This window comes from Ictalurus furcatus, chromosome 10 (genome assembly GCF_023375685.1).
Source record: "Ictalurus furcatus strain D&B chromosome 10, Billie_1.0, whole genome shotgun sequence".
NCBI lineage: Eukaryota > Metazoa > Chordata > Actinopteri > Siluriformes > Ictaluridae > Ictalurus > Ictalurus furcatus.
This window is the reverse complement of record NC_071264.1, coordinates 13034972-13322271: the sequence shown is the minus strand read 5'-3', so window position 1 is coordinate 13322271 and position 287300 is coordinate 13034972. Positions and strand designations below refer to the sequence as shown.

The 287300-nt window shown below is 39.2% G+C and overlaps 15 protein-coding genes and 1 long non-coding RNA gene across 37 annotated transcripts; 7 read left to right on the top strand and 9 right to left on the bottom strand.

The window, feature by feature from the left end:
• Window positions 1-9678: 9678 nt before the first annotated feature.
• LOC128613456 (protein unc-13 homolog A-like) lies at window positions 9679-13249 on the top strand. Its single transcript, XM_053634218.1, has 6 exons — window positions 9679-9891; window positions 11125-11248; window positions 11353-11423; window positions 11639-11693; window positions 12102-12131; window positions 12561-13249. Exons 1-6 carry the CDS (start codon window positions 9841-9843, stop codon window positions 13022-13024), a joined length of 795 nt encoding a protein of 264 aa, XP_053490193.1. The 5' UTR covers window positions 9679-9840; the 3' UTR covers window positions 13025-13249.
• Window positions 13250-13297: 48 nt separating this feature from the next.
• LOC128613926 (protein unc-13 homolog A-like) lies at window positions 13298-18154 on the top strand. The gene is made up of 4 exons (XM_053635115.1): window positions 13298-13543; window positions 16196-16945; window positions 17589-17682; window positions 18065-18154. Exons 1-4 carry the CDS (start codon window positions 13377-13379, stop codon window positions 18152-18154), a joined length of 1101 nt encoding a protein of 366 aa, XP_053491090.1. The 5' UTR covers window positions 13298-13376.
• Window positions 17996-42772, top strand: LOC128613454 (protein unc-13 homolog A). The gene is made up of 30 exons (XM_053634214.1): window positions 17996-18529; window positions 18758-18836; window positions 20065-20139; window positions 20259-20478; window positions 20711-20938; window positions 21261-21402; window positions 21562-21731; window positions 22137-22252; window positions 22402-22565; window positions 22724-22877; window positions 23040-23108; window positions 23457-23546; window positions 23700-23834; window positions 24243-24376; window positions 24640-24725; window positions 25596-25722; window positions 26932-27028; window positions 27452-27595; window positions 28045-28122; window positions 28214-28237; window positions 28468-28545; window positions 28681-28769; window positions 28933-29085; window positions 29396-29519; window positions 34207-34263; window positions 34341-34421; window positions 35235-35382; window positions 41124-41216; window positions 41332-41491; window positions 42200-42772. The coding sequence occupies exons 1-30, from the start codon at window positions 18426-18428 to the stop codon at window positions 42489-42491; spliced, it is 3711 nt and encodes a 1236-aa protein (XP_053490189.1). The 5' UTR covers window positions 17996-18425; the 3' UTR covers window positions 42492-42772.
• Window positions 42773-46602: 3830 nt separating this feature from the next.
• On the bottom strand, window positions 46603-71875 carry si:dkey-110c1.10 (unconventional myosin-Va). The gene is made up of 34 exons (XM_053635114.1): window positions 71806-71875; window positions 71092-71202; window positions 68264-68432; window positions 66829-66973; window positions 66279-66435; window positions 66041-66184; window positions 65845-65926; window positions 65639-65746; window positions 65445-65557; window positions 65003-65271; window positions 64850-64931; window positions 64415-64555; window positions 60987-61112; window positions 60811-60894; window positions 60467-60693; window positions 60302-60388; window positions 59441-59761; window positions 58789-58945; window positions 58398-58637; window positions 57524-57733; window positions 57291-57384; window positions 53296-53450; window positions 52880-53053; window positions 51668-51768; window positions 50991-51219; window positions 50848-50956; window positions 50633-50755; window positions 49965-50116; window positions 49507-49596; window positions 48670-48802; window positions 47724-48024; window positions 47204-47378; window positions 47037-47117; window positions 46603-46770 (listed from the first exon to the last, which is right to left on the bottom strand). The coding sequence occupies exons 1-34, from the start codon at window positions 71830-71832 to the stop codon at window positions 46603-46605; spliced, it is 5085 nt and encodes a 1694-aa protein (XP_053491089.1). The 5' UTR covers window positions 71833-71875.
• Window positions 71876-72277: 402 nt separating this feature from the next.
• On the bottom strand, window positions 72278-81459 carry mbd3b (methyl-CpG binding domain protein 3b). Of its 3 annotated transcripts, none has more exons than XM_053634215.1 (8): window positions 81049-81459; window positions 79714-79773; window positions 77938-78097; window positions 75899-76036; window positions 75181-75271; window positions 74854-75031; window positions 74003-74155; window positions 73333-73423 (listed from the first exon to the last, which is right to left on the bottom strand). In XM_053634215.1, exons 1-7 carry the CDS (start codon window positions 81066-81068, stop codon window positions 74008-74010), a joined length of 795 nt encoding a protein of 264 aa, XP_053490190.1. In that variant the 5' UTR covers window positions 81069-81459; the 3' UTR covers window positions 73333-73423; window positions 74003-74007. The 3 variants fall into 3 exon arrangements, with proteins under 3 accessions (XP_053490192.1, XP_053490190.1, XP_053490191.1); XM_053634216.1 differs by having other exon boundaries at window positions 79714-79770; XM_053634217.1 differs by lacking the exon at window positions 79714-79773 and having other exon boundaries at window positions 72278-73423; window positions 81049-81457.
• A 5600-nt stretch (window positions 81460-87059) lies between these two features.
• Window positions 87060-112854, bottom strand: tcf3b (transcription factor 3b). Of its 5 annotated transcripts, none has more exons than XM_053634648.1 (21): window positions 112162-112853; window positions 109997-110093; window positions 108055-108127; window positions 105478-105551; window positions 105252-105324; window positions 104841-104881; window positions 104572-104704; window positions 104425-104471; window positions 101884-101983; window positions 101557-101693; window positions 101081-101207; window positions 100306-100364; window positions 100006-100084; window positions 99619-99692; window positions 99246-99458; window positions 95673-95787; window positions 95440-95581; window positions 95119-95172; window positions 92445-92683; window positions 91528-91675; window positions 87060-90517 (listed from the first exon to the last, which is right to left on the bottom strand). In XM_053634648.1, the coding sequence occupies exons 2-20, from the start codon at window positions 110069-110071 to the stop codon at window positions 91530-91532; spliced, it is 2001 nt and encodes a 666-aa protein (XP_053490623.1). In that variant the 5' UTR covers window positions 110072-110093; window positions 112162-112853; the 3' UTR covers window positions 87060-90517; window positions 91528-91529. The 5 variants fall into 5 exon arrangements, with proteins under 5 accessions (XP_053490623.1, XP_053490622.1, XP_053490626.1 ...); XM_053634647.1 differs by having other exon boundaries at window positions 99246-99461; window positions 112162-112850; XM_053634651.1 differs by lacking the exon at window positions 95119-95172 and having other exon boundaries at window positions 112162-112854.
• Window positions 112855-126326: 13472 nt separating this feature from the next.
• On the bottom strand, window positions 126327-144729 carry zbtb7a (zinc finger and BTB domain containing 7a). Its single transcript, XM_053634779.1, has 4 exons — window positions 144544-144729; window positions 136537-137043; window positions 134953-135782; window positions 126327-130981 (listed from the first exon to the last, which is right to left on the bottom strand). The coding sequence occupies exons 2-4, from the start codon at window positions 136963-136965 to the stop codon at window positions 130513-130515; spliced, it is 1728 nt and encodes a 575-aa protein (XP_053490754.1). The 5' UTR covers window positions 136966-137043; window positions 144544-144729; the 3' UTR covers window positions 126327-130512.
• Window positions 144730-151908: 7179 nt separating this feature from the next.
• Window positions 151909-164689, bottom strand: map2k2a (mitogen-activated protein kinase kinase 2a). Its single transcript, XM_053634811.1, has 11 exons — window positions 162265-164689; window positions 161470-161680; window positions 161226-161372; window positions 160923-161000; window positions 160115-160166; window positions 155371-155495; window positions 154974-155187; window positions 154544-154608; window positions 154358-154419; window positions 154019-154064; window positions 151909-153736 (listed from the first exon to the last, which is right to left on the bottom strand). Exons 1-11 carry the CDS (start codon window positions 162351-162353, stop codon window positions 153626-153628), a joined length of 1200 nt encoding a protein of 399 aa, XP_053490786.1. The 5' UTR covers window positions 162354-164689; the 3' UTR covers window positions 151909-153625.
• Window positions 164690-166987: 2298 nt separating this feature from the next.
• Window positions 166988-170919, bottom strand: LOC128613747 (golgin subfamily A member 6-like protein 22). Of its 4 annotated transcripts, none has more exons than XM_053634814.1 (11): window positions 170655-170917; window positions 170273-170334; window positions 169929-170048; window positions 169523-169582; window positions 169279-169383; window positions 168864-168923; window positions 168605-168724; window positions 168205-168264; window positions 167946-168065; window positions 167749-167808; window positions 166988-167234 (listed from the first exon to the last, which is right to left on the bottom strand). In XM_053634814.1, exons 1-11 carry the CDS (start codon window positions 170797-170799, stop codon window positions 167118-167120), a joined length of 1029 nt encoding a protein of 342 aa, XP_053490789.1. In that variant the 5' UTR covers window positions 170800-170917; the 3' UTR covers window positions 166988-167117. The 4 variants fall into 4 exon arrangements, with proteins under 4 accessions (XP_053490789.1, XP_053490788.1, XP_053490787.1 ...); XM_053634813.1 differs by having other exon boundaries at window positions 169264-169383; window positions 169944-170048; XM_053634812.1 differs by having other exon boundaries at window positions 169264-169383; window positions 170655-170916.
• Window positions 170920-170927: 8 nt separating this feature from the next.
• Window positions 170928-175637, top strand: LOC128613749 (uncharacterized). Of its 5 annotated transcripts, none has more exons than XR_008386933.1 (6): window positions 170928-171362; window positions 171499-171826; window positions 172647-172932; window positions 173013-173084; window positions 173208-173366; window positions 173875-175637. It is a non-coding gene; the product is annotated as an uncharacterized LOC128613749 (long non-coding RNA). The 5 variants fall into 5 exon arrangements; XR_008386934.1 differs by having other exon boundaries at window positions 170928-171826; window positions 173875-174003; window positions 174522-175637; XR_008386932.1 differs by having other exon boundaries at window positions 170928-171826; window positions 173875-174003; window positions 174159-175637.
• Window positions 175638-177939: 2302 nt separating this feature from the next.
• On the bottom strand, window positions 177940-192755 carry pias4a (protein inhibitor of activated STAT, 4a). The gene is made up of 11 exons (XM_053635258.1): window positions 192566-192755; window positions 191336-191720; window positions 191138-191222; window positions 190637-190678; window positions 188707-188797; window positions 188266-188394; window positions 185103-185208; window positions 184893-184966; window positions 184133-184293; window positions 183897-184045; window positions 177940-182436 (listed from the first exon to the last, which is right to left on the bottom strand). The coding sequence occupies exons 1-11, from the start codon at window positions 192590-192592 to the stop codon at window positions 182165-182167; spliced, it is 1521 nt and encodes a 506-aa protein (XP_053491233.1). The 5' UTR covers window positions 192593-192755; the 3' UTR covers window positions 177940-182164.
• Window positions 192756-195281: 2526 nt separating this feature from the next.
• Window positions 195282-202022, bottom strand: scamp4 (secretory carrier membrane protein 4). 3 transcript variants are annotated; one of them, XM_053634636.1, is made up of 8 exons: window positions 200477-200667; window positions 200220-200351; window positions 199795-199811; window positions 199107-199235; window positions 198836-198992; window positions 198648-198749; window positions 197335-197452; window positions 195282-196528 (listed from the first exon to the last, which is right to left on the bottom strand). In XM_053634636.1, exons 2-8 carry the CDS (start codon window positions 200276-200278, stop codon window positions 196346-196348), a joined length of 765 nt encoding a protein of 254 aa, XP_053490611.1. In that variant the 5' UTR covers window positions 200279-200351; window positions 200477-200667; the 3' UTR covers window positions 195282-196345. The 3 variants fall into 3 exon arrangements, with proteins under 3 accessions (XP_053490611.1, XP_053490613.1, XP_053490612.1); XM_053634638.1 differs by lacking the exons at window positions 200220-200351; window positions 200477-200667 and adding an exon at window positions 201734-202022; XM_053634637.1 differs by having other exon boundaries at window positions 200204-200664.
• Window positions 201008-220078, top strand: chaf1a (chromatin assembly factor 1, subunit A (p150)). 4 transcript variants are annotated; one of them, XM_053634631.1, is made up of 17 exons: window positions 201063-201100; window positions 203191-203761; window positions 204617-204667; window positions 207336-207952; window positions 208584-208634; window positions 208772-209016; window positions 209111-209171; window positions 209305-209373; window positions 209511-209728; window positions 210156-210327; window positions 210489-210569; window positions 211516-211611; window positions 214524-214767; window positions 218033-218174; window positions 218507-218813; window positions 219030-219114; window positions 219587-220078. In XM_053634631.1, the coding sequence occupies exons 2-17, from the start codon at window positions 203692-203694 to the stop codon at window positions 219688-219690; spliced, it is 2613 nt and encodes an 870-aa protein (XP_053490606.1). In that variant the 5' UTR covers window positions 201063-201100; window positions 203191-203691; the 3' UTR covers window positions 219691-220078. The 4 variants fall into 4 exon arrangements, with proteins under 4 accessions (XP_053490609.1, XP_053490606.1, XP_053490608.1 ...); XM_053634633.1 differs by having other exon boundaries at window positions 201064-201100; window positions 203191-203482; XM_053634634.1 differs by lacking the exon at window positions 203191-203761 and having other exon boundaries at window positions 201008-201100.
• Window positions 220079-220964: 886 nt separating this feature from the next.
• Window positions 220965-227926, bottom strand: ubxn6 (UBX domain protein 6). The gene is made up of 11 exons (XM_053634635.1): window positions 227709-227926; window positions 226498-226652; window positions 226224-226288; window positions 225990-226118; window positions 225805-225902; window positions 225633-225708; window positions 225466-225550; window positions 224756-224975; window positions 224474-224604; window positions 222795-222943; window positions 220965-221563 (listed from the first exon to the last, which is right to left on the bottom strand). The coding sequence occupies exons 1-11, from the start codon at window positions 227789-227791 to the stop codon at window positions 221438-221440; spliced, it is 1317 nt and encodes a 438-aa protein (XP_053490610.1). The 5' UTR covers window positions 227792-227926; the 3' UTR covers window positions 220965-221437.
• A 2313-nt stretch (window positions 227927-230239) lies between these two features.
• On the top strand, window positions 230240-244354 carry hdgfl2 (HDGF like 2). The gene is made up of 16 exons (XM_053634184.1): window positions 230240-230467; window positions 231825-231901; window positions 232882-233020; window positions 235443-235613; window positions 235853-235975; window positions 236700-236768; window positions 236855-237035; window positions 237190-237271; window positions 237633-237936; window positions 238018-238136; window positions 238565-238632; window positions 238726-238796; window positions 239106-239207; window positions 240188-240341; window positions 240698-240824; window positions 243397-244354. The coding sequence occupies exons 1-16, from the start codon at window positions 230396-230398 to the stop codon at window positions 243491-243493; spliced, it is 1956 nt and encodes a 651-aa protein (XP_053490159.1). The 5' UTR covers window positions 230240-230395; the 3' UTR covers window positions 243494-244354.
• A 221-nt stretch (window positions 244355-244575) lies between these two features.
• Window positions 244576-279039, top strand: ap3d1 (adaptor related protein complex 3 subunit delta 1). Of its 4 annotated transcripts, none has more exons than XM_053634181.1 (33): window positions 244576-244908; window positions 253472-253567; window positions 253723-253803; window positions 254628-254708; window positions 256599-256706; window positions 256885-257014; window positions 257552-257691; window positions 257857-257930; window positions 258716-258765; window positions 258862-258911; window positions 259356-259404; window positions 260946-261091; window positions 261483-261631; window positions 262607-262837; window positions 263074-263305; window positions 263997-264142; window positions 264434-264575; window positions 265844-265915; window positions 266008-266083; window positions 266562-266758; window positions 266853-266926; window positions 267803-267965; window positions 268611-268757; window positions 271486-271539; window positions 272173-272274; window positions 272392-272553; window positions 273217-273264; window positions 273875-274064; window positions 275073-275161; window positions 275254-275339; window positions 275443-275564; window positions 275785-275864; window positions 276455-279039. In XM_053634181.1, exons 1-33 carry the CDS (start codon window positions 244813-244815, stop codon window positions 276548-276550), a joined length of 3759 nt encoding a protein of 1252 aa, XP_053490156.1. In that variant the 5' UTR covers window positions 244576-244812; the 3' UTR covers window positions 276551-279039. The 4 variants fall into 4 exon arrangements, with proteins under 4 accessions (XP_053490156.1, XP_053490154.1, XP_053490158.1 ...); XM_053634179.1 differs by having other exon boundaries at window positions 272164-272274; XM_053634183.1 differs by lacking the exon at window positions 271486-271539.
• The last annotated feature ends 8261 nt before the right edge of the window (window positions 279040-287300 follow it).

Sequence of the window (287300 nt, the reverse complement as noted above, 5' to 3'; positions counted from 1 at the left end):
ACAGAGAGGACATGCACAGAAACTCTGCAGAGACACCAACCCAAGCTCAGGATCGATCTGGGGACTCTGTGGTTGTGAGACATCAACACTACCCACTGCCACATCGTATCACCTACAGTAAAGTCCTCTTAAAATACGCTACTGTAACATGGTCTCACGTAATTCACATGAAATATTACACAATAAAGGTTACACTTAGAGATGACGGTAACATCCTTCCTTTAATTACATACATCTGTCTGGTACCTAATAAACTGTTAATTAAGTGTGTTGCTCTAGCATTTTGAATATTTTCCTTTACTTCACACACATCTGATTTAACCCTCTTAATGCAGAGACCGTAAATGCAGTGAGTTGATCTGTGTGTGTTAGAACAGGAAGTTAACGAAACACTAAATTAGAATGGGCAATAAATATATATCGCAATAATTAACCAATATCGCACAAGCAGTATTTCAGTTACACTGAATTTCGGCATTTCTGCGATTAGGCCGTAGGTAATCAAAGTCGTGCCAATATTCAGAATAAACACATTTCACAATAGTGATTTTACACCGTTCCATACATCCAGTTACCATACCGCTTATCCTACACGGAGTTCCTGGAGCATATCCCTGGGAACTCGGGGCACAAGAAAAGTTCCATAAACAATAAATTTATATAGAACCAGTGACATTTCGAGCACAATATAGCCAAATGTGCTGTTTATTTTTCCTTTGTTAGGGGAAACTGATCCTGAAGAAACAAATAAATAAATAAATAAGTTACTATTGATAAGCTTACTTGTTCACAGAGTTTTTTGTTTTGTATTACTGCAGAAAATACAACGAATAAATATTGATACATGTTCACCGGCTTATCACGCGTGCTCTCTCTTCCTTTTTTCTTGCGCTCTCACTCTCTCCCTCTCTCTCTCTCTCGCTCTCTCTCCAATAACTGCATATCAATGGCTCAAGCCTCTGCTTCGCCTCGTGGCCACATTGCCACCTCGGGCACTCGTTATTTTTTTAATAGTTCAACGGCCCGTCGTCAGTTATTCCTTACGTTTCTGGAAAATCAAAATGGTCTGTCATTTTGTTTGTTGTTAGATCTGTGTGTTGTGGTGGACAGTAGGCTAACTTTCCCGTTAGTTCAGTTAACGGCAAAATGATATGGAACTGTAATGCGGTCAAGACCTGACCAGAGCTATTTGAGCTGGGCATTTATAATTGCACACCTCAGAACTTCTGTCAGCCAATATAGAATCAAGAATTGAACAGCGTTGTGGTATAAGCCTGTTTTAATTGGAAATTTAGGCAAAAATAATTGCACACCTCAGAACTTCTGTCAGCCAATCAGAATCAAGAATTGAACAGCATTGTGGTATAAGCCTGTTTTAATTGGAAATTTGTTGCATGTAAACACCTTATTCAGAAAATCCACTGAAAAGAGGTATGCATGCATGCTCAGTCCGGAAGGAATTGTGGGTAGCAACGTCAGCATCTTGAATCTCCCAGGAAATGACCGAAGGAAAGGAAAAGTGCATCTGTAGATTGGCATACTCATAACAACCACGTAAACAGGAATATTTCGATGCCTAGACGTTCAACAGAGTTTAATGTGCATGTAAATGTAGTCAGTGTTGCTGATTATCTTCCTATAACAGCACACCCCATTATGTTTTTTCTTACATACAATAGACCTTTTTGAGAGTATTGTGCTTTTGTCATTACTTCTATAAATCTATAAATTTGTAGTAACAAATAGTTGATTGGACATTAAAGTAAATGTTTATTTCATTATTCTAACCCCCACCCCCTTTTATACATTTTAAAAATGTCTGTATTTTTCCTAAATTTTAACCCAAGTTAGACATTCCCAATTCCTCCCACTAGATAATTCTCTTCTGTTACATAACAGCTACCAACCAAGGAGGGTGAGGGTTAGCATGTGCTTCCTTTAATACACATGAAGCCAGCCTCCACATCTCATGCAGCATCATAGGGCAGCCGAATGCACTTGAAGGAGAGCTCTAACCGCCCTTCCCTATACATGAGCTCACGCACACCCAGAATCAGCTAGTGTCCTCCTGATAGACAGGAGAGAGGAATGTCATGCTACCCACCCACGTTTGTTTTAGTGAAACAATGTATGCAAACTTATATGCAGTTAATCTCTATCTGGCACAGCGAGCAAAACTAAATATTGTGATTATAAGTACTGTTTTATAAGCTTTTCTAAAATGCTGTATCACCCACACATACAGGGCAGAGGTACTCCAGGATTGAGGAACATTGATGTAGGAGAAAAAAAATGTCAGAAACCTGTCACATGTGAAATCAGCAGTAGTAACGCCTTTCCCACGTGGACTGATCTACTCTGAATGACTTTGATACTAACCTATGTCTGTGGTTTAGTTTAGGCTACTAATTGGACTGTGGCTAGCTAAAGTTCATTCACCTGTCATATTGACTACCCTCACATGCACTGTGGTGCCCTGGGTTCATTATAAATAGCCAGGCTCAGAGTTCCTTACAACCTGAGACCCATTTGCATGCACACCTACCAGTCTGCCACCAGTCTGTAATGAACCAGGCCGAGTTTCCAGCACTGACATCCAAGTGCGACCGTGTGTGTGTAGGCGAGTGTCAAATAGATTGGACAGATTCCTGGCAATTGCTTTAAAAACCTGAGCAGATGCACAGTACTAAGGCTTGTCTGTTCTCAATTGGATGTTTTTTGTATATTTGTTTATAACCATATTCATTACATTTCTCTTTTGTTTTATTAGATATTCTCTTTTGATAATTCTTTTTGAAATGTCTTTCACTCTTTTGAAGAAGGGAGACAATGCTGTAATGTAAAGTTTGGCATAGAATGTGTCACTGTAATGACAGGATTTTGCTTAAAAGTTTCAATTAGAATATTAAAATATAACATTGGACTGAGTAGAGTTATGTGGGTAAATATGATCGGCCTGTCATCAGATTCATATAATAAGCATAGATATGAAATTTGAGCGCAGCCATGACTGTTGTTTGGATTGTATTATAAGTTTTTTTTCCTAATGATATATTATTAAAATGCTTATAATTAAATAATCAGGACTTGCAATGATTTTTAGTAATTCCGTGTTTTCATTTTTCCAAAAAAGCATTCAAAACACATGAGAAAAAGCTTATCCGAAAAGTCCGTTCCCCCACCCACTCCACCCACCCCCACAACAGGATCAAACAGCAAGAAAGAAGAAGATATAATTAACAGTCCAAAAGATCGCTCACTGTAGATATTGAGTTCTTCCACATAGACCAGGTATCAGGTTTGTCATGATTGATCCATGCTGATGACAGTTCCAGATATAGTAACTCAAGTAAAGAATGTATCCAATGTTTGTTTGAGAGATCATAAGGAGGTTTCCAACGCTGAACTAATAATTTCTTTGTAACAGTCGTGCCAGCTAACCAAAATTTACAATACTTTTCAATTAGAGGAAGTTGAAAATTATCATTCAGGACTTGCAATGAGTGTTTATTGCATTTATGAAATTGTAACTTTTGTTGTAACTTGTTCAGGGCTGTGGTTTATCCAAAGCCCATCTCAGGAATACACAAGGCATAAGGCAGAAATACATCCTGGAATGGACCTCATAAACTAAATAATTGAAATGATGCATATATATATATATATATATATATATATATATATGTATATATATATATATATATATATATATATATATATATATATATATATATTACATAGTGCCCTCCACTAATTGCACACCTATATTTAACAAAGATTTTTTATATATATATCCATGAGAGCAGAGTATTTTTGTGAATTTTTTGAACAAATGATGAAAAGTTTAAACAATAAAGACAATTTTTCACAGCCTTATTTACCAAGGGTGCCAATATTAGTGGAGGGCACTGTGCATATGTATGTATGTATGTATATGTGTGTATATAATATATATATACATTCTACATTCTTATGAATTCTTCACACCCTTCTGTTATGATTCTTGGAGTTCAACTGAGATTTCAACAAAAATGTGTAAATTAGATCTCAGTGGGAAATATTTTTTTCACAAGTTACAGGATTAAACACGCCACACACGACTGGATTTCCTGTTATGATTTGTTCCAGTCCATCAATAGCCTTGAGGAATTACATCGATACAATTATCTGTTCCATATTATAAAGGGACTATATTGAGACCATATTCATTAGGTCTGTGAGCTTTCTATTTTCATGAGACAGAACCAATTCTCATCCCTTTGCCTTTTCACCCTTCACCCAGGCAGTCTCATCAATCATCATTTCTCCCATAATGACCATGTTTTTTGTGTTTGCTCTTTGTTTTGTCTCGGAAGGTGAGCTATACACTTCTGTTTTCAACCACTGAGACCAGACAGGGGCTGTTACATCTATTAACTCATCTTAAGCATTCGATTCAATCACTTAATTTCCATGACCCAGCTCAGAATTTTTTAAGCAGCATGACTTTCTGTTTAAACAGGATTGCCAGTCTTATCGAGCATTTTGAGTCATTTGAACATTTCATTTGTGTGTGGATTTTCCACTCCATTTGTAAGGAATTGGGTTGAACACATTAAATCTAGGACTTCAATCAAAAGGTGTTTTAATATTGTTGCTTGTGCTGAGTTTTGGAAGCCACCCTCCCAAGTCTCAGCTCTTTGTCACACCAAAGCAGTTATTTTTAGTAGTGGGGATACGGCACTCGACAGCACTCGGAAGAGATGGAGATAGAGCGTTTATGCACTGAAGCCACATAACAGAGGAGCTGTGTGTGCTAGCAAAATATATAGAATCTGTTCCAAGGTACATCTGAATCTCTTCTGGTGGCTCGTGGTGGCCCAGCATTTTAATAACATGCTTTATGTTCATTTATCTTTTTAGTCAACGGTATGTATGGATGTCCAATGACTTTTTTCAAATGTCTACACATTTATGTAAGACTGGTGTTGTGTAATCAGGCCTAGTGTTCAGCATGCGACACTTTGATAACACGAGGATTTAAATGATCTGAGTACTCAAGGCAGAAAGTATCTATGCAAGTGGTTTTTAAGGAATTTTTGAGTTTTCCAGTTCTGAGGAATACAGACTTGCATCCAATAGGCTTCATGAGCTCACTCTCTGTATGGGTCATATGGGCCTTTTGAACCTCTAGACATTGTTAATGCCTTTATGGTGCAAGTATGTAACCAGTTGTATTCTTCTAAATGCATTTCTGATATGAAAGCAATCCTTATATATTATGTGTATATTGTACCCAGTTAGGAAGCGCAGACTAAATTAGAGGTTGAACGATAGTGGATTTCACAGATACCGATAAAAAAGTTAGGCAGTACCTGCCAATAACCAGTTAATCAATTGATTTCATTTACCGCCATAAAATAATTCCACACCGTGCTCCTCTTTCTTTCCGCCATCATGACATCTCTCACTCACGTGTCTGCTCTACTGCTTGGCTTGCGCTTGCTTGGCATTGCTGAGTCACGTGACGGCAGGACAACAACAAAACACAGCAGAGCAGTGGAGGAGGAGTGACGTGTGCTGTGCATGCGAGATGGGAAGAAGCGGCATATTATTAGCTTAAAAGCTTATTTTAAATATTAAATTTCATGCTAAATAAATTAAATAACTGGGATTAAAACACCTTAATATCGATATTTTTATCTGAGGATCAATCCTTTTGATACAACATCAGTATCGAAAGTATTGCTACTTCAGGATCGATCTGCCCACCCCTACTTCTCAGCCACTCCCACAACAGACGCAACCGGGAAACACTTTGCCTATAATAGATCGTTCCAGCAATCGGTGGAAATACAGTGGAAGATTACCTATTAGTCATTGTGTTAAAATAATGGTTAGCCTCGAACTAATGCTGTATCACACGTATTTGAAAATTATGGTAATTAATGGGCATAACTTGAACATGGTGATTGTTATAATAAAAAAGATATCACATGAAAAGGTGAGTTAGGACCAGGAGGTTGAAACACACCATTAAACTGAAAACCATGACACTAAGTTGTGCAGTGATTATACCCTGATCCTATTTTATGATCCTATTTTATGATGCTATATCTAATTATTACCAATGAGCTAATGTTAAGATTAATCTAATTGCATCAGTTGTTTTTTTTATGCAATATCAAGAGAATAAACAGAAACCTAACCTTTCCAGCCATTTTGCACATGAAGTGCAGCCATCAGGAGTGAGAAATTCTCAGGTTGTGTGTTTAGCCATCATTACAGACATTAAAGCAAGATTAAAAAGAGACAGTGTGGCATTTTTTTATGCTGTGGATTCCAAAGTGAAAGGTGGGTGTGGGGGATTAACAGGAGAGCTTTGAATTTTAATGCCACCCTTACACTGAAGCTTGCCTTCCACGTTGCATGGGTTTACATGAATTATGTATAAGTATGGTGATGTCAGGCTGCCTATAAAAATAAAACATGTTTAAAAAAAAATGTGAGCCTCTTCAGTCTCTTTCAGGTTTTTTTTTTATATGGGCTATTTTATGATCATAGAATTTTTATTGAAAATTTACATTTTACATAACACCCCACCCAACAACCCCAACAAACAACCACAGCCAAAACCAAAAGAAAGGGGGAAACAAAAAAACAATAAACAAAAAACCAGAGAAAAAAAAAACAAACACAAAATACAAACAAACAAACAAAAACTAACAAACATAAAAACCCAAAACGACAACAACAAAAAGGGGTAAGATGATCAGGAATTACAGTCCACCTCTCCTCAATCCACCACCAGGGTGCATACATCATTGAAGTAGGTAATAAATTGTGCCCATTTTCCCAAAAATGAGTCACCCCTGCCTCTGATGTTGTACTTGATTTTTTCAAGTTTTAAAAAGAAGATTAAATCTTTAAGCCAGACTGATATAGAGGGGGGTTGTGGAGAGGTCCAAGACAACAGTATCCTGCGCCAAGCAAGTAACGATGCAAAGACCACAACACTAGCTTCTTTATGGTTCAGAGGTTGACGCTGAGATGGAACACCAAAGATGGCAATTAAAGGACAGACATCTAATTTGATTTTAAGAACGTCGGACATAGTTTTGAAGAAAGAGTTCCAAAAGTTCTGCAATTTGGGACAGAGTGCAAACATATGACTGAGGTTACAGGGTGAAAGTTTGCATTTTTCACACATTTCAGGAACATTGGGATATATTTTAGACAGTTTACTCCTAGAGAGGTGAGCTCTATGGACCACTTTAAATTGTATGAAACTAAGTCTAGCACATGACGTGGTGGTACGTATATTATCTAACGCTCTGCCCCAGTAATCATCCTCAAGCTCCAGGCCCAATTCCTCTTCCCAAGCACTAATGGTTTTGATATTGTAAGAATCGTCCTGTGACCAGATCGTTGCATATATCCGTGAAATAATGCCACCCTTATTAGGATTCAGCTTGAACACCTCTTCCCATGCAGACTTTGTAGGTAAGGAGGGAAAACCAGCGAATAGGGAGGAGACACAATGCCTAACTTGAAAGAAATGGAATAGGTGAGACGGAGGCAGGCTGAATGACGAGGATAATTCAGAAAAGTTTGCAAACACATTATTAATGAAAAGATCCTCAAAGCATTTCAGACCCTTCTTTTCCCACAAAGAGAATGTGGAATCCATAAAGGAGGGGGGAAAGAGGTGGCTATTACATATAGGTGCCATGGTTGAGGCCGAGAAAGGGCTATAGGAAGGGAGAAGAACACCATAGCAGGGAGGGAGGTTGAAGTACAAGACTTCGCTTCTAAGTGGCACCATGGAAGAGAGGGGGCCTGCACCCAGAGCACCAGTTTCTGAATATTAGCCGCCCAATAATAATACATGAAATTGGGCAAGGAGAGGCCACCACTTAGTCGACTCCTCTGAAGTGAAAATTTGGAAACCCTGGGAGTTTTCCCTGTATATGGGCTATTTTGTGCCTTTTCTGTCCCTGAAGAAAGAAAATGGTGCTGTATCATGTTGGCCATGATGCATTTTATTGAGTTTTTTTGTTTGTCTAAAATATCACTTTTACCCTGTTAGCATTTAGTGCTTTACTTTATGACATTGCACACATTTAGAGCTTTATGTAGCGTGTAAATTATTTCTGAAAGTGTTCTATAAAAATGTGTATTTTGCATAAATCTTTATTGCTCCAACAACTACCCTTGTCCAAGATAATCTAGGTAGAGATTAGGTGTGCTAGGTAGAGATTATACTGTAAAACACTGGATTATTCCAATTATTCCATTAATTTAATTTGTCATTTCTCTGTTACAGTGAAAAAAGCGAAGCTAGATGGACCACAAGGTAGGCCAGAAATCTCCGATCATCACTACTTGCTTTCCATTTTCATACACTGCAGTACAGCAGTGTGTCAGACCCATCATCTGTGTGTGTGTGTGTGTGTGTTCCAGAGAAATTCAACACCTATGTGACACTTAAGGTGCAGAATGTGAAGAGCACCACCATTGCTGTGCGAGGCAGTCAGCCATGTTGGGAACAGGACTTCATGTTGTAAGAAACAGTTATGCATTTCTCTCTTTCAGATGCACAAGATGCATTTTGCTGAAATAATCCGAGCAAATTTCTTTCCAGCTACTTAGATAACAGTGATGATTTTTTTTCCCTCTTTAGGCTCTCACTAAACATTAACTTTCCCAGCAGTTTATTATTTAACTTCTTTACACTTACCAGTCTAACTGGAGCTAACTGGAGTCAGAGGCTTTTTGTTATTTTCTCAGAAAACATTTGGAGCTCCTTGGGTGGTGGCACACACACTTTTCCCTAATGACCTCAATCTCGAGTGCATAGACGTTACCTAGTGTTGCCGACAACAATTCCTGATTTTGGAACAGATGCTTTTGAGTGCCGCTTAGACATTTGTAAACCAAATAGAATTTATATATATATATATATATATATATATATATATATATATATATATATATATACACTCAAGTACTCAAGGCAGAAAGTATTTATGCAAGTGGTTTTTAAGGAATTAAGTTTTTAAGGAGTTTTCCGGTTCTGAGGAATACAGACTTGCATCCAATAGGCTTCATGAGCTCATTCTCTGTATGGGTCATATGGGCCTTTTGAACCTCTAGACATTGTTAATGCCTTTATGGTGCAAGTATGTAACCGGTTGTATTCTTGTAAAAGCATTTATGATATGACTGAAAGGGTCCACTCTGCTTATTAGTGTTTTACCACACGGATTTGCAGTTCTCCAAACTCTGCATCTCTTTAAGTGACTTATTGAGATGATTTCTTTCTATTACTTATAGCTTATATACTTATATTAATGTGGCACCAGCCATTGCTCTGCAAGATTTACCCTGTAGTCACAAACACAGTGATTGGACTGATATCAAAGCTATTATTAGGATTAGATGCAGTAGATGCAAGTGATTTCCTTCCTGTGGAGAGGAACTTATAGAGTGTCATAATGCAGATGTCAGTGGTCCTGACTTTGCAGGCACGATTTTTATAAATATGTTTTTAAATAATTTAAGATATGAAAATATCTTATTTTCATAACCTAAAAGATCTGTGCTCTTTAATGCGATGTATATAAATATTCAATATCAGGGAAATATGTTATTCACTAAATAAAATGTGGTTATCATGTTTACTTTGCTTGCGTCAAGCTGTCCTGGCAAATCCTGACATTTCCAGTGACGTCTTTGTAGTGGCGCTGTTGAAAGTCTCTTTCGTTCTTCTCATCCACCCCTCTCTCTCCTAGTGAGATTAACAGGCTGGATCTGGGCCTGACTGTGGAAGTCTGGAACAAAGGCTTGATCTGGGACACCATGGTGGGCACACTGTGGATCCCTTTAAGCAGCATTCGCCAGTCCAACGAGGTATGGCACAGATGGCATGCTCGCATCCAACAGCATGCAGCACTACTCACCCTCTGTAGGCCTATACATGCAGAATCTGGCCAGCTGGCTTTCAATACATTTACAGACTCTCACATATAAAATGAAGATTTTCCACAAAAATATATATATATATATATATATATATATATATATATATATATATATATATATATATATATATGTATGTATGTAGTAGGGGAAATAACACATCAACATTTTTAATAAGCTTTACAGATCTTTATTGGAAAGGGTTTCAACAATGTTTTTCATGCTTGTTCAATGAACCATAAACAATTACTGCACATGCACCCGTGGAACAGTCCTTAAGACAATAACAGTTTCCAGGTGGTCGGCAATTAAGGTCACAGTTACAGTAACTTAGGACACTAAAGAGACCTATCTACTGACTCTGAAAAACACTAGAAGAAAGATGTCTAGAGTTCCTGCTCACCTGCATGAACATGCCATAGGCCTGCTGCAGTCAGGCATGCAGCAGTGGCCAGAGCAATAAACTGCAGTGTCTGTAATGTAAGACACCTAAGACAGTGCTACAGGGAGACAGGAAGGACAGCTGATCGTCCTTGCAGTGGAAAATTACATGTAACCATGTGTCCCCCCAGATGTGATCGAGAACTTGGAAGAGTGGGGTAACATCTCACAGCAAGAACTGACAAATCTGGTGCAGTCCATGAGGATGAGATGCACTGTAGTACTTAAAGCAGCTGGAGGACACCACATACTGACTGTTATTTTTGATATCGACCCCCCCTTTGTTCAGGGACTCATTATTCCATTTCTGTTCGTCAAATGTCTGTGAAATTTGTGTATTTAAATAATATCTATGTTGGTAACTACAAAATTTCCCTCTGAAAATGAGGTCCCATGTCTGAACCATGAAATATACAGATTTAGAACTTAATTTCACAAATAGCTTTGCTTGAAAAATTAACAAAAGTGTTCTACAAAATGATGCATTTCACTTAAATATTAATTGGCTGTACAAGCAATTTCACTTCCATTATAAGTGAGTTTTGTTTAAATGGGTTTTCAATTCTCATTCCAGTGGAGGGAAGGGCAACAAATAAACAGAGGTTTAAAAGCATTCATTTAATGACATATTAATGGTATAAAAATATTATACTCCTATTCTCTATCACACACTGGCAACAACCGAAGATCACAGCACTGTCCTTTTAATTTCCTGTTTAACAGGAAGGGCCAGGGCAGTGGATGACTTTAGACTCCCAGGTCATCATGGCAGAAAATGAGATCTGTGGCACCAAAGATCCAACTTTCCACCGTGTGCTTCTGGATACACGCTTTGAGTTGCCTTTAGGTAAACTGAGCACTGCTGTCTGTTATGTTGTGTGTAGTAGTAAGCCTACTTGATATCCTGTAACATGCCCCAGAATTACAAGGTATTTAAATATATGATTTCAGACATTCCAGAGGAAGAGGCTCGCTACTGGGCCAAAAAACTGGAGCAGATAAATGCCATGAGGGACCAAGATGTGAGTTTTCACATCCATCTCCAGACTTTTGGGCCAGAAGGCCAGAGCACCTTTTAATTAAGAGAAAGTGTCACTCATCGGTCATCCAGAGTGGACAGTGTCTTTATTACCTTTCTCCTTCTCTCGTGTACCCAGTGATGTGAAGGAACTTAAAAGCTATTTTGTCATTACTAGCTATTAGGCTCTTGTATTTATTGCATTGTTTATTTATGCAGTATTCATATCAGGAGGAGCATGAGAGACCACTTCCTGTGCCATCAACGCAGTGCTGTGAGTAGACACACCACAATCTCACACTCATTCCTGCCACACACACAGGCCCAGACAGTCATTTCACAAGATTAATAACCGGCCTGAAAGGTAGGAGGTGTGTTCTGAAAACGTAGATGTTATAGTCAGCAAAGGAGCTATATTGTAAACATTTCAGTGTGAGTTATAAAGGAGAGGCAAGGTGAGAATAGCTCCTGTGGCTATATAGCTCCTGCTTGAAAGCTCTGATTAGATGTAGATGCTAAGATATTGCCCTATTCACACTTAGCCTGCAGCAGCAAGGTCATCCTCACCCTCTGTTGATGTCCAGTTTACACCCTTGTCACGTCTGGCCTTTATGATCCTCTGAATCACCTGCTCATCAGCTCTGTGGTCCATCTGCAGTTGATTTTCTCTTTTCTATTGTAGGTAATTGGAGTCTATGGGGAGACCAACCAAGTAAGCAACATTCATTTATTTTCTTGTATTATAATCCCAATTTCCTTTTACAGTAGAGCAGTTAAATGTGGCTTTTGTATTTTTAAAGGGTTTGTAGTTCTATACTAATCATATATATATTTCCAAATATACCTTCGAAAAACAGACTTTCTACGGGTTTCTACAATTCAGGCAGCTGGCCCTGAAATTAGCCCCACCCTTAACTAAAGCAGAACTGCTCAGCTCTGCTACTTTCTGTTAAACGTTTAAATTGTTGCCAAAAATGACAAAATCCTCCTTTAATTCTTAAAAAAAATGCTTCTGTACAAACTACACCACAGGAGACAGCCAGGTTGATTGATTCTTCACAGTAGCCAAATGTTCAGTGTCAATGTATGTAACCTTCATGTCTGCTGCATGTGTGTTTAAATCATTATGTCATGTGTCCAGATGACGATCCAGACAGCGCAGTGGACGATAGAGACAGCGATTACCGCAGTGAGACAAGCAACAGCATCCCTCCACCTTATTATACCACATCCCAGCCCAACGCTTCCATGCACCAGTACCCCATTCGCCATATGCACCGCGACTCCCGCTACGATGACATGCAAGACTATGACTATGATAACCAGAGAACTATGAGGTACACAGTGCTATGTCCCTTGTGTGTGTTTGTTTTTTATAGTCTTATTTTAACTGCCTCAATCAGGAGGCTCAGGTTGTTGCTGCTTATTGCTAGTGTAATTTATTTGAATTGTGGGTTAGTAGATAAACTGTTATGTATGACTATGAATTCACATTATCCTTATGAACCTCCTCAGAGTATTCAGGGGTCCGTGTATACAAGCCCTTGGATGAGCGCTTATGGTATACACAGAATTGGTGGAGGCCATCACTGGCGCCGCCTCTGACCTGAATACTAGAGATACATACAAGCCTGTGCCCGTCCCATTAACTTATGTTTCTCCCTTTTTCTCCAATCTTTCCAAAACAATATCAGTTTTGGAAACTAGTGTTCCATCGGCTTGCTGGGATGCATTAGCGCATAAAGATTCCTTAATCCATACTCCTTTATATGACAGAGGTTTATGAATCCTTCTGTAACATATATTAATTCACGAATGGCTACAGAATGTTTGCTAAAGCTTTTGTGAAGAGTCTTTTAAGCAGCCTGGTGAACCACCCACCTGGAGTTGGTGGCTGAACAATGTTGGTTTTACTATGGCTGTCCTTTAAAGGCCAGATGCAAATAAGCCATGACTTATGCTCCTCCTCTTCCTGCCTTGTCCCCTCCCCTTCCCTCCTCCCAGACGCTATGATAGTTTAGACTCTGCCACCAACGGCCGCAGTGATCTCGATTCGGCCTCCGGCTCAAGCAGGCGGACCAGCCGCCAGTACTCCTTAGACAGTAGGCGCTCGCTCTCTGATAGGTGGGTCTCTGTAGCTCCTTCACCTCCACTCTCCTCTTCCTCCTGCTGCTCCAGCCTGTGATTCCATGCCGCTGTGATGATGTCGTGGATTTGGACGTGTCTGGTCCTGTGGTCCTTGCTGTGCTTGCATGCATGCGCACAACCCTCTTCTTTTACATGCATTATCTATATTGATTATATATATATATTTACATATTTCTGTATCTTTTGTTCTCTACGTATTTCTATGCTGTGCCGTGACTGCTTTGTACTTAATGATGCAACGTAATGTTATTTTGTTGTGTCTGACTGAATGCTTCAGGTTCTTGCCGTTGTTTGTCGTGCTGTGTCAGGTCAGCTTAGTGTGTTGCACAGTAAGGAAGAATGGTATGTGTTTTCTTCTAGTAGGCTGCTATTTGCCTGTCTATTGCCTGACAGAGATAGAGGGCGACCCTGTGATTCAGTATGTCTAACTTCAGCTGCAGTAATTGCAGGGCAGTTAAAAAGCCCGCGTTCAGAGCTGGCATCTGGCACGACTGCGTGTATGGATAAGAATACAGAGGACTTGCTCCTCACTGTTCACTGGTTTCCTCTTCATTCTGTAGTACAGTACCTTAAAGTCGGCTAAATGCCCTTGACGGGTTTTTTTTTCTCTCTCTGGTGTGTGATCTGATCTCAGCCAGACCTAGTCGCCAAAATTAAATGACAATTTAAAGAGCATTTTTTACAAAATAATCATAAATGTAAGCACATACGAGGTTTAAAGAATGGTTTACTTTTATACGTGAAAAGCAAATGGAACGCAGAGTGTGATTTTGAAATTGCAACAAATTTTTTCTTTGTTAGTGATGGTTTTAGCTTAGCCTTGAAATTCTCGTAGCATTTTAAGCTGTACTCACTGGTAATGTGGAACTCACAGAGACCACTTTGGTGCACTCTGTGGCTTTTCAAGGTTTTCACATCAGGCTAAAAAAAGATCTGAATCATTTAAAAAAAAAAAAGTTAGCTTATGACTTTCAATTGCTGTCGATTATCAGTGTTCACAAATGTGATATCAAAAAGCAAATCATATTAGAGAGAGCAATTGTTAACTTGCCGTCTCATAGTCCTGAGCTCTGGTTATTGTTTTAAATGTTCTCCTCGTGTGGGTTTCCTCTATTTTTCTCCCTTCTTCCAAAAACATGCTGGTTGGTGGGAAAATATGCAGGTAGGCTCTATGCACCCTCACTGCGCTCTTTAGTTCAACAGAGTATAATCAATTACATAATGTCTACATGATTTTATATGGTGTTTAAATCAGTTGATTTCCCCAGCGTACATCATTTCTATTTATCAGTGTGATATTTTGCAAATCCTGTTTTGGCAGAGAAATTGGGAAATTTATTAGACACAATTCGAACAAGTATTTGAGTGACGGTTCCCTGGATAGGCTCTAGAAGCTCAGGATAAATCGGTTACAGAAGATGATGATGTAAGTTACAAGACTGACTTTGGATGCTCTACGCTAATTATGAAAATGTAGTGGAGGACAGAGACATTAGATCTGCATGGTGAACAACATAAAAGAAACAAAACTTTGTGCATGTGTGAGGAAAAAATAAACAAACAAAAGAGAGATAAAGTGATAGGGCTAAGCACTATTAGCTGAGTTCAGATTAGCTTCAGTGTAGACTTGGCAGGTGAAATGTAAACATCCTGGGTCTTTCATTTGTCTTTTAACCTTGTTGCACAATTTTAGCTTTTTTGAAATGTGAGTGTGGGGGTGCACTGTATGAGTGGAATTGTCTATTCTTTCATTTTAACTTGTTTTCTCTCTCTGTGTCTCTCTCTCTCTCTCTCGCTCTCTTACTTGGATGGATTTGTTATCGCTAATGACTTTTCTTCCAGTCTTGTTATCTGGCTTTTTGTGTTTAGATAAGTTAATGGTAGGAAAAGCTCTTTAAAATCTTGTGTTTGTGCTATATTTCTTCACAGCTTAAAAAGAAGTGTTACATTTTTACTTTTTCGGTTCTTTTGCATTATGTTGCACTGGCCTTCTACATAAACACACATACACACTAGGGCTGTCAGAGTGAATTTCACTGTTTAGATGTTATTCAAATATTGTTAATATTTAATATTAACTAATGTCCTTTAAGGCATACTCTATTTTCACATTTAAAAAAACATGTAAGCTCTATGACTATTTATTGCCATGTGTATTGAGCATGTATAGCAAATAAGAAATAGAAGTTCATAGTGTTGAGCTGATTATATGTGGATCATGCATACTGTAACTTGTTTATATAAATGTTGGTAAAGAAACCATAACTATCAATACATTTGAAAAAAAAAATATATCTCTCACCGATCAAATAGTAATTTCCTTTGCTTAAAATGGCATAGTTTTCACTTGAGGTTTATAGATATGAAAGCATACAGTAACCTCACTGCTAATAGTTGTAGTAGTATAAAATTATGGTTTAAATAATACTTAAGAGCATTTGAATGCTAAATATTTGAATTCATTAAAATTGAAATGCAATTTTTGAAAGGAATTTGACAGCCCTACTACACAAACAGTGTAATTTTTTACAGTGTAAAGTGTTACCATTTTCCCTTGCATCCATAGGAACCTACCTTCATCCTGCATCTCCTCTTTTGTTGTTTAACACTTCCTTACTCTCTCTGCAGTCCCACGGGGTCCAGTCGATACGCTTCATCAGGCGAGCTGAGCCATGGTAGCTCGCAGCTCAGTGAGGATGGCGAGAGCTTCCGTGGCTCCGGAGAGTTCTACGATGAGAACGACTCCTACCACTCATGCCACTCCTCAGTCAGCTATGGTAAAGAGTCACCTGGATGGGACCATGATGAGCCCCAAGGAGTCTACAGTGATGAAGGTAGCTTTGTCAAAGATGGTGGAGAGGAAGGTGCGCTGTATGAGGATGAAGATGGTGACTTGTATGAGCAGGAGGAAGGGGATTACCCCTATGAGGAGGAAGAGGGAATGGGCTTTGAGGAGGATGAGGAGTTATATCCTCTGGACAGTAGACTTAGTGAGGAGCAGGAGCCCCCATATATGCCCACCTCAACAAGTGCGGCTCCCCCGTTAGCTCGGGAGACCTCCAGCTACAGTCGGCCACCTCTGGAGAAGCAAACATCGCTGCACCAGCATCAGCCCCCACAGGCTGAAGCTCAGTTCCGACCCACAGATTCCCTCACAGAGACTGTGCCAAAGCAGCAGAGCTTTGACGACTTCAGCAAACCTGCCAGCAAATCCACCGCACCTGCCTCTGATCTGGAGCCCCTTGGTCCCGCAGCACCTTCACTCACACCTGCAGGAAAACCTGTTGGAACCACAGAGGAACCGAAGAAGCTCCAGTCTCCAGTCTCTGAGCACCTGTCTAAAGTCCTGCCTGAGAAAATGGAAGCACCTCCAGAAAGGTGAACTGTCAAATCTGGATTCTAAGCAGGGATGGGCTAAATGCATCACAATATAGTTACACCACAGCTGCTTTGACTGCTCTCTAGCATCCGGGTAGATACAAAGTATCATGAATAATCAGCCACCACAGCCTGAGGAATAGGAAAAGCTGACGAATTACTAGTTAATAAAATTTTTAAACCACTTATTAAATATCCAGTAGCAACAGTCATTGCTTTTGCATGCTGCATAGAAACGAATCAGGCAATACACTGCTACTGCTACACATCCTCCCTGATGATTTCCAGAGTGTGGAAGCTGCCTATGATGAGTTTTTGTTAATGAAGAGAATTTCAGAGAATTACCTGTCAAAGTATTTTCCGTATGTGGAAAGTGGAAAAGAAAGTGGAAAACAAAACAAAAGTGCTGGGGCACAAATTACATGTATTGATTTTCTCTCACCAACAAGATTACAAAATTTATAATCACACACACAGAACAAATCTGGTAATACAAACACAGCAAATATTGTTAACTTGACATTGGCGTAATAACTTGCTAACTTGTTAACTAGCATAAGGCTAAGACAGATTAACAAAGCAAGATGTCATGTGAATGTGATATAATATTTAGCAATAGCACTCCTCTCCTCTGTACTCCCAGTGTGACAAAGCGAGATGAGGCAGTGGATCCTGCTGAACGTGCCAAGGCCAACTGGCTGCGACTCTTCAACAGGGTTCGGCTTCAGCTGCAGGAGGTGAGTGAGCCTGAAACGAAAACATTGTGTAGCAGTAGAGTACACTCTGGCACTGATACTGTCGGGGAGTTTGCTGCCCTGTTCTCAGTTTTCACTGTGGAAAAGCAGACCATAAGTTATTGTACAATGGCATCTTCCAGTAAGAGTGGAGATGTTTGTGCAGTCTCTTCTGATGTTTTGTCTTGATAGTTTTCATTTCATCTCTCTATTTTCCATTTTATTTGTTATCTTATTGTTTACATTTAAAAATCATTTGTTGTATTGATTTTTTTTCCATAAAAAGGTTTCTGTTGAATTTTGTGTTTACCTTATTTTGTGTTTGTCCTTCACCCCATTATAGTTTTTTGTTGTTGTTGTTGTTTTCTTTTTCTTGTCTTTTCAGTTTTATGTCATAGCGATTGTCATGCTCTGTCCTGAATGGCCAAGGCTGGATGAGTCCTCAGAAAGGTGGGTGTGTCAGTGTGCAGGCTGAGGTAAAGGATCTCCCTGATGGGGAACTGCTACCTTTGTCTTAAGAGATGGATTTATAACTATTACCAAATGATGATCATGAAGATAAAGCTGGACTGCAAATCCAGCTTCATTATCCGAGAGCCACATATGACGTCAGTGATATCTGCAGGCGCATATCTCTAGTCACAATTCAGAATATGGTCTTTTCCTCTAATAGGAACAGCACCCAATGAAATGACAGTCAGTGGGTTTCAAATTGTTCTGAATGAGAATTGAATGTGGTCTAGCAAATGGATGAAATGGAAAATGATGTTGCTCTGAGTCTGTGTCTCTGTTGCTGTATACAGGCACGAGGCGAGACTCCTGGTCTGGCATCACTGTTTCTACAAGCAGGGTGAGTGAAACAGTGAAACCTAGTTTCTTTATAAGGAAGTCTGTCTAAGGCAGTACAGTGCTGAAAATAACGGGGGCAGCTGGATGAAACTTTTTAGAGTCATCAATGAGATCTCTATTAATTAAGATCATTTTCAAACTATCATGTTGGGCTGCTTGTAGGCTTCTTCACCATCAAAGCCTCATTAGCAGGGTTTAACAGATTTCTTTTGTTTGTATGTTTGCTCAGGCCTGGAGGAGCTCTGTACACCATAGACAGCATGCCAGACTTGCGCAAACGCAAGGCCATTCCTCTGGTTCGAGATTTGGTGAGTTATATTTACTGTGACTGCATCCTTGTTCAGTCCAAGGTTCCCACATAAACAGCACCATGTCACACCTTCTCACATTAGCAGCCCAATAAATCACAAATTAGGATCTGTCTAACACAATGAGTCACTTGCACAGCTTTGGTTCTTGGATTAGCCATTGTTTGAGACTTTCTGCTGTAACACATTTTTAAATCTGAGCACTTGAGCAACATTTTTACACACTATTTAATCTTTTTGTTGTTTAATTTTCTTAATGATATTGTTGCTATTTTTGGGCCAAAATTTTAGGATGGCATCCCTAATAAAAATCGTTCACAGATGTTAAATATATTTAACCCCAGATTAAAAGATTGAAAGAGTTCAGGGTGTCCGGTTTATTACCAAAGTAGACACCAGGGATGTTCAGTCTTTCTACTGGATAGCTTTAGGTTTCTTTCTTCATTTCTAATTCATTCCCTGACTACTACCTTTGTGTCAACGAGCAAGTCTATTCCTGTTGAAATGAGATATATTAAAATTCTGGACTGAGTAGTCCGATTTTAATCAAGCATAACATTCCACCCCTCCACCTGCCAGAAGTGAAGTTCCCAGTCTGACAGCAACATGAATTAAGATGAATTCACCTGGAAGATAAACCACTTGTCTGCCTTCTGTCCTCTTCCTGTTTTTTTCCTTCCCCACTCCTTTATTTTTCAACTTTTCCTCTCTCAATTCTCTGTTCTTTAATTTTTTGCACTTTCCCTGGTCTTTCTGTAATCTCTACTCTTTCTCTTTTTCCAAAGAGAAAAGCACGTTTTAAAGAATTTAATAAATTCCACGTAGACCTCCTTTTAGAATGGCGTTTCACAAAGGCTTGTATGCTTTTCTATTGCAGTGATACTTTTTGGGGTGGGTGATTGAGTAATGGTTTGTCCAGTATCCTCATAATAGTGTGTTGTTTTTCTCTTTCCCTCTTCACTGCCCAAACATTTGATCTTCAATAGGCAATGGTGAGTCAGATTTTAAGAGTTTTCAATGTTCTTTTGAAAATGAGATATAGCCATATTTCCTGTAGATGGGAAAATGAGCATATTAGTAGAATCTGCGTTTTGTTAGATAATTGAAAACTGTTTGTATGTAAAGACCACTTTGATATCCTATTCCTTATGGCAAAATAGTAATTGTTAAAAAAAAAGGCAGTTAGAAAGTTGGAAGAACGTGTTCTTATTTGTGCTTTCTGCTTTAGTCCCTTGTCCAGAACTCTCGCAAGGCTGGAATCACCTCTGCTATGGCCTCCAGCACGCTCAACAACGAGGAGTTGGTATGCTCACACACACACACGCACACACTCACCCTTCCTGCCTCTGTGTCCAGTTATGTCTGGGTTTACTATTGGTGTTCTTAGACTTTTTGTTATATCCCCCATATCTGCTCATGCAGAAGAGTCATGTGTATAAGAAGACCCTCCAGGCTTTGATCTACCCCATTTCCTGCACTACTCCCCATAACTTTGAGGTGTGGACGGCCACTACGCCAACTTACTGCTACGAGTGTGAAGGGCTGTTGTGGGGTATTGCTCGACAGGGTATGCGCTGTACTGAGTGCGGTGTCAAATGTCATGAGAAGTGCCAGGACCTGCTCAACGCTGACTGTTTACAGAGTAAGGTCTTCTTTTGGCAAAATATCACTGGAACTCTTTGACTGTTATCTCAGTTTTCTTTTGTTTGCACCATTTCATCTTTCTTTCCTCTTTTCCTCTCAAGCAAATAAACACACAGTACTATTTCTCTCCACAGAACCACTGTACTGTATGCTGCTGTTGCATATGGTTTGCTGTCCTGCCTGTACGGCAGAATTTATTCTAAAATCAGATTTATTCTACTTTCTTTCAGGAGCTGCAGAGAAGAGCTCTAAGCACGGTGCAGAGGATCGGACTCAGAACATTATCATGGTTCTTAAGGATCGCATGAAAATCCGAGAGAGAAACAAGCCAGAGATCTTTGAACTCATCCAGGATGTGTTTGGAGTCCCCAAAACCACTCACGTCACCCAGATGAAGCAGGTCAAGCAAAGTGTCTTGGATGGAACATCCAAGTGGTCAGCCAAGATCAGCATCACAGGTCAGCAGGATGACCATCACAGGTCTCACAAGTTAATTGACACATGTCTCAGTCAAGTCATGAAACAGATGAACACCTAAGGGTAGTTTCTCTGACCCAGATTACATAATCGGTTGCACTAATGTGTTGAAATGACCATAATAACTGGGTCAAAGGCAAAAAAAGAAAAGGTTTTCAAAACAGCAAAAAGGTCATATAATTATAAATATGCCACAGAGATTAATTTCTATTTTTATTGTGACGTTTTTATTTCTTTGACCCAAACATTTTGATTTGTAAAATAATACATTCAGCTGCGTTATAAATCCACTGCTTTCCACAGTTCTGTGTGCCCAGGGCCTGCAGGCCAAGGATAAAACTGGCTCCAGTGATCCCTATGTAACAGTGCAAGTGGGCAAAACCAAGAAGAGGACCAAGACCATCTACGGTAACCTCAATCCTGTCTGGGATGAGTCTTTCAATTTGTAAGTGCAGCACTCAGCCACTCAGTGTGAATGATCTCTGTTATAATTCCTGTTGTATCTACAGTAACATTATTCTTTTCATTAATAAACTAGTTTCTGGCCCAGTAGGTACGTTGTGGTGTTAGAGTAGATGAGTCCAAGTCTGATGTGTGTTTTCAGTGAGTGCCACAACTCTTCAGATCGGATAAAGGTGCGAGTGTGGGACGAGGACGATGACATCAAATCACGTGTCAAGCAGAAGTTCAAGCGAGAGTCAGATGACTTCCTGGGGCAGACAATCATCGAGGTGCGGACACTGAGTGGAGAAATGGATGTGTGGTACAACCTCGGTGAGTGAAGCAAACTCCATTTTCTCTTTATCAGTGACCTACTTTTGTAGTAGTAATGATGGTGCAACTGAGGAACTGACTGAAATAACCATGACCATAAAGGATAAACTAAGATGCTGCTCAGTTTTGTAGCTATAATGTAAAATGGTTATAAAAGCTGTTCTATGTCTGTTTGTGAGCATCATAATAACAGACTCTAATACTTAACGGCTGACTGATATTGAACATACCATACAACAGTAATTGCTCTCCACCATTTAGTGACATGTTTATGGAAACTATTAGAAATACAGAGCATGCTAACACTCTCTTAGATTGCCTTAAAAGAGAGCACTACACAACTACAGAAGATCCACTGGTTGCCAATGACAGACATTCATTTTGTTCGGTCTGTTTCCTGTTCAGACAAGCGTACGGACAAGTCTGCTGTGTCAGGAGCCATCCGAATGCACATCAGTGTGGAGATCAAGGGAGAGGAAACAGTGGCCCCTTATCATGTCCAGTACACCTGCCTACATGAGGTCGGTCGGCCTCTTTGTACACAGTGATGTTTATGCAGAGAAGTGTCTTTTACAAATGGATTATATTTTATTATTGACAATCAACTTGGCATGTGTAGGAACTTTCCAACCAGTACCTTTTGGTTGACATCATCTCATTCACTTTGTAGAATCTCTTCCACTATGTGACGGATCTTCAGAACAACGGCGTGGTGAAGATCCCAGATGCTAAAGGTGACGATGCCTGGAAGGTCTACTTCGAAGAGACACCTCAGGAGATTGTGGATGAGTTTGCTATGCGTTATGGAGTGGAATCTATATACCAAGCCATGACGTGAGTTTAAGTTTGAAGCATGAATAATAATAATAATATAAAAACATGAGCAATTGAAAGTGCATGTCATCAGTTACTGTAGGATGATAACAGCACAAAGCAAACAGTCATTATGAAGGCATAAATGCTTATTTGATCTTTTTTTCTGTTTTCATTAGACACTTTGCCTGTCTGTCATCTAAGTATATGTGCCCGGGAGTGCCAGCAGTGATGAGCACTCTGCTGGCTAACATCAATGCGTATTACGCCCACACCACTCAGGCTACCAATAATGTCTCTGCTTCCGACCGTTTCGCTGCGTCCAACTTTGGGGTGAGTGACTTATACATGCCTGTTTTCATAAGCACATTTTTTCTTATGTTCATAAAACTCATAAAAGCTAGTGGTATCAGGACCTGGACAAAAAGAATAAAGTGTGTAATAATGTTGGTGGAATTTTTTTTGAATGTCAGTTATGGGTTATGTGCTTTACAGAAAGAGCGATTTGTAAAACTCCTGGACCAACTACACAACTCTTTGAGGATTGACCTCTCCATGTATAGGGTACTGTGTCCTGTTATTTTCTGTTATTACTTCTTTTGCTGGGTCTCTCTAATACGTTCTCTCTTTCTTTGTTTCAGTGTTTGTCTGTCTCTTGCTCTTTCTTTGTCAGTTTTTCTGTCTCTGAGGGCTCTATTTTATCCACAGCAAACGAGACTCATAGAGAGTTTCCTGCAGGCAGAATTCTGTGCTGCCTGATTATAATAATAATAAGTATGATGGACATGACAGCATTATTAAATAACCAGAGGATTAGATTTTACTTAGAAAAGTAAACTCTGTCCCCTGAGATCAAGCTTTCTAGATCTCGCACAAAATTAACTCTTTTTTTTTTTCTTCTGAATGTAACAGAATAATTTCCCAGCCAGCAGTCCTGAGAGGCTGCAGGATCTCAAATCCACTGTGGACTTACTCACCAGTATCACTTTCTTCAGAATGAAGGTATTTTACTCTTTAACACACAAAGATTGACATGGCACAACATCAGTGTATTATCCACACTGATGACACATTTTTTTTAAACTGTCCATTACACTCGACTATGTATGTAATGCCTATGTAATGCCTATGAATTGCATCCATTTCATCTCCCAGGTCCAAGAGCTACAAAGTCCTCCTCGTGCCAGTCAGGTTGTGAAGGACTGTGTGAAGGCCTGCCTGAACTCCACATATGAATACATTTTCAACAACTGCCATGAGCTGTACAGCCGCGAGTACCAGACCGACCCGGTGAGCAGCTACTGTATGGCACAGCTTTCCTCCTTGACTCTGTACCACATGGCCACTGTGGGTTTTGAGCATATAGAAATCACCTCCAAATCTACACTACAGCTAGATTACATTTTTTTTCATGCCTCATTAGTATGTCAGCATTTTTCTTCTAAAAAAAATATCAAGTATAGAGTTTACAGGTTAAATTTAAGTACATGTAGCCCAAAGGAAATATTTGGGGGAGGCCCTTATCATGGTAATTATTTATTTTGCTGCCATGCAGTGGTTGGCCACAACTGGCTCTCAGGGGAGCATCTCTGGCAGCATTCATTTTGCAGGTCATTTTTTTCCAGGAGTTTGTGATTAAGTAGCAAAATAAGTTTGAGCTTCCATCTAAAGTTCCATAATTAGTCTTCTTTCATACAGTCAAAGAAAGGTGAGGTTCCTCCCGAAGAACAGGGTCCAAGCATCAAGAACCTTGACTTCTGGTCCAAACTGATCACCCTAATCGTGTCTATCATTGAGGAAGACAAGAACTCCTACACTCCCTGCCTTAACCAGTGAGTTCATCACCAAATCTTTACTAAAACTATCCAACTTCCCTAATCAATTCCTTCACACGATTTCCATGAGTCTTGCCAAGTCTACTTCCAAAACTAGACTTTCCTGCTACAGTATTTTGACAGGATGTCAAATATTTGCTTGTATTTTTCTCATTTGTAAGTCGCTTTGGATAAAAGCGTCTGCTAAGTGAGTAAATGTAAATGTAATGTAAATGTAGGATGTGATTGCATTCTTATTACACATCCTCATATCCAAATAGGTTTCCACAGGAACTGAATGTAGGGAAGATCAGCGCAGAGGTCATGTGGAATCTGTTCGCCCAGGATATGAAGTATGCCATGGAGGGTGAGTCTTATGAAGTTATTTTCTCATCAAAAATGCAATGATGCTAGTTTTATCATTCACAAATGCACATTCAGATTAATAAAGCTGCAACTGGGATTTTCATGTTGCCAGTCATCATATTTCAACTGCAATGAACATTATGTACCTGCAATTTTCATGCTACATTTATGAATCATTTTTTGCACTATTAAAGCACAGAATTAGAGCTTGAGTATAACATCTAACATTCAATGTTGACATTGTTGTAACATTATGAGAGGTGTATTCCACCTCTTTTGGTTGCAGAGAGCTGAGAGGGCAGTGCCAGGTACTGTATATGACTACAGATAGCAATGTTCCATCAAAATTTTGCTTGTAACATCTATAAAGGTATAAAGTGAGGCATAAATTGAATGTGGCAATAATAATTCAGAAATGTGACCTGAAGCATGCATACAAGGTTAATTTCTTGGTTCAAGTCTTGGTACAGATTTGCTAAAATTACTATGAATTTGCAATGCATACAATTGTGATTTTGACATATTTGATATTCATAAATATTTGTAGTTACATTTGCCAGAAAATGAACTTCATAAAGTCTGAGATACAGCATGCAGATATGCCTCCAATGTGCCCTACTCCATGACTGTTGGGTATTAATTTAGTAACGAACAGTTACGTGTTCCTTGTGATTCTTTAAGACATTTATACAGAATTTGAATGCAAAAAATTTCAGTGGCTAATCAAAGGTTTCATTTAGCGTATAGTTATGTGAAGTCTACAACTGATTCCTACTGTCTTGCTCTGCAGCAACATGGCTGCTTACTCTCCATATCCAGCTCCAGCTGGTGTGTAATGAAGTGCTATTTTCTTTACCTCTCCCATCCTCAGAGCATGAAAAGAACCGGCTCTGTAAGAGTGCTGATTACATGAATCTGCACTTCAAAGTGAAATGGCTTTACAACGAGTACTGCAAAGACCTGCCTTTCTTCAAGAGCAGAGTACCAGAGTACCCAGCGTGAGTGACTCCTATTCCCTTTATCTCCTCACACATGCATGAACAAACACATGCCCACAAATTAAAGGTGACATTTGAATCTAAGGGGCTGGAAAAAAAATTTATGCGGTTCGGCTGTTCGTTTACACAACAACGGCGTTTTGGGGCCTGAAAACGCAAACTTTTGAAAACGGTTCTCAAAGTGCAAGTTTTTGAAAACGATGCCGTTATCGTCTCCATGTAAACATGCAAAAACGAGAATTTGTGAAAACGATGATGTCATGGGCACACGTATTACGTGTTCAGTCTATAGGCATGTGCGCGAGTAATTCAAAACAACGCGTGAGACATTTAAAACTACAGGACTGTGTTTGTGCTTCTCCAGCAAAGTGTAGAGACACATTTGTTACATACACCACATTTATTAACCCACGTCTACACCGACGAAGGGTATTCAAAACCTTATCATTATCTTTGTAATTGTCTGTTTTGGAGTATATCTGTATCCTTTTATTGCTAATAAAATATTGAAAGCAGACTGACTGCCAGTGTTTCACTATTTAGATTTTTTTTTTCAGTATTTAAACATGAACGAGCTTTGTTAACAGAATTCTGATCTGGAGCACAAGAAAAGCTAAAAGATGGGGTTGAAGACAGAAAAATCCATTTTTACTATGAAAAAAACTTTCACATTTCATGTACATTACGTTATATTACATTAGGGATGTCTCAGTATTTATTAACCAACATAAGCCAGATCTATGCTTGACAAGCATGAGTTTCCACAATTCCTTATGACAGTGAATCATTTTCAAAGTCTAACTATCGAGATTCTAAGTAACTGGAGATAGAATTATTTTTTGTACACCATGTAGATCATAAACCATTGAAATCGTTTGAGAAATGTAAACGTTATTCTGCTTTTTGTCCAGACAAACCACCGCTCCCCCGTTTATTTGTATTTGTTTGTAGGACAGTCTTGCCCAGATCAATATGGCGGACACGTTGACGTGAATGCTTATGTGTGCAGGCGCGTAGTGTTCCTTTACAAAGTGACATCGCCAGCTACTGGCCTGGCATGCATAATACATCAGATCCGTGTGAACGGCTATCGTTTTGACAGCATTGTCATCTGTACGCGAAACTTTTCAAAAATGCAAAGGAAAAACATTTCTGTTTTTCGTACATTGTTGTCATGTAAACCTCTCCTAAGGATCTGTTCATTTGCAGGTGGTTCGAGCCTTTTGTAATCCAGTGGCTGGATGAGAATGAGGAGGTTTCTCGAGACTTTCTGCATGGAGCTCTAGAAAGGGACAAAAAAGATGGAGTAAGTCTAAGCTGTATTTTCCTCCCATTTCTATCTGCTGAACATGGCCATACATTCTCTTTATAATGTCATGGAATTTTGATAACATTTCTGAGCAAGCCTCTAAGAAACATTCAATGAATAGTTGGCTAGATGGATAAATGAATGAATTAATAAATATCAACTACAACAAAACAGTTATTATTGTTTTTAATTTTAAAAAAATATTGTCTCAAAAAAGATAGGTAAGAAAGTAAGATAAGAAAGTACCTCAGTTTGTTCTTCACCTGTTTCCCATTTGCAAATCTCTGTGGCATGCATGAGATGTCACACTTACTGGTGTCTAGCCACAAATACCAGCCACCCTCCTGTCTATCTGGCTGCAAAACGTCCAGGAAAAAACTTTTCCTCTCCCACTCACTCTTCTTTTATCTCTCTCCACAGTACCAGCAGACATCAGAACACGCTCTTTTTTCCTGCTCAGTGGTGGATGTCTTTTCCCAGCTCAACCAGAGCTTTGAAATTATCAAAAAGCTGGAGTGCCCCGACCCACAGATTGTGGGTCACTACATGAAGCGTTTTGCTAAGGTGAATAACAGTAGTGTCACTAATAGGATCTCTGACTTTTATATAATTCTAATCATTATCCACATTTTATAGCAGTTGTCAGCATAAGCTTACATCTTACAGTAATAACTCTCACATATAAATATAGCATTATTATGTAACTGTACTGTACTGTACAGTATATCAGTATTGTATATCTGACTGCTTTATGACTAGTGTTTGAATACTAGTACTTCTTGCAATTTAGTTGCTGCTCTCTTTGGTTTTACTATAACTGTTTGGATCTTGCTTCTGGTTAGTTGATTAAAAAAGTTGATTCTATAAGCACTTATACTACTGACAGCGCTTTTAACAGCTGTTAAAATGTTTAAGATGTTTAGAGTGTATTCTATAAGTTACTCTGATGAAAGAATTAAATGAATAAATGGAATGTATTATAGTCAGAGATGTAACTGTTCTTTCTGTTGCAGACAATAAGCAATGTTCTGCTCTCCTATGCCAGCATCATTTCCAGAGACTTCCCTAACCACTGCACCAAGGAGAAAGTGGTAAATCTGTTTAAATGCCTTTATAATAGTGTTCTCCTCAATAATTTATATCATTTCCTAATAGCACATTTTTCTTTTCATCCAACTCTAGAATGCAAAAGATAGCGCTATAAAGGTATGGATCAAGGCTGTAAATTTGATGAATTTGGACTTTGCAATCAGTTTTAAGTCTTAAAAATGGAATGTAGTGAGTGAGTCATCTCCTGCTTTTATTCACTGGCATGTTAGATTGCGCGTGGAGAGATTTGCTGACTGATTACTTTGAATACAAGTGCTGAAATATATATTGACTGGTATTTTATATTTTACACTATGTAATATTAATATGCTGTTGGATTTTCACAGCCCTGTATTCTGATTAACAACATTCAGCAACTCCGGGTACAGCTGGAGAAGATGTTTGAGGCCATGGGGGGCAAGGATGTGAGTCAACATTAAAACCTACAATGTGTCCTTCAGTAATTTAGAGATATCTACAGCCTATTTGGATATTAGTTGGTATATTGTTGTCTCAGCTTTACCTCCAACAAGGTTGTCTTGTTGAATGTTGTGTTCTAGCTGAATGTTGAGGCTAGCGACATCCTAAAGGAGCTGCAGATAAAGCTCAACAATGTTCTGGATGACCTGGCCAGGATCTTTGCCACCAGGTGAGATCAGTTAGTGTGATCAACCTGGATAAGAATTTATGGAAAAGCTGATGCTGACACTATGTTCTTTCACAGTTTTAGAACTTTAAATGAATAGTCTCAGAATTGATGAGCATTTCTCAGCCATGTGATTTTTGTTCTGTCTGTTTTTTTTTTCTTTCAGTTTCCAGCCCAACATTGAGGAGAATGTGAAGCAGATGGGAGACATTCTGAGCCAAGTGAAAGGCACAGGCAATGTGCCAGCTAGCGCCTGCAGCAGCGTGGCTCAGGATGCAGACAATGTACTGCAGCCCATCATGGACTTCCTGGACAGCAAGTGAGTTTTCTCTACCAAACGGCGCTCCTACTGGTCTTTATCTCATTTCCCTCTATTTAGGATACAACCAAGAGTAAGAGTGCAGATTCTAGAAAGAGTTTGCCAATTCCAGATAGGTTGTTGCAGGGCCATAAACAGAAAGGTTTAATATTTTCGCTGCCCTAGTATACCCAATTCATAAGGGTCTTTGTAAATGGCTTGAGGTGAATCAAAGCTGCACTAAAGTGGGAGTAGATGGAGAGAGCTGACTTCTGATTACACATCAGCTCGGTTTTTTTAACATGTATTCTTTTTTCCCCTATTTTCTCAGCTTGTCACTGTTTGCTAAGATATGTGAGAAGACAGTTCTGAAGCGGGTGCTAAAGGAGCTCTGGAAACTTGTTATGAACACCATGGAGAAGACCATCGTTCTCCCTCCTCTAACTGATCAAACGGTGAGAGAATTTTTAAACTGGCCAATTTCTGTATAATGCTTAAATACATAGAAGTTTCAGCTATTATGCTGCACTCATTTGTTCTCCTTGCACCTCTGCATTCATTCTACATTGGTTGCTCTTGGTCTTTAGTTTACTGCTAGAAGCCAGGGTTTCACAGGTAGCGCCTAGCTAGTGTGATATGGCTACAAATGACAGCCAGAAAAAGGAACTTCTACAGAAATAGACATTTGTATATATAAACTCAGCAAAAAAGGAAATGTCTTCACACATGCAACTGCTTTTATTTCCAACAAATGTCTTAACATGTGTAAATATTTGTATTAACATAAAAACATTCAACAACTGAGACATAAACTGAACAAATTTCACAGACATTTGATGAACAGAATCCCTGAACAAAGGGGGGGTCAATATTAAAAGTAACAGTCAGTATCTGGTGTCCACCAGCTGCTTTAAGTACTACAGTGCATCTCATCCTCATGGACTGCACCAGATTGGTCAGTTCTTGCTGTGAGATGTTACTCCACTCTTCCATCAAGAAATTTGCAAGTTCTCCATCATGTCTGGGGGGAAACACGGTTACATGTAATTTTCCACTGCAAGGACGATCAGCTGTCCTTCCTGTCTCCCTGTAGCTCTGTCTTAGGCATCTTACATTACAGACATTGCAGTTTATTGCTCTAGCCACATCTGAAGTCCTCATGCCTCCCTGCAACAGGTGTATGGCATGTTCACACAGGTGAGCAGGAACCCTAGACATCTTTCTTCTGGTGTTTTTCAGAGTGAGTAGAAAGGTCTTTTTAGTGTCCTAAGTAATTGTAACTGTGACCTTAATTGCCTACCGCCTGTAAACTGTTCGTGTCTTAAGAACTGTTCCACAGGTGCATGTGCAGTAATTGTTTATGGTTCATTGAACAAGTATGAAAAACATTGTTTAAACCCTTTCCATCCAATAAAGATCTGTAAAGTGGAAAATGTGGATTTCACAAAATTATCTTTAAAAAAACAGCCTCCTGAATAAGGGACATTTCTTTTTTTTGCTGAGTATACATAGCAGATGTTTTGCTAATTTTGACCACAAATTAAATGTATTCCTGCTAAAAATGTAAATTATGGAGGAAAATATTAGTGGTGCATTGCATCACTATTTACTAGTGTCAGAATGAGCCTAAAATGTTTTTGTCAATCATGATTTCTGCCTAAAAGTGTTTGATGCCCCCCCCAAAAAACAGCGACAAACACCAGTTTTGGGTAAATCAAGTGAGTATCACTGTAAGCAAGTATCACTGACTAGCTCAAGAGTAGGAACAAACGTGGAACCAAAAACCACTAATAATGTTTCGTTGTAGTAAATTCTCTGTAGTAAACAAGAACTGGAAAACTGTCCCTCACTCCCATTAATAGTCACCACATCATTTTGATTATAATTTGCAAAAAGGTAAAGTTCCCTCAGCATTTCCCCACCCACTTCGCATTGCAAATCTTTGCTCTGCCTCCTGTCACTATAGATATCTAGTTTACATTTAAAAGGAATGGTTTCAGGCCACCTTGCGTTGCTGCCTATGTGAGAGCAGGGTTACACATATCAGAAACTGTTACTGAATATTGCATATTGTTTTCCTGTATGGATCCTGAGGCATGTCCCAGCTGGAGCGATGTGATTTAAAATACTCCAGTAACATCCCCTGCTGAGTCATTTTTAACATTCCCTGTTCCATGGCCCACTTGCAAAAATACCCATTTCCTCCATTCACTTGAAGATACTCAATATTGGCCTAGGGAGTGCACCATTATCATCCACTAAAGGCTGCTCTTTGTTCTCTGCTCTTGGTGACAATTTTTTTTTTCTTAATGACATACTCCTGACGATGGGATCAGAGACCAGCCTGATTTTATTTGTCTTTCTGTTATTATTGGTGTTTTGTTTATTTGTTTTGTTTTGTTCTGTTTTTTGTTTTTTGACAAAAGAGCCCCATGTCTTTACTTGAGAGCCCTAGTTTTTGGAATATTGTGCTAAGTTAAAAGCTTCTTAGCTTCTTGCAAGTGTTAACACTGGACCTCAATAGGCACTAATGCAGAAGAGCTGAAACTGGCAGTGTGCAGACTCAGGGCCTTTTTGATGTTGATGCTTCTTTGTTTTGATGTGGGGCTCTTTGCAGCTTCACTGACCCTTCTTTCTGATTATTATTACATTCTCGCTTGCCCCCCCGCTCCTCCTCCTCCTCCTCCTCCACAGATGATAGTAAGTACAGCAGCCCTCCTCTTTGTGCGTCTGTCTGTCCTGCAGTCCGTCAGTACCGGGTGGCCATCCACCCACTCCTTCTGCTCTGTGTGGCTGCAAGTGACCCCCTCCTCCCCTCCCCCGTGTGCATCCTTTTCTGTCCATCATGTCTCTTCATCTTACTGTCTCCTTCACCTGCTCTCTCCATCCCCACTGTTCAGCTTATTCCTGTTCACCTCTTGTTTCCAGCTGAGGTGGCTGCAGCATGGTGCATTCCTGATTGATTTGAACGAGGCCTTTCCTAATGAATCCTTCAATCTGGTGGCCCCTCCACACTTCTTGTACTCCTTCTTCTCCTTAACCCTCTATCTTTCCCTTACTCTCTCCTCTCTGGAAGTGGCACTCTCCCACACTTCCACTGTCTCCTGTTCCTCCCTCTGCATTGCGTGGCAGGTTTTTGGCCTGGGTGGCTCTTGTGGTGGCTTTGTGGTTTGGTTAGTAACTTTCACCTGTTTGAATCCCTCTCTCCCCTGTTGGTCTGTTGCTTGTGCCTCAACCGTTGATTCTGATCTACAGTCTTCTCTTAACAGACTTTGTTTTGTCAGTCTGTCCTATTATTGTGTTTTCTCAAAGTGGTTAAGGTTAAAATTCCTTATTTGTATTCCAGGCCAGGCTAGTTCTCTGACTGAACTATTTTATTTACTTTTTTTTTCTTGTAACATTAAACGTTAGGGTCATATGGTAATGTGGTATTTGTTGTATATTAATTGTGTTTCGTCTGAATCCTCATTATACAGTGCCCTTGAAATTATTTGGATTTTTGGTATCGTTTTTTTTTTCTCACTCTTATTTCTCATTTTTATTTTTCCCATAATTTGTTTAAGAGTATGTTTGTGGTTATTCTGATGATTTCAAATTTGCACCTGTGTGCCAGTTTGTTCTGCAGTGATCTCAAGTCTCACCAAATCAGGTGGATGTGAGCAGATCAGACATAGAGGACACTGAAACTTAAAACCAGGCCCATCATAAGGGTAGCTGCTGCAAACCTGATATTGTTTAATACATATCTCAAATTAGAGACTGTTTTCAGTTTAATTTCTGATGTATTACACACATTTGTATGATATTTGATTGGCGTGGTAGTGTGTCAGTCCCTGTCATTCAACCAGTGTGAGAGGCGAAGCACTTCTGCTGGAGTTAATAATGCATTTCCTCTCTTCACAGGGCAGGGTGAAGCTTGCTTGTCACAGTGATGTAAGAACTAAAACCCATTTAGTTCAATGTGTCATGTCTTTCTTTCTCTCTCCATTTCTAAATGTTTTTCTTCTCTGTCACTGTTCCCCTGTCTCAAACCAGTCAGACTGGAGCAATTGTTTCTCTCTTGTTTTCTTAGATTTCCTTTATGGTCTCTTAGACCATACTTTTCTTTCCTCATTTAACTCTTTTTACCAGAGGCCAAAAAATTGAATTTCCGCTTGTTTTGGGGGTGCCCATGTTCAGCATTGAACTTGTTTGTGATGTCACACTCCACAGTAGTGGTTAATGGCTCATATGAGAGTAGACACTCAGGGCTTTAAGAATTTGCAGTTTTTCTTAAGCATTTATTTTTTTTTACCTAGCCTACTAAGCTTAAATTTTATGATTTTACTGTGGCAGTATATGGTGTTTTACTATCAAAAAAGCTTTAGTTGTGCTTTCCGTTTGATCTCTGCACCAATGTTATTGTGGAGAGGTGTTTTTTGCCCCTCCCTTTCGCATCACCTTGCTCACCAGCAGCTAAACACAGAGTCATGGTACTCTACACACAGAAACCCAACAGTGTCCTAACTAATGTTATAACAGACGTGCAGCACTAAAATAATTAATTTGTTTATACTCATTGAAAATGTCAGATAAGTCGATTTCCATTCCGTCAGTGGAATTGCAATGTACTGCTAGAAAGGGTTACATTTGAGGTGAAAACTTTCCTTTTTTCTTGCTTTTTCCATGTGTTTGTGGAATGTTTGTATTTGTTTGTACTTGTTTGGAAGTATACAATGTGTCTGCCTGGACTGAAATTGGTTTTAAGAAATTTGACAAATATATTTCTTATGCTTCTTCTTCTTCTTCTTCTTTTTCTTCTTCTTCTTCTTCCTCTTCTTATTATTATTATTATTGTCATTATATCCCCATAGTAGTTAAATAGGCGGTGGACCTAATGGATTTTCTAGACCTTTCAGCTCTCTCTGTCTGTACAGTTCTGTCAGTTGTGTCCTCTCAACATAGCTATGTTTACAGTCTTATGTTACATTTTGTAAATGCTGTCTGTGTGTGAGAAACACTGTGTATTTGATTTCTTCAGATGTTTGTTAGCAATTTTGTTTTGTTGTTTATTGTATTATGCTACTACCTACCCTCACCATTATCCTTTCCTTGTCTCTTCTGTTTTTGTTTTGTGTGTGGTTTTTTTGTCTCCTTCTCCAGGGTACACAGCTAATTTTCAATGCTGCTAAGGAGCTTGGCCAGCTTTCCAAGCTGAAGGTAAACTAATGTTAACTATATTTGTGGATAATATAGTATATGATGAAAAGTAAATGGTGTGGGTACTCCCATGACAGGAGCACATGGTGCGTGAGGAGGCCAAGGCCTTATCACCAAAGCAGTGTGCAGTTATTGAGTTGGCCCTGGATACCATCAAGGTAAATCTCTTCTGTCATATTATGAAAACTATCTGATTTTCTAAACGACTCATATATATATAGATAGATAGATAGATAGATAGATAGATAGATAGACAGAGTAAGTATAGACACACTCATTATTTTTATTTTTTCCCCCACACTTTTGAATAATAATAAAGTCATCAAAACTCTGGAATAACACAAATGGAACTATGGGAATTATGTTGTGATAAAAATCCAAAATAAATCAAATTAATTTAATATTTTAGCATTTTCAAAGTGGCATCTTCAAATTTTTCCTAGAATTTCCAGAAATGTATTCTTGGCATTTTCTCAACCAATTTCTTGAGGAATCCCCCCTGAGATGCTTTTTAAACAGTATTAAAGGAGGCTTTTCAGAATATTTCGTCATCCATTTCATCCATTTAAAAAAAATAGTTTTTGTAAATTAAATGTTAGTTTTCTAATGAAAGAAATTAATATTTTGGTGCAATTATATTTTTGTCTACAACACCAATATCAAACATTTATTCATACACCTTCAGATCAAAAGATTTTTAAAATCATGAGAAAGATTTCAGTCGAGTGTCTCCAAACTTTTGACAGGTAGTGTATATTTATAAACAATTATAAACCCTCCCATCATACTCCTCTAACACTACACAATGTTGACCATTAAATCATTAATAATCGTTAATCATTCAAATAAATTATTAATTCATGATCTAGACGTAGTTGAATTTGACCTGCTGTGTGTGTGTGTGTGTGTGTTTGTGTGTACTAATGGATCTGCACTAGGGAGACAGCTGATAAAGATGCTTTATTTTTTAGCAATATTTCCATGCTGGAGGAGTGGGCCTAAAGAAGACCTTTCTGGAGAAGAGTCCTGACCTGCAGTCTCTCCATTATGCCCTGTCTCTCTATACACAAGCCACAGACAAGCTCATCAAAACCTTTGTCCAGTCACAGAATGCACAGGGTAAGGTCCTATTCATCGTGCTTTTTGGCATTCAGCAGATAATAATATGCACCAGAGATGGGGATTGAGTCAGGGACTCGCACTTGAGTCCCTCGTTGACTGACTCATGACTTGACTCAGACTGAAGACGTAAAATTTCAATTAAAAAAACATAAACACAAAACAGATAAATAAGGGCTGCCGATCTAAATTTCTTTCTTTCTGACCTTAAGTGTGTGGCTTTGTCCGGTTCGTGACTGTCGTGCACAGTAATTTATTGCAGTGCTATTCACTTGCAGCTTAAAGTGGTAATTAAGCACAACACCAGGAAAGCAGCACGGAGCAGTGTAGGAAACAGCTGTTTTTTATTAAAGTGGTTGAAATTTGTCAAAAGGTGAGTCAGAAAAACAAGTGTCTGGTTATAGAAGATTAAAAAATGCCTTAATTTTTTTAAACCATTTTTTTTACAATGTGTACAGTATGTATTCAACCACAATAAAACACGACCTGTGGAAAAACCTCCACTATGAAAATGTTTGAGTCTGTGGCAGACTTTTACATACTATGGCGTTTTTGTCACTTTTTTTGTTTGAGTTATTGTCTAGTAAGGTAGTAGGACTTGACATTATTGACGTTAACAACAAAGTTTGTCCATTTTAAACAGTACTAAATTTCTGTATCATAGTTTTATATAATGGAGGAAATGATAGATCATAGATAAATTATTTAGATTACAGATCATACAAGGAGGAGATTATAGTGTTATATTTTACATATAGTGCATCTAGTTTCTGACATTAAACAGCAGTTAAACAGCGGTACCTACATGCAATAAAAAAAAACCCCAAATGTTCATGACTAATGACTTGAGACTTGACCCAGACTTGTGAACATCTCTGATATGCACATTTATCACTTTTAAACAACATTCCTGCCTCTGCTTGTACTTTACTCTTCTGTTCTAACAGGAGATACAGACTTTTTGTGGGGACTGTTGTACTCTTCCTCTCCTTCCTTTTTTTCTAGTCCCTGTTATTATAGTCATGCTTATGCTATGGGAATCCTGACACAGTTTGGCTTTCAGTGCCTCTGGCAGAGAAGCCCTTTTAATGAAGGATCACTTGAAATGTAATTAGAATAAATGTCATTCCTTTCGCTAAGCATTTAACCCTCCTATTATGTTGGAGAAAAAAGTTACATCCATTATGTTATGGGTCAAAATGACTTCCACACTTTAAATACACACAAAAACAGCAAAGAACAGCTTAAAACAGAAACCCTTGATTATGGCTTGTCCGAGACAAGCCATAGAAGAAATATTTGCATATAAGTTCATGACCCTAAATGCAGAAAGTCAAAAAATTTCAAAGAGAAAGAGAGAGATTAACCAGTTTTTCAGACATCTCAAATGTGGATATGGGTCAGCTTGACCCATAATATAATAGGAGGGTTAAATATATTTACAAAGGTTTGGAAGTAATGCTGTGTGTGTGTGTGTGTGTGTGTGTGTGTGTGTGTGTGTGTGTGTGCGTGTTGAGTGAAAGCCACAGCAGATTATTAAAAGACTGAATGAAGCAGAGTATATATTAGATTTGATAAGATATCAAAAACCCTATAAGGGCTAGAAGTGCTTATTGAACTGCTGGTTTATTGTCTCTTTGTTTTTCTCTTTCTTTCTCACTTTATCTTGCTCTCCTCTCTCTCTCTTTTTTTTTACTTTGTTTCTCTGTTTCCTTCACTTTCTCTTATCTCCCTTTACATCCCTCAACTCTTGACTATTTTTAATGCTCCGTATTTTCCATCCTGTCCTCCCTTGTCTTTCCACCAGTTCATGGAGGGAAGGGGATAAGGTTCACCCATAGCGAGGATGTGTACCCCGAAAAGGGTACGTCTACGAAGGGCCCATGGCCTGCACCACCAAGGACCTATCAGTGGCCCAGCCAAAAGCTTCTCTCAGATGATTATCAGATCGTGTGCATCCCATTCAAATGGCCCAATCGCATGCCCTGCAATCACTCATATCCTCCCACAGAGGCCTTGCATGTACGAGGTCTTGGGACTGACTTGCTGTATGTGCACATACATTGGTTGGACATGTATACTGGCACTGCAGGATGAAGAAAACCCTGAAGAGTGTGTGTGTGTGTGTGTGTGTGTCTGTCTGTCTGTGCATGCTTTGAACTTGTGGAGACAGTTGGATGGTTCCTACAAGAAAAACTGCTTTTTTGTATATAAAAAGCTTGTTTGAGTGAGAGAGAGGGGGGGGGGGGGGCATGTGTACATTGTTAAGGGGTAGCTCACGACTTGCCTTGGCTCAGTCATGTTCACACGTCTGTGTGTGTATGTGTGGGTGGGTGCACAAGTGGCAGTAAGCAAATTGAAGCAAAAAATGACTGAGATGAGCAAATCTTTTTGGATAATTTTTTTCTGCTCCTCACTGGATTCTGTTCCTCACTGACTTGTGTGATCAGAGCCTTTGTTAGTATTCATTTGATACTTGAATTTAGTATTGAAGTAATAATGATGGATACTGACTTAGTGTGTCTAGAGGCAGTGTTAGTCCTTTTTGTACTTAAAATCTCAGGCAGCCAATGCTTACTGATGATGTGACAGCACCCCTCAACCAATCTAAAAGGGCTTCTGATGTCAGGTGATGCTCTCTTTTAAGATGCATCAGTGTTCTGTGGTTCCTGATTGACTCTGTCTCATCACTGAAATGACTCACATTGTTACACGAGTCAGGCCCTGTATAATTTACACTACAGTACAAGGCCTTGATGTCAGCAGTATTGTGGGGCTTTTAGTGTGTAGAGCTTCATCTCAGATCAGGCTGACACTTGTATCTTTTGTGTTCTTTTTGCTTTCTGGAAAGCATTGCTTTTCTTGTACCGTCAAAGTATGAGCTACACAGAACATTACTGTAGCCACAGAAACCGATAGGATAGGATAGAAACCAATAGGATACTTATCTCTGTGACCACTTTTTGTCTACTTAGCACAAACCCATTGAACATTATATATATATATCTTTCACATCCACATTGGATGAAGGCTCACTGAATGTTTTGATGAGGATGAAAATGATGAAAAATGCTCCCAATCCCAATGTGGGGTGCGGCCACATGGGTGATAGGAAGTAAGTCTTGCCACCTCTACTCTAAGAGGTCTATTACACATATGCAATTCATGCAGCCTTAATGAGTTGATCACTGTAGCGTTGCAGGTATTTTGACAAAATTCTTGAGTATTAGGAACCGTAGAGCAACAATGAAACCAGTACAGCAATGTCATTACGTGGCACAAATGTGGAGCAAATCAAATATTCTGCAAATGCAACCGTGTCCTGTACATAACTAGGTGCTGCCATACCCACCCCACTCTCTATTTGAAAACCTGGACATACCACCACTTTAGTCCTGAAACACTTCCTGTGGCATCCTTCTCACTGCAGTCAGAGTAATTTCATGAAAGAACACAGCACCCTAAATAGCTATTTTTAGCTTACTCTGCCTAGTACAGAATGGATCAGTGAGCGCCTGCTGAACTGTGCTGTCTAACTGGGCCATGGTGCAGAGAGTGAAATATGGGTATCACCATCAACTCACTGCTGTTGAGTCTCTTTAGGCACTTTCACCATCACACACAAATGCATACACATAAACATGTGAAGTTTACAGCACATTTATCGTTGCCTGCAGCAGCCAATTGGTGTATAGATTTTGATGACAGCAGAAAACATTCCAGATCAATATTTTTGTGTGTGTGTGTGTGTGTGTGTGTGTGTGTGTGTGTGTGTGTACAAAAGCGTGTGTGTAACAGTCATTATTTACTTATGCATGTGTAAGTATGGATCCACTGGAGTCCATGGGTGAACAGCCTTACTGCCCCCTGCTGGACGAATGAGCCAGTACCACTTTGCATGTTGCCTCTCCCCTCCCTTCCCAACATCAGTAGCATGGAGCAAAAGCTCAGTAAGCACAGGGGCACTCCTTACTAACACACACCCATTCTGATAGAGGGGTAGCACCTGCTATATACACACTAGGGGTGTAATATATCTGTAGCAGTATCTGTCTAGTGTTCCAAATATCTATCTGTGTCTGTATTCAGATGTAAATCAGCAGTGGGCATGGTCTAAACTTAAGGGGGTTCTCCTGAACTTCTACAGTTCCTCAGCTACATCACTTGCTTTTATAATTGATCTCAACCAGATGCCCTGTGTACCTTTCTGGGAAGCCATCTATATAATCTTACAGGAACTATCTTTCAAAACAACCCTGTCTTTCCCAAATCAGTGAACTATTGATTACAATTGTCAACAATAGCCACCTAATATTTTATCAGACTTACTTGGGCTTGTTACATTCCAAAAGATCAGATTCCAAAACTTTACTGGTCAAGCTATTTGAATAGGAAAAAAACCAAGTTATTTCAAGTAACGTACAAGTTATTTCAAGTAATTAAGTGATTATTTTTTGGAGACCCCAGCACAGTACCGTGTGCACAGGGTGTGGCCTGCATGGGCTATATGGAGCGTTGACATTAGAAAACCGGGGCTCAGTAATGCAGTGTTTAGGTCAGCCATGTCAGGAGGAACCCATATCATTCCGAATAATGTATTCATAAATATGATGAATACATTCATCATGAATACAAATGGTTACAGTCCTAATATACATTGTTTACCTATCTGAAGAACATTTTTTTTTTGACTCAGCTAAATGACAAAGGTGCTATCTACTATCTTGTCTTGCTCCCATGGCTACATAGCACAGTGTGACCCCTCTAGCAGAATGTCTATCATACCCACCTTACAGTGGGTGCTTGGACTGACCACTCAGAGGTGATGGTTCTGTTCCTGAAAGTCTGGAGATGATGTGGAAATTAGCACGTTTTGGCATGTCCCTGCCTGAGTTTAATCCAGTGGAAGACAGTTCTGTGCACTGCCCTTCTCTCTTCCATTGTTGGAACAGTGAAGCCTCCACTCTCCTTCTGCTTAGTTACAGACCTGCACAGAGCAAGTAAACATCCACGGCATGTGTGCAGATCAAACGTAGATCTCACATAAAGTGGGCCCCTATATGGTTCTTTTAATAGTCTGTTGGTTAATTTTGCATGATTTTGGATATTTGAGCATAGTTTCAATTACCTTATTTATGAATTAACATACAGCAAGTACTTTATGTCTGAATGCCATACACCTGTGAAACTGGTATGTATTTACAAGAGTGAAGAATCTGAAGTGAATTCTTTACATATATATTACACCCTGTGTGCTTTAGAGATGACTAAGTAACTATTTCCAGAGCTTATCAATGGCTCAAAATCATTTCATAAGCTTACTGTCTGTCCACCACACCTGATATGATTATCACAGACAATAATTCAAGAGTTTCCCTGTACTGAGAAATAAACAGAATCTGTTTACGTAAAACTCACTTTTAGTTGCACTGAAATATAATTATTCTACTGTACGCTGTATTCATCTTAATATTTTGCGTAGCTATCAGTTTTAGTATCGCAGGTATCACTAAACTGTTACACACTATTACAAATATTGATTAAACAAATGCATTGATCTGAATTTTATTTTAATATGGAATAAAACCAGGTTCTTTCTCACTGGCATAATCGCCTTTCGGTTGGAGCCAGTTATCTTCATTATATACACAAAACAGGGTAGCTGGTCCGGGCAGGCCATAGAGCATGTGCTGAGGTGAGAGTCTGATTTGTGAGTGTTCTCATCTGCCACTTCTTCTCAGGCTCTGGGATGGATGATGCCGTGGGAGAGGTGTCCATCCACGTTGAGATCTTCACTCATCCCAACACAGGCGAACACAAGGTGACAGTAAAAGGTCAGCAGTGCTTCTAAACCATGTTTTGCGAGGTTTCTTGAGGATGAACTCTTCTAGATGGTTGCTTCACTGTAATGAAAAGAAATGTTATGAACACAAACACCTCTCTTTGTAGTGGTTGCAGCAAACGACCTGAGGTGGCAGACATCTGGAATATTCCGACCCTTTGTAGAGGTCTACATCATCGGACCCCACCTGAGTGACAAGAAGAGGAAGTACGCCACTAAATCAAAGAACAACAGCTGGGCTCCCAAATACAATGAAACATTCACATTGTGAGTATAATCTATAAACAATGATCACCCCTGAGCTCAGAATGAAGAAATACGAAAAACATAATTCACTCCTTTTTGGTTGGCTGATTTGGATATTATAGATTATATAGACTGGGTTAAATTTTATAACATCACTTTTTCTTTATTAAAACAGACTTTCACAGAGCTAAAACTGATTATGAGTGTGGCACATATGAGCTCAGTTTATAATATGACTGATTTGAACCTACAACATGCAAGTATTAAAGAAGGGGTCTTCAATTTTGTCCACAAAGGACCTGTGTGGCTGCAGGCTTTCATTCCAGGAAAATAGGAGGCACACTTGATAGTTGATTGGAGCCCAAGAGGGACTGATTAAACATGTGGAAACAGGTGTGACTCCTGCCTGGTTGGAACAAAAGCCTTCAGCCACACCTGGCCCTTTGTGGACAAGATTGAAGACCCCTGTGTTAGAGGATGATGTGGTAGAATCCTTTAGCCATATAACCTGTACACTAAGCTAATAAACTTGTTAAATAAATTACGAAAACTATAACAATGCGAATAGAGACTCATAATTGTGTATTTACGTGTGACAAATGTAAGCTAGTTTACTACCTGTTAGTTAGTTAGCTAGCAACAGCTTTTATTGGCATATTTACATGTTCAGGATACATTAGCATTGTCTGTGATCTAACCTGAGACCTATATTTGTAACCATAACTATAGCACGCTGAGTAACGAGGTGGGGCCGGAGTGTTATGAGCTGCAGGTGTGTGTGAAGGACTACTGCTTTGCACGGGAGGACCGCACTGTGGGCATGGCTGTGCTGCAGCTGAAGGATGTGGCACCAAGGGGTAGCGTGGCCTGCTGGCTCCCGCTCGCCAAACGCATCCACATGGATGAGACGGGACTGACTGTGTTGCGCATTCTCTCGCAGCGCAACAATGACGATGTGGCCAAGGAATTTGTCAAGCTTAAGTCTGACCAGCGCTCAGCCGAGGAGGGCCGAGGGAGCTAAAGGTATTAATGAAGGAATTGTGTATTTGCAAAATAACTGCCCACCACGTTTTTCTGTTGAGTGTTGCACTAAAACAGACCGCTAACACACACACCTGCCATAACCTGCTATGAGGCTTGTCTGACAAGCACGAGGCAGCACATGAAAAGATACAGGTACAAAACCTTGTACCTCTATAATACTTGATGTCTGTGGTGTGCTTGATTTTCAAAAGTACATATTATATGACACAACCTCATGGTTGAAAGATATTTAAAGAACAACATATTTATCTAGCTAATCATACATAAATATATATATATATATATATATTAAAAAATTGCAAATATTCTTTCAATAATATATAAAAGAGATAATATTGTCTGCCGTCATATTGAAAGATGTCTGAGTGGATCCTTTTTTTGGAAAAGGTACAGAGAAGAAATATTCCTGAGTGAAAGCAGAGTTGCTATATTTAGTGCCATTGATGCCTCCCAGAGCCCTATTACCGCAACTCCCTTATTTAATATATATGATATTGATGTCTGAGACTCTTGTCTGTAACTGCCTTGTTCATTTTTCAGTCATTCCTGCACCTCCACATGGGTGTCTCAGTGTCAGGGTATTTCTCTTTTGTTCTCAGTGAGATGTCCTTCTCCACTACTTCTGAAAGGCACACCTATATATTTTAATGGGGCCAATGTTTTTGTAAATTATGCAAACTTTTAAATCAAGCACAAGAACATTACTATAAAGTGAAACCATAGCTTGCAGTGCAAGTATATTGGACCAAATACATCTCACACGCAAAGGACCAACATTTCTTTGACAATTCTTTACATCCCACTGGGAATGATATGAATTTGGAGAAAGCAATGACTCAGCGGCTCACGTTAATTTAAGCATTTGTTCAATGTGTTGTATGGGTGTATTTGAGTTGTTATTGAGGTTTAGCTATGTTGTATATGTTTGATCTACAGTGGTAATGTTGTCGAACAGTAAATGAAGGCTATGGGAGCTAAAGTTAAAAAGGTTTTTGCATAATGCCACAACTACTGCTACTATAAGCCCCTAATCCTTTGATTTACTGTTAGCAGTGGTGGCATGTTTGGGTGAAGTATTCCTTAAACACACTGCCAATCCTCCCTTATGTCCAGTTTTTGGGGTTTTATATCAGTTTCTTTGTGTGTGAGCATGTGTGCCTTGCATGTGTGGCGTACAAAGTGAGTGCATGACTGAGACTTTATAAATAAGAAGGCACAGTGGGGTGTGGGTCAGGTGCACATGTAGTGAACATCAGATTTTAAAAGGACCTTAAATGACTTTTATAAAGTAGCATCTGTTTTACATAATCTCCCTCATAGCAAAATAAAAAAAAATCTTCAATTCAGAATAATTCCAGTGCTGTTGCCATAGCAACCCCCCATTGTCTTGCCACCCATCGAAGTGTTAGGAAAGCACAAAGTGAATGTAGACTCTGTGCTTGTTTAACCTGATAAATACATCCTTGCATTGATCATACCCCTTCTTTTCTAGCCATTGAGCAGTCAGTGCTGTGAATGTAGCTATTCCACCCTCTAGTGTTCTGCAGTGCTTCACAGAACACAGTGGAGGTCAAAGATAAAGACTGGTTAAAGCTTTGGACAAGTGTGCGGTCTATCTTCAGGAGGGACGAGACCTGTTGAGTGGTGATAGAGGTTCACATTTGGCCACCAACATGAAATATCTCACTTATTTGCGTTCACTAGATATTCAGCACAAGCAACATTAGCGATGTCTGAAATGGTGTAGTTTTATTGCGAATGTGTTCACAGTGTGAAATTCACCACATGAAATGTACTATTAATACCCAGATCATTTAGTAAAACCAACACACACACACAAAAAATGGTAATAAGTTTTCACTGTTTTTCAACTTTTTGCACTAAGTGTTCGCAGCCTGTTGGATGTAAAGGAGGGAGGAACCAGAACATGCTGATTTATATTTTGTGAAAGGCTGATACACAGAGTGAGAACACTGCTTTAAACCAAACATTGTGGGGTTTTTGCTCCTCTGGAACAGTTCAGTGACCTAAATAACTGCACAATAATTTGAAATTTTATTCGTGTTTCCCTAAAAAATAAGTACTACATAGGGAGCATAATATATAACATATAGTGTATAGAATGCTATCTGAGACACAGTTATTATAGAGAAAACAGTTCACTGTTCAATGGCCATCTTTGCAGTGCCTCTGGGTATTAATATCTACTTGAATGTTGATAGACCTATAAACCCAAAACAGATAGCCAAGCAGACATGTTAAACAAATATTTAACAACTGTGTTGAAATCTGACCACAAATTCATAATAACACAAAAAGGCAAAGGTTTAACAACACAAACCTTTTGTATGATTTTCTGTGGTAGCTGTGGTTGTCAGACCAAAGGATAATACATTCCCCACTACTTTCTGCACTCAACATAATGACTTCTACACCCTATTTAGTTCACTGTATGTGCAATAGGAAGCCATTCAGGAGGTTTGCTAGCTGTAGAGCTTGCTGGTCCCTGTGAACTTTAGCTATTTTGGTTTTACAATGTTATTTCTATCACAGTTTACAAATGTTTATCATGATAGGACTCTAAGCTAAGGCTAATGATGTATTAGCTAATGCATTAGGAAGCATGCTGGCTTTAGATAGACTATGTTATTAAATACAGAGTGTGTAGCTCCTCTGCAGGTAAACCACAATAAATCATGCATTGTATCATCATCATATCTATCATTGACAAGTTAAGAGTTGTGAAGTCTGACCTTAAGTTTTGAACTGTCACAAAGTCATCAGTATCCTAAATCTGTGCTTGCATCAGTGTAAGAATATGATAAATCTGTCTGATTCCTTGTTGTGGCTTTAATAATTGATTGGGATTTCCCATAATACAACTGTGGGTTGTTTTGACCAATGCACTGTCACCTCAGTTTATAATGTTTCTGGAGGAACCTTCTAGAAAGCATTGCCAATCAGAGAAATAGCCAATTTAGGGATTTTTGGTAATTTTATAAATTATTTATTTTAAACCAATTCCCCAACTTGACCTTTACAACTAACGGTTTCCAAGTGTCAAATCGTGTCAAATCAACACTAGACATAGTCTATGCATCAAAGTTTTAGTTAACAATTTTTTTTTATTGTTTTACATTGTAGATTATCTACACAAACCATCCATGATGATGTCACTGCTATTTTATCCTAATTAGGTTAAAGTATGTATACATTCATTTACAGCCACAATTTTATTCCTGAATGTTTTAAATCAAGACTTTAAGGCTTCAATCAAGATCAGTGAATGCTACACAGATGTTATGAGAGGCTCTGAAGCTGTGTGTGAGATGCCAAAATGACTGTCAATAAGAACTGAGTAGGAACATAAACGAGTGAGAGCATGTAAACAAAGCACACAGAGATCACGCGTTCATGCACACACACACACACACACACACACACACACACACACACACAGAGTGCACTGATGTCTGGCCTCACCCATACCATGACTCCAGATCTGTAGATAGGAAACAGTGCATGTTGGAAAAGATCTCTCTTGTGCCAGCATGTGTCTTTGATGTGATTTTCAAAATGTTGTCTTTTTTTATTTTCTATTTTTTGAAAGGCTTGTGAATATATAAATATGTATTACTGATGTGTAGTGATACAGAGTACTAGCATGAGAGACTTTTTTTATACAAAGATGTTTATAATTTCTGTTTTTCTAACTATTATTGTTCTTATTGGGGATGAAAGTGAAATTAATAGCATTTTTGCTGTGTTTCTACTTAATAAATGGTCATAAATATATTAAATAAATGGCTATAAATAAAATTATTTGCATCATCATTATTATTATTATTATTGGTTGTGGTGGTGGTTATTATTATTATATTCCATGATTAGTGATAATCAGCACACATAATAATATGATAATACACTAAATCAATTGAGTTATATAACAAAATAAATCCTTTAAAAATAGATCAATTACCCCATGTAGTTCAGAAATGTAAACATAGGATGAGCGCTACACAAATGGTCATGTGGTTTTGGAGGTTTCAGTGAAGTGCACTTGATGTGTTGCCAGTTCTTAGATACCCTCAGACTCTGTGCAGGAAGTTGATTTTGAGTGCTTCCGGGATGTGCAGCTGCTCGGCGCTGATTGGTGAAGGCGATGTGTGTGGGAAGGTGACGGGGAAAACCCTCCGAATGTCCAGCAACAGTCCAGCAGCAGTAATGTTTCCATCCACACGCCCCTTCAGCAGCCCCTGGAGAACCCCGTAGAAACCGTTAGCATCCTCTCATGAGCACGTATTCTTCATTCACGTTTTTTATTTGTTTGTTTGTTTTCTTTCAAAAATGGTAATTTTTTTTTTTAATAATAATAATAATTTAATTGATTGTATTAATTCTGGTCACTCTTTGACTCTCAGCAAGCTTACAAGGGTTACAAGTGATGTGATTTGGTGTGTTTTGCATAATTTTCTTAAAAACATATTTGAGTTTGTTTACTAACTAAAACATGCATTTGTACCTGAACAATGCGAATGAAACGGAGCGTGACTCTCTCTTCAGCATCACCCTGTGGAGTGTACTGTGATAAAATCTTCAAAACCTGCAAAATAAGATATTACTATTAACATACAACTCATTTACTTTCCCGTCATTACAGTAGCCCTATATTTAATTCTGGTGCACCACCTGCTGGCTGGACAGGGCATTGCAGGTGTCAACTATGGCCTGTCCGTCAGCCTCTGACTTCTTGCTCATTTGGAGGAGCTGTGTTGCCTGGATGAGGGGCTCCAGTGTGGCTGCAGCGCCCCCTGTCTGCAGGCCATGACTCCTCAGCCACTCCTCCAGCAAACTCACATTATACCTGAGGAAGAAAAAAATAAGCAGTGAGTCGGGAAAGAAAAAGCATTAGGAGTGACGCAGCTTGGTGAACTGCTTGAAAAAGCTGCAGTAAGTATAGCACTAAAACTGTTATATGAAAATATCTGAAGCACTTTAACTTATGCAGTTCGTAAACACATCAATACTTTTAGAATTTTCAGATTTTTTTTAGGTGACTCAAATATTCTGTGTTTACAGTGTTCGCGTCCGAAGCTGAGGATGAATTTAATATGTTCTCATATTCTAAACTCACATGATTTGTTTTTCTTTTCTATAGTTTTAGCACTAGTCTACTTATTATGGATTGTCAGCATTAACGTTTGCTGACCGGATCAGCATGCCACGGTTCCAGCAGCACATGTCTTTGCGCAGTATGAGGCTGTTGAGTGCGCAGGCAGCGAGCAGGTGTGTGAGCTGGCGGAAGGCCTGTTCGAGCAGGGCAGCGGGAAGCTCCTGCCGCACCAGTGCAGTGTGCAGAGCTCCTAGCTCCCTCAGTATAGTCGCCATGCTGGTCCCATCCGGAGAGCCTGCAGGCCGAGGGTCTGAACTCGCACGCTTACGAGAGGTGACCAGCTTCACCACAGCTCCAGACAGGCCTGGGATGGTCTCGCTCTCCAACATGGCTGGAACTGAAGCGTTCTAATAGGTTATTACTTATATGGTGACAACTTACACAGTGAATTAATGTAAGATCTAAGACTAATATTAAATATTTTTTTTAAAAAACATCATATTATTTAACAAAGAAAAATATAAAGGTTTATATGGTGAAGTTTTCTGTGAGGAGACATTTATGTAACATGTATGGAAAGAGTCTCGAGTGTTAACAGTTTGTAAGTTTTGCACCATAGGAAAGTTTTCATGACAGAACCTTTCTCTGTAACATGAAAAGCGGTGTATTTTCATCTTATTAATATCAAGACAGAAAAAAAAGGCTGGTGAGAGAATGACTGCTATAACGTGAGTGATAACAGGAACTAACGTTTCACAGCTGTTCTACAATATGATGTCGTTCATTAATAAGTTTAAAAATGTCATCATATTGCTGTGGTATATGAGGAACAAAACACTTTAGGGTGTGCTGTTATGGAAAAATAATAAATTTTGGGGCGCTACCAGTAACACATTTGGCCGCCCCACACCACCCTGTCATTACTTTCCTGTAAGAGCACACCCCATCGTGTTTTATTCCTTACACATTCCTATATGATGGGACAACTAAAATTCTGTATGCAACAATGATGACCACAGAAGCTATGATGAGAGAACTGTACCAATGATGGGCTGCAGGCGGCTCTCAGCGATGGAGAGGAGCTGCTGGTAAGCCTGAATACACACATCACCGAGCATTCGTACCTGCTCCTTCAGCTCCACCTGCAGTGGGAGCACATCCTCACCTCTCCCTGTCTCCTACTCAACCACAAACACAAACATGTTTAATAGTTCAAGATTAATGTTTAAGATCATTCAATAATTATGAATTATCAGTTTTGGAGTTAGATATGCATATGTATTTTTGTAGAACACTACAGGTGTGAAAGATCGGAATTAAGCTCTACACATGTCTAATCTTAATTAGGTAAGTCTTCTGCAGAAAGTGTGTTACATAGACGTGTGTTGCCAGCAGTTTCTGCATATTGGCGGATGGATACAGCCAAAACGTGTAACTGGAATTTGTTTTGACTGTTCCAGTGTTGGAAAATTGAGTAAAACTACATAAGAACAGCTTTGTTAAATTTTCTCAATGTCCAGCTAGGATGTTTTATTAAAAGGATGTCCAACTCATCTTAAGACCTGTATTATTATTATTATTATTGTGTGACTATGTATCACTATTGTGGCTTTGGATTTGCATTATATATTCTTGTCTTTAAGCTTCAATTATAAGTATGTTTTTGAGTAAAAAAAGAGGTTTCCCTCTTGTGCCCTAGGACACATGCCAGACGTCTTGTTTTTGGTCTACACAGTGGATAGAGATTAGGTTGCAAAAATGCTGGAGTGTTAGTTGAAAAGTTTTGCTTTGTCATGCACTATATTACAGATATTAATGCTGACAACAAAATAGCTTAGCCTGAAATAGTCTGCACATGGATAAAGCGAGCAGCTGGGACCTGTGTGGGTGAATGCTGGGTGAGCAGGTCTTTGAGCAGGTAAGCATTCTTCAGCCACAGCGCTGTCATGTCCAAATCACCACTGTGCTTCTAAAGCAGGAAACAAATATAAAGTCTATTTAAGTCTGCATATGGTACTGGTCCTTCATCATCTGAATGACCTCATGTGGACATTTTGAATCCTCATGAACATTGATTGACATCCCCCATAAGAGGTCACCCAAAAATCGTCCAACAGAATTAAACTGTTAGCACTTTGATCCTAGATGAACTAATAAATATGACAAATAAGAGTAAGACAAAGCTAAAGGAATCCAGCATAACCAACAGCTTCACAGAAATCAGTTTAGCATATTTATTGTGTTTCCATGCTAATATCAGTCCCACAATGACTTTCTGATACTTGGGGGAATGCTTAACCCATCTTATAATTAGCACAGTGTGTTTGTGGGTTTTACTTTTAAGGCTGCTTTGATGGCAGTCAGCACAGTGATACAGAGGCCTCGGGCCCGAGCCTCATCCCTGCTGCAGTCCGCCTGACGCACACACAGGAACAGGATCTGTGCTGCCAGTCCTGGTGCCAGAGAAAGAGCCACATCCACTCGTACATCTGCAGAACAAAACGCAGCACATCACTGACACATTCAGTAATGATTTAAAGGTAGTATTGTATTCAATGTGTGTGTGTGTGTGTGTGTGTGTGCGCGCCCAACCAACATATTATTTAACTGTTATTAAGGCTGTACAGACTTGGGTGGAAATCATTTTACCTTTTTTAATGTTCTATAAGATAACTGTATTCATAAATGTGATACTACAGTTTGAAAAGCACCAGATACAGCACAGCACAGCACTAACAGGCTCAAATCGCTAGTCACTGGGTGTTTGAAGACAGGTATACAGTCTGACACCTGTAATTGCAACTTACAATTTTTAGACGATAGAGCATAACCTTACACAGCTGTGCCATTCGGATGCATGAGGTTTTTTTAGTTTTAACATGGTCTGTTTTTTGGCCATGTGAAAGGAATTCAGGCATGTACAGTATGCAATGTAGGAACTGCATTGCAGACACACTGTTTGGTGACTGGTGTGTGTGTGTGTGTGTGTTTGTGTGTGTACCTACCTGTAATGAGGTTTTTTATCAGTCTGTTCTCATCTCTCTTCCTACACTCCAGTAGTCCAGTCAGTGTCAGGCCCAAATGTTGTGGTGTATTCACTGTATTCTGAGATGCAGACATGGCCGGACCTGAACAGAACCACGTTATACTGTTACATTTAAGCTGTGAGTCTTGTGTGTGTATGTGTGAGTATGTGGGGGTTTTTTGGTATCTGACAGACCTGCATAAGAAATAATTTTTCTGAGTGTCACTGTGTGTTTCAGCTCCTTTAGTTCCCTCCTCAGCCTGCAGCATTCGTGTTCCCGAACCTCCAGCTGCTCCATTAGCTCCTAAACACACACACATGTGTCATCAACCCAAAACAGTGCTACATGGCAGAGCAATAGGAATAGGCGTTAGTGCAGAGGAGTCAGCTTCACTGAAGAGAGATGCTGGAGGAGGGAAGCTGTGAGTGAAGCTGATGCAGATGATCACCTTCAGCTCTGTGCTAACTGGAGCATCTCTAGTGTGGGCTTCATGGAGCTGCTGAGTAAGAACAATTTTCTCCTGCTCCCACTCAGCTCTTTTAGCCAGCAGCTGCCTCTCCAGAAACCTGCAGTAACATGTAACATTGCTATCACACACCACATACAATACAATATTTTTGCAGTGTTGCAAAATACATGTATAAGTTACATGTATATATTATTCACACATAACACACAAAATTTCAGATTATATAAACAAAATTTATGTAAATAATTGTAGAGGAGAAGGGAATGTGCAGTAAGCTTTATATCTGAAATTCCCCATTCAATAATTCACTAGAAGCCAAATCACCATCAGCAAATACAAGTGGTTCAAAATAGGGAATAATCATTTCTTAATAACTAATAGCAGCTTAACTACAAATTCATTTTATGGACAAAAAAGTTTCAATATTTGTATGTATTTGCTGCACAATAATTAAAAATAATAATATTAACAACATCAACAGATAATGATAAATATTCATTATTCAATAAGAGAAATAAATATTAGGTGTAAGAGAAGAAACTGACTTGTTGGCCACCCTGACGGCATCATAAGCATGGTAAAGGTCCTCTCCTTGCATCTTTCCTACTGTGTCCTTTGACACACCCAGATCCTCCATTAATGCATTCTATATCAGTGCAAAAGAGTACAATATTCAAAGCAGCTCAGACACATGCTGGGTCAAAATGAGCCTGAACATTTACCATTTTCTCAGGTAAACCAACCATAGAGGTGCACTTCGTAGGTACAGTTACTGAGTGTAGCCACTCTGATGCTATACGCAGTTTGTCAGCCCCCCTATACCGCATCAAAAGAAAGGGACCATCATAGGGTCACTGCTGGTCAGATGCTGTTTGGTTCTACTTCCTTTTTGCTCTGAACCTTCAGGGCATTTTCCTTTGGAAATAGTGGAGTTTTTCATGTTCAAAGCCCAAGTCCTTTGGGTCTGTTATTTAACCCACACAGTTTGGATTGTTCTCAATTTTAAGTCACTTTGGATACAAGTGTTTACCAAATGAATAAATATAAATATGAATAACCAGTTAACATCCAGTGTCAGCCAGAAGAGGATGGGTTCCCTTTTGAGCCTGGTTCCTCTCAAGGTTTTTTCCTCATGTCATCTCAGGGAGTTTTTCCTTGCCACCTCTGGCTTGCTTATTCGGGACACATTTAAATTTAGATTTCTGTAAAGCTGCTTATGTTAAAAGTTCTATATAAATAAATTGAATTGAAAAAAATTATCAATGATGTTGTGGTCAGAAACTGACACTGATGAAGAACAGAGGATGATCAACACAATTTGTACACAGAAAAAAGGTGCACCAACAAGGTAGGTGTATCTAATAACATGGCCAATAAATGTACACAGTAATTAAAAAACCCAGCTACTGTTATATCTGACATCAGCGCCACACGCTCGACTAAGTGTCACTGCAGTGCTGAGAATGGTCTACTACTCCAGTGCTGCACAGAGAATGGCTGACAAATTGCGTATATCTAATGTGCGACAATCAGTAATTATACAACATATATAGTAGGTATACCTGATAATGTGACAACTCAGCAAATTAAATTTCAACCATAATCTAACACACCTAATGTAGTTAATAAAAGTCTAAACAAATGCTCGCATAATTTAAACAAATCTCTCATATCCAGCATCATGGTTGGACATGTGATGTGAAAGAGCAAATATAGTCAAATTAAAACATGAAGCTGAGAGCAGTGGCTCGTCTCACCAAAGGTGCCTCTGTGCTGCCGGGCCTCCTGTCAAAAGGTGAGGTAACGCTGATCCTCCTGCTCTCCTCAGAAGAGGAAAAGTCAGGGAAGCTGCCAAAGGATGGAGAGATGGGAGAAACAGGGTCCAAAGAAACACTCTGAATGGAATCAGTTCTTCTGTGTCCAGGCCAACGCTGCAGCAATACAAAGACACAAGTGTAAATCAGCTTCCTTACAAAGAATAATAGAGAGTCTGAAGCTCATGTAGAACAAAGTACGAGTTTCACCAAGACAAGCAACCTGGACACCTAGACACTTTTTTTTTTCTTGGAACAGAAACAACACTGCAACAGAATTCTTCTTATTTAGAATGTATTTTCTCTTTTGACAATATCATAATTTTCTCTCCCTTCCTGTCTCACTGCAGCAGCAGTACCTCAGAAGTAGGGAGCATGCTCATCTCCCTCAGGTTGTCGTATCTCTGCTCTAAGCGGGTAAACTCCCTCAGCAAGCCCTGATATCTCCTCCTCTCCTCCTCCAGCTCGGCCTGTACTGCTGCTCCTGCCTGCAACACAGACTGCTGCCTGCTCTCTAACACACACACACACACACACATACATACACACACAGAGCAACAACAAAGTCACGACATTAAGGATGTTGGCTTTCATTCTCAGCATAGGAAACATGGCCTGTGTGTTTGTCAGTCCCAGTGAAGGAGGCGTGCCCTGCCACTTTTTAAATATATCTGTGGCAGTCTATGCAAACCTGTCGGATGTATATGCAGTTAAATTCTGGCAAACAGACAAAAAAATGTCAATAACATAAGTTGACACTTTAACTGTAAGAAATCATAAATACATTTTCAATGTTTTTATTTACCTTTTAATTTAGTCTAAGCTATCTACCTGCAAAGATCATGTTATACTGTAATAAAATGGACAAAAGCCTAATCAATTCAGTTTGTAAACAGATATAAACTGCCAAAGTATCTGCTGCATTCAGAATGCAACCTTTAAATGCAATGTTCACCCTTTTCACTTTTGGTTGTAGCCACATTTTAAAAGGCTAAACTTTACTTATGGTTGAGAAATGTGCAAAAGATACATACAGTATTTCAGGAATTAAATATTTCAGGAAATCTGGAGTTTTCAGAAACTATGAAATGAGGTGCAGACTGTTTTTACTAAAGGTACCCAACTATCTCAGTTCAATTGATAGATGACTTGGCATTTGCTTTGTGGTACTTCAAATGCCAAACAAAATTTTAAGTTGTTGCTTTCGCATCTGATATGCTTGAACCAAAGGTTCTACATGTTGCAGCCCTTTTGATGTTGCAAATGACACAATCTTTGTAGGCAAAGGCTACTGTCTTTGGGATCATGGCTACAGCAAAGGGCCTCTGTTGTCAGGAAATGTGTTATTATTATTATTATTATTATTATTATTATTATGCTTCTTCGTCTGCTCTTGAAGGCTATGACAGCTCATAGAACAGGAAAAATTTGTAGATGATTGAATTAATTAATCGTTTCAGTATGATTCTGATGCTCAAACTGACATAGAAGGAACACTAAAAACCTAAGGCTTGACCAACGAACTACCCAATTGTAGCTTTTGGATGAAACCATTAGAACAGAAACATGTGCAATGAAATGTTGTTTTAATCCCATTTCCATGATATCAGTGTTAAAATTGTATTGTGTATTGTACTGTGTATTACTTTAACCCCTGAGACTTACAGATGTGAATCAAATCTTTTGAAATAAAAACATACTGGAGTCTGAGAGAGTATACATTTTGCATACTTTCAAGTAAACATTTTTAAAAATATGCATACTTGAAATTTTGTCATAGATAATTAAAATTCTAGTATGCATACTTAGAATTCTAGTATACACACTTAAAAGTCTTAAAATTCTAGTATGCACACTTAAAAGTCTTAAAATTCTAGTATGCACACTTGGTTTTTTTGTTTTTGTTTTTTTTTTTGAGTATGCATACCTAAAATTCTAGCATGCATACTTAAAAGTCTAGTATGGATACTTGTTTAAAAAATTTTTAAGTACCCATGCTTAATTTGTGTAGGACTTTTTTTTTTAATATGCATATTTATTTAGGATACTTATTGTGTATCTTTTGAAATAAAAACATACTGGATTATGAGAGAATATACATTTTGCATGCCTTCAAGTAAACATTTAAAAAAAAATATGCATACTTGAAATTTTGTCATAGATAATTAAAATTCTAGTATGCATACTTAAAATTCTAGTACGCACACTTGTTTTTTGAGTATGCATACTTAAATTCTAGTATGGATACTTGTTTATCATTTTTTAAGTACCCATGCTTATTTTGTGTAAGTTTTATATGCATACTTGCTTAGCATAATTAGTATTTTTAGTATTTGTATCTAGTTTTAGTGATTTGTACTTTCACATTTTTATGCTTAAATAATTCTATTTATTAGTAAATCATTTAAACATTGCTTAGTTAATTGATCCATTGGGTAAGTTAGTTCAACTTTAGTTCAATCTTCCTGCAATGGTGAGTGGGCATAATGGCTAGTGCTATTGCTTCATGTTCAAGGGTTACTGGTTCAATGCTGAGTTGTGGTCATGTTTGTAGAGAAACCTACACAAGCCCAGGAGATACTGTGAAACTCTACAAAAGTGACTGCAGCTCAGCATGGAACCAGTAAGCCTTGGAATGTGAAGCCATAACACTACTTATGCCAACCCACCACTGCAGCAGGATTTTGTGAAAGTTTATTTAACTTACCCAATGGATTAATTAATTCAGGAATGCTTACCTGATGTACTAATACAAGTCTTATACAAGCATAGAAACATGAAAGTACAAATCATTAAAAATATCTACAAATACTTAACATTACGTATGCTACATATATATAATGTAAGTATGTATATATATATACAAGTATGCATATTTCTTTTTAAAAAATTGTACACAAAATAAGTGTGGGTAATTAGAAATATTATATGCATACTTAAAAAACCATGACAATCATGTATCCATGACAAAATTTTAAGTATGCATACTTAAAAATAGGTTTGTATGAAAGTATGCAAAATAAATATACTCACAATATCCAGTATGTTTTTATTTCAAAAGATTTTATCTTTTGTCTGTAAGCCTCTCTACTTCTTTCATGGCCACCAAGAATGTGGGGAACACTACAGTTCACTGCATGTTTTATTAAATGCACATCTTAACACTGATATCATGGAAATCAATGATTAAAACAATATTTCATTAGCTAGCCAAGCATAGACACCCTATTGTTATTTTGCCTTTTTCTTCTTCTTCTTCTTCTTCTTCCTCTTCTTCTTCTTCTTCTTCTGCTTCTTCTGCTTCTTCTTCCTCCTCTGGCTAGGATGTCTATGGCAGCCCATAGAACCGTTTGGTAAAAAGTTGTGAAATTTCGCACAAGGATTGGGGAGGGTCTACATTCTGACAAAATTTAGGCCAAGTGCTGCCAACACTCTAGCACCACCACTGGGTTAAATCTGGGCCTAATTTGCAAGTTTGTTTATGGTCATAACTTTTGAACCTTGTGTCCAAAATTTAAAATCCAGGTATCTTCAGGTATCCCTAGATTCCCTCGCTTGTGCCGAGGTCAATGCACCCTATGGTGTCAATTTCTGACACAAAACTTGGTATGCATACTCAGAACCATGACCTGACGCTATGCAACAAATTTTGTGGCAGCACCACCTACTAGTCAAATGTAACATTAACATACTAAAAATGCTTACATCTAACTGCCATTTATGTTACTCCAATCTCTACTAAATTTGGCTCATATCATCTTGAGACCTGTCTAAACAAAATTTATGAAAGGAATATTGATATTCAAAACTGTTTTCCGATAACGGACTGACAAATGCATGAAACTACAAATCATTCTTGCATCCCTTTGCCTATAGTTAAGGCTCTGCTTTCCTGTATTTGCTTATGCAACAATTGTAGTGTATCTGTGAATATGAGCCTCACCTCTGACAATGCTGCTTGCAGCTTTAATTAATCCTTGTCTTATAAGAAAGTATTTTGAGCCCCAAGTGAAGTCACAAGTGTCAAATGACAGTGTCAAAGTTGAGTCGCAAGTCTTATTTAACTATGTCAAGTTGAAAGTCAGCAAATTTGTGACTCAAATCCAAGGCAAGTCCAAGTCATGCACCACATCACAATACATTCAATTTGCCCTAAATTGTACTTCTTTAAATGTGTCGTTCATATATCATAGCACTAATCATATACTGAGATCATCCTGTCATTTCAGGTGGAGAGTTGCACACCCATATAACTGATGCCAACATATAACTGATGCATTTAATATTCAGAACCAAAACAAAAAATAAATTAAGAAGTGTTGATGTGAAAAGAGAACACTAAGCACCCCTTTACCTTCTTGAATTTTCTCCTGCTCCCATAAACGAGTGACCAGATCATCTCTTTCCTTTTCCAAAGAGTCCCTCTCCTCTTTCAAAGCTTCCATCTCCTACAGGAGAAAAGAAAACAGCAAAAGAGAGACATATGACATGCAGAGAGAAACATGCAACATGTAAAGAGAACTGCATGGACTCTAAATTACTAACTGGACAGTTCCCCTTCGGACTCATGCCAGTGGACACACAGACCTGTGTGAGCTGGTGAATCTCCTGAGCTGCTCTCTCCTCAGCTCTCCTCTTTTCCTCCTCTTGTTTGGCTGTGAAAGAGGGAACAGCTTGGCTCTGCTCCTGGAGCTGCTGCTGCAGTTTGAGCAGAGTTGAGTGCAGCTGATCCACCTCTGTATTGTGTGACTCGCGTTCAGCATGGAGAGATTCACGTAGAGATGCGCTTTCTCTGGCCTAAGACGCACCACATACATTTAGGGAATTGTTAAGACCTGTGGTCTGAAACTTTAACTTATATAATGAGAAGTGGGCTATGATTATCCGCAGCATTAATAAAGAACACACAGTCAGCTCCAAAATTACTGGCACCCTTTGAGACAATAGGTTGGTCAATTGCTCAGGTAATGGTGTTTTTTTTTTTTTTTTAAATAAGAGGTAAAACATTACTTGGATGAGGAAGCAAATTTTAGAATTGTGCAGTTAAATTTTTCTGGGGTTGTCAAGTTTCAACTTCAGCTATTGGGTGCTACAATGCCCTCCACTAATATTGGCACCCTTGGTAAATATGAACAAAGAAAGCTGTGAAAAATTGTCTTAATTGTTTAACTTTTTGATCTTTTGTTTAAAAAAATTCACAAAAATACTCTGCTCTCATGGATATCAAACAATTGCAGACACAGGTTTATTAGAAAAAAAAAAACTTTGTTAAATATATGTCTGCCACAATTATTGGCACCTCTATGAATTCATATGCAAAAAATATATTTGAAGTATATTCCTATTGATATTTTACATTTTCTTTTAGTACACCTGGGTGACTAGGAACAGGAAACCTCTGCCAAGAGGTTAAAACTTGGCCATAGCTTGACCTTTCAAGAAAAATCTTCTCCTTCCTCACCTGCTGGTCAGCACGCAGCTGAAGCTGCATGAGTTTGACCTCCATGCCCTTGTTGAGCTCTCTGTACCTCTCCACAGAGCGAGCTTGTGCTCGCAACTTCTGGAACTCCTTACGTGCAGCTCTCCTGCGCACACAGCACTGCATCAGCACCACCGCTGCCCTAATGCGTTTGAACCAACGTCGAGCAAGCCAGCAGCGCACCCATGCCTGTAGACAAACTGCTGCCCTCTCCATCAGCAGCTACAGCCACAGAGTTAAAGACACACCACTAGTGATTTATTATGCAAACATACACACATGCAATAGATCATGGTCTCAGCATGGATAGATTCACATCTAGTCACATACTTAATGTCAGTCTATCAAGTTGGATATTTAGAAAGCACTTTACCATTCTGTATGCATGGCGAGCCTGCATGCCCCTGGCAAAGGCCTGGATAGTTATTGCTGCCTTTCTAGCAGTAAGGTACAGCTGCCTTACTATTACCATACGGTAAGTCTTCTGAATGACCAGAGCAGCCCGTGTATACCTCAGTGTCCAAGCCAATCTAACATCAGAGAACATCACATTAACAAACAATATTAAAGCACAATACAGAAGTGAAGACAAAACAAGAGAACAGTTCAAAGAGCTGAGAGTTTTTTATACAAGACAAAATATGGCATTAATTGCAATCATTGTTCAACAGATGCATGTTTTTAATTGCTTTTGGTTGTTTATTTTGTGTTTAGCTGCTTAAAGAAAGGTTTGTTAGCAGTAGCATACATCCAGAACTTGTATTTAGTTGCATTAACCAGGTAAAACAGTTATTTCCTCTTGTAATAATATTTAATTTGGCTATTTTTCATCAAAGATGTTTCAAAACACTGCATATCTTACTTTAATAATGTTCATGAAAATAACATGGCCCATAAGCCTGTGACATCACTGCTTCTCGTTTTTGGCCAGCAGCATTTTAGTAATAAAACAAAAAGATTTCGACCCAGCATGCCTGTGGTGAAAGGCACAGAATGTTTCAAGATTGTCAGTGAAAAAGAGTTACCTGCGGGTCAGAGCTCCCCGGGTGTATCTCTGCAGAATCAAAGTGGCCCAGCGTAGCTGCAGATAGCGTCGGCGCTGGATCCAGCCTCTCACCCAGCTCTGGATCTTTACCCCTGCTGCCCGTAGCCTCTCAGCCCTCAGCTTCTCCAGCAAAGCTACCTGACCCCCCCGAAAGAATATTTTTGTCTTGCCAAAACAATACTGCTCAGGGTCATGGATAAGGTCAGGAATTTCTTTTCGGCAGGATGCCCGTAAATCTTCCTGAACAGATAAACTATGAAGGAGAACTCTATAACGACTGAAGAAGTCCTCATATGTCCACCTTGAGGGGAAAAAAGAATACAAAGTTTGGCAAGACCTAAAGGCCTAAAACAAGAAGAAATATTTACAGAAACACTTACACTAATCCAGATTGTTGAACACCCCAGCCTACACCCCCCTTCCTCTAGTAAGCTAGTGTTATATGGCCTCCATATGCATACTTTGAACTGGATAGGCTCATCTATGTTGTGATACAGTAAAACTTGCCTGTTAAATGTTTAACACCAACTAAGATTTTCCAATATTTCTGCTCAGCCTATTTCTTAAACAACGCAGTGCTGCAGTAGCAGTTTTGGCACTTTGACTCACTTATTACTCAAATTACTTCAAATGTCCACTAAAATGATTTAATCATAAAAAACACACATTTTATAAAGTTTAGAGTGTTCTTACTACTAAACTAAAAATCTAAAATTTCCTTCCTATAACTCTAACTGCATTTCTATTTTCATGTTTTACAAAGTTGAGTTGTGATCTTTTACTTTAATCTACAGTATCTGGAATCTCTGTACTGAGCTGCATATGAAAGACTAGACTTTGCCTGGATGGGTAGCCTGCAGCACTGATGCGGATTGTCTCCAGAACACCACAGGCTCGCAGCTGTTGTACTGCCCTTTTAGGATCAAACCTGAGACAGAGAGAGACAAATTACTCAAGATATTAAGCAGATAAAACACTAGAATAGCAGAGACCCCGGCATACATACAGGAAAGGCTGTTTGAGGTCGTTGGGTTTGATGCAGCGTACATAATGTGGGGTGGTGCTGTTCAGGGTGTCCATCAGGAGCTGCAGAGACTGTCGGAACTGGAAGCCCACCGTCAGTTTGTGCTCGCGGTGAGCTCTTTTTCCTGGACGCACACTCGCAGGCACAGATGAGGCAGAGAGAGGGCCCCCGGCTGACCCCTGCTGGAACAACTCAGCAACCAGCTCTGACTAAAGAGACAGAAAATGACCATAGAGGATTATTTTTATCTGTTCAGCTTTCAATATTCAGTATACACTTTATCAAAGACCAGAGGAGGTGTAGAAAAAGCAAAGGTACATCTGTACCTGACTGGCGCGCATTATATTAATGGGCTCTTCAAATATTGTGTCACGATTTTTATCTAAAAATCCTTCACATTCATACTGGACCTGAAAGGGGAAAATAAAGCAGCTTAAAGGTGGTGTATTTATCATAGAAAAGAATTAGAACTAGAATAAAATGTTAAATTGAAGTGACTAACCATATCAGCAAAATGGAGCACAATAAAGGCAACATTAGACATGCGTGGCTTGCGAAAGTTGGGGCTTCGGTTCAGGTGCTGGTCGTACAGTTTTCGTGCCCAGTTTTCATCTGAGCCTTTAGGAATCTTGTATCAGAATAACAGTAGAATTCAGCAGAGTTTAGTCAGATACGGCTTTTTGGGTGATTCTGTATGGTTCCCTAGTGTTAGACTAAAACCATACTAAAATTTGCCATATACAGTGGGTTCAGAAAGTATTCAGCCCCCTTTACCTGTTACAGACTTTATTGTGCTCTGGATTTGATTTTGAATGGATATAATTGCTATTATGACCCATCAATGTACACTTAATCACCCATAATGATGAAGTGAAAACATGTTTTGGGGATTTTCAACAAGTAATTAAAAATCAAAAACTGAAATCTCTTATTCAAAAGTATTCAGACTCTTCATTCAACCCCTTTGGCAGCAATTACAGCTACAAGTCTTCTTGGATATGTCACTACAAGCTTTGCACACCTGAATTTGGGCAGTTTATCCCATTTTTCATGGCAGATCCTCTCAAGTTCCATCAGATTGGATGGTGAGCATCTCTGAACTGTCATCTTCAGGTGTCTGCACAGATGTTCAATGGTGTTTAAGTCTGGGCTTTGGCTGGGCCACACAAGGACATTCAGAGACTTGCCTCAAAGCCATTGTTGTGTCAAAAATTACTAGTGGTGCTAATGACCTTATTCCATAAGTGATCATACTCAAAAGCACAATTGAAAGTAAAAATCTAGAACACGTTGGATGAGTGAAGCAAAAATCCAGTTTATTGTTCAAAAAACAACATGAGATCCAAGCAGTGAGATGTCCCAACGTGATCTGAATCTAAGCACAGACTCAATACCCTATTTATACAGTCTTATCTTTAGGTTACACGTAATTATCTCATTCTTTTGAAATCTCAATATGCTGTAATAATGTCTTTTTTGATTTCCCTTAAATCCTAGTTTGCCCAATTTGAAATAGCATTAGAACCAACTTTTCTCACTCTGGAATCCCCTTAAAACCCATTTTCAGACATTGGCTATCCCCTTATCTTCATGTTTTTCTTTCGGGTATTTAAAACATTTTCCAAGGTCCTTACTGGCACTCCCATTTTCGGTAACTGAGCTGTGCACATCTCATCGCCCCGTTGTCCTGGAAAATTTGGTTATTTTATCACTTCTTCATAATGGGTGAGATGTATTTTTATTGTTGCTTAATGTTACACATATTTCTTCTCTAATTCTAAGTTTGTTTATATGTTTTGGTGCTTCTTAAACATTCTGTGTGTGTGTGTGTGTGTGTGTGTGTGTGTGTGTTTCTTAAACATCTTATAAGTGTGTGTTTTCAACTGTATGCTTTCTCTATGCCATGTATTGATACCTGTTTCCTACATTCTTTGCATGTGCTTGTACATGTATATATGTGGATATATTTTAAGTGTTACCACTATTGTTTTATCTCATTTTTGTCCTTTCTCTCTGATCTCTGTCCAGCTGATCAACGCACTCCTTCAGCTGGACTTTCTCTCTCTCGGCTGCTCAATCTCACAGGCCTGGGTGAATATATACGTCATCAGCTGGCTTATTTGGCAGTGGATATTACAGCTCTGCTGGAACATCTCTGCTCCTCACCTGTATCCCCAGGGTTTCCTTATCCTCCCACTTATCGTATCATTCCAGCGGTGACCTATGCTCATGCTTCTACTCAAACTGAGGTTCAACTGTTTCCCATGGCCTCTGTGGAGGGCCTGTGTATTTGTTCCCCTGATGACGATAGTAGCTTTGCTACAAACACGCCACCATAGTGCCTTTCACTAACAGATTATTCTCTGACAAGTCATGTTCCCTACCCAGTGTATGATGTGTATGATAGTGATTCTCAATAAACTACATACTCTGTTACCCTTGTGTTTTCCTGTGTCTTAAATTTATTACCACACACCTTAATTTGGGCAGTTTATCCCATTTTTCATGGTAGATCCTCTCAAGTTTCATCAGATTGGATGGTGAGCATCTTTGAACTATCATCTTCAGGTGTCTGCACAGATGTTCAATGGTGTTTAAGTCTGGGCTTTGGCTGGGCCACACAAGGACATTCAGAGACTTGCCTTGAAGCCACTCCATTGTTGTTTTTGACCTTTTGTTTAAGGTCAGTGGCATGTTGAAAGGTGAACTCTCACCCCAGTTTGAGTTTGCGTGTACTCTGGAGTTGGTTTTCTTCAAGGATGTTCCTGTATTTGGCTGCATTCATCTGACCTTCAATGTTAACACTCTCCCTGTCCCTATCACACCCTGATAGCATGATGCTGCCAGCACCATGTTTCACAGTAGGGATGGTTTTAGCCAGGTGATGTGCATTGCCTGTTTTTTGCCATAGTGCTTACTGTTCTGCCCAAAGAGGTTTTTTTCCACATGTTGCCAGAGTCCTTTAAGCTATCATATGCCTTTTACTCAATATTGTAACTTCCTTCTGGCCACTCTGTCATGCCTGTCAGGCCTGATTTATAGAGTGCTGCAGAGATAGTTGTCTGTCCAACAGGTTCACCCATCTCTGCACAGGACTTTTTGGAGCTCTTTTAGAGTGACTCTTGGGTCATTTCTTTCTTCTTTCCAGGTTTCACAATTAGGCTGGATGGCCAACTCTAGGAAAGTTCAAGTTGTGCCAAGCTTCTTCTATTTTAAAAAAATATTGAGGCCACTGTGGTCCTGGGAACAATCAAAGGCTTAGAAATTGTTGCCCTGATATATGACTTGCCAAAATTTGATCAGGGAGATCCATAAACAGTTCCTTGGACATCATGGCTGGGTTTTTGTCCTGAAAATGCGGTGTAAATTGTGAGCACTTATAGACCCTGGTGTGTGCCTTTCCAAACTATTTCCAATCAATTCAAATTGCAACAACTTGACTCGAGTTGAGTTCTCAAGGATAAGTAAAGCAGATAGGATTCACCTGACTCTGTGAATGCTCTTGTGAATAAGAAATGTAAGTTTTTGATTTTTAATCAATTATTCAAAAATATCTAAAAACATGTTTTACTTCGTCAAATATAGGCATTTAAGTGTAGATTGATGGGTAAAAATGCTAATTATTTCCATTCAAAATCAAATCCACAACACAATAAAGTGTGCAACAACTAAAGAGTATATACAAAGTGGATATAAAAAGTCTACACATCCCTGTTATTTATACTAAAGAAAGCATGCAGCTATTTTAGATAATTAGGTTTATTTAAAATGTAAATAAGTCTGAAAAGGTTACCAACTCCTGGATCACATAAAAAAGTGGGACCCAGAATTGGCAGGCTGGCATTTCCTTTGTATCTTTTTTAATCTGTTCCTAATCTGTAAGGACTGGACTCTAAAGAGGACTGTAGTAACAGTAGTAAGCCAACTCACTCTGCATTCCTCATCCAGCAGGTCCAGGAGACCCAGAGAGCCCTCTATGAGGGTTATGCAGGGCTGGTTATCACTGAACTCAATACGGTTCCAGGGTAGCTCCTCTCGCTCATACTCCTCCTGCTCCAGCTGGAACACATGCTGCAAAAATGACAAGAGACAGCTATCACAACATATACCACAGTAGTGGAATATAGTCTAGAGAAAGAGGGGCGAGCTAATTAAGAAGAAAACAGTTTTTTAAAGAAAAAAAACGGACATGTTTTTCTTACAAAGCTTTTTTTACATTATCTTTTATTATTTCCTTTACATAAGTATAACAAAACTGTTAATGAGTTCTATGCGATCTTTAGATTCTTCTGACGAGGCATTTTTTGCATTTTCGTACTGATTTATTTCTAATTATCTCAGAATCTTTACAATTGGTTTATTTACCCTGTTGAACTGTTGCTGAAGTTTCTCATTGGCGTAATTAATGCAGAATTGTTCAAAGCTGTTTCTGTCAAAGGTCTCAAACCTGTTAAAAGGAGAGACAGCAAAGATCAGGGATGGCACATGATTAAAACTATCCTAGATGTCCCAACGTACCCATAGATGTCCAGCACTCCTATACACGTCTTAGGTTGCTCTCTTTGTGCCCTTAGAGCTGAGTTCAGCCTCTGTACAGTCCAGGTAAAGAGTTGCCCATACACATGTTTAGCCAGAGCGTCCCGTGCCTCATTAGCCTTCTGGGCTGACATAGGCTTTACCAGTAGCTCCCCACCTATAGCTAGACGCTGATGACATAACCAGTGGGCCATCTGAGGGCCCTCAACCCCCATTAGTTTGGAGAAGACCACCAGAGATTTGTCATCTGCCTGGCAATACACACACACACACACACACACACACACACACACACACACACATATATATATATATATATATATATATATGGTAAATGATGATAAAATCTGAGGATACAGACGTTAGAGATATTATTTCTTTGCATGGCTAAAACATTGTGAAATGACTTTTTTTATGCTCGCACATTGATGTAGCTACGTTCGCCTCCTCTGCCACTGGCTTGGATGCCAACATTTCCAAGATGGAGGACAGCTGCCAAAATCCGAAAGAACTCCATCTGCTGGTCAGGTGGAACTCCTGCAGAGTTGAACCAGACATTACTTCAGATGACACATGGAAACAGTTCAGATCAATGTGTTATGCATGCACATGTCTTACCCAGAATAGTCAAAGCATTTCGAGTATGATCCAGCTCCATGGCATCATCTGTACCTGGAATGTTTGTCTCCTGTCCTTGGTTTGTGTATCTAAAATGCTCTGCAGTGTCTAGGAACAAGAGATTCAGCTATTCTGATCAAAATCTAATCATCGTGCAAAAACATACAAACAGGCTTTATTGTTTCTGACAGAAATTTATAGCTTACCAAGTTTGAGTGGCCTCAGTTCTGGTAGGTTTCTGGAGGCACAAAGCTGGTAGAAAATGTGATAGTTCCTTTCCTCTGGGGCCTAAAAGGTATAAGGAATCAAAAGACATAAACATGAAATAAAAACACTAAATATACATTGTTATGAACAGTAAAGATAAGGAGATATCAGTGGTGCATATGAAATTAAAGGTACCTGAAAAACAACTCTAGATTTCTCCAAGAGGTAAGTCCTCATGTTTGCTCCAATTATATCTCCTTTAGATCCAAAGCCAATCTCAATATACTTCCCAAATCTGCTGCTGTTGTCATTGCGAGTAGTTTTAGCATTCCCAATAGCCTTCAAGACAAAATATTTCATATTGTAAAATTCTGGAAAACTCCATTAAAAGTTCACTAATATAACAGAACAAACACAAAGTCTGCCCCAGTACCTCCATGATGGGATTGGAGGCTAAGACTTTCTCCTCTACACTGGTCTGCTGAGCTGCTCCTCCAACCACAGCAAAGTAGCGCATGGTGAACTTTGCAGACACGGTTTTCCCAGATCCTGACTCACCACTAATGATAATGGACTGGTTTCTCTCCTCCCTATACATGAAAAAAAAATCCTCACATTCAGTATGCAACTACTGTGTGGTGAAAGACGTTGAACGACCAGATATGTATGCATGTACAGATAGAAAAGCTGTAAACAGCCTTTGTCCACAGGGTACCCACTTTTACATTCAAGATTATAAATTTTGAGGCACTTGTATTCAAAATGAATATACACAGACTTGGCAATTCCATGCCCTCTGTATGTACAGCTATTGCCTCTGTAATGCTGATTACCCACCCATTATAGGTGTTTCTATAAAGACAATCAAAGGACATAATGAAGAGCGTGAGCATGGTTTAAGCCTCTTTTGTACTACATAGGGAGTAGGAACCATTATTTCATACTCTACAGTTTATACCTGCAGTCCCATATTTACTGCTGACCTGATCATGGTACGATAGGCTTCCTCTGCTATGGAGAAGATATGAGGATCCATATCAGCCATGTCCTGCCCGCTGTATGCATCCATCACCTCTTCTCCATAAATGGGCAGCTGTTCATATGGGTTCAGGGCCACTAACACGATTCCTAAATGACACAGAGTAGGAGGGAAATGAAAGAGTTTATGCTTCAGTTCGTCTTCAGTTCTGATTCAGACTTGGACTTTTTTCTACAGAGAGAGATACTTAAGTCTGTCCACCTTCAGACCAACAGAACTGAGTTACAACTGTTAGCTTCTGGAAGTTGTCTAGTTCTATTTAACATTATTTTTTAAAAACAGTGAATCCTTTTGATGGACCTGTGTTACAGTGAACTTTATCCCCTTTTATAACAGAACCTATAGCACAGACTATAAAAGAGGTTTGCTATCTATTATGACCATTATAACCACAAGTTACTTGCTAACCGTGATTCCTTGTCACGTATCAGGAAGCTCTGGACTCCACTTCCCATCAGCCACTGCACTGCACTACATGTCACATGACCACCTGCACCTGATTCACGTTTTGGTTAATGAGCACTCATGTGTATATATAGCCATTGTCTGCACTGATTCACTGTCTTTCGTTGTCTTAGATCGCTGTGTTCCATGTTTCTTGATCTTATTAGTTTATGTTTAGTTTTGCCACAGTATTATGCCAAGTTGTCTTAGACTCATGTTGTTTATGTCTCAGTGTTTTGTTTCATGCCACAGTGTTGTTTCAAGTTGTCTTAGTGTCTTTGTTTCTTAGTACGTTTGCTTCAATAAAAGTCATTATCTGCACCTGCTTCTGGCTCGACCACGACTCGTGACATTCCTCAGGATTATGGAGGTTTTCGAACCTGAAGCGCAGGACTTGTTGGGGTCCTCTCCAGGAAATGTTTCTGAACTTTAGTCTGTTGCCTTCTAGTTACTTTCAAAGACTCAAAATGACAAAATAAAGACATTAAATTAATCTTAGACATGTATTAGTAATCATTTTGAAAAGTAAGTTAGTAGATGCTATAATGGCTCTCGATGATTCTGTTTTGAAGGGGCGTGGTTATATCAATGGTTGCAGGAGAGCTCAAAAGAAGGCTTCATTAAATTTGACTAACAGATTAAATATTTTAAAGGCAAAATAAATTAAATAATTTTCTACTTTTGGTAGTGAGCTAAACAACAGCCAAACACTTGTGTTCTGACTTTGAGAGAACACTAGGCCGTGGATTTAAATTTAGTCAGGGATTTTGGCTGATAAGAACACTGTTTTGAACATTCAAGCACATTCAGTCTCTATTTTCAGTACTCCCACCAAAGCCACAGAGGGGAGCCTTCTGAATTGGCATGTAATTGTGTGTGTGTGTGTGTGTGTGTGTGTGTGTGTGTGTATGTGTGTGTGTAAACTGGTCACGCACCACAGTAGGTGTAGATGCTGTTGTAGTGGAGGAAGCGCACGCGCAGGTTGTGCAGCACGGCAGGCTCATGTAGGAAGGTGAGTGCTGTCAGGTCGTTTTCACCCTCCAGTATATCCGGGTTTCCCAGAGGGGGCAAACCAGTAGAGGGTGCGATAGGGTACTGCATCTGCTGAGGGGGAATAACCAGGGCAATCACTAGTGGGGTGAAAGGAAATTCTAGTAGCCCACAGCTGGAGGGGGGCTCACAGTAATTCCAGTAGGATTTATACAAAATGCTAAATGAAACAAGACGGTTTGGTGGGCCAAAGCCAAGCATTCCTGGCTACAACCCAGGAAATAAAAATGCAACATTACATATTTATTTTTAATTCTTTCTTTCACTTATTCATTTATTAATTTTCAGTAGTTACTTTATTCTGGTCAGGGTCAAGGTGGATCTGGAGACTGATACACTACAGTCATGGACAAATGTATTGGCATTGACATAAATTTTGTGTTTTGTAAAGTTTGCTGCTTCAGTACTTGCAAATAATTTTTTCACATTTCTATGGTATACTGGAAAACAATGATAAGCATTTTATAAGTTTTAAAGGCTTTTATTTTCAAAAAACATTCAATATATGCAAAGAGTCAATGTTTACAGTGTTGACCCTTGTTTTTCATAACCTCTGCAATCCGCTCTGGCATGCTGGAGATCAGCTTCTGGGCCAAATCCTGACTGATGGCAATCCATTCTTGCCTTCTTACTGCTCAGAGTTGATCCCAATTTGTGGGTTTCAGCTTGTCCACTCTCATTTTGAGGATTGACCACAGGTTCTCTTTGGGATTAATGATCTCCGAGTCACATCATTAACACTCGTGCCTTGTGACATGATGCTCCATCATGCTGGAAAATTCACGGATTATCACCAAATTGCTCCTGGATTGTTGAGAGAAGTTTCTCTTGCAGGACATTTTGATACCATTCTTTATTCCTGGTAGTGTTTTTGGACAGAATTGTGAGAGAGCCCACTCCCTTGGATGAAAAGCAACCCCACACATGGATGGTCTCAGGATGCTTCACTGTTGGCACGACACAGGACTCATGGTAGCATTCACCTTTTCTTCTCTGGACAATCGATTTTCCAGATGCCCCAAACAGTCGGAAGGGGGCATCATCAGAGAATATAACTTTACACCAGTCTTCTGCTGTCCAATCTTTGTACTTCCTGCAGACTGTCAGTCTGTCCTTGATGTTTTTCTTGGAGAGAAGTGGTTTCTTTGCTGCCCTTCTTGACAACAGGCTGTTGTCCAAAATTCTTTACCTCACTGTGCGTGCAGATGCACTCACACCCACCTGTTCCCAGTATTGAGCAAGCTCTGCACAGGTGGTGACACGATTCCATAGTTGACTCCCCAGGAAGAGACAGTCCTGGTGCTTGCTGGGCACTTTGGGATGTCCTGAAGCCTTCTTCACTGCAGTTGAACCTCTCTCTTTGAAGTTCTTGATGATTCGGTAAATGGGTCTTTCAGGTGTAATATTGTTTGCAGCAATGACCTTGCATGTGAGGCTATTTTGATGCAAAACGACGATGGCTGCACATCTTTCTTTGGAGGTAACCATTGCTAACACAAGAACACTTCTTCCCTCCTTTTATAGCAATCAGTCTGCTCTTATAATCCAATCAGAATCATAGTTATTTCACATGAGTAGTACTCTTTGACAGTTTCCCATATGCAGATGACATGATTAGTGAAATGATTTTAGGTGGTCATTGTGCGAGGGCCAAAAAACAGTGAAATTTGGCGGTTTTGTGATAAAGTTGGGTTTTTTTGGCCAACGAAGCTTTTTGCAATTATTTAAAATGCATCTGATCACTCTGCACAATAATCTAGAAACAATGTGAATCAACACCACACCAAGTGAAGCAGCAAACTTTGCAAAACACAAAATTTATGTCACTGCCAATACATTTGGTCATGGCTGTAGGCATAAGGCAAAGATACACCTTGCACAGGATGCCAGCAGATCACAGTGCACCACAGTGCACCATGCACACACACACCTAGGTCAATTTAGCATAGTCAGTCCTTCTACTGGCATTTTCTGGGAAGTGAGAGGAACTGGAGAACCCAGAGGAAACCCATATGGACGCAGGGAGAACATGCACAGAAAATCCATACAGACAGTAACCCAACCTCCGGATCAAACTGGGGACCATAGAGCTGTGAGGCAGTAACACTACCACTGTGCCACCATGCTGTCTATTTTTAGATTTATTGTAATGTGGCTTCATTACTTTTTTATTTTTAAATACTTTCCAGGTAACCCACTCATGTTTGTCAGTGGCGTTACAACTGCTTTTATTTAGGTCTGGATTAATTCAACTTTTTTATATGTAAAAAGTATATTATATGTTAAAGAATTTTATGTCATTGAAACCAGTTAGTTGAGCAATTTTATTCTTTTATTAAAACATGTTAATTTGTAATACAGTTGGCAACAATTCTAACATGTTACAGGAATGTGGTAGAATTGAAGATCACTGACTGCTTGACACGGCTCATAATTCTGGTGATTTCTAAACTGTAAACACATTGTACTTGCAGGATCACAGAGTATTACAATGTACTGTATGTTGAGAGTTAAAGGGACAGCATTTCCCAACACAAGCAGTAGACTGGCCTGAGTTTAATGATCTACTGTTCAAGAAAGAAGTAGGTTTGCTCAAATGTTTTCTCAGTAAACAAAAATCATTGTTTTACTTTTGGATTATGTAATTACTGAAGAATGTATAGTGTGTGTGTGTGTGTGTGTGTGTGTGTGTGTGTGTGTGTGTGTGTCTCACTGTGCCATCGCTGAGCTTTAATGTGAGTTGCTGATCCCCAGGTTGGTAGTCTTGTTCAAGCTGAGCACACACCCACACCTCTTCAGAATCTGGCACCCACACACACGCTCCCTTGGAACAGAGTGGTTCACACATGCATTATAAGAGCCAGTGAGTGCCCACATCACATTCTTCACCAGCGATTACATCACAGCCTTATGTAAAATTAAAATCACCCATTTTAATGCATTTTGTATGTACGATAGGAGGTAGCTTCTGAGCAACTGGATGTCTGGAGAATAGTTTTGAACAGTGAATATACAATTAAAACCCTCTGCTCTCTAGCACCATAATTCTCCAAGGAAAAAAAGGTTGACACTATCTTTATGAGCAAAATTCCATCCATTTTTTTCTTAACAGCACAAAACCCTCAGGTTCCTGTATATCTGTAGCCCAACCCAGTGACAGCATTTCTCCATCATCAGCACAAATTAGACTCTTCTGCATTAAACATTAACACCGTGTCATTCATTCCGCTCCAGTCTTGTGGCTCTTCATCAGCTTAAAACACCCACTGAACAGGTAATAGTTTTCCCACGAGCAACAAATTCCTCTGGCAGGATTTTAACAGAAACATTTTGGGAAAAAAAGAATGTTATCAACGTTAGCTTTTACCATCTTTATGAGAATGAGTTACATCCTGGACCTCTATGTAAAGCAGATTTCCATTCTCACCTTAGTGTAGAGTTCAGGAGATGTCATATTAACCCGAGTTATTTGCTGTAGGAGACAATAAAGGCAGTAACGCAAAAAAAGCGCAAAAAAATAAATAAAAAATTAAAAATAATAATAATAATTTTAAAAAATGATTCACTACAATAGTGATACAAACACTGCTTCCTCGCTTAGTCCCTCTCCCTCAGAGTCACCGGTCCTGTGCCCTTTGCTCTGGCATCATAACTTTAATGGCAAGTTAACGGTTAATCTTCACGTGGACACTGGGAGGGACAGTAAGGTTTAATTACTGCTGCCGAACAAGCATTGGTGCAATAATTAGCATTTAAAGAGCTTATCTGGGTTAATACAATGCATCGTGATGCATTCCTGATTCGCTGGTAAAAGGCCAAATGAGAACCAGTCACTCATAAAACATACAGAAACACTTTACTCTGTAAAATGCCAAAGGAAGTTCAACAATTGATGTACATGTTTAAACCATAGTTCTAACATATATATATTTTTTAAATCAAACATGTAGTTTCAACTTAGCAATGTGCATTCATTCAGAAAAACAATAACTGTTTTTTGCAGTACTATATAGAGTCACCATTCACATTTGAATTCAGATTTTAATCCAGTTCCGTGTGAAAAATGTGAACAGCAAATGGACCAACATTAGTCATGTGAATGAACACCACAGACTGATGAAGCACAAATGAAGATCTGTGGTGTGAGTTGTTTTGTTCATCTCTAAACTATTGTGCCCAAGATAAACATTTATGAATGTATTAAGGTCAATATGCTAATTTAAGCATACAAACGTACAAAAACTGTGGACGTTTATGATACAACATGTAACTCAAACGTGAGGCAATTTTAAAAAAAAAGAAAAGAAAGAAAAAAACAGAGTAGAATACTGAACTTATCATTAAATCTGTAACCAACACTGAATTTTTATACTGAATAATCAGGGGTGATTAAAACACGAATCATAAGAAACCTACATTTTATAATTCCTACAGTTTATGTGAGATTCGGTTAGCTGAGGTTCTGATGTTCTCTTGTCTTCAAGTGGCCAGAATTAGGGGATTTGAGGGACTTGATGTTGAGCATAGTACAGAAATTGTACTGTGGAGAATAAATGTATCAAACATCCAAAATTCTACATGCATTTCATGAGGTTCCTTCAACAGAGCCCGACACTGTACAACACTAACTGCATTCTTTTCATCACATCCTAGTTTCCTGCATCATTAAGGACTAGGTATTCTCGGCGATATCATAAAGCCTCCGTGCTTACTTAGACAGGAGGATTTAAGTTTGCCCCGATTGTCACATCACTCCCTCAGACACAACCCAAACACATGGAAGTGCCACTTTCAACTCTGGAATCTGCAAAGGGTTTGTTCTTATACACATGAAAAACAGAAATAAAATCAATGCCTAAAATCCAAACTGACAGCCCTGGAAAGAAATCCCAACCAGTGGGTTTAGATTAGTGTCCTTCATAGCCGGACTAGAGCATCTTGGTAAATAAGTTGAGCTGATCTGCTGGAGTAGGGAGTTCTGGTCCTCATTAGATGATTGAGTTGATAGACTTGTATCCAGGTAGTTTCAGGCATGTATTGCTGCCCTAAAAAAAGAGAGATTGTGCAGCAGTTATCTATTATAACAATGCGATGTTTTATGTTAAGATAAAATTTCTCAATAACAGGCTGCAATACATATTATGTTATTTATATTATTTATTTTGTAAGGTTTTTTCAAATTGGTATTAGTGACTGGCCTATTCATATGACTATAATAAACAATGCAGGTTGCTAATACATTCAAGTGCTGGAACTTTCGAACAATAAACACAGTGGAAACTAATTACTCTAAGCTCTTGTTGTTATTTACTAGTTGTCACAGCAACATAATTCATCTCAGGACTATGAGAGAAGACAGACTGCTGCTTTCTGAGAGCTCTTGTTAACTCGTTTACATTGTCTGTCCGTATGTTTTGTTTCATAGTGCCTTAAAATATTAAATTCTTTCAGCACAGCTTGAGACCAGATTACACAAAATTTTAGTTTGGAATTTCTTTCCCAAAATAAATGTCATTGTCCATTCCTCAAACACTTGAAATTCAGAATCCAGAATCTCACGGTTTCCCGTGTTCTCAGTTCTTCCAGACTTTTCATTAATCAGTGAGAGCTGCATGTGTCCTCACCTTCGCTATACATCCTCTTTGTCATCATGACAGTTTCCCTCATCCTTAAGTGCCTCTCCACCGCTGGAAGCCTCCTCTACATGAGCCAACATGTCGGCCATGAGAGCCTCCTCCAGACGCTTCCTCACGTTGTACACCAGCTCCTCCTGTTTCCTAAACAAGCAATCAATATGAAACATACAATTCATACAAGGTAATTATTCCATAATAAAAATAAAAGCGTCCCCATAAAGGGGTCCACATCATTACAACTTAAGCTCTGATGTATGTAAGATTCAAAAGTGAAATCATACTAAAAATTAGTTAATTAAAAATTAATTAGTTAAAAAAATATTATCCATCCATTTTCCGTACTGCTTATCCTACACAGGGTCACGGGAGAGCCTGGAGCCTATCCCAGGGAACTCAGGGCACAAGGCAGGGGACACTCTGGACGGGGTACCAACCCATCACAGGGCACAACTGCATACACACTCACACACTACGGATAGTATTGGAAATGCCAATAAGCCTACACAGCATGTCTTTGTACTGGGGGAGGTATATTCATTAACGTTTAACAGTAACGGAGGAACGCCCCTGAATGTAGTGAAGTAAAAGTTCATTTCTGTGACGAAAAATTAACCTGAGTAAGAATAAAAGTATGGCCAGTTAAACCTACTCTTAAAAGTACATTTTTTTCAAAAAGTTACTCAAATAAATGTAACGAAGTAAACGTAGCGCATTACTACCCACCTCTGCTCATTATTCAGATGCTGATATCTGGTTACAGGCAACATGTTAATGCTTGGTGTGAATGAGGACAAAAAGCCACCATATTTGGAGCAACTTCCAGACAGCATGAATCTCACCTGATGTCCTCGTCTGTAACAATGAAAGCCTTGCAGAGCGGCTGGGTCGTGTTCAGCCACACTCCAGGGTTCTTCTCCACAGCTGCCGACAGCTGGCCTGTGATGGGAGCAGAGCTGGTGTGCAGGGCGCTAGCAATCGCAGACAGCAAAGTTTTATCTGTGCACCCAGGACCTACTCCTGCAGGAGAGCAAAGCCACCTCACTGAAGTCCTGCTGGTTTTTCATCATGTAATAAATGTTAACATCATAATTTCATAAATGTGTTTAAATCTGAGGTACCCTTTAAAAATGACATTTTTAATGTAAGGTGTGTTGAGACTGTCATACCCTGTAGACCTTTAGGTAGGTCCATGGTTTTCACCAGCTCCTCAGCTATGTCATAAGCATTAAGACCACTCAGCTTCTTCTCCCAAAACAACTGCAGAAAAAAATCAGACCATTTCTAATAGTGAATAGATACAGATTAGAAACACACTTATTGATGAAAGTCAGCTCCAGAATTATTGCCACAGGCCATAAAAATGAGCAAACATTCTTATACAGAAGAAATATCACACGTAATCAATGAATCAAATTGTAATGCAATTTTCAAGAATAACAATTTGTTTGCATTTATTTTTAAATATTCTTCATGTGTACAGTGTATGTTTTTTAATTCTTTAAAATTTTTGTATTCAGTCTTATACTGAAGTTTTCCTCTTCAGATGTTTCTCCTTATAGCCTCCTTATTAGGTGTTTACTATAAGACTAATAGGTAAATGTATGTACTTAGTGAGGAGTAGAAATCTAGGAGATTAAGGGGTTAAGACATTTATATAAAAATTATTTTGTTAGGAAAAAAGGTCAGCGGTTTGTCCAATTTTTTTAAGTGCAACTTTTTAAAACATTTTGTGTAATGTTTATTTTACACAATCATTTATGTCCATGCTGATAAAGGATGGCAATATTTCCAGAATTGGTCATACAAAATATGAGCAAAATGTTCTGTGCTCTCTAAAAAACTTAGTTCAAATTTTGTTTTATATTTAGTCCCATAGTTAAGTACCTGTCTTGGTTGGTCTACGGCTTTCTGTGGGTCTGTTTTGACTTTGTTGCTTGGATGGTTGGTGACTTTTGTGACGGGCTGTTTGAAGATAGAGGCTGTCTGTCGCACTGGGAGAGATGTGTTCAGGTCTGGTTTTCCCTACAGCACACACAACATGGGATACAACTCATGACACAGCGATGAAAGTTTCATATTCAAACACCACAGAGATGTTGTGGATGGACACTGGCCGTAAAAAAGTGTCCATATGAAATGGTTAGAGATTATTGTGCATAAACAATAGGATTACCTAATTCATTATTAAAGGAGACAAATTAAAGGATAAAGCGGTTGTGCTGTTAGGGGCATTTTGCTAGCAAGATTTGGATCCACTTGTCCCCTTAAAGGAAAGAGTCAATGAAAATCAATACAAAGTTATTCTGTCTGATCATTATTATCATATGATGATACACTTTTATCCTGAATGGAGTGCTCTCTGCGAAGATGACTCCGTCCCCATCCACAGGCTTGCCGAGTAGGTTGAGGACAATTACATGAAGTATTACATGAGTTTCCGTTTACCAAGCCGATGTTCATCGTGTTTTGTGTCCTAGCTTTGATCTTGTTCTCGCCCTCGTCCTCGATTCCTGTTTTGCCTCGTTTATGCCTGTTTGCCGATCCCCTGACCTATTGCCTGTTGTCCACGCTATTGTCTCATGTTTTGGATTTGTCTGCCTGCCTCTCTTTAATAAAGCTCTTATCTGCACTTGCATCTGTCCTAACTTCCATTATGTGACACAATCTGAATTTAAAAACTACAAATCAATAAAATGATCGCAGTTTTATTGAAATTAACACACCAAAACAAAAACAATATGAAATATTATTCTTCATTCAGTTCTGTAACAATCAAATTTAACAGATTTTTTTTTAAAAATCCAATTAACCAAATAATGTAAAGTTCTAGAAAACTATTATGATATGCAAAACAGCAGTCAAGTAATGAACCAGGCCTCTATTCTGTTTATGTAAACATATTTCCACTTTCCATTTAATTAAAGATTATTGTGCAAATCAACAGTGCAAAACAGCAGCAATAGAACTAAAACCAACCTCAAACTGTAAACAACAGATGTAGCCACAAGTCAATAACAAAGTTTTGCAGGGCTACACAAATTTTAATGTTACATATAGCAAATTGGACTGCTTTCTATTTAAGCAAAAGTTGCAGGCTTCTCTTCAAGAACAAAAGTTGCTCAGTTTTCTGGTAGGAGAGACATGAGGTGCTGAACTGAATAATTTGTCACTCTCTGTGCTGAAGCTTGGGCAGATAAATACCTGCATGCAATCTGCACACGCAATGGAAAGCGTAGCTGTGCTTGTGGCACTGCTGTGGATCGAGGTGCTTTCCTGAGGAATCTTGTCAAACTTCAGAAAGTGAGTGAATTTGCGCCTCATCACTTGTACGCACCCGTTTCTCTGGTACACTTTGCTCTGTGCTGCGTGTCAATCCTTCAGCAGATGCATTCATCACCTCCAGCTCTGCCTGTATCATTTCCCGTGCACACTGCTTTTTCTCCACGTCAAAGTAACGTTCTTTAAATCGCGGATCTAGTAATATTGCCATGCAACAATAACCATCGGGGCACTGAGGGGCAGGGCGTGGCAACATATATTTTCAGCCTTTTTTCTCTTTCGACCAAAAACCAAATTTCGGTTATCAAAGGAACTTTGATATTCAAAACAGTTTTCCCATAATGGACTGGAAAATGCATGAAACTACTTATCATTCTTGAATCCCTTTGCCTATAGCTATGGTTCTGCTTTCCTGTGATTGCTTATGCAACAATTGTAGCGCATCTATGAATGTGCAGCTCACAGAGTCTGGGTGCTTGGCCCCCGACAATGCTGCTTGCAGCTTTCATTATTATAATTATTATTATTATTATTATTATTATTATTATTATTAACAGATGACGAAAAACAGAGGTCATACGTAACCATGGGACTTGTAAGTGTTATGCAGCAGTTTATACATTCAGGGATTAATCTGCCCTCACCTTTGTCTGACTGTTGGTGTCGTAGCGAAGCCGCTGTCTGTTCTTGTTCAGTTTACTCATGAGCATCTTCCCTGTGCGGAAATCGAACGAGCTGAGGTCCATGGAGTTGCCAAGGTAACGCACCAGCTGAGGCTTGCTGCGAAACTTCTTACCAGCGGGACTGACAGGAAAAATAGGACAAATCTTATGCAAACCATTTCAATCAACAGATGCACAATACAAAAAAAGAAATATTGTGGTTAAGGTTTTGGCACAAAAACAGATAATAGATGAAAATGGATGGGGTTATTTTTCAGACAACTAACAAATGGAAAAGCAAATTGTGACATGCAGTGATCACGGCCTAGTTAGTTAAGCCAAATTCAGTGAGCAGTTTCACACCAGACCCAAAGTTACACACATCCAATGATTAATGTTATGAATGATCTCCACAATGCACTGATACTGTTTTTAAGGATTGATACTAATATCAATTACTGTGCTCATACAACTTGACTAGGTTTTTTCCTATCCAATGGGATTGTACAGAAATGTTTTCAACTTCAACTGAAAAAATATGTCAGCATTAGATAATTAAATACAACCTCTTACTATCACAATGCTTACGTTATGTAATCGTATCTCTGACTGTGAGGCTAAAGTGTATATCCAAGTCAACCCTACATTGTTATGTAAGGTTTAATAATATAGAAACAAAAATATACTTGTATCAACCCAGTACTGATACCACGGAAAGTTATCCATGCATATTATGACATGTATGTGACATGGCCTAAATGACTTCCCATTTGTTGCAGACTCTCCTCTAAACAAGATGAATATGAGTGATCCATACAGGTCTTACTTCCAGTTTTTTACATGAAGTGTGCATCCAGGTATGCAAGCTAAGGCTTTAGATCTGTCTTTCCACACAAGCTGTCTACCATGCAAATATGAGTGCTCACATTGTCTTGGGTTTTTTTCCCCCATGCAGCTGTCAGAAGGCATGACTCTGTCTACACTCACCACGTTTCACACAAAGCCAAGCTCTGTTTGTGTAAAGTATGTGTGGAAGGAGCATGTTTTTATATCTTGATGGGGACTAAATATCCCCATAAGATCAAAACTGTCAGATATTCCTATCTACAAGCTTTTTTTTTTCTTGAACCTAAATGAACCTGCAGCTCTCATTTAAAAAAACTTTTTTTTTTCTCTCTTTCAGCTGCTCCCATTGAGGGTCATCACAGCAGATTACCCGTCCGTATACTTTGATTCTGTCCTTCCAGACACAGCCCTCCCCATTTTCCAGGCTTGGGACCGGCACCGAGAGTCTATTGGCTCGTGCCACCCTCCAGTATAGTCGGTTCCCTGACCAGGAATCAAACCTGGGCCAAAGCAGTGAGAGCACTGTATGCGAACCACTAGTCCACCAGGGAACCTAGCTCTCATTTAAAAACTAACAGAGATAAAATGTTTGCTTTTGGTTACAGAGGATAAGGATTGAATTTAGGTGTAGATGTAGCATTAATCAGCATAATTAATAATGATATCTTCACAGATAAATGTGTGTGTGTGTGTGTGTGTGTGTGTGTGTGTGTGTGTGTGTGTGTGTGTGTGCCCCTTCCCTTCCTTTTTGGTTAGATGCAAACACAGTATGAAGTTACATAAATATTGAGTATGACTGGTCACATGAAGATGTCATGCCCGGTGTTCTCAAGCTTGCGAGATGTGCAAAATGAAATGGGGATATAATAATAATAATAATAATAATAATAATAATAATAATAAATAGCCTACCACAAACTAAACAACCGACCCGCCTCTCTCCTGTGCTCTTCCTCCTCTTCCTCACCTCTGCTAAAAAAAAGAAACAAATCGGGTCTATTTCGGGTCACTGTCCGCATTCTGCCTTTTTACTCGGTCCAGAGGAGATGAAACTGTGTTTATGTTCTGTTTTAAGCCATTGAACTGAAACAGGACTGACTCTTGAGTCATAAGATGAAAGACACTCTGTTCACTTTCTTCCTGAACATTTATTTCCCTTTTACAGTCTCCAGGTCTGGTGTGGCGTGATGTTATTATTTCAGTAGGAACTATATTTGAGGCACATGAGGACACATTTATCAAAGTTTTATCATTTATACTTCTCACCAAAACGTTTATTAGTCTGGGTCCAGATTTATATGAGTCCCGTTAGCGAATCTTTATAGCCAGGCTCGGGGACAGAGCAGAGAAGTACCTGGACATCCTGAAGAACACGAGCATGCTGATGAACTGTAAAAAGCCGGTTCGTGGGTTGGTTCCAACGTACATATTCACAGAAACCACCCACTCCGATTCAGTTTTGACATCTGATATCATTTCTGACTCATTTCTGTGTCAAGTCGTAATTTTTTTTTTAAATTACGGGTTTAAAAATAAAAATAACATAAAGGTAATTCATTCCCGACTGCGCGACGCCGCGGACTCAAAGCTGAAAGGCTGCAGGTATGCAGACAAATCCTACGATTGTTTTCGGCTCGGCCATATCAACTCTACAATTCAATGAAAATGGCAGAAAAACGGCGTGTCTTAACGTTTTTGACCGTCAGTAAACGTGTTAGGACGCGTGGAAATATAAGTACCCTGTTACGGACATGTCATAAAGCTGTAATGATATGCGGCTAGTTTTAGTTTAGCTAGCAAAAAAAAAAAAAAAAAACAACCCCACACACACATACAGTGAACCGCTTAGCCGTAAGGTTCCCGAGTATAAAAAAAGACTCGGTCCATTAATCATAACACAAGGCCAACCTGTAAGCAGACAAGCTAATTTTTTACACATTTTGAATGGTATTTCGACAACACCGTCGCCCGTCCCGCACTCCACACACTCGCATGTGAAAGGGAAAGCTAGGCTAGCTTTGTTACCGAGTTGAACAGAGAGCCTGCATTATCTTACATTCTGTGCACAGGAAAGCTGATCTGCTCGGTTACTCAAATGAACAACAACAACAATAAAAAAAAATATTAAAAAAAATTAAAAACGCCACCGACCTGCTTTATTATCATACAAACAGCCAGCACGGTGATCTCACTGCAAGAAGGAAAACGTGGACGTGTTTAAATGTAAGATTTGCATTTGCTACTTACTCGTTTTTCTCCATTTGCATGCTATTTGGGTGTCTCCTGGTTGATCGTTAAATCCCCTCTTCTGCTCTGCACTTGCGCTCCCCTCCCCCTGCAATGAGACTAATGAAAGACATCATTCGCCCTGCAGGGACAATCACACTCTCCGGACCTGTACAAGCACTGGAAACTCCCTCGATTACCCTTTACACCAACACGTTTCTTTTAAATGTGTGATTATAGTGAAAACAGGAGTGGTTTAATTAACCTACGCTGTTTTAACAAAGCACATCATGCAGCAATCTCAGGGGTTACACTGGGGTGTAGGAGGTGAGGGATCCTTCCATCATGGGCACCAGTTCAATTCAATTTTATTTGTATAGCATTTTTAACAGTATAAATGGTCAAAAAAAAAAAAAAAAAAAAAAAACAACAACGCATTTTTACAGAAAGCTGGTTGTAGATTTATATTTAGATACCTAATGAGCAAGCCAGAGGTGACACTGGGAAGGAAAAAAGTACTGAGATGACATGAGGAAGAACCTTTTAGATGAACCAGAAGGGAGTCCATCTTCTTCTGGGTGACACCAGATAGTGGGATTATAAATGAGTACGCTTCTACAACTCTACACTGTAGTTGTCAAACAGCAGTCTTTAGGGTATCCCTATAGAATCAACCATATCAGCACTGACTGTGTCACAAGTATAGAAGTTACAAGCAGAGGCTGAGAGAGGGGGAGAGAGAGAGAGAGAGAGAGAGAGAGAGAGAGAGAGAGAGAGAGAGAGAGAGAGAACACATTATTAGCTGTGCTCTTATCCTGTGGTGGTTTAGAGTGGTGTACATTGTGAGAGAACAATGTGGAACATCACTGTTCAACTTGATTTATGAAAACAAGGAGTTCTCCAACCTAAAAAAAATCATGGAAACACAAGGTGACTTAATGTAACTAACTATAACTGCCCAGATCTTAAGATTTCAATATTTCCCGTTGGTTAGTTTTGGTACCAAAACAATAGATATCAAAATATTTTCTGGTTCCTTTCTGACAAAGGTGACACAATGATACAATATAGCCTTTAAACTACCAAATTAACATATGTTAAAATCATCATGTTTAGAAATGAAAACCTTCCACTTTAAAGCAGTATATTATTATTATTATTATTATTATTATTATTATTATTATTATTAATCTGTAATTCATTAATCTTCAGTTATCTTCACACCATTTTATCTCAGGGCAACATACACATTCATACACTCACTCACACCTAGGGTAACCAATATAGCATAGCCAATGCATTTACAGACATGTGGGAGGAAACCCACATGGATACAGGAAGAAAATGTGTAGAAACTCCACACAGACAGTAACCTGAGCTCAGGATTGTACCTGGGACCCAGGAGCTGTGAGAAAGCAGTGCTACTCACTGTGCCAATGTGCCATGCCATTAACAAAATACAAAGCGTAATATATCGTCATTGAATATATGTACCATGAGGTGAAGCTCAGAGTGCTTGTTTTTCATAATAATAATAATAATAATAATAATGCGTTAATATTCACGTAAATCATCTTACACTAACTCACAATAAAGTTATCTAATTGTCACAAGTGCCATGGGAAGTGGTAGCTTTCTAAACATCTCTATGTTTTTCTGTTAATTTTATAGGTTCAGACAGACTAGCAGAATACAGCAGATAGTAAACATTGCACTCACAACTCTCAAAGCCCTTACCCAGGTCACAAAACACACACAGGCACACACAAGCAGTGTTATGGGGATGCATTGATCTTACTTCAGAAGTTCAGCCATATTTGCTGAAGTTAGCCATATTTGTGCCCACCATTAATGCACGGACTTCAATTAGCATGCTATTGCATGTTATGTAAAATTCAAAAAGAAAAATCAAAAAGAAATGCAATAATACAGCTGTATTACATATGAAAATATATTTCATCATACCTTGAAATAAATAACTGTGCATAGTTTTTAATGTGTCTGATTCAATTGAATGGACAAACCTAAAACCTAATTTATTTGAATACTTCAAATGTCATGTTGCAAGATTCAAGACTCAACCAGCCAGTGACAAAGCATACAGTCGAGTGTAGCTGCACTTCAACTGCATCAGTGCTTGACAATTTGCACAAATTGTGCACCACCATCTGGGAACTATTCGGTCCTCTCTGCTTAAGACCGGAGAAGAGAGAGCTGTCTGGGTGAACAAAAACCAGCTGCAGAATGAATCAGGTTTGTTTAACAATGTGTCAATTTGATCACTTTTTAAAGAAGGCACTGATGCAAATTCTGTGGCAGAGATAAATCCCTTGATGTACATTGCTTATGGGATATTCAATGGCATTGTGCATCATTTGATATTTCAAAACATAAAATCTGATAGGAAATGTACAATATGTAAAAGTAAAATTCTCTGTTAATTCTATGTTAAGGTGAGACCTGAATAAATACACACTGCTTAATAAAACCTCTGTAAACCCATTATATCTGTTGTATAACACAATTTCTAGTTCTTCTTGCAATTGAAATGTTTGCAAGATACATCATCCAGAAAAAACCACTGGTGTCTGAAATAGATCAGAGCCACAACCCATGCAGCTCCCCAGTCCACTACAGCTGGAGTCCTTTAAAGGTCTTGGTAGAAATGCTCAAGACTTGCACAAAATTATAACCTCTGCTGCTAAAAATATTTTCCCCAGCCTGCATTTCAGCCTGCCTAATGTACTCGGATTGGGTGATATTTCAGTAGACACTATGCAATTGTCTGTGAGTATGAACTCTTATCCAGTCGTATCACTGAAGATGATTAAGCAACAACAACAACAACAACAGCTGTATTCACATTAAGTTGAGGTTATAGCTAGTAAGGAATAAAACACAATGTGGTATGCTGTTATAGGAAAATAATCAACAGTCAAAATGTAATGAAATCAATGGCAATTACAATTTTTAATTCAGTAATGAACATTATGTCGTACACTATTTGGCCAAAAGTATTTGGACACCACCATCATATCCATGTGTGCTTTTTGAACATCTCATTCCAAAGTTAGTCCCCCTTTGCTGCCGTAACAGCCTCCAATCTTTTGAGAAGGCTTTCCACTAGATTTTGGAATGTGGCTGTGGAATTTCGGCCTATTCAGCCACAAGAGCATTAATGATGTCAGGCACTGATGTGGATGAGGAGTCAGCGTTTCGGTTCATCCCAAAGGTGTTCAGTGGGTTTGAGGTCAGGGCTCTGTGCAGGCCAATCAAGTTCTTCTGCATAACCTTGGCAAACCATTTCTTTATGCACTTAGATTTATGCAAAGGGGTCTTCATGCTGGAAGAATTTTGTGCCTGTTAGTCCTAGTGAAAGAAAATCTTAAAGCTACAACATACAAAGACATTCTAGACAATTGTGTGCTTTCAGCTTTGTGGCAACAGTTTGGGGAAGACCAACATGTATGTGTGATTGTCAGGTGTACACACACTTTTCACAATATAGTGCAGTTTTTAACCATTTATACTTACATTTAATGTTAAGTTATCCTTTACTTACATCAGACAGGCATTCCATTTTTCTTTTCTCTTGAAATTAATAAGACAAAAAACTGGACCGTGCAGTCTTGAAGACTTTTGCATGGCAGGAAACTTATTGACAAAGTGCTTACACTGAGCCTCCTTCTATAAATATGAAATAAATGTCTCCTTACAGATAACTACACCATCAACAATTATAATTAGTTTCAATTAATTATTTTTTTGTTGTTTGTTACATAGCACATTTTAAAAATCAGTTTACTATTAGTCTTGGATTATGAACTTCCTGTGAAGTCCTGTGAATAAATTACCATAGAAATAAAAATGTATTAAAATAAGAGCATTAATAAATATCTGACTTGAATTACAGCTAGAACACATGAACTGCTGTTATAGAAATATAATCCACATCTTCTGACCAATCAGAGTCAAGAATTCATACAGTGGTGCTTGAAAGTTTGTGAACCCTTTAGAATTTTCTACATTTTTGCATAAATATGACCTAAAACATAACATTTTTACAAAAGTTCTAAAAGTAGATAAACAAGTGAGAAAAATATTGTACTTTGTCATTTGTTTATTGAGAAAAATAATCCAATATTACATATCTGTGAGTGGCAAAATTATGTTAACCTTTGCTTTCAGTATCTGGTGTAACTGCATCTAAATGTTTCTGGTAACTGATCAGTCCTGCACATCAGCTTGGAGGAATTTTAGCCCGTTCCTCAGTGCAGAACAGCTTCAACTCTGGGATGTTGGTGGGTTTCGCACATGAACTGCTTGCTTCAAGCCCTTACACTTACACAACATTTCTATTGGATTAAGGTCAGGACTTTTGACATGGACATTCCAAAACATTAACCTTATTCTTCGACTTGTGTGCTTAGGGTTGTTGTGTTGCTGCATGCCCCGCTTTCTCTTGAGATTCAGTTCATGAGCAGATATCCTGACATTTTCCTATAGAATTCGCTGTTATAATTCAGAATTCATAGTTCCATCAATGATGGCAAGCCGTCCAGGCCCAGATGCACAAAATAGGCCCAAACCATGATACTACCACCATGTTTCACATATGGGATAAGGTTCTTATGCTGTTTTCCTTTCTCCAAACATAACGTTTCTCATTTAAACCAAAAATTCTATTTTGGTCTCGTCTGTCCACAAAACATTATCCAGTAGCCTTCTGGCTTGTCCATGTGATCTTTAGCAAATTGCACAAGGGAGCCAATGTTCTTTTTGGAGAGTGGTGGCTTTCTCCTTGCAACCTTGTTGTTCAGTGTTCTCCTGATGGACTCATGAACATTAACATCAGCTAATGTGATAGAGGCCTTTAGTTCCTTAGAAGTTGCCCTGGGTTCCTTCGTGAACTTGCAGATTATTAGTCTTGCTCTTGGAGTGATCTTTGTTGGTAGACCGCTCCTGGGGAGGGTAACAGTGGTCTTTAATTTCTTCCATTTGTACATAATCTGTCTGACTGTGGATTGGTGGAGTCCAAACTCTTTAGAGATAGTTTTGTAACTTTTTCCAGACTGATGAGCATCAACAATTTTTCTGAGGTCCTCAGAAATCTCCTTTGTTTGTGCCATGATACACTTCCACAAACGTGTTGTGATGATCAAACTTGGATAGATCCCTGTTCTTTAAATAAAACAGGACGCTCACTCACACCTGATTGTCATCCCATTGACTGAAAACACCTGACTCTAATTTCACCTTCAAATTAACTGATAATCCTAGAGGTTCACATACTTCCACTCACAGATATGTAATAATCGATCATTTCCCTCAATAAATAAACAAGTATATTATTTTTTGTCTCATTTGTTTAACTGGGTTCTCTGTTTACTTTTAGAACTTGTGTGAAAATCTGATGTTTTAGGTTTATATATATATATATATATATATATATACACACACACACATACATATATATATATATATATATATATATATACATATACACACACACACATACATATATATATATATATATATATATATATATATATATATATATATATATATATATATATATATATATAAATTCTAAAGGGTTAATAAACTTTCAAGTGCCACTGTATATAACAAAATTAAACAAAACCCAAATTCCCAATTGCTAAAGCGAGCATCTGTGGGATGTGCTGGTCAAACAACTCCGATCCATGGAGGCTCCACCTTGCAACTTACAGAACAAGGATCTGCTGCTAATGTCTTGGTACTAGATACCACAGCACACCTTCAGAGGTCTTGTGCCTCAACAGGTCAGACCTATTTTGGAAGCAGAAGGGGGACCTACACAATATTAGGCAGGTGGATTTAATGTTATGGCTGATAAGAAGTAGGGGGCAATTTGGGATTCAGTGGACCCCAATTATTTTAACTATGTAAACTTCACACAGCCAGTCACTGTTTTTTATTTATAATCTGATGTAGAATTTCCCTTTCCTCCCTGTGTTGAGGAAGCAGTAAGGGCTGTCAAAATAATGATACACCTTCTATTACATGTTTTTATTTATTTAGCTTTTTAAGGTATACAAGACTCAAACCCAGACATTGAAAAAATGTAGAGTTTTGTTATTAAAAATGGCACATTTATTGCTACATTACTGTTATATACAGGACAGAATCTTAATACCTACTTTATATATATATATATATTTATTTTTTTTATAAAAACAAAAGACAGAAATAAGAGACTAAAAAGACACGCACACACACACGCGCGCGCACACACACACACACGCACACACACACACAAGGAGGCACTCTGAAGCCACAACAGCAGTATTCTGTATTGTTCATGTCCCCTATTCAAAGTGGTGCATTAGTATAGAAATGTTGGGCAGGACGTTTCGCTTCAGATACAACAGCACTTGTTATTAATGCTGCATTTTGAAAAGCCGGAACACTTCCCATAAAAATATAAACTGCCACATGCATGTTCATGCTTGACAAGACTTGGCAAACTCTGAAATTTAGTTTTGCATGAAACATTTATAGTGAGGGAACACAAAAAAAAAAAACTAATTAAAAAATGAGAGGAAAAAAATATTAGATGTCCCAAAATGCATCCCCTCTGCAAATAACTTTCTCCACCAGTCTGTAATGTTGCACTTGTGTAATTGAACCAATAAACAATTGGTGATAATGTTTTACAATTTTAAAATAAAATATTTATGCTTTTGGATTTCATGGAAGATGCAATGATGGATTTCTTTAAGGTAATGTTGGTAGCAAAAGTCAGACAGAACAAGCCTGTTTTTCATTTTATAGACTTTCTCCAATTATAAAATAAAACCTCCACCCAGAAGTTAATTTGTGTGCTCACTGCTAGAGGCCTACAATATGGCATATCTAAAGTGTTTATAAATTTGGCTGGTGATGAAAAATACTGCTAACAGTCTAGTGTTTAAATAATCTTCAAAATGGAAATCTTTCTCCCATAATTTTACATGCTTTCCAAATAATGAGTACTTGAAAACAGACACCAACAGAAATGAATGGGACAAGAAGAAAAAAAAAAGGTTACACAAGTAAACAAAATGTAAATCCAACCACAAGCATAAGATTACTGACAAATCACACATACCTAATCAGAAATGTATAACTTTATGGAACAGTTGATGCATTTTTTTTCTTGAAAAATGATATATCAGTCGAGTCGAGACTTTTCAGTCATACATTTACTTTGAGCACTTCAGAACATTTAAAGATAAATGAAGAATATTATTTCAGAAGAAAAATAAATTTAGGCACTAATAAGGCACCAAATATGACTGCCTTGAGAATGAGAAGGCCACATTTAAAATATTCAAAAAGGTCAATTATGCATCCCTCCCTCAGTAATCGATATGCGTTGCTATAATCTCTTTTTGAAAACGAATATCGATATTTAACATTGTCCACAATCAACAAGATTGTAGACATGTTATGAATTAACACTATTATCGTACACACATTAAACCATTCATGCCATCACACAAGATAAAAAAAAATTCTGTTTTTAATCAGAAATTGATAGATTATATACTGACAAATGAAATAATAATATAACTGAACTGGCAGGATTCTGACGTACAGCAAATAAGGAGTATAATCTATATTTGAGTGTACATTCAAAACCAGTTGCATAATGTGTTCAAAACTGAGATGAGAGCTGGGCAATGGGGTTGCTTTAGAACGGCTAGATTTCATTCCATAAAAACAAAAGTTCAGTATGAAGGAAATTGTAATTACAGACAGTGGCATAACTGCGTTTCCGGTCTTCCCTATTCAAAGGGAAGATTCATCAATCAGTAACAATATTTTGACAACAGGCTTACACGAACTCAAACATTAGAATCGGTTCAATCCTTTGCCTGTTTTTGAGACAGAGCTCAATGAAGCCTAAACACAGCAACGTGGAGAGTAAATGTTACACATACAGACGCTGTCTGTGGTCAGTGGAGCACAGGTGAACAGAATGGACAAGAAAATGGACAATATGCAAATAATCCAGGGCCATTCTGAAACGCGCTTGTTCAGTCATTTTACCATACCCTGCCCTGCTCTCTCACTTGAACAATATAGATTTCTACACTTCGAATGAATAGTGATTTTTTTTATTTATTTATAAATCTACAATGTATATACTAACAAAATATATATATTTATATATATATATATATATATATATATATGTTCTTACATTTTGCTCAAGTTGAAATAATATCCTTTGTGTGTGTGTGGGAGGACATAATGAGGTTTCAGAGTTTTGGCAACAACAGTCAACGAGAGCATGTACGCCCCTTTTCAGAAAATGCTCTGAACTGGTGTTTTATGAAGGACAAGAGAACAACGAGAGATGTGCTGGAGTATTTACTGTCTAGGAATCAGAGTATCCTTAGCTAGAACAGCAGACTTGGTTTGCTGACAACAGGATAGCCCTGAAATAATGTCGTAACTCTCACACTGCTGGGCATCAGGGCTTCAGTCTGGGCTTACACAGGAGACGAGATAACTAGAAACAAGCAGGAATGCTGAGGCTGGTGAATTTACTTTAGAAATGTACCAAATACTTCCAACTGGGGTCTTAAGTTAACACAGGCACCTTTGAGTGCTCTCATGAGCTTTGTGTTTGCTCTGGTTGGCAGAACCGTGACCAATCACAATCTGCCATTTAAAAAAAAAAATCTGAAGTGTCATTTAGAGAAAAAAAAAAGAGAAAAATCTCAGCTTTGATTGAAACCATTAGCTTCACAAGAAAAGGCGGATGACTTTAGCTGGTCTGTGAGCTTTCCACTCTTTAAATACAGACCTAGGGCATGGTGGGATATGCAGTCCCCAAAAAGCACCACAGGTTCTCCCCCACTTCACATGGGTTTGGTTACACAACACATGTAAGACTGTACCTTTAAGCAGGGAATGCCAAGCTACATAAAAACATTGCTCATTTACAAGCAACTCCCAAACAGATTTGTTCCACACAAGTAAGCGATTTGCTTCAGTGTCTCTTATAAAAATGTAACAATTATTTAGGCACAAATCCTTGATTAAATCTTGACATTTGTAAGTCCCTCCCCCCCCTCCCCTCATACTCAGCTGTGGGGTAAACTGTCCATGGTAGATATAACATATCTATCCCTGTGTTCCATCAGTATATGGAAGCAGAAAAAATATATATATAATAAAAAAAATAAGAGGAAAATAAAATACACAGTTCTTCACATTTACGCTGGTAATCACAATCAGGAGTGCAGCAAAATGGGTTGTCAGTTTGGCAGTACACTTGTGTTTCTGGACGTGTGAAGATGCACCTCTTACATTTCATGGATGATACACTTTCCAAGTCAACATGTGTGAAAACACACACACACACACACACACACACACACACACACACACACACACACATACTTTGAAGAGGATGAAGGAAGAGATAAAAAGGCCACTTCTTCCAGCCAAAGATCTGTAAAACAAGTCATTCACATAGGATTAGACAACTTTTTCAGTCAATTCAATTCCTGATAATTTCACAATAACAACAGTCACCAGGAAACGAAAACAGATGTATACTTCTGTTTATTGAATGTAAAGACTAGAGCTTCAACAACCAGTTAGTCTGTGCACAGCACAAGATACGGTCACTCATTGTGTTATTTCTGTTCCGAAAACACGCATCGGAGAGTACAGACCAAAGTCGTGTCCAAATTTGGCGTACTACACACTTACACTAGGCACTACTTACTCTACTGTCCAGTATATGAATTTTAGAAGGGTAGTATCGTCTCAAATGGAACACTAGGTTGTTGGGTTTTTTTTTTACTAACTATAAAATATATATAAGCTCATTATATAATAAATAAAATATATATTTTAATATACATTTTAAAATATATAAGCGTATAAGCCATCTCCCAGTTGATAGCACTTGACATGTGACGCCGCTAGTTTTTAGCAACGAAAATACATTTCTTCAGTTTACTGTTTGTGTCAATGTTAACTTTTATGCCCAACATGACCTGTCACCATCAGACGGAGCTGTAATCATCAAGTGTGCGACCCAAGTCCTCTAAGGCATGGGAGCACTTAATATTAAACGTCACGAAGAAGACTTTGCAAATGTGGCGCTTGTGTGGCACGGAAGCACGACAGTGATGCAGGAGTACAAGCTTTTATATCCAAAATGCTACACAGTGTGTAAGCGGTTGGGCAAACTGGTGCGCAATGCTAAAAAGGTTTAGTTTAATGTCATTATATGGTGTATTTGCACACGTGCAGTGTAAATTCTGTATGTGCGTGTGCGTGGGGTGGGTTCTAAGGTGCAGTCGGTTAATCGATTAATTCAGGAAAAAATATCGTCCAATTAATCGATTATGAAAATAATTGTTAGTTGCAGCTCTAGTAAAGACAATGTAGAACATGTAATACTACTGAAAAAACCTGTCCATTGATCAGTTTGAAGCTCTATAGACCTACCATCATATATGCCCGACAGAACTGTGTCCATCTCCTCCCAGAGCAGGGTGAGGTCCAGGCAACTGCATTGGAGAGTCACCCACCACACCAGAAACTTTTTCTTCCTCCCGCCGTTTCAGACATGCTGCCTTCGGGTTCAGATTACGCTCTGGAGGAAAAAAAAAGGAAGGTAGAGACAGAGGGCAAAAGGAAGAGAGACAGCAGAATATATATAAGAGCTTTGTTGTTAACTGTTATTATAACATTAGCCTACCACAAGAGCCCACAATATACAGATATGCACGCTAACCAAATGTTTTGACAAATCTTAAAGACTATGTATAAGCTTCCTTCCTTTGTTTTTTTGTTTTGTTTTATACACAAATCATGAACAGGGACACATCAATGATCAATCACACTGGATTCTCCAGTTTGCAATAACAAACTATAGCAATGAAATCACCAAGTCACCTTTGGTCAACTTTATAGGACGTGAACCTTATTTTTCTACAAATCTCTTACAAGAAAACACAATTTCATACACAGAAGTCTCCTAAGCAGCATACAGATGAGGAATGTGAGTAATGTTTTTATTTATTTGTTAAGCCCCCCCCAATAATCCCTCCACCATTTTTTGTCCCCAATGCTACCAACCAGCGAGGGTGAAGGCTAACACATGCCTCCTCTGATACATGCAAAGCCAGCCAATCACACTGTTTCGTGCTGCTGCTCATGCACATACATGAGCTCATGGATGCCCAAGATGGGCAAATCTGGAAGTCTTATCCCATCCAAATAGTACTTTAGAGATTAAAATATATACTAAGGATAACACACAGGACATGCATTTTGGAGTACGAAAAATTCCATAATGCCAAGCGAGTGATGTTTGGAAAAAAGACAGTAATCCTAAACACTTGAAGTGAACCAGCACTGACCCCGCACTTGCTGCTCCAGATTGAGGATGACGTTGACGGCCTGGTGAAGGATGAGCAGTTTGGTCTGCGGTTTGTCCGTGCTCAGGTGCAGTTGACACATGCGGCCCAGCTCTTTAAAAGCCTCGTTGATGTCTCGCACACGCAATCTTTCTCGTGCATTGTTGGCCACACGCCGCTCTTTTTCCCGTTCCAGCTTCACCTCGGCAGGCAAATCTTCATCATCCTCATCATCATCTTTACTATAATAGGAAGGAGGCAATGTTTAAAAAATATGTTCATGATAAATTTTTACCGCAGGTTAGACTTTAATTTAGTGATTTTCAGACGGACTTGCCTCTAAAGACATGGTTTTGATCAGAAGTGCTCTGTGTACATAAACCATTACTTAAATCAGAATGCAAATTATATATATATATTTTTAAATGATATCATCAGAAAAATGTCTAAATGTATATCGAGTATGCCACTCATGTTGCAAAAACCAATTTAAAAAAAGACAGGGGGAAAAAGGGAAAAAAAAAAAAAAAAAAAAAAAGGGTCTTGCGTGTCCACACTTTCACTGCGCGATGTAGCCGAGTAAAATGCAATGTGCAAGTTAAGCTGGTGTAGATGCCTAAAAATGCACGCCTGAAATTAAAAATGAGTGAAAAGGCAGCACCAGGAGACAGAATATAGACACCACCAGCCTCACAATCTAGGTTAAGATTTAACTGCTAGACGTGAGTCACTCACACTCGCATGGAGGTGGTTTGGCTTTGAAAAGATGGCTGGTGCTCAAAAGACGGCAATCTGAAAAGTATGTCGGAAATCCATTGCCATTAAAGACAGCCCGACAACTAACTTGTTTCACCATCTGAGCACTAACCACAGTGCAGGATAGGAAAAATATCAAAAGCTTCAGGAGTCATCTATCCACAACGCGCCTAAACCAGCCAAGGTACCAGCACAAAAACACACTCAGCAAACCAGTGGAATCATTCTGCAAAAAAGTGCCCAACAACAACAACAAGAAAAGCAACAGATGGTAAGACAAACGCACATTTTTGAAGGATGTAAAATATCATCTACTTATCGTTATCGCCAAACTCGCAGGAAAATATTGAGAACATTTTTTGTCAGTGTTACACACCCCTATTTACAACAATGATTCTGGCTTCAAGATGGCTACTACTACTACTATGCAATAAACTTTTGTCCATTTGAATTGATAACCAAACATAATAAAGCATATAAGCAAGTTTATTTCAAATTAGTTAACACCCTGATGTGGTTTGTGATAAGTAAGTGATGCTTTCCTTTGCATTAAACTTGTACTGGTAGCTGTAGATAGCCATGCAGCTCTAAAAGAAAAAAAAAATATATATATTATATTCTTTTAGAAAATTCTATATTATATATATATATATATATATATATATATATATATATATATATATATATATATATATATATATATATATTCACAAAAATCCTCTGCTCTCATGGATATCAAACAATTGCAAACATAAATAAAAAAAAATTTATATATCTTTGTTAAATATAGGTGTGCAACCATTATTGGCATGAATTCATATGAGAAAAATATATTTGAAGTATATTCCCACTGATATTTTACATTTTTTTAGTTCACCTGGGTGACTAGGGACAGGAAATTGTTCAACCATGACCCTGTTTCACAGGGGAATAAATATGAGGTAACGCATAATCCAAATTCCCTTAGTCATTCATAACAATGGGTAAGACCAAGGAATATAGTTGTGATGTGCAGCAAAGGGTTGTTGAACTTCACAAAATGGGAAGTGGCTATAAGAAAATAGCACAAGCATTGAAAATGCTTATTTCCACCATCAGGGCAATACTTAAGAAGTTCCAATCAACTGGAAATGTTATGAATCAACCTGGAATTGGACGTGTGTCTATACTGTCTCATTGCACTTTGAAGAGGTTGGTTCATGTGGCCAAAAAATCTCCAAGGATCACAGATGGAGAATTGCAGAAGTTAGGTGGGTCTTGGGGTCTCCAAAACTACAATCCGAAGTCACCTACATCACCACAAGTTGTTTGGAAGGGTTTCGAGAAGGGTTTGCCAAACACTACTGGAACTTCAAATGGGATCGGGTTCTATGTTTTGACTAAAAGGATGCCAATAATTGTTGAACACCTATATTTAACAAAGATACTTTTTTGGATAAACCCGTGTTGTGTTTGCAATTGTTTGAGATCCATGAGAGCATTTTTGTGAATTTCTTGAACATTAAAGACAATTTTCCATAGCTTTCTTTGCTCATATTTACCAAGGGTGCCAATATTAGTGGAGGGCACCGTGTGTGTGTGTGTGTGTGTGTGTGCGCGCGCGCGCGTATGCGCCAGTGAGAAAGCCTGGATTCCACTTCACGTAAATACTTCAAATGAATACTATTTAACACAAAATCAACATGTCTAGTTTTACAAATGCAAATAATTTAAATCAGTATAAATCATAAAATGTAATCATAAGACAGTTTGTACCAATTGCATAAAATATTCACCATAGGCGAACTGTCACATGTCTGAATGTTTTTACTATGAAGTGTGTATGCTCTATACATTAAAAAGATTTATAGCAAGAGATACAATTGGCTGTTTGATCTTGAGGCGTCTCAGCAGTGCATTCTACTGTGGGAGATAAACTTACTCTTCTCCCTGGTCTGAAACACTTGAATGGATCTGGAGGGAAAACGCCTCCTTTCTGAAAACAATGTGAGAGTTGGGGAGGGGAGGGAGAAGACCATGAGAGGGAGCAGTATGCCCGGGATAAGCCCAGACACTTTGAAAACAGACTCGGCCCTTTGTTCAAGAGCATGAACACATTAACACGCAAATACAGCATTACACACAGTTTGCTGGAGGTTTATGGTGTGATTTAAACAGTCACGTTTCCAGCCATGCAAGATGTGGAAGGCACACCCAATACTCAAGTGTCAAAAAAAATTAACATCACAAAGTAATCTCATACCTTGTTCTGTTGCGAGACACTTTGGGGTCCTTCTTTTCCTCTTCAGACTTATCTGCAATGGAGGAGTTCTCATCATCATCTTTGTCTTCCCTCTTAATATCGCTGCTGTTTGAGGAGTGCGTGGCTACGCCTCCTGGCAAACCTGCAGTCAGAAAGCCAGCATAAAAACAAACAAACCACAACCAAACATCTCTATTCACATATTCATTTGGTTAGATCTGGTTGCTACTGACTAGTGAAGCCCTCTGGTGCTCCTGCAGGCTGTGGGGTGCCTGAAGCGTGGGACGTTGGTAATAGGCTGCTGCTGCTGGGAGGGAGGCATGCAGGGTCATCATGGTGACTTCCACCCTGACAAACACAGGTCAACACAGAGAAAAGTTACCAAACACGTGCGTTTGTAAGTACATTTTAATGTACGGTCTAAGCTGAGTATCAAAGCATGATATTGTAACAAGTGTCCAGTATACAGAGTAATTTTTTATGCCATTTGCCATCTTCTTGCTCTGTGGCAAGGCCTATTTGGGAAAATAGCAATGCTGCCTAGCCAAATAGTTAACAGAGAGTAAAAAAAAAAAAACAATCAATCAATCAATAAATAAATAAAGATTCCACAAAATCCCCTGAGAACAGAGTTATTTCATGAACATTATTTAAATGGGTACAATAACATTTTAGCTATTTATTGGAGACATAGATCTTTCTATTATTTCTACCAACAACGTATAGTTTTATTAAAACTGTTACTGGAAACAAATTGATACTGTTAAGGTTTAGATTAAACCCAACTGACCAATCAAACAGGAGAACACCTGTTAAAACGTCAGTAATAAACAGTCTCATAATAATGGGTTGTAGTTTGGTAAAACAGTGCCCTGCAAATATATACAGTATCTCACAAAGGTGAGTCCACCCCTCACATTTTTGTAAATATTTCATGATATCTTTTCGTGTGACAACACTGAAGAAATGACACTTTGCTACAATGTAAAGTAGTGAGTGTACAGCTTGTGTAACAGTGTAAATTTGCTGTCCCCTCAAAATAACTCAACACACAGCCATTAATGTCTAAACCGCTGGCAACAAAAGTGAGTACACCCCTAAGTGAAAATGTCCAAATTGGGCCCAAACTGTCAATATTTTGTGTGGCCACCATTATTTTCAAATACTGCCTTAACCCTCTTGGGCATGGAGTTCACCAGAGCTTCACAGGTTGCCACTGGAGTCCTCTTCCACTCCTCCATGACGACATCACGGAGCTGGTGGATGTTAGAGACCTTGTGCTCCTCCACCTTCCGTTTGAGGATGCCCCACAGATGCTCAATAGGGTTTAGGTCAGGAGACATACTTGGCCAGTCCATCACCTTCACCCTCAGCTTCTTTAGCAAGGCAGTGGTCATCTTAGAGGTGTGTTTGGGGTCGTTATCATGCTGGAATGCTGCATACTTATCATGCTCTGCTTCAGTATGTCACAGTACATGTTGGCATTTATGGTTCCCTCAATAAATAGACGTATGAGTGCTGCCAGCATTGCTGTAGAGGTTGAAGGGATTGGGGGGGGGCGGGGTGTCAGCCTGTCAGTGCTCAGACCATACGCCGCACACTGCGTCAAATTGGTCTGCATGGCTGTCGTCCCAGAAGGAAGCCTCTTCTAAAGATGATGCACAAGAAATACTGCAAACAGTTTGCTGAAGACAAGCAGACTAAGGACATGGATTATGAGACCAAGATAAACTTATTTGGTTCAGATGGTGTCAAGCGTGTGTGGCGGCAACCAGGTGAGGAGTACAAAGACAAGTGTGTCTCGCCTACAGTCAAGCATGGTGGTGGGAGTGTCATGGTCTGGGGCTGCATGAGTGCTGCCGGCACTGGGGAGCTACAGTTCATTGAGGGAACCATGAATGCCAACATGTACTGTGCCATACTGAAGCAGAGCACGATCAGTATGCAGTATTCCAGCATAACGACCCCAAACACACCTCCAAGACGACCACTGCTTTGCTAAAGAAGCTGAGGGTGAAGGTGATGGACTGGCCAAGCATGTCTCCAGACCTAAACCCTATTGAGCATCTGTGGGGCATCCTCAAACGGAAGGTGGAGGAGCACAAGATCTCTAACGTTCACACAGCTCTGTGATGTCATCATGGAGGAGTGGAAGAGAACTCCAGTGGAACCTGTAAAGCTCTGGTGAACTCCATGCCCAAGAGGGTTAAGGCAGTGCTGGAAAATAATGGTGGCCACACAAAATGTTGACACTTTGGGCCCAATTTGGACATTTTCACTTAGGGGCATACTCACTTTTGTTGCCAGCGGTTTAGACATTAATGGCTGTGTGTTGAGTTATTTTGAGAGGACAGCAAATTTACACTGTTACACAAGCTGTACACTCACTACTTTTCATTGTAGCAAAGTGTCATTTCTTCAGTGTTGTCACATGAAAAGATATAATCAAATATTTACAAAAATGTGAGGGGTGTACTCACTTTTGTGAGATACTGTATATGTATTTATATATGTATGTGTGTGTATATATATATATATATATTATATTTGAAGTTTATGAGAATAATGTGGAAGTTACACCGCGGTAAAGTTGGTTTTATATTGGACATTCGCAGATTTGAGATTCGCTCTCTATTTCTCAATAAATAAACACACAAAAAGAACAAAATGAGTATTCAAAATCTATTCAGTTGTACTTCGTTTTATGTCCACTCCAGAGCAAGAAAATACACAGTCATTTTTGTGTGTTTATATCTTGAGAAATAGAAGAGAGAATCTCGAATGTGCTCCGAATGTCCAATCCAACTTCACCACAGTGGTCCACCATTAAACTAATCTAAGTTCACTGGCACAGACCTGTTTATACACTACATCACTTCAAACACATTCACGTCAAAATTGAATTCTTAAGACTTAATTCTCAAAATATTGCGACTTCATTCTCGTAATCTTTTTTTTTTTTTTTTTTTAAACCTGGCACTAAATTGCCATCGGATGGTTTGCACTGCACTATAAAAAAATTAAAATATATAAAATTATGGATCCCTAGGCTATTCTTCGCAACTTTAACCCCGGGGGTCCCTGGGCCCCACTTTAACAACCACTGTTCTAAACAATTTATCAATAGCCTCAGCTGTTAAAATATAAACAACAGCCAATGTTCTGCTCATCACTAAAATTAGCCAAGTTAGATAGCCACCTAGCTTTGTATGCAGGCTCTGTGGCTATAAAATTTTGGTTACCTTGTCATCCTGTACAAATTTGTATATCAGATGTGATGGATTCAAAGAAAACTTATTTTGTAACTCTACTGAATTAGCATGTAACTCTTGTAGTGTGTAAGGTGAATCTGTCCTTTAAAGGATGTTCTGACAAATCCTCTATTAAAGTTGATTTATAATTTATCAATGGGTTAATAATATTAATCCACTGGCGGCTTGGCGGTTAAGGCTCTAAGTTACTGATCGGAAGGTCGAGGGTTCAAGCCACAGCACTGCCAAGCTACCACTGTTGGGCCCTTGAGCAAGGCCCTTAACCCTCTCTGCTCCAGGGGCGCTGTATCATGGCTGACCCTGCGCTCTGATCCAAGCTTCCTGACATACGTATATGTGACCAATAAAGACTCATTATCATTGTACAATTGGAATCAGTCACTCAAGAAGTGTTAATTGTTTACGAATACTGTTTTAGAAGTAGTTATGCACAACTAAAACCAGATTGAATACAGTGTTGCTTTTCGATGTCACATCAGAGCAGTGCCAATGCCAGAATGACTACATGTTAATCCAGGTGACTGGTGCACTCACCATGGCAGGATGTCTGCTGCCCAGAGCCAGCCCAGCACCGGGGAAGCCCTGGCCAAGGCTTCCCAGGGCTCCATTATGAATAGACGCGGACACAGCACTCAGCAGACTGTGAACGTCTGAGTGGGCTCCACCAAGACTTGAGCCTGGGCCCTGCCCCACTGCATGACTGCGCAGTACATGGATGGCCTCCTCTAGATGGTCCTCCATTTTATTCTGCTGTTAAAGTAAAGCCAAAGATAAACACATTAAAAACATTAAACAAGTCAATTATACTATTTATTTATTTATTTTCTTTTACTGTTCACAGATATTTACTTAATGAATTTAATATATGGCTATTTTGTAAGGTTCAAGAAAGGTTCTTGATACTCACGAGTGCATGTAGTCCACCTTCATAGCTAGGCGAGAGGGCAGTTTGGCTAGCAGATCTTGGCCACTGAGAAGCACCTGCCCAATAGAGGGTCAACATGAAATCAAGCAAGGAATATCTAACAACTGCCTTGCAGTACCAAATCAGGAACAGCAGAGGGTGCTCCAAGGATATGTTTGAAGTGGGAAGCTCATTTACATTCTAGGCACACGCTCACAAACACCGCAGCAGCAAAGTGGTCTTCTAATATCTGCTTTTCCTCTAACCTCACTTTCCCATCGACATACTATATGTAGTAAAAGAAGGTAATTTGAAGTTTCATTTCAAGAAGTGACCAACACCAGACAGTCAGTGCAGGCAGAGTTTAGAAAAATGTTATATGTGACATACCTGCAATGCCCTGGGGCGAGCCAACTGGCGTGGAGGGTGTGGAGGGGAAATTGTTACTGTTGTGGTCTGAAGGGTAGATCTGTGACAAGTGAACATAGTGAGTGTCCCCAGTTATTTTCATTAAGCCACCACAAATATGATATAAAGGTGTATTGGTAAGTGGCTAGCATGAGCAATAGCATCTCCAGCAGTATGTAACACAATTAGTAATTATACTTTAAATACTCTAGCAGTCAAACCAGTAAAATCGTCAGATGTAAACACAGCCTGAGGGGCAGAAACTAATGAGTCCCCACTCACCGAGGCTAGGGCTTTTCCAATCTCATCACCTGAGCTGCCTGTAGCTGAACTTCTACTGACTGTATGAGAGAGAGAAAGAAAAAAAAAAATGGGGGGGGGGGGCATGTTTATAACCTTTAAAAAAAAAAACCACCTCCCTAACATGTATATGTCTAAATATGTATATTTAATATCTGTTTTTTTTAAAAAAAAATGCTAAACCCAATTTAATATGCCCCTGAATACAAAAATCGGATTTTCCAATGAATTAGTCGTAATGATAAAGATTGGCATTTAGTTCATTAACAGGGTTTAATTCACTTTTTTTAAAATAGAGAGACTTTATCTTGATAAAAATAATAATGGTTTTTTTTTTTTTAAATATATTTTTAAACATTACATGAGTTTAAATTGTGATTTCACTAAAAAGAAATTCAGTGGCTCTGGAGCAAACACATCCCATATGCAAATCATTACAGGAAGATGCAACACCCAGAAACTTTTAGCCACAGAACCTACCAACTTTGCTAATGCTAGATATGGTGGGGGGGGGGGGGGAAAGAAAAAAAGGTTGGTGTATTCGGACAACAAAAATATATTAACCATTTCTTCTTCTCATGTTCAGGAGAAGGCTACTGCTCACACCAAATCATTTAATGTCATCCTTCTTAATATACACACACTCAAAAAGTCATACCCATGACAGCTTCATACATCAAATAAGAATCTTTAAACAGGTCACAAAGGCATAGTAAAATTTGTGACTTAAACCCAAGACATATGAATGATTTCACACCCATAATGCTGTCTGCACCATTAACGGACGATGTGTGGTTGTATGTTCCCGAGCCTGAATGGAAGCCATTGACGTCAGCGCCGTGGAGAGGGTAGTTTTGTGGGGAGAGAGGCAGCGGCTGGCGCTTCTGAAACGACATGATCGCATGATATTTATTGCACGGGGTCCCTTAGTAGTAATGTATCAATAGTAATGGTGTTCTTAGTATTATCTGAATAATTCCTATGAAATTACTGCATTGGATGAAAGGTTGTTTTCCTGAAAACCAGTATAAATTGGAAATACTGTTGATGCTTATGATAACATATGACAAAATTATTGACTTCATTATCCAGATTCTCTTGGAAGATGCAAATGCTTATAAGAGCAGAACTTATTTAATTCTGCCAGCAATCACAGAGAACAAAAGCATGAAATAAAACTGCTTGCTTTAATGGCTCAGGCTGAGCAGGGTAATGGACCAGTGAGGGACTCACCATCCTGTCCTGTGGATTGATGGCAGTGAAGGAGCCTGGCTGGCTGATGTGGGGCGAGTTGCCCAGCATGGCCGAATAGCCTGACTGGCCCAGAGGCCCAGAAGACGCCCAGGGGTCAGAGGAAGGCTGCAGACCCTCTATTAGCAGGAGAATAAAAAAATATATATATTTATATTATTATTTTACTTTATACTATATTATATTATGAGACTAAATTAAATATAATTAATAAGCAATAGATAAACTCTTAAATATTTGTAAATATCCTCTTGAAAAATGGTACATATTAGAATTCCATGAACCCAGTCCATGTTGAAATTCACACACCTTGCATGTAGAAGGAGCCGGGGTACACAGGACCGGGTTTGGAGCCTGGATATCCAGCGCTGTCCCGAGGATACTCATCACCGGACGTGGAGGCATACACCTGGCCCAAAATAAAACCACATACTGAAGCAACAATACTGCATCTGCACTTAAGGGAACAATGAAATAACGACCTAAACAGCAATATGTGCACAGCTGTGCATGCTTCAGCTATTCAGTACTCGAGAGAACCGAAAAAGGGCCCAAAGAGTTTGTCAAGTGCTCTCACAACTATTTATTTTCTTTATTAATTTATATATTGGGCAAATGACGTGTGCAAGTGTTTCCACAGTGCTCCCTCAGATAAAGTGACAGGGACTCAGAACACAGCATGCTGGGAAAGGTGCCACAGCCATGTCGCGGCACAGTCTGTGCATCCTCTTGCTCTCTCCCATGAGCCAAAAGCAAGAGAGGGTGGGCGCGTACAAAAGGGCATCTCTAAAAGCCTCATCCAGATCAAGTCAAGCACCTTCGGGATTTATTCCTCTACAGGATCAAGCGACGCGTTCTCCGTGTCTACAGAACCCTTTTGAAGTGGCATTTTCCGCCCTTCAACTGACCAGACCAGAATAATTCGAAATAATGAATAAACGAATCATGAAATCAACATAGCAGAACCCAAAAACACTGGCAATTTGGGGATAAAGACATTTTCAGCTCAAGATGCTGATTTGTATTTCTTTAGTACACCACACGCAAATCACATGCTGTTATATAATGGGCACCTTATACTTTTACCATGTGTGATTTGTATGAAACTCTGTGCACATGCGAATACCGGGGGGAAAGTAGTTTGGAGCCCAGTGGAGAATTGACAAATCCAGCAAACTGATATTTCTCTTTTTCCTGTAATTTGATTTAACTGGGAGAAGTGGGAAGGGAACGGAGAGATGCACTTCTAATTACAGAGCCATCTGCCTGCTCCTGGAGCCTGTCCAACTCCACAGGCAGCTGGGCTGAAGAGAAGAGAAGAGAGGAGAGGAGAGGGAGGGAGGGAAGGAGGGAGAGAGAGAGGGAGGGAGGGAGGGAGGGAGAAGAGAGGAGTAAGGGGGGGAGGTGGTGAGAAGTGACAAGGGGAGAGGTCTTGCAGAAGGAGGGGGGGAAAGTGGAAAGAAATAGACTGGCTGGTCACATGGTAGCTAGAGATGAGAGCCTGCAAAGGCAAAATGAGATACAGCCTTTGCCACCCAAAAAACTCAAAAGAAAAGTGTCGTTAGAAACAATGTTTATGTTTGATACATAGCATGAATCAAACTAATTAAGCCTTTGATTTTACTGCAATCCAAATTGAAAAAACAAACAAACAAAAAAAACCCTATGCCATATAAGACAAAGAACAATGCATTAAAATGTCAAGCCTTCAAATATAAAGCCAAAAAGAGCCACACATTGTACTAAGAGCCTTAGAAAAGTCAGCGCAGGCTTTAAGGTAGTAAAGGAGAGTGGCCCATGTTGTTGGAGGAGTGGGTGTTGGGCAACAGGAAGTTACCTAGCAGACCGAGCCTTACCACTGCAGCACAGAACAGGAGTGCTACAAAAAAAGGCGGGGGTGCAACCCAGGATCATCAGCAGCTATTAATCTGAGCAAAGACAGGTTAGTGAGACAAAGAGGGAGAAGAAAATGAAAGGAACAAATAAATGGGGCACAGAAGGGGGACTCAGTTCTGGTACCAGCATGAAGCAGTAAGGACATTGTTGTGTGGTCAGGCACTAGTCGATAGGAGGCTAGTGTAAGGGGTGGGGGAGGGGTGCGTTATGTGCGTCTGGAGGGCACGTGGTAAGCTCATTTGGCTTCGGACCAAGACAAAACAACCACTCTTTGAATGGACCGCAAGCCTAACATTATTAGCAAACATTATCAAAGCCTTAAAACTTATAAAATTCTGGCCATCAGTTAAGCTGTATCCAGAGAATCTTTCGCCAAATACCTTTTCAGAAGTTTAATCATCAGACGTTCCAGCGTTTCCTGTTTGTGCAACATGTCCAAAACTGTTGGATGTGCATTTCTATAGCAATGACTTGTTTAAATATGTTTCTTCACAACATGGACGTTTTCCACCCCGAGTGTGCCAGCAGTCTCTGGCAAAAGTCTTATTTACTAATCTTGGCCAACATATACATCAAAGCAGACGAGTGCTGGGAATCCTAGAAGGTTTTGGACTTAATAATATCAATACTGCGCTCATTCCCCAGTCACCTGGACCTGGTGTTTTTTTTTTCCCCTCAGCATTTCCCAAATTAGTTGAAGCATGTTCACAGCTTACGGAGCACAGCTGTGTGACGGCCCTGCTATTTTTTGCACATATTCATGTATCCAGACTCCACAAAGACAAGAGAGCTGTAGCCATACAACACTGCAGAGCAATTTTTTTACAGTGGTCTCAAGTCTTTGTTACAGTGCAAGCGCATGACTCCTGTCACAAAACTACTGATGCTGAACTTGCTTACTGAGACCTGGAGGGGGAAGGGGAATCAGGAGGTAGCTCACATGCCTGTACTTACAGAAGATGGCAGTCCTGGTGGCTTCCTAATCTTTTTCGGTTGGGTCTCTGAAAAGAGAAGAAAGGTCACAGAACTGTCAGCAGAATTCGCTCACAGAGCTACATGTTTTCAGAGTGCACAGTTTTGCTACATTAATATTTCTCTTACCAATGTTTCCATCTGGTGGGCGTCTCCGGGGGTTGTTGGAGAAGGTTGGGTAAAACTGAGAACCAGACTTCAGGCCTGAGGGAGACATGGCATCAGCATTGGCCATCACAATGTCTGAAGGCAGGAACCCTTGCTACACAGACAGAACAGAGCAGACCACAGAGAAATATTTACTCTACTCTTTATCAACCACGTAAAAGCAAAGTTCAGATCAGAGAGTGTCAAGGTGGGTTTTTCCAGAATAGCACCACTCCCCCCTTTCATCTTACCTGGGCACCAAATGAAGGATAAGGTCCCCTTTCATTCTTTCCTGTATGCAAAAAAATAAGTACTTTGTCAGTGACCATGCAATACATTGACTAAAACACACAGAGTTAATAGTTTTTCATTATACTATGGCATTACATGTTATGACAAGTTAGTAAATGAAGTAAACCCCTTAATACTGATTTTTTCTTTTTTTTTAAAAAGAACAGCAAAAAAAAATCCAATGCCAGTGGATGAAAGTTATGAGTCAGACCCTCCCCCGAAAGTAGGAGCCTTGCTCAGCTACAAAGAGGCACTGTTGGTCAAAACTCAAGGGAGAATTTCAGCCTCGGCAGCCTCAGCATCACACAGACAGACACATATTTAGAGAGACAGAGACACAAAGACGCTCAGAAGAAAAAAGTAAAACCCACCGCCAATCCCAGAGCTGAGGAATGGTGAAGAAAGCCCATCATGCTCACTGTAGTGTGAGCCCTCACTGTAACTCTTAAAAAATAATAATAATAATAATAATAATTAATTACAAACTATTTCCAGAAAGAAATAATAAAATAATAATAATAATAATAATAACAACAACAACAGCAGCAGCAATCTATTATATCCCGCCATTTCGCAACAACCCCGTCTCTTGCATACCCGTCCATGATTGAACGAAGGGCTGCCCTGCTCCCCAGCAGCCCAGGGACTGGAACCGCTGCGTTCATCCAATCCTGCAATACACAAGATGCCAGGAAAGTTAGTGACAGACGGCAAAGAGAAGCTCAACAGATTCAAGTAGGGGGAAAAAAAAACATTCAGTTCCTTCTGTGCTTATTCACATGGGCTTCTTTTGACATTTGGTTTGTGAATCTCTGATTACAGAAGCTGCAGCCTCAAAGGCTAAAGTTATGGGGATCTCATCCTGGGGCGTCAAACAGCCCTAATAGGCTAGCCCATGTCATTCAGCAAGGATTAATATCCAGGACTATGAAGAGAGCGTCCGTTCATTAGGAGCTCATTAGAATGAAATTATGTAAAATGGAAAAGGAAAAACAACAGATCAAAGACATTCAATGGAAAGAATAGAAAAGACATTTCTGTGCATGGCACACAGCTATGCAGTCGTTTTTTGGGGTAACTGCAACCCGTTTCGTATATAAGAAGAGATATACAGCATCTGTTTTCAAAACCACTCTGAAAGAATTTATGAAAGCATACAGAGCCTAATTTTCATCTAACCCTCTCCTTTCTCTCCCTGTTTTATGCCTTAATGCTCGCCAAGCTCTCGGGAGACACACAGCTTAATTGCATGCTGATTTGCATAATTGTGCATATTAATGCAGTCGCTTTATGAATATTCATATTCCCCTTTTGAGGGAAGAGGGGGCTTCGGCGATCGCAGCGGCTGAAGGCTGATCATGAGTGATGAAGCTAACAAAGCAGTGCAAATAGCGACATCCACGCTGACAGACGTGATCTATGAAGCCTACGCAGGCGGCATGGCAAATGAAGTGGGCACCGACTGGCCGTGTGAAAGAATACGGTGTATAAAATAGTTTAAGGTGGGAACATGAAAGCAGGGAAAGTCATTCAGAGGGAGTACGAGGTGCTACACGTAGGGTGATCATTGCAGGGACTTGATTTAGGCTTTCACTTGCATCTATGACAGATCCTTGACAGCTCTATAGACCTCCAATGAAGTTTAAAAACCTGTGTCGGTACAATACACTTCACGATGCTTGCGGTTTTCACACTCATGCAATGCAGGCTTTAAATGAATGAAATTAAATGAAGTGCAGTCTTTTTCAGTTCCAGTTTCAATAAGCAGTAAATAGGTTCACATCCTTCCTGGTAATCTTAATAGATTTGGTAACAGCTTGAGGAGGGAGTTTTAGAATCAGAGAAACACTCAAAACACCTCTGCTAACAGTGAAGACCAAAATATTATACCTAAGCAATCAGGATACATTAAATCCCAGATTTAGAGGCAGAGGCTTACAAACAGAAATCACACTCTAAATCCAAAACCATGCAAGCAGAACAGTAGAAGCTTTGATTTAAGGTGAGTGTGTGTTAGGCTGTAAAGGTGCGAGCAAGAGGGAAATGGGCGGTGTCCTGTCTTAACACTGTGCATACTGGGTGACGAGACAGGCAGCTGTGGAGGTGAGCGAGACGACGGCCACTGGAGTCCACTTGGCCAGAGTTCTCCCGCATACACGGGTGTCCAGATACACACCAGCAAAGTGAGAGAGTGGTGAGAGGGTGCAGCAGGGCTTTAATGCAGTTAGCACCCTTCTGAGCACTTTTGTCTTAAGAAACAGACACAGCATGGATGGCCTTTGCCTTTTCATTCAGGGTGAAATTCTTGCAGTTTAATTTTTTTATATACTTTTTAACTCGAAAGCTCTATTGATCATTTTTACAGACACATGTTATATCCTCTTCTGTAGAGCTCAATGAATTAAACTGAGATCCGCTACCACCCACTCAAGGCTAGTAAACGTCTCATCAAAAGTGGGCTGATCTAGGATCAGATATCCACTTGGACATAAAAACACAAAACTGACTCTTGTCAAGCCTGGACATATTCATGCAGCTACGTTATTTCAACAGGCGACTGACCAGATCATGAATTAGAGGGTTTGTTTTCTAATTGTTAGATAAGTGCTGTGTAAATTTGAGAAAGACGTCAGCGATCTTTCTCAGCGTGTACTTTGCGATCTTCATGCTGGGCTGCCGTGGAGCTCTTGAGATGGTAGGGGGGCATGGATGAAGCTTTGTTTCAGTGCAGAGTCGTTTCCTGCAAGTCGGCAGGGGGAGAAAGTGTTCTGTTGTTCGGGGGGGAGGAGTGTTTTATGCTGTGGGGTGGGGGAATCGTTTAGAGACCTCCATTTAACCCTTTGTTCTCAGATTGTTCCCATTCAGGGAGATGTTTGGTGTGTCGATGGGGAGAAAAGAACACAGGCCTGAGAAAAAAAACTGAGAGAAATGCACCAAGCTTTTAACAAAGCTGTAAACGGGCTGAATCACATGATACAGTGCTGGTGTCAAGAGTTAGCACAGAAAGTGGAGAGTAAAGTTGGCCAAACAAACAAAAATCAAGCAATCCATAACTTGATCTTTTAACGTTAAGTTATTTAAGAGACCAGCAGGTCAATACATTAACTGATATGTGATGTAGTAACAATATCACAGAAAATTATTATATTCATACTGGTAATAAAAGAAACTTACCCGAGCCACCAAACTGACTGCTGGCAAGCGTGGTTGGTCGAGTCTTCCCGTTGGCCACAGGGGGCGCAAACATCTAGAGCAAAGGAAGGACACAGAAAAACAAAACAAAAAAACATTACAGCATGCAGTAAGGCATGTAGTAGTACATATCTTCATCAGAAATAAAGAAAGACCGTCTTATCAAAACATCACATATATTAAACACAAAGTTATAGTTAAGTTCCTTCAGTTATAATCATGTTTTCTAAGCTATACTGTCACAACGTTAAATACATTAATGCAATCACAGCCTCGCAGCCACCATGTCTATGATGACAACTTCGTTGATAAAAAATATTTCACAAGATAACTGCTTAACTTTAAGCGTTTAAACACCTTTTTCCTTTTACACACATCATATACACGCATACATGACTATTACCACATCATTAGATTAATATTACAATCAGCACAGGAATGGCAATTTTACACCTTTAATACACCAGATAAAACCTTTGGTGAAATTTATTTATTTATTTTAAAGGGTAACTTCTACACCAGCACTCCAAATAGACTTCAGCTTAGATGGACAGGTATTCATTTCATAGCCTTTGCTCTTGTCTGGATCATAGACATAGCACCCTGGAGCAAATCAATTAAATCAAAGTTTCTGGAAACACCAACATGGTGACCTATCCGTGGCATGCTTGAACTTTTTTCTTCCTACTGTGGAAAAAATTGCTTGAGCCCTACACAGCACGGAGAATAAAGAGCTTTCACGGTCCACATTCTTTAAGCTTTTCTACACCGTTTAGGGGCAATACTTTATTTTGACATCATATAAATATGACAGGAACTGAGCTGATCAAAAGGGACAGCCCCAAATGTAATTAATGCCATGTCAGAATGATTAAGGCTAGAAACTTTTATAACATACTGTTTGGATATTGCACATAACTGCTTTTATATTCTTAATAAAAAGTGAGTGGGATGTGTTTTTTGGGTTTTTTTGTTTTTGTTTTTTACATATCCCCATACCTGCAATATTAAGGAAAGTTATAATATTACTAGTAAAAAATAAATAAATAAAAACAATAAAATAGAACTACAAACCCATCCTGGCTTTTGTACAAATAGAGCCTACAGCAAACCGAATGAAAGATCCCAAAAGAACCTAATTTATGTAGACTATAAATCTTAATCAAAATTACTAGAATAAAACAGAATGTTTGTAAAGAAAACATATGGCATATTCTGATAGTACCAGAAAGTTAAAGAAATAAGGAGCAGACAATCTAAATTAAAATGCAAAAAAGATGAATGAAATTGTTATAGCAGCTAGCTTTTTTAAACAGTCTCCATACTGACATGGCGACCAACCATCACTTTATTCTAGCGAAGTATAAAATGTTTAAGCTGCATAAGTTGTCACACAAAAAAGTGAGGTGATAGACTTAACAACCAGAGCGAAATCATTAAAATGACAAACCGTTGTTTGCTGATTGAGTACAATGTAAGCATAACACAACAGTGTTCACCAAATTCTTGTGATGACACACAAATATCTCTTATGGCTAGAGGCAAAGTTGACAGTGAATGTTTGCACATTATGCTGCAATGTCTTCGGGTACCTGAACCCAGAAGGTACACTCTGTACAACAAAAGCATGTGCCGAGATGATTGTAGTCATGGACTCAGAAGTAAAATGAAAGGAACCATCGCAATGTGACAGTTATTTCCTCGCTACACACACGACATGGAGGAGTCACTCGCGAGACAAGCTTTTCAAACTCTAAAATATGGCTCACATTCACACAATCGCTGCACATTTCAACAAAAGATCACAAGCAAGTAATGAACTTCTCAAGTGTTACCTCAACCAAACTAAACTCCACGCCGCCTCAACCCCCAATCCCCTCGTGGCCCCACCCCCACACACATATTCACCCGTTCTTTTTCTTACCGCACTAAAATCCAAGAGGTCGCTGAGTTCCTTATCTGTTTCGACCGCCATTCTGTGGCCCTGCTGATCGTTCATGCCCCGCTGTCTTTAAAGAGCCCTGCAAGAGAAAGTTTTAACTGACGTGAGCGAAACGAAAATGAAAACTCATGCTATTGGTTTGCTTCTGCAATGCAAACACGTCAACTGGGAACATCTAGCAAAGCGTCTTAGACCAAAGCAATAAATTAGAAGGACAATCATAATTATTGACAGATGAAATTAATGCACACAAGTCAAACTAAGAAGTCCAGAACAGTCTTGCCCCACCCTGATGCAATCTCAATTTCAGGATGACAACTCCGGCCTTGCCTTGAAAGAAAGTCTAAGCTGATGTGAAAGAATCTGCCCAGGGTCAACATGAACTCGTGTGCTATAGCAAAGCGATATTCCGATTAAATATTCGACCACGTAATCGATCAATCATGTATGTGTCAAGCAACGAGCAATCAAGTCATAATCTCACACACCAACAGAAGTCTTTCAACTGACCACTTAAGTTTCAGTGTTTTCCACACTCTGGTATTTCCTCAGTGTTCAAGTGAGGCCTTCTGCAACCCCTCTGTGTCAACTTTCACACAAAACGGACATGTCTTTGTGTAGGAATTAAGTACTGGTCCAACACACAAACGGTTCTCGTTTTGTTTTTCATTGGATTTATGAAACAGCGCTGGACACAACCAAGGACTGACAATTAACAGAATGAAAGAAAAGCCAAAAAGATGTACAATATTCCTCCTGACAGTCAGGCACGAGGATATGAGGAGGAAGACTCCATCAATTTGAGATCAAGTTCTTCTCATCATCCTTTATTCACACGTTAGCGACTCAAAACCAAAAACAAACATATAAAACTGCACTACTTGGCATGGTACTATGCGACCATTTCTGCTGTACTACTCAGTACAATAGCAGGCTATGCAACCTGTTGTGGTGCACTATGTTGACATACTGCTTAGTGCTTCAGCAGTGTGCTAGTTTGACACGACCTATTATTTAGTAGGAGATTTGGGACACAGCTCAAACACGTAATAGCAAGGACATTCGCAAAACAGGCAGAAGAAATGAAGAAAACAACAACAACAACAACAACAACCGGCTCATTAAACCGTTGCCTCATCCAAGAGGTATTTCTTAATGTGGTGATATTTTTAACTAGTAATATTTCCCGTACTATAATAAAGCAAATATTTACAAACAGGAATAAACTTATTCTACCATTCCCAACAGCAAAGAGGACATCAAGTTGTGTTGTTATTGGGTTGTGTTTTTTTTTTTTTTTTTTTTTGCTGGACATCATATGCTACATCCTGGACATAACCAAAACTGAGAAATGACCAACAGTCACAGTCAATGGTTCATTTCTTAAAAGTATTTTATTTATAAACACGGACTGAGTGGGGGGAAAATAACCCAAGCAGACTATTCTTTATGAAGAAAAAAAATCATATGAGAGTTTTTTTTTTAAAAAAAAAGCCAAAATAACTGGAGGAAAGATGTCAACTTTTACTGGGAGAAACGTCTGGGAGTGAGACAGTGGGGCTGGTGGTTAAATTACTCGGGCTGTATAGTGGGGGTGGGGGGACATGAGGAATTTCCTGCCAAACGTGCAACTACAGCCCGAGTAATTTCACCACCGCTGTTTGAGAGAGAGAGAGAGAGAGAGAGAGAGTCTCTATCCGTAAGCGTTCAGCCCAATTGAACTTGGTTTACTCGACAAATTAAGCATGTTGAAAACGCTAACAAATGATTTGCATGGACAGCCCCAGTTCAGCAAGTCGGATACTAGTCAAACAAAGTTGACTCCTAAATCATTATACTGATTAAAAAATTTAAAATAATAAAAAATTAAAAAATAAAAAACACCCATAAGAGTTGCAGTAGATTTGATCGGAGGTCATATTATTTATCAGACAAAACTTCATCTCTCCTTTCCAGAGGTGCTCCTTTCACCCCGTATTCCTCAGACCCATTACAGAGGAAATGGAAGTTCAACACAACAATAAGTGACTTCATGACTAACACACACACACACACACACACACACACACATACAGCCTACTTACACTGGACTGTTCGACAAAAGAAACGAAAGATTTAGCCGCAAAGAGTAAAATGCAGGATGTTACCTCTCTTGATGAGATGCTTCACATCCAGCGGTTATAAAGAAAGGCTGAGTCTCATAGGAGGAAAAAAAACAAAACAAAACTTGGGCACGATTTGAACCTCGGCGCATGAAAAGCGTTGGATCACCATAAAACGTCTCCTATTTGCACTTCATCCTTCTGTAAAGCAATCCGCGTTGTAAATACAAAGTATACAAAGTACCCGGTCAATATCCAAACAACCGCTCTCTGCCTGCCACACGACTTCCCTTTTTTTGTTGCTACAACTGAGATGGATTCATTCTTCTAGTAGACATCTTAAAGCTCCTCCATCCACATTGTCAGCAGCAACAACGTATTCCTCCGCATGGAAAAGAGGGGGCCTCAGCGCCAGCGGTGTCCAGTTTCAAAATGCCCAGAGGAGAAAACAGTTGTGCCGCCTCGTTCGAAGAAGTGAGAAAGACATATAGCAGGCAGGAGGCGCGAAATAAGGATTTAAGATGCGTCCTGCAAGAGACACTGTGCAGTTAGTGTAAAGTAGAAGAATTACCACTGCGAACTATATGTTTTGGCGGACGTATATGGTAGGATAATAAGCTGTGATACTACAGGAGCAGCACGCGATGGAGAGATAAACCCGCAAATGAGTAGCCAATGAGAGAACAAAGGGACGTAATGGACGGCAAAGACATCCAATAAAAAGTGTTTGTTCAGTCAAGCCCCGCCCGTTTTCGTGACGCCCGCGGTGTGCTCCAGTGAGGCTGTGTGAAGGGGCTTGAGATATGGTTTTGTTTCTCTGGTTAACGTTGCCTCCTGCGCTGAAATTTCAGTACGGGTTAAAACCTTCTTAAAAACAAGACCAGCAGTTCAATGCTTTTCCTTTTAGAACGTTTAGTAATGATACAAAATCTAATCCTTTTGCACTTGTTAAATTAGACGTTTGGATAAAACTTTGTCTGTTGGATGTGGATAAATTCTGAGACTATAAACAGAGAATTGCACTGTCTACTAACACAATACTAGTGCATTAAGCGCAGTGTTAGTGGACTGTAGAAGGGTGTCCTGTTTAGAGGATTTACACAACACGAACGTATTTGCATTATTACTGTTTTCTCACGACTGTTTATTTCGCAGTTAAATGTGAACACGGCCAGTGAAGTGGCCTCTTCTCCCTCCCTGCGTGATTCATAAAGCTTCCTAGGGTTTGCAGAGGGAATGGGAGGGGGGAAGAGAGGAGTCTGGGATCGTCACACAGAGTGGGGGAGGGGAGGACTGGCCACAGAAACCGGAGAGGCTCCGTCCCAAACCGCGCACTACCCTACTAAATAGTACGCAGCCTGAGGTAACGTCTGGTAGTCTGTACTTTTGCCACGATATTTAGTATAGTAGTATCCGGTTTGGGACGGCGCATGAGAGTGGCCTCAGATAAGGAACTGGGTAACTACAGTTTATGTAACGCTCATGATGATTTCCAAAGAATCCCATTCAGGAGAACAATTATCAGAGTGTAATTTTTTTTTAAATCAATATTAAGAAATGAAATGTAAATTTTACACTTAGCAGGTTTAATATATTGGTCCAAGATAAATAAAAATAACTATACACTCTCATAAATTCAGTAAAATCAGGCATTTGTTGCTAGATTGGTATCGTTAAAGGTATCATCTTTTGTACCTTTTATTATTTATGTTTTACCTGGGAAAGTGCAGGTGGTGTACCTATTAATTAGTTTTAGAGTAATGCTTTAAAATCACCTCAGTGGTCCTTAAGGTCCAATTATGTGCCGTTATTAATTTAGTTTTTTAAATATATAAAGATGCATAGCAAAGGTACAAAAGAAGAAACCCTTCATAGGACCACCATAGCGACTAAGAGAAGTACAGTTTGTTACCTTTATTTCTGGGAGTGTGCAGTCATTACCTATATGTAATGAATTTATAATGAAGTCAAATTTAATTGTGGTGATGGTGGTCACTGGGGAAGAGTGAAACTAAGAAATTGGTAAATAATAACATGAATTTCCCTTGAGTAAAGAGCCTCAGTAAATCGTAATAATTAACCCCTAGGGTGTTGTATGGTGTGCAGTGTGTATCGCTGTTACACATACCCTTACTGTTTCCACTGAAGAAAAAATGTTCTGTTCCTCACATCACAAAAATAATGCTAGCATGGGTTATTTTGCTAAAAGAGAAAAGATGTGAAAATGGTAGTATTCTAGTGTTTGCAGTGTATTTGGACTATGTAAGAACAGCAAGGTTCACTACAGAGCTTGTAAACGCTCCAAGTAGTTTGTAGTAACAGCTGGGCCTGACATGGAGAGCAGGCACTAGGGCAACGAGACGGAAGGAGGGAGGGTTGCAATGGACAAAAAGAAGAAGAAAAAAACAGCAAGAGAATGGAGTTGAAATGAATTACAGACAATATGATAAATGACAGAAAGAATTATGCATGTTTCGGACTCTATTAGCATGTGTTGTAAAATGCACATTGGAAACACGCCAGATTTTGAACAGGCTTTTATACTGCCTAGGCAGAGGTAATTTCTGTAGATTTTCATATGCATGGTAGGACTCATTATCTGAGAGAGTGACTCTGTTGAGCCCTTCCCACTTCCTCCTAGCCATTCCCCACCCTCTGTCCTTAATTAACACCAGATGTAGAAGTAAAATTAGCATATGTTTTGTACATTTGTGTAAACATATAAAATATTTATTAATTTTTTTAACTCAGTATTTGAGTACTCACCTATGAGCGAATCAAATATTTTTAGTTGTGCTTATTTATCATAATATTATGCTTGATAAGAGAGGATTGTATTTAAAATTTACATGTAATTATCATTTAATTAGTGGCTGGAAAAGGTGTACTAGCTTTGATATTAAAGGTTATTTCCATATGTTTGATACCAACACATGCATTTTTTTTTTAAAAATTTTTATAAGCAGTAGCCTGACTCAAATGAATAAGTGAATACGTCTTTATATAGGTTAAAGTTAGTTATTTTATAGGATGGATGAAAGCCTATATATTATACTACAAACAGTGTGTATGGTAATTGAAGATGTTAGGTGATAGAATAGTTGAGAAATATTCAACTGTTAAATTTGGGCACTATAAGTACTTGAAGCCATATGTGGTTGACTTTTTATGGTTTTATACATTTATAATTGCTACTTCCAGCATTTAGTGAACGGCCAGATGTTCAACATGCAGTGCACTGCACTCGTCAACTACCTGCAGTGAAGGTTGAGATCTGAGATGCATACGGTACTGATCAGACACAAAAGTAGGCCAGCCTATTTCGTGAGCCCCAAACCTCCACCATCCCCCATCCTTTTCCATCACTTCAAACACGGACTGCCTCTTGTCAGTCACAGGCATGTTTCAATTTTTCTTTAAGATTAAGGCTATATTACAAGTTACCTTTTTCATTATCTACGCAGAGTCTCGTTAGCTGTTTTGAGATCCATTTTCAGAGCTGTTACATATTTATGAACTTAAAAAAATAAATAAAAGCTTTGTTTCACAGTATGCCTGCTGGTAGCTAGGGCTAGATTGATGGCTCTGGCCCACTGCCCATGTTCAGGGTCTATCTACGCAGAAGGTGGGAGAGAGGGGGTGAGAGAGAGGAATCTATCTGTTTTGCTCACATGGCTGACAGTAAACTGACCCCCGCTGAGCTTGCTTGATCGGAGGCCAGTAAAAGGACATCGAAGCTGAGACATTCACCTTAACAACCCCCCACTGCCTCGGAAAGGGATCATTTATTACTCCTATCTGGCTGCCCATGACATCGCGTACTGGATTCTTTTCTGGTTTAATTATTTTTTTTAACTCTACATTTTAATCATACAAATCAGACATTAATACATAAACATTCATGAAGACAGCCGAAAAATAACACCGATGAAAGAGCACTCACTGCATTTGACTTGCTTTCAAGCATGAATTCATTAGCACAATCATGAACTCCCACGAACAGTAACAGCCCCATACTGATACCAGCACACCTGCTGATATGGAATCCCAGTGTTGTGCGGTTTGCTTGAGCAGCTCTTTCTCTCGCACCCATGCATCGGGTACAGTGAAAGGGGCACATGCTTCCTGTTTACAAACCCTAAGATCTTCTTCCCTGATGCACAAACTTGGGGCTGTGTGAAAACATCTGAAGCAATGCATAGCTGATCATATAAACCTTAGAAACATAATTTCACAATTATGTATCTGTAAATTTCGGATGAGCTGAGAATATCTATAGCATCAACAGTGTGTAAAAATGTAATTGCATTACATAACTTATGCTCTCTTAACAAGTAACAGTGTGACAATAGAGAAATGCAGTATGTGACCAAGAAAAGCAGGAGGGAGACAGATCAATGAGTGTATGGAGGATGGGTTGTGAGAACATTGTGGGTGTTGTGGTAGTTCTTGCTCAACAATAAGAGAATCATATTGGTGTGCATGTATGTGTGCGCATGTGTGTAACACAGGATGGGGGGGTGGGGGGGTTATTGCTTTGTAAAAGTGATGAAATGATGTCTCTGTACAATGCAGCTGTTGCTGCCGTAGACATGCTGCTATGTCTATGTAGCTGGTATTCCATTTCTTTTCTCTCAGTTTGTTTTCTGTACTTGAGCACCTTCACTCATAGCATATGCACAGGTTCTACAATTACAGGTTGATGTAAACAGTCATATCTGTGTGGACACCAATCCCAAAAGCATTTTTAATAGTAATCTAACATTCTAGAAGTCTAGAGTTAAATTAATTGTCAAACTGACCATTTTATGAGACCCTTCAATCTTCTTCATGTCTAGTTTTAGGGTCCAAAATAACGTCTCAGTATCATACCGAAGGAAATATGTCCTAATATTTCTCACTTTTTTGTCCTCTTTTCTTTTATCTATTTTTCTCTCCCCCCTCCCCCTCTTCTTTGCAGATTAGAATTCATTAGCAATCAAAGAGCCTCCAGAGAGCACTGGCTCTTAATTACCCACTCATTTGCATTTTTGCATATTAATGACTGCAGAGTTTTGGTGTGGCTTTTTTGCCGCAATGGTTTAAAGGCACCTCAGGCTGGTTCGCTGGGGACTAAGCAATGCCTGTAGGTCATGTTTCAGGCCTGTAGTCTCTAACAGCACAGTGTGGGTGGATTGCGGTTAGGTGCACTTATGACACAGGGGTTAAGGGCCAAGGTCCCTAATCAACATATGAAAGAAAGATCTGTCTTCAGCATCAGCAAATTATTGTCATATGGAATCGTTAACAACAGATCCTGGCTCAGACACACTGCAATGATAGTGTTTCTTTCTGTGGTACGTCCTGATTATGCTGCTTGTTCATTAAGATCATTCCAAATTTGTATGTTTTATTCTTCTTTTTTTTAAGATCATGTTTTAACCGTTTCAAATTGTAGCCTGTCAATAAGGAAAATTAAGATACATTCTTCTCCGTTGAAAAAACCCTATCCTGGTGTTCATTGTTAAAAATGCAGCAGGAGTCCTTACAGCTTCTGTCATAGCATGAAATCTCTTTCATACCGTTTCTCACAGACACACAGACACACTTTAATACCCTAAGGAAAGAATAAGGGGGCCAAACACTTCTAAAGGACCTCCATAGATGGTTTTGTAGTGCCCTGCTAACTCAATCTATTAGTAAAAACATTAATGAAACCCAATAGCTGGTCTGTTCTACTTAATGATTAATTTTCACTCAATGCACAGGTTCCTTATGGCTTGTTTTATGAAACATCATGAACAGGAGAGTTGGGACCTTCAAAATTACCTAAAAATGTAATTAGTCGCAAGCTAAGGTAAAATATTGCAATATAGTACATTAGTTCTGGAAAACCTTACAATCCAAGAATGTGGCATTAGGAAAAATGTATGTACAAAGCTACACCCTATTTACTGCATATTATACTATTTAGGACATTTTGTAGCATAAATGTCCACCCTGTATCCAAAATGTGCCCCTGCAAACAGCATCCACTCTTTGAAAAATGATCTGGGATCATTGTTTCCTGCTACGGCCACTCTCAGAAAAAAAGGTACTAAACTGTACTTTTTCTTGTCACTGGGGTGGTACCCTCAAGGGTGCATCCTTTGTACCTTTTGTAGTGTACCTTAAAGCAGTGGTGTCAAATGGACCACATTACACTTAGTCCAATGTCAAGGACTACAATATTTTTAAAAGAACACTATATCCACGTTTCCAAGTGAAAGATATATACTATAAGAGAGGTACAAAAGATGTACCCTTTATGGTACGGTACAAGTTTGGTACTTTTTTTTCCCCTTTTTTTACTGAGAGTGTCCTTCATTTGGATATTAACCTTGTGGGATTTCAGGACTGCACTGGATATTCCTCACTGTGCTTTCATTTGTGGTTACAAAACACCCCAATATAATGAACTATGTAGAGAATAGGGTGTTATTCATAGACACCGTGTACTCATGGAATTCCCACAATGCTTTGCGATAGGTTCGCGTCCAAATGATGTACGATAGCTGGTACAAAAAACCCATGATGTGCTTTTTGTAGGGAACAGGGAGTAGAGCACCATTTTGAACACAAGGTAGGATTTACTGGAACATTCGGACACTTTCGAGGAGAAAAGGTCACTTCAAAGAGGTAAAACACTCGGTTGGGTTAGCAATAAACAAATAGTAACGGATATTATTATTATTATTAAAAATATTAATTAAGGAATTTAATTCCCTCTTGTAATTTCCAGTACAAACCCCAACTTGTCGTGCCGTTTGCTAAGTTTGGCCTTTTGTTAGCAAAAAATTTTTTTAAATATAAAATTAGCAAAGAGGTCCAGAAACCTGTGGCACTTTATCACCCCCATCTGGCAAGTCAGTCAGATTTACCTACAACACGTGATATAAATAATGGAGTAAGAAAGTCCCCCCTCAAAAAAAAACAAACAAACAAACAAAAACAGTTTGTATTTATTTTACAATACACCTTTTTTTGTTCGTTGGTTTGATTAGCTAAGTCATGCTAACTCTGGTCCGCAACATTATGAGCTACATTATGGGAAGGCATTAGGGGACACTAATCTTTCACCGCTTAACTATATATAATTTAACCATTTTCATGTGATAAATAACTGAAAACATTGATAGGCCACTATACACGAAAATGTTGGATTTGAGACACTTTCAATTTGAGCCATTTCTCAAATTTGAGCCAATTTCTGCCCAGATCGGAGGCTTGGGTTCGTGAAGCATATCCTAGGAGTCCATGATGATGATTAATTTAATTACAGTGGTGGAGAGAAAAATATCATTATTAAAGTTGTATTTAGTTCTTATAGTTATTATCCTATTGAGCTGGAACTAAATGGGTTTAATCCAAACTTTAATAACTGAAAAACAAGAAGGACTATAAATAATGTCAGGTCGGACCTGTTCTGTCGGTGGAAAGTTCCGGAATAAAAACTCCAATAAATATCCAGATTATTACTTTACACATTAAAATGATGGGTCTAATATTTGAAAAGGTCTTAAAATAAATGTTGGCTTTAGGGAGCCGTGGTGCTTTTTATTTGTTTGTTTGTTTGTTTGTTTTTAACAACAAAACGGCTTCCTGGCTGCAACCCTTGAGTTAGAGATCATCTGGTGTAGGCATATCTCTGTATCACTCATTTGGAAAATAATAAATAATAAATATAGCTTTTCCATTTCATGCCAAGAACTTCTTTGCAAGATGTAATTGGATCTGAATTTGATGGTTTGGCCCCATCTTGTGGCAGAAGAAGTGCATTGGGTATCAAACTGTGTTCTTACTTTCTGTTTTCATCTTTAGTCTTCTGTAACAGCTCCGTCCTGGTCAGGGTTGTGGTGGATCTGGAGCCTGTCTTGGGAACACTGGGCGTGAGGTAGGAATACACTCTGAACACGGTCCATCGCAGTGCACACATATGTAAAAATAAATAAATAAATAAAATAATAATAATAAAAAAGGTTTGTATACACCTGACCATCTTACCTGTCACTCATACAGTCTCCTCCAAAAGTATTGGAACAACAGGCCTGATTCTTTTACTTTGCTATACATGGAAGACATTTGGGTGTGAGATCGAAAGAGACAATAGATAAGAATTTCAGCTTTAATTCTCTGATAATTACATCTAAATGTTTTGAACAACTTGACATGCCACATTTTGTTTGAACCCATCCATTTAAAAAATCATGATTAAAAATACTGGAACATGTGACTGACAGGTGATTCTTGTTGCTCATGTGTGCCCTGTTAGATTAATTGTTTAAACAATTAATAGCTCTGAATGTCTACGCTTTGTTTGAGCCCTGGGTTTCGTCTGTGAAGAGCAACATGGATAAACTAACATGAAGACCAGAGAGCTACATATGGGAGAAAAGCAAGCCAGTTTGAAGCTGAGAAAAGAGGGGAAAATCAATCAGAGGCATTGCACAAATACTGGGTGTAGCCAATACAACAATTTGAAATCTCCTGAAAAAGAAAGAAACCACTCGTGTACTAACAACCATGGACGTAACCTGGCCTCGGCATTCAGGGCTGTAGCCTTGATAATTTTTTCTTTAGCCCCGATTAATTCTCCACTTGGAGCAGTTGGTTTGTCACTACATAACTAAACGTCAGTAAAAGAAGACAGTCTTTAATTTTGTATCTTCAGTGAATGGAGGTGAGACCAATCAGACAGGGTTTACAGGAAAAAATGTGGAAATACTCATGTCTTATTGGCTGACAGCTCGCAATTCTGCCAAACGCTAGCTCACATAATCAGTGTGAGGAAGTATGGATATACACCGATTTTTTAAAAAACAAGTAAATGGGTTGAAACTGAAACACTAACATCCTTTCATGCTGAGCAAGAAGGTGCGTAAACATCTATATGAGTTTCTGAATATGTATAAGTTACGTGAATATGATATGAACAGAGCCTAATGACAGATAACATACTCTGCATGGCACTGTAGCTGCTAAACTCATACAATGACAGCTTAGTTGTTCCTTCCCTTGACTAGCGATACCAAACTAGCATAGTCTCGTATTAGATAGCCAGAAAGTTTTAGATTTTATCGGTCTGGTAGTCCTCAGTCAGTGATGACACCTGAGGCACGTTTTATGATGAATCCAACTTTTTGTCCAATTTTCACATTTTTAAATCAATTAGTCCTTGATGCATGAAAACGTTCTATGTAGAAGTATGTTTTTAAAAGTTTTTTTTAATGGAGAAGAATCTGGGCTCAGCCCTGGATGATTAACAGTTTAGCGAACACCCATGGTAACAATCAGACATGGAACAGGTTGGCTAAGGAAAACAACCACAATTGATGACGGAAACATTGTGAGAGCTGTGAAGAAAAACCAACAACATTTAGTGACATCACCAACAACTGCCACAGGGCAGGGCTGAAGGTATCACAATCCACCCGTCAAAGAAGACTTAAATAAATATAGAGGCCACTCATCAGCAGTAAGAATCAGAAAGCCAGATTGGAATTTTTTCACAAAAAAAAAAAAAAAGAGATGAACCACGAAAGTTCTGGAACCAAGATTAACCTCTACCAAAGTGATGGAAAGGCCAAAGTGTGGAGAAAGAAAAGGATCTGGTCATGATCCAAAATATACAAGCTCATCATTCAAGCACAGTGGAGGTAGTGTCATGGCTACTTCTGGAACAGCCTCACTAATCTTTATTGATGATGGTAGCAGCAGAATGAATTCAGAAGTTTACAGGAACATTTTGTCTGCTAGTTTACAGAGAAATGCATCCAATCTAAATAGGAGGAACTTCATCATTAAGCAAGACAATGATCCAGAGACACTACCAACACATCAAAGGACTTCATCAACGAGAAAAAGTGGAAGGTTTTATACTGGCCAAGTCAGTCACCAGACCTTAACCCAATTGAGCAGCGTTTTATCTCCTGAAGAGAAGACTGAAGGGAGAAACCCTCCAAACAAAAACAACAACAACAATAACTGCAGTAAAAGCATGGAAAAGCATCACAAAAGAAGAACGCAACAGTTTGGTGATGTCGGTGGGTCAGCGGCTTGATGCAGTTATTGCAAGTTAGGGATATGCAACCAAATATTAAGTGTTATTTACTTTAATTTACTTTCAGGCTATCCGTTTCTATATGTTTGCACACCTAAAAATTGAGTGGTCTGCTACCAAAGTTGCCATGTTCTAAGTTGTTTAACACATCTAGATGTAAAAATCAGGAAGTGAAAGGAGAAATTCTGGTCTATCGTCTTATATTCATTTTTTGATCTCAAACTCAAATATCTTTGGAGTATAGCCGTTTCAGTACTGTAGGAGGGGACTGTATGTGGTTTTGAACATCCCATTTCAGATTTAATCCCCCTTTGCTGTTACAATAAGCTCCACTCTTCTATAAAAGCTTTCCATTAGCTCTTGGAGCATGGCATTGGGGATTTACCCGTTCAGCCACAAGACCATTAGTGAGGTTGGGTGAGGAGGCCCGGGGTGCAAATGGCGTTCCCGTTCATCCCTAGAGGTGTGTAGTGAGGTTGTGGTCAGGGGTCTGTGCAGGCCACTCAAGTTCGTCCACTACAACCCTTGGCAAACCTTGTGTTCATGGAGCCCATTTTGTGCAGGGGCATTGTCATACTGGAATATGTTTGGGCCCCTTAGTTATAGTGAAGAAAAATTGTAATGCTACAGCATGCAAAGTCATCCTATACAACTGTGTGCTTCCAACTTTGTGGCAATAATTTGGGGAATACCTACATATGGGTGTGATGGGCCGGTGTCCACATACTTTTGCCTATATAGTTTAATTCACACCTGGGGCAATTTAGCATAGCCAGTCCACCTGTTGGCATGTTTTTGGGTTGTGGAAGGAACGCGGAAAACCCGGAGGAAACCCACACAAACATGTCCTCATGTCATCTCAGGGAGTTTTTGCCACTATTGTCTCTGGCTTGCTCATTAGGGATTAAATGTAAATCCATATCCAGATTTCTGTAAAGCTGCTTTGTGACAATGGCCATTGTAAAAAGTGCATAAATAATATAGAATTGAATAGGGAGAATATGCAAAACTCACAAAAAGCAATGACAGTAATCCAATCTCAGGATCGAATCAGAAACCCTGGAACCACACCACCATACCACTTACAAGTATGCTTGATTAATCTGACTTCTATTACTGACCTGTAAGCTTACACTCACAGTCCACTTTAGTAGGAACACCTATACACCTGCACATTCATGCAGTTATCTAATGAGCCAATCACGTGGCAGCAGCGTAATGCAAAAAAAAAAAATCATGCAAATACTGGTCAAGAGCTTCAGTTAATGTTCAAATCAAACATCAGAATGGGGAAAACATGTGATCTCTGTGACTTTGATCATGGCATGGATGTTGGTACCAGAAGGGCTGGTTTGAGTTTTTTAAACAGATTAACAGATTTTCATACACAACAGTCTCCGGAGTTTACACAGAATGGCGTGAAAACAAACAAACAAAAAAAAACAATCCTGTGAGCAGAGGTTTAGAGGATAAAACACTTCAGACTGATCAGAGAATGACCAGACTCACAACAGCCCTTCTGTTACCAACAACCATTTTTATTGATGTCTGATGTAAACATTAACTGAAGCTCTTGAACTGTGTCGGAATTATTTTTTTTGCATTGCGCTGCTGCCGCATGATTGGCTGATTAGACAACTGCATGAATGTACAGATTTACAGGTGTTCCTAATTAAGTGGACGGTGAGTGTATATTTAAATAGCATCTGCTGGCAATGATAATATATACTGAGACAGAGAAATCATAAACATTTCTTTTTTTTCTTTTTTTTAATAGAAAGGTCTTATTTCTTAAACCAGGACACCAGACATTTTTGGATATATTTCATAAAAATAAACAAACAAAACAAAATTGAAACCCAACAGAATAAAATGGAACCAAAAACCGGAGAAAAAATGGAATTACATGATTTAGACGATGCACATTTAGTGGTCTCATATACAATACAAATTCTTTTCATCAGCAAAAGTGCAAATTCTCCCAACTCGCCCATCCCTCCGTAGCTTCAACAGACACCAACAATTTAAAGGAATAGGACTTAATTTAAGCTGAAAAAGGACAGGATCGCTACTGTCCAAGCCTGAGATAGTGGGAAATATTCTGCCGCCCCAAAGTTTACCTAAGTGAACTGTTAGAATGTGCCCTAATACTCGGATCAGGGTTTAAAACCAAGACGCTATTGCTGAATTACTGTTTCTGTATGTTTTTCCTGCCTGTCTGCATTTTCTGTAATTATATACACTATATAATCTCTGTAAGGATTTGACAAAAATATTGTATATATTTCTAAGGATCGTTTATTTGTCCCTCTAACCACTGAAATTTGTTTTAACAAGTGATTGAAATCTACTATAGTGTGCTTGTACAAACTAGCATTAGAGTAGGAAAATAAAGAGAGGTCATATGTGGCCTCATATGTGCATGGAAGATTGACACTGTTAAAGATGAGTATGTGCAACTAGACCCTGGATGGATTTGAGGGGACCAAGGCCACCACAGTACCATTCTAACCTGCAGCTTTTTAATCTGTAAATGTGAATTCTGGAAAGACCTTTAAACATATTTACAGCCTCGTCTTTCCAACTAAAAATGTTGTATTAGAAAGCATATCCTGTTTGATGTACTGCTGCTGTTGTTGTTGCTGTTGTTGTTGCTGTGTCTGTCTAAAGATGCATGCTGTTTAGTGGGGCGGCAGTTCAAAAGGACTTCAACCCAAATATTAGCACGTTCAAGTTTTTCTTTCCATGTAGTTTTTTTTGTTTTGTTTTTTTGCATTTAAATAAATCATCATGTCCACAATGAGATATATATATATATATATATATATATATATATATATATATATATAAACTAAACACATTAACAAAATAGAAGAAAACAGCAACATTAACAGTAAAAACTGAGGGAGAAAGCACATAAAAGTGCTTTTTTGTTACAATCGCCAACCTGCAAACAGCACAGTGGCTTTGAAAAGCCTACCTTGTTGCCTATTTGCTAACCTCAGGACTGAAGGAAGGCAAAGGGAAAGAAACACATCACTTCTCTTCCCTCAGACCTAACAATGTTTACTCTCCTGCCATCGTTTGTAAGTGGGAATTTTGTAGTTATGGAATGCATCCTGGATATGTTGGTGGCTTCAAAAAAAACCAACAAAAAAAGACTCTCTCTGACACAAACTACTCTCTCTTCTCTGGATATTCTGTGGCCGAGAGGCTGGAATGTAGCCAGCTCAAACTGTAAACTCAGGGAAAGTAGATGTTAATCCTGCAGTGTGATGTTTTTGTCTAATAATCTAATGCTTTGATTCTCTTTTACTTGAGAATGCACATGATAGGCAGAGTATTGAGGGTGGGTGCATAGGTCTGTTTGGTACATAAAATCTTGACATGGACAGAAATTGTACAATAAAGCTTTGATTAGATGCAAGGCAAAAAACTATGGGGTGGTACCAAACCAATGGTCTGCAGTGTTTTTCAACCTGAGAAGCAATTGACTTAAAAAATAGATGATTACCCATAATCTCCACAATAGTGACTTGTGTTCTACCACACAATGACACACACAAGCACACCATGCACTGCTGCTCAGCATCATTTCAATAACTGAAATCACAACAAATCTGAAGCTATCACACGCGTAGGGAGACATCATTCATTCTGGAACATAACAACACAACAACTACCTGTGTTTGTACTAAAACGCTACTCGCCCTCCCAATTCTGTGCAAACCACTGGTTCCCACACCCACAAAGGACTCCTAGTGCAAAGCGCCTGTAAGCAACAGACAGCAGTCTCTCCATGGATGTGCAGAACTACAGCACAAATCTCTCTGTAGCTTGCATATACCTAGTCAGAAATCAACCCTTGGCTTGCTGAGTTACTGTCTAACTCAGATGGGACTGTTTTTAACCCTTACTACCATTCATTCCATGATTATTACAGTAATCTCTGTCATTGCATGTGTTTTTAATGCTTGTCCAGAACCCGACAAATAAATAAAACAAAGACAAATTGATATTTGGATATTACAGGTGACAATTTCTTTTGAAAAGAGACACCATTTCAGTGTAGCGTCTATCTAGGAGTCATTAAAGGGAGCTGAGACATCGACCTTCTATGAAGAGGAGTGAAGACTGGAGCTTTTTGCTAGGACTGGGCGAAATGACAAAAATATATCACAATACTTTATTTACATATTGTGATATTTAGTCTTGGTAACAAAGTGCCAGCAAAACAGTAATGCCATTTTTAAAAACATGGCTTCAAATAATGGTTTTATTTAATATCTAGACAACTAATAATTTAACGAAGAAAAAAATATATCTTTTAAGTGTATGTACTTTTATATGATGCAACTGATCACAATATTCATGTTATACCGTCATAGTGCCCAACCTTACTTTTCACAAAACCTACCATAGCATTGCCTCATATGAACAGCTTCACACGTTCTGGTGTGGTTGTTTATGGGAATGAACAAGAATGGTCCTGATATCTTAAAATGATAAGGCACATTCTTACCCAGTTCCCTCTCCACTTAGTCAGGTTTATACACAGCCTCCCTCAGACTCCTTGTGGACCCATTTATACAATTTGTAAGCCCCAGACAAGGCCAGTGAGCTGCTATGAACCTACAGATATGTCAATACTTAGTCAGACAGATGTGAAATCAGGTATTTAGCGTTTTATCCAGTTAACAGTTTGTGTTTACAGACAATTTCCTGAATGCTTTACCATCATGTGTCTTGTGTTGTGGTTTCGCTGACATGTAATGTGCTTTGGATTTTTTTTTAACCACATTACTTTTTAAACAAGTTATGTTGCTCAATAATGTTGGCGTTATTTGGAAATTTGATCTGATGCAATCATTAGATTAAGTAAGAAAGAGACAGCAAGCTTATTCAGATATGAGTTTAAATTTTTCAAGTAATCCAGGCCTTTACCTACTTTGGATTTATAATGATTAATAATAATAATAATAATAATAATAAGGGAGGTAAAGAAAAAAAAGGGAGGTGACGCAGGCGTAAATTAGGCTCTGTGTTCATGGAAACTCAAAGGCCTTGCCCAGTTAACCTGTCCTTCTTATTTAAGGACTTTTAGTGCAAAAAATTCTTGCTGTTTCAGCTAAAGCACCATATCCAGTGCTATCAGGCTACATATTACCCCCAACTGAGCCACCAAAAACAATCATCCATCTCCACTATATAAGTTCAAACCCCATCCCTCCCCTATACACACGTCAAATCATACAAGAGCCATTAACTTAAAAGTAATCGTAGGAACAACCCTTGCAAAAAGAAAAGACTGATTTCATCTAGTAAACAGGCAGCAAAAGATCACAAAAAAAGGACAGTAATAGTGAAAGAAAGAACTCAAGTACATTTCCTTTTCTCAATGATTTCTACTTGACTTGCTTAAGTAATAAGGGATCCTGGTTTTGGACTGTGGATAATTTTCATCACACGCAACTTCACTCTGCTCTATGGATTGACCAGCTGCAAGTTGAGTCACAGAAGGTTTTAGTGTAGGGTTTAGGTTTATGGACAGCTAGAAGCTGTGTTCCCAATAATCAACCCAAAGTGCATTAAAGAAAAACAAAAAAGCCTTGGAATTTCTGGACAGGCTGGTCACATAATGTGGGTCAGGACAAACTAAGCTCACTCTGCAGTGAGCACTGCTTAGGGTGTGGCCTTGCAATAGCAACCTTAACCAAACACATCCCTTTTATTACAACCCCTACACAGGTTGTCATTGAGTGAAAATTGGAGTTAGAGTATAACAGGCAGTCTGTTCTATGCACATAATGATATAAACCAGAGTAATGAACTGTCAACTGTCTAAACGGAATATACGTATTAAGAATTACTGGAAGACCCCTGCAGACACGCAGGCACCCAAACACGCATTCTGTCACACACACACACACAGAAGCATGTAGCCACCCCTCAATGACCCCATTTTGCATTAAGACATAAAGAAAATTGTATACATCAAATGAAAATTTCAAGTGCAATCAGATATAAGGGCAATATCTTCTTTTTAAGGGTGTCTTTTTAAAAGTCTGCTTGTTTTCTAATCAAGGTTGCACACCATTTCGGAAACTCAGCATGATAACCCTGCAACGTGTAACTGTATAGATTGTATTTTGGCAGCCAGTCGTCAAAAAACTATAACCACAACAAAGAACCAAGCTTAAGCATCGTGACATAGATGGGTGTCTTTTTTTTTTTTCTTCTTTTTTTTTAGCACATTCTCTCTTTTGTTTCAAAGTACCCGTTTATTATGACAAAAAAGTGCCCTTCTCAGTAACAAAGTGCAATCAAAACCTGCTGCTCCTGTTAAGGTGCAAAGGACTGAAACATTGGGCACAGCACTGCAGCTGCAGCAATGGCAAAGTCGGTGATGATATCTGCCTCGTAAACGGTATTAAAAACTTTAATTTCTAGTCACTGCCACCAGCAATTACACCAAGATTTTCCTTTGTATTCTCCAAATGAGGCAAATCTATGTGAGGTCTGTAAAGTCCATCAAGCACTTTTGGAATTAATAAGATTCAGCTACGATAGCCCCTCTCTCTTATAAAAACGTAGGCGACCATAACTGCAGTCACAATGCCAGATTTTGGAGTGAAGCATGTTTGGACGTGCCCACAAACCTGACATGCTGACGCTCCCAGCCCCGGGGATTGAGTCACGTGGCTTAGGATGTGTCCAAAGGACAGTGTTGCACCCTTCCAGAGATCAACACTCACAAAATTAATGGAATGTCGACCCCCTTCTCCCCCGATATGGCCTCCCAACCCAAACAAGTACTTATTGCTCATCTCATCACCCCGGTGGTCCCTTGGGCAGAATGTTGGAACACGTACTTCTAACTTCCCTTCTCTCTTAAGTAGAAATCTCTCTCTTTCTTTCTCCACTGGAATTAAATCTTTAGTAAAGCTGTGCAAATGCATAAAAGGTGCTCATCTCTCTTTCCTTCCTTCCCATGCATGAAAAGAGAAAACATTCTCAGCCTTTGTGCACCGGCTGTCTGTAAAACAGCACCCTCTCTCTCTCACTGAGCTGGCAGACCTTGGCAGAATCATTCAACATCTCTCGCTCTCTCACTCACACACACACACACACACACACACAGATCATGGTTCATGCTTTGGGAGGGAATTTGCCGATTCCGTCAAGTGCTGAGTTTAGGACAAATTGGGTTCCTCAATTAAATGTTCTCATACATTCAAACAGCCTTTCACCCTTTGTAAGCTTCACTCAGGGAGGAGCCTAGAGTGAAGCTGAAGGAAGATATAACCCTAACAATCTGTAATAAACCTTTTATAAAGGGACCAATATCATTATCACCTAATATATACACACATGTATACAATGTAAAGTGTCAAGTACCCAAAACAGCCAATTCAAATTAAAACATCAACAATGACAAAAATAAGACGAGAAAAAAAATAACCCAAGAATTCTAAAAGGAGGAAAAACAGGCGTGTGAGAGGTAAAAGATTCAACATTGTTTTGCTCAGTGGCAAACTGATGACGGTAGTGCTTCAGAAACACAGAACCTCATACCATCTCTTCCTCCCATGGCCTAATATGATTTCACTTAAACTGTTAACCTTTTAAAAAGATATAACCATGTATTATTTTTTATAGAGAAAGTAACACTTAAAATCAAACCCCTGTCTGATTCTTTCTGGAACATTTATAAAGAAGGTGCTGCATCAGAATTGCATAATATTGCCATATTGATCTGAGACAATAGAACCTTTTCTTTATGGTATATGTACATATTTTTCACTGCATTAGAAAAAAAAAAGATTCATTTGTTGCTTCTCCCACATCTTGGATCATTCTTTGTTTACCTGTTGCATTAGCAGCCATGGTCAGCCAGGTGTTTGACACCTTACTTGTTTAAGACAAAGCCCTGTGGACACAATCCAGAGATGAGGAACCTGTTTTAACTGCATAGTAGCTCCATTGTCTCGTATGCATATGGACAAGCGATTAAGTTAATTTAAGAACACAAAATCAAAAATAAACACCCAGAAAGACAGAGACAGCACAGGTGAGTGATGTCAAGTGCTCTTCGCTCTTTCAACAGGCCAGTAACTGTAGTTTCAGGTCTCAATGCTGAATGTTAAAGGGGGGGGGGGAAAACAGAAAGAAAGATGTAAATTAAGATTAGATTTTTGGGACACCCTGATTTGGTTTTTAAAAAGAAGCATGGAGTTGTAGCTTTTTTTTTTCTCTCAATTGATTTTCTTTTTTTTTTCTCTGATTTCTGTGCAACACCAGCACCAGCAGTGTGTAATTTATGGTGTTGTGGCGTCTCTTTGCCTTGCAGTTGCATCTCCTCTAGCCTCTCTGTCAGCCAGTGGGCTGTGTGTGCGGCTCTCTGGAACTTCTTCCATAACAACCACACCGATACCCTCCTCCTCCTCATCCTCCTCATCCTCTGGATGCAGTTGGCCCCTGGTGGATCTCGGCCCTGTGCCGGTCGGCTCCAGAGGGGCTTCAAGTGCATCTGGTTCTCGTACGCGAGGCTTGCGTCCACGGCGAGATGGGATGCCATTGCAGCCATCCTTCTTCAAGTGGCGGTGGAGATGATCCGAGCGCACAAAGGTCTTAAAGCAGCTGGAGCACTGATAGGGGCGTAAGCCGGTGTGTACACGCATGTGATTCTTCAGGTCATAGTTGTGAGCAAAGGCGGCACCACACTGTGTGCACAGGTAAGGCTTCTCTCCTGTATGCTTGCGCATGTGAACCTTGAGTTTGTCCTGTCTGGAAAAATGCATACAAAGACAAATTTAGAGCAGAAGGCATAACTTAGTTTACAGAGTTCAAGTCTGATAACTGTACTGAACAATAAATAGTTCATAATAGGTGTTGTACTTGCCATAGGTACAGTAGGTGCCATTAAATTAATAATTTTTTAAAAATAAAACCAAAAATTGCCTAATAGCTGATACCACAGAATTATTACACATCATATTTATTTCTCAGAACCCATTAGTGCTTTCTCCCAGAAAACCTAGTTACACTGTGACTCTAAACATTGTGACATCAAAACATTTTATATTATGGTACCATGACGTTTCCTGGTTTTATTAAAATTGTAGTTGAGATTATTTAGACTTTTTTTTATTGTTACTGAGGTCTAGATTAAACTCATTTAATTATTAAAGTTGCCAGATATTTATGCTTATAACTATAAAAACAGATAACCTTGGTAATAGTTAAGGCAGCTTCCAATATCTAACATCATTTAAAAAATAAAGCCACGACCCTACTTTGACATCCACAAGATTAAAATACACTTGGCACTTCCCACCCTTGAGGGATCTATACAGTTACAGTGGGAGGGAACTTTCGTAAATGTTTAACTAAATTGAATGTAGAGGTCCTGAATTTATGATTGCTTTTTCATGTCATGCATTTATTAAATAATTGTTATAACCTCTCCTCTCTTATAGAATCATAAAAATAAAATAAAAAATGTAGGTTTGGTTGTTGATCTTGCAACATATGTTTGCACCCAGGAGGCACCGATGGGTCAACTGGGGACGAGAGCCATAAAGCTAGAATCTTTATCTCTAATTTCTCTGTGAGGCAATGAGGAACGCTCAGTGTTCACCATTTGAGCTTGGAAACTCCTAAAGCATTTTGACAAGGGGTGATATTTTATCAGCATAGTAAAATGCACATTTACAGGGGTTCATATGAGATTACCCCACTCAGAAAAAAGATCAGAAATCAAGGCTGTGTATACACACACACACACACACACACACACACACACACACACACATATTAGTATCCATAAAATACCATAAAATGTCCATTTTAGAATTCAGAATTTGTAATTGGGGTTAGTAATGTCATTGGGATTTCAGTTTAATATAAAGCTATAAAATATCAAGCTAAAAGCATTGGTTGTCATCTGAGACATCTCAAGTCTTCTAAAATATTTAAACATAGATTGAATCAAGTATATGTGAAGGAGGGACAGTTTGTGTCCAACAGGTAGTGACACGCAGTGAAAGTGATACAGATTCCCACCAGTATCAGGGCTATGATGTGAGATCAAGGGCAAGGTCTTGTGTTGAAGGACCTCTGCACACATTTTTACCCATATACCCCCTCCCCTTTGTTTCTGACCAGGGCAGAGTACAGCTAAATAAACTACTGCGGCTGGCCAGCCCGGAACTGTGGAGGCTTACTGTACAAACACACACAGAGACGCACACACACTTGTGTATATAAACACAAACACACAGACCCATAGTCAAACACATACATACACAAAACCACACAAAAACACACACACACACACACACATTGTTGTCCTGAAACCCCTAATTACATGTATTCCTAATGTCTAAATTTTAAACGTATCCAAACTCACTGTAACCTACATACTGGCACGCACAGGGAGACACCGTACAAACCCATGGGACAGTGTAATAAAGTGGCTCACTGACAGAACTAAATTATTTAAAGGACAGGATTGATTTATTACAGTGTGTGGGAGAAGCCCTGATCAAACAGGATTAAGAGTACACCCCTTCCCATCGCCTGGTGCATTTAGGCCTAGCCAGCACAAATAGTCCCCTGGATATTTTCAGTACAGCATCTATTTCCAATGTAAGTTCCCTAATTAATTCATTAAGGGGACAGTTTCATGACTGACCTGATGCCCTTTGGTAACAGTGCACGCCATGGTAGCAGCTCAGTGAAAAGGGTCATGTGTACAGGGGCAATAATCAACATAACACCCAAGATCACAGGTTCAAATATCTCGCTGGCAGAGATATGGCACCAATCTGTAATTCCATTCAATATCGACATGGAGCGGTTTATAGCGGCCTCATCTCTGATAAGAAGCAGCACAGCCATGCCAACACAGCCCACTTTTTATTGGATCCCCCTTGTTAAAATTCCAGGACTTTGTCATGCAGGCTGCCTATCTCTATAAAAGGTTATTTTATAGCTGCTTGCCCCCTGACCAGAATACATAATATCTACCCACTTCCTTGTTCCTTGGCATTTGCAAGTTGGGTTAGTTGATGGTGACATGATTTTGCATGAATTTACAGGATTTTTCTGAATATAAATAAATTCACTTTTAGCCATCAAATGAAAAATACTGAACTTCTGAACCCTCAGCTCTGTAGTTTGTTGGTGCTCACAGAAGGACAGGACTGGAGGATAATGAAAACTGTTCCTGTGCGGTCCTTGATGTAGATGTAGATACGAACAAAATGTGACTATTGGAGATTAAAGTTAAGATTACTAGATTTGATATAATTTCAAAGACATTTTACAACTAATCAAAAATCCTTCATTAAGATAGACAGGCAGGTTTAGAGTGTGTACTATAACATACATATGTTTATCAAGTATTCAGCTGGTCACTACAAGATTTCTGATCTACTCAAGTACAATGAACCCCAACATCTTCAAATTTATAACAAGCCAACTTGCCTCCGACATGTTTTTCCAAAAAATACCATTAAACACACACATTATATATATTGGCACTACAGTGTTTAGCAGTGTGAAAGTACTAGTCTTGTCCTATAATGCTTGATGAGATTGGAGAATGATGAGATACAGAGCAACGAATCAGTCACCACACCTCAATACAGAATCTTTCCAGATCATCCAGTGTCTTAAGTCCTTTCTTGTGGAATTGTTCCTCTCTAGCTCATTGAGGTTTGGGTCATGAGACTGAGGTGACCATGTTAAAAGGTTGATTATCTTCTCATTGTTCCATTTTATATGGAAAAACAACCGAGATCACAGCTAACCAACGTCACAGATTCTCCATCATCCTTCTCTTTTTTTACAGCAAACCCACCTTAAATGTTGTCCAAAAGCTCTATTTCTGTCTCATCTGAGCACAGAACCAGTTCCAGTCAAAGTTTCAGTAGTGTTTAACAAACTCCAGGCACTTATGTTTGTGGTTTTTTTCTGGCACGCCTTGGAGATGGCGTCTAATTGTAGATTTGGAGACACTTTTGTCTCATTTCATTCTCTAATCTTTCCCCAGGGTAATGAATGACTAAGGGCTTCTATATCACCCCATATTTATACCCCAGTAAAACAGGAAGTCTTGGATGACCGCTTAAGAGTTCCTAATTAATCAGGTGAATGTAAAGAAGTTATTTTGTTCAAAAGACATTTTTACATTTCTAATAATTGTAAACAATTCTGACATGTTTTGTTAAAAAAAATTGTATTTTGCTATAATTTAAACAAAAATTAGGACACATTTACTTTAATTAAAGGTGTGAGATTAAAAGTGTGAGATTAGGCTAATTAATAAAAATACTTTTGATTTCAGTTGATCAAACAATAAAGATGCTAGCAATGCTATAAGAGCAACCTTAAACAGGCACTTAGTTAGGTTACAAGTTGTCCTACATAAATAGTAAACCGTACACAATGACTCCATAAGAAATAGCTCCTTTGCGTTGGCTTGAAAGGGAAAAGCCAAAGTAAAAGGAAATATGGCATTCAGCTAATAAAATTGTTTCCTCTTACAAGTTATTTGATTAACAAAAGCAATGATGCTACCAAGTCGCTCCCGAAGAATGCATTTCTTTGTTTTAGTGAGTAACTTTTACAAACAAGCTTGTCCCCAGTTATAAAGTACATGTCTGCCCTTTCAAAGACCTAAGAAATCTGTTCAAATGGAAGAATAAACCAGCTGTGACTCTTACAGTTGAATTAGTTGTTCTTTAGCTCACCTGGTGAAGCGCACTTTGCAGATGGCACACTCGTAGGGCTTCTCTCCAGTGTGCGTGCGGATGTGGCGGGGTAGCTTGCCAGCACCCTGGATGACCTTGGAGCAAATAGGGCACTTCTGGAAGGCCTTGGAGCGCATTTTTCTCTCACCGCCGGCATTCCCTGTGTTAGGTTGGCCTCCAGCGCCTCTACCTTCTCCACCTCGCACCGAGGCCCAGAGTGGAAGGGTTGCCTCTTCACGCTGCACACTGTTAAAGTACTTCAAGTAAAACTCCACGTCAGGCTCATCTCCGTCAGCTCCTTCGTTTTCAGCCCCAGCTGGCCTCTCCTTCTGCCGCTCTATAGAGTCCATCATCTGCTGCAGGAGAGCGCTGGCAGGCCCTCGCTCCACCTCGCGCTCCGCCTCTGCTTCCCGCTCTGCCTTGGGCTCGGATTGATGGAGGTAGAAGTGTCCATTCTGTGATGATGGGGCATAGAACTGTGAGAGTGCTTCAGTGCCATTCCCTCGAGTCCAGATCAGCACGTCCTTGGTGTCCTGCTGCTCATCTGGGTCATCCTCCGGGTCTGGTGGAGGGTGCATTGCCAGCCCTGCGCCTGGGGGAGGGAAGTAGTTAGACGGCGTGCCATTGCTGTCAGCGCCGTTGCGATGGCTAAAGTGCAGGTGTGCGGGCATGTCCCTGAGCTCTGGCGTACTGCAGCTGCTGCTCCAGTGCGCCCCCCGCTGGAAGAATTCCAGGTACTCGCGAGCGCGTAGCCGGTTGCCCTGTTCTCGGCTGCTCCGCCCACACGCGCCATCCTCTTCCAGCTCGTCCTCTATTCGCTCACTGACCGTCTAAGAACAAAAAGAAGGGCTGTAAAGTTACACTTAGTAACAGGCATGCTTTTTTGTTAAGAAAAATACTTACATACAGTATAAGGACATGGAAATGTACACCCACTGCATGTATAGTGTATGCACAATGCACCATGGACAAAATTTTTTATTGTTTCTATGTATTCAAAAAATATATATAGAAAACCTATATACTCAAAATTAACTTGTAACTGAAGTCTAAGGGCAGTTCTTGAGGCAGTTAGTGAACATTTCTGCAAACATAAGCAGAATTCTAAAACCACAAATGTTTGTAAATTAAGCTCTAAATCTATAAAATGTATCCTTTTAAAGAAGGAGCTACATTTTCAGGGAAAATAATTTGTCGTTTTAAACTGGCATCATATAGTCATGCATTTTAATATTTAAAACCATATCACAGGCACAACTGACCCATGACCTCATTTCCCGCCTCATCTTTTTTTAATTTCAGGTCAACCCCATATTATCTAGTATTCTTCAATCTTTGTGCTTTTAAACAATTAAAAAAAAAACAGAAACCCCCAAACTGAATTAACAAAAATAATTGACAAATTTTGTTAAATAACTCAAATTTAACTAAATAACAAGGAACAGTTTGTTGTGCACAGTAAAAGATGGAATATTCCTTTTTCTCACTTTATCTCTCTGAAAAATGAAGTATGTAGGATGGTCTAGAAGCTACCATCTCTACTCAAACATAGCAACTCTTCCTTCAGAAAAATGGTTGACCCACCGGAAGGGAGAGCACTTTGGTGTCGAGCAGGTGTGTGCAGACGTCTTGGACAGGTGAGATCTCAAGCAGACGGGCGGCACTCAGGATGTCGGCTACACTGCTACGGCTTACGGTGAGTGTGGCTGTATAGGCGAAATCCAGCAGTGCAGCAAGCGCCTCAGCACGCACAAAGTCCAGTGCGTAAACACTCTGGCGCTCAGCAGCCAGGCCTGAGGTAAAGAGTTTGTGGAAGTAGGAGCTGCAGGAGGCTAGAACCGAGCGGTGGGCTGGGAACTCACGCTCCTGTACCACCAGTAGCACATCACACAGCAGGCCGCTGAGCCGCTGCCGGTTCAAGCCTTCCAGCAGGTCAGCGCTGTGCTCAGGAAAGGGGATGCCCACTGGGCCCTCCTCTGCTTCGCACGCCCGCCGGCCGGCCCCCGACGACATCTTCCACCAGCCTGCCGTCGAGCCGCCAATCGCAGCCGCCGCCCGGGTCTCCGTCCTGCCGTCTGTCCGTCTGCCTGTCTGTGAAGGAAAAACATGATGAAGTCTAAGGTTTAGTCTAAGGTGCAGTTTTGTAGACATGTGGAGCAGTCTTCTGTTATCAACTGTTAGGACATTAGAAAAGTGAAAGAATAGGCTGTGATTGGTCAGTTGTCTGTCTCTGCTGGTCTGCATAAGGAAACTTATTTTACAATTTTCAGTACGAGAGCTTTTGCAGATATGTGGAGTAGTCATGTTTTTGCATCACAGACAGAAAAATTCTTATAGAGTCTAGTTTAACACTAAGACTACAACTCCAATTCTGAAAAAACAAACAAAAAGAGTCATTTGAAAATTCAGTTCACCCTGTACTATATTGACAAAAATATAGTGACACATTATTAACACATTATTTGATGTTTTACTTTGTAAATTTAATTTATTTTTGAAAATATACACTCATTTAAAATCCGATGACTGCAACACACTCCAAAAAAGTTTGGACAATCGACTATTTACCATTGTGTAATAACTTTTCTTTTAATAGCACTTATTAAGTGTTTAGGCGCTGAACACACTAGTTGGTTAAGTTTAGCAAGCGGAATTTTCCCCCATTCATCCATTATACATTTCTTCAGCTGTGCAACTGTACGGGGCCTTCATTGCCTTATTTTGTACTTCATAATGCACCACACATTCTCAATCGGAGACAGGTCAGGACTGCAGGCAGGCCATGCTAGCACCATGCGCTTATAATCTGGACAGAATGTGGTTTGGCGTTGTCCTGCTCTGGATGGCAGCGTATGTTGCTCCAAAACGTGTACATATCGTTCTGCATTAATGCTGCCCTCACAGATGTGCAAGTTCCCCATGCCATGGGCACTGACACACCCCCATACCATGACAGACGCTGTCTTTTGGACCTGACGCTGATAACAGCTTGGATGGTCCTTTTCCTTTTTGGCCTGGAGAACACGATGGATGTTTTTTCCAAAAACTATTTGAAATGTTGACTCATCAGACCACAAAACACGATTCCACTGTGCTACTGTCCATCTCAGATGAGACCGAGCCCATTGAAGTCGGTGGTGCTTCTAAACAGTGTTGATGTATGGCTTCTGCTTTGCATAGTAAAGCCCTAACTTGCATCTGTGGATGCAGCGGCAAATGGTGTTGACTGACAAAGGTTTAACAAAGTATTCCCGAGCCCATGTCAGGATGTCCATTACAGAATCATGACGGTTTTTAAGACAGTGATGTCTGAGGGATCGGAGATCATGCGCATTCAGAAGTGGTTTTCGGCCTTGCCCTTTACGCACCAAGATTTGACCGGATTCCTTGAATCTTTTAATTATGTTGTGCACTGTAGAAGGTGAAATACCCCAAATCCTACAGATTTGTCTTTGGGGAATGTTGTTCTCAAAGTGTTGGATTATTCTCTGATGCATCTGTTGGCAGATTGTTGAGCCTCGACCCATCCTTGCTCTTGAAGGACTAGGCCTTTTTTGGAGGCTCCTTATATACTATGATTAGACGATTGTCTCACCTGTTTCACATCACCTTCTTATTTCAACTTATCACATTGCTATTAGTCCTATATTGTCCCTGTCCCAACTTTTTTTGGAACGTGTTGCATGTATCAATTTCAAAATAAACATTTATCTTCAAGAATCTATGCAAGTGATTAGATAAAACAACAAATACCTTGTCTTTATACGTTTTTTGTTTAAATACAAGTCAAAGTACATTTACAAATCACTCCTCTTTGTTTTTATTAGCATTTTCCATACTGTCCCAACTTTTTCGGAATTGGGGTTGTAATTTGTGATTAGTCAGCAACACCTCACTAGTCTACTGAGATAGCATCATGCAAATTCTGAGAATGGAGTAACTGCAGTTTCTTGTTCCTCTTCTACTGACAGTTTTTCTTACTTCAGACCAGTTTCTTTCTAGAATCTCACTTCCTTTTGAGGCAAACCAGACTTTGAGTTATTACAGTCAAGTTGCCAATGCAAATGTGACACAGACAAAGAGAAGCAAGCAGATAGTGGTGTAACGGTTGTTTTTTATTAAATCCATCAAGTCAAAAGACCACTGATTAAAATGGCATTGGAAGTTCAAAACAATGTAAGTTAAATAGGATTATTAATGTTACTGAAATACATAAGTAAACTAACACTATATGCAATGCACCAGTTCAAGGATAAGACACTTATTATCTTAAATTCTTAGTGGGTAAAATGTGAACATTATTCAGGAACGTGAACAGTATATGTCATTTGCTTTACCAACACACAGTTATCTGGAGGTAATATGCTATACTTTAACTCATTCATGATGTTCTTACATAATCTACTTTATTACATGCTACACTGCAATATATGGGGTGTACTACTATGACTTTTCAAAGTTTGCTGTGATGGAGCTTTGGGTCCCTTAAATCATAGCTGGATGAGAGAGGGCAGTAGGTCTTCTGTTTCCATAGGCAGTGGGAGAAGACACAAGAAAAAAAGAGAAGTGAGCATGTTCAGGGCAGAGTGGTGCACAGAACAGAACTGTGCAGCGTGTGCACTCAGTAGTGCACACAGAGGGCGAGGGGACAAGGGACTGCCGAGGATAGGCCAAAGTGGAAAAAAAACACACTAGAGGAGGAGTAGGACACATGCACGGCTGTGAGGGAACGGTATTAAATAGGGAGGTTGTCAATCCGGTCTGAGCCGGTTACCCCACCCTGCACTGTGTGCCAAGTTTCAGGAAAGGCCTGTCCCCTTGCTCACGTGTTGAGGGGAGATTAAAATGATCAAATGTAGCCTGGGTAGGAATGGGAGGGAGGTGGAGAGGGGTTTTGCAAGGTAACCCTCTTCGATTTGTCCGTTCAAACGCGCACACACAAACGAAAGCCAAGCCCCTCCTCCATCTGGCAAAGTAACCCAGCAGGGGGTGAGGCTGGTGGGGGATTATTCTCTATAGGAGCAGCATATTCAAAAGAAATTCCTGCTTAACCTGGGCACCCCACCCTCTGCTTTCCACACGCCCTCTTGAAAAAACTGCTTCCTACCTCACCTGGCACAATGTCATCACACTGCAGAGGTCACTCTTAGGTAAAGCACAACCCTAATGCTCTAAACAAACCTGTCTGCTCAGCCCATTCCACCCTAGGCCACATTTCATGCCACACAGTATTTGATTTCTACATTAACATTACATTACTTTTTTAGCTTCTAATTATTATGAATCACAATAATACATATGATCTAGGGCACATATGCTTGTTCCATACATACACTTCGATATAGTACACCTTAGGGATGCCATTCTAATAATAGGTACACTCTATTCGTTACAATCTTACATCCTGACTGCTTGAACAGTAATGACCTTCAGCTGATCTATCTTTCTTCTTTAGCTTTGGCACAGTGATGGGCACCTGCATGTTCAGCTTCCACAGCTTGCTCTTTGTTTTCTCTTTGAGCCCTGATAAAGCCTGGTTGACCAACGCTCATTTCACTATCTCTCAAATGGTTCATTTGAATACACTAGGGTAAAGATCAGCCTAAAGGCTGGGAGTAACGGACAAATGCCTAGCAAGTTTTACCTGGAGAGGGGAGTAGTGGGGGTGAGAATGGTAAATTGAGCTACACCACCTAATTCCAGCAAGTGAATACCTGTAGTGTGAGAAGTCAGGAATTGAAAATCAGAATAAGTGAAAGACCATATACGTTCCATAAAGAGACATCAGAAGTCTTCAGCTAGATGTGCTTCAGCTAGGAGGTGAACAATCAAAGTAGTTTTCCCTGTCCCAGAATAAACCCTACTTGAGCTGAACGAAAGAGGAAACACTGCAAACAAACCTGATCCTGACACCTTCTCATGGCTCCAAACATTCCTCATCATTAATTCATGGCTGCTGGTGACGGGGGCTGTGCCTTGGCCCCAGTGACTCGCTTGCAGGCCTCTCAGCCAGCAGCCGCACGCACAGCCCGCCACTGCTTTGCAAGTCAAACCACAATTCGCTGCAAGTAGCCACCCCCCACCCCTCACCTTAGCCCAGGCCTGTCTGCCGTGGCCAGGACACAGAGCAGTTATCAGCATCGACTGTTGGAATAAATTTTTTGAGAGGTTTGCTAAAAGCAAACACTCCTAATTACTTTGAGTAACTATAAACCTGTGTACTCATTTGATAGTTGTGATAACACAATGTTTTGTGTCGGTAAGCAAATAAATTTTACACTACTAAAAAGTATACATTGTATGTTCATATAATAGATAATCAATCAAACGGATATTACAATGCTGTTACACTGACCTCTTGTCTGAATGAATCTTCTAGATATAAAGCTTGTGAAGGATGAGCTTCTTTATAGATAAAACTTTTTAATATATTCAGTGATTACTTTGTTAGTAGGCTGATACTTCTCACCTAAAAGGACTGCAAGATGTACATGCCAGATCAGATCGTATATTTAATCAACTCTAAACTCAAATTTAATTTGAGTCTAAGTTGAACACGTACCATACATTCCAGTAACAAACACTGACTTGTGATGACATAAAGCAAAACAGCCATAGGTTTTTCTGAGAGAACAACATATCACTGGAGTTCCTTCACTGGCATATTTCACTTCTTTTTTTCCTTCTGCATTCCACCAATCACCTTTTACAGCATTCACAACACACCGGTTGGAAGAGTTTGAGGTTAGGACTAAAAGGATATTAGCAGATAATCGGAAATGCTTTGGAGAGAGTGTATCTAGTTCCAAGAAGAACAGGATTTTGAGCAAGGACGTGCTCATTAGTCACTCCTGCCAGCAGTATTTAGGGAAGCCTGATTGGTTGTGTAGCAAGCAGGAAGTGGGCGAACAACTGGTAAAACTGGAGTTATGATGTTGGGCTGCTTCACTTGATCTCATTAGCTTGCCAAAAATCCAGGCTCACAATGCCCCTATGGGGTGAGGTCGTTTAAAAATCAAAGTACACAACCTTTGAGTTGCTATTCACTCAAGGACAACTCACTCCAGACTTTAAAAAAAAAACAGTGCCTAACACTATATAACCATACATTTTCTTTCAAACAATTTAGTACACATTATATAGTTTATTTTAAATGAGAAAATCAATCATCTGTAGGTCCATCACATTGCTCAGTTAGACGAGAATGTGAAGAGGAATGGTTAAAGATCTCCTTTTGAACTAGTGACAGCATGTTTATGATTCTCCTGAACTGGCCGTGACTTTATCGGGAGGTTAGACCCAAGCGTGCAAATGTCGGACGCCCCCTCAGATTTTGACCAAAGTTTTCCAGGCCTGATTCCCTGCATCTGGCAGCTGGCTGGCTTCAGTTTTTGTGAGTCTTTTGGACTCTGTGGCCAAGCTTACAGGAAACCAGTGAAGAGAGACCAAACAATGTGATCCCCTCACCTAAAATGGCAGAAAAGGCCTCAGAATGCAGCTCTGCTGTTTCCAGTGCCCTTGTGTAGTGGCCGTCGCCATGTCTCCATCTCTGCTGCAGAGGCTGGCAGAATGGACGGAAGATGACTTCCTGTGTGACTCCTGCGATGGTGTAACAGAACCCACTCTGTTATCAGATGACCAGTCTCCCAGACACTGCACTGCGCTCGTCCGCCACCAGCCCACCACAGCTTCCACTTCCTCCTTTTCTGCCTCTGCTGAGGAGGCAAAAAATGCACCTCCCACCCGCTGCCATTTTTATTATCCACAGATCTCGCAATGATTACGCAAAGGTAAGTGTGTCAAGGACTCTCCTCCACACGCCTCGGAGGCCGAGCTCCATAATGGCGAACGGGGGCGGGTGAGAGAATAACCTTACAGCAATCGGATTCCACATTACTGTAAAGGAAACTAAGAAGTAGGCCTTGCCCGACTTGTCGACAGACCCTCTGCAGATAAGGACAAGTGGAAGAAGGCTCTTTAAAGAGTGCAATGAGACCATAATGAGATGAGTTCTCTGATTACCGATAGGAAGGTTAGCTCACTGCAGCCCATCTCCCAGCATCAGAGTCTCTAATTTGATCAGTTTAAATATGCTTCACAACAGCCCACCCAGCCGACTGCCCCCGAATGAAAACTATATACAGAGCACACTGGCTGCCTACTGGAATTGCTCCACGGCACAAATGTTCAATTCCAGTCAACTCCAATTTAGCAAATTCCTTCACTAGGACAGTCACTCCAAAACAACACATGAATACATGTCCCAAACTTATATATGTGAATACATGTGACCAACTTGTATATGATTTTGAATTTTCTAAATATGAGGGAACGGAAAATCCTATCATTATAACATATGCAGGCCCAATTTTCCATAAAAGAGAGCTCTCGCAGAATGCAGTTAAGTTGGAATGGCATACAAAAAATATCTAAAACATTAAAAATGTATAGTTGAATTTTGATGTAGTCACATTATTCATAAAAACCTGAAATGGAAATGAATTTCATTGCACACAAGATACCAACAAATCTCTATTTCAGGTAGACAGGTCGGGTGTGACAGTATACACTATATCTTAATAAATCCACAAACTATAATGAGGAAATACTCCCAGCAATCCTCCATTTATTTTATATAAAAGAAAGGCAACATTAATGTTTACTTTATGGGCGGTTGTCTTTGTGTTCCCAAACACTCACACACATATACACTCACTCGCCAAGTTTGAGATCGAAGGCCTCGTAGGATTCCTAGGTGAGTGCCATGACTCAAAATGACCCCATGGCATAATCTACCCAGATAGAAAGTACACTCACTTAAAGTGGGCTCAAATATGTGTCATTCACACAGCAACTAAGAGACAATAAAGAGAGGCCTCACCCCTGACAAGACAAGGCGCCTTTTCTGTGTATTGTTCAGACACTGGGCGTCATCAGCGAATAAAAATACCCCTCGTGCCCTCCCTGTACCCGCACCAGCCAAAACGAGTTAAGCCAGTATGGGCTGGAAATTATCCACATACATCCTTGAATAAAAAAGACGGAAAGAGAAAGAGAGAAGAAGTTTCATGCACAAGACACCCAAAGCAGACTGCTGACCAAGCTGAAGTCATGAGACACTACCAAAAGACCCTTAGTGACAAGCAACCGCTGGGTTTGGGGTTTGTGGGGGTTGAGCTTGAGCTTTTTAAAAAATGAGGAAGGGTTTAAACAGATACACATCTTAAACAATTCACATCTGCCAACAAAAGAAACAAAACAGTCACAAGGTTAGAGGGTAGTGAAGTTTTTCACAGTCATTTGCAGCGTATCTCATACATAAGCTGAACATTTTCTAAACAGTTTAACAGTCCACTAGGGGTGCCACATTTCTTCATGCATGCCAGATGTGTCTACTTGAAGACCATGATAATGATCTAATACTGTGTAATTCATAAGTAGAACTTTCTTATAGTCAGATCACTTCTGTTTATAAACATCAGTGTCAAGTTTTAATGAGATTAATCTTGACACCCCACTGACAATATTTGGAAGAAACAGTCATTCTATGCAAAGATAAAGTAAGCTGGATAATAACCTCTTTGGCCATACCTTAACGCAGCAGGCCTCTGTTTTCCATCTCTACTCCATCTGCAACTGGGTCAAGTGTTCTCAGCTCAGCTAAGCCTAGTGCCCCTCTATCTATATCTCTCTCTCCCTCTCTCCTAAAGATCCCACTGCTATCCTGTCTTCTCCACTCCAGGCAGCAGAGAGAGTGAGATTGCATTAAGAAGGAGATCTTACCAGCCGGGCAGAAATGTGTTTCTCTCTGTGGGCCAGCTTAGTGTTCTCTGCCTGCCTCTGTGGCTGGGCAGGATCGTGCCGTGGAGTAACTGCAGTCGGCAAACTTCCGAGTGGCCCTAGTTACACAGGCAAGCCCTTGCCTGATCCCACACAGGCAGACACCTACTAACTCTAACTCTCCCCCTCCCTCCTCCCACCCCCAGCCCTCTTTTTTCAGCCCACTGCTTTGGCTTCACTTCCCTTTCTGCGATTGGCTTGACAGCTGCTCACTCACCACACCTCCCCACTGGGATAGGCTGCCGGCTGTTCCCTTTCCTGTATGGCCAAGGGCAAGGCTCTCTGGGATGTGGAGTTCTACAGAGTTACTTTGACTGCTTCTAGGCCACTGCAATGGACTACAAGTCCCAAGCTGTCCACTCACACAAACCCCACAGCTCTGAGTCCTGGTTCAACGTAAGCACTCTGAGCTGAATTATATGCTACGGTGTGTTGCTAGCAGGATGCCAGGTATTAAAAGTACAGAGACCAGCCATCAAGCAGAGCCAGGCTGGAGACAAAATAAAGGAACTCACTGAAGCAAATGCAAGCACTGCAATTCTATAATGTCTCAAGCGTACCCAAATAATATAAAAACTCATACACTCTTGACCTAGGACTTTTTAACAACAATGAAATATAAAAACAAAATAGCAAAGAGCAGACACAAACAAATAATCCAGACACACAGAAAGCTATAATCCAGCACAGCTGATTCTATTTGACAACTTTAAAGTAAGCCTGTCACATGCCACTCTACCTTGTATGACAGCATTATTTTTGGTTCCTCCTTCCTTACACACTGCCCCTGTCTTTCTCTTTCGAACCACCCAACCCCCCCCCCCCCCCCCAACACAGACACATACTCAAGCAAACTAAGAGTGCTTAAAAAAACTGAAATAAAGTTCAGCAAAACAATAGCAATAAATATAAGGTGAGGCAAATTAGTTTCAGTGGCAATTCCTTTCCAACCCCTTTTGCCCTCTCTCTGCCCCCCTCCTTCATTCCTTTCCCTTTCCTGACGACAGGCCCTGGAAGAGATGGCAGGGGAACCAGGAGGGGGAGCGCAGAGGTTCAGCTCACCTGTGATGGCCGTGGTGCTGCTTTTGTGGGTTTGCTTGTCCCTCCTCTCCTCCTCTCTTTAGCTCTCTCTCTCTCTCTTGCTCTCTCTCTTTTTAGCTGTCCCTGCTTCTCAAAGCCTTGTATGCGCTAAACAGGCAGCAGTAGATCAACTCAATTCCCTTCCTGGTTTCTGGAGGGCAAAGAGGTCCCTCCCTTTCTCTCTCTCCCTCTCTCCCTCTCTCTCTCTTAAAGAAACAGCATTCTCCCATGCCGGTGTCCTCTTCACCTCTCTAGGGAATACAGCAAAATTATATTACTGTGTGACAGGGGCAACAATCAAGTGGGAGTGGGTAACACAGGATACAAAGAAACATGCCATAAATTTTATCTGTTGAAGTTTTGCAACATAACGACATTTACGGTGAGTGAGCATGTGCAGGGTAATCATGATTGCAACCGTCCTTTTCTTACTGGAGTGGCTTTGAATGTGTGTTCTAGGCACACCCACCCATCCCACAGCCTGAGGTCATGGAGTCCCACCCCAGAAACAAGCCTTGGCACATTCCAAAACACTCAGGGTCTGCCAGCAACACCCCCCCCCCCCCCACAACCACACACACACATGCACACACACGCGCACACACAGCTCTTTCACTTATGCAGTTCACAACATGCTGATTCTCAATGGTCCCCAATAGAAGGTGCTACTCATCTCCCATCTATACCAGAAGTGCCATTTTTAACAAAATGATTATTATAAATTGATAGATTAATCAGCACCAGCACTTTAATTAACAACCAGAATTCATATAGCTCTGCAAATGACAAACTGAAATCTTCTACCAGAATCATATTAATTACCTGAAAGTACCCACTGAACAAAGAGTTTAGTTATCTGAATTGTCATTACATTGTACCAGTTGAATGTGGAAAGACATTACACAGTCATGGGTAGAAATGTTACTTTATGTACCTTATGGAGCTTATGGATGATGTTAATACAGCTTGACATTGACTGGATGAGTAAGACCTGCTCCATTAGGCCAAAAGTAGAATACAGCAACTTGTTACTAGGGGGTGGGGGACCCCAAAAGACAAATCAATACATTTTGGCCACAGAGGGCACTGCCAACAGACCAGTGGGAAGAGAAGCATTCTCAGAAGTACTAATAAGACACTGTGGGATTCCATACAGTCTGAAATGCTTTCCTTCAATAGAATATAACAAGCCAAATAACAGCAAAAATCCTGACCACAGAAAAAAGCCCCTGCTCATTTGTTCAGCTCCCTAAAGAGCAGATTCATATTAATGCTTTTTAGTGGTAATGTTAGATTTAATTTGATGTTAAACGTATTTGAAGCTGTCATCTTTAAGAATAAGAATGCTTTAACAATAACAAAATACTCCAGTGTGTATTAAACCTTACCCCTACCTACACATCAGTAACATATGTGCAATTACCACAGTGAAGAACCTGGAAAGATTTCCCTGTACTGATAAATGAACACAAAATCTAATTATTCCACACTCACTTCCAATTGGAATAACTCCAGTAAGCACTTATGAAAACTAATTTTTGTAGTGTTCTTTAACAGATCATTTTGTTCAAGTCCCAAATTTGAATAAGTTTTCCTTTAAAATACAAGACTACCTTTTCAGGAGGAATTATTTTATTTCACCCTTTCAAACCACCAAGGGCACTGAGAAACACCTGGGTACCTACCTGTGCTTGTATGCATGAATGCCTAGAACTTCCAACAAAGTTACAAATTGATTTATGGTGTAGTATTTCCAATAAATATTGCTATTATACAGCCATCTTTCCTTTTCTTCTTCTTTCGTCATACACATTAGACTACATTGCGCTATCTGCATAACAGCTTGTGACTGCCATTGGAGCTACAGGTTCCATGTCCTCCAAAGATGGTGATAAACCTCCTGTAGTGTCCTTTATGAAGAATGCTGAGGAATTCCATGGTACCCTCTAGCCTTGAGGGGGTTTCCCTTTTTAGCATTGCTAACCTAGTTAGCTTCAGTCACTGCACTACTCTGTGTGGTTGCAGCAGTAACTTTTCATCCTTCCAGGGTCAATTCTTTTGGCACCATCTCCTCTGAGTATTCACATCTCCCCGATCAGGCATGTGCATATGTGCTAGTAGTATGATTGAATCGGTCACCCTCCCCATACCATGTGGTCTCCCTGAGCCTGCAAAGTGAGCTGGATTCAGCTAGCATGGTCCAGTTGATTCCCTGGCTACACCTACAGCAAACTGTTCACTACTGAGCATGTTTCTGTTGCTGGATTGCTAACACAAAAATACAGGGACGACAGTCTGCTTTCTTGACTATTTCTTGACTATTTCTTGACTACAGCGTATCCAACTGACAGATTTCGACCTGAACCTGGACCAGACACCACACACTAAACAACTAGCCATTCGTAAATGGCCACATCTGGAAACAACTGAATAGAAGAATCTGATAAGCAACCCAAGTCACTTTATAGGCATATGGGCAAACTGGCAGCAGACATGGCTCAGCTGAAATAGATTATTCTGGAACTGAGTCCAAAAATATGGAAGCTTATGTCCCTCAGCAGAATCCTCCATGTAGCCCAGTGACCAGGGCTACATGGAGGCAACATGACTCTCAAATGCTATGTCTGGGAGGTGTTTCCAGGCTGATAATGACACAGGAGTTGAACTGCCATGTTCAACTCCAGCCCTAATACTATTAGAACATGAGTGTATTTGTGCAGATGCAGTGACAGATACATCAATGGTCAAGACACCACAAGGTTAGAAGGGTCACTGCCTTTCATGGATGCTTCTTACTTGGGCCCATCTATGATTAGCAACTCACCTAATGGAACCGTACAATGGACTGTATAATGATTGACGCATATGCCCAGGAGAGTGGTGCCTGCAGATGTGTCCAGGTTTGGCAAGGAATAAGTGATGCCAAGCTGGAGCCAGACATCCCTCTGGAACAGGATGCATTTGCCCTGCCATCGACTGCACACCTTTCTGCTGTGGCCTTGTCACATTGCACAGATTTCAGCAACTAATCTACAAAGTCCTATTTGTGGCTCTTGATACTCAAATCGGCTCTGCCCTGAGCAAATCTACTCCCAAATGGATAATAAGATTTGGCACCCCTAGCAAGATCGCCTGTGGGTTTAGCCACTTGGGATAAAGCTTGAACTGAGGATCAAACAGTCCAGGAAACACTCCTGGATGCAACAGTCCCCAGTACGCATGCCTTTTATGCATTTACACAAATAGTGCACATCTGATCCAGTGCACTGCACAATTTCCAAAATAATAACCTTTCTTCAGGGAATGTTAGGCAGCAGCAAGTCCCCATATGATCAAATAAAACCTATTCTGAACTTTTGAAAGGGACACTTCCATTCACCACAATTCCCACTAAAGCCTAGTGTGGGAGTCTTAGTCCTCCTGGTGCTGCAGTCCCTCAAGGCTGTGCAACATATAAAACTGATATGGGTGTCTCTAACAAACTGCCTTTTTGCTAGACCTTGCAATGTTATGTGAAGCCAAATCTGTAGAGCATTTTCTGTGCACACTGTACTTAGACCAAACAGTGGCCATCCAGTCCTCTTTGTCTGCCACGGAGGAACAATATGAGTGGCTCCCTAGTCTAAGCAGAGACTGGCCTCCTGGGTGATGGATGTGATGACATCCACGAGAAGTGTCTCCTTCTCATGGGCATTACAAAAAGCTACTGCTAACTGGGAATCATCGTGAACCTTCTCCAGGTTAATATCTCAGTGAGTCCTAAGATGGGTCAGTTCCCACACACACATACACACACACACACGTTTGCTAGTGATTCTCACTGCTCCTGGGATTCAGTGAACCAAATTTAAATGTGTGACTAGTCTTATGGGTTACCAACCTAGAAATGTAAAGACAGAGGGCTCAGTTCAGCCACACATCACACAACAATACCACAAAACATTTAAGCAACTAGCAACTATGATTTACATTACATAACGTTGTTTTATAAATCCTTATTGACAGTATTGCTCTTAAATGATTTTTAGACCCCCATTATAAGTAAGTTTTGAGTAAACAATATTTTTAATGTCCTTTGTTTTTTTCAGTACAGGAATATGTGCCATATTTCTGTTAGTGATATCGCACATATAACAACAAACATAGTGGATAGAGATTATGTTGTGAAAGTGCTTAAATATTTCTTTAATTATATGAGATTTAAAGTAGACCTGACTAGAGGAAGGACCTAGAGAAGGGAACTGATGCTTCTCATTTAAAAGAAAGATACATGTAAAAAAAAAAAAAAAAAAAAATGTATTGTGATATTAAATAAATTAAACCCAAGGAAACTGAAGTTTAAAAATAATGAGTTTAAGAAAATATAAATTTAAAATAATGATTCTAATTGTCACAATATTGATTTAGAGGCAGATGCAATTGCAGAATTTCAGTGAAACATTTAATAACGTAGCAAACAAAATACCACACAAGACTTGCATAAAAACAATGGCGAGTAACATGAAGACAGTGCAAATAATGCAAGACAACAGTACAGTGCTGAACTAGACTATACACACACACACACTAAACTTGAAACAGGTGACATGGTGCAGTGGCTGATGGGAAATGTAGTTCTAGTCCTTCTCCCATATCACATGGTAGAACCCACCACCTTTAACGCGCGGCTACCGAAGCAGGTAACCAGTTCATAACTGGCCTGGATCCCAAGACCAGATGTCCCTATGCATTTTGTAGTTCCATAGTGCGTCATCCCTCATGGGGCTGGATAGAGGACGCTTGATGTGTTCATTTAGGTACAGAAGTGTGTCGGTCTCTTCTGCACCGTAGAGAGATGCCGTGATATCCCCAGGGTGGTATGAGTGCGGAGCACTGCCTGCAGGGTGAACGAAGCTCAAGGCGGAGCCCAAGGAGGGAGCGACGTTCACCATGAAGCTAGAGGGGGGAGCAACACTCTCCACGAGGTCAGAGGGGGGAGCGCTGTCCTCCGTGGAGCAGGAAGGGGGAACGACATACTGCGCAAAGCAAAGGAGCGACGTCCTCGGCGGAGCAATGTCTGAAGAGGATCCTGGTGTAGTGACATCCTCAGCTGAGCAAGGAAGCAAAGTGGAACTCTTGGCCGCACCAGGAGGTGGAGTAACATCCTCAACTGCACATGGAGACTGACCAGTGTCCTCAGCTGAACAGGGGTGCTGAGCGGAGTCCTTGGTCAAGCAGGGAGGGTGAACGACATTCTCTGTTGACTCGGCAGGCTGCACAAGATCCACATTAGGGGAGGGAGGGTGGGAGATGGTTTCCGCCTGGCTGGAAGGCTTCCTCTCGATATATGCCCTGATAGAGTACATCATGTCGAGCAATTCCCGATTAGCTTCAATTATGGCGAATCTCCCTTCCTTCTCCCACTGCTGCGGTCTTTCCCTTTCTAAAAGGGTTTCTTGCATGCTGAAAAAATCTGCTGCATCCATTGATTCGGCCTTGCATTCTGTCACAATGTTGATTTAGAGGTGGATGCAATTGCAGAATTTCAGTGAAACATTTAATAATGTAGCAAACAAAATACCACACAAGACTTACGTGAAACAATGGCATGCGTACCATGAACCATGAGGACAGTGTGAATAACACAAGACAACAGTGCAGTGCTGAACATGACTATACCGTATACACACACTAGTGCTAATGAGCTAAAGGTGAAACAGGTGAAAGAGACATGTGACATGGTGCAGTGGCTGATGGGAAATGTAGTTCCAGTCCTTCTCCCATATTACATGTCACCAATATTCTACAAAATGTTTTATGTTCTTTAAAAGCTAGTCTGATTGTGCAACTCCATCTCCCAACATGTTAGGCAGCAATTACCTGACTCAGGTGTGGTTTTTGGTATTTGGAACAGGACAAAAATGTAGTTTGGCAGTGACTCTCCCTTCTTTACACATGCTTATTAATGAGTAATTGATACAAAGAAATTCCAACAAAAGTGACTTATTACAACAAAGAATAAATATTGCCATTTAGTGAAAACATTGATTCACAAATAAGATTTTATTCATGTATTAGAATTGTATTCAACAAATTCATATGACAGTAAAATGACTTTCCAATTTTCCTACACCGATCAAAAAAAGGAGAGAAAAAAAAGACAACTAAAGAAGGCTATTTTTTAAGACTGTGAAACAGTACTACTAGTACTGTATATATATTTTTATACACATGTGCATCTGCATTCATTTGGTTGGAGGTGAATGCCAGCTATGTTCGCAATACAGGTCCAACATTATTATGTTCAGTTTCTCAAAAAAATATCATAATGTAAAAACTGATGTCTTTTGAGACAGTCTTTTTCAACTGAATGTGATACATGTGTTCTATGCCTATATTATGCCCCATTTTGTTTCGGAGAAACTGAACATTGAAGAAGGTAAAGAACATAGCCAAGCCCTATCAGCATCCAATGGGCCTACATTCCTACCTTACATCAGCCATCCACTAACTCTGTGCATTTATATTAAATTACATTTGCTTGCATAGTACGTCACATTTATCACAACTTAGTGAATTGTGTACTACGCAAATTCTTTATTAACTTATATTAAACAGAGCTTGCTGAGGATGTACAGTCTGTGTGCGGATTGTCAGCTGTAATGTGGAGTGTAATCCTGGTTTGTCTATAGAGCAAAAGTGTATCTCTGTCTTTATGTGTAGTTGGCAAAAAAATGCAGCATCAAAGCATAAAAAATATCTTCCCCAAAATACCAAATGGTGAAAAACGTTACAGCATTAAACAGAATTTTCAGATAACAAACCTAAGCATCATATACAGCCATGAAAAAAAACAAACAAAAAAAGATTTTAGGAAGTAAAAGTGCCCTTCTGTATAATATAGAAATATCTTGTGACAGTAAATGTGTTACATCTCAAATTTCACAAGTTTCTTTCTGTGATAAAATGCAGATGGGCTGCATGTCCTTATTTTGGGATATTTATAACCATACTGTTTTACAGTGGAGATAGTTTATTTTCTTTTAAATTAACACATTTAAGGCAGAAGCTGCCACAAGCTGTTTATATCTCCAAATTTATAACATAATCAATATCTGATATGTTACCAAACATCCTGGTCTTGCAACGTCTCAGACTTTGCATCAACTGTATACCTACATAAATGCATGTAGGAGTAGCAGTTCAGCTTCATGAATTCATTCATCTTTATAAACATATCCAGCCCACACATTACCAGAAAATCATTATCAGTGTGATCTGCAGTAGCCCTCTTTGGTTTAAAACTGTTCAACACAAGAGAGAGTAGAACAGAAATGTATCTTCTGAAACAGAACATCTGACCAGACTGCTGTTTTCATGTAGCAACACTATTACACAATCACCAGAGTGCAAAAATATGACACCTGAAAAATCATAGTAAAAATATGCATTATACAGTATACACCCAGTGCTCTAATGCCATACCTGAAACATTCCTGAATAACTGCTCTGAGATCTTAAATATGCTGTTAATTCAAGGCAAGACATGTTTGAACCTAAATTCAATTAAATGGACAGTTGTACCAATGACAAACACGACCTTTCATAGACCAGTACCTGCAGAAAGCCCTGTGGCAACAATAGAGCAAGTGAGGAGGGACAAGGGGAAGTGAGTTGGCCTGACCAGGCTTATCAAGCAGGGAAAAAGAACCAGAGGGGAGAAGAGGAAACGGAGAGAGGGTGCTGGGAATGGTGTGTGTGGCTTGACTGGAGTTCATTCAGAGGTGCGAGTGGGAGTGCTTGGCTGATTCAGACCCATGGTTCTGCACAACCAGCCAGCAAAGTCCACCTCATCCACTTCTGCACGCTTGATAAATGTGTGGCCCTGCAACAGCAAGTGGAGGAGGAAGTGAGAAACACATTATTATATCATGTAAATGCAAAAGTACTACCGATAAGTGACAAGTGATCAAATCAACTCTTCTGAAAGATAAATGTCATACTTACTACTATGACCCTGACTCATATGACTAACTATTGGGTAAATTATGATGAGCATGGTAGCATTCAGTATGTAATGGCTTCTTGTGTTTAAAATAAATAGATTGCTTTGTATCAACTCTATATCATCTATAGCCACCAGAAAAGGAAAGAAGACAACAAGCACCATCAGCATCTTCAGGTCAGCTCGGTCTGCAGGGTTCTTGATGAGGCTATAAAAGAACAAAGAGAGCCAAAATGAAATCCACTTGGGTAAGGAGCAATGTGACCGCAAAACTACAGCCTTTTGTCATTGTGAAAATACAGGACACAAAATGACTGTGCTGTGCTCTTTCATTTAATTCCAAGATTCCATGCGAATACGTAATATTACGACAGCACCATAAAGAAAAAGAAGACACTCTATGGAGTACAGGCTAACCATTTTGTGCAACATCCATCCTTGGAAAAGTGTATGCATCCAAAAATGCCAATTCTGACAGGAGACCAAACAAATGGAACTCACCATTTTGTCACAAAGTCCTGGAAGTCTGAGGTAAATACACCATGTGGCAGCTTAGGTGGGGGCTGTGGAAAATGGAGGGATGGAAAGAAAAAGCAAAAGAAGGTGATATTGAGGAGCAGTGCAAAATGGAAAAAATGTATGAAAAATCACCAGGAATAAAGTTGTTCACTAGGCAGTTTCTCTGACCTCATTGACAATGTAGTCCAGTAGCTCAAATATAGCCATGGCCGGCCTGCTGTCCATTCCATGTCCTTTGGGGAAAAGCATTTCACATGGGTCAACTAAATTGCCTTATATTTTATAGCTCCATAATCTCTATATAGCTTTATATTTCTATAGTAATCTCCAAGGTGTCTCTGGTACATCATGGACAGTAGCATTTGTATTTTATTATAGAAATCGAATAATTACAGGTCCAGCCATTATGGATGTAGTGGACAGAAATGTAAGGAATATATAATAATTACTAATATAAACTGAAACAGCAATATTTTTGCAATTATTCACCAATACTTTTACAATAATTAGGATAAGTGAAATTACCAAATTGTCTAAATTAATTAAGACCAAATTTACTTTAGTAATGGAGTAATGGAGGACATAGATGTACACTCACCACTAATGGGGCGTCCAGGAGGTCTGGGTCTTGGGGACGTGCTGTGTCCCTCTGTCTCTGCTCCATCCAGCACGGGTCGCCCAAAGATGGCCTCCAGCTCCTTGGCGTCAGGCGGGGGGATGGGGTAGCGGCCTATGGCCAGCTCTACCAGTGACAGGCCCATGCTCCACACATCCGACTGCACTGAATAGTGAGTGCCCTGGAGCCTCTCCGGCTGTCAAGGCAGGAAAAAAGTAAAATTACAAACAGTCGAAATAGCGTCAAAAATGCAGGACTGGGCCGAGCTAGCAGTGGTTGCCTCCGCACCCCATACTGCGTTGCTGGGCATGGGCTTGGTTTCTGGCAAGGGCAGGGGCAAGACTGGGAGGGTGGGGGAAGAGAGAGAGGCCTGACTCACCGACATGTACGAACGTGTTCCCACAAAGGAATTGGCCATGGAGTCGATGAGCTGGCCGCTCACGCCAAAGTCGCACAGCTTGATTTCACCGCGCGAGTTCACCAGGATGTTGGAGGGCTTCACGTCTGCAGGAGCCAAAGCGCAACACAGAGAGCGAATATAGGTGAAATGGAGGGATGAAAAGGGATAAGGAGGAGTATGGAGGCTAAGAGTGCCAAGGCTCAAATCCCACCACCTGGCCCTTTTCCTCCAGCTTTACTCCAGGCATCCTAGTCCATGCCAAGTATTCGGCCAGAAAAACATTTCACAAGCAGCCCTGCATAAGCAGGCCTGTATAGCTCACAAAATGCAAGCTGCCTCTGATGGCAAACATGCATGGCTACATTTTCACTTTCTTTTGTGCTGGTAGGAGAAATAAATGATGTGTTTTAGTGACACACACACAGTTTTTAATGCCTTGAGACATTCTGACAAAAATGCGGTTATCAGTACTAAGTTCAACACTTGGAAGTAGAATCAAATTTGTGCATCCCTACACAGTAGTAACAAGCAAGTAGTCTGACGACTTCTCCAGTTATGTCCTATACTGAGTTCCAACCTGTCGTGAGTCCTCTATAAGACCCCCTCCAGCTCAGCTTTCCAAAGGGAGAGTTCAAAGGGACTCAATAAACAAGCGAGAAAGAGAGGTGATGCAAAAATAAGAATAGAGGGGGTTGCAGGGCGCGGCTGCCATATAATCACATCTGTAAAGCCATAATTACCAGCCAGGCTCCCAGACAGTTCTGCACTCACTTGCTGACTCTCTCTGTCACAACAGCACAGCTACAGACCTGGGTGTCCCTTATGAGCTTGTTCAGCTCTAACCTGGCTCCTCCAAACCCTTACACCGCCTCAGCGACATTCAGTCAGCCATATTGAGTTCACTTAGTCTTGTTTCACAGTGTCACTCAAAGAAGGCAAGACCTTAACCAATGACTAGAGAAGAGCACCTAGGCACTCCACAGCCAATTAAAGGAATATGTTAATAATTTTCCTATTTAAATGAGGGTTATCATCTGGATAACCTTTGGAAATAAAGCAATTTTAAATATATGGTCACCTTACTAACATTATTTCACAGCCACTATTTGCATTGGTCATGAGTCATAGGACGTGAAGACAAACATCACAGCGATACAAATACATGAGTATTTGTGAGCATAAAACTTTGGATGAAGCATAACTGATTTAATAAGTAAAAGCAGTTTCTTTGTGTTAAGTACAAAAGCAACATCATAAATATGTTTAAATGTTAGTGAGCCAAGAAATTCTGGACAAAAAAACCTGTTACATCAACAGGAAAAAAAATAGTAAGAACAAAAAGAGGGTAAGGATAAAGAGGAGAGTAATGAATAAAAACCTTTGGGCAGCCTTAATGTGTGAAATGCAAGTTGGCCAATGGCTTCTATTCCCACAACTTTCCAGTAAAATCCCACCACATTTGCAGGAGTATTGACATATAAGCCAAACGTTTTTGCCATTTGGAGTTTTCCAATAGGTCACACTGACTCCAGATCTGGAACAACAGCTGGCCAACAGGCAACATAAAAGCACTCAAAACTCATTTTCATTTTAATGTACAAGCTATGTGAAGGACATCGACTCGAATAGTAATTCCTACCCGTCTATCTAAAACCAGACTTTTTTGAAGCACCAATCAGGACTAACTCCAGTTTTTAGCATTACAATAAAATAATATTTTAAATAAAAAGACACAATATTTAAAATGCTATGTAAAAATCCTAGACCATCTGAGACAATTATTTTTACTACAATTTATCTTAACAGCAAATGTTTATTGGACTACCAATTTTTTTTTTGTTTAGTCATTTTGAATCTTTTAGAATACATAATGAAGTAGTGTTGTGGTATATTCTTCCAAATTTCATAAAGCACTTGGCAGCTCTTCCCTGTCCAAAGGCTCCCACGCAGCTTCAGTTATGTTGAGGTCAGGATTTTGAGATGGTTGACTTAATACTGTAAGTGTCCCATTGGACTTCCACTCCAAGAAGGTCTTAATTGTGTTTGGGTAGTTGTTATAGTATGCTGATCATCATTTATCATCTATTGTTTTTGAGCAGATCCCCTACATCATTGGTTGAAATGCATGCCAGATCATGACAAAGCCACCTACATGTTTCATAAACAATCAGACAGGAATCTGAAGGTTTTTTTCCTGACATACTGGCATCTCAAATGTATCTGTATAGAAATACATATAAATAACACTTCTCCTGGTTGTTGTTCATCTAAATAGGTGTTCTGGTTCTTCTGTGCCATGCTTTGTGGCATTTAACATACTGCATTTTTTTCTGCTTTGTCTTTCTACAACACGCCCTTTAAGACCATTTCTTGTAAGACGACTTCTCACACTGACTTTGGTGCCAGGTGCCAGATGCCAAGAAGCATTTGACTGGATTTGTTTCTGTCCCTTAAGGAAATGACCTTTAAGATCCAGAAAATTTTTTGGCCTTTCCACCGTATTATTCTGCCCACAACTTGTCCAGTTTCTTCATACTTCCTGATGACAGTTTGAATGCATCTCAAAAGACCAGTTTGGTGGGCAGTTGCTCGCTGACAATATCCTTGCTGAAACCAAATGACACTGACGTATGTTAATATGTTAGTGTGTCAGCTTAGCTATTTTTCCCTTAAGGCTCGCTGGTATTGCAATTACCGTCCAATATACCAATTGTATTTTGGAAATTCTACCCCACCTGGTTTGGCCGTAAATGTGTATTTAAGTTTCATCAGATGAGTTAAATGTACAAACTCCTGCTGCCCAGATAAATTGCTTTAAAAAATGTGTCCTTTTGAATAGGTTCATCAGATTCCCTATTACTAGATTCAGAACTAATATTTTGGCATGCATGGTTATCCTGTTTTACAAAAAGTTGTTTGTTTTTTTATTACAGGGTGTCCCAAAAGTCTCCATACATATGAGACAACGTCAGTTGTGCCTTTGTCAGTGGATGTTCGTGGATGTCCACTTCTCGGTTGGTCCGCAGTCTTTTTGAATTTGTTAAGAAGTTTGGCAACAGTGTCATGTGTGATGTGCTTGCCATGTTTACTGTTAAAGTCCACTGCAACTGTGCAACTGCTTCCTGATCAAGAATGATTTCATTACGGTCAAATATTGTCAAGGTATTCTTAACGGCTATCTGAATATATATACATATATATATATATATATATATACACACACACACACATATATATATATACACATACATATACATATACACACATGGGACCATAGTCACCAAGAAAACAATTGGTAACACACTACGCCGTGAAGGACTGAAATCCTGCAGCGCCCGCAAGGTCCCCCTGCTCAAGAAAGCACATATACATGTTCGTCTGAAGTTTGCCAATGAACATTTGAATGATTCTGAGGACAACTGGGTGAAAGTGTTATGGTCAGAAGAGACCAAAATGGAGCTCTTTGGCATCAACTCAACTCGCCGTGTTTGGAAGAGGAGGAATGCTGCCTATGACCCCAAGAACACCATCCCCACCGTCAAACATGGAGGTGGAAACATTATGCTTTGGGGGTGTTTTTCTGCTAAGGGGACAGGACAACTTCACCGCATCAAAGGGACGATGGATGGGGCCTTGTACCGTCAAATCTTGGGTGAGAACCTCCTTCCCTCAGCCAGGGCATTGAAAATGGGTCGTGGATGGGTATTCCAGCATGACAATGACCCAAAACACACGGCCAAGGCAACAAAGGAGTGGCTCAAGAAGAAGCACATCAAGGTCCTGGAGTGGCCTAGCCAGTCTCCAGACCTTAATCCCATAGAAAATCTGTGGAGGGAGCTGAAGGTTCGAGTTGCCAAACGTCAGCCTCGAAACCTTAATGACTTGGAGAAGATCTGCAAAGAGGAGTGGGACAAAATCGCTCCTGAGATGTGTGCAAACCTGGTGGCCAACTACAGGAAACGTCTGACCTCTGTGATTGCCAACAAGGGTTTTGCCACCAAGTACTAAGTCATGTTTTGCAGAGGGGTCAAATACATATTTCCCTCATTAAAATGCAAATCAACTTATAACATTTTTGACATGCGTTTTTCTGGATTTTCTTGTTGTTATTCTATATCTCACTGTTCAAATAAATCTACCATTAAAATTATAGAATGATCATTTCTTTATCAGTGGGCAAACGTACAAAATCAGCAGGGGATCAAATACTTTTTTCCCTCACTGTATGTGTGTGTGTGTGTATATATATATATATATATATATATAAATAAACCAAGTATGAAATATTTTGGAAAATATTTTGCTAAAAAGAGTTAATTTCCCCTCTGTTTGGAGACTTTATTATATGAATATTATATTCTGTATTATATGAATAACTTCTTTTGGAGGCCTGGTTTTGAGTTGCTGCAAATGCAAATGTACTTACCATATATAGAGAAGAGTTTAGGTAAAAAAACTGTCCAAATTTTATATTTGTCCAAAGCTTACTAATTTTAAAATCCATATACTAATCATAGGTTTAAATTTTAAAAGCTTATACAGATTATATAGTTTCTGTTTAACGTCAGGTTAAATAATCTTCTCATAGCACTGAAATGATCAGATTGTCTACATAATGTGTATCAATATTCTCATTTCCTGCCTGAGCAATCGAGTATCAACTTGCACATGTACATGCATGCAGATTCACAAACATTTCTTTGGAATGCGCCTCCAAAAATACCTCGGTGCATAATTTGGTGCTTCTCCCGTAGATAGGCAAGTCCTCTGAGTACCTGTATAACAAATAAATAAATAAATCCATTTTAAATGAGGGCCAAATACTCATTATAGTTTTTCTTTCTTCACTGTCTGGGCCAAATGAGATGTCATTATTTACAAGGTATTTTCTTAAAAAAATGAAAGAGTTCATGCATACACATTAAATTATTATTCAATTATATTTGCCATACGTGAAAAAAAATCCAACAGTATATCAGAGTTTTGTATTAGAGATGGAAATCTCTCTATTAGCTTTTGAGTCACACAGTGATTACAAATCAATTCTTTGTGCAATTTAATTCTTCTTTGTTTTTATTTCTATGAACTACATTAATTTTATTTCCACGACAATTAATTGCTACTTTGAAAACATACTATCAGTTTAATCCATGATGAAAAAACATTAAGCTTGCTGTTTTCTATTATTCATCAGAAATATTTATTCTTGTGAACATTTATCAACCAAAATAAATGGTTTATATATAGCTTTATGTTGGATTATGACATTTTGCGCATCAATCAAGAGAGAATCATGCTGCATCTAAGAATTTTTCCCATTGCTTTTATTTCTAATACATTCCCTAGCAGGTTTATTCAAGTGATGCTTCAGCATTTTTAACTCATATGATATAAACACCTGCAGAGATCCTTTCTAACCTGCATCCTAAACTATGGCTTCGTACGAATTCAAGCGGGAAAAGAAACATTTCTTATTTCTCTGATTATGTGATGCTTGGACTAGTTAATGAGCAGAACAGAGTGATACTCACTGCAATACTAACTTTGCCCAGGATTTCCTCTGGAATTCTTCTAGCTTCTTTTAGTACCTGATCCAGCGAGCCGCCATCCTGAAAAGATCACAATTATATTTTTTCACCCCTGTTTCTCAGCTGTTACAGTTTAACAGTACACTATTATTCCTCACTCCAAGTCTGCAAATCAGGCAAAACACCAAAACGTACAGTTTTGTAGCGCTCCAAGACTCTCCAAGGCATGAGATCTTTAACGACATTAAAAACTTTTTAGCAACACACCTCTAGCACATTCACCTTCATTTAACTCCTCTCACTCACCATATGCTCCATACAGATACTGATCTCCCCATCACTGTAGAAAGCTCCATAGAAGCCCACTATGTAGGGTGAGTTACATTCATGCAGCACCTGCAGCTCACGAATAATCTGGTTCCTAATGGCTGGTTTGATTTCCAAATGAATAAGCTGCAGTAAAATGGAGAACATGGTCAGTTGTTTCATCCAGCTGGCAACAGCAGCAAAAAAAAACAAAAAAACAAAACATGCTTAATGCATACTTTACCTTTCTGGCCATAACCAGCCTAGAGGGTTTATGGCGCACTTTGTGGACCACTCCTCCGTTCCCGGCACCCAGCTCACAGATGGGTTTAAAGTCATCATCTTTCAGCTCACCCACCTGAGCCTTCTGGGTGAGGAAGGCTTCGAGACGCTTCCTCTGCTGCTCATCCAAGTCCAGCTCCCCTAGCTTCTTCTGCAAGGCTTCCAGATTAGCTCTAACCACCAGGGAAAAATCACATTATGCATTAATCTGGCATGTACACTTACATAGAAGGATACAGTGATTTGACACAGTACTTATATATCATGCTTGAGATTTGCACAAAATGCTGGATTGGCTTTGGATCCACTGGTCCAGATACTGAATACTGATATATATTTTATGTCGCAAACATGCCAGATCTTAACTATCCCAACACAGATCATACACATGAGAGGGCAGTATTGTGTAGATCAATGTTTCTCAAAGTAGTGTCCATGAAGCATAGCCAAGAGGTCAGTGATTTGTTTTGGGGGTTTTTAAAAAAAAAAAAAAACAACAACAAAAACTTGTTTTCAAGCTTATAGCACGAACACTAGTACTGAAAATGGAAAACCTGTCATCTCTATTGATATGGCTTTCCCTAACACACCACTCAAACTGGAAATGAACTGATCACTGCAGTCAGGGGTGTTAGGTACAGGACATCACCAAACTTGTCCTGAACCCTGACTATAACCAGACCAGAACGAGGTCCTCCTGGATTAGACGATATAATAGTGGTGACATTTGATATAATATATGATGTTGAGTACTCACTCTGAGGCAGCATCAGCGTTGGTGGACGGTTGACCCTCTCCTGTAGGCGGTATGGTCAGTGGGACTGGTCGGGGTTTCTTCGGGGCCATGACTGACTACTATATATATATATATTATTATTATTATTATTATTATTATTATTTTACCGAGAAATGCAACGACAACGAGTTACCGCCAGTGTAATTTCCCTAAAGTGACACAATATATTATAAACCAGCTGTTGAGAAGGTTTAGTTTTTCCAGTCTGGCATGCCTCACGGAGTTCTGTCACAGTCGGACAAGTAGGCGGATGACAAGAAGTCAAGAGAAGCTGCTCCCACACAGACAGGTAAGCATTGGTTGGTCGGAAACCCTCTTTGACGGCAAAACGCTCTAGTGTATGAGCTGGAACAAGGTTTGAGACGGAGTCATGACTGTAATATTTTTCAAAGCTCTCCCAGTAGAGACTGGGACTGAGACTCGGCGCGGCCCTGGCTCCTATAGGAAGCGTCCTCAGACAGATGACAGCTTTTAGGCCTCTGTCCTAGCACAGCTGATCCCTCTTTTTCACCAAGAGGCTGCAGCATTAAATCATCCCAGCGGCTGTCCTGTCGATGCGTGACTTGTGCTCAAAATTCCGTTTAAACACTTTTAGAAATTTTGCAGAAAAAAAAAAAAAAAAATCCGGTACAGGAAGCAGCTCTCCAACCAGAAGGAAGCGTTCTATATCTCGCGAGATTTGCGAGTATCGCGGTAAGACAGGTCACTGGACGTGCTGTAGTGTTGTGCCGAGCATATTTTATACCGGTTCTGGAATTTCAACTTGGTGTTTGTTCAACACTGTTTTAAAAACGCCGTTGTCGGTTTGCCCTTCCTCTGTAAGCCCCCTTTAAGGCTAGTCCATTACTTTAAAGAGCAACTCCAGTCACAACGTCACCTACAACTAGCGACTCTACTAGCTTATCTACATTTTACTAGCGCGACACTAGCTGAGTTATTTTCAAAACAATGTAGCTGTCCCGATACGAGCTACCTTTTCAATAAGTAGCAGTCTAGCACAACAAAATGCTTTTCCCTTTTCACAAATTATTAATGAATCAAACAGTAAAGTTGCACGGTAAAACTAAAATGCCACACGGTTGATTAGCGTCAGTTTGATAAACTAGCTTCAAGTCAAGTGGCTTTTTATTGTCATGCCAACCCTATACAGCTGGTACAGTACACAGTGAATGAAACAGCGTTCCTTCAGGATCATGGTGCTACATTAAAAAAAAAAAAAAAAAAACCCTACACAATATACATGAACTGTGGGTGCAAACAACACAAGACAATACAGTAACTACTAAACCAGGACAATGGGCACAGAGTAGCGCCGACCAATACACAGCTCTACTATGAAAGTGTCCGATATAACAGGTAGTGCAAAAGAATAACAATATAAATAAATATATATATTAAATGCTGTGAATATATACATAACATACTATGACGCAGTATTCAGCAGATTAGTTTATACCATAAGCTTCATAGCATTCAGCTTCAGTGTAATCTACTTTTCTTAGCTGTAGCTTAGCTATTTCCATTCAGCACCTTCCCAGGTCAGTCATTCTTTTGGGCCAAAGTTATTGTATACATTGGGTCAAGATTGGGGTACCAGGGCAGAGAGACTTTCTGCCACCTTGCCAACGTAGGCAGGGTTGTTATGAAATGTGCTGCTTCGCCAATTTTATTTAAAAATAAATAAATAAATAAATACAATAAATAAATCCTAACCCAACATTGGGCCAAAGATTTATAGGGAGGGCCAACATAGCCACCCAAAATAGGCTTTGAGCCAACATCAGTTTGCTTCCTGAGTTGTAGCTTAAAAAGTTACAACTGAAAATTAGCTCCTCAAACACTGTGCAACACCATGTTTCTCACTATGAGGTCAGCTCATCCTAGGAACACAGGCTTATTTCGTTACTAAACTTCAGCAGCAATTACTGCAACCAAACATTTTCGATAACTGGAGATCAGCCTTTAACAGCGCTGTGGTGGAATAAATGGGTTAATATTTTCAGGGTTATTTTAACCCTTTAAAAATGTCAAATCTACTACATTATAAACAAATATGTCAACATGGTATCTCCTTTATTTATACACAAGGTGTTCAGAAATTTATTGCTAGAGCTGCTAAGGTGGTGTTTATATATAGACTTTGAAGTAAACGACTCAAATAAGTCATGTATTTAATTCAATTCAATACAATTTTATGTGTATAGTGTTTTTTACAACGGTCATTGTCTCAAAGCAGCTTTACAGAAATATATAAACACGGGATACAGATTTTAAATTTGTGAATTTATCCCAATTGAGCAAGCCGGAGGCGACGATGGCGAGGAAAAACTCCCTAAGATGTTAAGAGGAAGAAACCTTGAGAGGAACCAACGAGGATCCAGTGGGTATTACAAACAATATCACATATTCACTTTTGAAGCATTGATGTGTCGTTCCTGAATGATTCGTTCATTTTGAACGAATCTTTACTATGACTCGGGAACAACGAGTTGCCTTAGATAGTGATGGGAAGTTCGGATCATTTTACTGACTCGGATCTTTGAATCTCGTTCAACAAAATGAACGAATCTTTTTTCCGAGTAATTATGGCAAATGAGTTGACCTCTGCCTCCATCTACTGGTTTTAGCTGCAATTGCAAATCATTATAATTTTAAGTGTTTGTTTGTCTACCAGATGGCAGTAATCTGCGACCATGCTACAGTCTTCATATTATTTGAATGAGTGCAACAGAGAAGTCTGTATCTTACCTAAAGTGAATGCTACATTAAAATGTTCTAATTTTATATAAAACATTGAAAAGTAGATATTTTTTTAATTAAATTGACAAATGTAAGGCCAATAAATTCAAGTTGACCATAAATCTACCCCAAAACTGCACAAATGTAAAGAAATTATTATTAAGAAATTATGGTACAACAAACTCTAACTGTCTGGGGTCTCTGGAGACTCCAAAACATCCTGATAGTTGGCCTAAACGAACAGCCTAGAATGGTTCAATTGACCCAAGGAGTTGGGTTGATGCGTCGGGGTGGGTGAGGGGTGCATTGGTTCAACTGTCAGTGAAAATGACCCAGCCATTAACCCGACGGTTGGGTTACACAAAACTATCCCAAAACTGGGTAGAGACTGAGAAAATAACCTTAACCATAGGGTTGTATTTTACAGTTCGGATTTGTTGCTGCTATATGGCGCACAAACACTATACCAGACCAATTGCAGGAGCAGGAGTCGGATCATCTTTGCTACGTTTTAGTCTTCTAGATATGTAGCTGGATAACGAGCAGTTGGTACTGATCCATGCTTGAGAATAAACTTTTCCTCAAATACTGCTTTGTAGTGACCTTTGTTCACAAAGTAGTGTGGTGTAAAATGATTCGAACATAACTCCGGTAAAGTTGGTTTTATATTAGACATTCGCTGCACATTCTAGATTCTCTCTTCTATTTCTAGAGAAATAATGTATGATTCTACCAAGATTATAGTCGTATACTTTTATAGCATATATTTTATTAACGATTATTAATGGTATACATTTTTTAATGAGTGATTGCACACAAACTTATTGTGCCACATAAAACCCAGGGTTAGCCTTAGCAACTACAGCCAAATGCTGTTTTTATTGCAAGTATTTTTATTTATTTATTTATTTTAAACAATGTTCCATCTATCCATCCATCTTCTACCGCTTACTCCTTCTTCAGGGTCGCGGGGGAACCTGGAGCCTATCCCAGGGAACATCGGGCACAGGGCGGGGTACACCCTGGACCGTGCGCCAGTCCGTCGCAGGGCACAAAAAAAAACAATGTTTTGCAGTTTATTTCTGGATACTATATTCCATACAAAATCTGTTAAGGATTTATTCAATATTTTGTCAAGGGCACTTCTAGGCACTTGTAAGAGTCCTACATCCCTAAATAGGAAATCAAAATAGAATAAGTTGTAAAGAGTTATTTCCTACTAGTATGAATGGTTGTACCATGGACTATGCACACTAACTTGCATACATAGCAGCCAAACTGAGGTATTTGGATGAAAACAAAATGTGCCTACACAGCATGTGTTGCTAAGTGATGAGTAAAATCTTATAGTATTCCAGCATTATGTCAGGATGCTGGGGATCCTGTTTTCCGTCCCTGGATGCAAAAGAAACCGACAAGATTAATCTTTATAAACCTAGCAATTCGAATGAAATCTCTAACAGAGCCCCGTTAGCTAACCGCTGGTGGTAAATACTAAAATTAGCCATGTTTCCTAGGAAGCAAGCTAAAGTTCCCAACTTTATGATTTTTTTTGGTGTTCGTTACAAATTCAGTTATTTAATGTTGTGTTCATTCCTAGTACTCTGAGGACAATTTCCATTCGCATGATTTTATTGCACTAGGGAACAATAGATGAAATATGTGGCATGTTGAATTAGTTGCTTGCTAATTGTATGATTGTTCTTGAGTTCTTCAAATAGCCAATTATTCATTCTCATTAATAAAGTATTCAAAAAAATATCCGGTTTGTTTGTTTTCATTTTTATCTATGTATTTCTGTAAGTTTGGTTCATATTGTAGATTAGATTTGAATGATGAATTAACACAATATTGCATGGTATTGTGACACTTCAGCTAGTATAGTATTGTAAGATATGTTTATGGTATCATGACAACCCTAATATAAATGGAACATTTCAAAATGTTTCATACAATAATCTTTTTATTTAATTCAGGTTTCATTTCTTATTTTTTATGTTCATCGTGATAAACGATGTGCAGCATTTTTTGTTGGCGATCTGATTTTTTCCACTTCTTTGGGCGTCCTGTGCGATTTAGATCTCTGTAGCACAGCCCTCTAGTGAGTGCAGAATTCCCAGTTGTTTCCTCAGGGCGAACTTCTCATTCTCTATCTGAGCAATGGCGTTCAGAGCTTTCTCCTGAGCTTCACTCTGGTAGTTCAACAACGAACAGATGGAATATAAATGAATTATTAAAGAATGAATAGATACAAAGTCAGACACAAATACAGATACATATCAAAGGTGCACAATGTTTTTGATCAGTGGTTTGTGGCTTGTAGTAGATTATGAGAGTGTGTCCAGTAATCTTTTCTGATCTTTCTGGAATGTAAGAAACCCAAAAACTAAAACAAATATGATAAAATATTATTAGGCGGCTATTCTTTTCCACTATGAACAAGTGTTCCCTGATTTGGAATACATATTATTGTTTAGAAAGACAGTTAGTGAGCTTACTCAGTCATATTAGATATTACTAAGAAAGTGTCACAAGTCATCTGGCTGAGATGGATTATGAGCTCAAGTGATAAACAATGAGTGGAAACCCAATTCTGGATTTCAAAATGAATGTTTAAAATCCACAACATTATGTATTTCCTCCTCTGGCTACAAAAATCCTTCCACACACAACAGCAATTGTGGCTTCATGAGAAAAATAATTTACCTTAATGGCTGCAAACATGGACAAAAGGGTAATGTGTTTCTGCTGCTCTCGATACTGCTCCTAGATGACAAACATGGGTTAGAAGAGGTTCAAACTTAAGTGTGCAGGCATTTTTATTTTTTACTTTTGGCCATATGATTGGAAAAATCTCTTTTTATGTTCACCTCTAAATTATTATGAAGTGTTTTCTGACTTACGTTCAGTATCTCTTCATTAAACTTTTGGGTCTCATGGAGTTGTCTCTCCAACTTCTCCACTGACGCTTGCAGTGTTTTTACTTCATCCTTCAGGTTGGAGTTCTCCTGCTCCAGAATATCCTGAGTGCATGAAAATGATAAAAGGTTTTATACACCACAAATTACCAACATTAATACTTTGATGCAAAACCATTTTATTAGCTAACAGGAACTACACAATCAACAATTTGTGACGTTTAAAATTAAAAGAAGAGCTTACCTTAGTCTCTTCGGATTGGTACCAAAGGACTTGGGATTTCTGTAGCTTTTGCTCCTGCTCCTAAAACACAAACATGCGAATGTTCACATCTGCAATGGGCCTTTTCACTTTTGTTTGAAAATACATAGTTGTAGACAGATGCAAATATACAATTGATCAAAAGCTTACACTGTCTGGTCAAAGTGTGTATTATCTCTCTTGAAAGGTTTTTAGGTACAGGTGAACTTTTATTTTATTTTCTCAATCTTTGCCATGTTGTTTGATATTCAAATCAATGTGAAAAGTTCTTTTTAATGTTCTTCTGTCCTCCAGGAATTTTTTTTTACTTTTGGCCATAAGATTGTAAAAGTCTTTTTTTTATGTGTATCTCTAAACTGCTATTAAAGCTTTTCTCACTTACCGTTAATTTTCTTACATGCATGCGGTTAGTATCACGGAGTTCTTCCTCCAACTTGTCCAATGAGCAGTGCAGTATTTTTACTTCGTCCTTCAGGTTGGAGTTCTCGTGCTCCAGAATGTACTGAGTGAATGAAATTGATAAAAGGTTTTATACACCACAAATTACCAACATTAGTATTTTAATGCAAAACCATTTTATTAGCTAACAGGAACTACACAATCAACAATTTGTGATGTTTAAAATGAAAAGAAGAGCTTACCTTAGTCTCTTCGGATTGGTACCAAAGGACTTGGGATTTCTGCAGCTTTTGCTCCTGCTCCTAAAACACAAACATGCGAATGTTCACATCTGCAATGGACCTTTTCACTTTTGTTTGAAAATGCATAGTTGTAGACAGATGCAAATATATAATTGATCAAAAGCTTACACTGTCTGGTCAAAGTGTGTATTATCTCTCTTGAAAGGTTTTTAGGTACAGGTGAACTTTTATTTTATTTTCTCAATCATTGCCATGTTGTTTGATATTCAAATGAATGTGAAAAGTTATTTTTAATGTTCTTCTGTCCTCCAGGAATATTTTTTTTACTTTTGGCCGTACGATTGTAAAAGTATCTTTTTATGTATACTGCTAAATTGTTATTAAAGCTTTTCTCACTTACCGTTAATTTCCTTACATTAATGCGGTTAATGTCACGGAGTTCTTCCTCCAACTTGTCCAATGAGCAGTGCAGTATTTTTACTTCGTCCTTCAGGTTGGAGTTCTCCTGCTCCAGAATATCCTGAGTGCATGAAAATGATAAAAGGTTTTATACACCACAAATTACCAACATTAATACTTTGATGCAAAACCATTTTATTAGCTAACAGGAACTACACAATCAACACTTCGTGACTTTTAAAATTAAAAGAAGAGCTTACCTTAGTCTCTTCGGATTGGTACCAAAGGACTTTGGATTTCTGCAGCTTTTGCTCCTGCTCCTAAAACACAAACATGCGAATGTTCACATCTGCAATGGGCCTTTTCACTTTTGTTTGAAAATGCATAGTTGTAGACAGATGCAAATATATCATTGTTCAAAAGCTTACACTGTCTGGTCAAAGTGTGTATTATCTCTCTTGAAAGGTTTTTAGGTACAGGTGAACTTTTATTTTATTTTCTCAATCTTTGCCATGTTGTTTGATATTCAAATCAATGTGAAAAGTTCTTTTTAATGTTCTTCTGTCCTCCAGGAATATATATATTTTTTTCACTTTTGGCCATATGATTGTAAAAGTCTCTTTTTACGTGTATCTCTAAACTGCTATTAAAGCTTTTCTCACTTACCGTTAATTTCCTTACATGCATGCGGTTAGTGTCACGGAGTTCTTCCTCTAACTTGTCCAGTGAGCAGTGCAGTATTTTTACTTCATCCTTCAGGTCGGAGTTCTCATGCTCCAGAATATCCTGAGTGAATGAAATTGATAAAAGGTTTAATACACCACAAATTACTAACATTAGTACTTTGATGCAAAATCATTTTATTAGCTCCTGCTCCTAAAACACAGCATTGTAAGGGTCCACCTTGGCCAGAGACCCCTGAAAGTTCACAGATGTTATAAGAATTGTTCACTTTTACACACGTTTATACACTAGCTGGTAAATGAACATGATTGAGATTTGAGGAGTACCTCAGGCTTGGCCGTGTCCATGAGCGTATCCATGTATCCATCAGAGACATTCTGCACTTGGTCTAAATGCAAAAGCAAAAATATTATGTAAGCAGGCATTCAACAGCCTTTATTATTATTATTATTATCATTGGGGTAGACAATGTCATTATGTAATTTTCTATGTATGCTGATTAGTATTTCGCCTCACACTAGATTGCCAGCACAATAAAGCCCGATATTTAGTCTGACCTGGCCACCACATTGTTGCCTAAAGGTCTGGCTAGATCCCTTACTGAAAACCGTTTGTTTAAAAATAAATAAATAAATAAAATAGGGAAAATTGCATTTAACAGTTCATTGTTACCCCAGGACCGAGAAGTACTTATGGAAATAACCCTACCTTTGTGGACAATTGTGCCTTCGATGGCTTCCCTAATGGGCTCCTCAACTTCACACCTTTGGACATTATAATCTCCAGCAGCAAGGGCTTCAGCTCCAGAAGCTGCAAAGCTTGTAAAACTCTTGCATTTACTAAAAGGTAACATTATATCTTACTCCTTAACAGGTCTGATAAACAGCTTGTAAAAATCGAGTGCAATGAAACACTGAGCCTCTCTGCCTTCTTTTTAAATTTTGTAGAACAGAATTGCGTTCTGTTTCCAGTGATGTCACAACCTTTCCATGGAAACGCCGTTCTATAGCATATCCGTTCTGTCTCCCCCTCTCCTCTAATACTACATTTATAATATGAAAATGTGATTTAGTTTATTTTCAGTTAATTATTTAACGAAATGATTAACTTGTGTATTCGTATAATACGACATACTCACAAAATCTCACCTGTAGTAGGTCAGTCATCCTACTAGGAGTCTACTACAACATAAAACAAAGGCAACCTGAGTAAACACACAATACAGTTTTTATTGAAGCAAAATAATAAAAAGGTTATTCAAAACCTATCACCAATGTGAAAAACAATTTGCCCCCTTCAACTTAAAATCTGGTTGTACCACCTTTAGCAGCAATTACTGCAACCAAACACTTTCGATAACTGGAGCTCGGGTCTTTAACAGCGCTGTGGTGGAATAAATGTGTTAATATTTTCAAGGTTATTTTAACCCTTTAAAAATGTCAATTCTACCACATTATACACAAATATCTCAACATGGTATCTCCTTTATTTATACACAAGAAGGTGTTCAGAAATGTATTGCTAGAGCTGCTAACGTGCTGTTTATACCCAGATAGCAAGCACATTTGGGCCGATTCCGGTAGAAATGCGCCATTGTCGGCTCTATGGCGGTATCGGTGAAAAGGTGTGAAAAGGTGACTTCGGGCCGGCAGACGGGTTTTGCTATGTGGGCCAATCTCGGCTGAAAGCTGGTGTACGTGCGGCAGGTCCATACTCGGCGTAGCGGTGTTCGTTAAGTCACAGTCGGCCCATAGCTGGAATTAAGGAGCTCAGCCGCCTGGAAAAAGAGAAAAAAAAAAGTTTTGGCGGTTAAATCAGTTCGGATCCTCGAGGCTGCAGTCGTTCTTCGTTTTCAAGAGGAATCATTTCACGTGAAGAAGGTAAGTAACTTAATTGAACAATTTCAGTCTACAATATTGTTTGATGTTTAAAATGTCAGGAAGAAAATGTTTTTTTTATATAGCTTTATAATGGTATGTGCGGTGGCAACGAGAACGTAACATCAGATGGTGTGCTAGCAGCTAGCTAGACGGATAGCTCATTTAGCTCACGTTAATGATGTGTATAAGAGGCAGGAGGACGTGACAAAGTGCCCAAATTGTGTATTCATTCATGCAGTAGATTCTGGTGGGGTTTTTTTTATGTTTATATTTATTTGAATAGCTACCTCGGGATAGCTAACGCGCTAATTTCGGACAGAAATGATGAAACGGGGTGGGGACCTTGATCTCTCAGTTGTTCTTCGGGATAAAAGCGGTCTGGAGACTCGGAGCGTTTGGCATCGTCGTGACAGATGCTGATTCTCACAGCTCGACACATTTTTATAAAGTTTTTTTATTGCTCTACAACTAAGACAAACTCCTCGTTTATTCCTTTCCTCTTTTACTACTTTTTATTGTACTTTTTGTTCCGATTGACTTTTTTTCCTGAATGTTTGGTTAGAAGTTTCTGGAACATGGAGCTAATGCTAATTTAATATGTTCTGTCAGAAAACCCTCACCGCTTGCAGCATGCTGTGGTCCCCTTATTTGATTATATTGTCCACTTAGCAGTATAACAGACCTGTTGTTCGGCTCAACACTGTATTTCTTATGGCGTTTGTGCAATTCTTAGCCTTAGTCTAGCAACATACAAAATTTTTGTCTCATCGAGTGATCCTGAAGGGATTGAATAATGTTTAAATGCAACTGTATTTTACAGACAGCTATAAAGAGGGCAGGAGGAAAGCCAGAGAGGGCAGGACCTGGTCAGACCTCCAGTCAGACGCGGAACTTCTTTATCATAGCCATGCTGAGGGAGGTGCTGACTAAATTAGAGATGGTTAACAAATTAAAAAATTAACAAACCACTGAGATTACTTCAACTACAGGAGGTCCAGGTGCAGCCTTTGTATATTGAGGAAGGTTTACTGCCCCTGCAAGACCTTCCTCAACGGTGTAGTCTGGAGCAAAGGATGCAACAGAGTCCAGATTACAAGCAAAAACTGGTGAGATTTTTTTCTTTTTTTGTTAACAATTGCTTGCACAACGACACAGCTACTAAAAGCGTTTCTTTTTTTCTCAAAAGGACACACTCGTACTCAAAGCACAACATTCAACACCACTTTGATATGAGGGAACAGTTATGACCTAATCTTTGGTATAGTAACTGCTGGAGTAGTGAGAAGCACTGATACAGTTGATGAGGCAATACATGTGTATTATTGATTTATTTTTATATTGTTTTATATTATGTTATTGTTTTTAAAAAAATCTGTTTCAGGTAAACTGGTTGCGCTTATTGACAGGGCGGATGTGCACGACTGCACCTGGCGCATATTGAAGAGGGTGATTGCCAATTCCCTGGCAAAGAACCGCAATTGGAGGGGAGTCAATGGAAAGACTTCACTGGCAACTCTCCAACTCGGAGAGGTCGTGATTGGTAAGTATATCTGTTTACATACAGAATTAGCTGTCTCTCTCAGATGATATGGAAGGGGTAATCCACGACTAGGTGTGCATTAAACGATTTTAATGCATGATGTGGAGGCAAAGAACCACTCATTCAAATAGTTTAATGCACACCTAGCCATCGATTACCCCACTTATACCATGGGCTTTCCACAATTAATAAAGTTAAAGCGTCATTGATTTTAGAAGCACAAACTTTGATTAGAAGTTTAAAATAAACATTAATTTCCATTAGTTAGGTCGTTAGAGCTGGAATTTTGCCCGATATAAATCAGACACAGAGATACGGTAGTGTGAAAAGATTTAGATTTAGAAATTATAACGGTTATCAAACTGACTGGAGCTACCTATGTAATAAGTAGTTATAATGCACACCTTCCAGCCAATCAGAATCCAGTATTCACACTGGCCATGGTATAAGCGTAATTAATGCTTAAGAGTCATAATGACCTTACAGTATGTATTGCTTTATTCCAAAGCTGCAGTTCAAAGAAACTTCTTCACGGCTAATGCTGCTCAGATGGAGGTTGAGGGGACCATGAAGAGGTGGCTCCAGCTGGCATCAGATCGAGAGTGTGGGCGCAAGAGAAGACTTTTGCAAAAGGAAGGTATTTAGAGTGTTCTGTGCTTCTTTTTTTTGCGCTATTTGTTAATTTGTTAAAATGTTCATATTATAGTCTATTTTTAATTGTTTATAAAAGTCCTTGTTGTTTTTATGTGGTTGAATTTGTGTGTGTGTGTGTGTGTGTGTGTGTGTTGGTAGCTGGGTGGGTATACAGTTGTGGTCAGAAGTTTACATACCCCTTGCAGAATCTGCAAAATCTTAATACTCTTAACAAAATAAGATTGATCATAAAAATTCCATGTTGTTTTTTATTTAGTACTGTCCTGAATAAACTATTTCACATAACAGGTGTTTACATATAGTCCACAAGACAATAGCTGAATTTATAAAAACCACCCCGTTCAAAAGTTTACATACCCTTGATTCTTAATACTGTGCATCGTTTCCGGGATGATCCACGACTGCTTTTATGTTTTGTGATAGTTGTTCATGAGTCTCTTGTTTGTTCTGAGCAGTTAAACTGCCCACTGTTCAGGTCCTGCACATTCTTTGCTTTTCTAGCACCTTCTAGCATATTTGACCCCTTTCCAACAGCAGCTATATGATGTTGAGATCCGTCTGAGGACACTGAGGGACTCGTACATGACTATTACATCAGGTGCAAACATTCACTGATGCTCGAGAATGCAACACAATACATTAAGAGCCAGGGGGTGTAAAATTTTGAACAGGATGATCGGTGTAAATTGTTATTTTCTCTTCTGGGAGACATGTAAGTATCTTATTTAGCTTCTGAAGGGCAGTACTAAATGGAAAAAATAAGATCTTTAAACAAAATAACAATTTACACATATCCTGTTAAAAAATTTACACCCCCCGGCTCTTAATGTATTGTGTTGCATTTATTTGTAATGTAAGTGGTTGAATTTATTTGTGTGCATGTGTTCGTAGCTGTATGTGTGTGAGAGAGAATTGTTTTTGTCTTTAAATATACTGTAAATATATTTAGTTGTTATTTTGTAGTTTTTAAAAGTGTGTTGTTAATACATGTTCATATTATAGTGTATTTGTTAATGTTTAATAAAAGCCCTTAATCTTATTAAATGGTTGAATTTGTGTTTCCCTACTAAAATTAAGTACATTTAGCAGTTTATGGGCAACATCTGGCCCGGGGACCAAGCCGACTCTCAGCCAGATCTGTCTTACAGTGTCTGGGCCAGACCCGGGCCACATAAAACAATATAAGTCACTTTACAATGTCTGGGTCGGAGGAAATTGTATGTGTTCATTTTCAGTGTGTGGGCCAGTTTTGGGCCAGGGACACAGGCGCACTGGGCCAGAACTAAAGCAAGTATGTGGCCCACAAGTGGGCCAGACAAATTTTGCTATCTGGGAGACTATCATACACATCTTTGTACTGGTCTATCTGAGGCAAACACAATTCACCAATTTCAACAGCATACTAGAAATATCAACAACAACAACAAAATAGCCTTGTACAGTAAATGTACAGTTTTAAAGGTTTGATAGTTGTGGGAGGTTTACTGGTAGGATACAAATGAGACACCATAAAAAAAGCATGTATTTTTAACCTCATAAAATCTATAAAGGTAACTGAAGTATTTGTCGTAATACATAATTTCTTATAAAAATGCTGACATTTGTCTGTGGTTTCCAAAATCCGTGATGCAGTTTTTGTTATTAAATTATTTTTTTAAAAATAAATTTATTTTGATAGTTCTCTGTAACTTTCCAGAAATTGAGCTTTATTTAATCTTATTCATTAATTTAATCTTTATTTATTGTGCAGGTCAAGCTTTCAATTTACACTACAAACAACTCATCTAATAAACTGAATTAATTCTATAAGTACAGCACACCATTGTCTCACATTTAAACACATGTAGAGTGAAAACAAAGCCATGAGAGAGAACGGTGTCATACAGAACAGCCAAAGACTTATGATGTTAGATTTTGTTGAGGGCATGAATACAATGTCTATAGGGTATTTGAGATGTGAAAAACGACCAAAATACACAAATAAACAATGCTAAGTGTCTTCCTGTGAGTGACATGACCAAGTGAACATGCCATTAAAAGACATAATGCATTTGAGAACCAGCCATTTTCTTGCATCTTCTAGAATGCTTTCTGTAATAATTAAATAGCAGTGATAAAAAAAAGAAAGAGATGAGTGTGTCCTTCATATACCAGGTTTACTTACTCATATTAAGCAAGATAAACACAAGGAGTGGAGAGCTAGTAACACATAAGGTGCTTTTGTTTGCTATGGAGGAAACGGCTATCAAACAGCACCAGCAGGATCTCACAAATTTACTTATGTTTTCAGATACTGAATTCAGACACGTCAAAACTGGAAACAACCAGAACCCTATATGACCCACTTCCCCTAACAAACTGGTGTTACATGGTCTCCAGCATACTGGAACATGTTTTTTTTTTTTGGACCCAGTAACACTCTTTTCAGCTCTGTTTCTTAAAGCAAACTGATGCAGTGACATTTTTCCCACAAAAAGATGTAATGCTGAAAATCCCATTATGAAGATGTTTTGGTTTACAGTACTTTCATGTATAAATTTGTACTTACAGTGCTGTAATTGGCACAATGGTGCAGTGGATAACGTTGCTGCCTCACAACTCTATGGTCCCCAGTTCATCCCTTATCTTGTTACTTTCTGTGTTGAATGTTCTCCCATGTCTGAATGGGTTTCCTCCCACCTCCAGAAAAACTACCAGTAGGTGGATTGGCTACTCTATATTGCCTCTAGCTTTAAATGTGTGTCTGCATTATGACTTACCACTGACTGGCATCCCTTTAAACATGCCATTTTCTAGAGACATACAGTGCATATAAAAGTCTACATATCTCTGTTAAAATGGCAGGTTTTTGTGATGTTAAAAAAAAAAAAAAAAAACTAAACCAAGATAAGTCATGTCAGAACTTTTTCCATCCTCAATGTGAAATTACAACGTATAAAAATTAAGTGAAAACAATCAGAAACATTTTAGTGAAAAATAGTTTAATAAAAAAACCAACTTATAATAACCTGGTTGCATAAGAGTGCACACCCTTTTATAACTCAGGATGTGGCTGTGTTCATAATGAACCAATCACATTCAGTCTCATGTTCAAAAATAATTATCATATAGTTGTCTTCAATGGAATTATTCTGATTTACCCCAAATAAGGATTAGCTGTTTCTGTTGGATTTACTTCACACCGTCTTGGTTTCTTCTGACTGCTGAAGCCATGGTCTGCAAAGAGCTGACAAAGCCTGTACAGGGTCTCACTGTCAAAAAGTATCGATCAGGAGAAAGGTACAAACAATTTCCAAAACATTAGATGTACCATGGAACACCGTGAAGGCCATCATCAACAAGTAGAGAAAATGGAGCACCACAGTGACATTACCACGAACAGGATGTCCCTCCAAAATTTATAAACGGACAAGATAAAAACTTACCAGGGAGACTGCCTAGAGACCTATGTCAATATTAAAGGAGCTGCAGGAATATCTGACAAGTACTGATTACTCTCTGCAAGTGAAACAATCTCTCATATTCTTCCCATGTCTGGGCAATGAGGTAGGGGGGCTAGAGGGAAGCCCTTTCTTACAAAAAAACATCCAAGCTCAGTGATGTATTGGCAAAATGTATTATGGTCTGATGAGACCAATTCCAAAAGCTATGTTTGGTGCAACAAAAAAAAAGCACATCAAGAGAAAGAACACCATACCCACATTGAAGCATGGTGGTGGCAGCATCATGCTTTATGACTGCTTTTCTTCAGCCAGAACTGGGGCTTTCATCAAGGTGGAGGGAATCACAAATAGCTACAAATAATAGTCGATTTTAGTGCAAAAAGTTTCAGGTGTCTGCTAGTAAGTTGAAGATCAAAAGGAATTTCCTCTTTTAGTACAACAGTGACCCAAAGCATACATACAAATTAACAAAGGAATGGCTTAACCAAAAGATGATCAATGTTTTTGAAAGACTTAGCCAGAGCCCAGACCTGAATCCGACTAAAAGTCTGTGGGGTGACCTGAAGCAGGCTGTGCACAGGAGAGCACAGGAGACAGATCTAGAATGTTTTTGCAAGAAAGAGTGGGAAAAGAGTCAAGTCAAGATGTGCCACGCTGATGGACTCTTAGCCAAAAAGACTGAGTGGTATAATAAAATCAAAAGGTGCTTCAACAGTGTATTAGTTTAGGGGTGTGCACACTCATGCAACCAGGTTATTATAGGTTCTATTATTTTTTCCTTCCCCCCCTAAAATGTTTGTTCTCCACTTAACTTTTATACATTGTAATTTCACATTGTGAATGGAAAAACTTCTGACGTGATTTATCTCGGTTTTATTTACTTAAATCACAAAAACCTGCCATTTTAACAGGGGTCTGTAGACTTTTTATATCCACTGAAAATGTTGTGAAAGTTCCATTATATAGAAACTGTATCTTCCATCACTCACTTATATAAAGACTGTACTTTGTCTTTGTAGCTATCTAGCTTTCGGAGTTAGATAATGCCATTAGATAGTTAGTAACATTTGTTTGGGCTTAGCTAATTTTTCAGTGTTTTTTAAAACTGGATTGCAAAGCTACACAACAGCTTCCTGTCTGGAAGCATCTGGAAGAAGTTTCAAGCTGCACAGGTGAGGGAGAATTTTAAAAAAAAAAAAGAAAAAGAAAAAAAGGTACACATTGATGATTGTACCGATTGAGCAAAATGTTCAGGAACAAGTTGTACTAGAACATATATCACAGTTACCTTCAAACAGAGGTGCAATATACACCAATCATAAAGGACACAACAATGATACAAGTGCTGCAAGATGGGTAAGTAGGTCTCGGTACTAACAAGTGAACAGACTTTAAATAATGGATGGTTTCTAGTAAGTTGTTTTTGTGTACTAGGTATGACATCTAGTGGAAAGATGCAGTAATTGTCTTGTTTAACTTTAGATCCCACCCTCAGTAGGGCCTATTTGTTCATTGATAAGCTTTTGTTTAACTGAGCTAATTATGGTATAAAACATTCATCTTAAGTAACCACTTTATCCTAGTTAGGGTGGTGCCTATGCTCTGAACACTGCGCATATTCCCATCCTGGGCATCACATTGCCTCACTCCACTCCACTCCCAAATTTAAAGTTACCACTCCACCCACTGGCATGTTTTTGGGGCGGTGGTAAGAAAAGTGAAGAACCCAGAGAAAATCCAACAGACAGGAAGCTGAGCTCAGGATCGAACCCAGGACCATTCCTACAAATGGTTATTTAAAAAAGGACACTGGAAAGCCAAACACTACATTTTTTAAAATCAGTTTAATTCATTGCACACATAGATGACAGTATGATGTCCTTTAACTTTTTACATGTTTTTCCATTTAAACAGGGACCACCAAATACTTGACTCCACAGCCAAATCCATTGCAGAGGGCATTTAATTATCGCTTGCTGATTTAATTATCGCTTCTGAAAGTGGCAGAAACAAACCACTAAAATTTGATCCAAGACCACCCACTGGAGCAAATTGGAGGCAATTCGAAATTTGATAAAATATTATTTATTTTTTATTGGCTTTTAATAAACATGTAAAAAGACACACAAAAACAATTACATTGCAAGCCACTGCCCATGCTATCTCAAGCACTGTAATAAGAAGGGATGTCACCAATCAAGATTCACCTCCAATCCCACTTCAGGTCAAACCACAGATTTAAAAAAAAAAAACAACAAAAAAAAAAAATCATCATCACAGAGACTCGACACTCGAGAAGCTGAAAGTCATTCTACTTCATATAAATGAACCTTTATCTATCCAATTCTCTTCTAACAAATTTAATAAGCATAGAATGGAAATCTATTCATGAAGGTCCTAATTTATAAAAAAAAAAAAAAAAAAAAAAAAAAAAAAAAGGCAAAATGTGGTCCAGTTGGAGGACAAAAAACAGGGACTAAAAGAGAAAAGAACATGCCAACATGAGCACTTTTGCTTCTCAACAAAAAACCTGAAGCTATTATATTGTATATTGTGGACAATACATGGAAGACCATATGCAGACTCACAAATCAAAATGAAAATTGACTTTCTTCATCGTTATGGTTTTCAGTTAAGACATTCCCTTGCAGAGATGGAATACAGTACTGACACTGTTTTCAAGTTAGAATTCGAGGGGGAGGGGGGGGGGGGGCAGGCGTGTCACTCAGAGCAGTAGACATTATGCAGTGGTTTCTCTTCCTACTCACGGAAATTGATTTGCAAGCTGTGAGCCCCTTCTTGCTAACATTGTACCTGGTACTCAGGTATTATGGCTCGCTAATCGAATGATTTGAATGAGATGAGATGGACTCTGAACCAAAACCTTGAGTCCCCTTTCAAGTGGTCAGCCTCCATCCCCATGTATATAGTGTCACATGACTAGCCCACAGGCGAGTGGATTACAGACTTCTGCGACTTCTGTGAATGGATACAACAAAATCTAGTATCTAACCCAGTAATCAGAACCAGCCTCTGAACCATATTTCTTTCCCTTCCAAAAACTAGCACTTCCAATAGCACTGCACCCTTCTCAAACGCCTCAATATGTACAAATAATACAGAATGCTATTCAAAGACAAGTGATTAAAACAATAAATACAAATTTTCAAATGCCAAAAAAGAAGAATGTCGCATGTTACACTGATTACCGATTCCATATCACGAGATTAAGCCAACAGATCCATCTCACAACAAAAATAAATGACATCCAACATCAATGTCTGATTCACAGGGCTCACAGTGGAAACAAAGTCTCCTATCAGTTTCAAACCAAAAGGTCCAATTAAGGGGAAGGGGAAAAAAAACATGACTGACTTGAAAGAAAGAAAAAACAATTGCACAATTGGCTTAGATGACTTAGATCCCTATCAGAGTTCATGCGGTCACTGAATTTACTTCTACGAGTGATTTAAATGGCCGTTTGTTTTCTTGGCAATGTCTGGGCTTCTTTTCAACTCCATCTCCTCCCCCTGCCTTCCACAATTTTAAGTTCTCATGAAAGCACCTCCATATACTTCACAGCCTTTGTTATCAAAGCCACAAAAGTGAGACTCAGAGACTTGCAATCATCCGTTTGAGTTCATATGCATAATCATCAGCTCCTACTGTACAATATTTACCTGCTGGAACATCAATTTCAAATGTTCTCACAGTTCCAAGTGTTGACTGATTATGAGAGAGCATTCCTTATTTCAGCTGGGAGATAAAGCGCAGCTCATGTCTGTGAGCAAGTCTGATTGGAAATCCATCGCTTGTGAGAAAAGTCCTGGGCTGTTTTAGTGAGATTTCTAAGGGCACGAAATGATAGCAAACGAGTTTTCTTTCCAGTGTTAGAGAGTATTTATTATTTATTTAATAATAATAAAAAAAAAATAATCAAGTCATGTTGTCTAACCTTTCAAGTTGTGGTCAAGTTTGCCTTTTGACTGAGGTAGGTTGTCAATTTCCATGGAACAAAAGAGAAATAAAGGGGGGACAAATAAATATATGAAAAACAAACCCTTACCTTGCAAATCTGGCCAAACCATGCAGAATTACAGCGAGAGCCGAGAGTTATTTTGGCTTTTGGATAACAGCTGCTCCACAATATATCTAAACCCAATGGAAATTCCTCTGTATTAAGTATAGTTTGTAACATTTTAATCCATACTTAAGTTTTTGAATCTAACTCGCAGTTTTGTCTCTGTATACGCCACTAGCGATTCTGACCTTATATTGCTGACAACAAATCTTTTTAAGCGTCACCTCACAGAACTGATCTATGGTGAAAGCTAAAAATGCCTATGGTGTCTGTGAGGCTCAGTGGTTTGGGCTGGAAATACAAGGTGTGGGGGAGATGGAAGAGAAAGAATCAAGGGTGGTTTAGAACTCCTCCATAGTTATTTAAAGGGAGAAAACAGTATCAAGATGCCGTGGAGAAGACAGAGGATGGCTTTAGTGGGCATCTATGGATTTCCAGTGGTGTCATGAGGATGCCCACCCGCTCCAGAGGTCAACAGTTTGTGCATGTGTTCGTATGTCTGTATGAGTATTTTGGGGAAACGCATTTTAGGAGAGAAAGCGATGGGAGTGAAGGGATTTTTCTAGGGCTCAGACCTGAACCCATATCCCCTCTCCCTCTGTCCGTATCTGCAGCCTGTTTCAGTATGCAGTGACAAGATCTTTGTCATAATCGTATCGGCCCCTCTTGGGCGCTGGGCTGTCCTGGCTGTCGTCTGTGTCCTCGCTGTCCCCAGCCCCCCCTCCAGCCTCTTCTTCATCTGATGAGTCGTCCAGCGTAAGGTCCACCACTGCCCCTCCGCCTGAAGGTCCACTGGCACCACCTGTGCCTGCCGTTGCACCGCCTGATGCCGACCGTCCCGTCTGGCTCGTACTGCTGTGTGCTGGGGAGTGGCCGTTCGTCTCAGGAACGCCTGAATTGAAAAGATAAGTGAAAATGTAAAAATCTAAGTCTTAATTTACGGGCCAGCAGCTACGGGTAATGTTCACATCATCCATCAGAACATGGAGAAAAATTGTTTCTGTGATTTTGACCGTGGCATGAATGCTGGTGCCAGACGCCAGGTATTTCTATAACTGCTGATCTACTGGGATTTGCACACTCAACAGTAGAGTTTACTCAATGATTCAATAAAGAAAAAACATCCAGCGAGCAGCAGTTTAACACCATGTTGATAACAGGGGTAAACAGAGAATGGCTAGATTTAAACACAAAGGGGAGTGATTTCAAATCATGGAACAAGCATCTAGCTGTGGATAATCCTGCTTATATCATGGTCACTTGCCAGCAATGAAAAGTTAAAGCTGTACAAAATGTGACTGAAAAGTTACTTATTTGTAATTTTCACTAGTTATTTTGTATACAGGTCGTTAGATCTAGAATTCTGCCCGCTCTAAATCAACACAGGAAGTACTCATTCATTTGAATGAATTATAATAAATAGTTCTTAGATAGAGAGAGAGAAGTGCATGTGTGAATTACCTGTGTCTGTGCAGTGTCTCTATTAATAATGAAGCTGTGAGTTTAACTACATGTATGCAAATGTAACTTACTATGGGTACAGTTGTTTATATGCAGCTTGTTCATTTAGAACGGTGATTAAAATGACTGGAATAACCTGTGCATTCATCAGTTTGAACTCACACCTTCCGGCCAATTAGTATCAAGTATTCAGATGGTATAGTATAAATGCAGCTAAAAGTCTTATGTCTTTTGTAAAAGAAGCCTGAGAGGCAAAGTACAACTGCATTGATGACAAAGTAACTGACCGCAATAAATAAATTTAACTGCAGCAATAAATTAACTGATTTTTTTCCCCTTTCTTCCCTTACTTCCCCTCCCTGTTAACAATACAGATGCCTCACGAGTTGCCTTTTGCTTCTGTTAGAGGCAATGCTAATTTCTGGTGCAAAAAAAATATGAAATGAGGACATTAGTTAGATGCTATTCTGGGGTGTCATCGAAAGGTAGCAGTAGCTCAGAAGCTAACCTAAACCCCTAAACTGTTCCAGAATGACCCAGCACTCTGAGTCTGGCTTCATCATCATCATCATCATCACTTGAGATACACGAAGAAAACAATGTACTGTGCATGTGTAACGTAGCGGTGGCTCAGTAGCTAACCTAAACCCCTAAACTGTTCCAGAATGACCCAGCACTCTGAGTCTGGCTTCATCATCATCATCATCATCATCATCATCACTTGAGATACACGAAGAAAACAATGTACTGTGCATGTGTAACGTAGCGGTGGCTCAGTGATTAAAGATCTGCTCTTGTGATCAGAATGCTGAGGTTTATTTATTTATTTATTACATGTTCTAATTTATTCAGAGCTGCCAAGTCCTGCTTTAGACACAAAGAAAATCTTACATATATCCACAACTGGATACTCTGGAGTGTGGTTATTTTCCCGCTCCCTGTCCTTTTCTTTGTCGTCTCTGATTGGTCTCCATGAGCCATCAGTCAAATACTCGATCTCCTCCACATCCTCAGTCTCTTTCAGGATTTCAGAGAGCAATCTGAACCAGAAAAAAAAAAAAGGAGCTTTTAATTAAGCAGCTCTTCTTGTACCATAGGAAGAGTCATTAGCAACACCCTCAGCTTACCCATCAATGGAGAGCAGCTCAAAGGGAGCAGGTTTGTCACATACAGGGCAGGTCCATGTGGGCTTCTTCTCGTTCATTTGCAAGAAGAAGACTGCATCGAAACACTGCAAGTGAGCACAGGTGAGCGCCCGGCACGGCACTCCCAGACGCATCTTCACCAGCTGATGGGACACACAGATGGTGAGCATCACATATACTTCTCCAAAGACAACCGCTTAGAATAAACAATCTTTAAACAGTTCACTTTTCTCAAAAGCATTTCATTCATATTATTGAGCTAGACTTCCTAAAGACTGAGAAAGACTTCATAAAGATGAACACTGAAATAAGTATTTTATTACCAAATTATTCCAGCATCCCTTTTTAAATTTGTATCTATTTTTTAACAGTCTTTTGCTGAATGTAATATAGATTACAATAAAGTCATTGTAAAGCTTTCTCTTACATACTCCTACATACACCCTCTAAGCTATGTTTTAAGGAAAGGAGAAGCCAAAGCCTTAAATAAATAAATAAATAAATAAATAAATAAATAAATAAATAAATAATCCACTGCATGGCAAGATCATAGTACTTTGTAATTATATGATTATTACAAATTCAAGAAACACCACAAAGGGCAAATTTGTGTCTGTAATTACTACATTCACTTATAAGAATAAAATATTGAATTAGCTTTGAAACATGATTGCTGCAGTTCAACTCATTATGTTTTGAGACATGAAGAGAAGAACTGAATGAATAAAGGACAAAGACATACTGGGCAGATGAGAGACACTCTCAGTCCTGTAGTGGTGATCTCACTCTCTGGATCGAAACGCAACTTGTCTTGAACTGCAGGCAAACAAAGCACAGGTCAATCCAGGAGGCATTAAATGCATCAGACTCTTAGCCACTAAAACAACCCTTGGTAACCAAAATAATCTGCTGTATTTATAGGTAAATAAAGCTGCCGGTTATGGTGACTTACTGCGTTCACGACATCGCTCAGCGCTCTCTACTGAGCACTGCTTGAGCTTAGTGAAGAGCTCTGCAGATGTGAAGACCTTCACCAGGTATACAGCCACGGAATACCGCTGTAATTAGGAAAACAAGTCACTGTGAATGCAGTAATGTCAGGTGAATATTTTTGGTCTTGCTTCAACAGTATAAAGATAGATGGGGTTGGGGGGGGGGGTTCCTTCAATCCCTCCCGTACAGTTCCAGTGACTTGGAGAATCTATAGCAAAGCGTTTCATAATAGTGTCTCGTGTAATATGTACATAATCACACACCACTAGACTTGTCAGTGCATAGTTATTTAATAATAAGATAATATCATGGGGATGCGAGACGTACTGCCATTGCCAGCCAGATCATAATTGTAGACGGAGTAGTGCACATACATTTTAAATATTTTAAAGGGTAATAGCTACCAGCTTTGTGTGCTATTCTACAACACTACTAAGAAAACGTCACTTTTAATTGTTAACTCAGACTGAGTGCCGCAGTTTTAAAAACAGCCACATTCTACATATAAAGTGTTCAGTTTATGCATATTTTGAAGATAACCTCCAGAAAAAGGCTGGTTGTTGTATTCATTGTTCATGTACCCTTAAATAAACAATGTATCCATATACACACACTATATATAGACACACTAGGCGTCCTGTTATAGTCTGTGTTCCCGGTGTTACACTGTGTTTGGCTGCACACCAATTACATCACTTGCCCACCGTGGCACCGCCCCCACTGTCGTTCTGATTATTTATTTTTTTTAATAGTAATAAAAATCATTTAGTTCAGTTAGAGAAGGGACGCTACAATTGAAGTTTAAACTGAATTTAAATTCAACTGAACGTGTCTGCTCAATTCAGCATGAGCCGAACGCAGAGTCACAGCAGAGATCAGATTTATCGCGTAACGAGAGTGAGGCGAGCTGACTGACAAGACGATGGCGGAAGATTTGGTTTCAAAAGTTCTATGTTTAATATAAGAGTTTGTCATTGTACTGTTTTGTTGTTGTGCTTTTCATGAAGAATAATAATGAACCAACCATTCAAGCAATTGCTGCCCTGAATTGCCACGAATTCAAAAGCGAAAGTGAAATGTGCACAACTGCATGGGCATTCATAAGTGATTTAAAAGCGAGGGGGAAAGAGGGCAACGCCCCCCTGGTGATACCGGTATTACTGGTGTTGTCACGTCAATTAACCGGTGGGAAAATTCTCAGTCACATCCCTAACACACACAGGCACATTTTCAATTTGCATATTCATGCATTTCCATAGGCATGGGCCCTTTCCATCAGTGTAAAGATTCCCAGTTTGATTGTTTCTAGGCCAAACATTAACAGTCAACAGCTAATAAATTTAAACAAATTTCACTTGACCTTTACCCAAAACACCCCTTTCTGTGCTATTCTACCATTTTACTACCACTATATTTATTACTACTTAAAGAGCCATGAAACACTAAGCTACATTTTCTGAGATTTTAACAGAGGTGTTTGTGTCGCACAACATAAAAGACAAGGTTAACATCCGTTAATTTTTAATTGTAATGGAAAACTGGTTCATTTTGAGTTTTTTTCCTGCTATTTTTGTCTTCTGGGTTTAACATCTAAACAGGCAGTGTACTATAGTACTTTGATGACGCATCGGTGTCTCATAATTATTCATGAGACATGAATTCTTATCCTATGAGAAGACATGGTCTCTTGATTATTCATGACGGCACATGGTGCTTTTCCATCCCATCATGGTGGTGCCTTTGCATTTCCATCATGATGGCACATGGTGCTTTTTCCATCCCTTCAAAGGAGGGATGGAAAAGTGTGTAAATTTTAATCATAACAGTTTTACTTGCCTTTTGCACCAATTAACCACTTAAAGCACAATGGCCCACTGGCAGGCCGTCGCATTGTAAAGTGCACAACTATGCTCGGTGTCCGACTATTTTTTGCAAAATAGCTCTACTTAGCAGTTTTCTGTTTAGTTGTTCAATTCAGCTATGCATACATTTCATACAGCTGAAAGTCACTTTTGGATATAAAATTTTGATGCACGGACATTGCATTAGATGATGGATTCTACCCTCACCAGTTCATCTGAACACTGCATTCGGGCAAGTCAGCCAATCTGACAGGAAGTACCAGGCGTCGGCGCCGAGACTGTAAACAAAAACAGGGCAAACGCGGAGGTCTGTGAGCTAAGCTAAAGGCTAACCATCATCGACCTGCACTATCTAGCTAACGTAAAATCTCAAGCGAACAAGATTGACAAACTACGGCTTTGGATAAATTAAGAAATACTTATGGACTGCAATGTCATGATTCTCAAGGAAACTTGGCTCAACGGCTGCGCTCCAAACAGGGCGACAGAACTAGAGGGACGCAACTTTTTCAGAGCAGACAGAACAGCAGTGGACACTGGTAAAGGCAGAGGAGGAGGTGTTGGCATCCATGTAAACAAAGGTTGGTGTACAAACACTGTCATTACTGAGACATGTTACTCTGTTGATGTTGAGTACCTCATTATTAAGTGTAGACCCTTCTATCTACCACGTGAGTTTACATGCACCATAATCACTGCTGTGTACGTACGCCTGGAGGCTAATGCTAAACTAGCCATGAAAAAACTTGAGGCTAGCATTAGCAAGCTACAAGTAGAACATCCAGACGGTGCCTTTATTATTGCTGGTGATTTTAATCATGCCAACCTAAGGACTGCACGTCCCAAATTTATGCATGTACATTTATATGTATTTAATTACACAAAATTACTATTAATCTATTATATGTAATATATGTAACAGAGCATTCAGTTACTTTTAAAAGGAAAAAACAGACGGTAGTCAATATATTTCATTGGACTTTAACAGCTATAAAAATCTTACAATTCTTCATACTTTACCGCTGATTTTTATTGAGAGTCGGCATGAGCCACTGAAATGACAGTTGCTCGCCCCCCTCTTCCTCCCTTGCCCTGCCACACCCACTCCCCTCCCTTCTTCTAATAGCCATTCATGCCCATTTAAGTTGCATTTTTCAAAAGGATTGTGAGGTAGACTTGAGCTGAAAGAGGGGGTTACATGACCCTTCAAGTACATTGCAATTACTCCTAGGATCTTTTTATTAAATCTTTATACTATACCTTTCCAAAGTTGCCCCATGTGATAGTGACTCTGTTGGTGGCTGTCGAGAGATGAAGCCAGGGGGTGATGTTTATAGGGCGACAAGGACGACGAGGTTCCACACCTGGTTTATTGGAAGGATAATAACCCTGGAAATGATTGGTGGAGAAGCAGATGAGAGAAAATTAGCAAATGTGCCAAGTGAAAAATCTACACAGAAATTTACCCTGCATAGAAAGGAAGCTCTAAATACAACTTTCTCCCCCTAATATAACAGGCTTGTTCAGGGAAGACTCACTAGGAGTCTGTAATAAATCTAAAAATCCTAGTTAAAATTCATGCCAAAAAGTCAAAATCTGGGAATTTATCCTCCTACCACAGGCATTATTCACTAGCACAGGAATCCAAACAGAATAGGCAGGCAGGCAAGCAATTCATAGATCTGCCATGAACCTACTTACGGGAACATGACAGTAGGACTGATTCACTTTGACAGCAATATTTGGAGGGTACTGATCCTCCTGAACACCAATGGAGTCAGTGTAACAGATTCTGAAAAAGAGCATCGCAAAGGTTAATCGTTCAAATCTGCTTTACAAAATACATTTCATATTTTCTCTTCACCAGAGCCCATTCTTTGTATGTGAATTACTGAGTAAGCCAGATGAGGAACCAGCAGCAGGAACAGAGAAATTACTAATTTAAATGGGGGGTTAAATAAAATTTAAAAAAAGACAGTTATGCTGTTGGGAGACTTATTTTGCTGGCAGGGTTTGTGTCCAGTTGTCCCCTTAGTCTGGCCACACTTGAAGACTTTAAGCCCGATTTGCACCCTCCCCAACTATGAGGCTGGTCACTACCGACTTTCAGTCCAAAACATGCTCAACTTTGTGGGGTGATTACAATTATTTTACTGCTCTGGATTGAGTCAGAGCCTCTCCGATCCCAAATCGTAAAGATCAAACATGTTTTGGGATTTTGGAGGCTCCCCAATTGGGAGCTACAACTTGAGATCAGGCTGCCGGAGGCGGGATACATGCAATAACCAATGACAGCGAGCAAGCGTCACCAACTGGGTGTTGCGTGTTTTTATAGCGGAAACACAGCACCCACAAACATGCTACGAAAGTGGAGTATGGTCCTGCAACAGAGACAACTAAAGAATTTTTAATGGTATGATGAGCCTAGGACGCTGCGCTCTCAGATTCTTGAGAGCGTGTTAAATAACTTTCTGCTGTGTGAATGAGGCAGGTGATATGTGGCTAATGAACTTAAACAAAATTACATTTACATTTATTCACTTAGCAAACGCTTTTATCCAAAGCGACTTACAAATGAGAAAAATACAAGCAAAGCGATATATCAAGCAGAGAACAATACAAGTAGTGCTACCATACAAGATCCATTAATTGAGTTCCAGAAGAAGCAAAGTACACAGAGTAGAGGTGTAAGTGCAATTTTTTTTTTTTTGAGTTGGTCAGGTGTTCATGGAAGAGGTGGGTCTTTAGCTGTTTTTTGAAGATGGTGAGAGATTCTGTGGTCCAGATTGAGGTTGGAAGTTCATGCCACACTTAATTTAAATTAATACTTAATTTAAATTAAGTGTGCGTGATATTTTCTTCTGAAGTCACGTTTGATTAAACGCAAGCTTCTGTGAGATCTCGTGTCTGTGAAATCGTTACTACAGGTGTGTGGTCTCGTGTCTAGTGTGTGTGCACGTTCTGAGGATAATAATGTTAAAAATCGGTTGAAACTGCCCTTATGTCTGTGGTCTCCCAAGGTTTTAAAATCGATTAAGGTGAAAATAAATAAAAATAGTTTTAATCATCTATGACACCCCCCCCCCGGCATTACAGAGTCACTAAAAATTAATACAAAAGGTCTTCTGACTGATGACGTTTATCCTTTGATGAAATATTTCTATCTTAATGGGAATAGTCTCTTCCAGGTTGACTCCACCCCCATCTACAGGACATGAGTGCTCACTGAATGGTTTGATGATGTAAATAATGTAAATAATATGCTAAGGCTTCACTGTCACCAGATCTCAACCTGATTAAACACCTGTGAGAGATCTGGACTGATGTGTTAGACAGCACTCTCCAGCCCCAGCCAAAAACATAAATAATTTTATTTTTATTTTTAAATAGCTTGTGGTGGCCCAAAACCTTACTAAGACACTTTGTCTGTTTCTGTTACCCATCTCAATTTCTGGATATTTTATTTATATTATATAGCTAATTAACCAGTTTGGAAGCATCATGGTACATAAATATGGCATACATGAACATATCTGGATTTGCGAAACAACGTATGAAGAACAGGACTCGGCTCTGATACATTCAAAAATAGTTGACTAGAACAACCCTTTTAATATTCTGACAGACTTACCTAAGGACCACTTGGACTGATTTCACTCCTGGGCGAAGTTCACTAAGAACACAAGTGTAGATAAAAATTAGGAGTCGTTCCATTTTGCATTCGTTAAGTAAACTGTGAATGTGTAAACAGATTGAATATTCTAAACAAACTACACATGAAAGAAAAGATCTGTTTTTGCAGAACTCTCAGTCCTATTAAAGATATCAACCTCCAGAAAAAACAATCACTTTGCTCAGTTTTGTCGTCAGTGTTTGGTCACATCCCTTTGTATTGCTGATTCGAATGTGAATGTAAAAATTTTTTTTAAAAAATCAATGCCACCAAGAAAGGTGCGATAGTGTGTCATTTGGTGTTAGTCATGGCATTGGTATGAAGTATGTGATGCAGTCATAGAAAACCAAGTATGCAAATACTTTAATCCTAGCGACAACAAAGCCTATGTAGAGCACACACAGAGTTTTCTTTCAGGACCCAGGAAGTCGAGAATCTGCAGCAATCACATCTACTCACCTGGAGTTTCGGATCTCGTCTATTTGGCTCTGTGTTAGTTCAAAAACACACTGACTATCCTGTAGCTTCTCACTATTCTGCGCAACTATAAAGTATGACAAAGAAGATAGAATTAACTGTTAGCTTTTTAACATTTAATCATTAAAAGGCAAACAACGGAAACTAGTTGGACTTTGTGAATAGATAAATATGACATACTTAGCTCTGTAGGTGGCAACAACGTTTCCATGTTCTGGTAAAAGGGCAAGGGCACTAGTTTGACTTCGGCTGCTGGTGGAGCAGCTAGCTTGGGCATGCCATTGAGGTAGTCTGTGCCCTGGGCTATGTTTCGTGGGGACGAGTTGATCGTCGGATAGGACACTGCTGGTATCCCCTCCGGGCGACGGGCAGCCAACCATCCGGGTGCTTTGGGAAATCGCGTTTCGTAGAGCTGCCGGACGTTCTTCAGCAGCTCCGGGCTGTATTCTGTCTGCACCAGTCTCAAAGCTCGCCCCACCAAGTCCTGCTTTAACCCACTTTTACTGCGCCCCATAGAGGCCAGCAACGTCTGCAGGTCAGACACCCGGAAACTCTTCACCATGTTCTATGCACAGTAGAAACAAGAGTGCAGAAAAAAAAAAGAGAGATAACAGACAGAATCAACAGAGTGCATGTTAAAAGAGTGGTTACAAAACATTGTTATTCCTCAAATGTAGTACTAATTATCTGATTACGTGCAAAAAAAAAAAGCCCAGTCCCTAATCTTTACCCATCTTTTCCAAATGAATGCTACAAATACAAACCCAGGAGCTATAACAGGCAGTTTTCTTCTTGCCTGTAAACTAGTAAAGCTCTGCAACATTATTTACTCTCAAAGGACAACGGCAGACGGTCAGAGTCCAAATTCAAATATGTTTTCAAATAGGAATGCACACTTTTAACTTACATAGTTTGCACTAGTAAACCTATCAGGAATATTTACACCAGCTGTATCCTGCACAATAGGAGACCATGAGGACCAGTGCAGGGAGGCACCGGGCTCAGCTCAACACCACTCATTTACTAGCTTTACTTCTACTCTTGACGTCAGGAGGTGCATGAAGTGACAGTGCTAGCTGTAGTTTTTTTATTTTATTTTTATTCTTCGGGATCTGTTTTGAAATTAGAAGTGACCCTGGTTTCCTCAGTGTAGCGCCTACTTTGTGAGCTGGTGTTTTTAACAGTCCCATCATTCATTTCTACTAATGTTAGCCAGTAGCGGCTAACCTGAGCTACGTCCAGGCATCAGTGCCAACCGCAGTTTATAGACTACCAACTATAAGAAATGACTTCAACTGAACCCCCTGCTCTGAATCAGTTCTTATCGTATTCAAATACACGACAACCGGTCTTTCTTGGTCTCGGGGAGCTTTTAACTTTCTGCACTAAAAAATAGCTCCATCTACTTACCATCGCTTCTACCAGTTCGGCCGCCATCTTCACAAAACAGCCCCGCGAGAGCCTGAGAGGAAAGGCGGCAGCGCACCAATGAAACGCGCAGGAGCGATTCAGTAAGAGCGTGGCACGTCCAATCAGCGCTCTCCTCCGTGCCAAAGTGGGCGGTGCCAATGTGAAACAGGCGGGCTGCGAAGATTTAAAACGACAGTACAGTTGAAAAAAACGGACAGATTCCAGTCAGGTCTACCCTTCCTAACAGGCCTCTGGTTCTTGTTAACATATACAGTGATGTCTGAACCCCATGGTCTTATTGGCCCGGTTTTAATAGTCTGGATTTACGACGAAACTCGGTATGTTTTCAATTCAGACTTCGCCATGACAACCGGGTATTACGCGTGAAGTGGAAAAGAGCGCGTGGCCCCGACAAGTCCGTTCCGTTGCCAGGAAATCCATTTCATAAGTTTTACAAAGCCAGGCCTGAAGAGATAAAATGCTTTTGTTTTAGTTTTTATCTCCTGTTGGTATTTTAGATGATGAAATTTATATACCTAATGAGATATTCGTGTATAGAACACGCTCTTGTCGCATTATACGATCAGAAATAACACAATGAACGATGTTCCTGTGAAATACAACGGAAAAAACAACAACAGAATGGGAAAATCAATTTTGTCCATTCCTCACACAACTCCATGTCATGTTTTACTTGTCTGGTGGATGTGGTGGGGGATGGGAGGACAGGGAATTGTACAGAACAACGTTTGTGTGAAAGAATCAGGGCTGTGCATTGATAGGAACTGATCTATAATAATAATAATAATAATAATAATAATAATAATAATAATAATAATAGGTCCACTGAAGTGTATTTATACACAACGAGATTAACACTGTAGGATTGTTCACCAATTAACCGACAACTTGAACATATTTTGTAAAGTTTAACATTTCCAGAGGCTATAAATGTTAAATTATATAACACAGTTGTTTTGTGTTTGGTGGAAGGCCTACAGATTTACATTTTTTTAGCTGAGCACGTTTGGTCTTGTAGAGTTAATTACTGACAGCGTCTCCTTCAGGAACTGAGTGGATTTTTATCCATGCAGTTAATGTCTAATGCAGAACACTAGGGGGAGCTGTTGTGCTGTGCTTCACAAATCAAGTGTAGAGTGTACACACAACACAGCAAATGCATAATGTCTACCTATACACTCACAGAATACAATATTACTATATTATGAACATCTGTACACCTACTCATTCATGTAATTATCTAATCAGACTGTGACAGCAGTGCAATGCATAAAACGTGGTAGATACGGGCCAGCAGCTTTGGGTAACGTCATCTCAGTGGTTTTGACTGTGGAATCACTGTAGGTGCAGCACGGGCTGGTTTGAGTATTTATATAACTGCTGACATCCTGGGATTTTCACGCACAACTGTCTCTATTGTTTACTCAGAATGGTGTAATAAAGATAAAACATCGAGTGAATGGCAATTTTGCCAAAGATTCACCAAAGATGGAAATGCCTTGTTGATGTCAGAATGACAGAAAGGCAACAGTAACTCAGACAACCACTCTGTACAACTGTGCTGAGCAGAAAAGCATCTCAGAATGCACAACACGTTGAACCTTGAGGCAGATGGGCTACAACAGCAGAAGACCATGTCTTAATCATTGCTTGAATGCCTCAGCCTATTTGAGTATTGTTGCTGACCATGTGCATCCCTTCATGGCCACAATTTACTATCTTCTAATGACTACTTCCTGCATGATAATGCACCATGTCACAAAGCAAAAGTCGCATCAAACTGGTTTCATGAACATGACAATGAGTTCAGTATTCTTCAATGACCTTCCCAGTCACCGGCTCTGAATCCAGTAGAACACCTTTGGGATGTGGTAGAATGGGAGATTCACAGAATGAAAGTGCACATGAAAAAATTTGCAGGAATTGCATGATGTAATCATATCAACATGGCTCAGAATCCCTAAGGAATGTTTCCAACATCTTGTGGAATCCATGCCATGAAGAATTGAGGCTGTTTTTGGAGCCACCAAAACATATCAGTGTAACATTTTATGTTTGACATCTACATCAGATTATTTGCTGTTAACAATTGGATGACGATTATTCGAGGTCTGACACATAAGGTTTTCTATATGGACTTTAAGCATAGTCATGAAATTAGTGACAGTTGTATCTTTAATATCGATTTTAGACAAACTGGTGGATTGATGTCAAAAAAATTCAGAAGGTAGGAATGTAAGGCTTGGAGTTGTTCCATAAAATGTGTAGCATCTTTCTAGGATCTTATCAGACTATCTGTTTTAGTATATATATATAGTGTACAGTAAACATGAGATATTTATTACTGTATCACACTTATCTTAGAAGCAATTTGATGCTTAATCAAGCAACAATTAAACTGACCATCATTATGCCATAAATATTTGTATTTTACATGTATTCATTTGTATAACACTTTTACCCAAAGCCGCCTACCACTGAGCAGTCAGCAGATAGGGGCCTTGCTTAAGGATTCAACAGTGCTAAAACTAGCAGTGTTGGGATTTACAACCTTCAGATCAGTAGCTCAAAACCTTAACCACTGAGCCACTCCTACCACTATAATAATATTGTTCTCTCAAATCAGCCTCAGTTTATGCAATAACTCTTCTAGAAGCTATCCAATCTTGTTAAGTATAACAGACCAAATTCATTCTTCCAAAGCATTCAAAAAGAATGTTTTATTAAATTGCCACAAGTTAGTCGTCTATTTTACACATTCATCTTATCAAACCATAATTAACATTATTATTCATGTTAAATCAAGTAATGATAAAGTTCTGCACTCATAATCCCTCAAACCTTGGTTCACATGGCCACTCTGTAAACATACTGCTCCTAATAGGAACATTACACAATTAAGAATGTTAGACAGCTGCAACATCAGCTAAAGGAATGGATATCTGATCAGCAGGGCACTGATAGCAAAAGCAGTGGTTATCTGAAAGCAGATAGTAGGAACAGCACATATCAAATAATAATATTTCTACCTAAATGGATATCCACTTGCAAAACTTTTGGCAACTGAAAAATATATTTATATATTTTCAAACATGCTAAATAGAATGAAGTTCATTCTTCGCACATGCTAGATATAATAGAGAAATTGAGGAGCTGAGGCAGAAATTCTGAACAGTAGAGAGAAAAAGTGGGGGACAAAAAGCTGCACTTAAATGGAAAAAAAAATGAAATGTTCTTGGCAAGCTGAAAAGCATGCAACTCCAATGCACATCTTCGGTGAATGAAAAGGCCAGACAAATAACACATCAATTTCTGACAAATCAAAAGAATATACCTTTTAAAATAATTGAAAAAGATAATAAATCATGGTAATGCTGTATGGGGATTGTGTTATGTAAGGCATCGTTTGGCAAAATAAATATCAGTGTTGCGATTTAAAGTACTACACTTCTCACATTTCGAGTGAAAGGCTCTGGAAAAGCTGCCCCTACTTTAATGTGTGCAGCATCAATCCAATTGATTGTGTTTATACAGTAATATTATTTACATCAATCAGAATGTAATTTAGATGTTTCTTATGCAGACACTTTTGTGGTGCAGCTTGTTAACAAATATGTACAGTGGATTTTTAAAGTCCTTTTTCTGTATTGTCAGCATTTCACAGTCATGCTGTTCACACAGAAGCATGAGATGACTGAGATGAATAACGCGCAGGGAGAAAGGAGCATTCTGGCTCCATCTGGAGTCCAGAGTGGTTGATCACCACGGCCTGTTTTCTGGGTAGCTGGGCACAGAAGCGGGGTACTGGGGAAGACTGGGGCCGGTCTCAGCAATGGCATTGAAGCCAGCTTCTCTCACGGGGGCATTCTTCCACACACCGGTGCTCCATTCTTCCTGGGCACGCTGAAGGCTGCCTCCACCACCACGGTATAACCTGTGAATCTAAAATAAGGAAGACCATTGTGTAATATTTAACATAATTCTACACAAAGTCCACCTCCCGTGACCAAGCCATAAACCAAGGGTATTCAAGTGAACCTTTCAGTTACATAATGCTGTTGTTTTAGCAGAAGAGTTTTGACTGTTAACTTCTCTTGTACCTTCCTTATTATTAGTCTGAGAGTGCATTGTGAAATCTTGCACAACAAACCTGCCTGAGTTCCATGAACTTTCCACCTGCATATTATCAAACAATTGTCATAACAGGGATGTTTAAGGTCTTTGCTATGGCTCTGCAGCTTTTTCCACTCAACTGTTGTTTAATAATTTTAGGAAGAACTTTAGGAAGCTCCATCACCTCACCATAACTCAAGATTTTATTCTTATTTTTGATTTAGTGTGAGCAGCATCAATCCAATCGATTGTGTTTATACAGTAATATTACTTACATCAATCGATCAATCGGAATGTAATTGAAATGTTTCTTACACAGCCACGTTTGTGATGCAGTTTGTAAATAAATGTACAGTGGATACAGGATATTGTGCAGTTTTGCAGTTTTAGGTTAAGGGTCTGGCTCCAGGACCCACCAGTGGCAGCTTGGCAGTGCAGGGCTTTAATATCATGAAATCCTCTTGATCAGTAGCCCATTGAGCCACCACTTCCCATTTAATTAATTTTTTTATAAATGTATAGTGAAACATATGTACGACAAACCTAGTACTCAAATACAGGAAAGAGTTTATTTAATCATAATTATATTCATGGTTTGTTGTGAAACTGGTGTAAAACGTGTCTGTCATACTCACCCTGATCAGAACCAGTCCCATAAGCACAGTGACTACAGTGAAGAGCAGAGCGGAGAAGAGCATAACCACACCAGAGCCCACATTAGTGCTGAAAAACATCACTGTAGCTATCCAGCCACTAGAGTGATTTAGGAGGGAGGGAAAAGAAGACAGAGTTAGCCATTACCATGCCTTGTCTCTCTCACACGAGCAGCTCCACACCGAGTCATGTGATGATCAGTATCAGATTTCAGAGTTCTCTCATGCAGGCTTTATAAACTTGAGCTGAGATAATGACTTTATTGTTTATCAATCATTAGCAATGTCAGGCCAAAAGACTGCAACCCCTTAAGACACAATTAAATGTGTGGTAATAAGATATTTAGGTTTATGTTAGGTTTTGCAGAATTAATTCATTATCACAAGTAATGCGTGTTAAAAGTGTTGTTTAAAAAAAATTTATGACTTTGTATCTCCCATTCCGATTATGATGTAAATATTCTAGCTTTTGAATTCTCTAAGCTGTAATAATCAGCCAACTGTAGTCCACACTAATCTTGGGATGGTTGTCTTTGGATAACACTAAAAACATAAACCTTTGCACTAACATGTATTATGTCCATGCTGAAAAAATTTCTTCTTAAAGGAGCGTTATTAACTTTTCTTATTAATTTACAATAGGGCTTTTCATTCCTTGTCAATGTATGGATTTGGGACACACTTGCAAAAGAGATGTAGAGAATAATATGCAGAAAATGTCCAACTTTTACCATGTTGAGTTAAGAATTATTTCACGTTTCACATTTTGGTCAATACTGAGCCAGACGCCAAAACCACCACTACTATCATCTTTAATGACCTGTGGTCTGTATTTCCTCCTATTGTTTGTCTTAAAGATTTTAAACCTAACCCTACTGAACTATATGCGTGGTAAGCACCATGTATTTGAGTGTTATCAAATATCAGTTAGGATTTTTTAAAGCCTGTGTGTTCTGTCATAGGCGCTACAAGGTACGAATTTCAGATTCATTCTAAACTTGGGCCTGCTGTACTCAGGGTGTTCTTGACCTGCAATCGGGTTATCGGTCAACATTTTAGAAACTAAACTACAGAGCTAACATTACAACTACACTTTCCACTTTCAATTTGACAGCAAATGTCAAATTCAATGAGGCAAAATCCACCAGTGCAACACAGTTAAAAATCGAAAGGGCAAAACTGCTTATTATCTGAAACTTCTCAAAAAAAACAATGGCAGAGAAGTTGGTTTAGTCACAGCTTTGTTTGGATACAAATGGCAAATCACTTCCTTATTGTGTTCAGACGATACTCACCATGCACCCCAGTTGTTTATTCCCAGGGTCTGAATGAAAGCAAGAACACATTGAAGGAAGAAAATGAAGAAGAACGCCATGAAGTTAAATGAACTGTCAGCCCTGTGGAAAGAGATAAATCAACCAGTCGAAACGCTTATTTGACTTATCAAACATTAGTTTTATTTCTTCTCTCTGGAGTGTCTTACCTAAATGCCTTGTAAAGCGGTCTGAACCAGCAGGTGTAACCGCAGGGACTAAACAATACAAGCCACAGGAGACCAAGCCCAAGGTTAACTGCACTGCCGCCGCCTGCCACCCAAGCTATGCAAGACACCAGGTTGACGCAGAGTGTAATCGAGTACACTATGAAAACAGAAATGTCAGTCGTCAGAGATGTTTTTACACAGATGTGTATGTTTTAGTTTGGCTCGGTGTCTACATGGAGCCAGTGGATTGTGTGAAATTGGTGCCACTTACACATCCAAAGCTTGTAAACTCTGCGAACAATCTGTTGGTGAGGCTGGGGAATTTCCTCGTCAACATTTTGGTAGAAACACGGCTTAATGCGCAAAAACTTGGGCAGAGGCGGGAAGTTGTTGACTCGCTCTGAAGAAGACAAGGAAATGCATTTTGATTAGACCTTGATTTCAAGTCCCCATCAAATGAGAGCCATGATTTGATTCCCTATGTTGACGTATTTCCTTTAGAATCACGAAGTCAGAGTAATGACGTGTTGAAGTGCTTGACTGATTTACACGACAGCCAAAAATGGCCTTGCACATAAATGTTAAATGAATTTGCACAAATTCTACCCCCTGGGATAGTTAGTTGATAAAACACACAACCAACACCACACAGAAAAAAAAACAAGTAAGCTGCTAATGAGCTGCCACTGTAGAGCACCCTGGGGGCGGGACGTATTGGTTCTAGACAGCATCTCATTGGATGAACACAAGACTAGAACAGAACGACTCCTAAAAAAAAAAATAAACATCTTTTTCCCCCTATACAATTCAAATAGGAATATCTCCAATTTCTTTTGTATTTAATTCAAGATATACTATCTTATTGGTGTCCATAACCAAAAGACTGGTACAATAATCTCTCAGTTTTCATTTCAGGGCCACTTTAATCGTTTGGAAGTATAAAATTGTATATTACTCACCTGTCATTGTCAGGTCTCTGCGATATATCAGAAGAGAAAAACAAGAAAAGCAATAATTAACAAAATCACAGCAGAAAAGCACAGCTCAGGACATTACTCTCAGCTAAGTTGGGCAAAAACCCTTCAGATTTGTGTACACAGAACTAGCTCTAGATAGAAAAATAAACAAAGGTAAACAGAGGAGCTAGACAGTAACTGCATATTGTTTCCGTTTATTGAGTAGATGGCTAACTCCGAAACATTATCCTCAGCTTAACAAGTTGGAGCACTCAACAACAAGTCATTCAGATTCTCTAGCGCATTAAAGATCGCTGTGCATGTACATTAATTCACAGGAAAACGTTCATCCATTTTATTAATGGAATAATTCGTGTCTGAGCTCAGGAGATGCCGAAAAGATAATACCTACCAGTGGGATTACTAACTTTGATACAGCTGTAGTGTGTAATGCTGGCGGTCTCGAGAATAACGGAAACGGATCCATGGCGCTTCTGGGAAATGCAGTTCTTATAGAGGTCTATTCCGTTCTCTATTCGACCAACAGCGCCTGCAGAGAACTACAGTTCCCATGCCATGATGAAAAAAGGGTGCGCATGCAACGCTTGTGACTACCTAGGAAACTAGAAGGTGTTTCTATTATAAAAGTTTTGAATGTAGTTCAAATGAATAAACTTTTTTTTACACTTATTTTTTTTTCACATCAGGTTGAGTATGCTACCGCTTCTGGATACATATAAAAAATTCATTCCCCAACGGACTTAAAATGATCAAAGACAGAGTTCACGTTTTTGCACCGCACTGAATTGGAATAAAGTTGGATTGAAGTTGGACGTTAGATATTCGCAGAAATGCGGAAATTAAGGGACCGTCTCTAAAGTTACATAAGACATTGTTATACACGATTCTAACTTCAATAGCATTTGAAGAGAATGATGTACAGTCACACAAGCAACTGGAAAGTGTTCATCTAGGTATCAGGTATGATGCACACCTTTTAGATTTTTGATATTTATTAAAATAAACTATTAAATCATATATAAATATTGCCATGTATTTAATATCAAAAAATCTAAGGTGCATTATAGCTGACACCTAGATGAACACTTTACAGTTGGTTGTATGACTGTAAGTCATTCCCTTCAAATGCTATTGAAGTTAGGAATGTGTTTAACAATGTCGTATGTAAATTTAGAGACGGTCCCTTAATTTCCGCATATCCGCGAATATCGAACGTCCAACGTTATACCAACTTTATGTCAGTCCTAACTGACCCTGTGTCAGTGATCTAACAATTCTAATAAGAAAGGTAAAATCAGACTGTTCTTGTGAAAGTTTGGGTGGGAAATGTTTTTATTATGGTGTACAAAGGTTTATTGTCTTGTACAAATATTTGTTATGGTGCACATACACACACTCAGTGCGTTTACATGAACAACAATAATCCACTCTTAACCTGATTAAGACCATACTTTGATTAAGAAACTACCATGTAAACAGCGATTTTTCATTACCTTAATCTAATTAAGGTCATACTCGAAGTAAGCAATAATCGAATTAAGACAGGTGGAGTACTCCTGTTTTAGTCACATTATGGACGTGTATTACAGACATGTAAACACCTTAATCACATTATTAACGTCGTGTGAGAGTTTTCACCGCATTTTGCGACAGGACACGATCACGGCAGTTCTCAACATTTTACGGCGAACAAGAGAGTTCAGCTGTGTCCCAAACTGCATACTTGCCTACTATAGGCCTGTAGTGGGGAAAAATACATGTATCTTGGCTACTATATAGGCGGTAAGTACGCGGTTTGGGACGCAGCCCATGGCTTCAAGCAGTTGTCTATTAGCACGTACAGCATGACAAATAATTAACTGCACTTAAAGCATTCATAAAAAAAAAAATAAATAAAAACACCCAAAACTGTATACGGTACCATAATGAAGACGAACTGCATGTTGATACGTGAAATTCTGGAGGAACGTCGGATGGCGTAGCACAGTGACGTAATGACGTGTGCTGTTAATCTAATTATGTTCTATAACATGTAAAACGGGAACATGACAGGAGTATTCTAAAATCGACTCATGTAAACACCTTAATCACATTATTATCTTACTCAGAGTAAGGTCAATAATTAGATTACTGCTGTCCATGTAAACGTAGTCACTCTTTCACACCTGGGGCAATTTAGAGTCACTAATCCACCTAGCTGCTTGTTTTGTGGAGGGGTAACCAAAGAACCAGGAAACCAGAGAATCCGGAGAAAACAAAAAAAAATTGGGGTTGAATTGGGGAACCTGGAACTGGGAGGCAGCATCGCAACATGTCGCCGACTAGCTGTTCAGTTGTCCTTTATTTAGCCTAAAAATTTAGAGACTTCTGTAGAGCTCTTTGAGCGACAATAACCCATGAACAAGGGTTTCAGTTTCTTGCTCCCTTTGACTGTCATGATGATCCAAGATATATAATTTTCAGGTGTTAGTCAGTACACAGTGCAATACTCATATTGCCCTTCCACTTACAATATAGTACATCCTTTTTTCTTTTTTTTTTTTACATTCTTTTATTATTTTTCTTATTTTATTCTTTTTAAAAATATATTTCAGTAATGTAATGATACTATGTTGATGGAAAGTGGAATGGTAATATAGAAAGTGAAGGTCAAAACATATTTTACTAAACCATTGCAGTCTAAGTGCTTGATAAATATAACATAACTTAATTCATGATTTCATGCAAGTGGTCAGCATCAAACAGGAAGTTGATCCCAAAAAGTTTGAGCAGAAAGACTGACATAGTCTTTGGTTAGAGTTTTATAAGGTTCTAAACTTGTCATGACTAATATATTACACATAATTATGATGCATATGTGTAAGATGTATTACTGTAACAAAATAATGACAATGTTCATTCAAATCATTTACATATGTTTATAATGTAATAATTTTGCAGATTATACTTATCATGGCTTAGTAAACATGATTTGGTCATTTGAGGCAGCATGGTTCAGATTAATTGGGACAGTCTTAAAATTATTTTTTTTAGCCCTGTTATTTTTGTTATTATTGCTGTAAGAAATGAATTATAGAATGTTACACAGGCCATATGTAGTAGTATGCTGTGTTCATACAATATTAGCATATGTTGATGAATTTAGAGGTGTCCTGTTACTGAAATTATTTATTAATGCCATGAATAAGTATGCTACAAATGAATAACGTCTCATCGAGAAAAGTGTCATTGGGAACGAAAGTAAAAGCCTGAACCAGAGAATATAGGTGTTCCTAATTACTAAACGCTTAATTAAAATAGTTTTGATTCATTATGTCAAAAGGATGTCATCCTAATTTATAATATGGTATAAATATATATTTTGTTCTTCACATGTAGGTCGTCAACACCTTCAGGATTTCAGAATGATGTCATGTCTTGGGGAGTTTTTTTTAATTATGGAAAGAAAGCTTAGATCATGTGGAAATTCAAAAGCATGAGCGTTGAGATGGAGGCATGGCCAAACTCCTTCAGGAAGTCCCGGAAAGCACTTGATTTCCGTCTCGCTGACGGCAGCCAATCAGCGGCGGGGACAGAGGCTCGCGGATAAGCTCCCGCCAATTCTGAGTTGAGCGCGAGGGAGTTCAGCGGGGATGTGAGGCGGTCAGAGGGGAGGTAGTCGGAGATAAAAGTCAGTCCAGGAAAAGAAGTTATTGTTATTTAAAAAAAAGAAAAGAAAAAGACACCTTGTAACGACACTCGACAATTTTGTTCACTCTTTACAAGTGTAAAGCCAATGAAAGTTTCGGACGTTCGCTCGACGTGAATAGCTTCTTCACTGCTCTGTTTTTATTTACACCTGAAGTGTTTTCTCGTGAATTTTCCTCGGTAACTTGCCGAATGGTGGTGGTGATGCTCGCGGCCGAAGACCTTTCTGCGGCCGGGCCTTTAGCCTGCACGCCCCGGAGAGGTCCGAGTGGGAGATATTTACTATATTCACTATGTTTTTATCATATTTATAAGATTTTTTATGCTTTTCGGTGAAAGCTAGGCTAGTTAACTGCTTGACATTTAGCTAGCTCTCCGAGTTGCTAGTCGAGAAAGCTAGCTTTCTTCTTTAGTAGCTTTAGCTCTGTTGGGTTTGAACCAGCACTTTGCTCTTCTTAAACTTTTCTCTAGCTGAGTAGATGAACAACAACACAGCGGCTCGTTTTTCAGACCAGCAGTTGTGTAATACTAATTCAGAGAGCTGTTCGTGGTGAATAGTTGTTGATTTTGTGGTATTTCTCCTTTGTATGCGGCGTTAGTTAAGGGCGCAGGCCCGAGCTCAGACCGCCGGACTCGGCTCCTCTGAATGGCGGGAGAGCGAAAGCAAACATTTTATTACAGTTAGCTTCAGCTCTTTCTCTCATCGTGTTGTGGAGACGTTAAATGCAGAGTTCACTACATTTACTGTGATGTTTAGTAAACAGTACGAGGGGAGCTGATGTGCTGAATGGCAGTTATTTCATTAAAAAGTAGCTAGAGCTAAGGTGAAGCCATAAACAATCTTCCTTTCCCCGGCTAGCTGTTATTACTGTCCCCGGCTGGAGCAGGGCTCAGCTGCTCAGATCACTTCTTTGTTCAAACTATGGCTCGGTACTGGAAAAATAAAGCCTGTAGTTAAAAGTTTATTTCTTTATGTTTATAATCGTACGGATTTTTTTTTCTAAGTTCAGTTCGTGACTTATTTACTTTTGACCTAATGGACCTAATGGTGGTTTTGAAGCAATACTAAGACTGCTGATTCAAAATGTCTTCTTCTTTTCTTCTTCCTCTAACACAGGTATGGAGTGTGTGGACAAAGCCAACACTGCCAACAAGAAGCTCGTTCAAGGTAAGTAAAATCTCCATGACCTCTCGGTTAAGGATTTAAATCAGTTCTTCTGATTGATCAGTGACGGATAAATAAAACAAGGCTGTAGATGATACTCAGTACAGGGTGGACACTGTGCAACACCATCAGCAATTAAAGTGGGGGTGTTTGTGATATTTTTTTGGTTACACTAGGGGGAAAAGCATTTCAATTTAATAAGTTTAATCCAAATCTCAATAACACAAAAACAGGTCGAGAGGTAGATAATGTCAACCTGGATCTAATGTGTCATGTTGGTGGAAATTTCAAGAGTACAAAGCTCTGTAGCTCCAGCAAATAACTAGAATATTGTTGAAGACAGTTAAACAATTAAATCAGCTTTAAGGTTTAACAGCTGGCCTGTTTTTAATTTGAGTTGTTACTTTTAAACATGGTTCAACAAACTAGTGATTAAATGTAAGTTTAAACTCTGATTTAAACCTTTCATTGGGATTAATTGTAATTGCACACCATGATGAATTTACAGTCTAAACTACTAAATAGTGAATAGTTGCTCTCAGTGGTAACACTGACTACGTTTACATGGACAGCAGTAATCTAATTATTGACCTTACTCTGAGTAAGATAATAATGTGATTAAGGTGTTTACATGAGTCGCTTTTAGAATACTCCTGTCATGTTCCCGTTTTACACGTTATAGAACATAATTAGATTAACAGCCCGCGTCATCACATCACGTCACCACGCCACGCCGTCCAACATCCTTCCAGAATCTCACGTATCAACATGCAGTTCGTCTTCGTTATGGTACCGTATACAGTTTTGGGTGTTTTTATTAAATTTTCTTACGAACACTTCAAGTGCAGTTAATTATTTGTCATGTTATACGTGCTAATAGACAACTGCTTGAAGCTGTGGGCTGCGTCCCAATTCGCGTACTTACTGTCTATATAGTAGCCGAGATGCATGTATTTTTCCCCACTACAGGCCTATAGTAGGCAAATATGCGGTTTGGGACGCAGCCATACTCTCTTGTTTGCCGTAAAACGTAAAACTGCCGTGTATGATCGTGTCCTGTCGCAAAATGCGATGAAAACTCTCACACGACGTTCATAATGTGATTAAGGTGTTTACATGTCTGTAATACATGTCCATAATGCGATTTAAACAGAAGTACTCCACCTGTCTTAATTTGATTATTGCTTACTTCGAGTATGACCTCAATTAGATTAAGGTAATTAAAATTAACATTGCTGTTTACATGGTAGTTTCTTAATCAAAGTATGGTCTTAATCAGGTTAAGAGTGGATTATTGTTGTTCATGTAAACGCACTGACTGACTACGTTTACCTGGACAGCAGTAATCTAATTATTGACCTTATTCTGAGTAAGACAGTATTGTGATTAAGGTGTTTACATGAGTTGTGTTTAGAATACTCCTTTCATGTTCCCATTTTACATGTTCTAGAACATAGATCGATTAATGACACATGTCATTACGTCACCACGCCACGCCGTCCGACGTTCCCTCTAGAATTTCACGTATCGACATACAGTTAGTCTTCGTTATGGTACCGTATACAGTTTTTGGTGTTTTTATTTTTAATTTTTCGAAAGCTTCAAGTGCAGTTAATTATTTGTCATGTTATATGTGCAAATACACAACTGCTTGAAGCCGTTGGCTGTGTCTGAAACCGCATACTACTATATAATAGCTGAGCTACATGTATTTCGCCTACTATATAGTAGGTAAGTACGCGGTTTCTGACGTGCTCTCTTGTTTGCTGTCAAACTGTTGAGCACTGCCGTGTGTGTACGTGTCCTGTCGCAAAATGCGGTGAAAACTCCCACATGATGTTAATAGTGTGATTAAGGTTTTTACATGTCTGTAATACACGTCGATAATGCGACTAAAACAGGAGTACTCCACATGTCTTAATTTGATTTGTGTTTACTTAGAGTATGACTTTAATCAGATTAAGGTAATAAAAAATTGGTGTTTACATGCTAGTTTCGTAATCAGAGTATCAGGTTAATATTGGATTATTGTTCATGTAAACGTACTGACTGAGAATTAAAAGTCATACTAGTAACTAATTTCTTTCTTTCGCTTTACATTGAGGAACATTTTATTTATTTATTTCGTTTATTTATTTATTCATTCATTCATTCAAGCCATTTCAACTGCTAGATTAAAATTATTCCCTAATGGAAATATAAATCTAGGTTTAAGATGATGGAGCAACAGTACTAATCACTTGAATTTATGGCATTGGGCAGTTGCCCTTATACAGAGAGACTTACTCATCTAATTTATACAGCTCAGCAGTTGAGGGTTCAGGGCTTTGCTCAAGGGCATAGCAGTGGCAGCTTGGCAGTGCTGGGATTTGAGCTCACGACCTTCCGGTCAGTACTGTAGTCCAACGTCCAAAACCCAGGATTTATAAAAACGTTTAAAGTTTGATACATCTGGATTAATACATGAACTTTGATTCAATACAGGTTAAACCAGAAGCATACTTTACACAGGGTATTAATCAGTATCATTTTCTAAAACAGGTTAATTTAAAACAAACCCTATAGCACAGGTTGGCCATTCAGAAGTGGAAAAATCTCTAAACGGCATTCACTTAAAAGGAACTTTTTTTTATTTTGAAGAAAGAATTCAATGTATTCTGCTGTTTTCCAGCACGTCTTCCCTTCAAACGACTTAACCAAGTACCCAAGGAAACCGGGAAGCCCAAAAGAACCAGAACAGCATCTTCTGCTCCTCCTACCGTTGAACCCAGTGCTTCTGATGGGGAGAATGAAGTTGATGCTACCTCTGCACCCCTGCAACCAAGACCCGCTCTGATAAATGGCCGTGGGCCTCTTGATGGTTTTATGAGACGGACCAAGTGTTCAGTTAGTTCTGCTTCTGCTGTTATCGACCTTACAGAGGACTCGAACTCCACTGATGTCAAGATACCGCTTTCCGCTCCTGTGGATGCATTGTGTCCTTCTACAGGTGAAGCTGCAAAAAATACCCAAAATGTCACCGAGACAGAAGAGCCAGAAGTGGCCTCTGCTGTTCCCCTGTCGTCAGAAGAAACTATGGAAACCGATGAAGCGGAGGACAGTGTTGCTTTCTCCCAGTTGGACAGCACTGTGGAGTCTGAAACCGACACTGAGCAGATCGCAGTCACCAAGCAGTCACAAGAGACTGAAGAGAATCAGGAGAATGAATCTCTGTTGTCTACCAGCTCTGTGTCACTGGTTGAGAGTTCACCAGAGCCCAGCAAGAGCACACCAACCACTCCGCCATCAGTGAGTACACAAAGCATTTGCATTTCAGAACTTTGCATTTCGCAACTACCATTTTATTCTGTGTAATGTCCATTCTTAAACATCACAGACTGATTGTTCATACATTATTGATAGTTAAGTCAATTGATTATAGTTATGTCATTCAATGAGACGCTAGCTTGGGCATTTCTTTGTTCACGTACACTGAATAGGGCACTTAACATGGGTAGATATTGGCAATGACAAAACTGTAAAAAAAAATAAATAAATAAATAAAAAATTTAAAAAAAAAATTACAAATTCAGTCCGGTGGCGTTTTTTTAATTTGTGCTTCAGGAGCTTTATAGTAACTCGTATATTATAGGATTACCCTAAAAGAATGCCAGGCCAACAGCATTATTTTGTAAGTATAAACAAAAAATGCTTTATGATCTGTTTTATTTTGATCTGAGATTAAAAAAAAAAAATTATAGCCATGCACCTGTCTCATGTATGAGAATGAAATGTAAATAATTAGATTTCTAGACAGCTTTATTCCAGTCCAGCTTGATTGGTAGTGCACTAGTCTGAACGGAGTCTGTGGATAAATATGCTTTTTTTTTTTTTCTTTTTTTTTTAAATAAAGTTTTTTTTTTTCTTTCCCCCTTCATAGGAGTCACTGATGGACACTGAGCAGAAACAGTTAAAAAGACGCTCTCTTAAGGTAAAAATTTGACTTGTTAGATCCTCGCTGAGTATTTGGAGTATTGATGTTTTAAGGCATATTTGTAAACCAGGACTATCTGAAACAAAGCAGTTCGGTTATCTTTCTGTTAAGATGTTTTACTACGTATCCCACAGAGCACTCAAGAACTGGAAGAGAAGCAGCGACAACGAGAGGAGAGAGAGCGGCAGAAGCAGGAGGTCAGAGCTGCCAAAGAGAAGAAAAAGGAGGAGGCACGGAGACAGAAAGAGGAGATGAAAAAAGAAAAACAAGAGAAGAAGGAGAAGGAGGAAAGGGAACGGCGAGAGAAAAGGGAAAAGCATGACAAAGAGAAGGCAGAGAGACAGCAGGCAAAGGAAGAGCAGCGTAAAGTGAAGATTGAGTGAGTCTAGTATAATCTTTTTATATTATTTTATTTAATATACACTAAAGAGGACACATTGGGTTACCTGTTGGTGTGACTTTATTTTTTTTAGGGCTAAACTTGAAGAGAAGAGAAAGAAAGAAGAGGAAAAACGGTTGAGGGAAGAGAAAGAGGTGACACACACACAATCTGATTGTTACTTTTAGCTGTCTTTAAGCCTCAATATCTGTGTGTTGTCAATATCGTGTGTTTCTTTACTCAGACATTGCAATCCAGCAGCTCAGTCTTTCTTTAACTTCTTTTCAGAGAGTCAAAGCCGAAAAGGCTGAGATAACTCGATTCCTGCAGAAACCCAAGCCTCAGTTAGCACCAAAGGTAAGATACAAGACTAAACTTTATGGACCTGTGTGTATTTTAATTGTTTTTATTTATGTATTTATTTTCTCCCATCCATATTGCTTTATACTATGAAAAATACAAATGGGTACAGTGACTCATAAATTGTGTTTCAGACTCTGGCATCTGTCTGTGGGAAGTTTGCACCATTTGAAATCAAAGAACATATGGCTTTGGCACCACTTACCCGAGTGCAATGTGAAGAGGCAGATCTAGAGGAGCTAGATCGATACCTGACGGAACCAGATCGTACTCTCGACTGCTTAAAGGACTGGATAACCCATAAACCCCGCAAGTCAGGACCAACCAAACCCAAACACACAGACATGCAGAGGTTAGTCCACACACACACATCTAGAATTAAAAGGAAGAATGAACGTGAAAAAAAGCGTTTTCCCAAATCATCACTAGATCACAAGTTTGAATCCTGACTATGGCACACCCGTCTATGGCTGGCAGCCAAAGGAGTTGGTTGGGGTGTAACAATAAAAAATCCGGTAGGGGTGTAACGGTACACAAAATTAAAGTTCTGTGCAACTTTTATCCAATGCATTCTTGATGCAGCAAATATAAGATTTTATCTGAAAATGTGTTTTTGCTTTCAATCAGTGATTTTTGAATCCTGCATCTTCCTGATTTCCCTTCTGTCTCGCTTGTTCGCTAATGAGCAGCAGCTATGCAAATCCTCCCTTTTGGTATTTATCAGTTGAATGAGCTGTATTTCCACCCCCAGTAAAAACTTTACTCTGCTTTCTAAACAGAGATTGCGTACTGGTCGATGATGGCCCGAAGACAGAAGGTGTTCCTGACCACAAGCGTTACGGACGCATGAAGCTTCTTCAGTTTCATGAAAACTATCGTCCTGCCTACTGGGGCACTTGGAGCAAAAAAAGTACACACGTATCACCTCGCTGCCCTTTCAAGCTGGATAAGGTGAAAGCCTCTCGATTATGTTTCCTAATAGTCATTACCCAAAAATGGGTGTATACTAGGACTTTACTGTAATGCAAAGTTTGACGAAAGTAAAGTAATGACTTTATATTTCATTCTAGAGAGTAAATTGAAGTTGTTTGTATTGTAAAATTGTGTTTTAGGATTTGCTTGACTATGAGGTGGACAGCGATGAGGAATGGGAAGAGGAGGAGCCAGGAGAGTCCCTGTCACACAGCGAAGGGGTGAGTGATGTGGTTTTTTTGTATTTGATTTGTAATTATATATTTGCTTTTAATTTATTACAAAATAAACAGTACTGAATATACCATGAAAATGTACTGTACTTAAGTAAAATAAATATATTAACTATTAATAAATATTAAAGATGTACATCCAAACTGAACCAAAATGTAACACTCCAAAAAAAACAAATAAATGGAGACCTCCAAAATGAATCAAAAAACACTTCAAATAATGCAACAAAATTGATCAGTCATTTTTATTTTGCCTCTAGAGGCTGTTCTCATACTGTATAAGGATAGCTGACCCTTCTCAGCTGTTCCTGCAATGGACGCAACCGAGAAAAACTATCGGCGTGGATTAGTTCCAACAATCGGTCGTCGGTGCCGATTAATCAGCAAAACCGATCAATAGGTCGACCTCTACCCGTTATATTTACTTACTCAGTGAATGAAAAGGATGGCATGCTCCATGCAAAAGCAGTCTTCTGTGTAAAAGGAAAAGCATTGTGGAGCAGTCTCGCTTGTGATGTAAAATGACCTAAATCTGTAAAGGTACCTGATTTAGGTCCATTTTAGTTTTAGACTTTTTTTATTTTGAGTACTCAAGATCTCTAATGCCGTAAACTTTCACACCATGATAGTGCTGCTCTTTATATCAAACTATTAGCACATATTTATAGGGCATAACAAAATACTCATGGTTCTTTCACTAATCTGTTACTATTGTCCTAAACTGATTAACTGGGTATTCAAATTCACATGTCTAGTATCGGATGGACTCAGATCTCAGTTAATTTAGTTTTTATGTATTCGTGTACTACAATTTGTTCAAATGTGGCTATTTTTTTTTTTTTAAAAAAGGTATTTTATTTTTTTAAAGACATGATAGCATTTAGAGATGGATGTGGTGGTGAATTGATGGATGACTTTTATGCTTCCTTAACAGGATGATGACGATGAAGGTGATGATGATGATGAAGACGATGGCTTCTTCGTGCCGCACGGTTATCTTTCAGATGGGGAAGGAGCACTTGAAGATGAGGTATACCTGTCTAAAGTGATTTTCATTTTGAGGTCAAGGTCTATAGAACCTTCACTTCCCATTTTAGATGTTGATGGAATGAGAGTAAGGTAACATGGAGCAGGGTGTCCGAGTCCTCGAGTCTTAAATCCTTCAATGTAAAAAAAATAAGGCCGTAAGTAGCATTACAATGTCTTAAATCCAAGTTTCAACACTGTAAAGCAGATTTAGATTTTACTTTTGCTCGTTGCTTTTTGAGATGGTAAAGCCATGTGACTGTATTGCACTCGGAGTGTGTGTGCGGCTCATCAGTGTTTTACAGCAGCTCGGTTCACAGTAAATGCTCCACACCAACTTCATCTATGTCTGTGCTGTGAGATCTAGTCGCTTTTAACCTGCGTTTTGACAAAACACACACCAGATTCACTTTGGTTTTACGTTAGCTTAATCTCAAACATTTTTGTGGGCAGAGGTTTATAGCATTTTACCTGATACGGTTATGAGAAGTAGGGGTGCACGGTGGCTTAGTGGTGGTTAGCACGTTCGCCTCGCACCTCCAGGGTCCGGGGTTCGAGTCCCGCCGGGGCCATGTGTGTGTGGAGTTTGCATGTTCTCCCCGTGCTGCGGGGGTTTCCTCCGGGTGCTCCGGTTTCCTCCCCCAGTCCAAAGACATGCATGGTAGGCTGATTGGCGTGTCTAAAGTGTCCATAGTGTATGAACGGGTGTGCGAGTGTGTATGTGATTGTTCCATGCGATGGACTGGCACCCTGTCCAGGGTGTACCCCGCCTTGTGCCCGATGCTTCCTGGGATAGGCTCCAGGTTCCCCGTGACCCTGAAGAAGAAGTAAGCGGTAGAAGATGGATGGATGGTTATGAGAAGTGAGTTTTAAAAAAAACTCCTGCTGTTTTTGCCAAAATAAAAGCCACAAGGTCTAACACAAATGTATTAATACAGATATGCATTACAATTTGTACCCCAAATAAAAATGTATTAAGTACAATAGAAATCACGAAATGTTTAAAAAACTTTTCTTTACAAAAAATTCTGTATATTTATAACACTACTTGTTACATTACCTTGGGATTAAATTACAAAAAAAAACTTGTACACACTGCTGCGGGGGGTTTCTAATACAGCTGCTGAGGGAGTGATGGTAAATTTGACATCTTTTTCTCTTCTGACTGCCGTAACCATCTCTCTAAAGTTTCTTTTCCTCTTGGAAAGTCATGGAAAGGAAATACTGGGTTTTTTTTATTTCACTGTTGGAGCAAATTAGGGCTGCAACTAATGATTATTTTCATAATCGATTAGTTGGCCGATTATTATTATTATTTCGATTAATCGAATGGGGCAGGCAAACTTTCACACTTTTTGGGGGTTTGTTTTTTATTCTTTATATATAATTCATTTATTTTAGTTTATATTGTAGATAAATTTTTGTTATTTTTAATGGATGCACAAAAAGCACAGAATTAAACTACAGTCCTAAATTAATAATAAAATACTCCCTTTCACTGCACCTTGTGGCTTCGCTGTTACTCGCTGCCTTTAGGAATATTATTTTACTTGTGTTTACTTTTGATCATAGTGTTTTAATTAGACATTACAGATCTTACTCGTGATACACTCCATCACTGCGTCTACACAGCACGTCATCAGCAACGCGGCCTCGCTACTAACACATCACTTCTGTTATAATAAATGACAGAATTTACATTGCAAGCGTGCAAATACAGCATATAATGACAATAAACTTAAATTAAACTAAACCTTTTAAGCAACTCACACCAGTTTTCCCTGCCCCTTAAACACAGTGGAGCATCTTGGATATAAACATAACTTTGTGCTTGTGCAGCACTGTTTGATCTCTGCGGTGTTTAATATAAAATGCTCCCTGCCTTAGAGGACTTTCTTCCTCAGTTCTTCCACTCTGATGGTGACTGATGTCTTGTTGGGAATAAAAGTTAACACTGACAGAAAGTAAACTGAAGAAAGTCATTGTCCGTGAATCTGGGTGTTTGCTAATGCTAGCGTGCGTATGACGTCATGCGCCATCGCCTAGAAGCGGTTTATACTTCTGGTTAGTAAAAGAAAACCGCTAGTGATATATTTGAGATGATATTACATTTCTAAAATCCACACACTAGACGGTAGTGCAGAGTGCATAGTGTACAGTACTTCATTTAGGACACAACATTAGTATTTACTCTCCGAAGCGTGTTTTCGGAAGAAAAGTTATGTAATGAGTAAATATCTCCCGTGCCGCACACAGACCAACTAATCCATAATGAGATTCGTTGACAACAATTTTCATAATCGATTATTATTGATTTTATCGATTAGTTGTTGCAGCTCTAGAGCAAATGGTAATGCAAAAAGGATATTTGCTGTGGTCTCCCATCTGCCTCTATAGAAGTTTATCCTGCTATATTTTGTATTTTGCATGAACACAATCCGTTCTAGCTGATGTATTGTGTAGCATGATTGAAATGACTTGCAGGTCTTTTAAGTTTTTTGGAAATGTCTTGAATATGGTATTAAATTATATTTGAAATGCTGCTACCTGCAGATACGCTGGTGAAGTATTTGAAAATGGACGACACCTGCAGAGTTTTTTTTTTTGTGATTGTTGCGGCCAGAAATGTTGCATCACATGATGCGTTTTTTTTGCCAAATCTGTGGTAATTTTGAGAAATCTCAAGCGCCTAGGAATATTGCAGTTTCCTTGATTTTGTGTTAATTTCTTTGATCACAAAATCCTGGAGGGACTGTATACGTGTTTTCTGTGTCTTTGGAGGGGGGAAAACCCACCAATAAAAAATATTTAAAAAAAGCATTGTGGACAGAACTGTTTTGTCATGTTTTCAAATGCATTCGTTCCTGTTAGTGTAGGGGTTCAAAATGCTGTGTGTGTGTGTGTGTGTGTGTGTAGGAGGGTGGTGATCCTGAGAAGCAGAAGGTGCGTCAGAAGCTGAAGGCTCGGGAATGGGATGAGCTGATGGCTAAGAGGAAGCTGAAAGTGCTTGAGGCAGTGGTGAGGGGCTGCGTGTGGGAGGGAGAGGATCTTCTGCCAGACATGCTGCAGCCCTACGCGGTCTGCATGATGGAGCCTCTGAACAGTGAGGAGCCCAACACACCTGAAGAAAATGCCTCATGCCAACAGAGAAACCTGCAATGTGAGTTTATGGAGTGTCTACTACAGTGCTTTAACAGATTGTTTGCTCTTGCTCTGAATTGAATGTTTGACTTTATTAAATGTATATATGTGTATATGTATATTACTTATTCAAACTGCATCCTAACTCTCTGGGTAGTGCTGCATGTGAATTGTTAAGTTAATTGTCTCAGTAATTATTCATGAAATTATTTCTTTCACACTTATTCAGCTAATTTAATAACTAGTTTAATAAATAGTTATTCTGCACTCTGTTTTGAACAACAGAAAATGGCCTTTATTTCAAAGTGTATATTTATTAATTAGGTCTGTCAATCGAATGATTTTCCTAATCCTGATTAATTGCACACTTTCCATATAATTAATAACATCTTTAATCGCATTTTGAATTCATGAAATACCATAAACTGTAATGCTGCTTAATTCAAGGGGTTTTATTTATTACTAATCAAAGATCTAACATGCAGATATAAATTAAATACATACTGTAAAACTTCAGTGCAAGTACAACCCCAATTCTGAAAAAGTTGGGACAGTATGGAAAATGAAAGAAAAAAACAGTCATTTGAAAATTCAGTTTCTTCAGCTGTGCAACTGTGTGGGGCCTTTGTTGCCTTAGTTTGCACTTCATAACACGCCATACATTCTCAATCGGAGACAGGCCAGGACTGCAGGCAGGCCATGCTAGCAGCATGCGCTTATAATCTGGGCAGAATGTGGTTTGGCGTTGTCCTGTTCTGGATGGCAGCGTATGTTGCCCCAAAACGTGTACATATCGTTCTGCATTAATGCTGCCCTCACAGATGTGCAAGTTCCCCATGCCATGGGCACTGACACACCCCCATACCATGACAGACGCTGTCTTTTGGACCTGACGCTGATAACAGCTTGGATGGTCCTTTTCCTCTTTGGCCCGGAAAACACGACAGCTTTTTTGTCCAAAAACTGTCCAAAAATGTGAGATGTTGACTCGTCTGACCACAAAACACGATTCCACTGTGCTACTGTCCATCTCAGATGAGATCGAGCCCATTGAAGTCGGCGGTGCTTCTAAACAGTGTTGATGTATGGCTTCTGCTTTGCATAGTAAAGCCCTAACTTGCATCTGTGGATGCAGCGGCAAATGGTGTTGACTGACAAAGGTTTAACAAAGTATTCCCGAGCCCAAGTCAGGATGTCCATTACAGAATCATGACGGTTTTTAAGACCGTGACGTCTGAGATCATGCGCATTCAGAAGTGGTTTTCGACCTTGTCCTTCATGCACCGAGATTTGACCGGATTCCTTGAATCTTTTAATTATTTTGTGCACTGTAGAAGGTGAAATGCCCAAAATCCTATAGATTTGTCTTTGGGGAATGTTGTTCTCAAAGTGTTGGATTATTCACTGATGCATCTGTTGGCAGATTGTTGAGCCTCGACCCATCCTTGCTCTTGAAGGACTAGGCCTTTTTTGGAGGCTCCTTATATACTATGATTAGACGATTGCCTCACCTGTTTCACATCACCTTCTTATTTCAACTTATCACATTGCTATTAGTCCTATATTTGTCCCTGTCCCAACTTTTTTGTAACGTGTTACATGCATCAATTTCAAAAAATCTATGCAGTTGATTAGATAAAACATCAAATACCTTGTCTTTATACGTTTTTCGTTTAAATGTAAAGTCAAAGTACATTTACAAATCACTCCTCTTTGTTTTTATTAGCATTTTCCCTGTTGTCCCAACTTTTCCAAAATTGGGGTTGTACATAATGGTGCTTCACAGATATTTCCAATGGTAGAAGATAATCTATAACTACACTATCAGACCATTGTTCTGCAATTGGCTCTGATATGCTGATAAAGTTCATGTATTTCTACTGCTGGTATACCCACCTACAACTATACAGGTTGAAACTTCTCTCCTTAGTATTATAAAGTGCTATTTGCCATTCAGTCTTGACTTGAATAGAACGAAATGGAACAAAGGTCACAACTTGATTTGTCATATTTGGCTCAAATAAAACTATTTTTATAATGTTTAAACAGTGCAACAAAAGTTTACGTGATGAGATCATACCAAGGGAGTTTTGGTTGCTAAACGATGCCCAGTATTCTCTCCTCAATGCAACTGTAGTCTGGAGTGCCCCTGCCCTTGGCATATCGGTTTTCACACCAGTGTGTTTCGTTTTTTAAATGGTAGGTTAAAGACATTGTACTTCTGTGATATTTAAATTTGCTGAGACAAAGTTTGCAAATATGTCACTGCAGTATGCAAACAAATAACACATGAAAGGGTATCTCGTAATGTATTACCACTGTATCAGTAAAAACTAATATCTGTCATTAGTTAATTTGAGCTAATCTGTTATATCAGTCTACTGTTAAGATGAGTCATCACAAAATGCAGGCCTTGGGGGGGAAAAAATGGCCTCCATTTAAAAATAAATAATATCTAATGAATCTCCCTGAACCTGAAGTCAAAACTGATGGTCTTGGGCAAGGTCCATTTAATCGGAGTTTACTTACCTGACATCAGTCAAAATGGCAGCATGCATTGAGCAACAAGCGTTAGTGCTTTTGCCTGAAGCCTAATGCCGTTTTATGAAGCAGTGGTTATTTTTAGGGAGCCAATCACCAAAGACTGATGAGAAAAAGAAAAACATAAATACCTTGGATGTTTTTAAATTGCGAGAAGAAGAAAAAAGACAGAGCAGTAGTAATCACGACCACAGGTCAAAGTAGCAACAGACAACACCACAGGTCATGGCAGCTGCAGCAGAAATGCCACCCTGCTGCCCGTTTGTTTATCTAGATCTTTCCTCCTACAGTCAGAGAATTCTACAACTGTCTGTAGTCAAAACGGACATCATGAGTGAAACTACAAATCATTCTTGAATGCCTTTGCCTAAAGTTATAGCTCTGCTTTCCTGTGATTCCTGAGGCAGCAGTTGTAGCGCAGCGCATCTGTGCATGTGTGGCTCACAGAGTCTGGGTGCTTGCCCCCCCAAAAAAATATTGCTTTAATTTGTGCTGTGAAATTGTAACTGTTTTTGGTTTCCAGACAAACTCAGTTTAACTGATGTATGCGTAACAATAGTACTAGATACTAGAGGTATTTTCCTTTGCAGTAACGTCCTTAATCCTTAAGGTTGCTATAGAATTGCAGGCAAAAAAAAAACCAAACATTTTTTGAAGCTTAGATTATATTATATAGTGATGGAAGGAGCTTTATTTGAATACTCCACGATATTTCAACTGTTATTGGAATTTTTCATTCACAGGGCTCTCTCAGCTGTTGCCCTTGCTGCATGGCAATGTGAACAGCAGTAAGATGATTATCACAGAGTTCCAGGAGTTCTGTCGCCAGCAAATGTCCTCACCAAGTGGCAGCCCACAGAGCTCTGCAGACAAAATCCCCCCCAGGTTACTCCCTCTCTTTGTCCCTCTCTCTGTCCCTCTCTCTGAAATAGAGATGAGTCTTGATTTTACAATTTTGGCATAGTTGTCCTCTTGTTACTTTTGTTTATTTATTTTCACTTTGCTAGTTCAAATAGCATTTAGATCTTTGCAATACTTTCTGCCTGTCATAACAATCTCTGATGCAAAAAGTGATGCTTAGTGATTATTCTGCTCATGATGTAGAGTAAGTTGGAAGATTCGAAATCATCTTAATTATACACGTTTAGGAAATGAGGACAATGATTTGTTTTGCTAGTCATGTTTCTAAAATTGCTCCCCTATTAAAATTCACTCAGGATTCGAGTGAAGCGTCTCATGAAGGAAAATGCGGTATACGAAAAACGATCGACTTACAGACGGTGCTGTTGGTACGTTCACACCGATGTCCTGGCACGTTTTGGCCAGGAGGCCTTACCAGTGCCCTGTCAATGGACCTATCTCACCCCTGGAGCACTCCCAGCCCGAGATGAATCCAGTCTGGTGTCACAAGGCTCTTCTCCTACTGCGTCACATTCCACTTCGACCACTCCCTCCAACAAAAGGAAGAGTGGCAGCAACCAGTCCATCACAAAGTACATGAAGAGATGTGGAGAACCTGAACAGGTAGAGCCTTTTTTATTGCAGTGTTCTGCTTTTATGCAAGTATAGATTTGGATGTAAGGATGAGTTTCTTTTTGTGTAGTTGGTGGTAGTGGTAATAATAAAATGTTATTTATAATGCACTATTCAATGACCCAAAAATGCTAAAAAATTTTAATATGCGAAAACACAAATATATGAGGACCGCTTCCAAGCTGAAGCTTGCTGTGTTCCTTTTAGGCTGAAACGATGGAAACTGATGGCTTTCAGGCAGACACTGAGGATGAAGATGATGATGACTGCATTATTTTGTGTGAGCAATCCGGTAGGTGCAAACCTTCAACTCCATCATATTGCTGAGCTTAAGGGTGATATCTACTTGTAACAATGGGCTGAACATCAAGTAACATCATTTTTTTTTAAAGTAGGAGCTTGATAATTGTATAGGGGGTTGCTTGATTTATAACATTAGGATTGTTATTAAACCATTAAACCAAGTGATACGAAAACAAAAACAACGAATGCTTAATTTAGAGAACTGACACCCTGTCTGACTGACTCCATGATTACTTACAGTATTGTTCCATGTTACATATGTATGGCAATTATTTATCGTTTGCATAGCTCTGACATTTGGACAAATCAAACTCCCCCAAGATTCCTACAGTCTGAGGGGTTGTCTTTTAAAAAAATATTATAAGCATAAGAATCACAAAAGCTAAAAAGAATGAAAGGTCATCTACACTAAAGGGAAGCTGATCAATGACCGTCCTTTCATTCTTGATTTCTTAATCCAGGATCTTCTGAACAGAACAGCCAAATCTCCAGAACAGAAACCAAGAACACAGAGGCTATGGAGACACTTCTCTCTCTTCCCTGCCCTACACCAGCTACTGCCTGAGGCACCATTTCTATTTAGTTTCTGTCTTAACTGTGTATAAGGGGCTAAAAACCTAATCTACAATTACAGGTAATGCACAGTATTAAAGGGTCATTGAACGAGCAGTTCAGTGCTATTTGGTAAAGGAGTTGGCTGATACTTCACTGTAACAGTCTACTACTGGACAGGCTTCAGCTCTAACAAGGCTCTTTTCAACAAAAGGCAGCTACCTGTGGTGGTTGTGTATAAACCATCTAGGATCTCATGGTCCACAGTGGCCCAACACCTCAGCACATGATTCTGGAGAACTCACAGCTCAGTGTAAAGGCCCCATTTAAAAAAAAATAATAAATACATAGTCTCTCTCTCAAATTTTATATATATATATAAAATTTGTTTTTCCTCAGAATACTTGAACTGGCTTATCTCATTAATGTTTGTTTTTTTTTAAATTTATCGCACTTTTATGTCTTTACTTTTCATATCCACATCTTGGTGCCTGCCTGCCAGCGGTTCTGTGGATTTCTTGTTTGTAAAAAGGAAAAAAAAGACCCCACACATGCTGTTTGTCCTCTAAGCTGCTATACACAATATAAACGATATTTAAAACCTTCACAATGTGTAACATTTAAATAATGGTTTAGAGGTCCCAAAGGGGGGGGTGGGGGTTAATCACCAAGTTAATGTTTTGATACTGAATCTCCAAAATAACTACATCTATTTGCTGTTGTGATGGGTGTGTTACAATAATTGTTTAAATAAAGCATTATTTAAAAATCTTTGTTAAACACAAGTGTAAATGAAAAGGTTACAATATCAGGTCATCCTGAAGTTAATACACTGCAGTAAAGTGGAGTTCAATCCCTTGTTTATAAACACGTTGTTCATGAAACGACTCATCTTTCACAATGCAGCCTTAAACTTTATTACAGTAGATTTAATCAGGCAGATGAACACAGAACAATGCGATTATAGCGCATGGAAAAATTTGTGTTATTATTCCATTGTATCCATTACATTCTTCTCTTATAACGGAAACAAGCATGTTTCATACTGCGGTTGGAAAAGCAGTGAGATGCATTACTATACTAGCTACTGGAGCAAGCAAATGCCATATTTAGTGTTCAAGGTTCTTTCACAAAATGGTTTACTGGTTTGTGAGGAGGTAGGCTGTTGTCCTATTTTCTGGAATGAATTTAGAATGGAAATCAACGTTAATTTATTCCTTCCTTTTAAATATGAAAGCTCTTCCTTTTAAATTTGAAATATCAAGTAAGAATATAATGTTGCCTGGGTGAACTAGACAGCTTTTATAATAATAATTTTAAACAAAGTTAAGTACATTTGACAATTATTTATCAAAAGATTTTTTTTGTTAACAGAAAGTGCTTTAATTCAATAGTAAAGCTTGGAGATAATCTCTTGTAAAAGAGAAGTTGCCAGGGACAGGAATAGTTTAATACGGACAGCATTACAGTGCAATAGAAGTTATAATAGTGGGTATCACTACACAAGAATCCTTTTCAAATGATTACAATCAGTCTGACAGGATGCACATTTTGCTCAGTCGTGCTGGCTCTCCTGACCAAATGATCCACAGCTTCTTCAGCACTAACTAAAGCACAAATCTTGTGAACGTTTCTTGTCCTGTAACACTATCAACATTCCCATAACTGAACACAGGGTGGTGTGCATTTCAGCAGGAAAAGGACAACCGCTAGAACAGCAAAGTGGGAACAGGAGGCCCAGGCAGGGTGAGCAGAGTTGTTCAGCTCAGAGTCTGCAAATTCTTAAGCAGTTCAGGCTTCAGCACTGAGCTGCTCTGTCCTCCAGCTGCGGCAATGTCTGCTTGGACCGCAGCGTCCCAGGAGAAAGTCAGCAGAGCTGCAGGGGCCTAAAAAGGAAGACAAAAATCCAGAGCTGAAACCACTAACTTTTGATAATCGATTATGAAAATCGTTGTCAACGAATCTCATTATCGATTAGTTGGTCTGGGCGTAATACATTTACTCATTACGTTACTTCTATTCCGACAACACACTTCGGAGAGTAAAAAAAAGTTGTCCCAAATGACGTACTGTACACTAACACACTGCACTGCGTACTCTATCGTCTAGTGCAGTGTTTCCGCCGACCCCTAGTGGTCAGTAGTGTAATTGCAGGGGGTCCGCAGGAAAGTTTTAAAATAATATATGTTTAAATATATATTTGTTAAATGTATCAAAATATATTCAAATTAGATGTTTTAAAATTAATCAGTTTGGTTATTCACGTGCATTCACAAATATCACATTAGCTGATTTTACCATCATTCATTGATTGATTTATTTACAAATGAAATGATAATTTGCAAAAACCTATGAACGGTAGACAAGTTCAAGTGTCGCATTGATGGATAAAATAAACAAAAGATAATTCAGGGAATCAAATTAAATGTCACACCACCAATAAAATGTAACTGAACCTGGTATTTGAACCAAATTCCCTGGAGACTGACAGGTTCTACCAATCAACCAGGGATTGCTAGGATTGTAGAATCAGTGCTTTTTGTGCATCCATAAAAAGTAATGCATAAACACACACACACATTTTATATTATATATATATATATATATATATATATATATATATATATATATATATATAATATAATATAATATAATATATATATATATATATATATATTATATATATATATATATAATATTTATATATATATTATATATATATATTATATATTATATATATATTATATTATATATATATATTTATATATTATATATTATATATTATATATATTATATATATATATATATATAAACACTTTTTATAGATTGGAAAAAAGCACAGAATTAAACTACAGTCCTAAATGAATAATATATATTCTGGTGTGTGTATTGTAACACTCAGTGTGTGGATTTTATTTTAAATAAATGAAAAAATGGTGCTGGAAGGCTGCCCCGCCCCATCCGATTAATCGATCAATCAAAAAATAATCGGCCAACTAATCGATTATGAAAATAATCGTTAGTTGCAGCCCTACAAAAATCCATCGAAGACAATTTATCAATAATTTCTGAAATCTTATTTGTGATAAAATAAATGATTTCTTAGTGCCTACGTACAAGGCTGTATTCATTTAGTGCCACGTCCTCGTCTTCCTTTAGTTTCTGGCTTCCTGGTGCAATGAGCTCGAAGGGTTGCCAACCGTTCTCCAGGGATTCACGCACAAACTGGTACAACACTGCTACCTTATCCCATGCCAAGAAAGTCCCTGTGGGCATATGATAAGCAAGTAAAAAAAACCTCAATGGGGAGTTTGATTCGTTCAGTATGTACAAGAAAATAGTACTACATTTGGTCCTAACCACAGTAAACACTATAAAGGGAAAATATCTGCCTTTACAAACCACCCACAATGTAGTTGCTCAGCCAAGGCAAATTTGGTATCTGACATTTATTTCTTTAATGTTCTTGCACTTGGAGCTACAAGCCTATAGCTATTAAGTTCTGATTGGTCAGGTGTCGATTAATATTCTATAACGACTAGCATGACTCTGACTCATGATTCAAATTACAGGTTTATATTAATGCACTCGTAATACGTTGTTGTTTCTATAACAGCTTACAGAGAGACTTGTATAGAAGACAGTCAACATAAACTAAATATAATAAACCTATTTATTAAATAATAAATTTATATAATTTATCACATAATATAATACATTTATGATATAATATAATAAATTTATTATAAATATAATAAATTCAAATGTTATTTAATAAAGCAAAACACAATTGTTGATGCGGTGAAATGGTGAGGATATTTATCTAGCATTTTTGGAAGGAGTCTCCAATGTCAGCACTTTGTAACAGTCAGAGTTAAAGCTGTTCCTTTAGTTTTCTGCCATGGGAAGCTCTTCAAGATACAGGACATTGTGCTTTGCAGTTTCTATATAACATGACAAGCTGCAATTCTTGGTTTTTTTTTTGGTCTAATTTACATTACATTTATTCATTTAACAAACGATTTTATCCAAAGTGACTTACAAATGAGGAAATACAAGCAAAGTGATATATCAAGCAGAGAACAAGTAGTGCTACAATACAAGATTTATAATGGAGTTCTAGAAAAGCAAAGTGTGCAGAGTGGAGGTGTAAGAACCAGAGTAAGGTGTTTTTTAGGGGTAATTAATTAATTTTTTTTTAAAAAAGAGAGAGAGAGACTGGTGCTCTTTTTTTTTATAACAAGAACAAATTTGTTTTGCAGATGCTGTGCAATGCTTTTGAATAAGTAAGAATTTTTAGTGTTATCAATGTGCTGTGGTATAAGTGGAATAGAACACTTTGGGACATGCTTTTATGCGAAAATAACCACACCACCCCATTGTTTCTTTATTTTCCCTTTAACAGCACATCCTGACATGTTTTGTTCCTTACTTATAAACAAACTGAATGCTGTAACATTATGCAGGCAGCCATTTGGACATGCGAATCCTTTTTACAACGTGGAATTGTACCGAAAAGCTGTATGCTTTGCAGATGATGACGATAAAGTTTAAGATAAAGAAATTGTCTATTTAAAAGAGATTGTAGGAAGATTTGGGCATGTCTTTACAGAAAGGATTTTAGGATCGAATCCTGAAGTAGCTACGGTATATTAACCACAACCAAACATAACTTACCTGATCATGTAGTGAAGGGGAAACTGTACTTTTTGCTAAATAATTTCTTTGTCATGCCAAATATGTTCTTGGTGAAAAGTACATTTTTTAGCTTGTCTGTGAAACACAGGATTGCATACCCTGTAGTATATTTCCATCCGGTAACCTAACTCTCAGCAGGGCATAGTTATACTTCCTTCTCTCCCTTTGCTCGTCTTTTTCCCGCATGACTTTCGTTCGCAGCATGGCGTTTCTTTCAACTAAATCACTTCTGAAATACAGAACATTTTGTTTACATATTCAATGACAGGCAAATAAAACTGTCTATTGACATAACGAGAATCAGCAATTAGAGAATCATGTTTCATTCACAAATATTAAAATCCGGATTAAAGATATGAGAAATGGGCTCAGTTTCCTACTTAAGCTGCTGCTCTCGTTTCAGCTCCTCTGCAGTCAGGTTGTAAAAGTCCGGTGGCAGCTCGAAACGTGTTGCGTGCTGTGAGGGTCTGAAAGCTTGTGCCTGGCGGTCCAGCTTGGCTCGTACAGGTTCTCCGTTCTGCAGCTGCTCCTTCTTTTCCTTCATCTGCTCCAGAGCTGCAGCATCCTGCTCAGCCAACACCAAGAACTCTTCTGTGTCCTCTGGAGAAGGTCAAGAGAAGCATGTGCAGATGTTATTCACAACAAACGTATTTATTGCAATTCTTCCTAATTATTAATTACTACTGCATTACTACATTACAACATGGATTTTTTTTCCAAATCTTATAATAATAATAAAAAAAACCTCTGGACATGGGTTAATATATTATCCTTGATTGGAGGCTTCCTGTATGAGATATTTGACCAAAATGAGAATGGTCCATTCAGAACTGTGTGTTGTTTTTCCTCTCTCATGTCACTCTGCACGTGTGATTCACTGTTGACTTATTGATACATCATCCTGTTTCAGTACGGAATTACAGTGGCAGTAATTTTTGGACATTTTCTCTACTTTCTTGCTCTGATCATTACCAACTTAGTAAGAGGAAGCAGTGGGTGGGAACTGGTCAATGATAAACTGGGAGAAAATGGGGTATAAATGAAACCAAGGTAATGTTTAAGCAGTATGATGAGGTTTAAATTGGCTCACCTTGGCCATCCACTGGCAGCACAGTGCTCTCAAACCCCAGAGCCTGCAAGAACTCCCGACTCCCCTCAATCACACTCACCTTCTCCTGAAGGAGGCAGATAATATAAAGAATAAACTGAATGTGTGACATACTAGTGATACTTTTTTTTTTTTTGCCTCCAGCTCACCTGGAAGACTTTGTTGCTGACTTTAATCTTCCTGTACTTCTCTTCTGTTGGATTCTTGCAGATATTATCAATGTACCTGCAATGTTAGATTAAGAAATGAATCATGAGATGCAGGCTTTTTAAAAAATATATATATATATGAAAAGCAGCACACACTCATCACGATGCTCACTTGCTCATGATGTCGATGGCACCCTTCACTTTCTCTCTGTCCTTGTTAAAAGTGTGAATCATCATAACAGAAGCCTCCACTGGATTCTCAGAGAATCTCTGCAAAAAAAAGTTAAGTGTCCTATATAACAATTTGTTCTAGTTCAAGAGGTGTTGATGATTGTGTATAAAAAATAAAATACCTACCAGAAGAATGGCCTCTTTGATGTGTGTCTCTCTCTCGCTCTTCTTTAACTTTTCCCCTGTCAGAGGGCAGATGAAGTAAACTCCAGACACAGAAAAACATGCGGCCTCCTTCACTAGAACATTAGAACCCTGAAAAAGCCATAATACACAACTGATCAGTATAATAAAACCAAATAAACCAATTACCTCAGGACTTAATCGTGAATTAATCATGCTTAATAAACTGTTTCTTGCCTCTACATCTGTGCTTTTATTTTCCAATGCTGTGGCTGCAGCCTCCGCCTCAAGCTCCCTCTTCACTGAAATTGAAAAAATAAATGAATGGGAAAAAATCGTACTTACCCTAACTTCTTTTCCTATTGTATTATAGTTACTGAATTATAGTTACTAACTACTATAGTATCCATCATGTTTACCAAACTCAAATGTTTATTACAAAGTCAAGACTTCTGAGAAAAACACTAGTTGTCCTGTAGCAGTGATTGCTTAAAAACGAACCACGGCTCACCCTGGTTTCTGATGGCGTCCTGTGATGTTTGTGGTCTGGGTTTGTGCTGCTGCTCGATCCTGGCCAGGGCAGCAGCTGCAGCTCTCTTTGTGCTCTCGTTAGGGGCAGCGCGAGGCTTAACCTGGTTAGCCGTCTGCCCTGCTGCCTCCTTAGTGCTATAAAATAGATCATAAAATTTATCAGGGTTGGAGTAAAGAGCTGAAAGTGGAGAGAAAGTGGGAACATTTTTATGGACTATATAGAAATGAAATTTGTCCAGGTGGGACTGACCAATGCATTAAAGGAAAACTCCACCCTGAAACACATTAAATATGTTTATGGTGGATTTAATGAGCTGGTCAGTCTAAAGGAATAAAGCATTGCTTTATTAAAGCACTGCATTGCTTTCTTTAAGTAGGGCTAAATCTCACTGCACCACTATCAGCAGGCAGCAGAATGGCATTGTGGGTAATGTGAAAATAGACCATAATAGATGAATAAATGTTAATCTGAATTTAATTCTAATATAACTTTTGGATAACATTATAAAGATTAAAAGGGTGGATTTTTCCTTAAAGGCCTAAACAAAGTCTGGCTACAAAACTATTTAAGTTGAAGGGTTTGTCTTTCACCATGGCTTTTATTATCAAAATAATTCAGTTAATATAATGTCATGATTAGTATCATGTTAAACTAATTTGTACTGAATACTAAGAAGCAGCACCAATTATATGTAATGGATAAATAATAAATGCAATTAAATAAGGGCGCTGTCACTAACCTTTTCACCATTTTGATGAAATATTTGACCCTGTCAGGAGGCCCAACATTTCTACTATATAACGTAATCTCCTTAAGAATTGACAGTAAAAAAAAAAAGAAGAAGAAAGAAAGAAAACAAGACTTTTTAAATACCAAAGTAATTCATTATAGAGTGGGGAAGATATGCAGGATTAAAGTAAATCGACGGAAGTCACTAAGAAAACGTGTCGTTATTTAATCAAAATGTCTGAAGCTGGCTGTGGTTTAACTTCATGCAGCTGGTTAATCTAACACTGCATCCCAAATGGCTCCATTTCATAGATTCAGTGCACTAGATAGGACGGATACGGCGTTATTTCATAAGGAAGAGTAGGTACATATAGAGTACAGAGTGATTTGGGATTACGCCCAAATCTGTAATAGCGGCTATCTGTCAAATACCTGATATTGAGCTCAAAAGCACTTTGTACCTGGTGTCATCAGTGAGTTTCTTTCCTTGTCCCGCTGATTTAAATTGTATATCCCTTTTAATGCCTTCGAAAAACTTCTTCATTGTTATTGTGGTGATATTAAAACCGTAAGAAATGTTTGACTGCACATATAAAACCAGCAAAGTAACTTGTTTACATCAACAAGAGGAAGCGCGACACACTCCGGACAGGAAGTACAGAGTTTCAGTACTGTGTTTGCGTCCCCTAGCGTCTGGGATGTACAACTACACGCCAATAACAATACTAAAAATAATCTGAAGCCATAAAGTGCTTTACACATAATAGATTCAAATCCATCCATCCATCCGGGGAACCTGGAGCCTATCACAGGAGGCATGGGGCACAGGAGGCATGGGGCACAGGGCGGGCGACATCCAGGACAGGGTGCCATTGCTGGGCACAATCACACACACATTACTGACACTTTGGACATGCCAGTCAGCGAACCATGCATGTCTTTGGACAGGGGGAGGAAACCGGAGTACCTGGAGGAACCCCCAAAGCACAGGGAGAACAAATTCTGCACACAAGGCCATGGCGGGAATCGACCCCCAACGCTGGAGGTGTGAGGCAAACATGCTAACCAATTAACCACCGTGCCCCTAGATTAAAATACAAAATAATAAAACAATTAGTGGTAAGTCAACCACAAACCCATGTAAAGTGCATAGAGTTAGCATGTTCTCTCCATGCTTTGGGGGTTTCCTCTGGGTACTCTGGTTTCCTCCTCCAGGCCAAATACATGCATTGTAGGCATTTCCAAAGTGTCTGTTGTATGTGAATGCGTGTGTGATTGTGTGATTTGATGGGTTGGCACTCTGTCCAGGGTGTCCCCCGCCTTGTGCCCCGAGTTCCTTAGAATAGGCTCCAGGCTCCCTGTGACCCTGTGTAGGATAAGCAGAATGGAAAATACATGGATGGATGAAAAACCAATAGATCCAATAATTACAATTAAGCTACACTAACCCTTAAGTTTTTTTAGACCCGATGGGACACTAAGGCAGTAGTTCTTAAACTGAGGACTGTTACAGTTGTGGGAATCACAATCCAGCCCATATAATTATTAGTCTGTTTGACTGGTCACTTGAATTTAATCTAGTTAACCTTAATAACTCAAACAAGCAGGCCTAAATTAATTGAGCCTTCCATAAACAGTGTAAACCCAAGACTCACCTTTGCTTCAGTGACTAATCTCACCTGGACACTGAGACTTGTACCTAAGAACTGTTGCTGTAATCATAAAGACTGTCCTGTGCTCATTCCAGGACTCTTATTCAGAAACTGTTTGCCTTTACTCATCTACATCTCTATAACTGTCTGGTTCCTCTCAAGGTTTCTACCTCATGTTGTCTCCAGGAGTTTTTCACCTTACCACTGCCTCTGGCTTACTCATTAGACATCTAAATCCAAGTACGTATTTCTGTAAAGCTACGTTCTGACAATGTCTTTTGTTACAAGTGGTATACAAATAAAACTGAACTGATTTGAAAAAACAAAAACAACAACAATAAAAAGTCTACTTATAATGTCAACAAATCTTAAATGTGTTCTGTCACTGGAAAGGCAATAAAAAGCTCTATGGCTGTAATAAATAGCCAACATATTTTGTACACATTTAAATAATAAGGCTATTTTTTAATAGTTAGATTATGTTTGTAAAATAAAACAGTATCGCTCGATTCTGTGGTATTTATTTTACAGTTAAAGGGGTCCCTGGCTGCATAAATATTGAGAAACCCTGAACTAAGAAACAAAAATTGTGCAGTAAAAAGCTAAAGTTTCACACCAGACAGAAGAGTGCATTAACCTGTTGGGGGTTTGTGCTACACCCCAGTGATAATATAATGTATATATGATGTTCAGTAGTTATTATCATTGTTCATTTTTTAACAGTTTTGCTTTTGGAATATGAGTGTTTTTTTTTATTATGATTGAATAAGAACAATGCACACTGCTTACAGGCTATAATGCTATTCAAGACAGAGAAGTTTATTATTTATATGGGAGTTTATAATGAGGCATCTGTACCGTGGTTTATGGAAGGAGTTATTCAGTAAAGTATATGAAAGGCTATACTTAATACCAGAGAATTATTTAAACATCAGCCTGGGGCTTGTTATTTTGATGTCATAATGTGATATGAGTTAATATATAGCCTTTATAAAAGTTAAACTATGTGCGCCTTTTTTGAATATTTTAGCACATGGCCCTGAGCTGACGTCTCAGTTTAACGTTACATTCTTCACTCAGATATTACTTGTTATTAATAATAATAATTTGTTAAATGACATTTCCACAACCTTTTATCTTTTAATTGATATTTACAAAAACCGGAATATTTCTCTGCATCCTTTCACTTGAATTCTGCTGCTCGAAATGTTTCCACTTAATTATAATAATCCGAGCTCTTTCACGGTGAATACACATTGTAAAATCTGATTGGCTCCGAGCAAGACTGACAAGCACTCTCGCCAATCGATCCTGTCAGGAAGGCGGGACATCCGTCTGTTGCTGTCGGTTAGCGGAAGCTGGTGGAACCAGCCGCCTTAGCCTCGCGCTGTGGAGGTTTCTATGGTTGGGTAGAAGACGGGCTACAACAGGGAGATACAAACAACATCAGAGATTAAGCTGAAAAACACCACCACGGAACGTAGAGAAGCGACGAAATGCCGCACAATTTCCGACCCGGAGATCTCGTCTTCGCAAAAATGAAGGGATACCCGCACTGGCCGGCTCGGGTAAGCGAACACAAATGGAGTGGACATTTTAGGTTTTGGGGCGCTTTTGCATCTTTCGCCCACCTGTATTCCGAGTCACACCGCCTCCTGGGTTACGATTGGCTGATGGTATTTCACTTTCCGCGCGAGGATTAGCTCTTTGCTAATCCCTCCAAACTCTTCGCCCGTGTGTACAGAGCTGTTAGCCAATCGTAGAGCTAGAGGCGGCGCTTGTCGAATACGGGTAGGAAAAGTATACTAGGAGCTGAGTGAACTGAGTGATAGCATTAGCATTCTTTTGGTGCACACACCCCCAGATAGACCCCCCCCCCGTTATGGCCGTTTCTGGAGGATGTGCATTTTCCTACGCTACATAAACGTGTTGTGTCGCGTAGTCAAACATGTTTTTTCATAGTTTTGCGTACGGATAGCAATGCTAGTTGCAGATGAGCACAGGTAACAAGCTATTTAGTTAGCTTAACTGTATGAAAACTCAGAAGCTTGATCGATTGCAATGCAAATAAGGCTGATGGCGGGGCAGCCGAGCGGACTTTATTACAGGCTGGGATATGAATGTGTTAAATGGGCAGTAACTGTGTGTTTTCATGTTTCAGGCTTCTTGCTTGGTACATTTGTTTTGGCCCAATAAGTCACACCAGCTGGAGAGTTCTCTCCTAACACCTTATCTGTAGGCCTTCTTTCTTCACAGACCGTTTAATGAGAGTTAGAAATATCTCTTGACTTCATTCATTGTATTAAGTGCCTCATTTTTCACATTTATTTATCCTTTCATTAATAAATTATTACACCCTCCCCCTTGTATTTTCATTCATTCATTCATTCATTCGTGCTCAATAGCTGCTTTCTCCTGTTTAGCACTGTGTGAGTGAATACACAGATGAACTACAACAGCAGAAGACTACATCTGGGTGTATACAGAGGACACAGCTTCACTGAAATCAGACCGTTGAGGATAGAATTGGGGGGAATAAAGCAGGCAGCTGTCCAGTTTCAGTGAGTCTGTTCCAGTGAGGCTGACAGGAGTTGAACCTAATGATGAGGTCTTCTGCTGTTGTCCACAGTGACGTCACAGACCCAACTAATCCATTGTTCCATCGTTGTTTATTTTAATAACTGATTATTATCGACTTTATCGATTAGTTGTTGCAGCCCTAATTTGAGCTGCTGTAGACTTCCTGTCAGCTTGAACAAGTCTGGCCTTTCTCCTCTGACCTCTCAACAAGGTGCTTCTGCCCATCAAGCTGCCTCTCACTGGATATTTGTTGTTTTTTGCACCATCCTAACAATGCATTGTGGACGCTGAGTATATATTTGTATGCAGTCTAATTCTGTACATATTTTGTCCTGTCTGTTCCAGATTGAAGATGTGGCTGAAGGGGCTGTGAAACCGCCCCCTAATAAAATCCCCATATTTTTCTTTGGGACTCATGAGACGTAAGTGTTCTCAGATTCTCGGGGGTAATTGATCATTTGTAGATGTTTTATTGTCTTGTAGATTATTCTGATAAACTATTAAATCATGGATGCATCGATGTGATACTTGATCGACATGCTGGATCAGCGTCAGTCCCGTCCCCACACATCTGGTGTTTCACAGAACATTCAATTGTTAAGAGCAGTGTCACAAAAGAGTTTCATAGAAATCCAGGTGTAGGTTCATATTTGGATCCCTAATGAGCCAGAAGTGACAGTGGCAAGGAAAATCTCCCAAACGACATGAGGGAAAATCCTTGAGAGGGTTCAGAAGGGAACCCATCCTCTTGGATGGGTTCATCCTAGACACACATCCCAGCGTCACTCCTCTTCTGAGTGACGCTGGGTAGTGAGATTTATAAAGCATTACTTATCCATAGGTATGTACTGGAAGTCGAACAGTATTAAATGTGTTGAAAGGCTGTTGTGTGTAAGCATCATATGATATCTCTATGATTACAGCAGCAGTTCTTGGGTACAAATCTGTGGATTCTATAATTAAGTTGCTATCAGAGTATTAGTTGCGAAGGAATATAGTGTAACACTTGACGATTGCAGATAACACTTAGTGCTGTTTGACATTATAGTTTACAGTTGTAGAAGAGTAATGATTTATAATTCCACCCTTCGGTGTCATGCAGAAGAGGGTGGTTTCCCTTATGAGTCTGGCTTCTCTCAGGGTTTCTTCCTCGTGTGTTCTCATGGAGTTTTTCCTCTGACTTGCTCATTAGGGATCTAAATATAAATCTACAATCTGATTTCTGTAAATCTTCTTAGTGACACTGTATGTTGTGAGAAGTGTATTACACATAAAACAGAATTTCCAGTGTTGCTTTAATTGGCTGAATTTGTAGTGATTGTACTGATTTGCAAAAACGGTGCACCTTATGATCCTGTGATTTTTATTATTATTTATTTTTTTTTCCCCGCCTCCAATGTAGAGCCTTCCTTGCACCAAAAGACCTCTTCGCTTATGAGAAGTACCAGGACCGGTATGGGAAGCCAAACAAAAGGAAAGGGTTTAATGAAGGATTGTGGGAAATACAAAACAATCCACATGCGTCTTACAATGCCCCTGCTGTAAGTAGTAGTATGTACCTCATCATTCCAGAAACTACTTTTTGGTGTTTCTAACCTAATTTACACCCGTTTGGTTTGTGTCTGGATTGGATGGTTCTAGGAATTTAACTATATGCCATTCTGAGGTCCAATAATAATATGTAACTCAGCTTGTTATGTTTGAGTACCAACTTTGAGTTGTTTTCTCTTTTCATACAGTTGCCCAAAAACCGTCACCTTTAATTTCCTTAAAGATTTACATCCGTTATGATGTAATGTATTCGAAGGGATTTTGGTTGACCGATGTGGCTTGTGGCTTTACACATCTGACTAAACTGCATCGCAGACCACTGGACGTAGTTGGAGCGATCAGATTTAAATCTGTTTAAAATGCATGCTGCATTTTATATATATATATATATATATATATATATATATATATATATATATATATATATATATATATATATAGATATATATACACAGTATCTCACAAAAGTGAGTACACCCCTCACATTTTTGTAAATATTTGATTATATCTTTTCATGTGACAACACTGAAGAAATGACACTTTCCTACAATGAAAAGTAGTGAGTGTACAGCTTGTATAACAGTGTAAATTTGCTGTCCCCTCAAAATAACTCAACAAACAGCCATTAATGTTTAAACCGCTAGCAACAAAAGTGAGTACACCAATAAGTGAAAATGTCCATATTGGGCCCAATTAGCCATTTTCCCTCCCCGGTGTCATGTGACTTGTTAGTGTTACAGGGTCTCAGGTGTAAATGGAGAGCAGGTGTGTTAAATTTGGTGTTATCGCTCTCACACTCCCTCATATTGGTCACTGGAAGTTCAACATGGCACCTTATGGCAAAGAACACTCTGAGGATCTGAAAAAAAGAATTGTTGCTCTACATAAAGATGGTCTAGGCTATAAGATGATTGCCAAGACCCTGACACTGAGCTGCAGCACGGTGGCCAAGACTATACAGCGGTTTAACAGGACAGGTTCCACTCAGAACAGACCTTGCCATGGTCGACCAAAGAAGTTGAGTGCACGTGCTCAGCGTCATATCCAGAGGTTGTCTTTGGGAAATAGACGTATGAGTGCTGCCAGCATTGCTGCAGAGGTTGAAGGGGTGGGGGGTCAGCCTGTCAGTGCTTAGACCATACGCTGCACACTGCATCAAATTGGTCTGCATGGCTGTCGTCCCAGAAGGAAGCCTCTTCTAAAGATGATGCACAAGAAAGCCCGCGAACAGTTTGCTGAAGACAAGCAGACTAAGGACATGGATTACTGGAACCATGTCCTGTGGTCTGATGAGACCAAGATAAACTTATTTGGTTCAGATGGTGTCAAGCGTGTGTGGCGGCAACCAGGTGAGGAGTACAAAGACAAGTGTGTCTTGCCTACAGTCAAGCATGGTGGTGGGAGTGTCATGGTCTGGGGCTGCATGAGTGCTGCCGGCACTGGGGAGCTACAGTTCATTGCGGGAACCATGAATGCCAACATGTACTGTGACATACTAAAGCAGAGCATGATCACCTCCCTTCAGAGACTGGGCCACAGGGCAGTATTCCAGCATGATAACAACCCCAAACACACCTCCAAGACGACCACTGCCTTGCTAAAGAAGCTGAGGGTGAAGATGATGGACTGGCCAAGCATTAAACCCTATTGAGCATCTGTGGGGCATCCTCAAACGGAAGGTGGAGGAGCACAAGGTCTCTAACATCCACCAGCTCCGTGATGTCGTCATGGAGGAGTGGAAGAGGACTCCAGTGGCAACCTGTGAAGCTCTGGTGAACTCCATGCCCAAGAGAGTTAAGGCAGTGCTGGAAAATAATGGTGGCCACACAAAATATTGACACTTTGGGCCCAATTTGGACATTTTCACTTATGGGTGTACTCACTTTTGTTGCCAGCGGTTTAAACATCAATGGCTGTTTGTTGAGTTATTTTGAGGGGACAGCAAATTTACACTGTTACACAAGCTGTACACTCACTACTTTTCATTGTAGCAAAGTGTCATTTCTTCAGTGTTGTCACATGAAAAGATATAATCAAATATTTACAAAAATGTGAGCGGTGTACTCACTTTTGTGAGATACTGTATATAATATATATATATTGGGCCCAATCTGGATATAATGCTGATAAAGTGTCAGGAAAAGACCACGTGTAAATGATTTAACTCGTTTACTCGTCACGCATTGTTTGTCATTTTAAGTTTCGAACAACCCTGTGATTCTTGGGCTGCAATGTTTTGATACGACTACTCAAGTTCAAGGGTCACATTTCTCTACCAAAAACAATGACTGCAACCTGAGAAATAATTTACTTCATACTGTTCAAAGGTTCTAGTAAATTGAGCACAATGTTGTCATTGTCAATTGTCATTTATTATTTCTTAATAAATGAACCCAACTGTCCGATGCTTAGCCTGCCAGCTCGTCTGAGAGTGAGGACAACGAACCTGCACCAGGAAGTGATGTGCAAGATGACGAAGAGGTGGTGGTACAGAAGAAAGCTGAATCTGGAAGTGAGGAATCTGACTCTGGAAGTGAAGATCAAGGCAGAGGTGCAGTGAAACGGAAAGCTCCAGCAGCTAAGGTAGTAGAATGCTTTTTATTTCTGACCTGTGACTCTAACAGCTTTTTTTGCCCACAAGTGCTGTAAATATTTACATTTCCTTCAGTCCTATCTGAGAACAGTGTAGGGATGCAGTGTCGAGTGTTAGCGTTTATAATCGAACACCCTCTGAATATTGTGGCTTGTTGTCCGAGAATGATTTACATGACTAATTCTGGGACATGTCATGTGAGGCACGTTGTTGGGTTTTTCTTCTGTAGCGGCCACCAGCAAAGAGAGGACGAGCATCATCCAGTGAGAGAGATGAAGAGGAGAGTGGATCGCCCTCAGAGCCAGAGCCTTCCCCCAGCTCTGAATCAGACTCTGGCAAAAACAGCGATCAGGTATCTCTCTCTGTTTCAAGCAGGGTTGGACTGTTTCAGTCCTGCACACAAACACTGATTGGTTTGCTAGTGTCATTTGTCAGCCCTGAACCTCTCCATCACCAATTCAGCGGTTATAGTTCTGGTGGAGTAAAAGTTCAGTAATACAGTATTAGGTTAAATTTCACTTTTGGTTAGGGGGTGCATGACTATTAATTTTTACTAGTCGACCAGTAATTAAAAAAAGTAGCGGACAAGTTGTCTTTTTCATAATTAAAGCCAAAACAGTTTCATGACCTCAGTGTTTTTTAGGCTGTTTTATTTGTGCAGCAAAGAATACATCAAACCATACTTGAGTTAACAGCCAGACATAGACTACACATTTTTGTTCCACCATGTTCAGCTCCAGCCTCAATAGCTTCCGAAAACGAGAGCCGAACTCGGTCTATCTGAGCTGACTCGGTCTATCTGAGCTGACTCAGCTGGCTAGCTGAGTGGGATTGGATAGTGACGCAACCTGCGGCTCTAAAAATACTCCTTCACACAGCCCTGGTCACAATGGGATTTGCTTTGCCTCTCTGGTTCATGCTAAATGATATCAAATAATAAAAAAAAAAAAAGACAAAGTACATTTAGCCTGTTTTTCTGTACCATCTGCATCACATCCTTTCTCACAGCTGTGACTTTTTTACTTCAGCATTGAGCATCACAGGTTGTTCTATAACCTTATCGGTGTACTCCTCAGGACTTCACTCCACAGAAGGAGTCGGGTGGCCGGGGAGGCAGGAAGCCTGCAGGCAGAGGCAGGAGGAAGGTGGGAAACACAACAAGCATGACATTCAGAGCCAGTCAACATGTTAAAATCGATAACGATCATCATAATTCCTCATGTATTTTTAGAAAGCATCCTCAGATTCCGATTCAGGCTCAGGATCCCAGTCAGACCATAAGCGGGACAGGAGTGATTCTGAGGACGTGAAGCCACGGCCGGCCGTCTCTGGATCCGAATCTCAGTCTGGATCCAAGTCGGAGTCTGAATCGGATCCTCCACCCAGGAAAGCTCCACAGGCACGCAAGAAAGGTGAAACCGGCACCCGTTAGTGGTCCATTTAGCATAATTAGTTTAGTGACTCAGTGAAATTCTTGATGGCAGCAGAAAAGACTCTCCTTTTATTAAAAGAGGCAAAAGATGTACAATAGGTTATTAACTAGTACATGCCTATATATGTTTTCAGAAAAACCACCACAGAAGCCACGTGCAAGGAAGCCTAAACCAGCACCAGAAAGAGCTCCTTCCTCTTCATCAGACAGTGACAGGTGCGCAAGGCTTGTTCACACTGTTGGTGTTTGTAAAAAAAAAAAAAAAAAGTCAAAACAGATAAACTTGCGTTTACGAGTTGACTGTAAACTGGTTTCTATTCACCACATATTCATAACGTGCACAGTGGTGTGTAGTAGCAGAACAAAAAGCTTGTATAGTAATTATGTTCACATCAGTTAACCAGCTGTCTAAAATGTCAAAAAGTCTAGCTATTGAATGTCCATTTGGACTAAAATATGGCAGAAATGCTTAAACACATAAGCTGTGATTATGTTGTGTGTTAAAACATGTGTAAAACTGAGACTGGTTGGTTGAGTTTGTTTGTTTGTTTGTTTGTTTGTTTATTTGTTTTTGCAGTGACAGCGAGTCGGACCAAATCAGTGATTGGAAGAAACGGGACGAGCAGCGGCGGCGGGAGCTGGAGGAGCGCAGGAAGAAGGAGGAGGCAGAGGAGCTTCGCCGGTTGAGGGAGAGAGAGAAAGAGGAGGACGAGAAAAAGAAGAAGGAAAAAGAGAGCAAAGCACGGAAAGATGATGCCGAGAGCAGCAGTAGCAGCAGCGGGTCGGACGAAGGCGTAGACGACCATCCTCTCAAGAAGTCCAAGAAACCACCGCCGCCTCCTATCCCTGCACCTTCAGATTCTGATTCACCGCCAGATCAGGCAAGTTCACCCTTAAGAAGCGTTCCGTTTTCAGGTTGTGGGATATTATAGACATGTCACTTAGTCGATTTTCCTTCTCAGGTGAAAAAGTCAGCTAAACGTCAAGATGGCCAGAAAGGCAGACAAAAGAAAGAGGTAAAAGAGAAACGGGAGAGGAAGGAAAAGAAGATTCCGCGATCTGAGGAGAAGCACAGAGCGAGGTAAGAAACGTAGATTTTTGCCATTTCCCCCTGCCATTTTCTCCTCTTTTCTCCCCAATTCGGTCTCCTATCTCAAGGTGGTGGAGGTATGTGGTTCCTCTGACACACATGAAGCCAACCTCTGTATATTTTCCAACTGCTGCTCATTCAATATCACAGGGCAATAATGCAATAATCAACGTAGTGTCTGCACTATTTTGCACGCATGAGCTCACAGACCCCTGCGGGTTGTCAGTGTCGCTCTGATTGACAGCGGGGAGAAAGTATGCCATCTCTCCCACCCTGAGAGCATAGCCAATTTTGCTTTCTTGGCTATTGGCCATGGATGGCTGTGACAGATATCTGCTGTTTTTGTCTCACTTTCATACTGAACTGAATTTTACTGGTTGAGTTCATTCATTCTTATCGGAACTGCTCTTCCTGATAAGGTCCAAGCCTGAGAAGCCAAAACGAAGACCTGAACGTCCACCTGAGAAGAGAGTAGAGAAGAAAAAAGGTATGAACAGCACATCTGCACACCTTCAGGTGTGAATGGTCTTATGTATAATCCTTTTCTCATACTTTCGCTTTGAATGTGTTGTCTCTTCAGAACCATCTCCAGAAGAGAAACTCCAAAAGCTGCACACCGACATTAAGTTTGCACTGAAGGTGGACAACCCTGTAAGTTTATAATACCTCAATTATTAAATACTTGAAGTACTGACACTGAGGACTCCACAAAAAGCTTTACAAAAAGCGTGTCACTACAGAAATGTTAACATATTGCATAGAGGCCATTTAAGTAAAGTTGTGATTTTCCTCGCAGTCAGAACTATTGTCACAGCTTCTGTTATAGACATTTGGTCAAAACCCTCTGACGAACCACAATCGAGAATTCAACAGTGCTGTGGTATAAATCAGAATAATCTATAGGCCTGTTTTGTTTTTTTGTGATTTTATCCACCAGTAATTCATTTTTTTTTGCTTCAGGATATTGAGAAATGTTTACAGGCCTTGGAGGAGCTGAGCGCTGTACCAGTCACCAGTCAAATCCTACAAAAGAACTCTGATGTCATCACCACACTCAAAAAGGTCTGCCTTCCATATTCACGTACTGACCCTACGACAAGCTGAAGTCTTGCCTGAGCACCTATACCAAATTGTGAAGTAGAGCATTATAACCTAATAGTAAAAAGATTTACGTAGAACATGTGGGAAACATCCAGCAATAAATGCAATGCAGTCTGAAATTACAGACTTTTTGTTACATACAAAGCAATGTTAATAACTTATTCTGTTCTTTTATTGAAGAGTAGGAGGAAAAATTATCAGCCTGAAATATTAAATGTCTGTCAGCAGAAAGGGTATAAAACCTGAATGCTCCATAGCACATCATTACCTTCATGGCAGTTGTGTTGATCAGGTTCTGATCATACCGGTTATACGTTTATTTGCAGGTTGCTGATGCAGTGCTCCTTTATACACACATTCTTTTATTATTTTCTCAGTTCAACTCCCAAAGTGATGCTATGACACAATACACATAACCCCTTGTAATCCACAACACTTTGATTTTGGGTTGTTGTTGTTGTTATTACCTAGTGGGGATTCAATCTGAATCTCTACACCTTGCACATTAACATTATGGATGCTTTAAGATAGCAACACACTGCTTTCCTGAGTTGTTTATGATCATACCAGTTTAGTTTCAGCCACAGGTTCAGTTTTGTATGGCTGTAGTGGATGGAGAAAGCTACACACATTGTCCCAGAAATTCTGAGAAACATTTAATATCAAACAAAACACTAATTAAATGAGTCAACTAATGCTCACTGTCTGTACTAAAAACACCGTACAGTTATTAGTTCTTTTACTTGTCCTGAAATGAAGCAAAAAGTAGTTGAGTTAATGATCGAAAGAATTTGAAACTGATGAGACTTGATTATAGTATATATGTTTACAGGATGTGTTACTGATACAAATTGTCGTTTAACTGAACATAAGTGGAGTAAATTGTATGCTGTGACGTTTGAAACGTCCAGTGGAAATTCATATCGGTCTCTATTCAACAGATTCGACGATACAAGGCCAGCAGTGCAGTAATGGAAAAGGCTACGGAGGTCTACAACAAGTTAAAACTCCAGTTTGTTGGAAAGTTGGAGATAAATAAACCAAAACTACAGGAGAAGGGTGAGGGGGAAAATCAGACGGAGACACCAAGCACAGGTAATCTTTCATGGTGACTGACTATGAACACATTTTATTTTTTTTCTTCCTCTTTCCAGTTTTCCACTTGTCCAGTTCTCTGTATAGTCTCATACAACCACCTAATGTTGCTTGTCCCTCAAATCTACACTGTGGCTTCGCAGCTTGCTAAAATTTAAACGTCGTTCATCCTAATTGAGTTGAGCCCTCTGCGGTTTTATTGTGTAGAGAAATGCTACGGTCTGTCAAAGTTCCTGTTCAATAACAATTCACAATTCATAACCTGCATGGAAGCAATCTATTAGCTTTGAACTTATTCCCAGAAACCAGGTTTTGTTTAGATTTACCCTGATGCATTTCACTCTCGTTTCCACAAGATTCCAAACCAGTGAACGGAGAGTCAGAAGCTGAGAAGAAGGACGTTGTTTCTGAAAGTGAATCTAAGGAGCCAAAGTCTGCAGTGCAGGAGGAGCAAAGTGACCACAAATCACAGAACAACGAGAGGTAAATAAGTTTTACTTACTGTAAACATATGCACAGACTAATCTACTAAGGTAAACTCACAGGAATGCACCATCATACCACCTGTTTATTTAAACATAATGTAGCATAATATCTTGTGTACATGGTTAAATGCACATCGAGCATATGCAATCTTTTTTTTTTTCTTCTCATAACATACACTATTTGACTTTTTTTGTTTTTGTGGTAATGAGCATTAAATGTCTTGTTTTATTTCTTTTGCACTCCACTGTATAACATCATTTGCAACCAGTTACTCTAACCACTGGCTTATTGGCTGCCAAAACAAATGTAATTACCTTGAACAGTCCAAGGTGTCTGTCCACACACTGGGAATCTCATGAACATTAGTCTTGAATCCTGAACACTTGAATTTAATGACGGTGCTGATTCCGAGGCATGTGGAACTTTTATTCTAACAAGTGCTTCGATCCACACTAGCTGTCTCATAAAACACTAGCTTTTTTTTATGCGTCATCAATTTTTCCCCGCTCACATCTATATATGAAGCGTAAAGTCCATAGAAAGAACCTGAAATCATGCAGTTACACTTTCTCTAGCAGGGGTGGTCCGAACTGAGAACTGAAAAAATACTGTAGCAGAGCTGATAAATGTAAACGAAGTAAAAAAACTGGCAGCAGTTCAGTGATGCTAGTTTTCTAAACAAGAAATCAGCTTGGCTTATGTAGCAGGTCTTTTTATGACCAATCACATGCATTTGTGTAAATTGTTTAGCATGATTGCAGCTCATCGGACCAAGAGACTGGCTACTGGCTATTAGGTCAGAAAAGGGAGAGTTTTCTCATCTGTTTGGCGTCTGTGGCACTATACACAAGTTGTAACATAGTACCATTACGAATGATTTACGATTAGCAATAAACTAATCCTTAATAGTTAATGGACCCTGACAGATTTTAGTTCAATACCCCTAGTGTGTAGTCTGTGAACTTTATTTAAAATCATAACCAGCAAAGATGATATGAATATGCAACTTACAGATTCACAGAAAAAAATAATTTGTATGGCAGTGATAGCCAGTGTTAACCAGAATAAAGCCCCACTGTCTCATATTGTTATTGAATTGTGTTGTAATTACAGCTGGCCCAACTTCGTCTGTCCCTATGCCATATGTTTCATTGGTACAGGTGTACTTTTTTTTTTTTTTTTTTTTTTTTTTTTTTAGCATTTTATTTTATTTTTTGATAAATACTGTAGTTCTGATAGTACATGAAGAACACATGTGGTGTGGATTTAGCATGCTCTTACTATGTGCTGCTCCTGAGGCACAACATTTCAGATGTAAATTTAACATCAAAAGTACAAAAAATAATGACTTTCAATACTCTGAGGACAGAAGGGGAAATGTCGATTACATAAGGAATAAAACGGGCTGTTATAGGAAAATAATTCATGATTGTGTAATGTTTTATTCCTCTTATACCATAGAGATTTATCAATGATTATGATTTTTTGTAATATACAGTTAACTGTACAGGTGCATCTCCAAAAAATTGGAATAGTGTGGAAAAGTTACCTAGCCCCCCCCCCCGTATTTTAATTCAAAAAGTGGAACTTTCATATATTCTAGACTCTGATTTCCAAATGAAATGCAAAATTTACTTTCATCTTCCCCATGATTGTGGCTGTGTACTGAACCAGACTGAGAGATTAAAGGCTCAGGAAACTTTTGCAGGTGTTTTTAGTTAATTAGCTGATTATAGCTCTTCTCACGTCAACAGTTCTGTATTATAAATTCTTTACTCTAATATTTTGACATACTGAATTTTTTATTTCCATGAGCTATAAGCTGTAATCAAAATTAAAACAAAAAAGGCTTGAAATATTTCACGTTGTGTAATGAATTTAGAATATATGAAAGTTCCACTTTTTGAATTAAAAAAAAAATTTGATTAACTTTTAAAAATTAATGTTTCCATGATATTCAAAATTTTTTAGATGCACCTGTGTATATAGTTTTACTGTAAACTATTTTACATATAATTTTAATAATGTGGACCATCTGTCAGGCACGGCGTTTCCTCACCAGCGCCTCTTTTTTTTTTGTGCTCTCTTTTCAAGTTAATAAAACAAAAAATGCTGTCTCCCAAGGCAGAAAATGTACTGACCATTACAGTGCATTTACACTGGAGACGGAGGACTTGCCGCTTTCTGGTTTTTCTGTAACAAGACAAGCTTTATTGAGATGTCCTCTTTCGTCTATGATGGAAAACTTACTGATCGTTACGAAGCTTGGACACTGGACACTCCTTCTATTATGTAGATCATCCAGCATTAAGTCCCTGTGAATCAGCGGTTTTTAGAAATTATAATGTATTAGAATATGTGCGTTAATATGGTGATTTATATTACAACTAACGCAATTGTCAGAGCTGCTGTTGTAGAAAATTAAGGGGAAAAAAAATTCTGACCAGTCAGAATCAAGCACTTATATATAACAATGCTGTGGTATAGTGTCAGTTCATGCCTGGGGGTTTCATGTGATTGCATCCCTGTGCCTTTATCACTAAATGAAAGTGGCTGTGCCTCATTTCAGGCCTGGAGCGGACAGCCCTGCTGAGCAACAATCACAGACGGCTGAGGAAACAGATCGCACTTCAACAGCAGACACAGAGCCTCCGCTACTAAGCTGAAGACCCGAACCACCCGTTTCTTAAATGAACTGAGAACTTTTGTCGTTGATTTGTGTACTCTGTGAAGACGTAATCCTTACCCAAGACCACGTTGCTCTTTTACACGTGTACACACTCTGACTCTTTCCTTACGTTTGTGTCGGTTTTGTCCACCATTTCTAAACACCTGTTATGATGTGTATATAAAATTATACAAAAGTTATTCCCAGTACGAACAAGGTCAGCAAAAGCCTTGTTTGTGTTCAGTGTGGCAGTGATCCTGCACTAAATGATGTTTTGTTGTAGTGAGGGAGTCAGCGTTATTTAAAAACACTGATATTTAAAAGAAATGCCCAGGCCCTGATGTGTGTGAAAACACTGTGTTTTTGGTACTTAGTAGGCCACTTTTTGTTAACCAGACTCCATTACTTTTTCCTTCTTTTTTTTGCATATAAAAAAGGAAACAAAAAAAATTTAATTAACCAAAACCCTTTGTAAATTGAGCCATACAGCAGGAGTTATGAGCTATTTTCATACAGTAGTACTACTTCATTTTAACCAACATGAAGTATGATTTACAGTTATACTGTCTTTTCAACACATTTTGGAGGATGTTGAACATTTGCTTGTCTTGCGTATATAGATGTTTTTAGTGCAAATGTAAATTGGTCAGACCTTTTTTTCTTTTTCTTTTTTTTTTTTAAAGTCATTGATGGAAATTGAAATAAACGTCAGCATGGTGGCCCTAATAACTGATTTTCAAACATATTTTAGCATTGTTGTGTTTGTGGCTTGACTAAGAAAATAAGAATGTTAATGATTTATGAACGCAAACATGGATACTTGCGAGTCAAGTAAATTTAATCAAATTCACACAGTTTATTGAAAAAAAAAAAAAAAAAAAAAAGATTCACCAACCAGAGAATCGTGTAATAATCAAAATATAGGCCGAATCGCAAATCTTCTTCTTATTGGCTAGTAGGTGCACAATTAAAGACCGAACAAGTTATTATTCAACAACCTATAGAGTGCGCTTGAGTAGGGAACAGGTAGTCATTTGGGATTCAGCCGTGTATTCTGTCAGCTGATCCGGGCGCCATTTTGTCAACCATTTCCTAGACGGGTCCGCTGCCAGTCGGTGAGTTTGCAGTTACAGGAGGAGGAGGACGGACCCAGCTGGACTCGCCTTCTCAGGGCTAGGATTAGCAGACGATAGTGTGCTCCTGTGAGGACGGTGCTCAGGTGGATGAAAGCCTGTCTAGCGGGCCTGTCAGCTCGGAAAACACCGCTTGGTCTCCCCGGACAGGAGCGACAGGAGGCTTGGCTTTGCAGCAGCAGCCATGGCTTTGAAGATCGTTAAAGGGAGCATCGATCGGATGTTCGATAAAAACCTTCAGGACTTAGTACGTGGCATTAGGAACCACAAGGAAGATGAGGTAAGATATTATTTATAACGAATAAAATTGTTGTAATTAGTGAGTTGCGTGCGAGGACGTGTCAGTTGCTTAAAGCTATAATGGAAAAGCTATTCAGCTAAACGTAACGGTTCCTATTAGCGACGACTACCTGCACTAGCTTGCTAACTTCCTCTGTTTACTGCTCTGCCTCCGTTCCTCCAGTCGCTAGTATGGAGTAAACCTTTTAAACAGACTGTTACCTTACATGCTATCATACCGACCGTTATTATTAGTATTATTTTTTTAATGTCGCACACATGAATTAGGTGCCGAAGAGGAGAGACGTCCAAATGTGTGGTCATATGGTAGAGTTAGCATCAGAGCTTCCAGTCAAGGGAATGAAATGAGCACGTCGCTAACACGGAGCTAGAATAAATTAGCTGACCCTCCACTCTCCTTCTGAATGAACAACGAAACAAAGTATCGTCCAGCCAGCTAACTGACATCTTATTGACACCCGAGCGGCTGAATCAGCTCTCCGACATAGCTGGCTATCGGTACCATCTAGTTCCAGGTGATGTAGCCTGCTAGCCTGTGAGCTAATCGAGCTACGATGAGCTGGCTCGCGAGCTCCTGACAGCTGTTCTATTCATTTACATCAATCAGATATTATCCGGAAATGTCACCCAGTGACACATCTGTCTATTTGTAAATGCGTTTATGTATCTATCTTTTCGTTATTTGGCTACATTTATGTGTTTATTGTGGTGTAAGGGGCCTCGGAGATGGTTGAATAGCAATTAGGACAGAGAGTTAACGCTGCTAGGTTACATGCTTTTAATTATTCAGGTGTGAACTTGACCTTTTTATTTCACTGGGAAGTTCAGTTATGTTCAGTCTGAGTGCAGATGTGCTCATGTGGCGCTGCAGTATGCTGTTGAGCCCTGTAGTGTGGCCATTTCATTTCAGGGGAAAGTAATAATAAGTGTATGTTCAAAAGGTCGGTGGGTGGGGGGATTAAAAAAAGAATCGCCAGATGACGTCAAGGACAATTTGCATATTCATTGGATCGTCACGGTCATTTGCATATCAAAACGGAAGAAGTAAAATCTTCCGGAAACAGAGAATGGAGTAAAATAGAGTTTTATTTCTTACAGAAAGAAGTCATCATTAGGCCGCGCGGGGTCACACTAGGCTTTCAGCATGCGTGTTTTTGTCGGACGCCGCTGCGAATACGGGCGGGAACAGGATATGACGTCATCCGTCTCAACTTTCTCTGCTTCACACAAGTTGTTTTTTTTTATCGTTCAAAACTGTGATGTAAAGTACAAGACAGCTCGATACCGCTAAAATTAGCGCTTCCGTTTTTGAATTTTTAAATTATTTTTTTAAACTAAAAAGGTCACGCAGTGACGTCGCAATCATCTACTGGTCACACGTCTTCACGTGATAAGATTACACAGGTCAGAGTTCACCAAATGTGAACTTTCATCGCATAGAATAGTACGAAAATTCTACGCATGAGCTTGCGTTTCCGGTTCTGCCATTTTCAGATGCGTTTGAATGTAAGTCAGTGGAGTACTAAAGCCTGGTGTGATCGCGGCCGTAGTCATGGCTACAGACTAACTGTTTACGTGTTTACAGAGCCAAAGAAGCAGTGGTGGGCAGCAGTCGAGAAATGGGCACAAAGGAAAGGGTTATGGATGGAATAACTTGCTTTTATTATTTGTAAATATAGCCAAGAAGAGATGTTTTAAAATGAAGAACCAAGAAGTCAAGTGGGTTTATTGTCGTATTGTCATGTAACTCGTATACATCGAAACTAATTGTTCCTTTGGGTCCATGGTACATCGCACAAGAATACAGTAGCACGGTCCACAGAAGTACATAAAGCGCAGATACGTGACATCCTGAGACGAGTGCAAAATGTACAACGAATACACAAGACAATAAATTGACATGGCAGTAAATGCTTACCACACAGGACGTCAGAAAATAATTGTTTGGAAGAAGCCAGTGTAAATAATTGTTTGTGAATACAGGTGGGACAAACAACAATCAGTAACTGGTCACTGGGAATAACGGTGATCAATGATTGATCCTTCGGAACAGTAGTGATCAGTGGTTGATCTGTGATCTGCTCTCTCAACTCATACAACCCACAGCTATGATGTGAGCTGGAGAGCCGTATTGAGTGCAGGACAGTCACGGGCGTCTGCTTAAAATGTCCCTGTATTCTTCACTAGGGTGTTTTTTTTTTTTTTTTTTTTTTTTTTTTTTAATTAAATAAAGTCACTAAAGGGAGCTAAAAAAAAAAACCCCAAAAAAAACCCTACCAAAAGTAGCATCCATCCCTAAAGCTTTTGTGTGTGTGTGTGTGTGTGTGTGTGTGTGTGTGTGTGTGTGTGTCAGAGAGAGAGAGAGAAATGGGAAAATCTTGAGTGTGTCTGTATTTAATATTTTTACTTGTTTCTTTTTTAAATATAAAGCAATATACACATCCATCCACATCCATTTTCCATACCGCTTATCCTACACAGGGTTGCTGGGGAGCCTGGAGACTATCCCGGAGATCTCGGGCCACAAGGTGGGGGACATCCTGGACAGGTTCCCAACCCATTGCAGGGCAATATACACATCTGTTAATGCTATTTTAGACTGTGTCTGTGTTTATTAATATAGGAAAAGCCAGCAAATTAAAGCCGCTTTCCCGGTAATGCAGAGTCTTTCAATACTTTCAATCTGTTGCTGTAACATTCAGCTCCGGCCGTTCATACGTGGCAAGATAATCTCTAAAATGTCTATTTTTATAATTTATAATACACTCCAGGTCGACAGAAGCGTCCTCATTTTCAAATCTGTCCAGTTACTACTAACCAATTGCTTGTTAGTTTAATTGAGAATTTAAATCTCCCGCCTTATAAATTGCTGTGAAGTCTTAGGACAAATAGGCCACTGAATCATTCAGCGGTGTTGTGAGTTTTGTTCACACTCAAGCGTAACTGATACATTGCAAGGTCTTGCTAATTTTACAAAGTATATTCCCTGCGAATTGCTGTATCCAGTTGCAGCAGAAAATGTCAACATTTCATTACTGGTGCAAACTCAGGGATACAATAAATTTTTAAAAATCTGTTTATCGTTTGACAGTTCAGTAGTACCCTGTGACAGTGATGCAGTCCTTAGACATCTTCCATGTTTGTGTAACAGCAGTGTATCTGGCCTTGGCTGTGTGGTGTGTAATGTAGGCCAGGTTGTCCTGTAATTTTATCAGCCTGCTCAGCTGTATGTGCCTCAGTGCTGCTCCATTTGTCCCCAGCGCATGTTCAACTATAGTCTCATTAGGAGCACTGCATGCCTGAGGCAGACTCGCAGGACATGACGTGATCTTGTGAAACTCTCATTCTTTAGCGCTGCAGGCAGTCACCGAAAAACGTTGTTTAGGAGGTTAACTATCCATCTTCATTTGCATAATGGAACAATATTAATGCAATAAAGCACTAAATCTTTTTATTCCAGCACCCGAGTGGTGCTATCAGTGTTTTCTCCTGAGCTCCTGCTCGTTCTTCAGTGACAGTTATGTTAAGCATTGCTTATTATGATCATCGCTCAGTGCCTCCATCCATGACAGAAGACTAAATAATAATATGGTTTCTCATTTCTCAGTATTGATGTATGTCTGGGCCTTGTGGGGCATGATTTGGCAAAAAAAAATCTAATTTTAAGAATACCTTTCCCAGTACAAAGTATTTAACATGGTATTTATGTTTGCTCATAAAGTGGCAGAAAAAACAATACATAATTTTTTTTAAAGTACATGATATTTAACCTTTCTGGGAAAAAAAGAACAATAAAAAGGAAAGGGAAAAATTAACCAGAGTTGGTCAGTGTTAGAAAAGTGCTGCAAATATCTGAGAAAAACCTCTGAGCTAGGGCTGCTCGATTATGGCAAAAATCATAATCATGATTATTTTGGTCAATATTGAGATCACGATTATTAAACGCGATTACTCATTGACTTTGGAAACATCATGCATTTATTGAACTTTAAAAAAAAAAACCAAACATCTTATTATATTTTTAACTGTGGATTTCCTTGAATATAGTTCAACTGAAAAAATATATGTAAAACAAAATTAAATAAAAAAATAAAATAAACTTCTGCGTTTTCTGCATATCTTTTTTCTGTATTGATGTTTCTCTTGTAAGCTAGCGGAGCACGTCACGTGATGCATTTCAGTGAATCACATCGCCAGAAATGAACTTTAAACTGCCTTAGCCAATGAAATTCAGTCTCCTGGTTTAGATCAGCTTGTAGGTTCTCACTATAGCGAGCTCTAGAAAGGAAATTACCGTATTCAGACCAGCCGTTGTGACGCTAGAGGAAATGAGCCCAATGATACCAAATGTTATTTCTTTTTGTTCCACACTGGACTCCTTGAAACCAAATTGTTTCCAAATGGCTAAAATGGTTTAACCTTTTCTTGTCGACCAAATGCTCTCTTTTTGTCATCTTGGCTCGAGCTGAACTGAAAATGCCCCAGCCTGGTGGTGAGTGAGTTTGGCCTTTTAGGGAGGGGCGAAAGCGCACTGCTGTACAGTAAAATGCCGCATGGTTTTTAAAAAGACAAAACGAGAACGTTGCGAAACAGAACACGACACAATAATGGTTTTATCTGTGTTCTTTTGTTTTCATAATCGTTGGAGGCTGTAATCAAAAATTCGATTAATTGCACAGCCCTACTCTGAACCAATAACAGTATCAAATCACTGTGTTGTCTGCCTCTTGCTAGGTGTGTATTGTTTTGCAGCTACTCACATGAGTGCAGATCATTATGCTATCACCTGTTCGAATACATCACATTTATATCAAAATCTGCCATAGGCTAATTTAGCCACTTCCAGTCATCTGTCCAACAGGGACATCCCTAGTGGTTGGTGTGGAGTGGCATGTAGCTGTATTTGACATGCAGACAATCGTGAGCTCCATTTGCGTCTTTTTAAAAATACCCACTGTTGTCGTGGACGTTGTTAAAGTTCGCCGTGACGTCACCACTGCCACGGTGTCTGCTGTTTACTTCAACACGTTCACTGTGTTGAATCTTGCATAGACATGGGGAGTTAAAGTTAATTACACCACCACAGTGCTGTTAAATTCTCGATTCTGATTGGTCAGAAGGTGTTCAGTTAATTTTATACAGTATGTAGTATTTTATAAGGAAACTATAAACTGGGAACTGACTTGATTCATGAGCAATGAAGAGCGTAGTAATTGAGGTATAAGAGGAATAAAACATTTCGTATACACACTACGTGTCTTCTGATGGACAAAATGCAAACATCAACAGCTCTTTTAATCCTCGTTTATGTAGTCTGATTATGAAACATAAGGAAGCATGGACAGGCTTACATTCACTCTTACGTACATTCTACTCATAAATATAACCAGTTTATAAGGGCAAGCACGGGTAAGTCTGATTTGCCGTGATAGGTGATCATTTAAGCCCAGCCCGAACAGTTGATTTAATGTTGATTTAGTGTTCTGTACGTAACCTGAAATAGCTTCTGCCTGTAGGATGAGTTCTGTGAATGAGGCACTGTATATACACTTTATGGTCAAAGGTTTGTGGACACCTGATTATCACTTTTTGTGATTGACATCCCATTCCAGATTTAGCCTTTTTGGTGTTGTTACAACCTCCACTCTTCTGGGAAGGCTTTCCACTAGATTTTGGAGCGTGGTTGTAAGGGATATAGAAATTCAGCCCCAAAAGCATTAGTGAGATCAGGCACTGATGTTGTTGGGTGAGGAGGCAGTCGGTGCAGTCGGTGTTCCAGTTCATCCAAAGATGTTCAGTGGGGTTGAGGTCAGGGCTTTGCGCAGGCCAATCGAGTTCTTCCACTCTTAGTTTGTTCAACCATGTGTTCATGGAGCTTGCTTTCTGCACAGGTGCATTGTCATGCTGCTACAGGTTTGGTCCAGGAAAGGGAAATTGTAATGTTATCCTATACAATCGTATACAACAGTTTGGGGAAGGGTCACATCCATCCATCCATCCATTTTCCGTACTGCTTATTCTACAGTAGGGTCACAGAGCCTGGGGCCTATCACAGGAAACTCAGGGCACAAGGCAGGGGAGACCCTGGAACCCATCCCTGCAACCCACCGCGCACGCATTCACACATTATGGACAGTTTGGACATGCCAATCGGCCTACAATGTCTTATCTTTGGACTGGAGGAGGAAACTGTAGTACCCCGGGGAAACCACTAAGCCACCGTGCCCCTGAAGGATTACACATTTGGCCATGTTCATAGACATCATTTCCAAGTTCAGACATCCATTGTGGACTGCTAAACTTTTTTTTTTCTCTCAAGGAACCATTGTGTTGTGGAATCAGTTCTTTAAATGTAGTCTGTTTTACATGTCAGGACCTTTTGAGCTTAATGTCTCTCTTCGCTCTGTTTCATCTGGAGACATTTGGAGTCAGATGTCATGAAAGGCTCCACCTGTGTAACCTGTACCAGCTCGCCTAGATACAGTGTCTGTTACCCAGCCAACCGTGGACAGAACTCTGAAATATTCATCCCCTCCTAAATTAAGCGCCAGCTCTTTTGCTTGTGTGTGTGTGTGAGAGAGTGTGTTTGTGTGTCCGTTTGTTCAGCTTTTGCCTGGCCAAGCCCTTTCTGTTTGTTTTCCTGATAGTACTGTCTGTGCATATGAGAAGTCAGATTTTCTAGCCAGAGCATTACTTTTTTCACCCTGCCTTAGGTGAGGAATGCAAGGTGTGGGATGGGTTCTGAAAATCTCACCAGTTTATGATGTTTGTACTGTGAGGGAACGAGAGGTTCAGCTCATTCACTCGTGAGACTCTTACTGTGCCCAGGTTATGTTTCTGAAAAGGCATTTGAGTGGGCTTCTTCCACAGTTAGGAGATGGCAGCTGGTCACAAAGAATGCACACACATTGTACAAAACTATAATAAGGATGCAGCCGGTACACTGGAGAGGAGCAGCTGTGGACTGTTGGCCTTTCGTCTCATTCCTGTGCAGCTGGGATCACATTCACCACTGCAGTTTCTTTCATAATGCCTCGTTCCCTCCCCTCATTCTGTCTGTATGCTGTCTTATGACTTAAGACACATGACCCTCACTCCATACAGAGAGTGTGTGTGTGTGTGTGTGTGTGTGTGTGTGTGTGTGTGTGTGTGTGTGTGTGTGTGTGTGTGTGTGTGTGTGAGTGAGTGAGTGAGTGAGAGAGGGAGAGAAAGAGACGGAGACAAACACAGGGAGATCTAGAAAAAGATTGATACAGGAAGAGAAAGACAGACAGAGAGAAACAGGCAGAAAGAGACTGACCAAGAGAGAGAAATGGACTGGGAGAGAGAGAGAATGAAAGAGAGAGAGAGAATGAGATGGACTGTCAGAGAGAGAGTATTTTTTTTTTTTTCCCCAGGTCTTCATCTAAGTGCTGACGGGAGGTTTTTTTTCAGGGTGTTACTGCTGCTAGTTTTCAAATCTTGTGCTTGACATATGACAAGCTCACGCTGTGTATTGGCATAAAATTGACTGAAACACACACTTTACATAACAGTTCCTGTCTGTTAGCCCAATCCTGCATCTCTACTGAAGACTTGCTCAGCTGAGTAAAGCCATTAGTGATTGGTTGAAAATTGTTGAAAATTGTTGATCCAGTTGATCAGGTTTTACAGCTATACCTTAACTTTAGAGCAAGTAGCACAACTAAAAAAAAAAAAAATTGTATCACTGACATGAATATAATTAGCACTCATAAAATGTACAATTTGGTTTATATATTGAAGTATAAGGGGGCGCGGTGGCTTAGTGGTTAGCGCGTTTGCCTCACACCTCCAGGGTTGAGGGTTCGATTTTAAGGTACTGATCACGATTTTTAAATATATTTTTGCGATGCGTGATCTGTATCACGACCCTTATACTAACAAACGGCCAGCAAGCAGGTAGTGACTATTATTTATTTAATGTAATACATAAAAAGAATTTATTTTTGTAGTTTTTATAGAAGAAAAGGAGGAAAAAGTAAAAAAAAAAAATCAGTAAACCGTTTAACATTTTGCAATTTTAATATTTAAGTACAACAGTTTAACATCACATTAGCTGGCTCTAGTCAGTTTATGATGATTAAAAAGATTAAGTAATGTAATATCTATGATGTCACGATGTTTTTCCGAGATCATTTATCATGATATTGATATTATATTATCATTTCGCTCAGCCCTAGAGCAGCTCACAAAAGTTTACTAATCTTTAATTCATGCATTTTTATCTTCTATTTAGCTTCAGGATCATTTTATTTGCTTGCGGAGATAACGATCCCATTATAACACAAATGAAACACCTACAATTCTGCATGTGAAATTAACAAACCAGGTTCCTATTAATGATACAGTCTTGCAGCAAGTGGATCATATACTAGGGATGGACAATATGGCTATCAATATTGCGATATATTAACATTAAGATGCACCTTTCCTAGTATCATGGGTGTCTAAAGCTGTAAGGAGGAAGTGAAGCATTCTCCATCACTACCACACAGTTCACTTTCTCCACTGTCTCTCCACAGGCCAAATACATCTCTACATGCATCGACGAGATCAAGCAGGAACTCAAACAGGACAACATTGCTGTCAAAGCCAATGCAGTGTGCAAGCTCACCTACGTAAGTCCACCAGTCTGTCCTTTGCATGCTTTGTAGACTTCTGCTGTACAGATGTGATGACATCAGCATGTGTGCAGGTTTCATGTTGACGCTTTGTCTTTGTGGATAAGCTATATGTTTGATGAGGTCATCCGTTGTGTTGTGTGTGTTTACAGTTGCAGATGCTTGGATATGATGTTAGCTGGGCTGCATTCAACATCGTTGAGGTGATGAGCTCTTCCAAATTCACCTTCAAGGTAAGAAGGCAGGAAAACTTTGTCCTTCTTCGCAGGCTTAAAAAGTTCTTATGATATAGGAACAGACAAATCAGTAGCCTGGGCGCCCTAGACAAGCAGGCGATTTTTATTTATTTATTTATTTTTTAAATATATTTGTGATATATTTTTTTAATTCATAGTTGTGCAGTGGACAACTAGGTTCAACAACCAGAAAAAAAAAAACTTACTCTTATTGACCGCAAAACAAATGTTTTCATTTGGTGCATAGCCTTTCATGAAGATTTGACACACCTCAGTGCTGTACTATAGAGCAAAATGCATGATCTGAATCCGACTGCCTGCTGCACTATACGCATTAGCCGAGGCTTTAACTGTCTCACGGTAGAATGATTTTACCAGGTGGATTAATTAGCGCATATGGATGACGGATGATCTTTTCAGAATCAGGAACACACAGCTATGTGAAGACACTAAGCAAATTGAGCAAACTGAAGTCCAGCACAACATACAGCCACCTCACGGTTAAACACGGTGACAGAAAACCAAGACTAGGTTCGGACAAGGCACAGACACAACCACTACTTTAGAAAATTTGTTCAAAGAGAATAATGAATGAACAGTATATCCATTTGTTTCCCTTAGTCTGTATTAATGTACTTTTTATTATTATTAGCTATGTCTTTGTAGCCTACAAAGTTTCTGGGCAACCAAAAATGGGCCTGGGCAAGCACATTGGGGTTTTTACTTGCCCAGTGGGCTTGCTAATACATTTTTTACATTTGTCCCTTTGTGTCTTTTTTTATGTTATTATTTTTTAAATTGCTATCTTCTCTCCTTCTCAGCGAATTGGTTACCTGGCTGCCTCCCAGTGCTTCCATGAAGGCACTGATGTCATCATGCTGACAACCAATCAGATTCGCAAGGTAAGCTGTACAGTCTTTTGGCTCATTTTGTTTCTCATGTCCATACACTGCACAGTTGAGTTCTACTGAATCTCAGTGATGTGCTGTCATGGTGAAGGACAGCCAGCTTTTGGTCTTATTATCTGGGGAAACAGCAGGAGTCCTTGTTTTAGCTCAGCAATGTACTAACCAAGTGCACCTTCAAGCTCACACAATCAGCCAGTTGGCTGCTACAGGTATGCAAATCTTCTTAGCTATGCTGCATAACAGACATGGTCCAAGTCAAGTCTCAAGTGTCTGAGGTGGAGTCCAAGTCAAGTCTCAAGTCTTTGTTGTATTTTTAGCAATAGTTCTTTCAGTTAGTTATTGTAATTAACAGTCTATGAGGCTAAATCAATTTTGAAATATTAAAACTGATTACTTCTACGGAATGTCTTGTTCATTTATTCAAAATTGTCTCATAAAGCACACAAGGTTTTACTTAAAACATTAATTCAAAATTAAATCATTAATCAACAAACTATCGCTTTCAAACTATTACATTTGATCCAAGAGTTCTCCCTGTAATTACAAGAAAACATTCATAGAATATTCAGAAAAGACATAATTTTTCTTTGACATTTAGTGCAAAATGCAACGTGCCGTGTTTTTTGAGCTATTTGACTTGCTGTAGTTTGCTGGCATCGGATGTAACCGAGCGGGCTGAGATAAAATGCAGAAGAGATTGTGCATGGAGTGTATTTAACTTGGTAGGAAATGAATGAATTGTATGCATATGGTAGCTAATACTTGGGTGTGGGAAATGACCATGAAAAGGACATGGAAACATTTGTACTTCTTGATAATGGACAGCAAGCAAGCCCCTGACAGTCGCGTAACACCACAGCTTCCCTGTGGTTTAATTGATTGCTTTTCAAATTAAATGACACGAAGGTTATTACAATGAAAGTCTTGCCTGTATTGTTATTGTTTGTTGTTCATTTATATAACAGCACTTTTCCAACGGGTAATGAACACACGCCTTCAGATGTGTCATGTGTGTATATAATAATACTGGCTTGGTGTGTTTAGAGATGAATTGTTGTGATATTTACTGCTGCAGCACAAACTGATAGGGAATGAATGAATGAGGAGTGAATAGAAAAATGTGGTGTTTGATGTGTTCATGTGGGGTAATAAAGAGAGAACGTAATCGGGAACACCAAACCAAAATTACTTGTTTTTCACAAGTCTCTGTCTTCAAGTCCAAGTCAAGTCTCGAGGCAGTTGTTTCACGAGTCCAAGTCAAGTCTCGAGGCACTTAACACTTTTCTGCTGACAAGGTGATGGTGTTTGTTCAGGGAACTAGTGAAACACTTTATAAACCAGCCCATAATTCTAGCAGTTTGAAAGCTGAACCATTATGTAGTCAGATGTGAGAAATTATTAATGCAGAGTGTACAAATGAGAAACAGTTATTTAATCAAGTGGAAGAAATTCTTATTGCAAAGTGTAAATATAACAACTGTGGAAGATTTTACAGGTTTTTACTGTACTTGCAAGTCGAATGCTTTGTTGTCATGATTGTAGACACGCGTTATGGGCAAGACAACAAGAGGTTATTGCTTTAATTTTTAATTTAGATTTTTTTTTATGTGTACTGCAGCTGCACTGTAATGTAAATGCTAGTTTAAAAAAAACTCGAATTGCTGGACCAGTTGTCATGACAATAAAATGATGACATCCCCAAGCCCCTGACATGAAGATTCTTAGTCAAGAGCTGTATCTTTTGCTGTAGAAAAGTGTGGAACAGATCTGGGACCAACAGAATGACCTTGGAAAAGGGCTAATTGGGAATCCTCTCTTGACAAAGAGTCATGTTCTAACTTTACATTTATGTGTGACTGTTTTTTTCCCATTTCTTTACTCCAGGACCTCAGCAGTCCAAATCAGTATGACACTGGTGTGGCTCTGACTGGCCTCTCCTGCTTTGTGACCCCTGACCTGGCCCGTGACCTGGCCAACGACATTATGACTTTGGTGCGGCTTTTCATGTATATTATACAAATAGTTATGTATCAAAGAAGTGCAAAAAAATACCGTTCATTAGTATGAAATGTGAGATACACTGCTGTACTTTTTACGCATTCGTGGTGATTTCATCGGAAATTCGGGTTTTGCAAGGTTCCTCTGACCTCTTCCTAACTCTCTCTCTCAGATGTCTCACACTAAGCCATACATTAGGAAGAAGGCTGTGCTTATCATGTATAAAGTGTTCCTGAAGTACCCCGAGTCCCTGCGCCCTGCCTTCCCTCGTCTCAAAGAGAAACTGGAGGACCCTGATCCAGGTGTGGAGTGTTTTTTTTTTTTTTTTTTTTTTTTTTAAGTGCCTTTTTCATTCGCAACAAACCACACCTCTGTATTAAAGTATGAGGAGTTGTGTGTGTGTGTGTGTGTGTGTGTGTGTGTGTGTGTGTGTGTGTGTGTGTGTGTGTGTGTGTGTGTGTGTGTGTGCATGACTCAAATATGATTCCTTGATGCACAATGCAAGAAAAGTATGTTTTTATGGCAGTCAATTTTTATTTCAACCTAGTCTTTTTCTATTACATCTGTAGCACATGTGACTACTGTTTAAGAGAATTTCATATACATATATTTTCTGTACTATGAAACAAAGGGAAATCCTGACTTTCACTTGACTGACTTGAAACGGAAGTCTAACGATTCAAGTTCAGATAGTTAACTCAAACAATAAACATTATATGAGCAAATGACTATATAAGGTTCATTTAAAACTTTTGTACACCAAATTTTATACATGTTTATACATGCAGCAAAAGTAATTCAGGTTACTTAAATGTAAATTGTGCTTCTCCTTGTACCAGGTGTCCAGTCAGCAGCCGTTAATGTTATCTGTGAGTTGGCCAGAAGAAACCCCAAGAACTACCTGTCCTTGGCCCCCCTTTTCTTTAAGCTGATGACCTCCTCTACCAACAACTGGGTTCTCATCAAGATCATCAAACTGGTATGTGGAGGACACATGCTCTCTCTATATACGTATGCATTTTTGTGTGTGTGTGTGTGTGTGTGTGTGTGTGTGTGTGTGTGTGTGTGTGTGTGCGCGTGTATATATATCTGTCTAGAGATTCTGTCTGTCTAGACATGAATGTCCATGTTGAATTGTTTTTAGTTTGGTGCCCTCACCCCTCTGGAGCCTCGTCTAGGGAAGAAGCTGATTGAGCCCTTAACTAACCTCATCCACAGGTAAGATTAGTAGCATATATGATTGGAACTACAGGTGTACATCACAGTATACCTATTTCAGTACATACACTGCTAGTCAAAGTGTTTTGAGTTTTTAAAAAATATTTTATTGTTATTTACCCTCTATTGGCAATTAAATAAGGGATTTTTTTAAGGAATTCAGATTTTCTTTTATTTAAAGCACTTATTGTTAATTGTCCAATCTCAGATTTTATGGGGCTCTAAAATAGTGCTTTATTAAAGGCAAGTGTATTTGTTTGGTGAGCCAGTTATCGTAAGCCTAGACTTGTCTTGCATATTAGACAGTGTTCGTATCAGTGCGAAGACAAATATATGTATATTACGTGTCTGAGTAGAGTGATCCTGATTGATGTTTTCCAGTTGCAAACATTTCTCAGTTCACTTGTTCCATTTTCTTTTTCGTTTTTTTCACTTCAACTCATTTTTTTGAAGTTTAGCCAAAAGTGTTACTATAGGACGTTCACAATTTTTTTTTGACTGAAATGACTGAAATTCGATTTAAGGTCCCACACATTAAGTTATTTCATAACTTTCCTAAATTTTCCCTGCAAATTTTTGTATTCCAAAAAGCTGTTAGCTGTTTAACCATCAGCCATTTTAAGGCAAATTGATTGATTCTTTTTTTTTTGGTGATTTTCCTGAACCAAGAAATCTCTATAAACTTTTACTCTGACACACCACCCATCATTGACTGTAACTACTCTGTTAATTAGCTAAAATGTCACTGATTTTCTTTGTCTTTCTTCACTTCACTTCTCTTACAGTACCTCGGCCATGTCGCTGCTATATGAGTGTGTAAACACAGTGATTGCAGGTTGGTACTTTCTCCACACAGTGGAATTAATTGGAATATAATGAACATCTTGTATCAATTTATTTACAGTACTACTGCCCTGTTTCTCCTATTTAGTGTTGATTTCTCTGTCCTCTGGGATGCCCAACCACAGTGCTAGCATTCAGGTGGGTCTCAGTTCTTTGGGTGTCTTGGTTGTAATGTTGTTGTTTTGTTTTTTTGGGTTTTTTTTTAATGAAGTTAATCCTTTTCAATCTTGTCAGATACCATACACTTTAGTCATTTATAGCTAAATATTCTAAATATAATTGTTCTCAATCGGCTGGATTTATTGAGCATATTTGAGCATATCTGTGACCTCAGCTGGATCGGCTATCCATGCAGTTGTGTTTATTAGGAAACAATGAGCAAAAATTCTGATTGTATACCAGTATCCCGAGAAGGTTTATAACCGTAACATGATTTCAGTAGATAGGTCGCGAGTATTAAATAATTCAAGTTAAAGAGAGTAATTGAGAGTAATAAATCTGCTGTGGAAATGATGACTTTAATACAATAGTAATAACCCTCAGTTTCTGATCTTCGCTCTTATTTGTTCCTTGCATCCACAGCTCTGTGTGCAGAAACTGCGAATCCTGATCGAAGACTCGGACCAGAACTGTGAGCCTTCTGTCAATGCCTGCAGTGTGTCATTTTCTCATTGTCTGTGTGTTATCCCCTCAAGCCACTACACATGGAGGACCCAGAGACCTCCATCCTGGATAACTCGAAGCTGCCTTTGTGCTTTAGTTCCGACTCTGCAAAAGAAGGAACAAAAAAATTTCCAAAATTTGTATATGACCTGTAGTGAAAAATGAACAGTTCGCTTCTCTAGTTTGGATGATTATGTTAATCAATCATGTATACAGCATCTCTTACAAACCAGCATCTCTCAGTTCAGAGCTTGGCACTGGAATAGCACCTCAGAAGGGTTCGAGTTATCAGGCTCCCGCTGAGTGCAGTGAATAGAGTTAGCTGTGCAATACCTGGACTGAAAAGTTTTGTTGGTCAGTGATACCTCACAGGAGTTTCTCATTCCTAAATTTAGAGCCAATAAGCAATTCTACTTACAATTGACATTTTTGCATGTGAATATAACCATTGTGGTATAAACGCACCTCCCAGATTACAGATTAGTTGTTAGCCATCTTCTATGTGATTACGATCTTTGTGTTTTGTAGTGAAGTTTTTAACGTTGCTTTTTTTTGTGCGACTCTCATTCTGTCCCACTCAGAGGCTCTAATCATTTGACTTAACTGTTTTGCTAATTGAACCTGACGTAACAAGAGAAAGGTTCAGATGTGTTGTGATGTTCTTTTTGGATATATGGAAGCTGGTTGTAGATGGCTAGTTATTATGCTGAAAGTCTTGCTATTTAAACAGCCTCGTTTCTCAGCATAACTGACCAAATTGTGGGTGAATGAAACTGTTGAGTTGTTGCGGTGTACTTTGTAGACTTGCAAGCATGTAGGGTTTGGCACACTTGCCAAAACAAGTCTGTTGTTAATAATGTGATCTTGGGAATAAGCTGTTTAGTAAAATACATAGTTATGCCTTTGTATTGTATCAGTAGGGTGTGTAACCTGCAAGTGTGGCGAGTAGTTATTTTTTTGCATGTATTTTCTCTCTGTGACCATTTCAAACCATATTCCAGGGTCACATGGTGTACACATTGAGACTACTCGCTTAAGGAATCCAACTGCATGAAGCCTTGATCTGCACGATGACTCGTCATTAGCCAGTGATCAAACATTTGTAACACCACTGTACTCACAAAATCATACAAAACCTCAAGTCCTCGTATGTCTGTGTTGTGTGTGTCTGTGTCTGTGTGTGTGTGTATATGTTGTCTTGTGTCTATTCATCTTCTTATATGTTTCTGTCCCTATTTGAGTTTAAAAGTGGTGTAGGCCTAGCAATGTAGACTTTTTATAGCGTCTGCACATTTAAAAAAAAAAATTTTTTTTAAACCTTCTAGTTCTATAGTGTCTACAAATGTAACTGTGTTTCTACTGAAATATTTGCATTCCTTTACTGCAGAAAGGCAATGACTAATTTAATATAGAGATAAACATGTAGGAGAGCAAGTCCTAGGTAGATAAGTGTAAAGCTAGTCTCTTGCATGGACTCTTATTCTGTGCTGAGTGTGCTTTCTGTTGCAGTGAAATACTTGGGTCTGCTGGCTATGTCCAAGATCCTTAAGACGCACCCGAAGTCTGTGCAGTCGCACAAGGACCTGATCCTGCAGTGTCTGGATGACAAGGACGAGTCCATCCGACTGAGAGCTCTGGATCTTCTCTACGGCATGGTATGGCATCCTGTTTATGCCTCTTTATTTGTGTTTCTCATTGGTTTTAATGTCTTTGATTTCAAATTTACGCAGGTTAGCAGATAAAATGTACCTTTTGTCTCTTTAGCCAACTAAAGATACACACCTAACATAGTCAGAAAGTGTCGAAATACATAAACTTGAGCTTTTACATTAGCCCCTGATTACTAATCATATGTCTAGCGTAAAGTACCGGTTTCATTGTCTGTAGGTATGAAGGGTCTCCCTGATACTTTGGGAAATCCACGCAAAACACACTTCTTGGCAAACCACTGCCCTTTACAAGTAGCTGGTCTGTTTTAAGGTCTGAAGAGCATGAACGACCGTCTGTGTTTTAAGCAGTGCAGTACAATATGTCCCATGTTTGTAGGTCTCTAAGAAGAACCTGATGGAGATTGTAAAGAAGCTGATGCTGCATGTAGATAAGGCTGAAGGCACCACGTATAGGGATGAGCTGCTAACCAAGATAATCGACATTTGCAGCCAGAGCAATTACCAATACATCACTAACTTTGAGTGGTAAGGATGCAGCGCACAACACAACAGAGCCCTGGAAGGTTGATCAGATGACACCCTGTTCACTAAATATTTCAATTTTCCACAAGACTGAGATATACAGCTTGCGATTTTGTTACTTGCTGTATTCAAACTACCACATTCCATATAGTTGCATCATTTAGTGGCATACTAATTGTCATCCTAGGAAAAAAAAAAAAAGATGTGGGTTGGGACACATTGTTCTGCCTGACTGTATGGCATAGCTCACTCGATAACTTCAGTTGGATACAAGAACCTTAAACTAAAACTCAAATGATGCTCATACTCAAGTTCCTTTTAATACACTTAGCACTGCTTGACTCTATATTATACAGTTATAGAAGGGAAATGATTTATAATCGCATTATCCGGTGTCACTCAGAAGAGGACGGGTTTCCTTTTGAGTCTGGTTCCTTTAAAGGTTTCTTTCTGTTTCTTCTTTCTGCCTCAGGGAGTTTTTCCTTGCCGCATCACCTCTAGCTTGCTCGTTAGGGATGAATTTAAATTTAAACTTTATATCCGGATTTCTGTAAAGCCAGTTTGTGACGATGTCAGTTGTTAAGTGTTCTTGAATTGAATTGATAACATTCATACTATAGACAGCTTGGAGGTTTCTGATTCACGTCTGTTTACATGAAACTAAATGCCCGTTGAAAAAGTAAACCAGTAAAAAAATTTAGGGGTTGCTCCTGCTGTTTACTGTTAACGATATTGTTAACCAGCTTACCAGCCCACAGGCTCCCCCTCCTACTCTAATGGGTACTGTTGTGTTGTTGTGTACACACAGGTGCTCAACCAGAGTACATACAGTTTTGGATTCACAGTAATAGCTGTCGTGTACTGCACTCTCCCCTTGAAAACTGGATTTGTGTCCTTTCAGGCTACAGATCTGAGAGATTTATCTAAGCATTTGTAACTTAATTGGCTCATTGTCTTTCTGCTTGTGCATGTTCTCAGGTACATTAGCATTCTGGTGGAGCTAACACGGCTTGAGGGCACTCGTCATGGTCATCTCATTGCCTCTCAGATGCTGGATGTGGCCATCCGTGTGAAGGCCATCAGAGCGTTTGCTGTGGCGCAGATGGCCATGCTGTTGGATAACGCACATCTGCTGACAGGCAACACACAGCGTAATGGCATCTGCGAAGTCCTCTATGCTTCTGCGTGGATCTGCGGGGAATTCTCTGAGTATGTCAGATTGTGAACTGGTTGGAGAATAGTGGTTAAAATTTAAAATATTTTAGGGCTGCAGGTATTATAGTTGTAATGTTGAGTAGTTTATGCTTCAAATAAGTTGAACAATGCAAATCAGAATATTCTTATGTGGGTCTTTTATCAGCAAGCTCTTAAACTTTGCTCATAAAATAGTCAGGCTGGGAAATTTTAAGGTTGTCATTTGTAATGCTTTTATGTTTTGTATTTAGGCACCTGGAAGACCCCATGCAGACACTGGAGGCCATGTTACGGCCCAAAGTGGCAACTCTGCCAGGCCACATCCAGGCTGTCTATGTGCAGAATGCTGCGAAGCTGTTTTCAACATTGCTGCAGAAACATGAGGGGACAGAAGACACCCAGGTTGCCCAGGAGGCTGGCCAACTGCTCATAGAGAGACTCCCTGTGTTCGTCCAGAGTGCTAACCTGGAAGTGCAGGAGAGGGTGAGGCCTGAACTCATGTTTATTATTATTATTATTATTATTATTATTATTATTATTATTATTATTATAATAGTTATTATTATTATAATAGTTATTATTATTATTATTATTATTATTACTATTATTTTATTTAATCTCCCCCCCCCACACCAGGGGTGCCTTCTCTTAACCGGAAAGGGCCAGTGTGGGTGCAGGTTTTCATTCCAACCAAGCAGGAGCCACACCTGATTCCATCTGCTTAATCAGTTGATCTTGGCTTTCAATAGACTCGGGTGTGGCTTCTGCTTGGTTGGAATGAAAACCTGCACCCACACCGGCCCTTTCTGGATAAGATTGGACACCCCTGCTCTACACAATAGAAATCATAATTGTTACTTCTTTTACTCTGTTGTGACTTACAATATACTACTAAACTGTTATCTTTTGATTTTTTTTTTTTTTTTTTGCCACAAAAAAAACAGAACGATGAAATTCGAACACCAAGCTCTCAGTTTTGCTTTGAAAGCAAGCTCTCAAATATAAACTCCATTTCTGAGTGTATTTTTTTTCAAGGCCTGTTGACAGGTTGCATGCAGAAATAAATCAGATTATTGACCAAATCAGTTATTTATAAGCTTTATTATATATAGCCCTGTTCACTGTTGGGGGGGGGGGGGGGGATCCATCATTTGACTTCTTGGTTTTGTTCCAGGCATCATGCATTCTACAGCTGGTGAAATACATTCAGAAGCTGCAGCAGAAGGATGTGGAAGTAGCCGAGGAAGTATCTGCACTTTTTGCAGGAGAGCTTAATCCTGTGGCTCCTAAAGCTCAGAAGAAAGTGCCTGTGCCTGACGGGTGAGTTTCCTAAGGAGGGGCCACACATACACTGACTTTTCACCCAAATTCTGTAATAAAATATCAATTTGTTAATTTGTTTGGGAGAATGGAATGTGTTGGAGGTACTAAATCAATAATCATATGGGCAGAGAGAAGTTCTTACCTTCTTTAGTAATATGATAGGAGGGTACATGAATATACCCATGTTTATCTTTTTTCCTTTATCCACCCATAAGTGAAACTACTTATGCACAGGCCACTATAGTGAGTGCCATGCACTCATTCACAGTGCGATGTTTGCTTTTGCAGACTGGACCTGGATGCCTGGATCAATGAACCTCCATCTGAGAGCGAGTCTGAGGACGAGAAGCCCAAGACTTTGTTTGCTAAAGAGGAGTCCAAGCACTCTCGACCTCGCCACACTGAAGTGGACGAGAAAGAACTGGCAAGGGTGTGTATACCTGCACTCTAGGCTAATCGCTCATAAGACCAAAACGGTATATCTCGGATGTTTCTTTTTTTTGTAGTTGTTTTTGTGAAATGAATGCAGTCTTTAATCATGACTTAGGGGCAGAAGGGATCACCACAGAAATCTGGGTATAAAAACAAAAAAAAATAATTATGGATTTCAAACCTGTGTGTGTATGTGTATATCTCCATCTGCCAACAGTAGAATAGAATAGAGCTGTGTATTTTGATTATTTTCACAACTTGAGTACTTGACAAAAAAATTAACTTGTCCGTTTATTCCCAACAGCTGTTACGACTTTATAAATCATGCTGTGTTTGTGCCCTTGACAAGACAGTAGCAATTCTTTGGCTGTTCTGCATAACAAAGCCCCTGTTCTCTCTCTGTCTTCATTTTCACTCTGCATGTGTGTAAATGTGAGGCGATGGAGTGCAGTACTAGTGGAATTAAAAGATTTTTGAAGCGTTAAACTGGCACATTCTGGGTCTAATAAAAAAAAAAAATCTCAAGCTAATTTATAAATCTGGAAGTCTGAAAGCAGCTTCACACACACCGAGCTAATAAAGGTTTTATGAACGTATATAGTGCATATAATGCATAATTATAATAATCAGACAGTCCAATGTATAAGGCCAGCCCCCAAGCATTTGGTACATAAATACTATAATAAAACCTTGCTTTTATTTAAAGTCAGTAATGTTCAAAACAAGAGAGGGAGTTTACAGTCATGGTTTTGTAAAAGTTTTCCATAAAATGAGCTGGAGGTGCTCTTCAATATATTTGGTGTCTGGAGAAGTCTGGACTGACTTTCTCAGCCTGTTGCCACCACCACATCCCCCTCCAGGGAAAGCAGAAGATGAATGTTCTACAATGACAGTGTGTAGCTATATTTTAGCAAGATGTTATTTTTGTTCTGTAGCCCTGTCTGATCCTCTAATTACTAACATGCCTGCTTTTAACGCAAACCCCAGTATCCTGGTGAAATTCCCCCATTGGCCCTTATCTATCATGGCCCCCTAATAATTGACTACATCTCTCTCTCCCCTCCACTATGGCGCACTATGGCTGCCGTCGCATCATCCAGGTAGATGCTACATGATAGTGGTTTTTGAGGAAATCCCCCCCAATACTATGTAAAGTGCTTTAAGTGTCTATAAAAGTGCTATATAAATCTAAGGTATTATTTTTATTATTATTATTATTACTGTATTTTGTGCTAATTCTCCTTCTGCCTCTTTCAACCCAAACAGAGAAGGGAAGTCAGGAAGCAGGAACAAGCCAACAACCCCTTCTACATTAAGTCCTCCCCATCCACTCAGAAGGTACAGCGGATTAAAGAAACAGAAAGATTGAATGTATTGTATAATATGATAAAATGCCTTCAGGTTTTAGTGCTTGTTGTATGTTGATGCAGGTGTATCAGGACACGCCAGGTGTAGAGCATATTCCAGTGGTACAGATTGATCTCAGCGTGCCACTAAAAGTCCCAGGTAAGCCTGCGTATGAATATACACTTGTCTCGTATTAAAAAGGTCTAAAAAATGATGCATTTTTATGTTAAATAATGCAAATAAAAATATTCATTTTTAAATGTTTAATGGTATCTTGGATAATAAAGTGAGACTACGTTTTTCAAGATCACTCAGCTGGACGTCACTGAATATCACTACTAAATATATTCCTTTCCTTTTTCAATGATATATTTTTGTTTTCATAAGTAGTACATTAATTTCTGTTTTTATTTCACTGAGTTAGCGTGTCACTTTCAGGAGATGGCTATACTGTTGCGCTAACTGCTTCAGTCATCAAATTGTCAGTTTTTTGTTGGTCTTTTTCTTTATTGTGGTTTATACTGTAGATCTGAAAGCAATACTTTAGGAACGCGAAAGTACTGGCTATATATTTGATGACCTCTCTCCTTATTGTCACTTATGATTTTCCACTGTCATACTTTCGCCCCTTTCCCAGGGATGCCCATGTCTGACCAGTACCTGAAGCTGGAGGAGGAGCGTCGGCAGAAGGAGAAAGCAGACAAGAAGAAGAAAGAGAAAAAGAAGAAGAAAGAGAAGCGTGGGAAGGGGAAGAGAGCTGACTCGGGCCCTGAGAGTGAGGAAGATATCACACCTGCTCACCATGTGGACATAGTCACCGAGGAGATGCCAGAGGTAATGCAGATGGTAAACTACACTGAGACTGTAGTGATTCAAAAGGGTAGAATCCTGCATTTGAATTTTAATATTTGTTCTGATCTTTGTGCAGAATGCCTTACCAAGTGATGATGATGACAAAGACCCCAATGATCCACACAAAGCCCTGGACATTGATTTAGACAAGTATGTGCTGTCTGTATGGTTCAACTAGTCCACTTTCACACACACTTCATGCTAAAACCTGGCTTCATCATTATTCTCTAAGCGCTTTGTTACCTTTTCTTTCTTTAAATCATTCGTTAGTGCATCTGTTGATATGAAGTCTCAGTCATGCAGTCGAGGGCACCAGTAAAGGAGGCCCTTAGCCAGTTCACTCTCCTCTCACACACACACACACACACACACACACACACACACACTTTGATCTGCCTCTTTTGTTTCTGTCTCTTGTGCACACATCTGTCTTCCTGCCAGTCTGCTTTCTGGTGCTAACTGCAGGTGAGTGCTAGGTCCATAAGCCAGTCTGATTACCAATCCCTGGTTCTTTCCTTCTTTTCTAAATGAAGCGTTGTAGGTATTTGGCAGTAGTAGTTGACCTGGGGACATCTCTGTGTTGCTGATAGGAAAGCACTCATTCAGTTTGATCATCTGTGCTGGGAAATTAGTTGCTGTGATTTCATGGAGAGATTTTCATCTATTGAGGGAATGACTGTTTGTTTATAGATACGTCAATATGAGTGACTGCAGTTCCCTGCTCTCCTGACTGTAATTTGAAATTGTTCTAAGGCAACACATTATTGCACCAATATTCATGCTGAATGACTGCTTAGTTAAGATTGCTCAACACTCTCGCCAGTTTGTGTTCATCAAGGCTGACCCCTTCGATTTTGTTCTTTATTTATTTGGCTTCCTCTTAGTACTGAGGTGTAGAATACTGCTTCCTGCTGCACTTGGCCTAGAAAGTCTAGGACCATACATGGGCCACTCGTACAGAATGTGGATCACTGAGAATTGTGTGTGTGTGTGTGTGTGTGTGTGTGTGTGTCCTTGTCCTTCTAGGCCCCTGGCAGACAGTGAGAAGCTGCCGGTGAGGACACACCGCCCTGATGCTGTTAAGAGCCCTGGGACAGATGAAGACCGAGAGAGTGTCCGACTGGAGCCTAAGAAGAGGAGCAGCAAGGAGAAGAAAGAGAAGAAGAAGGACAAGGATAAGGATAGGAAGGTATGTTTGACTCAATTTTACTGAGAGAAAGCAGAAAGCCATGGCTATGTAGAAAAGGCTGTTGAGTTAATAGATCTTTTATACACAGCACTGTTGATTTTTCGATTCTGATCGGTCAGAAGGTATTTAATTTTCTATAAAAGCAGCTCTGACAGTAGTGCCAGCTGTAAGTCAAATCGCAGGTTTATATGGATGCACTCATCCTAATATGTTGTTGTTTCTATAGTTACTGGTAATTCACAGGGAGTTGTATGAGTCACTTGTCACAAAAATGGATTGTGAAAGCATGTTTATCATAAACTTTTCAAAAATATCAATGGGAATATATGTCAAATATTTTTCTCATATGAATTCATAGAGGTGCCAGTAATTGCTGCACACCTATATTTAACAAGGATATATATAATTTGTATGAACCTGTTTGCAATTGTTTGATATACATGAGAGAAGAGTATTTTTGTGAATTTATTTTCACAAGTCAATTTTTTTTTTTTCAAATATTAAAAAGTTAAACAATAAAGACAATTTTTCACAACCTTCTTTGCTCATATTTACCAAGGGTGCCAATATTAGTGGAGGGCACTGTATATTCACAATTGATGAGGATATCCCCAAGCCTGTCTGTCCTATGTTTTGTTGTTGCAGAAGAGCAAAGAAGAAGAGAAGAAGAAAAAGAAGAAGAAACACAAAAATGATGTGGAGGAAGAGCCGGTAGAGCCTCCCTTAGAAAATCCAGAGCAATCAGAAGAGACCAGCGTGGTGGCGGCCCCACCGACCTCCACGTCTGCCGAGGTGTGACTTTACAGCAGTTCAGGATTCTTTTATGTTTAGGTTTAGAGAAGTGTTCCATGGAAAAAGACCTCTGCATTGCAGAGTTTAAAGTTTAACACATTTTACAATAATCACATCAGAAGAATGTGTAATACATCAGCTACCAAGATCTAATGCCCTTTTGGGCAATTATAACATAAATTAACATTATAAATGGGTTTCCCACCAATAGTGGGATAAGAAACCACAGCCAGTAATAATTTAGGAGCATTTTTCATGTGTTATGAATGGTTGTGGTTTTATTTATTTATTTTATTTATTTATGTATTTATTTATTTTTATAAATTGTTTATAAGAATTTTTAGGAAATAATTTTGTCAACATACATATAATTCTTATAAACAAGGTTCTGTTCTTCTGTTTATGTTTGGTAGTATTTCAAGTGCCAAAATCAATCGATCCCTTCACGCGTATTAACCAATCTGAGATTATTAGAAGTTAAGAACATTTTTAATGAGTATTGTGATTGCTTTGTATTGCCTGCCTGTAATCCCTATGTTCTGTTGAATTTGCCATGGTTATAGGTTTATGTTAAGCACAATAGTAGGTTGTTGATGCTGCATAGATTCTCATGCATTAGGCCTCTCAGAAAATGTTAAATTTTTTGCATTTAAAGGAAAAATCCACCCTGAATGTCAAATGATCTTCAATGACGTTCTGAGTTTAACTATATATGCTTTAAATTTTGTTTGCTAATATTGGTCTATATTCACTTTGGCTAATGGTTTTCTACAGTGCATTTCTGCGCCTTGCATTCTGGAGTCCAGCATTTATCTCCCATGCTTCTCTGTTGGATAACTCATTAATGTGCTGTTGAATGTCAGTGAAAAATTGTGCGAAAGGAAGTTCTTGCTCTTTTGTTTATAGTACCTAACAGTGAAATCTGATCATTATCCCTTATGCTTAAGATCGTTGAGAATTCTTCTCCTATCATCCTTTTGTAATTTGTAACTGTGAGAGCACTGTACTCCTGTGACATCAGAGCAGCACGCAACCACTAACAGTATAAGGAATAACAAGAACACAGCATATACAGTGCTGTCAGAAAGTATTTGCCCCATCCTGAGTTCTTCTGTTTTTGTGTATATCTCCTATTAAATAGTTTCAGAAATGGAAATAAAATCGAAGATAAAACAAAGGCAACCTGAGTAAACACAAAATACAGTTTTTAAATTATAATGTTTTTTACTGAAGAAAAAAAGTTATCCAATATCAACTGGGCCTGTGTGAAAATGTATTTGCCCCCGTAGTTATTAATTCCCCAAATCAATGAAACTGCATTCATAATGGGGTTCAGCTGGACTAGACACAACCGGGCCTGATTACTGCAAACCCTGTTCAATCAAATCAACACTTAAATAGAACTTTTTCAACAGCGTGAAGTTAGTTAAAAAGTCTTACCCAGTAACATACTATGCCAAAGTTGAAAGAAATTCCAGAAATGATGTGGAAGAAGGTGATTGAAATACATCAGTCTGGGAAGGGTTACAAAGCTATTTCAAAGGCTCCGGGACTCCAAAGGACCACAGTGAGAGGCATTATCTCCAAATGGAAAAACTCTGCACAGTAGTGAACCTTCTCAGAAGTGTTGACCTTCCAAAATTCCTCCACGTCTCATCCAGGAAGTCACAAAAGAGCCAAGGGCAACATCAAAGGACCTACAGACCTCTCTTGCATCAATAACGGTCACTGTTCATGACTCCACTATCAGAAAGACACAGGGCAAATATGGCATCCATGGAAGAGTGGCAAGGCATAAACCACTGCTAACCCAGAAGAACATTAAGGCTCATCTGAATTTTTGCCAAAGCACACCTTGATGATGATCCTCAAAACTTTTGGGAGAATGTTCTGTGGACTGATGAGTCGAAATTGGAACTGTTTGGAAGACAGGAGTCCTGTTACATCTGCCGTAAACTAAACACAGAATTCCACAAAAAGAACATAGTTATGGTCAAGCATGGTGGTGGAAGTGTGATGGTGTGCGGATGCTTTTCTGCTTCAGGGTTCTGGTTAACTTGCAATAAATTAGGGAAACATGAATTCTGCTCTCTACCAGAAAATACTAAAGCAGAATGTCCGGTCTTCAGTCCTAAGTTGAAACTCGAGCGCAGCTGGATTATGCAGCAAGACAATGATCCAAAGTGTAGGAGTAAATCCTAGTCCTAGAAATAAGTGAAAGACTGATCTCCATTTATTGGAAGTGTTTGGTTGTAGTTATTGCTGATTATTGCGGTTATTACAACCAGATTTCAAGTTTAAGGGGACAATTAGTTTTTCCTGTTGGTGATTTGTGTTGGAGAATTTATTTATTTTTGCTTCAATAAAAAAATTACAAAATAAAAAGTGTATTGTGTGTTTATTCAGGTTACCTTTGTTTTATGTTGTATTTTGTTTGAAGATCTAAAACTATTTAGTATGAGATGTACACAAAACAGAAGAAATCAGGATGGGGCAAATATTTTTCACAATGCTGTTCTAACAATTTGGCACCAAAACCACCAAGCACATCACAAATATTTCTGTGTGTGTGTGTGTGTGTGTGTGTGTGTGTGTGTGTGTGTGTAATATTTCCCTAAGTCCAAATTGATTTAGTTTAAGGTGCATTGACAGCTGTTTTTTTAATTAATTAATTAATTAATTAATTTTTTAACAGAACTTATTCTCTACCTTGCCCTTTTTGTTCTAGGCCTCCGATTTGGATTTCTGGCTCTCTAGTGCTGCTGTTCCCCCACCTGCCAAGGTCCGATTTCACCCTCCCTCCTTTCTTTCACATGGTGGTGTCTATTTTTGTTTCTCCTAACAAAAGCGTGTATTTTCATCCTCTCTTCTTGTCAGTGTGCCACAGTCTTACTCTGTCTGAGGTCCCTGAACACCTATTCACAGGGATCGTGGTTATTAATTTCTGGGCTTGCTCTGAGGTTATTACGTGTGTGTTTGTGTCTGTGTGTCTGACCAGCTTTCTTTAACATTGTCTTGTGTCTTGCTTTGCTGTAAACCATGTTTTTGCAGTCACGATACCTAGAGGAATGTTGCTGACAATTCTGCTTAATCCAATCTCTCACAAGCAGCTGTTGATCCTGCTGGTAACAGATATAACTTGTATTCCAGTGTTTACATTTTTTTATGAGACAATATCATAGGACATTTTATTCCTTACTATTTTAAGTTCTTTCTCCCTTTTCTCAGAGTCGTTTGCAGCATTTTTTCAGCATCATTGCCCCTGAACAGTATTAAATCATTTAAGCAGGAACACTGCTGCAAGAGCAGACTTGTTTAATATGCATGTTCTCTGTCATACACGTAGATGTGTATTAGTGTGTGATCCAAAACTCACTGCTCTTATCACCTATGCTAATGTGAACAGTGTTTTCAGGAGGCAACGGTTCCACCATCGGCCCCAGCTCCTGAGACGAGCGTAGCTGCAGCCCCAGATTCTGAATCGGACGAGCCCAAAGATGAAGAACCCGAAGAGGTGGTAGGTCATAAGCTAACTGTGCATGATGTTGTACACTCTGCGATTAAGGAGGATAAAATGGTAAATATAGCGAGCATGGGCTGGAAAGTCATTTTGCTCTTTCTGCTTCTCATTCAGAAAACGTCTAAACATAAGAAGAAAAAGCAGAAGAAAGAAAAAGAAAAGGATGAAAAGGAGAAGAAGAAGAAAAAGCGCCATCACCATCACCACCACCACAGTGAGGGAGACGGGAGGGACTCGGTACAAAATGGCACCATGGAAGAGGAGGAGCCTCTACCGGTCAGTCGCTTTCCAACACCTGTACACCACAGTATGGTAACAGTGCAGTGGTGCGATTTTGCAAGGAGTAGTCAGAGCTCTCTCTTGCTCCAATACCGATCCAGTATAAAGACGTGCTAATGGCCCAAGATAAAATTTCAACATTTGTTGGAACATTTGTTTATCATCATGGAGTTTGTTAAGTAGTTTAACAAAGCCTGTGAAAATGATTTCTTTAAAAACAAGTAAGGGTTTAATTAAACTGCCAATAGTGAAGGTGAACCAAAGTGTAAACAAATTAAGCTTTGAAAGGGGGCCGAAATTGTTAGCGCTCCACTGTTTTAATTTCTGCGTTTCTTCACCACTCTATTTCATGTAAAAGCAGCACACATAGCATTAAAAAAAGCATTCACAAGGTTTTAGTTTGGTTACAAGTTAGTCATTTCTGCATTTCAGACCATTGAGTATATGTAAGAGCAGAACGCATACCACAGAAACACCAATCACAGTATATTATCATCAGACTGACGCTAATTTAAATGCACACTATTGCATTAGAAGTCATAGTGTTTGCTAGTGGATTAAAAACTTATTGTCAAGAAAATGTGGTATGTGCTGCGTAACTGTCCTATTTATTCTTTTACTTCCACGTGTTAACACTGTATATATGTTTTATCTTTACAGCCCATGTCAAACTACTGTCTCCTGGCTGAAAACATGTACATTAAAATGGTAAGCTTATTAGTGACTTGGATTCATTGATTTTAAAGGCATATTCATACACACTGCAGTTCCTAGTACTGAATGAAGTCAATTAAGAACCTGTTAATGTGATGAAGTTAGTCTTGCTGACTAGAAATTGATATGTTCATGGTTGCTTATTAATAATAATTAGTGAACCATGTTGCTATGGTAGCCGGTAGATAACCTGTTCTGTTACGGGATTCTGGTGTTTAAATCTTGCCCTGTTCCCTGTCTCCCGTCCCTGTTAAAGATGAAGGAGGATGCTGATCAGGTACTGGCAGATAAAATACAGCTTCAATAAAGAGCGGTTTGTTGTGCAGTGCTTTAGGACACTTGATGTGCTTGATTATGCTTTAAACCTAAAGTGCATTTTCTTCATATTAAATCCAGCAGTGTGTTCCAACATATCTGATAGTATGGCAAATTGTACTGTTTGAATATATTTCCCTTTTCCTTTTAGAATAGGCTTAAGTTCAGTCTCTTAGGAACTTAAGCATGTTCTTTGCAAACTGTTCAGAGGTGTGAGTGTTCTGCTTGGTGAAGAATGTAGGGCTTCATTTCGTCATGCTAAAAGGGCACTGTGGCTCTTTCTTCACAGGTGTACGATATTCAGGGAAATTTGCAAGATGGCAGTCAGGTCATGGTGTCGGTCATCTTTGAGAACAAGAGCAACAGTTTCCTGAAGTCCATGGAATTCAACGTTCTGGACTCCCTCAACTCAAAACTGCAGCGGCCGGCTGGAGCTGGACCTCATGATGGGCTCGTCGTTCCTTTCCAGCTGCCACCAGGTATGACCAAAAATGAAACTTAAGACATGATTGACCTGCCATGCTTATTCATAACGAGATACAATTTGCCACTGTCACTCTACCCACCATCTTGCCTTATAAAGACTGGCTTATACTTCAGTGTAGTTGCACATAATCAAATCTGCATATCTGGAGAGGTACACACTTCCAAAACCTCAACAAGATGTCATATGAATCTGCAATACCATGTCTCAGGCAAAAGCTCATTGTCTGAGAAGGGAAGTGTGTCCAGTAGCATTGGGGTTGGGACCTGAACAATTTAAGGGTCTGCACCCCCTCCACAGGCCTACTTGACCACTCTAGCAGTCATTTCTGAGCTCAGTTGGCTCAAGGTCTACCAAATAACATAAACATCAAACACTTGTTATTTATTTATTTATTTATTTATTTATTTATTTATTTATTTAACTTTTAATGAACACAAGAAATAGACAGGTTTATTTCTCTTTCAATAGCCTACTCACAACTAGGAACTGCTGAGACAAACCCAAATAATATTTTCCTGATGTAAATGGTGTAATATTAGAACAAAAGTATTTAGTTACTGGTAGATATTGAGTTCGCGTTGTGCTGTGTTATTTGAACGTAAAATTGTAGTTCTCAGAAATGAGAAAACATCAGGTAAATACAAATACGGCAGGCCATTACATATATCAGTGTAATATTGCCGCAGTGATCAAGCACAGTATAAACAACTCATCATCTACAGTCTTTTACTACTTCTCTCAATTCTCCCTACTATAGTGATGAGACTTTTCTTTTCTGTGCAATGTGGTTTATTACGTTTCACACTTCCCTCTATAACACACACACTTATGTTATGTGCATGTACACTGGCAGACCCTTAAGGAGAAGTGAACACTTGTTGATGCACAGAAGTGTATATAAATCATGTCCAAGTCCTCAAAATATTAAGTTTTTCTATATACAAACTAAAGCTGAAGCTGAGGTTTTATACTTTGTGGTTTTTGCTCTGATGTTCCGCAGGGGTGTCAAATGAGGCCCGCTTTGTGTTCTCAGTGCAGAGCATTGTCATGCCTCAGAAACTGAAGGGAACCCTCACCTTCATAGTAAAGGTAAAACTCATCTAAACACACACAGTGCAGATTTACACAAGGATGACACCCTTCACCAAATTCTATCACCTGACTATATTTTCCTGTCACAGTCGGAAGATTCCTCAACCCATGAGAAACTGGACTTCAAACTGCACTTTACCTGCACATCATACCTAATCACAACTCCATGCTACAGGTCAGGAGTGAGCAAACACTTTCAAGTAGAACTGAGTCTCGTTTTTTTTTTTTGTTGTTAGCCTGGCCAGATTGAATTGAATGGCTCTACTTTGTGTAAACAGTGATGCGTACGCCAAGCTGTTGGAGTCCGGGGACTTAAAGAGCAGCTCTCTGAAGCTGGAGGGAGTCAACATGCCTTTCCACCACCTGTTGGCTAGAATCTGCTTCCATCACCATTTCTCTGGTAGGCTTTGGGAAAGCTGTTTTTCAGTTTAATCTCTATACACCACATCTGTAGTGTAGAGATTACAGATAATAATTAGGTTTAAAAATACTGGAGAATTTGTTCAATGCTTGTGGATTTGAAAATATCTCAAAGAGCCACAGCCAGCAAAAGACAGCTCGTATGAAGCTTGTGATTTTCCAAACCTCTCATGTACTATCCAATACTTTTTTTGGAGCAGTTGTGGAGAGGATCGACTCCTGTGCCTCCATGTATAGCAGGTCAATCCAGGGTCACCATGTCTGTTTGCTGGTCAAAACCGTAAGTTCTAAGTTCTCCATTTTTGGTGTTTTTTGTTTGTTTGTTTTTTGCAAATGCTGAGCAGGACAAAGCAGTTACTGAAGCTGAATAAATAAGTGAATGTTGCGTGCTGTAACTTGCTGGTAAATGAGCCTTAATATTTGAGCAATGTTCTTAAATGCTCTAGGTGCCCCAAACATCTCAGAAATAATGTTAAGAGCTGTGTAGAGGATGTGAAGTGCAGACAAAACACCAACATGCTCAAAAAAGTTCTGAAACAAAAAAAGACAAGCATGAGGATTTGTACTGTATGTGTGGACTGACGATGAGGTGGAATTTCTGCTTAAGATTACAGTAGGATACAAAGTGTTTACCTAGGTCTTTTTTAGAGAGCACAAACTAACCATGATAAACACCTAACGCATTCATAACACACAGAATAGCAGTGGACATGCACAGGTTCACACTGTGGTGATAACTTTTTCCAAAACAGGTTTTCCCCCTCCACACAAACAGTGAAGACACGTGGAAAGCCGAAAACACAAGGAGAATAAAATGCATTTTCCAAAATAACCATACACATGGTCTAACTTTGACTCTCTTGGTCCTAGGCTGATCAGACCGTCTCCATTGATGCTAAATGTGATGAACCTTCACTGCTGGGGAATGTGCTGGACGAGATAAAGCAGACCTTCTCGCAATGTTGATTGTGTCTGAGAGACCAACAGTGCCCTTGACCTCCCTCTCCATTGCCCTCTTGCTGAATCTGACACTCAGAATCATATCACAAACACTGAGGCTGGTTTCCCCTCGTCTCTGCCTACCTTATATTTATTGGAACTCTTGATTCGATTTATCTTTCTCTTTTATTCCTCTCCTTTTTTTTTTTTTTCTTTCCCTAGTCTTCTTGTCTGTCAGCCTCAGTCTGGTGTTCGATCTCACTAAGCTTGCCACCCCATTCTGCTCTCTCATTGTCTTAATAGTCTAACTCTCAGTTTATTAACTGGATTTATTTGTTGTTTAATGTTGGTTGATAAGGTTTTTGTTTGTTTTTTTTTGTTTGTTTTTTTTGTATTGTGTTGCATTTTGTTGGTTGCTTTCTTTCATTTCGGTGTTCTCTCTGCGTCTTTGTTTAATCTTTGAATTAAACTTAAGTTTAGTGTCTTCCTCTTTAGTCTCTGTGTGTGTGTGTGTGTGTGTCTGCGCGTGCGTCTTATTTTTTTCTCTCTCTGTTAATCCTTTTTCTGAGAGCAGAAACTTGATTTTTTTTTTAGTTTTATGCCCGAAGCCCCGTCCACCTTTTCTTCTAGCTACCAACCTAAATTTTAGTTCAGCGCCATCACTGTCCCACCCAAGTGACTGTAATACACAAGGCTTGAAAACATGGTTCCAAAAGTGTAACCTAGTGTGCTTTTTGATTGAAAATATGGTTAGTTCTGGGACCAATTTCAATTCCAGTTCACTTGGACTTGTTACCAACATAACTAATGATCCAGTGTGTGTGGGTTCTGGGGTTTTTTTGTTTTTTTTTAAATAACTGATACAGATGTCTATTCTCCTGTCTGACAGAATAAATCAAACACAACACTGTTACTCTTATGTTAGAGTTTTCCACATTATTGTAAAGCATGCAGCTTTACAAGTTTATTACACACTAAATGATGCTGTGGAGGTTTGCAATTAATGAACAGTATAACTGTCACATGGGAGAATTATTTACTACAGTCATTACTCCTGCTTGCTGCTTGCTTAAGATCATAACAAGAAACCAGATAAATGTCTCTCTTAGAAGGCTCCACATACATAATGAAGGACTTTGAACTCTAACAAATAAGTGACCAAACTAAAAGTATCAGATGAAATAATTTCTTCAGTCAGTATTGTACTTCGTGGTTACTTGTGTATCTCTCTCTCTCTCTCTCTCTCTCTGTGGTAAGCTGCATATTATTCTGAGATATGCCCTCCACCTCACCTCTGTCTGCATCACTTTTACTTCGTGTAAACTGGACGAAGGCCAGACTTGTACCCGTGTTCTCCTGCTCCTTTGTTCACTTGGCAGTTGTGCTGAATTGCATCTTTTCCAATATTTTTCCCTCCCATATACCTTTTCCCTTTGTAATGTACTGCCTAGTCAAGGAACTTGCTCAAATGTAATTCATAGTTTTGTTAACCTGATGCAGCACTCTGTAGCACACAATTGTAACATCCAGCTGAAACAGGAGGCTGCTCTTCCCAAAGCCCTAAAATTAAGATTTGTTGCACAGTTCTGTTTGATTGAAGAGCTCTATTTAGCATTAATGACTAACTAGCCAGTGGTTTAAGGCTAAAAGCTTCTAGGTTGAAGGCAAATGCTGGCCAATAAGATACAGGCCATGTTTATATAAATGACCAACCAATAAGGCATGTCCCCGCCCCAAAGTGTGCATATTTCCATAATCATGAGCATGTGTACGCAAATTTGGGTGGCTATGTCTGGATGGAAAGTGTAATCTATACGAACACAGGCTACATACAGAGAAGCAACTGTAATTCTTTATTTTTCAAATTAAACTTGCATGAGTAGAAATTGATCATTTTTGTTCTTTTTGTCTAAGGACATGCATACAAGCCATCCCTAGCATTCCTTTTTTTGTTGTTGCAGTTCCTAGTTTTCTTTTATATATAAATATATACAGTATATTAAGTGTAAGTTGGCTTCATCATACTACACTTCGGATTGTATAATGTATTTTTATCTGTTAAGAGAACATACAATTTAGAAAAAAAATCTTGGAATGGTTTTAAATCTTAAGTTTTGTGTTAAATTATCTTATTAGAAGGCCAGGTTTTGTTGATGTTAAAGACATTGAGGTAGGGTGTAACCAGCTCATAAAAGCAGCTCACGTCCTGACACCACACCCCATCCCCAACGCCATCTTCCCTGATCAACTGTAGCGAAAATCTTGCTGGATTTTGCTTGTATCACTCAATGTACTCCCAGTGCTCTTCGTTTGAAGGTACTGCCTCCTTCAACTATGTCTTTTCTGACTGTATGATGTAATATAATGTTTCAAGAATAAATGAGAATGACCAGTAATTTGCTATTTACATTCCCTTTAACTGAGAGGTTTACCCAGCAGAGTTATGATAGACGTAGGCTGCTGTAGTTTTCTTTTGCTGTGTGACGGTGGTGTACCAATAAATTCCCACTTCTGAACGATTTGTATTCTTTTAAGTTTTTGTTGTCTTTAGGAACATGGAATAATTTATTTAGATTACTTTATATATAATAGCCATCAATGTTCTGTAGAGAGTACTTTAGATATGATGAGGTAGTGACAGTAATAAAATTAATGATACAGTTTTGTTGGAAAATCTACTATTTAACTTAGTTGATATTTAACATGACATACACATTAACAGTTATGAGAATAAAATTTTTTTAAAAAACGATTGCGTTCCTGTTTGCAGAACATATTTATACCCAATGCCAAGGCGCTCATCTTGCCAACACCACCAACCAACAAATTGGCACCAGAGTCACTAAACACATCACAAATATTTTAACATCAACATATTTTATGTGTTCAGGGTGAAATTCTGTTTTATGTTTGACTTATTAATAAAGACATTATTGTTTGTTTTATTCAGAGAAGGCACACTGATAACATTTTAAGTTAAATGCTTAAGCTTTGCATTTTCTATTCCTGTGACATCAAGAAGTTGTAAGAACAGCCACAATCAGATGTGTCCAGAGATTCTGGTACTAATTTGTTAGTTGATGTATTCTCGTTGTGTTGACATTGTAGGGTGGGCATTTGTAACATTGTTACAATGGCGTCAAATATGAAAAAAAAAAATAAAAAATTCCAGCAATGTCAATCATAAGGGATAACGCTATTTACAAACTGATGAGCACCATGGTGTTGACGGTGGTATTAGCATGTAAGTTCAAGCTTTGGAAGCTGATCTGTTTGAGCAAAGTGTACTGATGAGGAAATGAGAGAGCTGGATAGACTAAATGACTAAAGCACCGCTGCATCAATCTCTTTCAGTTAACCAATGTGTTGATGGTGGAAGTTGGACTAAAAACTAAATATTGATCACCACTGAAGATCACATTATTTAGAAAGATGAAAATACATTCACATCATTCAGGGTGGACTTTTGCTAGAAGTGCATTAGAGCAGTGATTTGTATATGTAGAAATCCACAACTTTAGTTAAAGTAGCAAAAGCTTGGTGGTTTTCTCGCTTTTTCTTTTATGACTAGTATTGATAATGATTCGCAGTATAACCATCTAGTTTATTAATATTCAACATCATCCTCCTATTTTCTATCATTAAATAGAAAAGAAAGTGCAAAAGTCGAGGTAAGGTGTTTATTTTGTCACTTAAATCCCCCGTTTTTATTTCCTTTCTGCGGTTCCTTCCTAGTTCCATGCGTTTTCCTGTATTTATGTTGTGAAGTAATCTGCTATGTTATTACTTTCTTACCAACTCCGGTACACCTTGATATTGGAAAAATAAAATCATTGTGAATGTTTTCAGACATTTTTTCTATTCTGGAAAAGATCTTCAGAATCGAGGGATTAGCAGTTTCTCGGTAACACATGAAGCTGCGCTTTTTATTATTATCTTTTTAACGTCACACAAAAAGAGAGGCTGGTGAGAGAACAACTTAATAGCGGTTATAATGAAGGTGATGCCAGGAACCATTTTAAACCATTAAAAAGTGATGTGCCCTTCTTTATTTGATCTAAATTTTAATTGTTTGGCAAATTGCTTTGGTATATAATGATGAAAACACATCAGGATGTTCTGTTATTGGAAAACATTTAACTTCAGCTAGGTAACTGTAACTCCATTAAGTTAATTATTTTCCCATACTTTTTCTTCTCTATTATTTTCCATCAAGTTGTATTCCTTTCCCCTCTCTCTCTCTCTCTCTCTCTCTCTCTCTCTCTCTCTCTCTCTCTCTCTCTCTCTGTGTGTGTGTGTGTGTGTGTGTGTGTGTGTGTGTGTGTGTGTGTATATATATATATATATATATGTGTGTGTATATGTGTGTGTGTGTGTGTGTGTGTGTGTGTTATATATATATATATATATATATATATATATATATATATATATATCACACACACACACACACACACACACACACACACACACACAGTGAGGGAAAAAAGTATTTGATCCCCTGCTGATTTTGTACATTTGCCCACTGACGGGAGTGCTCCTAATCTCAGCTTGTTACCTGTATAAAAGACACCTGTCCACAGAAGCAATCAATCAATCAGATTCCAAACTCTCCACCATGGCCAAGACCAAAGAGCTCTCCAAGGATGTCAGGGGCAAGATTTTAGACCTACACAAGTCTGGAATGGGCTACAAGACCATTGCCAAGCAACTTGGTGAGAAGGTGACAACAGATGGTGCGATTATTCGCAAATGGAAGAAACACAAAAGAACTGTCAATCTCCCTCGGCCTGGGGCTCCATGCAAGTTCTCACCTTGTGGAGTTGCAATGATCATGAGAACAGTGAGGAATCATCCCAGAACTACACGGGAGGATCTTGTCAATGATCTCAAGGCAGCTGGGACCATAGTCACCAAGAAAAAAATTGGTAACACACTACGCCGTGAAGGACTGAAATCCTGCAGCGCCCGCAAGGTCCCCCTGCTCAAGAAAGCACATATACATGTTCGTCTGAAGTTTGCCAATGAACATCTGAATGATTCAGAGGACAACTGGGTGAAAGTGTTGTGGTCAGATGAGACTAAAATGGAGCTCTTTGGCATCAACTCAACTCGCCGTGTTTGGAGGAGGAGGAATGCTGCCTATGACCCCAAGAACACCATCCCCACCGTCAAACATGGAGGTGGAAACATTATGCTTTGGGGGTGTTTTTCTGCTAAGGGGACAGGACAACTTCACCACATCAAAGGGACGATGGATGGGGCCATGTACCGTCAAATCTTGGGTGAGAACCTCCTTCCCTCAGCCAGGGCATTGAAAATGGGTCGTGGATGGGTATTCCAGCATGACAATGACCCAAAACACACGGCCAAGGCAACAAAGGAGTGGCTCACGAAGAAGCACATCAAGGTCCTGGAGTGGCCTAGCCAGTCTCCAGACCTTAATCCCATAGAAAATCTGTGGAGGGAGCTGAAGGTTCGAGTTGCCAAACGTCAGCCTCGAAACCTTAATGACTTGGAGAAGATCTGCAAAGAGGAGTGGGACAAAATCCCTCCTGAGATGTGTGCAAACCTGGTGGCCAACTACAGGAAACGTCTGACCTCTGTGATTGCCAACAAGGGTTTTGCCACCAAGTACTAAGTCATGTTTTGCAGAGGGGTCAAATACATATTTCCCTCATTAAAATGCAAATGAATTTATAACATTTTTGACATGCGTTTTTCTGGATTTTTTTGTTGTTATTCTATATCTCACTGTTCAAATAAATCTACCATTAAAATTATAGAATGATCATTTCTTGTGGGGAAACGTACAAAATCAGCAGGGGATCAAATACTTTTTTTCTCTCACTGTGTATGTATAATATATATATATATATATATATATATAATATATATATATATATATATATATATATATATATATATATATATATATATATATATATAATATACACATACACAGTACTGTGTTTTAGGCACACTAATTTTTTTTTTTAGTACAAACTTTGCTATAGATTTATATTTTATGACTTCTACATTATCGAGTCAGTACAAAAACATTTTAGTTTTCGAGCACAAAATCAAATGTTACAGGAAAATGTTTGTATGTCGGTAAAGAAAGCAGAATCTTAAGTAGTAAGAGACACTTTTCAGACAAAAAACACGATGAATGCTGCTGAATTTTGCTGCAAAAATAAGAAGCAAGTGTGACAGTCAAAATCTCCAGAACAACCGTGTCTGGTTCTGCCAAATGCCCAATAAAACTTACAGCTCATTTCCTTATAAAACTGCACTAAGTGTACCAGAGTCTTCTCTTTTTTTTCTTTTTTTAAAGCAAAGGGGCGTCACACCAAATATTGCCTTTGTTTCATTTATTACTGTTTACACTGCTCTTTTATCATTGTTTTTTTTATGGAGAAACAGAAGCTTTTCTGTTCTTGCATAAAACAAATGGCATGTGGCTACAAGGAGATATTTTTCTTTGCCAAGATGAGCCCTTGAATCTTTCATTTGAGTTTCACCAGCTGTGGTGCTTATCCTCACTCCCTCTAAATAAACACATGCTGTTAATTGTAATGCTGTTATGGTGTGTCTTTACTTAAAAACAACACTGTGGCTATGAAGTAGTTCATGTTCGCAGCAGTCATTTAATCATTTGAACTTGTCATCTTGAGGTGTGCTGCTGGAGTTTGACCTTTACATACCGAATCTATTCTCTTTTTACAGGATCGTATCAAGTTCCCTAGACTCACCTCTGTCCTTCAGGTTCCTCATCTAGATGTGCCACTCCAACATTTATAAAGGAAGGCCCTTTCCTGTCTGCACACTAACGTGCCACCTGCTTTCCTTTGTTTGGTAGCTTTATAATCTCCATCCCATTATGATTTGCATGTTTATTTCTTTCTTTATTTTTAAAATTGCAACTGTTGACATGAAGGGGTGTTCCTATGCACCTTTAGAATGGAGATTGTGAGTGTGTGTGTTTTCATTCTGCATTCTCCAGTGGACTCTGAGTGTAGAGCTGTTATCAGAGAGGTGGAACCCCACACAAAACATCAGGTAAAACATGATACATGTTAGGGCTGTCACAACAAATTTCAAAGCTGGAATACTATTTTTTAGAAGGCCACAACATTTTTTAATACAGAAACAGTCCATATTGTAGATTTTAGTTGTTTAATGGGAGTGACTATATTCAAGTGACTTTATACTGTAATGACTGTATTTATTTATTTATTTTTGCTATGTGGCCCCTGTATCATCAGGAATTCATGGTTGGCTGAGTGTAAAAGTGCAATTAAATAGTTACTGGTTTTTCTTTGTTTTTAATTACCTTTACTTTGATTTCACTACAGTGTTTTTATTATATATATATAATATTTATTTTACCCCAATGCTTTATTTTCCAGTCTAACTGGGTACTCTGTTAACAACCATTCATCCATTTTCTATACCGCTTATCATACTGGGTCGCGGGGAATCTGGAGCCTATCCCGGGGAGCATGGGGCACAAGGTGGGGTACACCCTGGACAGGGTGCCAATCCATCGCAGGGCACAATCACATACACATTCACACACACATTCATACACTATGGACACTTTGGACATGCCAATCAGACTACCATGCATGTCTTTGGACTGGGGGAGGAAACCAGAGTACCCGGAGGAAACCCTCGCAGCACGGGGAGAACATGCAAACTCCATACACACAGGGCTGCAGCAGGAATCGAACCCCCAACCCTGGCGGTGTAAGGCGAACGTGCTAACCATTAAGCATAATCTGTTAACATGTCTTTTTGTTTTTTTGTCTGTGTCATGGTTTCCCCAAGGTTAACTATGCCGCTGTACTTTTTCTATACAAAGACTAAAATAAGACACATTACTGTATATTCAGTTGTAAATGCAGCACTGTTGGATCTGTGCTGCATCCTTACATCTAAAAAGGAAAAAAACAACAACAACAGAAATAATGTATGTGATGTCTCTGACAGGACCGTTGTGCTACGGTTGTGTTGTATTGTATTATTGTTATTTATTGTACTTTATTACACTGCTCTGCTTAGTTTTATATTTTTAGTGTTCTTATCCTTTGCTGTTGTTTTGAGATAACTGGTTAATCTTGAGATTCTATGGTTGTATTTTTTTTTATTGTTTAGTTATAGTACTTATTTCTACTCCGCTTAATTTGAGATTTTAGTGTTTAGTGTGCTTTGCTGTTGTTATCGGGACCTCATTACTTTAGTTTTGTTCCTTTCATGTAGCCCAGGTTTTAGAATAACAATAAACCTCCTTGGATGCTTGCTGAGTCTGATGAGATTTTTCAGTCAGGGCACTCCTGCCTGTAACTGCTAGAAAGCATATTTAGGCCAATTTGCCACAGGATGGCAGTATTTGCTCTTATTTATACTATTTCAGTGTGACTGTTCTGTGTTTGCCTTTTTCTTCAAGCGAGTTGCTGTGCAACAACTGTATTGAAGTAGTAGCATTTGTTAATGAATAACACAACTATTAACGTGTTTTTAGCGGACAGCGTTACCTTTTGGGTAGTCATGAGGCCAGGCTTTGCCACTTAATGCATTGCTAAAAAGTAGGCTGATATGAAATTGTATTGTGTTGTGAAGTGGAAAAGTCGGAAAGATTCATCATGGTGGAAGGTGTCTTGGATTGTTTGGACAGAAGGCTCAATCTTGAGGATAATGTGTTGCTTATCTAAGCATGTTGAATATTAATTTATAAAGCTACTCTAGGTAATATGTGTAATAACTTGGGCATGACAACGAAGGGGCATGTAGTATATGATTTTTAAGGTTTAAGCTAAATTCTGCCAAAATGTCTGACTATGCCTTTTGGTGCATGGAAAAACAACCCGGATAATGTGAAAGTAGTTTTGTTTTCTATGGTATAGAAGCAACCACAGACCCATGTGCATTCATGCTGTCCTTGAGTAAAAAACTCATTCCATATCAGGACCTATGATTGGTTTAACATTTAACATCCAAAGTGGCATGCAATTGAGACGGGATTACAACAGAGTAAATGATGGTTAAGAGTCTTGTTGAAGGACCCAAATTGGCAGTGCTGGGATTTGAACTCTCAAACTTCCAATTACAACCTTAACCACTTATCAACACTTCCCCATCACAGTGAGATCCTGCAGCCATGCTGTGAGTGTGATTAGTTCAACAAAAAGGGTTTTACAAACAGGCTTGAAGCGTCCTGGTCCAGGCTTGGGGGATGAGCTTTGAGGTCTTGTAGAAAGCATGAGCAGTTCCGGCAGGCAGTTTACTGAAAACCAAAGTGGGACAATAAACCCAACTGTAAAATGTTCATGATGTTTTATTCATGACTTTGAAGGTTCATGAACCAATTCTTGTAGCACATATTATTCACAGGAACATCAAGTTCCTCAGGTCCTTTTTACATGTCTAGCTGCACCCGCTGTGTCTTACCATAATTTTCTCAGGTCAAGCTTATTTGTTCCAGATCTGTGCTTGTTGTCCTGTTTTGGCTTTTGTGCAAGGGGCTAAAGGCAGATGCGTGACAGTGAGAAGTCTCATGACATTTCACTGTGAGAAGGTGCATTTGATGAACACTTTTCCTTCTTGGAATAGGTGGCTAATTATTGTATGGTGAACTGCATAATAGGCCCCTTACTGTAACACTCGATGTATACCTGTCTGAACTCAAAGTAGCTGCTATTAAATCATTTTGTGTGACTCACAGTTCTGAAAAAAGGTTTTAAAGAATAGTCAAAAAACAGGCTGTTTTCAAGAATCAGGCCACTGATTTGCTTCTCTGCACGTGTAATTCTTGTACCCGGTTTGACTCCTGTTGATTCTTGCCTTCTACATGACATGTCTCAGAGTGCGTTTATATTAATGTGCAAATCTATTTCTGTCTTCAGGAAGATCATCTGTGTGTGAAATGCAAAATAATGTTTTGTAGAATGAGAAGAAATTTGTAGCTTTTTTCACTGTATGATAAATTTGTCTTCTTTTTTTTCCCCCCAATATGTACTTGTGATAACTTTGATCTGATTTCTTGATATAATATTAACCAAATTAATTACATGTGTTTCCAATACAGCTCATACATGCTGTATGATATTGTCATGCATGTTGTATATTGTATACTGTCTATACATTGGTATTCATATTATATACAATACTTTAGACTGCTGTTAAATGTATGATTCTGATTGGGCTGATGATGTATGATGTTGATTATTTGTTGTTGTTTTTTTTATTATTTGTTTTTGTTTTGTACAACAGCACAGCTCTAACATTAATTCTGGCCAATTTTTTAAAGGAGTCTCCAGTGTCCACGCTTTGTACCAGTCAGAGGTAAAGATGTTCCTCTAAGTTTTCCAACATAGAAAAGTCTTCAAGACAGAGGGCTTTCCACTTTACAGTTTCTTGTGGTAACGTAAACACCCTGTTGAAGATTTTCCAGTAACAGCACATCCAATCATTTTTTGTTTTGTATGTTTTTTACATATGTACAAAAAGTGTACATGTATATTGTTCTTGATTAATTGGTAACCAGGCGACATCTCTCAAATCAAAGCAAATAAACTTTGAAACCTTAGCAAAGCCTTGACAAAGCTGTTTCATCATTATCAAAAATGATGAACAAACAAACAATGTAATTGAGACATAAATGCACCTTGTATTGTTCTGAAGTAGATGTATTATTCTAAATGTGCTATAATATGACTGTTGTTCATTGCCATTCCAAAATGAGCTTTGCTGGACTATCTGACCTTAATGAACA

Coding starts and splice junctions, on each gene's coding strand:
- LOC128613454 (XM_053634214.1), top strand. CDS start 18,426: ATGGATGAAATGGAAAATGATGTTGCTCTGAGTCTGTGTCTCTGTTGC. Junction 24,726..25,595: donor TATGAAGTATGCCATGGAGG/GTGAGTCTTATG, acceptor TCCCATCCTCAG/AGCATGAAAAGAACCGGCTC. Junction 29,086..29,395: donor ATGGACTTCCTGGACAGCAA/GTGAGTTTTCTC, acceptor CTATTTTCTCAG/CTTGTCACTGTTTGCTAAGA.
- tcf3b (XM_053634647.1), bottom strand. CDS start 110,071: ATGAACGATCAGCAGGGCCACAGAATGGCGGTCGAAACAGATAAGGAA. Junction 99,693..100,005: donor CTCGCCCCAGGGCATTGCAG/GTATGTCACATA, acceptor TCTATTGGGCAG/GTGCTTCTCAGTGGCCAAGA. Junction 91,676..92,444: donor TCTGGAGCAGCAAGTGCGGG/GTCAGTGCTGGT, acceptor TTTTTCCTCCAG/AGCGTAATCTGAACCCGAAG.
- ap3d1 (XM_053634179.1), top strand. CDS start 244,813: ATGGCTTTGAAGATCGTTAAAGGGAGCATCGATCGGATGTTCGATAAA. Junction 268,758..271,485: donor CGACCTCCACGTCTGCCGAG/GTGTGACTTTAC, acceptor TTTTTGTTCTAG/GCCTCCGATTTGGATTTCTG. Junction 274,065..275,072: donor TCCTTTCCAGCTGCCACCAG/GTATGACCAAAA, acceptor GATGTTCCGCAG/GGGTGTCAAATGAGGCCCGC.
- hdgfl2 (XM_053634184.1), top strand. CDS start 230,396: ATGCCGCACAATTTCCGACCCGGAGATCTCGTCTTCGCAAAAATGAAG. Junction 238,797..239,105: donor CACTGAAGGTGGACAACCCT/GTAAGTTTATAA, acceptor TTTTTGCTTCAG/GATATTGAGAAATGTTTACA. Junction 240,825..243,396: donor AAATCACAGAACAACGAGAG/GTAAATAAGTTT, acceptor GCCTCATTTCAG/GCCTGGAGCGGACAGCCCTG.
- LOC128613456 (XM_053634218.1), top strand. CDS start 9,841: ATGGTGGGCACACTGTGGATCCCTTTAAGCAGCATTCGCCAGTCCAAC. Junction 11,424..11,638: donor ATGCCATGAGGGACCAAGAT/GTGAGTTTTCAC, acceptor TTATTTATGCAG/TATTCATATCAGGAGGAGCA. Junction 12,132..12,560: donor TCTATGGGGAGACCAACCAA/GTAAGCAACATT, acceptor TCATGTGTCCAG/ATGACGATCCAGACAGCGCA.
- LOC128613926 (XM_053635115.1), top strand. CDS start 13,377: ATGCTCCTCCTCTTCCTGCCTTGTCCCCTCCCCTTCCCTCCTCCCAGA. Junction 16,946..17,588: donor ATGGAAGCACCTCCAGAAAG/GTGAACTGTCAA, acceptor CTGTACTCCCAG/TGTGACAAAGCGAGATGAGG. Junction 17,683..18,064: donor TTCGGCTTCAGCTGCAGGAG/GTGAGTGAGCCT, acceptor TTGTCTTTTCAG/TTTTATGTCATAGCGATTGT.
- chaf1a (XM_053634631.1), top strand. CDS start 203,692: ATGGTGGTGGTGATGCTCGCGGCCGAAGACCTTTCTGCGGCCGGGCCT. Junction 204,668..207,335: donor CAACAAGAAGCTCGTTCAAG/GTAAGTAAAATC, acceptor GCTGTTTTCCAG/CACGTCTTCCCTTCAAACGA. Junction 218,175..218,506: donor GCAGACAAAATCCCCCCCAG/GTTACTCCCTCT, acceptor AAATTCACTCAG/GATTCGAGTGAAGCGTCTCA.
- ubxn6 (XM_053634635.1), bottom strand. CDS start 227,791: ATGAAGAAGTTTTTCGAAGGCATTAAAAGGGATATACAATTTAAATCA. Junction 225,551..225,632: donor TCAGCAACAAAGTCTTCCAG/GTGAGCTGGAGG, acceptor TGCCTCCTTCAG/GAGAAGGTGAGTGTGATTGA. Junction 222,944..224,473: donor GGATGGAAATATACTACAGG/GTATGCAATCCT, acceptor ATATGCCCACAG/GGACTTTCTTGGCATGGGAT.
- scamp4 (XM_053634636.1), bottom strand. CDS start 200,278: ATGGATCCGTTTCCGTTATTCTCGAGACCGCCAGCATTACACACTACA. Junction 198,993..199,106: donor AGTTTACAAGCTTTGGATGT/GTAAGTGGCACC, acceptor CTGTTTTCATAG/TGTACTCGATTACACTCTGC. Junction 198,750..198,835: donor CCGCTTTACAAGGCATTTAG/GTAAGACACTCC, acceptor CTCTTTCCACAG/GGCTGACAGTTCATTTAACT.
- si:dkey-110c1.10 (XM_053635114.1), bottom strand. CDS start 71,832: ATGACATCTCCTGAACTCTACACTAAG. Junction 65,747..65,844: donor ACTGAGGCCACTCAAACTTG/GTAAGCTATAAA, acceptor TCTTGTTCCTAG/ACACTGCAGAGCATTTTAGA. Junction 50,957..50,990: donor TTGCTCTGCCATGTAGCACT/GTTTTGGGTTGA, acceptor GTGTGTGTTTAG/GAGCTAATGGAGCAGCTGGA.
- pias4a (XM_053635258.1), bottom strand. CDS start 192,592: ATGGCGGCCGAACTGGTAGAAGCGATG. Junction 190,679..191,137: donor GACGAGATCCGAAACTCCAG/GTGAGTAGATGT, acceptor TTGTGTTCTTAG/TGAACTTCGCCCAGGAGTGA. Junction 184,046..184,132: donor GAGCTGCTCTCCATTGATGG/GTAAGCTGAGGG, acceptor TTTCTGGTTCAG/ATTGCTCTCTGAAATCCTGA.
- map2k2a (XM_053634811.1), bottom strand. CDS start 162,353: ATGGCCCCGAAGAAACCCCGACCAGTCCCACTGACCATACCGCCTACA. Junction 154,420..154,543: donor TGGACTACATTGTCAATGAG/GTCAGAGAAACT, acceptor CATTTTCCACAG/CCCCCACCTAAGCTGCCACA. Junction 154,065..154,357: donor CAGGACTTTGTGACAAAATG/GTGAGTTCCATT, acceptor GTTCTTTTATAG/CCTCATCAAGAACCCTGCAG.
- LOC128613747 (XM_053634812.1), bottom strand. CDS start 170,799: ATGTTACCTTTTAGTAAATGCAAGAGTTTTACAAGCTTTGCAGCTTCT. Junction 169,384..169,522: donor ACCAATCCGAAGAGACTAAG/GTAAGCTCTTCT, acceptor TCATGCACTCAG/GATATTCTGGAGCAGGAGAA. Junction 168,924..169,263: donor TTAATGTAAGGAAATTAACG/GTAAGTGAGAAA, acceptor TTTGTGTTTTAG/GAGCAGGAGCAAAAGCTGCA.
- zbtb7a (XM_053634779.1), bottom strand. CDS start 136,965: ATGTCGTCGGGGGCCGGCCGGCGGGCGTGCGAAGCAGAGGAGGGCCCA. Junction 135,783..136,536: donor CCAAAGTGCTCTCCCTTCCG/GTGGGTCAACCA, acceptor TTTTGTTCTTAG/ACGGTCAGTGAGCGAATAGA. Junction 130,982..134,952: donor TGCAAAGTGCGCTTCACCAG/GTGAGCTAAAGA, acceptor GCATTTTTCCAG/ACAGGACAAACTCAAGGTTC.
- mbd3b (XM_053634215.1), bottom strand. CDS start 81,068: ATGCAAATGGAGAAAAACGA. Junction 78,098..79,713: donor GGTCGGTTGTTTAGTTTGTG/GTAGGCTATTTA, acceptor TTTTCCTGTCAG/TCCCGCTGGTAAGAAGTTTC. Junction 74,156..74,853: donor GTTACAGACGAGGACATCAG/GTGAGATTCATG, acceptor TTGCTTGTTTAG/GAAACAGGAGGAGCTGGTGT.